The sequence below is a fragment of the Enoplosus armatus genome, chromosome 8, assembly GCF_043641665.1.
Source record: "Enoplosus armatus isolate fEnoArm2 chromosome 8, fEnoArm2.hap1, whole genome shotgun sequence".
Taxonomy (NCBI): Eukaryota; Metazoa; Chordata; class Actinopteri; order Centrarchiformes; family Enoplosidae; genus Enoplosus; species Enoplosus armatus.
The window spans coordinates 4036751-4308366 of record NC_092187.1 but is presented as its reverse complement, the minus strand read 5'-3'; the positions used below and the strand labels follow the sequence as shown (position 1 = coordinate 4308366).

The following is a 271616-nucleotide window of genomic DNA, read 5'->3' as shown; positions in this document are numbered from 1 at the left end:
TACTCCTTTGTAACATTTCTACACCCTGATTTGGTGTAAAAATGTAACAGTATAGATATTTTTTAATCAACCAAGTGTGACCGTATTCCCAGTGTTTCTCTTTTTGCTTCATCATTCATTGTGTTTCGCAGATGTTTGTATTTGATAAGCAAATGATTGATCCATTATTGAACAGTCACTCAACCGAACAGTCGAAAAGTGAAGCCATGGAGTCAATAGGACAGTAATAAGCCTTCTCACTGCAGACATTTTGACTTGAAGCTGAAAAACACATTGTTGAGGGCTCCCTTCAGGTCAAATGTTTTCATAAGCCGTGACATTGTGACAGTGAGCCAGCATACCAGGACCCTGACACTGAAGTAACTAAATGGAATTTAGTCACATTTATTATTAACAGCTGTGCTTTTCTGGTGACATGTCAGAATGTTTCCTGTGAAAAAGGCCTATCATCAGAATTACAGATTGACAAACAGCTGCAATACGTTTTAGGTTAAATATGTAAACAAAAAACGGCACCTGTGGAGGCAGGAGTAGGTGCAAGCCATCATGGATTTGATGTAGTGCCCATGGCATATACACTACTTTCTGCAAACAATCCCACAGTGCAATTATAGATGTGCAACATTACACCCATCAGTCATGATGCTAAAAGGTGAAGATTCATTTCCATGCAATATCTCTGCTAACTATGGAGTGAACTTCCAAGAGTCTGTTATATAGTGAATGAGTGAACGCGGGTTCTTCAGGTGGGTGATTTCGGACACACAGCTCAGGTCAGCTTATCTGAGGTTTAACCTATACCTGCTGAAGAGGCTTAAGGTCATAGCATGAGGTCTGATTTCTACGGCTCAAAACATTTTATTGATTCCTAAAAGTTCGTGTGAAGCCAACACAGTGTTTAATTTTGTGTGATTATATTTAAAATCTACCTCAATTTATCTCCAGAAGGATGGATTGGCTTACTGCTTATTTACAAACTAATGAGGTTTATGTATTACAAATGCACCACCACACACGTCTAGTACCTATAAAGAGGATACCAGTTTGTTAGTTATGTAGTTCAGGTAAGACACGTGGCTAGACTATTTGGCCAATCTAGCCACTTAAATAGGTGACAAGTCCATGTACTTCATCGCATTTATGCAAAAAATCTCATATTTCCATAAAACAGTCCTGCTGATTGATTTGGTCATAGCTCACAATGGCCTAATACATCCAGAGATATAAAAGGTATACCACAATATAAAAGATATGGCAAAGTGTCTACCAGTTGACAAATTTATATAATCTCACTGTATATATATATATATATATATATATATATATACACTGATATCACCCAACCCTAGTCCAAACAGTTGACTTCATTAAATAGGTGGCCTTTGCTGTGTTATGTTAAAGCTCTGAATGTTATATTTCATGAAAGAATAATTATTTCTGTTCTGACGCTAGCAGAGGTGGCGCATCTTCACTACAACAAGCTGTGGGAAACCCTGCATGTGTTTGGAGTTGTATCATGTAGTCGCTTATTAATGATGATGGCCTCTGATGGTAAGCTTGACCTAAAATGATCGTATAGTTATGTGATCTTCCTCTCTCCGTACATAGCGCATCAGTTGGAGCAGAGGAAGACAGCAGGAGTTGCAGGGATTCGAGCATCGGGCCCTGAGATGACATCACAGCAGCCACAGCTCCCCAATGCTGTTATTCCTCCCCAGCTTGCCCAGAACTCCTCTGCTCAGCAGGCCCGGCCTCACATTCAGGCTAATCAACTGGACTCAAGTCAGAGCAGTGCAACTGCTGGGCCTCTCGACCACAGACCTCTGTCAGGCAGGCCGGGCTGCTCTGGTCTGGCAGCGACCAACGGGGAGGTGGCCAATAGGAACGTTTCTGCCTCCTGCACCAAGTCCAGCTTGTCCAGAAGAGATGGGGGCTTCGAGCCGTGGCCCGAAGAAGCAGTGGACAACTCCCATGGGCTGTACTCACTGCACCGCATGTTTGACATAGTTGGAGCCCAGCTAACGCATCGGGATGTCAGGGTACTGTCGTTCCTGTTTGTTGACGTGATCGACGAGTATGAGCGTGGTGGCATCAGGAGTGGAAGGGATTTCCTGCTGGCCCTAGAGCGCCAGGGTCGCTGTGATGAGACTAACTTCCGACACGTTCTCCAGCTTCTAAGGATTATCACCCGCCATGACCTGTTGCCTTATGTCACACTCAGGAAACGGCAGGCCGGTGAGTACAGGATTGTCACCACCATGATTACACCAGGCTTTAAATACATAACTTAATAATTGACCGTTTGGTTTAAATGTCTTTCTGTTACTAATGTACAGACTAGATTTTTTTTCACCCATGCTATTCTAAGAATTCAGAGCTACGTGACCTGCTTTAGTATTTTATGCAGTAATGGACTCGGAAAAGGATCAAAACATTCCAGAATTGAAAGATTTTCCTTGGCACGCTCCTTAATGAGCCATGAGGCCAGAGCTGGCCTCCATTAAAGGCTAATTCTGGTATTTTTAAACCTGGGCCCTGTTTTTACATATTTTGGGCTGCAATGGCTGCAACATAATCCTTGGGGGCAATTTCTCCCGTGAAAAGTATGCTTTGTTAGTCTTCTGTTTCTGATATAAACAAAAAGGATCTTACTCTTTTTACAAAAAGGCCTGTCTCTGTAGGGATCCTTTCCATGATGTTGTCAGACACCCCAAGGGAATTACCCTTTTAAGGTCAAGAAGAGAACGGATATGTATGTCACAAATACCTATATACTTATACTTTACATGTTATATACACTCAGTTGCCACTTTTGTAGCTCCACCTAGCTAAAGCTACTACAACAGTGCAATAAATCAGTGAGATAGAGCAGTGTTAATTCAACTGTATGATCATTTTGGAGGCTGCAGTTTGTGGTGCTGTTGAACTGTATTACATTACACAGAGAGGTGACTCTCTTATTTAGCCGTCCCCCGTTGTTATAAATGGTGTGGGCAAAATGATAGAAACACCTTCATGCATGTGACCTTATAGAATCAATCAGTTAACCTGTGGCTTGCACCATGCAAACATTAATTATTGTTATTCTGATAATGGAACTTCAGCCGATAATTACGTCCCATAATGTGTAGCATTGGCTGCAGACGGGATGCCACTTGAAATACTGCTGCCTGCCTGTTTGTGCGAGGGTGGGGCTGGGCTCTAACACACACACACACACACACACACACACACACACACACACACACACACACAGAGCGAACAGCAGAGCAGACAGGACAGAGTGGGAGAATGAATGCAGAAAATGTTGACTCGAATTCTCATTATCCGAGTTTAACAAAATCCGCCAGTAAGGGAGACAGTACGAGTTGAGTTGCAGAAATGCGACATCTTCGACTGCTCTACCCACAGACTACTCGCTGTCTCCTCTTCATCCACAGCTGGTATGTTTTACACAGCCATACGGAGCTTGTTATCCTAACAGCAAATTGTTATGAACAAATTGTTATGAAAATAAAATTAGGGGAATTCTTGTAACCTTGAAGCTGCCCCTCTGTTTGTCAGCAGTACCCGAGTCTCCTCACATCAGCAACAGCAGGAGGACAGAGGAGAGGATGAGTGATGGCATCGGGCTGTTTGCCATTTTATTGGGAAAGGCCAGCGCCCTTTCTAAACAATGGAGTCAAAGGGTTTTAGATGGCAATTAACTAGCCCTGCACATGCTTGTCAATAAGGAGATCTGTCATTAATTCTTCTACACGTTAACCCCATACTTTTACATATAAAAAATGTTTACAATCATTTTATGTATTCTTAATTCGAGGCATTGTGACGGCTCTCTAAACATTGGCTTTGTATTAGAAGAGTAAGCATATATACTTAAAAATAAATATGTTTATATATTACCTCTGCTGACAGAACAACGCCCCGTTGCATTTAATTCTGTTAATATCCGAGCAGTGAAGGGTACTGCGAGGGGAACACTATTTGAAGGGTAACAGACTCCGACACAAGACCAGGATAGAGAGGAGTGAGGTGAAACGATTTTATTTTGTGCTTTTACTGTCGTGGCATCCATGACGGAAAACATCTGAACCCACAGCAGTTCTGTGTTAACATGTAGCTGCTAGCAGCTCGTGTTCCTCACCAACAGCACAGTGACTGAGTTGACTGAGTGAGAGGTGAGGATCTCGCCTGAGCGGGGCTGACAACTCAAGCCGTGGGAACAGGCAGTTAGTGAGTTCCCTAAGTTACGAGTTGCGATCCACATCATCGTTGCACACTGCAGGAAATACAGTAATGAGCGACCGAATGAAAGCGATGTGTCCAACAATATGTGCGGTTACTATTATGAGACAAAACCGGGTTGTGCTGGACTAAGAGGTAGTTTGTGTAAATTAGTGTTACTTATGCTTCTGCTAAATAAAACTAATTATAATGTGTAGCAGTCACCCTCCTAATGTTAGGATATTGAAGCAGTCAGAAACATGTAATCCCCACATGAAAGTGCCATTTCAGCAGATGCTATCTTTGAGTTTGTTCCAAAACCCAGCTTTGCTTCTTCCCATTATGTCATTGTTGGAACAAGGGTTATTCTTGTCTTAATCCGCCATTTGTCACTTTCCTTTTTTGGCTTGCTGACCTTTTGTCGATCTTATTCTTTTCTTCTTACTTGTAAGGCTCAACGCCCTGGTGGATGGTGGCTGTTGCATTTCCTCCAACGTGTTTGTTGTGGTCACTTTTCATGCTGCGGAGTGTGCCTTTGCTTTTCCCTCAGAACCTGTTTTCACCTTTTTTACTTGGGAACACAGATGACGATACTTTGAGCAGACACATCTAGAAAGTGGTCGGAGCAGAGCACACACAAAAATAGGCTGTAGCAACCAGAAAGGAATTCAGAGTGGGCGTGGTAGATCATCTTTATTGCTTAGAAATTGGTGTGTACTTGACTGAGGTGATTTGCACATGTAGCGACCCTGGCAATACGCAAAAAACAGCATCGTCTCTGCATTCTGTGTATGAATTCCACTGGTTCGAATGGGATGTTAAGCACTGCAATTAAAAATAACATCAGGATTCAACTGTTGTTTTCAGTGTGCCCTGACCCTGTTGACAAGTACCTGGAAGAGACATCAGTGCGCTACATTTCACCAAGAGGAGCAGTGCAGAGCAAGGACACTGCGCCTCACAGAAGAACAGGTGGGTGTTTGTATGTGTGTGTGAGTTCTTTTTTTTTTATTTGTTTTTTTTTACACTTCTCATTTCTTCAATCAGCAAGACAAGAGTAAGATTAGTAGTACATGCAGCCAATGGAACGTCCTCATAAGTAACGTGTGCGCTGTGAAACAGAAGCTTGATTAACGTCAAAACTAATGTCACTCTCTAGGTCCTCAACCAGTCATTTGCTGTTCCCCGTCAGGACCCCATGTTGGCCCTCCCCGAACAAAGCCAGCTCCTCCTGTACCAAACCGCAAACGGAGGAGAAGTCATTCCTCAGCTGACTGCAGAGAGAAGCAAACATGTGGTAAAAAAGAAACACAACATAGAGAGGGATCATGGTTTTTGTCTGGTCTCAGAGAGTATGATAAGAAAAAAAATGAGCCCAGTCCAGTGACATTGGTTTATATTATGTGTTCCTGGGTCGGAACACATTTGCATGCACTTAAGTAACCGGGTTACAGTCAGCTTTTTCCCATTAAGCTGATTTTTTTTTTTTTTTTTTAAACTCGGTTTCAGTAGTCAGGGTAAGGACTTGGAGAAACCTGATTTCCCCAGCTAAATTTCTCCTGGAGAATGGCGATTTCTCTGCTGTGTAACCGCGTAACCGGCATTTTACGCAAGTACGCATGTGCAGGACGAAGACTTTAGACGGGGAAACTAACAGCATAGCAGGTGGATGTAAAGAGAGCGCATAATATTGTGATGCATTCTCTTATTTAAAATAATTCCATCCAAAGTCTGACTGAAGTAGTGGTGAAGTCTGATGTTTGGTGTGGGGGGGGGGATTTCTTAGCTGCTGCTGCTGCTGCTGCTGCTGCTGCATGTATACAGGGGATTTACCTATTAACCAGGTTATTACAGTGCATGTTAAGTCATTTCCTGTGTGACCTGGTTTCTCTGACTGACCTGGTTACTTAAGTGCATGTAAACGCGCTGAATGAGCGATCCTGACCCCGCCCACCTAAGTTACTGTTACTACCCAGAGTTCCAGACATGCAAACATATAGGTACATTTTACTATTCTTTTAGAGATCATTGCTCATGGCCTAGTTGTTTACCAGATTTATCACAATATATGACAGATATCTCACAAATAAACAAATATGACTGAATATGTAACATCTTTGGCCTAGGTTAATATGAATATGAATTGTGCAATGATCTAACTTGGTCTTGACTTATAATAATCTCACTAATGTCCTGTGTTAAATCATGAATGCCGCGCAAGATACAGGCAAACTGCCTCAGGTCAGGTGCAGCAGAGGACAGCCAGCACTGCTCTCTCGTAGATCCTTTGGTGACCTGGAGTAGCCCGCTCAGAGACTCCGAATGCATGTGCTGGAGGAAGGAAGAAAATGTTTAGATCGCATTCAGTGATATTGTATTTGACTCACATGATAAATAATATTTAAGGACTGATTGAAACTGCTACTTGTACAATGGCCTCTCAGTGATAGGGCGGACTATCCGGCCGCCTTTGCACAACCTTGGATAGTGAACTGCATAACATACCTCACCACCTCTCAGCTGCCATTATGGTAAGATGCAGAGCTGCCAAGAGAAGCCTGTAGAAAAAGCAGTTTATGCAGTTCACAAGTTGCACATATGTGAATGAACCCAGAAGTAGAGACGACGTATAGAAAACATGGTAAACTAATTGTTCTTGTGTTGTTGAGACAACGCTACCACCCTGTGGCTAAAAAGTGCCACTACCTATTGACATGAAGGAGTATTCAAGTACGTTAAATACTCAAGTATGATAAATAGTTCCTAGTTAATTAGGTGCAGCTATCTAAAACTAATGCAGTCTAATACAAAAGCCCTGCAATAAATCTTCATTGAATGTTGGACTGCATTCAGTTTAGCCGTACTAATGATTTCACCATCACATGATATTTACCTGCTGTACATCCCAAAGAAGGAGAAGTGTGCTTTGGTGCAAAATGGAGGATGACGGAGTGCAATGCCTCCAGTGAGCAGGTCTGATGCTGTGGGGACAGCTGCCAAACATCCTTCACCACTGCTGTTCTAGTCGTACTCCAGTTTAATTGCTACAGTTGATCCTCATTGCTCTGGTGTTACTAGAACTGTCTGCGTATGAATTTATTACGTACACTGATGAGGCATGATTGTGTGATTACTATCATGTGTGATTTGTATAACGCCTTATCCACGTGTTTCCCCTTGAAAAGAAATAACAACACGCGCACGTTTCAGCTCATTCTTGGTTATATATTGATGAGCATGAATATTTACCACCAGTATTTTATGGCTGGAGTGCACTGCAACCAAAATAAACCAAGCACCAACACGCGTACTGAAGATTGGGCATCTAGTCATTTTCAGCCACATACTGTACGCGGTATGTTGTACCTGCTTCCAGCCACTCCTTGCTTCATGCTTCTCACCAGAGGTGCATGTGCACATCAGGGAAATGCAGGAGTGCTGTGCTCATGGATGTCCTGAACATGTTTCACCATGCTTTGCCACTTGGCCTCCATCACATCTGGATCTCCATTAGGAGGGGAAGCTGCAATCCTGTAGAGGTGGTTAATAATGGCTGGCCTCCACAGCTTCAGGTCCTCACCCTCCCTCTCCTTTGCAGCCGCATCCAAAGTTTTCCCTAGATGTGTTTCAGAACAGACACAATATAAAATGTACATCAGTTGGTACAAAAGATTAAGTATAGTGATTACACTCACTTTGGCTATCAGAAATTATCAGTATTCATACTGAACAGAATTTGGGGCACCACCCTTAGAAAAGGGAATAGGATAGCCAATTCATTAATTCAGTCGTAATCTGGAGGCTCGAAGTTCTTGACTCGTAAACACTGACCATAATACCTCATTTAATGATGACTGAAGACATGAATACGGCGAATCTGTACCAGATTAAGTATTGAATGATACCTTTGCAAGGTGCATTCATTTGTGGGAACAAATGAGACCAGTAAGTGGATGGAAATCTTAACATGAACTCGTTAAATTGAGTTGATGCACCATTCAGAAGCTGAGAGATTGTTGGGTAAAAAGAGAAATAAGATAGAATATTTTCTATGCTGATGGGAGACATTACTTCTAACCTAACATTCCCTAATCTCTGGTATGCTTTAGCCTTAACTCCCAATCCGCATTCGGGCAGTGAAAGCAGGTTATAAATTGCGGCTTCGGGCTTCGGTTCATTGCCATTTGGCAGTATAATATTTCTTTGGTCATCTTCTTGACCCAGAGGTCTTGCAAACAGGAAGGTAAGGGAAAGTTGACTTAGTTCTCTGTGGAGGGAATGAAGTTCAAAATCACCAAGCCAAACTAGGCTTCAGTCACTTTTTGCATGAACAACAGAGTAACATTATGAAGGCCTTCGAGGAGAGGCTGTCTGAGAGTGTGCGCTATTATGCCCATTTATACGATTCATCGCATCACACCCCTCCCTGTGACGGCAACCATTTTGCCTCGGCTTCGAGTGTGACCGTTCTGGACAGCTATAAACACTTTTGCTTGAGACGTAGTCGGAGGACAGGTACTACAAACTAGTTCATTTCGAGCATACCCCAGCCTTGAGTCTTCAGGCTTGGACAGGCAATTGTCTTAAGGCCGTTGCTGAGCTATTATTGGAGTGTTGAGGGGTGTTATTGTTACAGACGTACATTTGTTGGTGTTATTTGTTCCAGCCCTAATCTGGCATTCACTCTCAGATGATCTTTCTGACTCTTACCTTGTACTCTCCTTCAGATATCCGCCTCAGAGTTCGCGCTGAATACTGCCAACACGAGTCTGCGCTTCAGGGCAACGTCTTCTCCAACAAGCAAGAAGCAGTGGAGCGGCAGTTTGAGCGCTTCAACCAGGCCAACACTATCCTCAAATCCCGAGACTTGGGCTCCATCATCTGTGACATCAAGTTCTCCGAGCTCACCTACTTGGATGCCTTCTGGAGGGACTACATCAATGGATCATTGCTTGAGGCCCTTAAAGGGGTCTTTATCACAGATTCCTTAAAACAGGCTGTTGGCCATGAGGCTATAAAACTGTTGGTCAACGTTGACGAGGAGGACTACCAGGCTGGCCGACGCAAACTGCTCCGTAATTTGGTCACAAATGGAGGGAGCCCACCAGGAGCTAACAAAGACTCCGTATCTTAGACACGCTCTCCAGGTGCAAGCATACGGGAGGAACGCTGCTGTGCCTCCCCCGCAGGGAATAGAGTGAGATGTGGTTTTGTCATTTGAGGTGCCTGAAGTGTGTGCCTGAAAGGAACTGAAGAACTTCTAGCCACCGCATTGATTCCTCGAGAGCTAAGGTCATAGGATATCTACTTGGCAACCCTAAGCGTAGCATGCGAGGTGAATGGGAACTATGTTAGCAAAAAGAAGTAGGCGATGCATACAGGTTGACATTGTTTTGAATGTTAAGCTGCTCATTTTCTTCAAGGAGGAGAATGCTGATTCATGTGTGCATTGAATTTAACTAATTTCTTGTTTCTGGTATGTTAGCCCATTGAAACACATTTGTTAACTCTAATGATACTCTTCACTCCTGTCAAAAGTGGAGTCATTTTCAATACAGGAAACATGCTTAACGCTGACAAGTTACTCCCAGTGGGAGTTGTACCTTATTGTCAAACTGGTTCATCTTTCTTCCAGGTTTTTCAGGTACATTACAGATTGATTGGATTAACCCAATGAGAGAGTGTTCTGTATGTTATAGAAAGGCGCAGACCGTAGTTGACTTGCAATTCGTTTTTCTATTTCTTTCAGCTTATCATCCTACTTTCCCAGAACTTTGCAGAGTTTCCTTGTCTGGAAAGAAACTCTTCCACAGCCTTTTTTTTTTTAAATGGCTCATATTTGGTCACTGTTGACATCATTGTGTCTTGGCTTTGTTTTTAACCAATTCTTTGTTTTACAACATGGCTCGTTATCAGCAGCTGGGATTCTGGCCTAATTTGAAATTTCAAGTGTCGAGTCACTGCCAACATTTAAATCTTTGTGGATCGTTCTAATGTGTTGTCGTATTTCAGTCAAATTCATTCACTGGTGTTTTAGATTTGTTTGGATTTGCGAATCGGTGCCAGTTTCATTGTCAGCCTGTACCTCTGGACCTCTGCTCACAGACCCTCTCACTCATGTTCACTCATGGCTCACAGCCAGTACATGTACAGTCATCTCAGTTGTGCAGATGGTTAGATTCCAGGACAAATTGAAATAATTCACAGGGCTTGTGCTTGTTTTTGTGAAGTTTAAAAGATATTTCACCCAGCTGTAGTTGAGCTCACTCGTTAAATCCTCAGCAGTCGTCTTTGTGTGTCGTGCCTCCTGGTGGATTAGGATGTAGTTGAGTCCACATACTCAAAAGGTGGCGTGAGCTTCCTCACCCAGCCGCTTGACAGTCTGTTGGACGTTTTGAAGAAAGGACCGTTACATCCTTCTCTGTCAGGAGGTGTAGCTCCACAGGCACTCACAAACCCAACTGGGGGATTCTTTTATTAAGGTTTTGAAACTGAAAAATAATAGCACTGTGTTGACCAACATAATAGTAAGGTATATAGCATGTTGGTCCTCAATTAGCGCGCAGATCTTAAACAACAATATGCTTCTAGTGGCAGAACACCACTTTTACAGTGTAGCCTGAAATGCTAATTAACCAAAATGTGAATTTATATTCATTTCTTTTTGGTAACCATGGAATGAGGTGGATTAAGACAGACAGACATTAGGTTTGGTGGGTGCCTGTGACAAGCACGTCTTGACAGTATTACTGATTATAGCTTTAATTTTATGCAGTCATAAAGTACACTCAGTGGCCACTTTATTAGGCACACCTTTCTAATTCTGGAAAGGCCCCCTGAACAGCCCGAAATCTTCATCGTATGGAGTTCAACCGGGTGTTGGAGATTAGACATTCTGCTGGATTTGTGTCGTTCAAGCTGCAGGATTCCAACAAGGCTGGTGACAAAATAAAACTTAACTGATCTGAAATAATGTTTAGCTGTGATAACGTTTTCAGATCAGTAGCTTATATACAGCTTGTTGTTTTTGAGTAACTTCACCCTTTTAGTTTATTAGCGTCGCAGCGTCAGAAAGATTCAGAAATTGTGCACAACATTAAAAGTTCAGACAAGCCAAGAGTCCGCCGCCCCGTGTGGCCAAAAGTCAGCAGTAGTTTTTGGGGTGTGTCCCCATATCTCCCCTTATCAACAGCTAATTGATCATGTATTATTGATAATACATGATGCTGGTGAGGGCGCTGGCCAACTGGCAGTTCATCTTAGTCACTAATTTCACCCATTTAGTGCAGTTTATCCTTAGCTTTTGCCTCTGCCCTTTGGTTTTCCTCTTGCAGGGGCAAAGCCTACAGTGCAGGCTGACCGTACCAGTGCAATTTGTTCATGAAATGATATTCAGAGCATCTGGCAAAACTGTTTGGACTGACAGTGGTATGAAATGGTAGGTGTGTTCATCTTTCCATTATATTTTGTGGATTAGGAATACAGAATACTACTGCTGCTATTTCTTCTCATGCAGGTGCAGAACGTCCATGCATGTTGGCGGCCAACCGTCTGTGCTGTGTTCAAGTGCAACTTTTAACAAAAAAAACGTGAGTCGACAAACAATATCCCCAGACAAGAATGTCAGTATTGGACGATCCTGCAAAATCCTGGATTATGTTCAGAGACAACATCCTTCAAATTCTTGCTTTCTACAATATGGCATAGCAACTACAGTATGGTTATGGTTAGGAAACGATTGTGGTTACGTTTCATAAATAGGCAAATTTCAGTTGCTGGTCTGTGACGGAATGCACTTTCCAGTCTCCTGTATCCAAGTCAGACCCACACATGCCCATCCATCAACACGACCTCCACATCCTCACTTTCGAGTAGCTGCATAAAGGACACACTACTTCCTGCATTGGCTATGAATGTTGGCATTCCATGTAAATCGTTAGGTGCAGAATTGTCCAATATGGACACAATTCCTAGAAATACTGGGCTGGAGTTGAAAGCTCCTTGTGGCAAATTGTGACTGGTGATATTGGGCTTTATAAATAAAATTGGCTTGTCTTGATACCCATGTCAAGGGGGCGCCATAGTCGTACATTCGTACAAATTCTCCAAATTGTGGTTTTAAAAAAAAAAAAAAAAAGCAAAGAATTTGACTTCTTGAAATGTCATTACTGGGTTACCAGGGCTGGTTATGACTTAAAGTACCTTTGTTCGGAAATGTTTAATATCAGCGATAATGTATCAGAGATTAAATATAAGCATAATGCTGTTTTGTGATTTTTGTAACAGAAATAGGTTAAAGACTGAATGCCATTTTGGTAAGAATTGTCATTTGAAATGCCAGTCTCTAATGCTAATATTTGACCATTCTCCTTCATTTCTCTCTTGCTGCGTGCACATAGCCAAATGATTGACATAAAAAAAAAAAACCATGTGCAGGCTCATACTCGTAGCAGCAAATGTGTACTTGTCAGCAAAGTCTGGTTTTGATGCAGTTCTTCACTTTCCATCTTGATATTTTTACATTACAAATGCGCTTATTATTCCTTTTTGCCAAATCTCTGTAATCTAATTTTGCCTCTGATTTAAAAATGTAATTGAACTCTTTGTCTTGCTTTCCATCAGTTAGTTGGTGGGCTGAAATTCAGCATTTTGCTTTTATGTACCCTATTAAAAGTTCAGTGTATGTTTTTGCCAAATATATTCTTCCTGCTAAAAAAAAGCCCTATCTTATCTCTGCTGTATCATACCATCCATGGGTACATACCAGAACACACAAGTCATGACTGACAGGCCACTATTACTGTGAATTATATAGAGTAGGCCTACATTTTATATTTTTACCCCAGTGGAATTTCATGTAAAGGTTGCAAGTTAGTATCTATTATATAGGTTGGTGTATGTTATGTTCATTGTATGTTATGTTAGTTGTTAAATGCAGCTGTCTCTTACGCAAAATTGCATGTAACCTGTTATGATCTCCAGAAATGTCATAGAAACTCACAGTGCTAACATTTTGTAAATAACTTTATTGGATGTCAGGTTTTCTTACTTCAATTTTGCATTTCTTTCAGAAAACAGACAAGTAGTACTGTTAATAAATGAAATGGATGGGTTTTGTTGAAGTCCCAGTCCGAATTATTATTTTTTTTTTATGTCACATGGCACATATAAAATCTATTTGGTGGAAAACAGTGTACAATTTCCAGATGAGAAAATATAGAGGACATATTTAAACAAACAGCTTCCTGGTAGATCTAATGCTTGTGGGCTACACTGTCATTTTTGAAAAATGTCCTGCTTTGACACAAACCCTGTGTATGATGTAGAGTGTTTGAACACGTGTTCAAACTGTGTATGATGATTTACATTAGACTGGTCCTGGGTGCATCTCATGTCTCTTATACATGTGTCCTCATTTCCTTCACCCGCCTCTCGCTCCTCAGCCCGTCACACTCCCGAATGTGAAGACATACAAGGAAGGAGAAATCTGTCAGACAAACTAGGCAAACCGAGTTTATTCAAGCCATGAATGTTCTCGCAGAGACTTGAATGTAATGTATGTCAGTGGGAGCCACACTCTCTACCAGTATGATGGTATTGCTTTCAGCACATACGCTAAATGAAATGATAAAAGATGGCGGTTAGTCCTGTTGACTTGTTGACCAATAAAAGTAAACGTTGCTGTGTTTCTATATGCCATGGATACTCTGCAATCAGTTAATTTATTGATTTTCAAACTGATCTTTGACTAACCTCTGCTACAGCAGGTCTGCTGTCAGTCAGTATGATCCTACTTTGTACAAAATAGATTAAACAAATTTATGAACATATGCTGGCTAGTCCTGTGTGCTTGTTGGTCTAGATAGTGTTTTCATACGTGTTCTTGTCTGTAGACGTTGCAATCAGTTCATTTACTCGTTAAACTGGGGTTAGCCAGTCGAACAGATATAATTGAGAAGTTAAAGCTGCATGCAGTGTTTTACAGGTTCCAAGCACATTGTTAGACTTATCGACATTATACAACTTATACGAAAGAGTCACTGCGTGAACATCATTTACAACAGAGAGCAAGAGGAGCAGCAGTCTTGTGGTCACAGGATGTGTTCCTCAGACCACGAGGTTTTATTTACACTCGACTGAGTTATAGATGCAATCAGGTTATTGAGTCTCATTCAGTGCAGTAGTTTACTTCTCATCATGAATTATTGTGCCAGTGATCAGTGCGTCGCAGTAAGTTGCCTATGGATTGGGTCACTTTCTTTTTTGAGTACATCATACCTTTACTTGTCAACAGTGGAGAGACAGATGGGGAATGACATGTTCGGACCGGGTCAGCGGCCCCTCAGCCACCAGGGCTTCTCCTGAACTGGGTTTCTGTTGTTGTCACAGTGTCATTCATAGATAATTAAAAAAAAAAAAGAAGTCTATGAGAATTAATGTAGAGGAAAGCTTGAACATTCACCAAAATTTTAGATATGCCCATAAAACTGTGAAACAATGAACACAGAAATGTTTTCGTGAAGTCTGATCGCACATTTGGCAAATGAGGACGTTTCTACAGCAGTTTTTTTCTGTAAGAAACATTTCATACAGGATTTAAAGTCTGAATTAATTTAGGTTGTATTTGAATGAATCCTTTAGGAGTTAATTGGTTATACAAATTTAGAAAAAATATACAGTGATGGACTTCATAATTGACCAGAGGTTACAGTGAACTGATGTTCTGGTGATTTTTCACTAACTGAATTTTTTTGTTTTTTGATTAGACACAAATTTCAGGCAATGCTTTGCACATGACCATAGATCCTAGATCCTTCACCTCATCGAGGACCAGACCTGGATTCCTCCGCAGGCTGAGGAGGCTCAACATGGACTCCAGGATACGCCGCAACTTCTACAGGTGCACCATTGAGAGTATCCTGACTGGCTGCATCTATATATATATATATATATATATATATATATATATACACACATCTATATATATATATATATATATATATATTAGCCAACCATTTTAGCTGCACTGTTTTATATCCTAGATTCTAATTAGATTTTGTTCCACTTGCATATTTCTTTATACATATTTTTATACATATCTGTAAGAGCACAGTTGGAGGGAGACTGAGATCTAAGAATGTTATCGCCAACAACTGTTTCACTGTAATTGTACATGTGTACAGTGTGTAAAGTGTACATGACATAAAAAAATTACTTGAACTGGGTCAACTTAATTTGAGAAACAAGCCATTATGACTTTTTGAGCTTGTGTCACCCCCTAAAGGCAGAATGTCCTCAAATTGTGGAAGCAAGCTTAATGTATTAGCAATTTTAGAATTTTGGGGAAAAAAATAATTGTATCAAAATGAAAAATATTTGTTGTGCAGCCCAGTCCAAACATTTTGTTTGTAACATTGAGTTGTTAGCCAAACACAAGGAGCTGTAAAACTGGCCACATGGTGGCACGATACTAATATGTTTTAATATGTTGAGCACGTCACCAGGAAGAGCATGTGTAGTATTTGAGACATTGATGCTGACTCCCACAGACAGCTGTGTTGAGTGTTGAACAGACAACAATGGAGGAAGTGCTGCTAATCCTTTTGCATTTTCTTTCACCTTCTGGTGAGTTTGAGATTGAAAATTGTACGCAAACGAAGACAGAAAGCATTTCAAATCAGGTCTTTATCAGGTTAAGGATTGTTGTAATTTCCTCAGGAAAAACTTCAGGCACCACTACAACTATCTGGGTGTTTGACAAAAGGTCACAGTAAAGATTTTATTAAAAAGTACAACTTAATAAAGAAAATCAAACATACATAAAGTTAGACTAAATATAACTTTGACAAAAACAAGACTATTTAACAATAATCAAATACAATCATCAAAACTAAATCCAAAACCAAACAGCAGTATTAACAGTGTTTAAGCATGCCTGTTGTCATAACACTGGAAAGGCTAATGCATCACACCATAATGCTTTGTGCTCAGTAGCTTTACAGGCCTTGTGCAACATGTGTTTAATTGCACACAAAATAATTTCATAAGTTACACGTTTACAAAGACAGTGAAGAAGACTGGTTAGGTACACCAAGCTGCATCGTACTCAACGACTGGCTGGTGTCTGTAGTGCGTCAGTGGCTCAGCTGCTTAGAACAGTAGTAGGAACCAGTAGTGGTTCCAACTGCTAGAATACAAATTGCATATCACAGAACTTGAGTGGCAGTAAGTGCACATGTGATCACAAAAGTAGACTGACGTGTGCGTTGACTTGGTGGAACGAGTAATGGCCCATTTCTTCGCTCCTTTTGGATTCTACACTCTCGTAAACGGCTATATGGCTCGTGTGTGTCGCTGTCTCTCATTCTCAGGCAGCTTTTAAAAAGACAGAGGACGGCGTGGCAGTTCATGACTGGTGCTCTTAGGATCGGAAGTCCTTTTTACTATAGGGCTTGTTTCCCAATATGTTATCCACCTCAGATGCAATGGACAGCGATAACTTCGGAAGAACCTGTGGAATGAGAGGAGAGAAAGGATGACTGTAATAACACAGTCACACTTTATTTACTTTACTAGAAACAGCATTATATTAGAGGCAGGCCTTTACGTCTGAGTGTCTCTGACAACTCTGGTGTGTTTGCCCATTTGGTTCTAGTTGTCTTTGCTGTCATTTGAGCTCAACAGCTGATCGTGATCTTCAGTGCTACTCCTGTGGGTGCTTTGGGGCTCAGGCACCAACAGGGAAATCATACAGCGAGGTTACCATGGGAAGATGTCAAAGCAAAGTTTTAACTATGAACCGTTCCTTTATTTAGCCTCTATATTGTATCGTTGTTGTATACAATGACACGATTTATATACTGTATGACACCACTGAGCGGTCTGATAACTCACCGCTCAATGAGCGCACCTTGTGAACCACCAAATAAGTTTCAAACCGATCGAAAAATGTATATATTTTTAATCGAATGAAAGCCAGACAGAGGTAGAAGCTGTAGAGACTTGCAGTGATCATTTATGAAGACACTGAAAAAAATCTCAGCACACCTGAATGCGTGACAGGTGCGTCGGAGGAAAGCACAACTTGAATAAAAGTGGAAAAAAAACCCACACACACTGCTAACATAGAGAGCCAAAGTGATAATAAATCACAGTGGGTTCTACTTTTCTTTCTTTTTTTTTAGTTTGGTCAAGAAAATTTCCGTACTTCCTGCGCAGATGTTTCACATTAAAATCCTTCCAGCTGCTCGGACCAGAACTAAAAAGCAACAATGGATCATATATTTCTTCGGTGGGTACCAAGTAAACTTAACAACAGGTGTGAAAAGCGACCTAAAGCAGTCCAAACACTGACCCAAGGCCATTTAATGTTCGCCGTGGTTATTGAACTATTATTATAAGTGGATCCGGCTGCTGCCTGTGTGCTTCCTGACCTGTATTGCTCTGATATTCTCCATCAGCTGGTCAGTTCTGGAAGCTCCCAGCAGGACAGAGTTCACACCTTCGTTCCTCAGGCACCAGGCTGTGGGAATTTGCAACAAAGGAAGAAAGGGTGAATGCAATCCTTCAGCAGCCATTGTTGTGTGGAGGTAAAGAGCGAAGTCATCTGGACTACAACACACTGGATAGGGAATTACAACAGGCAGTGTGTGTGTGCTGGACACATTTGTACAGGTGAAGTCATGTGTATGATTCACTAAATATTTCTACATGCTGCATGTTTCATGAATGACTGATGGGGTTTTCTCACTTGTTCTTTATCCATCTTATGGAAAAAATACTGAAAGACTTTTTTTAATGAACCAATGCAGGACATCTACATACGTTACAGGTTAACACAATACATGGGGAATTAAAGGTGGCATTCGGGAGAATTAGTGAAACATAGAATAGAGGATAGAATTGGCTGTAATGTGTAATGAAGAGTTAACCGATAACAGGCTATCGTGACAAAGACAGACACACCAGGTATTCCAGACAAGATACGCAGTGGGACATGATGGACGTAAAGACAGAGCAACAAACTACAGGTTTGTTTTACCAATGGCCAGTTGGGGCAGAGTGCAGCCTAGTCGCTCAGCAACTGCCTGCAATTCTTTTAGCTTCACCTGCTGACGGTGCCCCTCCTCACTCAGGATCTTGTCCTTCATCCACTGATAACCCTGTTGCAGACAGCACAGAACAGAGCTGACTATGACTGTGTTATAGACCACAGAGTCACCCCCCCCCCTTCTGATTCAGGAGAGAATAAAGCAGCAGGTTGGTTTGACGGAACGGATCAGAGAGGGAGAGAGAGGGCGAGACTGGGAGCTGACCTGTTCCCTGGAGAGCTGGTCAATGGAGTTAGAACTGGTCTGGTGCTGGTCTCACTCACTTTGTGCTCCGTTCTGTCAACCTCCGACTGCAGGTGGGGCTAACCAGCACTGTAGCTTGTAGCTTCATTGGCTACAGTTTCAAAGTAGTTTCCCCAACACTAACAGCAACTATCCCTTCAATAGAAAGTAGTTCCAATGTAAAATCTATTCTGTGATAAAATGTACTTGTTTGCTTGCTATTACGTGAATTTCTGATTGGCTGTTTTCTCTCCAACGTGATCGCTAGTAGGATTATTGGTATAAGGGAAGTAGGTTTTAGCCAAACAAGTGGATGAAGATCAAGAGTAATCAGATGAATGAGTGACAGGTTAATTGGTCAGAGGGGTGTGACACAATAGAATGACATAATGAGTAGTAGTAGAAATAGGAGAGTTACCTTAAGTGAGGCACGTGAATAAGGGGGGATCCCACTGTCGTACTTCCCTGAGATGATCCCACAGGCCAGTGGAGACCATGTCATAGCTCCAATCCCTGCATGCCATAAACAAAACAGGCATTGTAATGGACCAAATCACACTAAGCACATTTCTAATGTTCAATGTTATTTGCAGTTTTACGATATGGGGGACTAGGAGGGGGACTGTACCTCCTAGATGCACTGGGGGGAGGTTAAATTCTTATTGAAGAAACAAAAATTAACATTAAATGGCAGCCCACCACTCTAATTTCCCAAACAAAGAGTGGCCATTAGCATGGCTGATTCAGTATCTTCTAAACAAAATACATAATAACACATAATACTAATGAAGAGGGTGAGTTCTTCATTAGCGTAATCATTGGTACAGATTTCCTCACAGACTATGACAGCTATTTACCTATCTTGTGGTAGAGATCAGGGAGTTGCACTTCAACTTTCTCCCTCTGGAACATGTGGTACTCTGCCTGTTCACAGATGGGTGGGATCTGGTTGAACTGCCGTGCCACCGAGTATGCCTCCTACAGCGAATACAGGGAACAATTTACCACCACACACATGTCTTCATGGATCCAAAATCTTGACCTGATCAAAAACAGACTGATGGAAAACTTACCCTAACCCAAAAAAACAATGAAAAGAAACCTGATCTCTAATAGACCCAAGGATAATCAGAAAATCAAAATGTGGGGGACCGGAATAGACCCAAACAGATAGACCAACAATGGCATCTCTTGACCTGTTTAGACTGAAAATAATTTGGACCTGGTACCAACTCAGGCCGTGGGTCGTATCTCGGTTTGAAGGAACCAAATGGACCCATGAATGCATCTTCAGGCTATTTTGAAACGTGTGTGAACTCACCATGATCTCCATGGAGGTCCATCGTGATGTCCCCCAATACATGGCCATCCCCTGGTTGATCACGTGGGTCATTGCCCTCACCGTCTCTACCAAAACAGTCAATATTAGCCAGGTTGCCAAGCTTCAGCAATCATCAGACAGACTACAGAAGACAGTACTTGTGGTTATTGTGTGGATGTTCGTTCGTTCTATATATTCACGCTTGCGACTCTGCACATCTTCGACGTCTCACATTCAACCTGTCGTGGCAGGGAGAGTGCTGCTTTTAAAGGGGATGAAATGTGATTGGACTCGATTGTCACACAAACAATGTCGGATAATGTGTTCTATGTAATGTTTCACACCTTGATTCACAAAAATAGAATGTAATCTGGACTACCAGCATTCCCAAGTCTTATTGTGAGTGGAGACAGGTGTGCTAATACTAGAGCTATTACTCAGCCCAGCCACTTCCACGCTTGCCCTTTATAAATAATAAACATCCAGTTTTCCTCTTACCTGCCTCCTCATCTGAGTCTGCACTTGGGTTCACTGGCTCAGCCCCGCTTAACACAAAGTCAGTATAATTTCCCCACCATAGAATGCAAAGACTGATCTGTGATCTGTGGGAGGAAATGCACACCCACCTTCTATAGGTGTGTTAGGATCTGGTCGATTCGCGAAAACCACGTCTATGTACTCCAGCTGAAGTCTGTCTAGTGATGCTCTTAGACCTGTTGTATAACGATAATTACATGTTAATGGGTCATATATAAGCAATCTGAGGTTATGTGGCTATGGTGGCGCATGCAGCTATGAACAACTTGGTTGTGCTCTATTTCAAACAAATAAATGTAGTTTTTGTTATCATGACAAGGTGCTCGTCTTAATTATTTACAATGGTAGTTAAAAATCTTACCTTCGATTATATGTTTTCTGGACAATCCCCTTTCCATTTCTGCTCTGAAAAACAAACATCTTTCATTTCAGAACTCAAGATTGGATTTAGTATTTTCATATTTTGACAAAATAACATGATTGATGGGGGTATTCTGAATGGTCTAAGACTATAGAGAAAATCTAGCACTTGACATGCCCTCTGTGCACTGCAGTGCACTGATGCTGTAAAGTGCAACACACATTGGTTGTGTCATCAGTCAAACAAGTGTTGCTTTTCTTAAGACTTTATATGCATCAATGCTGGAAAATATGGGACAAAAGGGACAAAAACATGCCTGATAGTCTGTTTTTGTCACCACTCTGTGTGTGTGTGTAAACCAAACTTGCTTTGCCTTCAAACAGATAACATTGCCAGCTAGCACAGAAAGTGTCTAAGCACAGCCACAGTGGGGTTTGTCAGCATCTGTAAACAGATAATGTAATGTTACCTCCACTTAAGTGCGTCCTTCTAATACCTTGTGGTTAGTAGGGAGCCTATTTCATCCATTGCAATCATAGAAAGGGAGAAAGAAGGAGAGACAGAGAGAGAGAGAGAGAGAGAGAGACAGAGAGAGAGATACAGAAAGAGAGAGAGAGAGAGAGAGAGAGAGAGAGAGAGAGAGAGAGAGAGAGAGAGAAGGATGGAAAAAGATAACTATACATACTTTCCGCCCCAGAAGATTTTGGTGGTGATGACTAAACTGGAACGCCTGCATGTGAGAACATATATAAAAATAGAAATCAGACTGTGGTAGTTTCCTTCTTTCAAACACGACACCTGGAAACTATTATCTCAATGACAAAAATATAATATATTATCAAGAACATTACCTAATTCAACACAAAAACGATATAATCTAATAGGAGATTCAATATTGAATATGTTTCATTTCTGTTGACATTCAAATACCATGCAGTCTTTGTTGTATTGTATTTTGAACTTTTAGAGCATAAAGTATAGTGGAGAAAGTATATACAGAAATACGAACAAGTGACAACTACATCCTGTTACACAATACATACAATAAAAACAAAACACAAAGTAACAAGTACTTGTCTATGCATGTTGCAGTTCAACTATAATACATTTGCCTGTCTGGCAACTCTTATCCATGCAGATGACAATGCAATAAAATAATTTAAGGAATAAAAAGTTGTGGATATAAGTTTTAAACTGAACCTTCTAAAATGATACTACTAGTTTTAAGATTACACTTCTGCACAAACAAGACACACGATCTGAAAACTCCTACCTCCATCCTTTCTTCTTTATGATATTTCCCAACACAACTTCAGCCCTGGGAAAGGAGATAAGCAGAGAGAGAGAGATGTTTGATGTTTCTTTAATAAACAAAATAAATGTGTGTGTGTGTGTGTGTGTGTGTGTATGAAATGTAATAAATTTAATAAACCATACAAAGTTACACATTGACCGTTCATGCATTTTTCCCTTAACAACCAGTTATCTAGACATACACTTATCTTATTAACAGAATAATGAATTAGCAATGTAAACTGTAAACAAATGAACATTAATTCAAGCAAAAGTAGCATCATATCAATTTACCATTTTCTGTTATGTAGCTTAAGTTGTTGTGAACTACTGAGTGGTTTCATATTTATCGGTCCCTTAGCTCCAGAATGTGCACTAGCAATGGAAAGGTACAATGGAAGGCAAATTCTGGTGCTTCAATATGACTCCTCAATGGTCATTTGCCCTGCATAATGGCAACCGGGGTCATTATGAATAGAACAGATTAGATGAAGGAATGTTACTATATAATGATGGGGTTGTATATGGAGAGATTCTTCCGTTTTTGTATCAGAATGATTTCTTCTTACATTGAAAAGGCGTGTTACCATGAGTTTAAACATGACTTTTTGGGTTGTTTGTTGGATGTTAGGAGCTACCTAGGATTCTCAAAAATCCTCTTTTTTTGCCAACATATCGATGTACATTTGTAAAAGGAAGCCAAGTGGAGCTACAGGTGTTTTGTGAATTTTAAACCTGAACATTGAACTGTTGGGCCCTGAGCAACAAATGTGTGATACGGGTTAGGGTCTATCCGAGTCTCTCCTTCACGAGCCTCCCACCGACCCTGGTTGAACACAGGTTGGAGAGAAGGAGAGGAGAGAGGGAGAGAAATAGAAAGGGCACATGCATGAGCAATCAAGACAGAGGGGGGCATGCATGTGGAGGTGGAACTAAAAGCTAACTTTTACCTGATAATTATTTTATGTAATTCATCTTGTGTGGTTTATCAGTGAGGTTTATGAACTACACTGCAGACTGCTTCACATGTGCATCCGTTATCTATAAGGGGTAAGATTGTGCTAAAACAATACTTACAACAGTTATGCATCTGTGAGAAAAATGGAGGCCATGTAAACACCAATAGGATCCCGCCCTTACCATCTTACCACCCTTCCCAGGCTCATCAGCGTCTCCGATGACGCAGGGGACTGTTTCGTCGTCCATTAATTAGTTTGACAATCTGGTTCCCTGAGGTGCAGCACACATCAATATGGAGCGCCGGTGCTGTTTCCACAGCCTCACCTGCTGCTCCCTGTCTGTCAGGATGTTTGTGATCCTCTGACAGGTGGGGGTGGGCACAGTGAGCAGGGTGAGTTTGAGGTGGAGGACTACTGGTATGATGGTGTTGAACACCGAGCTGAAGTCCACAAACAGGATCCTTGCATATGTCCCTGTGGAGTGGAGGTCTTGCAGGATGTAGTGCAGTCCCATTTTGACCGCATCATCCATTGACCTGTTTGCCTGGTAGGCAAACTGCAGGGGGTCCAGCAGGGACCCTGGGATGTCCTTCAGGTGGGCCAACATCAGTCTCTCAAAGGACTTCATGACCTCTGGCATCAGGGCGACAGGTCTGTAGTCATTCAGTCCTGTGATCAAGGGTTTCTTTAGGATGACTGTGGAGCATTTGAAGCAGGAGGGGACTCCAGTGATCTGAGTGAGGATGGGGGCCAGATGGTCAGCACAGAATTTCAGACAGGAGGGCGACAAGCCGATCTGGGCCTGGTGCCGTCCTGATCTTCTGTCTCTGAAATAGCCAACACACATCCTCTCTACAGATCATGAGTGCAGGTGGGGGGTCAGTGGGGAGAGGGTAGCAGGTTGCAGGGGGTGCAGTCGGACATGTGTTATGTGAGCTGGAGTGGGTGAGGAGTGTGAATGTGGGCTTATCAAACCCGCAATAAAACACATTCAGGTTGTAGGCCAGTTAATGGTTTTCCACCATGGGGGGGCTTTCTTACACCAGACAGTTTCAAGTACTTATCATATCGTGTACATTCTATATTGTTTACCCTGCTCACTATCATATATATATATATATATATATATATATATATATGTTTACTGAATCAAGTAACATTTTGTCATTTACCTGATTTAGCTGACAGACTTAGAAAACCCTGAGGCCCCTCCTATTGAAAAGGAGTTGTTCTTTGTCAGTTGGGAGAGCATGTCTGTTTAGCTATGTGCATGTGATGCTGCCTGAAGTTAATTTGATACGAGTTGTTTTCTTCCTGAGATGAGGGAGCTGAGCTTTAATTAATTTAGACTTTCATAAAGTCTCTTGAGTCCCCCTCCTATCACCTTCCTTGACCCTGCGGCCAGGCTTCCCTACATTTGTGTTTGTTAGTTATTGTTTATCATTGTAACTAAACTGCTGACGTGCACAAATGGTTCTTCCTCTGGCATTTTTTGCTCTTAGTAAGCATCTGAAGATTCGCGATTTGGCCAACGGTGACGCATGCATGTGGCCAAGTGTAAACCCAAAGTGTGTTAACCACAACTTGATTTCATCCTGATATGAGAGACTTGGAATGACAAGTTTAAAAGGGGGCCGTACTTACTTTCCAGCAGTATACACTTCAGCTGTGTCAAACAGATTGATTCCACTCTCATATGCCAAAGTCATCAGCTCCTCTGCCACCTTCAACAGCAAAATTTGAGATAATAAAGATGAGCAAAGTGTGAAACTGTTTTGCATGCGAGAATATCTTTCTGCTGTCAAGTTGAAAGGTTCTTCAAAAGGCAGTTATATCAAGAAGTGCTTCATTATATAGCCTATTTAAGAAAGACATTTGAGTTATTGTGGTGGCGTGGCTATAGGAACAATGGAAAGATGGATTGCCATATTTGTACTATTTTGGAAAGATATTCAAGGTCCCCAGAGGATGAATCCTAATGAGTTTGGTGATCCCTGAGTTTTCCTCAGAGGATTACTTTGCCAGGTGTCTGTCTCTGGACAGATTCTGTCAACACGATAGTGTCACAACTGTTGAAGATGCAGTCACAAAACTTTGCAGGTGTGTAATTGAGATCAAGATGAAGGCAGAATTTGAAGATGGGTGCGGTCCGAGCAAGGGTACCAAAAGTAGAGGGTTAGGAAGTAGAGGAGGGACCATTGTGACATGGAAACACTCCTGGAGGGTCAGACCAGACCTTCACAGTCCTTGTGCTGGCCATCTGTTGCATCACCAATGGTTTGCAGGTGGCTTTGAGGTGTATCAGGTTGTGGTCTGAGTGGGGGGAGGGAAGACAAGCTATATGCCCCCTTATTGTTGATATACAAGAGGTCCAGGATTTTATTCTCCCTTGTTGCATATGAAGTCCCACAATGACAATGACATTTCAATTTCTCGTGCCTCTCGATCCTTTCTCTGACCTTCACACCGTCCTTCCTGCCGCAGTGACAGTATCTCCATATGTCCTCTGGCATCAATGCCCAAGGAACTCCAGCTCCAGGACAGTAATCCAGTAGCTCATCGCAGGTGTAAGCGACCATTGTCTTCAGGTAACTTGTACGCAGTTTTTATCTGTTGGCAAAAAATACATCTCACACGCCTCTATAATTCTCTCAACTCATCAGCAGGGTGAGTGCTCAATAATAATGGTATAATGTCTTTAACACCTTTTGCCTTCTCTGTTTTATTTCAACATTTCACATGTTTAGGTTGACGATGCAACAGATGCTCAGCCTCTGACGTTGAGTGCTCACGAAATTGTAAGCCGTTTATTCATTGTGACACTTAAACTGAACCTTTACTTTGAAACGTAAGCCGTTACGTAAACAGTCGCACCTCTCCATCAATCAATTAAGCTTGATGATTGCTTGGTGAATTGATCTCTGTCATTGATTAATTGATGTCTTTTACAATCTTAAAATGTAAAAGTTAAGTCTGGATACATGAAGGGAAGAAGGATTATGTTCCTATATAAGCCATTACATTTAAGACAATGAGATGGTGGCTATACAATGTTTCTTTATTAGTAGTAAAAAAGGCTTGTATTTTTACTTACAGTGAGAAGGTATAGTCATGATGCACTCCTCATAATAAAGAGTACTAGACACGCAACTTGTGACTGGAAAAACAATCATGGGATCACCAAAGTTATTACGGTGCATCTTGTGGGAACCATGAACGTCTGTACCACATTGCAATTCATCCATTAGTGGAAAGATATGTAGATACATTTCAGTCTGGACCAAGAGGTGGACACGACTAGCGTGGCTAAAAACGGTGTGTGTAAATTTACCATCAAAGACATATTGAGCTGAAACATGATAAAACATGCTTTGTCGACGTGTTTAAAGTTTTACATTTCAAAGGCTAAACACCTGAGTGGATAAGATGAAAAACGCTTCCCTTGTCAGTGGAGATACAGATTGACATCCATGCATTTTACTTGGTGAAACCACTCTATCATCGTTCCACCCTGTTCAACTTGAGCCTGGATTACATGAGACTGTACAGGTGTTCAGGTGTTCTCTCCTACCTCATCCGTTATCTGGCCTCCAAAGGTAACCCACGTGCCTGGACAAAAATCAAATGATTACACTTGCTGTGCGTGGCAGCAGAGGATCTGGGATTTTTCAGTTCGCAAGCCGACATTTGACAGTGTGGAGGCAAAGATTTGCCAGAGCAGAACGTTATTTGTGTCCAAATCCATGTGTTTGGTGAAAAATGGAAGTAATTAATGATGGTGAATCCGTGCTGTGCCAGCTGTGGATTTCTGGAATGTTACTGAATAAAACGCTGAGGGAGAATTAAGAACACAGCTGGAGAAACGCATGTGTCAGGGTCCCCAGTTTGTCTCCCTGTCTTTCTTCTCTCTCTCCCTGTCTGTCTTGGAGAGTTGCCACCGAGCGGAGACAAGGAGGTTACTCCAGTTCACCTGTCCACACACCTGCTTCAGATCATCCAATCAAGCCACACCTCTCCAGTATAAAAGACCGGCTCAGCTCTCCGCTCATCTCCAGATCGTCCGTTACCTACCGTGTTTCGTGAGGCTCCTTGTGCTCAAGATAACCTGTTCGGACTCTGTGATTTATGCCTGTTCTCTCTACGTCTCCCAGACCCTGGTTCACCTGCACCTGCCTGCCTACCTCCTCCTCGTCTCCGCTCCGTTCCTGTGGATCTCCGGCCCTGTCAGCTCTCTCCCCGGCCCTCGCCTGCTCCAACCACCACGGCTTCCAGCCTCCTCCACGATCCCCCCCCAGAACCCCCTCTCAGCTCGGCCTTCTCTCTGGCTCACGCCTGCTTCAGTTCCACGGCATCCAGCCTGCACTACGAATCCCCCGGAACTTTCTCTCTCCCCCATTTAACAATAAATCATTGTTTCAGAACTCTGAACCTGCACCGCCTGTATTCTTGTGTTTGCAGTTTGGGGTCCAGCCAGTTAGCTTTCCTAACAGCACGATAACTCAAAAATGTTGATTTGCAGGCTGAATTATACTTGAAACAGTTTAGTGCTCCTTCAGTCCATCGATGTTCATGGTCTTATTGTTATCGTAGATGCATGTATATGTCACACTCACCTAATCCAAGACAGGACACCCTCAGCCCCGATTTGCCCAGATTTCTGTTGACAAAAAAAAATCACAGTCCAGTGAGAACAGCAAGTTATATAAAGTATATATCATATCACATTTGAATTTCTGCTGTTGGCTGTCACATGCCTATAGGCCGTGCCCAGTTAACTGCTCTATGGCATCACACTGCAAAAGTCGAGCCAGGTTCAGGACCTATCCAGCCAATCAATCCAACCCCGTTGCTACTAAAAGCGTCATCCTGAGGCTCACTCACTGACAAGCCCGATGATGGGGATCTAGTTTTGTTGCAGACAGTAGTTTTTCATGCCTTGATCCTTCGTTTCAGTATCAGACAAGAAGACAAAGACTCCCGACTGAAAGCGTCAGACTCTTTCAGTCAGACATTAACGAGAACCTCCTACACCACTGATAGTCTCCTTCAGGATTCCATAAGATAGACTGCTGAGCCTTCTTCCTGCAGATAGCAATCTCTGTGCCCATTACTTGCCACAGCTTCAGTTGCCGGTGGCTGGTAAAAATGAGGATGGCCTGGCATTTTATGATGTGCCAGATTGGCAAACTAAATACACTACTCTCCCGCTGCATATACAGATGAAAGTGCCCCACTGCAGTCACCAACACAAGACTAGAGTAGTGTCCTAGAAGCAGACGACAAAGGACATGAAACAACAAACACTAATTTTGACCATGCCCGGTCTTTCTCTATCAGACACCAACATGGACTTCCTCCTAGCAGTCCACTCTGAATCATTCAGGTTGCTATGTTTGAGCACACATTACCCACGCTAGAAGTACCGCCCCCTCTCCCCATCCTGCTGGAAAGAAGTGGAATGAGCAGATGGCGTTTTTGCAATGAAAAGCACTAATTGGTCCTTCATTCACTTACATTTATTCATTTGCCAGATGTTTTTGTCCAAAGTGACATACGAATGAGATGCAATCCTCAGTTCCACGTTCCACCTGACTCAAATGACAAAAGGCCGAAGTTGCATGACGTGAACGCATAAATGCCAAACGACAAGTTGAGGGAGTAAGGTCTCTCAGAAGAGGTAGGTCTTCAAGTGATTTTTGAATACAGGGGATTCTCATAGAGAGAGAGATATACAGAGTTAGATGAAGAGAGGGAGAGATGAAGATATACGCATATTTTTGATGGGCCAGTATAAAATAAAGCAGATCAAAATCCGACCCTCTCTTTACTGTACTCTGCTAGTGTTGCATCGCTGCTCTCCTGTTTGAAAGCTGGGCTCTATAGTGCGAACATTCGGCTCCATGTGGGGGGCGTGTGAATGTGAAAAATGATTTGAGTGACAGATTCACCATGCTCCAACGCTAATTCCCGTTAGCAAAGAGCCAGCCAGCAGCTTCTCCTGTTTAGCATGAGCTGATTGTCGCTTTAACCGGTTAAAAAGACAAACTTTGCCAGAGGCAGGCCATAACAGCTGTCGGTACTTAACGTTAGGACAGCATTAAACTTGTGTGTCATCTGGTTGAATTGCTCTCTGCAGCCGGTGTCTGCTCAGGAAAGTGAGGGAGGAAGCTCCACTCTGTAACAGCACATTGAAATCGTGAGTGGACAGAGAGGTTTTGTAGTTCCAACAACAACAGAGTGATATGTCCTCTCTCCGGCGAACCGCGTCCTTCCAATTTCCTCCAAATTCATCCTTCATTTTTGTCATTTCAGTAATTTAAGATTACAAAACGAAAATGTTTTGGACCAGGCCCTTCAGTATGTGGGGTAACTTGTGGAAAAATAAGGTGTGTCATATTAAGTAGGCCACAACTGCTTTTTTCTTTAATGTGTCAGATACATCAATATTTTAGTAAATTTAAGTATTGGATTGGACTCAATCAGATATCCAATATTAAAGGACTTGGATCGGGATCTATGCCAAAAAAAAAACGTGATCTGGACATCCCCAGCTTACAAACAAGTTTGTTTTTTATTTAAATGCTGAAAAAATGGGTTTTAAAACATCTGTAGCATAGTCTTAATCTAAACTGACGACAACTACAATGCGTCTGGCAAACAGGCAGCAGACGTGTAATGTATACGTGTGCCACAGCTGACTTCACAGAATGGCTGTCATCTTTCACCAGGAGGACAGGTGATCCTTTTATTTCTTTCTTTAGGGAAACTGTTATTAGGGGAAACACAGATTGTTCTTGATATGAAATTCACATATTTAAAGCTCACAGCATGACTCCTTAATTACGTGTTTGGTTGGTCGTAGATTTATATTTTAGATTTATTTTGGCCACTTTCAAACTTTCACATCTTAGCCTGAGGCTGTAACTGTGTTTTATATATTATATACAGCGTATATATCCAAAATACAGTTATAGCCCTGAGCTCATCTTACCTGTAAATCATGCCAGTGGCATAAGACATGCTGTCCCTCAGTGAGACATGGTTCATCCTAAGGAAATCCTCCAGGTTTTTGAGCTGAGCGGCTGCGCGAACCTCTCTCAGGCGCTGAAACTCTGCTAACTGGCTACTGCGCTGCTGCCTCTCTTCCTGCTCCAGTGCTTGCTCTGACAAGAAACAGCTCAGGCCACTGTGCACACTCTCACTCATGGACGACAGGGACAGTATCTTGCCTCCAGACCCGCCACTTCCACTGCTGATGCTACTGCTTCGACATATCCCACTGCTGTCTCGGCTCCCGGGTGGCACCCCTCCACCGCCCCCGGGCTTGGGCATCTGGAAGTTGATGAGGAAACAAAATCTGGTGTCACAATCAAACCGGAGTGTGATAAAGCCATGACTTTAGACACCAGCTCCACCGATGTGAGTGGGTCGGTCAATCATCAGGACAATCCTAACACTCTTCTCCACCCTTCCCACTGCCATGTGCATCATGGCTTGTAACATATTCACCGCTGTGTTTCATGGTCTGTGCTCTGTCTCTGCTGTCTGCATTATTGAAGTATAAACACTCAATCATTTATGGGTGAGTTAAGTATTGTATGCGAAGGACTGATGTGCTTTGCTGTTTGTCTGTGCGGATGGAAAGACGAACATGCACACATGCACGACAGTGCTGTTTAAAACAGTGCAAATCCATACTCACACACTAGGTGTCTGGGTAGACATCTGTGGAATTGTGGCATGCATGAGCATAATTCACTTTGGGGAGACATAGCACTGTTGGCTGAAGGAAGAATTGAAAGACAAGATGATCTTTTGAGAGCAGACAGTTTCACAGTGAACTTCTCTGCTGAATTGTTACAGAGTATCAGACAAGAAGACAAACACATAGGCTTAGATAGTCACCGTTACACTGATGGTGTTCAATTGAGTGAATTGGACACAATAGACTCATACACAGCTCACACACTTCGGTTCAAAAAATAAATCAAAACTATAATATTTAATAGCAATAGCTGTTCAATAAATGTGCCTTCTGTAGATGCTTCTCATTGTAAATGATTCACATACAATTTAAAAAAATTAAATACTCCACATAAAACATTCTTTTAACTTTTTCTCATCCCACATTTATATTTTATTTCATGCTTCCCTTGTGAGATCGTGTTTCTACAAAATGAAAACGTGACATCAAGAAGTTGGCTTTTGTCTTCATAGGCAGAGGAAATGGTTCCTCCTGACAGAGCAACCAATCAAAATCCATTTTTAAGCAAAGTATTTCCTATTCATCTTTACTGTGAGGTTTATATGCATGTTGAATTGTTGACAGGTGAATAGCAGCACAGAAAATGCGACCAGCAGCAGCTGGCTGTTCACTGTGAGACGCATTTTCAGGTGTCACAACTGCTGGCATCCTGGCACTGTCGGTTATAGTTGAGCAAACTCTAAATTAAACAAACAAGTACAAAATGGCTTTTGGAGATTTGCTGGTTAGAAAAGCCCCAAAGTCAGTTACGAGCCACATCAGGAATTTAAATAGATAATGAAAGTATTCACACTGTACCAGCTGAGAGGTCGGAGTGTGCGTCTCTGCCAATGAGTTGGTCTAAGCAGGTGAACTCAATTCATCGAAAACATAGCAATCTGCAATCTGCACATGTCACTTCCTCTTTTTTTTGTATGTATTTATTTTTGTTATTTGGTCGTTGTGCACCCCTACAGTACCCTGACACCTGACAGATTTTGCCATAACTGCCCAGCAACAGCTCTGAGCCTGTTTGATTACAACAAGCCATATATTAACGGGACAGATCTAGAACTGAATTCAGAGATCACTGCGGGACTGGCACTGAGCTTTGAAGGGTGTGGGTTTGCAAACTGATCTCGTTCAGGAGATTAAAAATCAACTGAGGTTTGCACTGCTCAGGATACCAGACCCCCTGATTGAGGGTAACTTGGACACTGCTTACTGGAACCATAAAGCGAGAGCATGCTGCACACAGCTTTTTCTCTCTTTTATTCACATCAGTGAGGGCTGAAATACTAGTTACCTGTGTGTAATTCCAGTTCAATGCGTACATGCTCGTCCTTCCAACAGACTTTGCTATTGGTTTACTCTCTTAAGGCTCCGCCTCGGCACACACATCCAGTAGCTACTATTTCTCTTTTGTGCATGCTTTGCCCTTTGAAGGTACCGTATGTAACAATATGCAGTAATTTACTTGTATTAATCGCTTTTTATTGCCAATGTGTGTAAGTGTAACACAAAATGAGACCCGACTTTCTCGGTTTCCTGTAACAGCCTGTGGACTGATTTTTATGTAAAGGACGTTCTGCGGGCTCCCGAGTGCTTAACCTCTCTTCAACTCCATGTTCAGCTCAGTCCGCTGCCGTCAAAAAAAGGCCGGCACCCACCAAAACACAGAGCCCAACACAAAGTTCACGTAGCTTGCTTGCTAATGCGGACAGATTGCTAATGTAGAAAAATGCTGTCTTGAGTGGATAACGTCAGCCAATTCATCCAGGCTCCCAGGGTTAATCTGGCTGATAACGTGAGCTCTCGTCGCACCCTCACTGATATCTACTGTAGGCAGGAAGGGTGAGTGGACAGAGCACAGAGATCCCCCGCCCTCTAGCTGTGGAAAGGAGCTGAAAGGGGCAAAGTCTAGACGGACAAAATACCCAAGCTTGCTTGCTCCAAGGACTCAAGAGGTGGGCCTGAGAGACGCTCAAGCTCTCAGCAAGACGAGTTGATGTGATGAGACGACTAAGCTGACAGAGCATCCCATCCCAGTCCAGATGCGCCACCTCACGTAGAAACCAGGTGTGCTCCAGAAAAAATGACGGCTGACATTGCAGGGGGCCTGGGCGAGGAAGTGGAAGCCAGTGTTGTTTTTCGTGGTTTCCGGTGCAGTTCCAGCTGCACAAAAACAAGTTTTAAGATTCTTCACCGGATGAGCGGTGAAGAATCTTAAATCAGTCCTGACCATTGTCACTATGTGGTCATCTGACAAACATGCATTTCATAGCGCACGTGAGAATGTGCATTTGACAGCGCCTTCCATCACACAAACCTGGGGAGAAGAGGTGCCTCTAAGCAACATATTAGATGCATCTGAAAGTGAATTGAGGTATCTGGGATGTTGAAACACAGGCTGGGGGAGACCGCAAGCAGCCAGTATGTCTTTCCCTTATTCACCCCACCTGAGTTAAGCAGTGAAGAAGAAGAAACCCCATCCCTGGAGGCGTGCCTCTAATCCACACATGTATTAGAAACTGAGAAATGGCCCGTGATTCGGTGTAGTAACTGCAAGAAGTTGCTGCTTGTGACTCCTTCAAAGTGGACAAGCCCAACAGAAGAGGTTGAAGCCCGCTGCACACATGGTCCCGCTCAGTCCTGATAGCGGAGACCTGGAACAGTCCAAGGGAAGTGGCCATCGTCATCTGAAAGTAGATTACCAGCCAGGGAAGCAGGCGGAACCAATAGCGATAGCGGGGGATTTACTTATCACTTTGTAATTTTCATGCTACACTGTGTAGTTGCTGTGGCTTCTTTGACATACATATGTTGGTGTTCAAGTCTGCTGTTGTTGTAGTGTAAAACATTCTAAAATTGGTGTAAAATGTTGCTAGAAATGAATGAAAAACAATGAGTCGCAGCATTTAGTATGACGTCATTATATAGACTGACTTCCAGCGGTCCCGTGCTGCAAAAGATACCCGTGAAGACGCCACATGCTGCTGGATGAGGTAAGAAAAATACAACCTTCAATGTACTGTAAGAAAACAATATATGAATCATGAATCATGTATGGAGTGCTGGGGGCACAGATGCAGCCAATATTATCTATATATTATTTTCCATATAGTACAAGTCAAAAGTTAGCTGTGTTTAATCATCCTTTATGTCTGCTTTTACAATGAATATTATAAGCCTAAGAGAGGGGGTATTTAATGCAAATATACACTGCAATACATAAGCTCATACACCCACGTTATAAATACAGCTGTATATTAACTTTAGATTTCTATGAAATCCAACCTTTATGATGTCCTCACATATGCAAATAAATCAAGAGTACAATCTCTGCTCTCTCCATTTTTCCTAACCTGCTGGAGCAAGTATACTAGAAAATCCCCAGCCATTCAATAATTTAAGACCCTCTTTCCACATCCTGATGACGAAGATAGATCGTATCATCCAACTACTTTCACTGAGACTGAACAGAACAACAGCGGTTTCTCAAAAAAAAGGGAAGAACGAGGAAAAAACACATCAGAGAACTAGATGTCGAACTATCTTGGACCACCATGATCTTCCCCCTTTTCATGGTTCCACATAGTACTCCAGACATGGGCAGCATATCCATGCGATACCAATCCCATTCTCTATCAATCCATCCCCGACACTATGAGCTACTCACCCGAGTGGTTGGCGTTCGGCCGATGTAGGGATTCTGGACTACGCTGCTCATGATAGCTCTTGGTGATGGCCAGATAAAGCAGTATGTGTTTTACTCAGCTTAATGCCAAGCAGAGTGGCTTCTGGGTTGCTTTAGAAGTAGTTGGTGGAGGAGTTAATATGGCTTTCCTCTCCCTCCTACCTCGTCACGTGGCACACAAAGGGCCCTATCAGCAGCCACGTCTGCACTGCAGAGCCCAGAAAATAATCTCACAAGTAAATTATTTATCTTGGCACTAAAACAAGCATCTGCACTAAAAGCTTGTGATTATCTGTTACAGCAGAAAGCAAGCTAAAAGCCTGTCATTTTGATTTTTCAAACAGTGGTGTATCTCTTTTCAGACATTTATTAAAAGGATAGCAACTACAACCACCATAGGTGTAGATTTGGTTGATGTCCCTGACAATGTCAACGTGGGGCTGAATTGTCCCAACCAATATTTCTGACAATCTTGTCGTTGGATCATCTCTGGCTATAACTAACATCAGACAGTTAATACATCCTTGATTTCAGCCTGGCTCCTCCCAACCAGAATATTTTACTAAATGAGTAGTAGACAATAGGGGCTAGCTGGGGGCAAACAGTTGTGCAGAGACTAACATGGATGGAATGGAAAAATGTCATCAAATCACGCCAATAAGAATATATGTGATTATATCCACAGTGCAGGAAACATAAAGATTCAATCTTTGACATCAGTAAGAGGGTCGGGCAGGAACAGACAGGCAGAATAGAGTGCTGCAGGAATGAGTCAAAGTCAATGGGTGTTTTGAATGGGTTTGTGGTTAGAAGGCTGAAATAAGGTCTGTGGTTAACACAAGCTGGAGAGATTTTCACGTTTTGTTCTGTGACATAAAATATGTCAGTACGTGTCTTAAAAAAGGCGGCCGCTAACAAGCGGCTAAATGGGACGACAGTGGTTGTTGCGGACATCACTGTCATGTCTCCATGATACTTTATACTCTATATCTATCTATATATCTATATTTATCTATATACTCTTAAAAGTTAAGCTCAGATGTGATGAAGTTAAAGTAATGTGACCGTGGTGACAAACAATAAGATAAAGTAGCATCAGTTTTCTGCGCTTTTATGAGCTGCTCTCTATCTACTGAGAGTGTCAGAGTTTTATAATCAGGCTGAAGCTCATTAGAGACAAGTGCATTCTCTTGACATACTGAAAGTGAGCTTGTTGGATTAGAGGTGCTCGTAAAAGAGTCACCAAAACTTCTTCCAGACTGTTTAAATTAGTTGATCTAATTTGACTTCAGCTTTTCAAATGTGAACATTTTCAGGTTTCTTTAGTTTTAATAGATAGTAACCTGAATATTTTGGATTGTTGGTCAGACAAAACGTGACATTTGAAGTCACCTCGGGCTTTTGGAAACGGCGATAAGCATTCTCAACAACTACTAATTGATTAATCAAGAACATCATTAACAGATGAATCGATAATGAAAATAATAGTTAGATGCAACTGTAAATAATACTTTAAAACACAAATATTGGCTTATATTTGGCATTCGTAATGCTGGACATATGCGAATAATTTGCATATCCATCCTGGAGCTTGCAAATCCAGATGTATTTACTAGTAAATATGAATGTAGTTGATCTGATCTTTTTTGATCATATCTTACATTCCCCACCATCCCAGGTTTGTTAAAATGACGTTTGAAATCAGGGAGCCCTGGTAGCTCAACGGGTAGAGCGTATACAAGCCTGAGGCCTTCCCACATCCCCCCGGGGGCTCACATTGTTTAACCTGGATGTTGTTGAGGCTTGGTGCGTCTTTCTTTTTTTTTCTGGTCTTATGGCCTCGTGACCTGAGGAGAAGACCGGATCATAGAGGTTCTGTGTGTTTTTATCTTGTGGAGCCGGACACGTGAGTGGAGGAAGAGGCCAGATCGTTAAGGCTTCAAACTGGAAGCCTTAACGCATACCTGGAGGTATGTCCTCTTTCTCACCTGCTTCTTCCTGCACTTGCTGTCTCTCTCCATCCTCCTCCTCCTCCTCTCTCGCTGTTTTTTGCACTGAGAACCACTCAAACACACCCAAGTACAAACATTATAATGTTTTTATTTATCTGTTATTTATTTTGTATTATGTCTTCAGGATGTCCATCTGTCCGTATGTTCATCTGTCCCAGGAACGGCTTGAGGGGAATTTGGCACAAATGTGCACTTGGACTCAAGGATGAACTGATTGGAATTTGGTGGTCAAAGGTCAAAGGTCACTGTGATCTCAAAATTACCATAAAAAACACGTAACTAGAGAATAGATGAAAAGATTCTTCAAATATTTTTAATGGATGTCCTGGAAAAACACCTTTCTGGCCATTATTCAACACCATAACTCTGGAACAGAAGGGGAGATTGTGACCATATTTCACAGTTGGTCAGACACTGAGTCAAAAGTGTCACCTATTCAAAGGTCAAAGATCATTGTGACCTCAAAATAGTTTTTTAGCCATAATTTCAATCAGAATGCATTGGGCGATTCCAGATTTCACAGACATGTTGACTGAGACGACACAATGAGTAAACAAACAACAAATGATTTCTTGGAGGAGAAGATGTCAGCTTTGGGGAGTGTCTTGGATAAGAATGGCACATCTATTTTCAGCTTGTTCCTGTTCACACCATAAAATCAGAGATTTGAATTTTTTATTTGACACAATTTTTTCATATCGCCCCACGCCTGGGTTTAACAGTGGGGTTCACATGATTTTGTTAGAATGATGGCTTATGGACACACTGCAACAGATAAGCTGTCCATCTTGGCAATATCTGCAAACAAATCTATGTTTATTACAGTAACTGCGCTTGTACAAATGACAACTCTCAGACAAATCTACTCTCCAGGCAAAACCTGCAGTGAAATCATGAGGCTTGTCTTTTTCCCATGTTCACAACAATGGCCAAGAACTGCAGTCCCGTGCATAACAGTGAGCCAACGTGCACCAGGACCCTGAACAGAAGCAGCTAAATGGAATTCAGCCATCATTATTTTCATTGTTATTATTTGCTCCAGTGCTTTTCCTACTGTGACATGTCAAAAGTCTGCAGGGCATGCTAGCTCACTGCCACACTGGGACACTTGAATGGAACGGAGTCGTTGTCACTGTTATTATGTGTTCCCTATTTGGACCTTGCCAAAACCCAACACCCAAACCAGCAGGATGGAAACAACTTAGGAGCATTTAACAGCAAATTATTTTATAAGAGCTGATGGTGCGACCAAATGTACAAATTCACAAATTGTCTACTACTATCCTTTATGATTTTAAAAACATCTGATGACACAACCTTGTCACATTGCAAGTTTTCAAGGATTCAAGGATTTTCTCCGCCAGTTCCACACATACAACTGCCATGTACATGCAGGAGGCAAATGTCAGCAGAGGGATTGGAGAGCCCATGAATGATGCTATTGAAATGTGCTATTTTCATTAGAATTAGATTGAGATTATCAGGGCTGCCATGGTCTGAATGGTTGGATGAAGTCTAGTGGAGGTGTCTCCACCCTATGACGCCACAGGTACTCAAGGCAAGTGATTTCTTGTTGAATACCAAATGCCCAGGCTGTCCTGCTAAATAAGGTAGTAAGAAAAGCAAATTTATGTTATAATTAACAAACATAAAGCATTTTATTACAACCATCAAGAGGGTAAATGCACTATTTAAGACCAACTGAAACATCTGACAGTAGCAGAAATCGTTTTTTTACACCAACTTGTAAAAGAAAATCTTTATGAAAACTCAAAACAAAAAAAAACATAACTACAGCATTTTGATAGATCCATGTAAAACATTCAGCTTATCTTTCAAATTACATACAGGTCCTATAGATAATATGATTATGTACAATATTTACATCACATAACAAAATTATATTCATGACATCTTTACACTTAATGTTGACAAAACAAATAATTAAACCAAGCAAGCACACACTAACTTTCACTTTCGTGTCTACACAAGTCAAGATGACATGATGGTAATGTATCAGTCAATCGTGGCCATTTGGAAAACATTCAGAAAATGAAAGGGACAGCCTGTTCATTATGTTTGCTACATAAAGCTACTGGCTAACTGAGGTTTGTTAAATAAAATAAGGCTGCCAAATTATTCTTGCTTGTAGTGAAGTACATTTTAAATCACAACCCCAACCGTTTCCATGTAACAAAACAAGCATTTTCTTCTAATGCAATCACATGATCAGGAAGAACATAGAGAAACCCTTGAGGTCCAAGGTCATTATAGCAGTATGCTATGTTGCACAAGCGAGTCAGCATTCAAGAGAAAATCTATAATTGGAGAAAAGAAAAAAAAAAAAATAGGGCTGAGATGCATAAAAAGGCAAAGACATTTAGTGTAAGAGACATGCATCTCTATTCACAGTATTCATCGATGAAGACGAAGGTAGTTATCCTGCCTCCCTTTAGTGTGTGGGAATATGACTGATGGTCATGACAGCAGGAGAGTACAGGTGGCCACAGTGATTTAGTTTTCTGTTCACAAGGCTGGAGCAGCAGCATTTGCCTGAATAAAATATGACAACTAACAGTTGAAAACCGCATGCAATGAGCCTAAGACGGGTACGCTAAAGGAGCTGTCCCACAGTAGTTGCACTGAAGCCAAGTCTGTAATATTGACCCAACTTTAAAGACATGTGTACCTATTAAATATCTCAAGTGCAAAAAAGGCAGTTCTAGCCTAATTTCAGCAGAACACGAGGGGAGTGTGACGGTAGGTAAAGTCCTCGCCTCCATCTATTTGCTGGGGGTGATCTTGTCTAGTCCTGGCCAGGCGGGAATGTAGTAGCGAGGCAAAGTGCCCTCCATGAGCCTTTCCATCCACAACCCCAGGCGGTCCAGTTTGTGGTGGATCTGCAGGGTGGATATGCTGCGGGATCGGTTGGATTTGCGCGGCGCATGGTCGTCACGCGAACTGGACCTCGACCTCCCCCCTGAAGTGGCCCCTTCATCCTCAGATGACTTACTGTCAAGGTCTTCCCCAGTGTAGACGGGCTTAAACAGACAAAGGTACTTTTTGTGGCCGTTAAGTGCGAGCACGTAGCCTGTGTAGTCCATCTTGTGGTTGCCCCCGTCGTCCTCATCAGCATCAATCTGCGTAGCGTCCTGGGCATATTCCAGCAGTGTGTACATCCACTCGCTGTGCTTGTCAATATTCAGGAAGGAGAAATGCAGCGTCAGGCTCCTAGGAGAGTGTTGAAAGAATGAATGTGATAAGTATCTATGAACACGATTGTTTAATAATGGACTTTATTGGTTCCACACAAGGAAAAGTGAACGTTTAGCTTACCCTGTGAAGGAGTAGACCTCTTTGGCAAACTTGCTAAGGAGGATGTTCTTGGAGGCGTCAGTGAGCACCAGCACTATGTTCATGTGTCCTGGCCTCAGCTTCACCAGGTTGCTCATGTAAGTGATGTCCGTCAGCTCCGTCACCTCCACAAAATTCTTCTTGGGAGGCCGACTAAAATCAACAGCCAAAATAAAGAGCTTAAAAACATGACGATAAATCCTGCACTCGATAAAAGTGTTGATAGGTAATGCAGTCTTGCCTTGAAGTACTACCGGTCCCTGGTGACCCATTTTCTGCTTTTGTCCCATCTTTTGCCTTAGGTTTAGTCTGCTTATCTTCACTTGAGTCACTGAAAACACACAAAAAAGGTTTTTTCCCCAAAGGGGATGCACAGGCATAGAAGAGTAAAATTAATAGCATTATTACCTTGTTTTCTTTGGCTTGTCTTTAGCTACATAGTATAGCATATATAGTTACAGTTTTGGCGGTCTAGTGCAACGTGTGTGGTAAAGCAACCAACCTGAAGGCCTGGATGACCACAGTTCCAAACAAGATGAACAAGGCAGAGAAGATGAGGGACAGAAGAGGCATCATCTCACGCCTGCAAATCATCACAGACGTCAAGAAACACTGTATTTACATCAGTGTGTTATTCCATAAACGGTGGAAGGAAGCTTGCTTGCAAATTAAACTTAATCTTTAACATCAAATTCTTACATATCCGTGAAACTACTGAATCCAAAATGAAACGTCAGTTAAGAGTTCAAGATTTGTACCCACCAGTTGTTATGCAGAATATCATCCATGACTTCAGAGAGGTAATCGTAAGATGCGTAGATCCATCGGATTACAAACATCTACAGAGTGAGAGTATTACATTTAGTAACAGGACTGGCGGTTTGATATTTAACAGTACTTGCTTGCACAGACAAGCATTGCTCAAACCCACTGTTTTAACTCAAAGGGAACATACAGAGGCAAACTCGTTGTTGAGCTCAGGCAGCATGGCATCATGGATGAGGATGGACGGGTCCTTCTGAAGTCGCTCCAGCTCCTCCAGAAGACGCTGCTTGTCTTCCTCACTGCCGTTCCAGGCCGTCACCGGCTTGAACAAGGCCTTCCCTGCAGCATTACGCCTCTCCAGGATCACCACCTGAGTAACGAAAAAACACACCCGGCCCATTAATGTGAATCTTGAATAATACACTTTTTATGGGAGCATGAGTTATTAAGTCAAACGTCTATTGCAGAGACTTCTTTAGAAAATAAGATAATATTGGGCCATTTATTTTTGGCCCATTTGAATGCCCCGTTTTACTTTTGTCTTTTAATTACGCCTTACGTATGTCAGATATTCTTTTGGGGGGTTATTCTGTTTACATATTTTCTCAGCTGTTCATTTTGGCAGTGAGGAATAATTCTTGTATTATATTGTCTCAAATCTGCGTGCTAATACATGATGATTAAAACAAATACGCTCAATTAATTTCATACATTGCATATCCTAAAGCGATGCCAATTCTCAAATCCCCATATGTGCAGTAGATTCACGGTGGAACTGACAGCTGCAGTGTTGGACATGTAGGAGTGTACCTGTGGTGGTGTCTGTGCACTGTCCTTGTTCTGCATGAGGATGTCGCAAAGAGGTTGCTGTAGTCGTTGGTACACATAGGCAAACCTCACAACTTCCTTGTTATTGGTCGAGGCAAATGAGAGAAACACCTGATTCCCGAACGTAAAGGTCTCTTCGTCACCTGTGATCAGCAGGACACAGTATCTGAGGGGAGGAAAGACATAAAAGTAACTCACTGAATGCAAACTACATATCTTAAAATGCCTCAAAGAAGATGTTGAAATAACAACAAAAAAAATGAATTCAGTTTGGTTGTCTCTGACTTATCAGGTGTGAACAGATGTTAAAAAAGGAAATGCCCGGCTCTCTTACTTCCTGCGTCTATGGAACTGTTTGACAGGACAGAGCTCATCAAAGAGCTTCTGATTGACCAGCCGTGGCACAAGGAGAAATTTGTTGTTTGACATGAACTCATCGATAATTTGCTTTTTCATTCCTTTAGCCTGCAGAGAACAAACATAACCAGATAGAAGAAAAAAAAGAAAAAAAAAAGAGTGAGCTGACATTTCCAACTAGTTCTGTGTATAGATGACATTGCATAATTAAACCCAACCAGCTCCCTGCTGCTGTGATTTACCTGTATAATGTCAGCAGGCTTGTCAGTGTTCTCTTTGAAGACCAGCATGGTTGGAGCGTAAGTGTTAATATTGAACTGTTTCTGCAGATTGGCGGTCTCTGCAAGGCCCTGGTCCACATAGCCAAACTGCAAGTAGTCCTTATAAGCAAAAGCTGTCAGCTATGGAGATGCAGAGATAATTATGTTTATGTTAGTGATGCAATTACTGTTGGTGGCACCTGAAATACATTTGTCATAAAAAAAAAAAAAACTGCAAGGCTCTTGCACCTACTTTGTATAGTAGAGGAACTACAGGCACTTGGTCGAACAGAAGCACGTGTGGCTTGTTGAGCTCATGCCAGCTGTTCAAGAACTGCAGGTCATTCTTGTCGGTGACCTGAAATATAGAAAATGCAAAGCGTTTCATTCACTTTGGATGTGTGCTACCAATCCATCTTCTGTACATCCATTATAAATCTGTTCACCTACGTTACATTTTACATATAAAGCGGAGTTTTAGTCACGCTTCCTGCAATGCACTGCATATGCAATGTTTATCATAAGACAGACAGATATTTACCCGCTCCACAAGTCTCTGAGGAAGAAGGTCCTCTACAAACTGCCTCAGGTGCTCCTTTGCGACAGCATAATGGAAAAACGTCACTTTGCCGTTGATGACTCCAAGTATTGATGGGGTGCGATGAGCACCGAGGTGATTGGCTAACCGTCTCTCATAGCCAACATCCACCACACCTATTCCGACACCTGCGAAGACAAGGTATCAACACACACACTCATATCAACCTTTTCAACTCGCCCCATACGCTATTTCAAAGACGCCAGGGCTGCTGGATCATTTTAGATGATTTATAGGTTCATTCCAAACCTAGAGTCTCCATCTCCTGGACCACCTCTTTCCAGACAGGCTCGATGTGGATGCAGCTGAAGCACCAGTCAGAAGTGATCTTTATCAGGTATGGTCTCTTGTAGCTGTCAGGCACCACGTCGTTGACATACTGGTTAAAGTGCAATATGTACTTGCTGTCGGCAAAGTCCCTGTGGTTCTTGCTGTTGAAGGGGAAGTTGAAGAAGGACTCGTCAAAGTAAAAGCTGTCCTGACGGTGACCATAACGACCGCTGCCGTATGGCTGGGTGTCATCAGTCTGCCCGTAACGGTCGTAATTGGCACGTTTGTCCTCATTGGACAGGATCTAGATTTTGGGTAGAACAAATATCAATATGGCAGAATTCTTCCTCTCATGCATATGCTACTGGCTTTTTAATCACAGCTCACATACACATACCACATGATACAAAAGGTTAAGGACCAGCCAGCCGCACAATATACTGATGAATTCCTTTTTAAAAAATGACTAACCTCATAAGATTTGGTAATCTTGATAAACATGTCCTCAGCACCTGGATTTTTGTTTTTGTCAGGATGCCTTGAGAAGAAGATGCTCATTAGTTAAGAGATTAAGGAGTTTTATGAAAACAGGTGAGTGTCCCGTGAAAATATTTACCATTCTTTTGCAAGACGCTTATAGACCTTCTTGATCTCAGCCTGGCTTGCACTCCTGGTTACTCCCAAGATTTTGTATGGGTCCATCTCAGGCCCAGCATGGGTTGGTCCTGTCAGCAGCACTGAGAGGACCACCACTACAGCCAGCAGCACACACATCTTTGACCCTGCCATCACAGTTACCTTTAACACATCAGAAGAACTATAACCATCACCATAAATCTGAGGATGTTCAGACATGAAATCATGACACAGCCTTTGGCTGATATGCAAATCTGAAACAGCCTTTCCTCCATACTGACGTTAGCCTTGTAATGATGCAAAATGATGACCGTGTAGCTAGATATGGTGAAAATGGCATTACAGCATGCTAAATACAGAAGCTAGGTAATATATGTCAGCTAACTAATACAGCAACATACATTACAATATCATAATACTGCTGACATGTCACAGGGATGTGACATTAATGTTATTCCTCGAGGATAAAAACGTTCACGCAGTTTTTTTTCACTAGGGTTAGTTGCGTTGCTACAGTGGCTAGCTGTCTCTACGCAACAGTTCGAACGTTACATCGCCAATCACCTCAAGCAGACGTGGTCAACCGGTACTACGCCACATATTTGGTGAAGGCTTTGATGTACTTGAGCTTGTCGGTTAACGCCGATGTGAAGAGACCGCAAAGGGTGTGTTCAGCAGCATCTCACAGTTCCTCCAGAGCAAGCACACAACCTGCTTACTGCTGCGGAGCAGGAGTAGAGGGGGAGGCGCCGAAAGTCATGTTGGGAGATTGAGTATTTGGTGACACCTTCTGTTTCGTTTGTGTGTGTTCGGTTTTAACGTTCGTCGCGCCGCGATGTTTAGTGTTGTTGTATTATCGTATGCTGGCCGAGTGGCAGCGGCGCGCAGTAAAATAAATCAAACGCACCTTGTTTTTTTTCTCTTTGTACTCTCTCAATGGACCAATCACAGACACCGCTGATGTAAACAAGGAAATGACTAATGCAACCGAGCACAAAGAAGAGAAATGAAAAGGAGACTTCTAATATTTGTACAGAAACAAGGTATCATTTCCCTTTCACAAACGAGTGGGATCATTGCGCACTTTTTAGGATGCCGATTGACTCGTACTCGTAATCGTAACAACATTTCTTAGTAATAACGTTAGCTTTTACGATACTTCCCTGTCGTCCTCTCTGAGGTGGTTATTATTGAACGGAGAATGGAGGAAAGACACAAGAAGATTCTTCAGCGCAACAGGACCAATCTCGTGAGAGACTTGGACCCATCAAATCTGTACGATGGCCTTCTTGAAAAAGGAGTTTTCACCCAGGACATGATCGACGAGATAAAGGTAAGACAGCCTTGTAAGCTCACGGCACTGGGTGTCAGGTGCAGGTGTTGTTTGCGGGGTGGTTATGGACGCTCAGAGCAACACATTTAATGTAATGCTAGTACACACGTCGTTGCTACTGTGTCTCCTATCAGAGCTCTGGGACCAGACGTGACCAGGCCAGACAGTTAGTCCGGGATTTAGAGACCCGTGGGAGTCGGGCCTTTCCATTATTTCTGGAGTGCCTTGAGGAGACAGGTCAGCACAGTTTGGCGGAGCTCCTGCAGAATGGAGCTCCAACAGTTCAACTACAGCCTGCAACACCTACTCAGGTTGTTCGCCCTGTCGTCCAGCCTCTCCCAGTTTGTAAGTGTGTGATACTGTGGTATATTTCACAATGCTTTGGTGTCATTTATTGCTGAATAAATACATGTGATCTTTGTGTTTTTCCAACAGCCTCTCCAATGGATGTCGACAAGCAAAGGAAAGATGATGTGCCAGTCTATCCATTGCAGAGACCCAGTATTACTCCCAGTCCGTGTAAGCTATACGATTCATTTTCGTATTGGTAACAGTCGGTGTAAGTTCCCTGATGCTTAACACATATTGATGCTTATGTCACAGCACCTGAAAGGGAGTACGCAAGACCAAAACTACAAAACAGAACTCGACGGGATAGTATTCAGGTAAGCACCATTTACTTAACAGAAAGACGAAGGTTGCTGAAGAAGAAAATTGTCAGTTCTGTATTATATTATTGTATTTATTATTATTTACAATGTGCTTCCTTCTCCGCTTCCTTTTCCTGCGTATGTGTGTGTGTGTGTGTCAGAGCTATAAAATGGATGCCAGCCCATGTGGACATTGCCTCATCATAAACAACGTGGAGTTTGAACCTCAGAGCGAGCTGAACAATCGCAAAGGGTCCAACATAGACTGTGACAAGCTGGAGAGAAGATTCAGCGCTCTCAACTTTATTGTGGAAGTTAAGACAAACCTGAAGCAACGGGTAAGAATCGCTCCTCCGTCTGCCTCCACCTCCACGTCTGAAAGCACATGTAAAACTTTGAGCTCTCGGTTGTAAAGCTAACAGTCATCTCCGCGTTTCAGCAAATCAAACACGCACTGTCAGCTTTATCTAAGAGGGACCATTCACAATATGACTGCTGTGTGGTCATCATGCTGTCCCATGGGACTGAGGTAAGACATGTCCTGTGTTTGTTTTTCCCTAAAAAAAAATCCACATTGTTAAGTTGTTGCATCATCCTCAGATTACTAGACACTCTCTCTGGAATCATGCACAGCTTAATATTATACCAGCTACTGTTGAAAAAAGACTTAACGTATGCTCACATTTATAGGTGAGTCACAACCGCTTCCCCGGTGCCGTGTACGGTGTGGACGGACAGCACGTCCCAGTTCAGCACGTCACGAACTACCTCAATGGCCAGCATTGTCCATCGTTACAGGGCAAACCCAAACTTTTCTTCATCCAGGCCTGTGGAGGAGGTAGCTAACGTTGAACATACTCTTGAGTAACAAAGCACCTGTAAAATCCGTAATCCTACTTACAGCATTGAAAGCGGTCTCATAGGGAAACATTTTGTTTTTCGTCCTGGAGGTGAAAGAGACACCGGCTTTGAGGTTTCCCCTGATGAGGTTGAACCATCCATCGGTGGGGAAAATGATCAGACGGACGCCATTCCAATGTCATCCAGCAGTGACTCGCTGAGCATGTCCGATGAACCGGACGCCAGAGCCACGCTGCCCACCCCGAGTGACATTCTGGTGTCCTACTCTACTTTTCCTGGTGTGTTTGTGTCTCAATCTGTGTTTCTTTTAATGACACTTGCTATGTATGTCTTCCTAATGCCGCTTTGACCATGTGACAAATACAGGCTACGTGTCTTGGAGAGACACCCAGTCGGGTTCCTGGTACGTCGAAACACTGGACAGTATTCTTGAGGAAAATGCTGCTACTGATGATTTGGTCACAATGTTGATGATGGTGAGCTTTCTCTCTATTAAATTCCCTTCAGATTTTTTTTAATTGAAACACATCTGATTATTGACTGTCCTTATTTCCAGGTTAACCATGAAGTCTCCCAAAACTCTGCAAAAGGGCTCTACAAGCAAATGCCTGGTTCCTTTAACTTCCTCCGCAAACTGCTCTACTTTCAAACCCAAGCATAGCAGCAAAGTTCATCCGAACACTTCTCAGTTTCACTTTCAGGGAATCTTATTATAATGGTTATTCGTGGTATGACTGTAATTTCTTGGGATTATGTCTCAGCAAAGTGTATGAATTTGCTAAATTGTGTTTGTGCTTTTAGCGACACAATCATGTCTTACATTTCTATTGTTTGTCATGTCTTGCTGTGCTTTTCACAGTCGACTTTTCTAACTAATAATGGCAATAGTTATTTTTATTATATTCTTGGTGTCTTATCAACACGAAGCAGCTGTACATTTTCAGGAGTAGTCAATCAACATGATGTTCAAATTGTACTCAAATTGTTATAAAAGATGTTGCTGACTCTTATTTCAAGTCTCTTTTAATATACTGATTTTGTTAACAAGTTAGTTTGTGAAAACTGGGGTGGAGGCAATGAAAGACTTTCCACTGACTAGATATGAGCCACATATGAGAGTTAAATGTGTTCTCCCATTTCTTCTTGTATGGCGACTCCCACTGAGAGCCGAAGCATTTCATATTCTTTGGCTGATCTGCTGCTCATTGATACAGCTGTTTTCTTACAGCTGCGTAGTCCTGCTACAGTTACTTGAATGTAATGCTTGGAGTTGACCAGTGAGTTAAACTATACATATAACGCAACTTGTGTATCACTTTATGTTGTTGCCGTTAATACAGATTCTGTTGGCGTGTTATATTAGCATGCTAATGTTGCTACATGTGCTGCTACTGAGTTACAGTATGTGAGACGAGTAGCAACAGTATTGTACTGTACTAGACTCAAAACACCAGTAGATGGTGTGTGTGAGTCACAAAAGACTTGAGATCTCACAGATGCCCTCTATGGGTCTTTTATTTCCCACCACTGCCACTGTGGTATTTCAGCCACCTCAGATATATGCCTCAGATCAACACACACTGTGTCAAACAAAGGTTTATCCTGAACTGCAAACAATGAAAGCACTCAAGTCGTGAGACAAACTTTGACATGGAAACATTGGGAATCCCTTTGTTGGTAAGATACAGTCACCTCTAATTCTTAAGTCAGCCTCTCAGGAAATTGATTAATTAATTCACCCATTGTCTTTCCTCATTATCATTAGAGAAAAACAGAAACTTTAAACATTCCAAACGTCAAATAAAATACGGCTTCTAAATGTGGCACTAAAGATGGCAGTGTCGATCTGCCGGTCCACCACTTTGGATGGATTGCTACGACATTTGGTTCAGGCATTCAGGGTCCACAGAGGATGAAGCCTACTGACTTAGGGGAGTCAACCAGCCAGTCAGGGAATCAACTGAGGTTCATATTTGTGGTTTTTGGTAACACGTCTCAACAACTATTGGATGGACTTGTGGATTTTCATGAAATTTGGGACAGATATCCAGGGTGCCCGGAGGATGAAGTGTAATGACTTTAGAGATCCCTTGACCTTTCCACTAGCGCCATCATCAGGTCTGAATTGGTCCAATATGGTGCTAATTCGCAAATGTTTGCATGTTAACACGATAAACTAAGATATTGACCATAATAAACATCATACCTGCTAAACATCAGCGTATTAGCATTGTCACTGTGAAAATGTTAGCATGCTGATGTTAGCATTTAACTCAAAGCACTGCTGAGTGTTGAGTACAGCCTCACAGAGCCACGAGCATGGCTGTAGACTCTTACTCTTGTTTCCTCTCTTAAAGCTGTTCAACAATTTCACCAGAAAAGCTAATTTAATTAAATTCATACAACAGATGATTTGTCACCCACTCATCACTACAGTAAGATACATTTTGCTGTAATTAAAGAATTCATTAGTCTGGATTTGTTTGCCAAAAAAATTGGACAAAGGTATATGACCACATTTTCCAATATTAACATGGCTCTTTTTTTGTCCTGAAATTAAGGAAGGCCTATACCTATACAGGTATACGTCTTGTGAATGTGAGTCTACTGAGAATTTGTTTTCCATTTGTCTTTGGGTTGTCACTATTGTGTATCTCTTCTTCCTTATTTTCCTCCTCGCTGTGATCTTTGTTGTTCTGTTTGACATCTTTTTTTCATTAGTTCGTTTGCTGCAGTGGTTTTGTTTCCCAACTAGAAAAATCAATATTGTCTATGTTATCTGTCTTTTTTTTGGCCACCAAACTCAACAATGGAGTCAACCAGGATTTTGCTCCCATATCTGGCCCAATCAGCTTTGGACAAACCATCGAATTCCAGCTCGTCATGTCTCGCCCCCAGGAATGTAGGCGCCGACAGAGCATTGGGAAAGCATACTATTTTTGCCAATTGACTCCAGTCACAATGACAAACACGGTGATCTCTGTACTCCTTAGTATTTTTTCTTCCTCCCGCTTAGCCTCACGTTTTTCAAAACAAGTCCTGCACATGACTCTATTCTCTGCACTTACGTCTGTTTCTCTAATATACAGCTGAGGCCAAAATTATTAGCCCCCCAGGAATTATGGAACATTTTCCTAAAATTCTGCCCAATGTTTGCATCATTGATAAAACTTGATATAATCAAACATTCACCAGTGCTATTTAGTAGCTTTTGGTACATTTTGGAATGTGAAATAAAATTTTAGGCTTGCTTTATATCAAATATAGTGAAAAATGGGGTGGTCAAAAATATTAGCCCCCATGTGAATTTTTGCTTTTTAAAACACACCTAATCAACCAATCAGCTATCAAACAACACCTGTGCAGTCAACTGGCTTCCTAACAACACCTGAGCATTCAGTCAGCATTGCGCTTTACCCTGCACTTAAGGGACTCCAAGGAACAGGGCACTTGAAGTGTCTAGAACAGCTGTACGTTGCATTATTGCTAAGTACAAGGAGACAAATTCTGTAAGAAACAAACCTGGGCGTGGTCGAAAGTGCAAGATTTCAAGAACTCTGGAGAGGAAAATAGTCAGAGATGTCAGCAAGAAGCCCTGGACATCTGCCAAGATGATTGTTGTTGACCTAGCCTCTGCTGGAGTTGATGTTGTGAGGGCTCTTCATCGTGGTGGGCTTCATGGCCATCGTCCCAGAACAACCCCTTTACTCAAAGAGCGGCACATCAGAGCCAGACTAAGGTTTGCATGTGAACGTTTGAAAGGTAAAGATGAGTTTTGGAAGTCTGTCCTTTGGTCTGATGAGACTAAACTGGAACTGTTTGGGCACATGGATGTTGCTTATGTTTGGCGAAGAAAGGGAGAGGCCTTCAACCCTAAGAACACAGTTCTCACAGTTAAACATGGTGGTGGGAGCATCATGCTGTGGGGCTGTTTTGCAGCCTCAGGCACAGGGAGCCTTTTTTCGGGTGCATGGCATCATGAAAAATAGAAAATTATGTTGACATTTTGAGGGATAATATGAAGAAATCTGCTCTTAGTCTAGGCTTAGCTCGTCGCTGGGTCTTCCAACAAGACAATGACCCAAGGCATACGTCAAAATTGGTCCAACAGTTCTTAAAGGACACCAAAACCAAGGTCCTGGAGTGGCCCGCACAGAGCCCAGATCTCAATCCTATTGAGAATCTGTGACGGGTGCTCAATGTGAATGTCCATGCTGGGAAACCATGCAATTTGGACCAGCTGGAACAATTTGCAATGGAAGAATGGGCCAAAATCCCTCAAGAGACATGTGCCAACCTTGTAAAGAACTACTCTAAGAGGCTGTTGTCAGTTGTGGCTCAGAAAGGGTACACTATTGACTATTAATGGCCAGGGGGCTAATAATTTTGGCTGTGTCATTTTTGCCTTTTCTTGTTTCAACTCATCACTAAAATATCCTAATCACACTCAGTGGACATTTTGTCTCTGATATTTTGGAAACAAATAAACTATAAACACTTGTTGTTAATGGTCATTTCCATGGAGAAACCGAGGGTTTTGTCTGATTTCACAAGGGGGGCTAATAATTTTGGCCTCAACTGTATGTGGCTCATTGAAATTAGTTGATCGCAACTCTGATCATAAATGGGCTTTTTTTGTATTCTGTCTTACAGTCAGTCTTTTTGTTATAATGCTTGCCAGCCTGGTTTGGTTATTTCAGCACCTTCTGAAGCATTTATCTCTGAAACCAAGTCCTTTCCCTTTATCAATGACGATATTCACTCTGACGATGTCAACAGAATAAGTGCAGGTGGAAAGAAAAATCTGATTGTCGTAAAAGCTGCATTTGAGTTCTTTTAGATTTAAGCGCTGCTTTTAATACAACAAAGTGCCGTGGATCATGATAGTTTATTACCGGCCGCAGCAGCATGTGGGTATTGTTTTGACCTTGTGAGTCTGTGTGTGCTATTAACATTTATGCAGTTGAGATCATTATGAAGGCCAAGACTGTAGATTGGTGTGGTCCGAGCAAGGGAGCCAGACATGCGGGGAACTTTACGCCCCTGGCCCACATTAGTTTTAAGTCGCGGATCGCTGTATCCCAGTATGTTAGTATGTGGGTACTGGGTTGGAACATCAACATGTTGACGGGCATCACGGCTGGTGTGATCCCATTACAAAATGGCCTCTAATTATATCATTAGATCTATTTATTTAATATAATCATCTAATCAATCCTCTATACCCATTGCTATCTGATTGAGCTACTCTGACCTGTGGAGTTCCTCAAGGGTCGATCTTGAGACCTGTCTTATTCTCCCTTTACATCCTCCCTTTGGCTGCATCTCTTATCATTTCTATGTTGATGTCCAGCTTTATGCATTTGTGATATCTTGGAGACTCTCAGTTTTGGAGATTAGTGCCTGGAGGTGTGCAGTTACTGTAAATAACAAAGCTGAATTCTTGTCTTGCCCCGAAATGAGACTTTTGAAATCTTACATAAGCACTTTGATTCCCCTCTAGTTTTTTCTCAATTAATAACATTGCCAAACTACTGCCCTTCTTACGTTTCCAACAGCTTGGACAAATCATCCATTGTTTTGTCTCCCCACGTCTTGACAATTATAAAACACTGTCCACTTGTTTATGCCCAAAAGCTACAACACATTTTAGGAGACAGGCTTGTGCTCTAAAATACAAAACAGTCTTAAAAGAAGCCAGATAAAACAGATAGTGATACACATTTAGCTTTGTCAATTCCAACACGTACGCAAGTATAACCAGAATATGGCAATCATTACAATAAAGTATTTAATGTGTTTAATTGTATTAATGTATGTAAAAACTAGGAATAGTCAATATTTGAATAGACTGCTGCTCCTCTCAGCTCCCAGGCCCCTTTGGTTTCCCTGCTGGCCTGTCTGTATGCATTGCCTGGTTCAAGACTTCAAATTGCTCCAGCCTCTTCAGACTGGATGTCTGCCATCCCTCATGGGATTATCATGTTATTCTCATTTTTGAATTCATAGCCAGTTGAATATGAGCCACTGGAGTCAGGTTCTGCTTTGTTTTTCACTACAGACGTAGACTGCCCCCAGATCAAAATGAATAAATACTCCCACCATTTGTCAGTTTCACTCCCCTACCACTGGGTCCTGTAAAACCATGCTCCGCATCAGCACCCCACTATTCTGTGAGTATAGATTGTCATTTTGTAAAATGTCAGTTTTTTTCAAACGCATCCCTTTCTATCTGTGGTGGTGGTTTTAGGGTGTAGGTTGACTCATTAAGGCACAGTGTAAAAATACATGGGCCATTTAAAACTTGTTTTTATATTTGGATAACAGTCTAACCGTGCTGTTTCTTTTTCAGTGCTGGCTGCAATCTGTATGCTTGTAAGTGCAGGTAAATATCTGCGTGTGTGTGTATGGCATGAGGATGCTTGAATACACTTTCCCGTGTGTGCCTTTGTGTTAAACTAATACTTCAGTATCTGTTTTTAGGAGTCGCTGTGGACACAGTTACCAACTGCGAAGGTGAAGATGTCCATCGCCTGAGCTGTGGTATGACTCTATTTCCTAAAACTGTCTGTCCACAACATTCACGTACATTTATGTTGACAGCACTAAAGGGCTGGTTTGGTTTGTTTTACTTCTATCATCTGATTCAACCAGTGTTGAGGTATAAAAACAATATGCAGAAAACATTTTGATGTGCACGTTAGGGCTGATCAGTTGCCGTATTTCTTTTTTCAACACAATTTGAGATTAAGTGATCCCTGCAGGCAGAAAACAGTAACCCTAAATAATAAGTTACTTTGACGAAATCCATCAGAGTTGTTAATGTCTATTTAAAACAAGTAGTCATCATAAATAAAGTGAATCTTTTTCTCTGTCAATAATTCATTTCTTCAACTCAAATTTCTTCTTGCTGTGTTACAGAAAACGGAGTGATCAGTGTTCAGTCAGCACTGTATGGACGCGCAGACAGTGTGACCTGCAGTGAGGGGAAGCCTCCCCAACAGACTTCTAACACAGAGTGCTCTCAGGCGAACACTGTGGATGTCCTCAAGAGAAGGTATACACTTTGTGTGACCATAAATGCTCAGTTTCTTCTCAAGTTTAACTGTTTCACTTTAATGTCTTTGTCTGAAATGTGTATTGCGTCAAAAGGCGAACACTATTCACGCATAAAACAAAATCATTTTACCAGACAACAGAAACAGTAGTACAAACATTTGTATTCCAATTAATATTACAAGCAGCTGCATCAATTTCATCGCTTGCTGCTTGACCCACACAGGTACACAGGTCTTAAAATACACTAGCTGAGTGCATTACACCAGATCCTTGTGCTGTTGTATCGAGGGTATTCTTCAGCTTCGTTATCACAGCGGTGACGAATTCGTCACAGAATGAGGAAAGAAATGTGTCTCTTACGTTGGCCCAAGCCACAAGTGTGTTTCAGGTTTGTTGTGATTCAGCTTGAAGCACGCTGTCTATCTTCTCCCCGCAGGTGTGATGGAAAAAAGGTGTGTGAACTAAACACAGATTTCTTCAAAGTACCCAATCCCTGCGAGGACACCTTTAAATATCTGCAGACCAAGTACACCTGTTTACCAGCAAGTCAGTGACATGTCTGCATGAAACTAAAGCAAACTCTAAAATGATTTTGATTGGTTTTCACTTGCCTTATTTACAGGTTTGTGTGTGTGTCTATATATCTCTCTATCTATATATCTAGATATAGATATAGATATATCTATCTTGTCACATTGAAGGGACATTCTGTGTCTTAGTACTGTCAAAAAATGTGTGTTAATTTACTTCTTTCTCCTTTGGATTTATATGTTTTAAGCTTTTGGCCCTGCTTTTAGTGCTTTGAATGGTTCAAACAGGGGGTATAATTTTGCCATGATTTTTCATGGGTGTTAGGGGTCAAAAATGCATGTTTTAATGTGATTCATGTTATTTTGACAGTTCACCAGGTGACATGTGAACGCTCTTTCGCACACCTGCATTGTGGTAAGATCACATTTTCTCTTCTTTGTATGTATGGTGCATTAACACGCAGCAGCATTATTGTATTTTCATGGCATCGGCACGCCTTCCAATGCCCCCTTCCCTGTTTGTCAGATAAAGGGCAGGTTATATTTGTCTACGGTGCTGATTATGGACGCCACGACAAGACCACATGCTCGTACAAACGGCCTGCCACTGAGATCGAAAATAATGACTGCTCACACCCCACCAGCAAAGTTTCTGAGAGGTACAGTTGCCCACTTTTTGTCAACTTGTACCTCAGGTTGAAGGCTGCGGAAATCAAAACCATGGTGTTTTAAACTTTATAACCGCAGTACAGTGATGGCTGCCAATTTGTGATGCCATCCACTTTCTCCTGCTTTAACAAATGCCTGTGTGTGTGTCCCTTGGTAACCACGCTTATTGCTGATGGAAAGGAAATCAGCTTTATAACCGTTGTAATGCAGATGCAGAAGATGGCCATCCACTCCCCCCTTCTTTAAATAACATGATATTTTGTATGCTCCAAGGCGCATTCAAGCCTGTATTCACTCATGTCACTCTGCACCCACAGCTGCAATGGGAAAAACAGCTGTACTATCCAAGCAAGCAACTCGGTGTTTGGAGACCCCTGTTTCGGCACTTACAAGTACCTGGAGCTGGCTTACATATGTGAATGTAAGTAGCTTGAAGGCCAGCACTGTTTCACCCTACTGAAGCGGCGTGTTGGGAATATGGGGCTGATGGCGGTGATATATCCATGTAACTGTTTAAATAACTATCTTTGCAACTCTATTAATCCCAAAGTATTCAGTTGTAGTGCGGTTACATTGGTTATTGACTTTAGAAACATTGTTTTTCAAGTAGCTGTGCTGTTTTGTTTTGTTTTTTTTTTACACATTTTGTACATCAGTCACTTAAATATTTATCAGAAGTCAATCTTTTATCTGTTTTTGCAGATCCTGTGATCATTCCGGAGGAGACTGTTGACAGTGAATAAGATCACATTGTACATGCATTAAACAAAATATATCAAATCAGCAGTATGTGTCTTGTCAGTTTGTAATTAGGTTTTATCATTTTGCTAATGTGCCAATAATTACTAAACACAAATCTAAAGAAATGTGTACAAGCAAAGCTTCATGAATCCTAGTAGATCAGGAATATAATAAGATTCTGGTTAAGCTGCACTCCAGTGACTGTGCAAAAATAACAATAGATGCTTTAGAGTGTTCAAGGAAGTCGGCCGAAAAAAATAACCGACTGCCACGACTGATTTGCATGTCAGTTTCCAGGCACCCACACCACGTCAGTGTAAAACATGAGCAACTGGAGCACATTTGGTTTCAAACATCAGCTCCTTTTGAAAAGCCCAAAGACTGATTTTTACATTTGCAAACCAAGCAAAACTGTGTATGTCATACGGTGCTGTGGGGAGGGTGCAGACACACATTAGGAAGACTGAATAGTCACACAAGCACATGACCTAAAACAATTGGGACTAACTCCTCAGGGCAAGACTCTGCAGTCTATATACATCTCAAAGACGAGGAGCACTCCCGTCAAGGAAGGAAATATGAGAAATGTATATGAGAGGACTGGTGATTTGAAAAGACACAGGAATGAGGGATGATTTGTTGTCAGGCTGGAAAATGGGGAGTGACTCCAACATCACCAAACAACGAGTAATGCACTTTGTAAATACCCTTTTTGTGACTTTTGCAATGTCATTTAACTTTATCTTTTTTGTTCGGAGATTTCTGCAAGTCTCACGTCATGGTATTCCTGTAATTTGAGTCGGCACTTTTTTCCTTTTGCTCATCATCGTGGTCTACATACAGAAAGTCATTGTCCTCTTTCAGTAGTGTTACCTCATATGGAAGACATTCTGGCTTTAATTGTGTGCCTACGCAGATGAATAGGAGCCAAGTGCGCAAGGTCAAGCTATTGTTTTGCAAAGAAGGCAAAGACAGTTCTTGATCCAGCACAATAAATACAGGTGTGTCTGTTCCAGCCACCATCAGTCCCACTTTTCACCTCAGACTGGATCTTCTAACACCATGCTCCGCTTCAGACTCAGCACCACACTGTGTGAGTACACAATTATCTGGGTTCATTTAAAAGCAATGGTGGTAGGAATTAAGTTGTATACATCCTTGGTGCTCACAGTATTGTATAATATGTGATGGAAATCTGAAGAGCCAGTTGACTCGAGAGTAAAAAAGGTTTCAGGAGACCTGGTTGTCTTTAGCAGGAGTATTTATTGAAGCTTGACCAGGGAGAATAGAGATCAGCATCACAAGTTTACACAGCGTGGTGCCGCCTCAATTCTGAAGGAAGTGTGCAAAAAGGAGTCTTTTATCTTGTTGTTTTAGACGGCTCCGTGCTCCGTGCATGCCTGTAGCCAGTCATGTGTGCTTTTCCTACTGTGACATGTCAAAATGTCTGCTGTGAAAAAGGTGTTTTCTACTTTGATGAGCAGAATACAATAAAGATCATTTTTAAAGGTTTAAAGCGAGACTTCATGTTTCTTTTCCAGTGCTGGCAGCAACGTGTTTACTCATGACAGCAGGTAAATATCTGAGTGAATGTGCATTTTTATTTTCTTCACACAGCATGTGACTTGAACACACTTCAAATTATACTTTCACATCTGTTATTCCGCGCAGTTTCCACAGAGAGAGTTATCACCTGTGACGACAGCCACAATGTCCAGCGCCTGAGCTGTGGTATGACTGCACCACATTGTCTATCAGAAAAAAAGCACCACAGTGTCTATCAGAAACAACAGAGGCAGTGTTAAAGTTTAGCGTGCAAGAAAACATGTTGATGTTTATGTTTGAGGTGAGAAGAGTTATGAACTGTATTAAGAAAACAATGTACACCAAAGAGGTACTATACAGTATCAGGTGAGCCTGTAGACAGTTTAGGCTCAGTCAACATGACAAATATAACAATATATTATTCCCAATTAATTCGCCCCCTTGGTGTGTAACAGGTGTTGGAGTGATCAGTGTGCAGGCAGCCCTGTATGGACGTGCGGACAATGAGACCTGCAGTGAGGGAAGACCACGAGGGCAGCTTGCCAACACAGAGTGCTCTCAAGTGGGCGCAGTGGATGTCCTCAAGAGAAGGTACATATTAAAATTTTGACGTGTTGGATGGAAACTCACCAAAGTCATTCGGATTCATCCTCTGGGGCCTATGAAAGTATTTTCCAAATGTCATTTATAATGTTTTTTTTTATGCTATTTATTCTGCTACCCACAATATTTTCTTCAGGTCACAGAACAAAACACTACATAGCGCAGGAGTGCAGTTGACTTATACTGCATATTACAACAAGTGGGATCTCTGCCTTTCACACTATATATTGCACTTTGGGATTAAACAGTTAAGTCTCTGTTACTACTGCTACTACCTGTTTTGTCTACAGGTGTGATGGCAAGAGGGAGTGTGAACTTAACATGAATGTTGTCCGTACCTCTGATCCCTGCTACGGCATCTACAAATACCTGGAAACCAACTATACCTGCTTCCCAGCAAGTCAGTCACATGTCTGCACGACACAATGACAACAAAGCTGCAGGTTTTACAGTGTGACGTCTAATGTGATTCATTCATGTGACCTTGACAGTTCACCTTGTTGCATGTGAGCGCTCCCTGGCACATTTGTATTGTGGTAAGATTACATTTCTTTCATTAATGTCACAAGCATAATTACATTTCCATTGCACCTGAACACTGAATCTTGCCTGCCTGTCCTCTCTGCCTTCCCCATTTTTCCTCCTCTTTTTAACAGATGAGGGGCAGGTTATATTTGTCTACGGTGCTGACTATGGACGTCGTGACCAGACCACATGCTCTTACAGACGGCCTGCCTCTCAGATTGAAAATGTCTACTGCTCAGACCCCACTAGCAAAGTTGCTGACAGGTACAGTTGCACGCTCTTTGTTAAATATAAGGAATAAATCAAGACTCCAAGAGACAATTTGCCATTAGCACAGGTAGATATGTTGGGTTTCTACAGTCAATTACGAAGAAAGTAAAATTGACAAAGAAAGGGATCAAAAAAAGGGCATTTTTCATGTTTGAATAACATCCACGCTTATTGCTGATGGAGAGCAAATCAGCTTTATAACCGTTATAATGCAAGATGTTAATGGCCATCCAGTCCCCCCTTGTTTAAATAACATAATATTTCGTATGCTCCAAGGCGCATTAAAGCCTGTGCTCATCACTCATGTCACTCTGCACCCACAGCTGCAATGGGAAAAACAGCTGTACTATCAGAGTGAGCAGCTCAGTGTTTGGAGACCCCTGTGTCGGCACTTACAAGTACATGGAGCTGGCTTACATATGTGAATGTAAGTACCTCCACTCTGATGAACAGCTGACTGTGTGGTGTACAATATGGGGTGGGGAAATGGCATGATGCAGAGATATGTCCACATAATGTTGCTAGCACAGCACTGTTAAAACAGCCAACTGCTACAAAAAGCCAGGATAAAAAAAAAAAAAACCCATCCTACTAATGCTTTGTTGCTTAAATTATTTGCATGAATTAAATATTTTCTGTTCTTTTGCAGATCCTGTGGTCGTTGCAGAGAAGTCCATTTTAGCATACTGAAATGTCAGTCATATCACAATAAACACGCATTGACTTCAGTAAATGTGTCAGTGTGTCATTTTGTCGACTGGCTAGAGAAAAGTAAAAAATAACCTCGATCGATCTTGAATCGAACTTCGATCGGACTTGACAAACTTTCTTTCACCCACACACAAACACACGACATATGGAATACAATGAATGATACAATGGAACTTGTTTTGAACTTATTTTATCAAGATTAATTCAGACATTATTTGCTGCTCCTAAAAGGAAACTGTTGATGCATAGTCATACAAATCTTCCAGTAGGCCTACTACAGATAAGTGACAGTCCAAATTAAAGTCAATGTCAGATGAACAAAATTAATTATCTCGCTTTGAGGAAGCGGCAAAAGGATTTATGAAAATATTACTAAATGTGGTTCAAAAAGCTGTACATTAATCAGAAATGTTTCATTCGTCAACAGGCAACACTTTTTTATTACTGAAAATCAAGCTGGGTGTTATTTTAATCACAAGCAATCCTATAGGATCAGATTTTCTGTGCTCCCTCTGTCATTTTGTTGCATGTTGTCAAAATGTAAGCTTTAATGTCCCACAATGTTAATCTGTTAAAAAAAAAAAAAAAAGACTTCATGTGACACGTGAGTGAGTGTAAACATCAGAGGTTATCAGCAGCACGAACTACCAAATGACGGTCAAGTTCCTGACGTCTGTGGAGAGGTCGGTCTTCGACGGGTAAACCACCTTCAGGTTTCCGTCGTGGTCGACTGTCCGGACCTGCTGGACGATCAGCTCGCTGGAGGTCTCGCGGCTGGCGGACGGCTCTTGCGGGCCGTCCCCTTCCCCGTCTGACCCCACCTCCTCCCGATGCTCTGCTGTGAACTTGTTCAACTCTGCCATTTTCTGTGATGAAACGGGAAACGTCTTTAAGAACGCATGTGTGATTTGTTGTTGCATTTAAGAGATGGACTTCAAAACAGATTGTGTAAAGCTGCAGCACTGTGTGACACTAAATCTACCCAATGAAAAATAATTAATCTAGCATTTGTTTCTTAGATTGTGTCTGTTTTCTTTAAAGAATTTCATTGGAAAATCTGTCCTCAATGAGAACTCCTGAGGGGTTTACGTTCAAAACAAACCCTAAAGGACCTAAAACCTAAAGCAGGAAAACAGGTGGGGACAGAGGGACACAGTGGACATAAAGACACAATATGTGTCCCAAATCCATGCTATATACTAATTCTACACATTACGAACTACATGCTAATTGTCACTGTTTTAGCAGTTAGTATATACAAATCAATACACTTTACGATTTCATACTGAAAGGACAACGATACAACATGTGCAACACCGGACGCCAATCAAAGCGTGATTCTGGAATTAAACTTCACAAAGAGACAGTAACATGTTTTTTTCTTAAAATGTAAAACTTTCTCCACGACCTTTCTGGAGCCGTCTCAACATCACCACTATAACTGATTCAAAATGTTCAAGCTGCGAGCAGCTCCTCTGTTTCCTTTGTGCATTCCATTGTGGGGACACACTAACTTTTTGTTGAATATCCAGCTGGAGTGAACGATAGTGACTGGAATAAGGTCTGAGTAATTTTTTGCACCCCTATGTCAACATAATAACTAGTCTGGGACAGAAATGTCTTGTAGTGTGGGCAGTACAGCATTTCTGGGATTTTGAAAGTTGATCCTTTCTTGCTTATCTCTTAACACCGGCTGTTTTGAGCTCATTTGCTCTACCACCAGCCTAGGGCCTAAACATTGTAATGTCAGTCCAGCTGTTCAAAACTTTTGTCCAGAGCAACATGTCTCATCAGCTACAGGACACATTTTCATGAAGGTAGCTGTGGAACCAAAATGGCCACTTGTTCACAGCAAATATTACCGTGAAATGTAATGAGCATTGAACTGTCCATCAGCTTTCCTCTTGCACCACAAATCTTCTACATAAAGTTACCTTCACACTACTGAATAATCCAGATTATGTACAGAAATGTGACAGAACATCTAACACATGTGGTGTCTTCATGTTTTTTTTCGTTTTCACATGAATAATTATGAGAAAAGTCCAGACTTAGACCCAGAGAATGAGAATGATGTTATAACAATATAGAAACAATGGCCAAAACTATAAAAAAAAATAAAATAAACATGACATATAAACGTGAAGCTTACTACAATCAGAGCGTCCATAATATCTTTACAGGTCTGCAGGCTGGTTGCACTGGTCACCTCCAAGAACAATTCTTTGGTCGTCTTCTTGATCTGTTAAGTACAATTAATTCTATTATCATATCATGAAAAGACACAAACTGTGGGCTACAATAAGACAAGGTGGCAGAAAGATCAGCTGACACGCATTTCAGGTGTGTTACTGGATTCGTTGTTTGTTCTGTCAACATCAAATCCACCATAGGACAGCATTTAATATGGAATCCTGTCTTGTGGGAGGACACAATTATGATGAGCACAAAGAAAATATACATACCTTGGTTTTCTCACTGTTGGTAATAGGTGGGAATGAGATCACGTGTCCCTCTGCGTCCACTAGGCAGGGATAGACTGCTTTTCCTTGCAGAATCTGCAGGTATCTGTAAAGAATAAAGTTGAGAGAGACAACTTTGTAAACACCGAGGTTGAAATCTAAAGCTGTGCTCCAACATACTTATACTGCCCCCATGTGTTCAGACACAACAACAAGCGAGTTACGCAGATATATTTTGCACCACCTTATTGCAAAGTGTTACTTGTGTCTTTTATATGAGATGTCTTTCATTTTGAAAATCAAAATTTCAAAACACTTTCCCCAACAGAGACAAAGCTTGTGCTGTACAGAGGAGTCATATGTTGTACTAACTTGTGGAGACCAGTGACGTTCTGCCTCTTCTTCTGCTTCCTCAGCTCGTCAGCCTCCAGCTGAAGGTGTCTTATCAGCTCGATGGCAGTCATCTCCTTCCGGCCCAGCGGCACAATCTAACAAACATCGTGTTCTTATGTGAAATTCAGACGTTTTTTGAGAGCTTTTCAGTGACAATTACAATTGAATGGCAATAAAACACATCATCATTTTATTTTTATTTTTTTGATTACTGCAAAGGAAAGATTTTCGCTGGCTGGCATAAGATTTGACTGAAATATGAAAATAATGAGCCAACCAATCTGCATTAGCCGACCTTCAGCTGGGTAGGTGGTTTGACATCATACGTCAAGGGGGCTTTGAGGAGCTGCACATCATGAGTTGCAATGGTTGCGGTGGTCCTTTTACCACACAAGTCATCGTGAAGCTTTGTCTAGAAAAACAACAGGTGAGTCTTTTTTGGTGACTACATGGCAGACTTAGAATTAGTTATTTTATTAGTCTTGTGAAGGGTTTGACCTTACCTGAGCCACCAGGAACCGTTTGAGAGCATTCCCAGACTTTAGGTTCATGCCTCTGACCACGCAGCACACCAAGTAGGGTCGAACATCTTTCACCTCTGCACTCACTTTGACTGTGAGTTCTGTAGGAGCGTCCGAAACATGGAGAACCCTCACCACCATCTTGTTCAGTTCCTCCACCTCATCCTGCTCGTCTGCCACCTTCTCCTTCTCCTTCCTCTTCCTCTGCTGCTGCCTTTTCCCCTTGTCTGCGTTGCGACCCCCGTCCGCGTCACCTCCATCCTCTCCCTGTCTTCCTTTTCCTTTTCCTCTGAGGTAGTCGAGAATGGACTTGGTCTGGCAGCCGTTGACCATCTTCTCCAGGCGTTTGTCGTTCAACTTGTTGCTTTTGAAGTTGATCTCCTTCAGCTTGGGGCAGTCGCTCAGATCGGAGGGGATCTCACTCAGCTTGTTGTTAGAGAGATCTAGCACCTGGGGAGACAGGGAAGTGCATTGAGTTTGGCACTCTGGAAAAGAGTATCAGCTACCCCAAAGTGTTAAGTAAAGAAAAAACACGAGAACAGACAAGAGTATATTGTATTCAAGCTGGCACAAACTTGCCAGTCTCTCTTGAGTGGAGGTTACCCGCCAAACTCTATTTAAAAATCTGATATTTTCGTGCTGCATTGCATATTAGCAAATGGGAAACCATGATAGCTATAATTTAAGATATACACCGAAAATAGTGACAGCTCCTCTCAAATTCGGTGCACATTTGATCCACCAGGATCGCACTTTCCTTAAAGATGACATGATATAGGAGCTGCTTGGTGTATTGAGTGTCACGTTACTGTATGCCGAATTCAGCGTACCAACAATTCGAACACCATTTAAAATCAGGTTCTATTGTTTATGTATGTGTTCAAGTTCGGCCCACCTTTAGAGCTGCTAGCTTGTGGATATCTCCGCTGAGGTATTCAATGGAGTTGTCCGAGGCCACCAGTGTGCTGAGGAGATCCAGTCGCTCGGAGTAGAAATCAGCGGGGAAGCCGGTGATGTGGTTCTTGGAGATGTTGATGGTGGAGAGCTTGGTGCACTGGCTCAGTCCCTCTGGCAGGACCTCCAGGCTGTTACAGCTCACATTGAGAGTGTTTAGCTCCTTTAACTGGGTGATTCCCTCTGGTAAAACCTTGAGGTTGTTGACTGAAAGGTCCAGGACCTTAAGGGACGTGAGGGTACCGACGACATTCGGGATGGAGGCGAGCTTGTTCCTGCACAGGATGAGGCTTTGAAGGTTTGTCAGATGTTGGATGTCCTCGTGGATCTCTGTCAAACTCGGGCACTGGCTAACTTCCAGATAATTCAGCAGTGTGAGGGAATAGATAGCAGAGGCGAGTCCCCCATTAGAGGAAATCCTCCCGTCGATAGCTGGGCCCTGTAAAACCAGTTCGCGTCTCTTTCCAGACGCTGCTTTCTCTATTTCTGGCCATTTCTCCATGTCATCCATGCTGCTATTCACCAGCTGTCAAGATAACCGAGACAATAAATTACATGACATCCGTTTAAATATTTCAAAATAAATGATTATGTTCTTGACGTATAGGTTTGTGGATAATAAATGTACTTGTCTGTCTCAATATTACAAAGAAGTATAAGCAAAACATAACTTCAACAACTTGGAAGGACGACTACTACTTTTAAAACTTCGATAGAATTGTGAGCTCTTATTATGTGGCCTGTGCATCTGTCGTTAATGTGTGACATAGCTTTTGTTTTTTGTGGAATATTTATATAATGAGTGTCAGATTTGCTTGCCCCTGCAGATTCACTGCAATACTGTAAGCGATAACGAGTTTGAAGTTACCACGACATGCCATGCCTTTATTTTGGAGATAACATGTATGACTTCCGGTAGTAACGGGATCATTGCTCTACTCCACCCGAGGAACAGGAAGAAGTTGTATAAACGCATTATAAAATGTATTTTGAATGTTTATCGGTACGGCCATTGTCTCAAGATGTCGGCAGAAACATAACACAATCAGAGGGGGGAGTCTCGGTAAATTTGGCTTTAACAAATAACTAAAACTACTGGCGTGCGTATAAAACGACATTGACGACAATCCATTGCGACTGACGACAAACCTATCATTGCGCATGTGCGCGCTGGTTGTTGTCAACGGTGGTTATGGAGATGAGATGGGACTGCGAGCTGTCAACATTACGGTGATGTTCGTGGTAAGATATCTTTGAAATACACGCGAGAATACTTCTATGTATTCTAAAATGTATACCAACAAAATGTAGGACATAACGAATGGCACTTGTCAGAACATTTGTTGGATTGTAGTCAGTCTAAATACCTTTAGAATACAGCTACTGTAAAACTAGCTATGTTGGCTGGCTGAGTACTTAACAGTTAACTTAGCTAATGCCCCCCGCCCAACGTGTCAGCAAGAGGGGCTTCCCTGTCCTACCCGAGGGGGTTGCGTATGTCATGTCCAGGATAGTTTATTTTCCCACACGCCAAATTTCATTCAGTAAACTGGCTGTTTAATATTTTCTGTCTTATGTGACAGAAGTAAATCCTCCAACAAATCTTTAAGCCTCTTGCATTCGGCATAACGTCATTTGCAGCAACTGACGTACATTCAGAACACATAAATGATGAATAAAGCCCAGTTTGACATTGCTGCCTAACCAGAGGTTGTTTAATAGCCTTAGTGTTATTCTTTTATTGTTAAATTCATGAGCTGAAATGTTTCTTTTCCATTCTTTGGAAAGTTAGTAATTGCTGTCTAATTGCTGTTTGTTTGTTGAGCATCATTTGGTCAAAACAAGTGTAACGTTCGTGACAAACAGTTTTGGCTGGTTGGGTAAAATATTTAGTATATAATATACAGACCTGTATATTTTACAGGTCTGTAAAATATATATATATATATATATATATATATATATATATATATATAAATCGTGTCACCTTCAACATCATCTTTACATTCATCATTGTCACTGATTGAATTTATTTGCATTTTCAGATATTAAATATCACATGTAAAAAAAAAAATACAATTAGTTTGTGTTCTGTCAGTGTCCATCAGAGGGATGCCCAGGAAGATAGGATTCATTGTGGTCAACTCTTCAAGTCATGAGGACAACTTCAGTGCCAAGGAGCTCATGGTCCATGCACCCACAGTCAATGGCTGGAGATCCAGCAGGTACATTAACACAGCGCTTTACTTTCAAAAGCTTTCTTAGAACACGTGTAAATGTTTCTATCCTCTTATGGAAACTCAACATTGTGTGAATCAAATATTCCCGCAGGCTGTGCTCCTACCCTCAGCACATCACCCTCCAGCTGGTGGAGAGAAGTCGAGTGAGGAAGCTGCAGCTGCTCGCCCACCAGTACCTGATCCCAGCCAAGGTGGAGTTCCACATTGGAGACACACTCCCTGAAACAAGCACCCCGGGGTTCCCTGGGCAGCTTCGCAGACTTGGGTGAGTATGCAGGCTTGGCCAGGCTCAGTTTTGACTTGCACCCTTTTGTGTATTATTAATTGAATTGCACATTCGGTTAATGCAAGTTTGTGAGATTGGAATGTTACACAACCACAAACATAGGTCATTTTTACGTGTTCAAGTGATCAAATGATCAATGTGGTCTTCTGGACTTTTCTGTTGAGGACATGCTCGTTCAGGCACCTGTTGATGATGCTCTTTAGACACACAGCTTTGTTCCTTTTGACCTGGGTTTGATTTTGTATCTAACTAGAGCTGCAACGTCATTTTTCAAGCAAAAATGTAAAACTTTTGCTGGTTCCAGCTTTTTAAATGTGAGGATTGGCTGCTTTTCTTTGTTGTTTATGATAGTAAAAGAAGAGTCTTTGGGTTTTGGACTATTGGTTGGACAAAAGACGCAATTTGAAGGCGTCACTTTGGTCTCTGGGAAATTGTGATGAGCACAATTCTTTGACATTTTATAGACTAAAAGATTCATAGATCGTAACAATAATCGTGACAATAATTGGTAGATGAATTGATAATGAAAATATTTGTTAGTTGCAGCCCTATATCTACCAGGAAGGAGATACATGCAGGAAAGCACTGTGGTAAAGTCATGTTGGATCTCCACAAGGTATTTGATCGTCTAGGTAATGTCAATTTGCTATATAAATTAAGCAGACATCAACTGGGTTCAGTAATATCTTACAGGAAGATATCAGAAGGTGGATGTTAATGGCATGGTTTCTAGTCTTAAGGCATAAGTTGCATGTTAACAATTAGGAAAATGCCCGCCATCGTCCTTGCCCAATGCACTGGCTCGCAACTGGAATTGGTCCCCAGGTGCTACACAGGTGCTGTCAACTACTAATAAATATCTAGTATGAATTACCCCACAGGGATAAATAAATGACCAGTATGATACATATCTATATCATCACAGAAGTAAAATGTAGCAATGCATTGTAGTCTTGTGTATATATTTCAGCAGAGGAGATGAACTGAAAAACAACAATGTACTCTCATCACAGCTACGTGTCTTTGTCGGACAATGAGAAGACAGGCTTCAAAGCTCGGGAGCTGAAGTCAGTCCATGTAGACGCCATTGGAACATACCTCAGAATCACCTTCCATAGGAACCATGTCAACCGTTACAATCCCCACAATCAGGTACTCTGTTAGATAACAGTGATGCACACACCACCACTATTTCACTGCCTAGAACTTTTGTCTGGTAGAGATACTGATCCAAACTGTGAGCAACTTGGTTTATGCATTGTTCTGTTTTGTTTGTCACTTGTAAATAAGTATTTTGGTTGGTGTTGCCTTCCAGAATAAATTTGGTTACTTAGGTTAAGAAATAAACAACAAAAATATAGATTAAAAGACACCAATTCTCATTAACAGCAGCTCTAACTGCAGCCATTTCTTTAAACATTGTCTTTCAAACATTTGTGTTTTAGATAATTCCAAGTCATTGGCTGTTTTTCTGAAATTTCCTCCAGTGTTTGAAACACATAGAAGTTATTTTGTTATGATTTCTTCTGCTTTAGGCTCTTAGTAGCAGCACTTAGCCTGCAATCAGCCTGGTATCCAATAGCAACACAGGCTGGAGCACCCCTCTCAGATAATACTTTACAGCCTCATTATTGGGATATGTTGTGGTGATATGGGAAAATCTTAAAGTCTACTGTAAATGTGGCTGATAGATGTTAAAACAGAAACCATTTTAGAGCAATTTGAGAAGGATTGAAGTGTGTGTTCTGAAGATGTCTACAAATGTCAAATTGTGTGGCTTCCTTTGAAATGTTGTGTGTTTAATGACCGATTTATTAGACACTCTTTAATTCATTTCCTGATACCATCTTGCCAATTATACCCTCAACTTCATAAGATTCATTTGCATTTTAAATAGTGCTGGAATGATTAGGCAAATACTAATTTAGTTGATTGACAGACAATTAATTAATTAATTGATTGAATAGTCTTTTATTAAGTAAAAATAACAGAACATTTTCGTTATATTATATCCCTGCAAATTGAATACCTTTTTCCCTGTTAATCAGGCACAGCAAGATTGGCTCTGATTACGTGATGGGATATAAACATTTTTAGGGACTGAAGTATTAATCAAAAGAATAATCAATAGTGTAATTAGCAACGAATGTAATATAATAGTTGCAGCTCTAATTTTGAAATATTTAAAGGCTGCTTTTTCCAGATTTGTAGCTTGAATTAGAAAAAGTTTTTTAAATTTGTCTTAAAAGGATTTTGAAACCCGGTGAATAGATTATGCTGATTTCAGTCAAATGACAAGGCTGATGTTATTGTATACTCTTTTTACTGTCAACAAATTCCTTGAAAAGACCAAAACCAACAATCTGTAAGTCCCGTTCGCAGTACTTCCCTCCCTGTTTTTTCCTTTATTCCTGATGGAGAGTTAAATCTTTAAAAACAGGCCATAAATCCATAGTTTCATTTTTAATCATTCCACATATTTTTCTAAAACAACTCAACATTGTTGTTTTTAACACAGATTACTCAAACAGGAGTAAATAGTACATTTGCTGGGGACTACTTCCAGCAGGGGATTAATACACATTTGGTGCTTTAATCAGTATTTAAAGCAACAGGACAGTTTATATGGGATTGACTTAAAATAAGTGTGTGAAGGAACATGTCACCCAGTTAAATCATGTGTTGACTACACATACACTACTTGTTATTAAGATCAATTCATTTTTGGTTTTTGTCTTTTCATGTGATTTGTTGATAATAATAAAAAAAATATAGAATGTAACCAGCCTTATCCTTTAAACTGTAGTAAAATAGTTCCACTATTAACTTCCCAACACGCACCCATTTATCACATGCATTGATTTTTTATTTTCTCACGCAGTTCGGTTTCGTTCAGCCGCCTCACCAACATCTTTTTATGATTTCAGGTTGCTTTGGTTGCCATTAATGTTCTGGGAGAGTCTTTGGATGGCAATGCTTTTAACACAATTGTAAGTGAACACTATCTTCACCTGTCACCCACCACTGAACTTACATCTGCACAGCAGTAGGTGGTGCTGTCGTGCTGTGGTTTTGTTGGACACTGCTCTGTCATCAGTCACTTAGAGTAGGGTTGACTGATGTTTCCTCATCCATCCGCTGACATTGCAGCCGTTATGACAGTTTGAACTTTTGGCATGTGAAAACGGCAAAAAGGTCTATATAGATATATAGATATATTCTATAGGTGTTATGTAGTGTTTATTCATATTCACAGATCCAAAGACACTACATAAGCATGTCTATGTATGCACACGTGTCCACCTCAATGTGGTGTGTGTGTGTGTGTGTGTGTGTGTGTGTGTGTGTGTGTGTGTGTGTGTGTGTGTGTGTTTAGGTGTGTGTATATGTGTCAGGAATGTAGTAATGAGACACAAAGGGAGGACAGTATGTAATCACACAGGAGGCCTTTAGTTAGCCAGTGTAATCAGATAGTCCTGCAGACGGACAGGTCCTGGAGGAGAGAGAGCACCTTAAAACACACACACACACACACACACACACACACACACACACACACATATGCACAGACACAGAGACATGGAAAGACACGGACACACACTCGCACAGATTCCAGTGAACAGGCTGTGCATTGTTGTTCCGCTAATCCGACTCTGAGCACCTCCACCACAGCCGTGATCTTGCCTGGAGGGTCGGCTAGATCTTGTTCTCTTATATCTGTTCTGTGGGTGGAAGTTGTGTTTGTCCCGTTGAGGGACGCTGTGGTGTAGATACTGGAAGAAAGCTCACTTGAGTATGTGTTGCTGTCGGTTCATACAAATTATGAAGAAATAAAACACATCTTCTCACTTACCCCCAGGGGTATCTAGCCATGCAGATGGTTTTGGTTTTATTTGTCCAGGTTTTGAGATATTTTTCTTTGAGATATCTTCTGCCTCTGAATGGAATTTTGTTCATGGTTGATGGTAAACAGCATTTTTTCCTGTCACAAAGATGCTGAAGCTCCCATCATGGCCTCTGCTCTGTGGCGGTCAAAACTTTATTTTTTCTTACTATTCTGTTGTTCTCCAACTAGTACTGCCAATCTTCAGATTTTAAATGATGCTCATAAAGTGTAAGTTCTCAATTTCGAGCTTGCTCTTTCTTTGTGTTTACATGTAACTTGTGTTGCAGGCCTTTTTCACAGCAGACATTTTGACTTGTCATAGTAGGAAAAGCCCAGGTGTTACTAATAACATTATCAATGGCTCTTTTGCCTGCAAGTGTCACAGTAAGCCGTGACAGTGATCCACCATGTATAATACCAGGACTCTGAGACTGAAGCAACTAAATAGAATTCAGCCATCATTCATTTTATTATTTACACGGATGCTTTTTATTATTGTGACATGTTAAAATGTGTTCCGGGAAAAAGGCCTATACCTGACCATGGTAATGATCTCTCCCTCTCTCCGTCTCTCATTTAACACCTGGTTGATGGACCATTGAATTGATACAATAATCCTCACACATGTTTTCTTTCATTATTAATAGTATTTACAAGTTTCTATTTTCCTTCTTCAGTCTATTTCTTCATGGGCTGCTCAAATGAAGGTTGTCTTATAGATTGTTGAGATCCACTATTTATTTCCCACATTGCAGACTAAATTCCATTCACTTCTGTTGTATTGGGGTGGTGGCAGAAATCTCAGAGACAGATATCTCAAAACCTGAACAAATAAAACCAAAACTATCTGTTTCTGGCTACAACTATAGCTACAACAATTTTTTTTTAATACAATTCGGGTGAACTGACCCTTTAAGTTTATTTTAAGAAGTGTAGTTCATTAACATGACCTGCAATTGTGCTTATGGCCGAAGCAAAAACATCAGATCTAATCCTTGTCAATGACTAACGATGATAATGTGACATTAACATTTCAAAATAGGTTAATAACATAATGACATAATCAGTTAACCAATAAACTAGGCTAGGTTAATCAAGGGACTGTCAATCCCTGTTTATTTCCTCTTAGTAATGTTCGACTATAGCTTCGACTATAGCTTAGCTTCTTATTTCATACTGCATGAGTGTGCAGTGTTGTTCTTGTAGCTACTTATTACTGGCCATCAGGAAGTGGTGCTCTGCTCTACCAGGAAGGTTGTCCTTAATCAAATAAATTTGTGGTTTGGCGCTCATGAAGTAATGCAAAAATGATGTCATCAGTAGACACTGTTTCCTTAACATTTCAGGTGATAGCAGTGTACACAGTGGATCACAAGTCTGCATGTATGACAGTCAGGTGCAGTGAGGTGCTGATTAATGATTGGGTTTGGGTTTATGTGTGTTTGTGTGTGAGTGTACTTGTATTACTGCCATTTTAAGGTCCAAGGAGTATCTGGTGAAGTCGTTCTGACTTTTGTAAAGGGCAGTGTTTTGGTCAGTTTTAGGTTCAGGTAAGGGCTGAAGATGAGGGTCACCTTAAAGCAAATGGGATTAGAAAACAATGGTCAGGTCCTCCTGACACAGTAATACAAGAGTATATATGCATGTGTGTGTAATTTGTCCATCTGTTTACCCCCAGCCAAGCAGAGAGCAGCTGATCGAACACTACCTCAACAGTACCCAGCTGGAAGCTGCCTTGGACACGACCTTCATGGGGTGAGGCTAGGCCATTGAACCCTGGTTTCTTTGTCTTGTGACAATAACATTGTTCAACAAAGCCATTTAGTCTGGAAGAAAACCAATAAGGCATTCAAGGTCACTTGCATTTGAAGACAATGCAGGTGGCGGCCCGTGCAAAGAGGAAAACACATTTCGAAATAGTTTTTTCTTAGATTTTTTTTTTTATATCAACCCCCAAGGGATGTTTCACCTCAGGGTCTCACTCCTTGGGGGGGTCGGTCAGTGTTTTTCCCCTTTGATCAGGAATTGCACAATACTGAGCCCATGTAACTGATGATGACACATGTATTGTGCGCTGGCATTGTCTCAAATGAATTTAGACACTAAATCACATTATTGTGTTTCACAAGTTTAACAAGCTCAGACCTGACAGAACGGTGTTGTTGTGTAGAAAGAAATGTTTGAAACATTAAATAAACTGAAACATTCAAATGTTTGTTGTCTTTGTGTCCTTTCTTGCACCCAGCAAATGTGAGTCCATCTCCCCCTTGGACGACCTGGCCTTTGACATGTACCAGGACCCCGAAGTTGCCCACATCGTCCGTCTACTGGATCAGAAGAAGCAGGACATGGTCCGGCAGGAGAAGTACGAGCTGGCCAAGAATCTGAAGCAGGCCATCGCAGACCTGCAAAAGGTACTGTAGCCGCTGGGAGGCAGACTGGATGGCTACAATGTATTGACACCAAATATTTGCTCGCATGGTTGAGCAGTATGCACGACGAATGCCAGGGTGTGTTCTCGTTACAGCATTTTAGAGTCTTAATGAATTACTCATGGTCTGAAAAAGTCTTCAATAAGTCATATTTAAGGCCGTCAAAAAATTCAAAAGGGCTTAAGTACAGTTATAAGAGATCCTCAAGGTCTTTTCTACATTTCACTTTTTGTATGAATTAAACAAACTCTTACAGTGTGTTAATTAGTGAGCTTTAGAGGCGTTGGTTGGTGGATATTTGAACATTTCCCTGTGCTTCCAGTCATTATGCTAACCTAAGCTAATCGCCTACCGGCTCTAGCTCTATGCTGAACACACAGACTGAGAATGGTATCATTTAATCATATAACTCTCGGCAAGAAAGCTAATAAGCATATTTCACAAAATGTCAAACTATTCCTTTAAAGCCACTTGAACTACCTGCATCGTTTTGTTTTACACATTTTGCACTCTGCTTCATTCACACTTATTCTAAAGAATGTTTTCCCACACAGCTGGACTGTAAACTGCCATTTTAGCAAGAAAAGTAAAGGGACGAGCTGCCGCTGAACAGGCTTTTAAGGTCGGACTTCAGTATTTAGGTGTGACAGTTGCATTTTGTGTTAATGGGCTTTGGAGACTGTGGGATTGTTTTCAGTAAAAACAAGTAGTATGTGAAACACACAGGCGCACAGACTCACAAACACACACGTGCTAAATATCCCTGGTTACTGGAAGTGTTTTTTCCAGCAAAAGGCCGTAGATTTTGGCAAGAATATGGCAAGAGAAAATACCAGGATGTCTATTCCCAGTAGTCAACCTTATATTCTACTTACTTTCTATTCCGCTACCTTTTAGTGAGAAATCTTGTACTTTTTACTCCACTACATACATTACTTAGATAGTTTTTATAACAATAAGCAATGCATTTCAAGGAAATATAGTTTGCAGCATGTTTATACCCAATCTATGATTAGTGCTGGGGTGGAGTCAGGCCATGAACAGTCAAATACAGCTATGAAAACTGTGAGTAATGTGTTATCATGGTGAGGAAATAATTCAGGTCCAGATATCATTATCCATCCACTGCCAGTGCTACTGATAATAATATTTCTCCTGCAAATCTCAACTTTGTGAGGCGTGTATTCTTTTTACAAATGTCCAGTGTAATTTCACCTCTGTTTGTAACAGTAGCTGTTAAACATTGTTCAGATTCCTGTTAGTGACCTCCTTTGTGTACAGTGTTACCATGCTGACCATGAATTCTTAATAAGCTCAACAGCTGCAGTGATGGTCCTCGGGTAGTGTCTCTCCCACTCCCAACCGCAAGCCTTTCTGTAACCAGATAACGCATACGCACATTAGCACCTTGTTAGCATGGCATTAGCATCGCGGACAAAGCAGTTGCCAACGTAGTCATGCTGAAAATCCCTTGTCATCGCACCCTCAGGATGTCGGAGGATGGTTTTTGGCGTTACATGATATCTGAAAACACATCTCAGGAGGAAAACAGGACAGAAGGCAGAGCGTATTTCTTCCACTTTACTTTGAGTTTGTCCAAAAGAGAGAAAAGAATCACAAAGCGTTGATGTTCAGACTGTGTTGCTTGGCACCTGGTTAGCAACCTAATTCAGCTTAATGGAATTTCCTCACAAAGAAATTATGTGTCTGACTTACTGGAAGTTTCTGTCAAATTTCCAGCCAGTAAATCTTAATGATTCACCTCGTGGCACACTTACTGTTATGTGGCACCGGGGCTGTAATACTGTGCAGAGTGGAACTGCCCGTGTCAAGTCCAAGTCAATCCCCAAACCTGCTCCAGTTAGGTTTTAAGGATAATTCTGGTTAATTACAATTTGGGTCTTGTTTGTGCAGCTTTGGCCATTGTTTCTATCTAAGTTATGATATCTGGAAACGCAGTGACATCAGCACAATGAGGCCCAAGGTGGCAAAAAACACAAGCAGACAGGTTGTAAACAAACATCATTGCACAGGAAGACTGCGTACGACTACAGAAATTACAGTAGGTTGAAGTTGAAACCATAGATGTTTGCAACTCACAGTTTGGGTAATACTTTTACCCTTCACCTTTGTTTTCTCTTCCAAATAACTTTGACTAACCTTTGTTTACAACCTGTCTGATTGTCTGACTTCTCGTATTTCTTTCCCGTTTTGTAAGAAACTGGAATAACCCTTTAAGAAAAGACCACGCCAAGAACAAGACCAGAGCAGATGAAATTATATTTAAGACCAGGACCAAAACAGGCCCATGAACAGTGTACAAACTGTATCTTCTACATGCAGTAGATATATCAGCATGAGCACTACTGTCACCTCCAAGATAAGTACAGACGATGGAGAATAATCCCTTAAACTGTGAGCAGTGTTAGGTAATAATATAGAGTTTTAGTCAGTATATGCTGACAAACATAAATCCAAGACATCATGATACCTACAAAAAGCCCTGCTGCCATTTTTACCTGTCTAAAAAATGCAGTGGAGGCTCACTGTGTCACTGCAGGGCTGTCTTTACCTTTCCTTGTCCCGGGCTCTTCTAGGTGGGGGAGCGTTTGGCTCGATATGATGTGGAGAAGCGATGTGCCATTGAAAAGGAAGACTATGACCTGGCCAAGAAGAAGAAGGAGCTGATGGAGGAGTACAGGAGGAGCGTTTACCAGCAGCTGGAGGTCCACAACCTGCTGGACATGGCAATGGTCAGTCACCAACCACTGACGGCAACACTTCACCTGTGTAATAACACTGTGTGTGTGATGGAAAAGATACATTTTTGTCAGGCTGAGAGAAACTACGGGATATGGGGAAAAATCATAATCATCTTATTCTGCCAAAACTGAATTCTGTTATTCTGTCCATATCACCAGATCACGAGGGCAGCAGATTCCTCCCCAGCTCAGGATCCTCCCTCCCTTCAGCCCTCTCCAGGTCGCTGCTCCATCCCCACCAAGCCCCTTATGTCCACAGACACATTCAGGAAGGGGAAAACAACTAACGCTCCACAGAACCAACAGCCAGACGCAGGAACTGTTGCGCCCAAACTAAGCTGCCAACCTGACACACCGCGCACCCTTAGTGCTGTACCCAAGATAGACGTAAGTGCCAGTTTTTCAAATGTGTTGACAATGCAACACATCACAACATCCTTATACAGCATGAAACACGTCCAACACCTGCAGACACTAACTACAGTAACAACGTGTCCAATAATCATTTGTTGAAGTTCTGATGATCCAGTTCTAGACAGCTGTACCTGTAGCTTGTTCTGCTTGGATGAACTCCTGTATTGTTGTTGTAAAAATAACCCAGCTCACTTAAGGCAGGAGACGTGTTCCCAAGGTGCTACACCTTGGGAACACGTCTCCTGCCTTAAGCCTCTGTAGTGTTGGAACACGGCACACATAGGGAAATTATGACCAGCGGGGGCTTTTATGCTTTACTCACCACCTACTGAGACCAGCCCTACTGCAGGTTTGGGTTTCACTATTTAATTAAAAGCGTGCAACAGTTGGCTGACTCCAGCACCTGCCAACTGGGCCTCAAGGCAGGACTTTGAGCCTTGTACAAGGCAGCAGGGTGTCAGTTGGCCCCTGGGCACAGGAGACAGCGCTGACTGGGTGGAGCTTGGGTTTGTATAGAGGGGGTTAAACATTCATTGTCATCATGTTGTTGAATGATCAACCTATTCAGTAATCAAGTGCTAGTGAGAGTTAGAGAAAAGAACAAGGCTAGAGGTGATCAATTTTTCAAAAGGATGGACATCCTTTTCAGGCTTGAAAATGTTGATCATTGAGCCTTTGAACTGAGGGATCTCTAGGAAATCTGTTAGTTTGTGTACTGGGGATACCAAAGGGATACCAAAAAGTTAGTTTAACCTCAGTTAGCTTAGCTATCCATGTTTTCTTTTTTTTTTCTCACCAGGCTTTCTCCGTAGACCTCTATTGGAAGGCTAGCCTCTCTCTGGGCCTTCTCTGTCAAGGGCTCTGGCTCTCCGCTCATCTCAGGGCTGTGTGGAGTTCTTTATATATATGTATATATATATATATATATATATATATATATATATATATACATATATATATGAGAGAGAGAGAGAGAGAGAGTACCTATAGATATAATTAAAACGTGAAAGTTATATAATATATATGAATATTATAATACCTATGCTCTTGTCTTGTGCTGACAGGTTACCAGTTTGCCTTATGATGAGAGGCCGCTGCCTGCCCTTCAGAGGAAAGACCAACCTGTGGTGGCCATCCAGAGCCCTGCAGAGCAGCCCTCCCCCCAACCTGACACCCAAAGAACTCCACACAGCCCTGAGATGAGCGGAGAGCCAGAGCCCTTGACAGAGAAGGCCCAGAGAGAGGCTAGCCTTCCAATAGAGGTCTACGGAGAAAGCCTGGTGAGAAAAACAAAGAAAACGTGGATAGCTAAGCTAACTGGGGTTAAACAAACTTTTTGGTATCCCTTCACAATATTCTGTGAAGCCTATTTTAGCTGTCTCACATATTGGTATCATCGTAGTAGTAACAAGATACGCCGGTAAAGAAGTGTTTGAAATGTTTGAGGTAACTTAGAAAAAGTGATGTGACATATGATCCGTATACCTTACACAGCATATATGCAAATCTCTATCCACATCTGCTATAATACCCACAAAACTGATATTTGTGATATCTTTTCCACCCCTTGGCCAATCTTTTGTCCTCTCTTCTTTTCCAGGTGGCTGGGGCTTATTCCAAAACCTGGTCCTTCAGAGGGGATGCCCTGCTGGCTGTGTACAAGAAGCTTTCGGAGCTATCACCCACCACCCCCAGGGAGGAGCTGAGAAACACGATAAGAGCTGCAGTCTTCCTGGTCAAGAAGGCCCTCCTGGATAAAGTGTCTTCTGTAAGTCATTTCCTCAAAAGAAAAGTCTAGTCAACGTCTTCTATAAACCATGTTCTCTGGACTCCTGTTACAAACAGAAGTAACCTTCACGTTGTTAAATCATAAGCGCACACTCACACATGCACACTCTTATCAATGTTCCCCCTGTACCATATGCAACCCCGGTCTCTCTCTCCCAGAGCTGGCTTCCTTAAACAAACAGTTTTGACAAGGATGGCCTTGTAACCTCTCTGTAGGAGTCGACTACAGCTTGTATGATAATGAAAAGGGTAGTGCCATAATAATTCTAGTCATTTATTTTCCTAGTCACATTGATACACAGAATACTCCATTAAGATGTTTCCTGTTTAATCTGCTCTTCCGCAAATGTGCTTCAGTTTAGTTTATGTTAAATACACCCTTCTCTGGAAACTCAGTGGCCCAAGTTGCAGGTCGTGTCATTACATCCTGGCTCTGAATGTAGCCCAGGGTGCTTGTCGTATGTCTTTCCAGTCTCAATTTACCTAGTAAACACAAAATTCCACAAATGTTGATAATACTCTGGTAATTCAGTCGACCTGTAAAAAAACAGGTAAGTTGGCGTCTTTGCTTTCTACTATCTGGTGGGTATGTCTGGTTGGCGTGTCAGCGAGTACAAAATAAAAACCTTTTATAAAACTTGCTCCAACAACATCCATTCACGACTATGATTGTCACTGTCCATCTACATACTCCAACTAACTCAAACTAAACATTGCCAAGTCGAGCCTCTCTGCTAATTGACATCACACTGGTGCTAGCTTTTCTTGGAAAGTCCGCTAAATCTGGAGCTAAATGTCCACTTTCCTTAGGTTTTCCACACCTCCTTGAAGGTGCTGCTGCTCCTGCTGAGCCAGCTGATCCCAGGTTTGGGGCTGGGCCGGGCCGAGATGACCCAGTGCTTGGAGCAGACCTGGCCCAACCTGCTGGCCAGGTCTGGAGACTCGGCCAGCCGCCTCCGGACCACAGCCATTACCTTCATACAGGTATTGTAACGCACTGGACTGACACGTTTATTTGGCACCAGTGGCACCAGTTCATTTCCATTCACCCTTTGCTTCCTGATTTTGCAGTCTGCCTTCACCCCCTTCACCATCTTCCCTTGTGTAGAGCTCTGTGAAATCTTTTGTCTAATAATGTTTGAAAATCAGCAGCCTCTTTCTTTTTTATTCCATAAAACAACATCACAAAAAAGCCAGCAGACATTTTGTCAAGTGGTATGCAATGTAAAATGTACTGAAGAGGCTGCTGATGTTCTTGGTGATAATCTCATTTGACTATGGTTATTATATCTCAAAGTTGAAGTAGTAGTGATTTCTGGATAGTGGATTTCTACACAAACCAACAGGGTGGAACTCCTGTCATCTTGTAACAAATACAAAAGGGTTTAAGTAACCTCCCTGTCCCATTAGGCGGGCCTGTACAAGACTCTGTAGGGTGGGACGCTTACCAATACAGCATTACTACAAACTCAAACACACAAAATAAAACCAATACAACTGTGCAATGATAAAACCAAAGAATTACCTTTTAAAAAAACATGTAAAGTATTTACAATATTATGGATAAGTTGGAGGAGTGAGAATATAGTGCTGACATGTCCTTTTCTGATGGTTTCAGTATGTACAGAAAAACTACCAACAAATCAGTAGCTAAAAGTAATCCAACATATCTGGGATACACCTGAACAATGCAGAACTATTCAAAGTTTTTCTTTGAAGAGCTGACCCATGTAAACATAAAGTGGTCTCTGCAGCTGAATCAGTTCTCTTCCTTGAAATCTATCTAATAACAACAATAGTGTATCGAGACTGTGAGTACATTTAGAGACATCGCTCCTTTTATATAAAAAAATCCTCATTTCATTTTCATGTAGACCTTGATCTCACCATTATCACATGGTTCTCAAGAAATGTAGTCATCAAAGAAGAAGTCTGGATCTGTTATGGTTAGGAATTCTGAGCAGTATGAGAAAGATGTTAGATCACACATGGTGAAATGATGAATGAATGAATGTCATCCTTTAGATCAGGTTAAAGCAGAGAAAGAAGAGTCTTTTTCAATAGGTTGGATTTCTGAAAGAAAAGAAAGAATAATGTAGATTAAATGTAAAAATAAGAAAATATTGGTAAAATTGGTGTTCAATAGGCACTTTTAGAGACCTGCCCTACTAACTGACTGCCTTCCAACCAATTCCTTATGAATCTTACCAAGTTAGTTTTATGAACATTTTGTTCACACTTTCATGAAAAGAGAGAAATTCGAATGGGGAGCTCCTTTACATGTTCTCATGCCTGTTTGGTTATGGGCCTAGGAGGAAGGATTCATTCATAATGCCCAAATTAATTTTAGAAATGCATCATCTTTGACAAACTATTTCACTTTCACTCAAGACAACAGCTATAAAATGTTGTCTGTGGCTCTGGAGGAGTTATTTTATCATCATCCAGAACGGAATGGACAACACTGTCTCAATTCTTGATCAATATATCTAGGGAGTCTGAGATTTACCATCACTGATTACAGGATCTTGGATGCAGCTATAGCAAGATTTAGAATTTCAGGTGATTTTGAATGTGTGATATACTGCTGGCTTCCCATCCCCCTCTAGGAGAACCCTTTACTACAAATGTTATTGTGTCCTGAGGCTGAATTCTTGATATAAGCAATCATATAAATAATCTTGATGTTACAAGTTTGAGCAAATCTCAGCGAAGGAGTAGTGAAATATTGAGAGATGCTATGACTAATCTGCAAGCAGGAGAAATAGATTATTTAGACTGTGTTTCATATGTGCATGTAAGCATAGATAATGGCTGCAGTTTCATGGTGGAGGTATTGTTCTTTCTGAATTAAATCAATCTGATGGACAATAACTAATCAAGGTATCTTAATGCCTCTTCATGTTATTTAATAATGGGAAAAGTGCCTCATTTATTCGTTTTCAGAAATGAAACGTTAAAGCTATCTACCAGAGATGACGCTTGTTTTAATACAGTCCTTGTTGACTCATTAGAGTAATAGGGTCATTGATATATTTAATAATAGAGTAGATAAATACACATAAACTTCATAATCACTGGATAAATGCACCTGCTGGACAAACTGATATATCTGTGTGCTTAACTGGGGTTTTATGTGCACGTGAACACAGATAATGGCTGCGGTTCAATGGAGCACGTTTTGTTCCCTCAAGATGAAATCAGTCTGATGGACAACACAAGTCTGCATTGAAAACAATGACCAGAAAAGTGGCTTATTTACACGCCCCACAGTGAGCAAACAGAAGGAACAGCTTCAATGAGTAAAATGAAATCGAACGTTCCTCCAAAGGCCAACTTTGGAAAAGATTACCTGTGCGTGCTTGGTACTTTTATTGGCCTATCTCTGGATTGAGGCAACAATTTTATCAGAATATACTACTTTATCTCTCCGAAACTAGTTGATTCTTCCAAGAAAGACGCACCACTCAAGAAGAGGTTCAGAGAGCTTGTAAATTCTAAACAGTCAAAGAGAGAGACTTGTGTGTCTCCCCAGGACGACTGAGCCCCTTTGGGTGAGCATGCACAGAAAGAGGACAGATATTTATGAAGTTAATAGACACACTGACGGCCTAGCCTGCCTCCTCGTATCTATTAATTGGATAAGAGCCACTAATGCGATTTCAATACAGAGGAGGTGGTGTTTGTTCTTTGTGCACATGCACTGGTGGATGAGACCAGAATGTGTTGGGTGTGTGTGTGTTGAGTAAGAAAGGGAGGATGTCTTTATGAGCTGCAGTAGCTTCTGTTTCACTGAGTTCAACTTAGGCCACCACTGTGCAGGCTATTGCCATGAGTCTCGGCCCTCTGAAATCATTGCCCGGCCCTTCTGGATCTGTTCAGAGCTCCGTTACTGAATGCCTCTTTGTATATTGAGGACAAATTATATTGGTTGTGTGTGTGTGTGTGTGTGTGTGTGTGTGTGTGTGTGTGTGTGTGTGTGTGTGTGTGTGTGTGTGTGTGTCCCATATTTCCAACATACATTCCACTCATCTGATGAGGCTAAAATGGCAAACAACGAAGATGTTTTTCCAAGAACCTTCCTCCGTCTTTCTTTAATTGTACACTTGTATTCTCTGTCATGACTTGTCTCTCTGCTGCTTGTGTTGAATGACAAATCACCATGTGTAGTATCACACAGATGTGTTTTGTTAGTGGCTTACAGCACACATATTACTTATATGTGCCAACCATGCATCTAGCCTTTTACAATCGCTCCTGTTTGTTTTCTTATTTTTTCTTTTTTTCCTTTATTCCTTTATCATAACTTTTGTATTTTTAACTACTAACTTTTTGAAGTTGCGTTTGTCTAATTTCCCCCCGGGGATCAATAAAGTATTTCTGATTCTGATTCTGATTTTGCATTCTGTAAGTCTACAATGACATTACATGACTTTTACACTTTACATTTCAAAGTCATTTTCTCTTTCTCATGTCCCCCTTTTAGGAAATTGCTGTTCTGAAGGATGTACGTGCCCTGCAGGTAATCCCTGGTGAGCTGGTGAAGCCCTTCAAATCCAACTTCCCCTCTCGCCTGGCTCGGAGTCGGGCCGAGTTGCTTGAGAAGCTACTGACTGAGCTGGGTACTGAGAGCTCTGGCTTCACCCTGGACAATGTCATGAAGGTAAAGGCAAATTCATCTATGATCGAGTGAAAACAGAAGTCGAGAATGGTTGCAATTATCTTTTTAAACCTGATAGCTCAAGATCATCATATCTTTTTTAATGTTGAGATAATGACATGATTATTCCATTATCTTGAGAGAAAAAAAACCCTCTACCACAGCGGCCCTAGGCTTCCGTACTCTGAGACTTTTGGGGTTTCTGAGGCTTTTCCACCATGTCAGAAATATGCTGGAGGACACACTGAACATTTTTAGGGAGTTTTAGAGCTTAGATTTAAAAATGTCAATGTAGGCATCTGCAGCCAAAATCTTACAGGTTGTCAAAGATTTCAACTTTGTCTCCACAGTCATACTTTTTCCAATCTGGAAATAGCAATTAAGACATATCCTCCATAACATGATAGCGCATGTACTGTGTAGAGATCCATGCAATGTAATTCCTGTATTATTCGACTTTAAAAGTAGGCGTCTATCAAGGTAATTTTACATACATTTGGCTTAGAAACTACGGCATGACTAACTGACACAGGAACAGTCCCTCCCTGGCCTTCTGTGGCCTTTCTGTTCAGCCTGACAGACTGTCGAGAAGCTCCAGTCAGCTGAGTCAATGCTGTCACCATTGGCATTCACTTAACGTCCCCTGCACTCCTCTGGTTTCCAGCAGTGACCTAATATCTACGTGCAAACTATCCAACTGTTGACCAGGCCGGGCAGGACAACAAGCCGTCCCGTCCTCCCATCTCTAGTTTACCACCGGTCCTCCACCCCTTCCACTCAGCCCTCCTCTTGACTTTACACGGCTTTTATCAGTGAGAACAAATTGTTAGGTTTGTCCTCTGAGTTTCTCCGCCTTCTGAAGCCAAAGCCACACAGTTGGTGCTGGGTGGCCTGTGTTTGCATGTTTGTGCATGCTTGCTCAGCGCCTGTCCCCTTTGTTTTGGCTGCCTCCCGTGTTTGCCTGGGAAACATTTCCACTCTGGATTGAGATGTGACAGGAGGGCTGTGCTTTATTCCACAGCTTGCCTTTTCCTTGGACTGTTCCATGTTTCTTGTCAGACTGTTTAATGTGACAGACACCAGGTTTGTGGACCAGGACCAGATTGTGAAATAATTGCCTTGTCTTTGGTTTTCTGTTGAGATACCTGGTAGACCACTGTGCTAATCAGATTTGCTTTCCTTTTTAACTTCAGACACTTAAAATATCATTAAACATATCGTTAAGCGTTTATCAACCAGAGCAACTGCAGCAGAGATACAATAGCCGAGGCCATCGGGACTGTGGACACATATTCCCAAGGTTCTAAAAATCCTCCTCCTCTAAAGATCCCTGATTTTTCTCGCTGTGGATGTCTGAAACCGGACAAACAGAGAAGGGTAGACCTGATCGGATACTATTACATGGCAGCAAGCGATATATCTTTTAATTAGAAAGTACAGAAGGCTACTTGATTCCTGCAGGAAACTTTATTTTATTGCGCTGACCCATTAAAGATAGCTGTCCTCTTCCTCAGGACACACACAGCATGAATGACCCAAACTCACAACCCTTTAGTACTGTGTGTTGTGGCCAGGCAACCTCAATCAGACAACTTTCAACTGTATGTGTTTGTGAGTGGAGAGAGAACAAAAGATTCCCCTCAGGGCAGTACACAGAGGTAGATACACTAGATAAGTAAGCATCAGCATGTGCTAGTGAAGGTGGTGATGTAGGTGTGGGAGCTTACAATAAATCTTCAACCTTAGATTTTACAATCAAATGTTCCCTGACAAATATGAACAAAAATGTATGCATGTCTATACAGATTTAACCCCACCAATATGTGCATATACCTGCACATACTACACTAACCATGAGGTCCACTCAAACACAGACAAAGACGTTGCACAACAGACACAGGTTATCTTTAATCTTTTAATTAATTTTAATACACAAGAAACTTGGTATATGACCGAATCTTTACATTCACAGCTAAAATCTCTACCGGTATCTTCCCCTGTTAAGCTCATGTGACCAGCCCTTTTGACAGCTCTACAGCATTTTTCCTTTTTCTTCCACTGTTACCTGGGTGATCTGCTCCGAGGCGGGAGCCAGAGTGGGGGAAAAAAGGGGTGATTGAATTTCCTGTAATTAAAATGAGAAGTGGCAGGCAGAGACAACAGAGAATAATAGCAAGCTGTCCCTGAGCCCGGGATGGGTGGCCTTTGTACACAGTACTCTCCACTGGGATTGCCATTGTGTTGCGACTCTCTTCACAGAGATTATGTCGGAAAATAGGCTCTCTTTACGTCATGATGTGCACTTCCCTCAAAAGACTGTTTGCACATGAAACTCGGCTGCAAATATAGCAGATATTGCTTCATAAAACCTTGTCTGTTATAAGCACTGTGGCCTGCCTTGTCTCCCCAGCATACTGTAGGCTAAAACTTAACCTAACTAATTGTATGACACCTTTCAAACACAGATGCAATTTAAACTGCTTTACACCAGGCTAAGAAATGCATTCGAATCAACATCTGTGTGTTGACTGTTTCCCAAGAATAGAAGTAATTTGCTCAGTCCTGGTCCTGGTTCTTGTTAGAAATTTAGCAGAAGTTGAATAATAAAGGCCCAAACATTGAACCCTGAGGGACACCACATGCAACCTCATGTAGTGCATATGCACACAAGAAACAAGTTTACTCAAAGAAATCAGGTTATTCAGGAAACAAAGGGTTTATATGCACTGAAGTAACTTGATTACTGTAAGCTCTACCGGAAGCCTGCAACAGGTCAGTGATCAGATTTCAGAATATTTCCTTATAGTTTATGTAAATTTCTACAAATTTTAAATATGTGGATGCACCGCTGTGTGTAACGATCTCTCCTTTCATACCGCCACTTTGCAGTGAGACAGTCTGAAAGTCTTTTTAGAGTCTAGATTAGCAACCTGGTTATGCAATCTCATGGCCAAGACATTGGCTTCCTCCTGGAGATTTCAAGCTGGGGAAATCAGGTTTCCCTAATCCCCTACTTTGATTACAGAAACCTGGTTTCTACTATGCATGACATTTATGAAATGAGGTCACTGTGGGAGGCCGACTAAAACCCAGTTATCCGCTCAGGTTTATGATCACTAATTGCAACAACACAGCCCATTCTCTATCGTTTATCATTTAAAATGAAATCTTTACTTGTAATTTCAAATAAGTTTCATGCCAACAACAAAAAAAATCTTTCTTTTTTCCAATAAAGGTGTTTCTGTTCAGTAGGTCAAACCAAAGCTGAACCTGCCTAATGGCATATGTTGGAACAGTAATATCCAGTCAATCCAAATTCTTGCTCAATGTTCACATGTTAGTAGAAAGTTAGTAGAAAGTTTTCCTCTGTCAGTTCTGTACAGCGGCTTTGGAGCACAGTGCATCAGCGGTTCGAGAGCTTGCAGTGCGCATCATCTTATCCATGTACCAGCAGCACAGAGCTGCTGTTCTCAGCTACCTTCCACCCAACGATGCTGCAGCACGGAAGAACTTCCTCTACAAAACCCTCTTCGATGGCTTTGCCAAGATTGACGGAAAGCTAGTGGAGCCTCGGGTAAGAAGTGTTTTTTTTCCTTCTCTCATTGAGAAGGAAATGAATCTCTCATTGATACTCAACATTTTCACTGAACTAAGGAGAATTAGAAATAACAGAAATCTCCTATTTCTATATATAACAAAATGCAACATTTCTAACATTTACATGGGTGTCTATATTCACTGTGTTAAAATGATTTGCATCATACTGCCGGGCCGAGGGTGTGTTCACACTGTTCATTTTCAAACAGATTGTAGTCAGCGAGGAGCAGCTGGTAGGTGGACAGTGAAACTGTCAGACATGGCAGATGGGAGCACTCTCTCAAGCTGAAAGGAGTTGAGCTTTTTAGAGGAGACTACATGACGTCATGTCTTTTTATTTTTTCAAGCTGACAGTAACAAGGATGAGGAGGCAGTGTATCATGTTGCAACAGCTAACTGCCTCTGCTGCTTCCTTTGCCAAAGTCATTGGTTAAACAAATTACCCAAGCCAGATCCATGCATGTATCTATTGATATTAAAATGTAGAAATAATATTCCATTTCTTTCCAACTGAACTTTGTATAAACGTTTTACCGTAAAGTTTGTGACTCACCCTGTTACCAAGCTTAATTTCTTACTGGCATTATTATAGACCTAGTGTTCCCATTACGTATGGCCATGCTGTTGAGTAGTGCTCAACTGCCAAAACTTCTGATCATGTGGTCACTGCAGCCTTAAGAGTCTGCAGAGCTTCAAGCCGTTCAACTTCAAAAGAAAGAAATCATGAAATGAAAGTTAGCGTGGTGAGCAAGAGAGATCTGTGATGCTGAAATTACATTAACATGAGAAAGAGAGAGGAAAGGAGAGGCTGATGGCAAGTTACTTCTCACCCAGACTCTGAAGAAGGGAGGTGGTCAGCAGGATGGGCAGAAAGAGAAGGAGGAGATCCACTCTCTTCAGGAGCAGCTGGCTGCCTTGAAAGAGATCACAGTAGGTGGAGCAGTCATCAGACTGCGATTACATCACTTCTTGTAATGGCTACTAATTTGTATTTATGACTCCACACAGACTTGGTAGAGTTTTTACTCTCTAGGTGGTCAGAGACTCAGTTATTCACATGTACTGATAACAACGCAATGGCACATTATGTCTCCTATGAAGAGGAGTTCCACCATTTATCCAAAACTGTCTATGTCTGGAGTTGCTGTTAAAGTTGTGTAGAGCTCTCCTCATGGGATAGCATCTCTTTTTGGAACTGTGCTTTCTGACATCTATTCATACTTCTCTGTCTGCTTGTGAAGGAGAGAGGGAATGAAAACACCAAAGGACAAATGCACAAGAAAGAAGCTCCCAAAGTTGAGAAAGAGTCTCAAAAAGCTGGCAAAACAAGTATGTACACATCAGTTTCTACTCACACTAAAGATATTCTTTAGTAGAGTAAACTATACACTATAGCACTAATGCCTTCAAATGTGACCTGTTTGTACGCAAGTGGAAAATTTGAAGGTAGCGCTGAGGTCACGACTTGTGACATAAATGAGAGAGCCCTCTTTTGTCCTCATTCTTTTTTTTGTTTCCTCAGCGTGGCATTGAAATGCAAAAAAGCCAAAATCACTGACCATTTTCAAAGAGGATAACACTTTTGTTGCCAGTTGCCCAGCAACAGTGCTCTCAAGAGTTTAACCACTTGAACTCCAAGTATTGTACTTGTCTTAGCATGTCAATAACAGAAACAAAAGTTCCATTTGGAGGCAATATAACAGTATCTCTGACAGGACACTGACGCTGCCAGTCATTTCTACCATCAACGTACAGAAATAGAGTGCAGGCACACCACCCACTACCCAGCTATCATCAAGTGTACATAGACTAGAGCTCTATTGACAAAGTTATGCACCCTGCAAGTCTGGCATGAGTCTTTACATCATGTTTAATGTCTGTACAGTCTGTATTATTTATTTCTGTTATAGAGTGCTGGATCGAGTTGATACTTGAAAGGCTGGCAGACATGACAAGTAACTGATACTGTCCTCTTAATTTCCAGCTGTCACAAAAGTGCCCCAGAACAAGGTAACAGAAAGTGTTGACGTCCAACAATCTATCAACTATCTGGATAAGTAAGTGACTCATAACTCAACAAAGAAAAAATCATCACTGGAATAATAATTTTTAAATATGTATATTGCATATTAGCCTAGTCCCGATTTCACAAGTTTAGTGTTTTCTGTGCAGTTTTCACACAGTCAATTTTTTGCCCAGCTGAGTTGTTAATTTCAGTTTAATTCAGTGTAATATGTTTATGTCATTATGTCACAGTACTTATTATAAAGCCAATGCTTTGAAGGCATATGATCTAATCTGCAGCCTGATCTGGCCTTTCAGCCTGTGTATATTCTGCGGTAAAAAGGATGAGTCATTCACAGAGGATGGATTGGACCTTCACTACTGGAAACACTGTCCTATGCTGAGACGCTGCGATGAATGTAGACAGGTAGACTGTTACATTTTTAAAAGTGTTGTCCTCTTGAAAGAAGGACATCTGCTTGAAGAGTTTATGTACACCTCTACATTCTGTTCACAGGTAGTCGAGATAGCCAGCATCACAGAGCACCTGCTGGGTGAATGTGAAAGCAGGCCCAAGTTTAGCCAGTGTCCACGCTGCTCAGAGGCCGTGGCCACTGAAGATCTGACTCGCCATGTCCAAGGTCCCGCCTGCAACCGTGAGTTCTCAGTTTTGTTTTAATGTGATGGAAATCATGCAATTGGTTTTGTTTGAATTGGTATTTTTTCTTTTTTTTTGTATTATTTTTTGTCTTTATTGGATGGTGAGAGTGTAGACACAGACGGGAAAATTGGGAGGAGATAGATTTATGACATGTAACAAAGGTCCCAAGCCAGAATTGTGAACGTTGCATTTTTGTTCTTTTGGCTCTGTAGATTTGAAATAAAATGAGGGCTATAAGTACAGACTTAGCTATCATTTGATGGTGTTTACATCCTTATCACCCTTATATATAGTTCCCCAATTTTAAGAGACATAAAGCCATCACATTAAATATTTGGTTGTAGATATTTTGCTGTAAATGACTTGATGCTCTGTCAAGCCTGAACTACAGCCAGCTACACATCATCACAGCTTATTTTGGGGGTGTTTTGCCTACGATGGGGTCTCCATTAGGAGAATCACATGCTCAGTTCAACTGAGGTCAAGTCATTGACTTGACCGTTCAAAACAATTCCACTGTTTGGCTAAAAAACTGGTATGTTAAGAGAGAATTTGGAATTTGCCTCCACCTCAAAGCTCACAGAAAACACAATTTCCTCATCTAAATTAACCATTACATTTGTTCCAAAAAGACACATTTCCTGAAACACTGATTCACCAACCTCAGGTGGATAAACATCCGCTCATGTATTTTTCTTCCTGGTTTTTACCTTGATTCTCCACAGCTTGGATTCCTTAAGCTGACCTTGGTTTAGCACCCGGTGCAGCTGAGATGTCTATCTCTTTTAAAGTGTTTGGCTCATTGTATTGAAAAGTCATCCTCGGGCAGGTACAGCGTTTCTGTGACCACAATGAAAGCTCTTATAAAACATGATTCTGAAAATATACTCGATGTTCACAATGCTACACAGAACTTTAAGAAATCAAAAGTCAGTACTTTTCCATGGTGTTGGTTTCAGTGGTGCTTCTATCTGAAAGCTGAGGTCAGCTTTTCTCCTTCTGTTTGTTTTTTTCCCAGTTGGATACCAGTTTACTGTTACTGTATCTACTAACCTGAAGAAACAGACTTTCTGTGTCAAGGCTTCCTGTCTATCACCAGCCATATGTCTCCATAGATAATTGAGTGGGCCTTTTTTTTTTTTTACCATAAACTTCAAGTCTCTCTTACCCTTGTTGGTTATTATAACAGAAATTTGAATTGTGAGTTAGGATAGATTGTGTTAACCCTAATGTTCCCCTTCCTTAAAGGTGTATTCAGTGGAGTCATTTTATTCTTTTCTCTGGAGTGTTTAGGAGACTTTTTCTGTAATTGTATAACAGGTGGCTTAAAGGTGTCGTGTTTCTATTTCAGCCCCCATCTCGGGTAAAGACTCCAACCACTGTCCTTTGTGTCACAACAACTTCATGCCTGGAGAAGAGGTGAGATTCTGTACATGCAAATTACACAAGAGAGATCCAACTGTACCGCACCTGTTTTGTCACTCCCATCTCTGTGCGATTTTGTTTCTTCTGAAGCAATGGCTTGACTAAAGGAGATCAAGAACTGATATACAGCATCATACATTAGTCCTGGTATGCTATTTCATGCTAACTGTGTCTTTGCAAAATAAAATAAAAAAAGCCACCTAGGTCACTTGTACAGAGCTGCTACCTAGATAACAGAATAGATGAGGAGAAAACAAAAGGCTGAATGTGGTAGCTCTAGGTTTAATTAAGGTTTTCTCAGAACATAAGCCTATGGCAAGCCGTTTTAACATTTAATCAAACCACACTCCTATCTGTAATTACATTTTAGATATCCATAATAGCATTTGTCCTCGTCAAAATTGTATTCTCACTCGTCAGAATGGTAATTAAAGATATCCACAATGACATTCTTGCTAGTAGAAATTGTATTTTGAGATATCTACAACTTTGATTGTACAAATCAAAACAAATATTATAAAGTAATTCAAAAGTATAAGTGGCCGTTTTAACATTTAATAGCTAGACTGGATGTATATTGCAGATATCTGTAATTCAATTCTTCCTAGTCAAAATGAACATTTCGGATATCCACAACGTCATTCTTCCTAGGACAAATGATATCATTTTATGCCATTCAAGTGTTTTGGGCTTTCAATTTCAGATATCCACAATTGCATTTTTGATATCTAGAAAGAATATTCTGGATATTTGCAATACAAGACTTACTAGGAAAAACTCCCGTTTCAGATATCTACAATCCAATTGTTACTTGTCATAATTTAAACATATTTCACATATCATATAAACATATAATTTTGAATGACCAAAGATACATTTTGACTAGATAGGAAGAATGTCATTGTGGATATCTGAAATGTTCATTTTGACTAGGAACTAAGCATTGAATTACAAATATCTGCAATATATATCCAGTCTAGCTATTAAATGTTAAAATGGCTTGCTATGTGAGCCTGAACTTGAGCTGTTCTATTTTCCCTCTTTTATATCGACATAGAAACTCGAAAAGCATCTAATATCAGGCTTGAGGAGCAAACAGGTGTTGAGGTAAAACACCGCTATTGTTGGCCTTTAAAGGCTTCAAAGGAGGCAAAGCCTTTGTTCATAATGGGCTGTTTCTTTTGACTCAAGATGAAGTAAATACCATCACATTCTTCACATTCCTATTAGAGTAAGAAGAAGTAAAGACCAAAATGTCCCATTTAGCTGTTTACAGATAGCACTTTGATACATATTTTTGATAGAAAAGGGTTTAGGATAATGCAGTTCTTTTGATACTAATTATAAACACTGGACAAAGGTGAATCATTCTCCTGTACAATTGGACAAGTTCAGGTTTCCATTAATTCCAGCAGTAGGGGAGTTCCTGCTGAGGTGGCTCAATGCTGTGTATTATATGGGCAACGATTGATCTGTAACAGGAAAAGGTTGTCGTTAAGGATTTACTGGTAATCTCATTTCATTATTCATTCATGAGGATATATCTTGAACATGACACAAAAATATGAGCAAACTAAGTAAATATAACCTCAATATTGGATATTACATAATAAAACCAGAGGGCAAATAGTTTGTTCTTTCTTTTATAAGTAAACCGTGCTCATATTTCAGCGCGCTTAGAGCTGCTCATCCATTACTAATCCTTTCTGTCTGTCAGGTTTAAAATGGATATGCAGTGTACAAGATTCTCTGCCCCACTTGTAACAACAGCGTCGCCTCGCCTTTCATTTGTCGTCCGTTACGTTTCATTGCGGATTCTAATCGAATATATCATGCAACTCGTCTTTCAAGGAGCCACAAGAAGAACAAGAATCAGCCTGACCAGCACCTGTCCTGGCCCTGCCTGTCCCAGTTTGCAGCAGCGCTTTGGAAATGAAATTTCTGCACAAAACTCTAATGCAAGAATTGCATCTTGTAGGAAAAGATTGTTTGCATCAGTGTTATTATAATCCCTACCAATCACTGATGGAAGATAGACGTTTCATTCAAATTATGGTGCTTAGGTGCTTGCCATGGTGACCACATCCAAGAAAGGCAGAAGGGGCGCAAATTACCCACTTCCAGAACGAAAGATTACAATACTGTACAAGACTCATGCCGAGACCCTGTAATTGGGATGAGAACGCCCATTTGGATTGTTGCTTTATAGGTTGATGGAGGTCATTTATTAGGCTAACTTAATGTTCTGTTGTGTGCTGGCAGAATTTGATAGTCGCTCCTGATTTCTGTAGTGTAAGCTACCTGATAAACAACAAGACTAGGTTGAGACCTAGTATATGGTTGGACTGTGTATGGTCAATGTCCGCACCTCGGTGTAAATGCCTTCTTAGGACGTAAGTGAGGACTGTTAGCCTCTATTCATTTTGAAAGAACTACAGCCCACGGGAAAACTCAGTCAGACCTTCATGTTTACGGGGCTGGCCCCGCTTTGCTACGGTCCAGCCAAAAAGTAGTGAATATTAAGTCATAATCCTTTTTTTTCTTGATATAAACTTTTTTCATCGAAACAACTGTATGTTTTGCCACGCTGTTTCGCCCACTTTTACCCAAATCAAACAATAATGAGTTGACTTATAAACAGTTTATGACAAGAAGTAATTTTATGTCACTACAAGCAGTGGCAGCAGTTGGTTTGGAATAAATATAAAAATGCAGAAGAACTACAGTAAAAACTATAGGTAAAACTTTGAACGACCAATCAGTGATGTCATAGCACGTGCTTTCCTATCGCGAGCTGATGGAAAACAACTGCTGTAACGTCGCTGATTGGGGTGTGGCAGGACGTACGTGTCAAAAAATCTAAATCCATACAGAGCACAGCAGCAGCATTTTCCCGCGTGGTTTGATTTAGTGTTAAATCGGCCTCTTTCACAGCAGACATTTTGATATGCAGTAAAAGCCCAGATGTAACTAATATAATTAATGCTAGCCATTTCCAGTGTCCCAGTGAGACGGCATGCACAATACTGGAACCGGCACATGTAGCTGGAATGCAGCCTTAATGATATTGAGTGATAAGTGTGTGGTTCCTGCTGTGATACAATGTTTGCATAAATGTGAGTCTCTTTATCAACATTGTGGCTGGTCTTGGCAAAAAAAAAAAAGAATCATTGATGATTAAACGTGAAAATTATCCAACATGGTGTTAGTTTTCAGTGCTTTACCTTTTTATCCCCTACAAACCACTTAATGCCCAAATATGGAAAGATAGGAGAGATATTGAGAGTATGCTCAAATGTACAGTGACACAGTATCATTCAAGCTTCGTTGTAACTAATTTGTGTTCTCATTCAAAATCTGATTCACAACATGCACGCTCTCACCTCACACACCCTTAAAAATGAATGAAGAAAAAACTCATAGAAAGTCACACTCTTGCTGCCAGAGCTCTGAGCATAAACCCAATGAAAGACCACAGTGTTAGTGGGAGGGAGGGCAGCCATTCGGGCCTTGACTGGGCCTTCAGTCACCCGTGGTTGTCCCAATCGAGAAAGTACCTGGGAGAGAAACGGACTCACTGAGCTACTTTGTCCCTGTTCCAGGCCTGGAAGGCTCACCTCATGGGCAGGGAGGGCTGTAAACAAAACTCACGCAGGACTGCGGTGTCCCAGAGAACCCAGCCAGCACAAGGTAAAGCATTCATACACCCTCCACTTACACCTACCTCCCCAACACTCAGTGTGGGAGCTGCACAAAGTGCCCATGCTTGTTGGTAAAACTTCATGTTGCAGCTTTTCCACTATGGTTTCCTGCCTCAGAGCTCAGAATGAGGCACATAAAAATAGTGGCAGATTGGATTTGGAGCTCTAGTGTAGTGGGTGTTTGGGTACCCATTTTGAGTGATATTCCGCAATCATGGTAGTGGTGGTAAGTAGATATTTAACGAAACTTGCAGTTACAGTCACGTCATATCACAACAACCCTGCTTTTTGTACAGGTAAGTAGGGTTGTGTTCGTCTGGATGCCAATTATTTTATGTCATGTTACTTTAATAACCATCTTGATGCCAGAGTGACCGTTGGGCTTGTTCAACCCACTCATACTAGAGGACCACTGCTGAATAAATCAAAGTTTCATTATATCACCCCATGTGGTACTATTTATGGTTGGCATTTTTCAACAACTATTCATTGCATTTGCATTCTGTAGTTGCGAATCTCCACCAGTACCCCGCTGACATACAGATCCTGCATTATTCAAATAAGCCAGTCCCGTCATGTAGTGAGTGCTTTGCCACAGCACACAAGTTCACACTCTACAGGGACAATGGCTCACTAGTGATTATGTTTACTTTTCAGGGTTTTCCCAATAGGAAAGCCACTCGGATCCTGACACAAATAGCACCTCTGCCCTTTTCCCCTAATGATTCATGTTTTATTCTATAAAAGTGTATTAAGTTTGTAGGATGTTAGAGAGGGTGTTCTACGTGTCTGCCTCCATTATAAAACACAGGAAAGCCTGCTTTTGTTTAGTGCTAATTCTTCTGTACATACTTGAGTAAAATTTTGAATGCAGTTTTACTTTACTTTACTTGTAATGGAGTATTTTACAGAGTGGCATTGCTACATTTGATTAAGGGATCTGTGAACTTTTTGACACTTTTCTAATCCCACTAGTTGGCTGACAACACAATTAGTACCTTACTGCGTGTTGAAAGTAAGCCTTTCTAAACCGTAAACCGCAGCATAGACTCGGTGACAGTACATCATGAAAGGAGGTGATCTCTCCCTGTATGCAGTCACATCACCATCAGCTGCTGATGTCATGAAACCCTCCTGTTTACACTCACATCAGCAGTGATGCAGGCTGCTTTGTTTAGTGGTAAATAGTACACAAGAACAAAGGGGGGGGTTCTTCAGTGTTAAAGGTCTTACAGAGGTTTATTGTAAAGGTGTCCTTTTGTGTGTGTGTGTGTGTGTGTGTGTCCAGGCCGGGCTGTCGGTGGAGCCAAGCTGAAGCAGGCCTGGTCTGTCGGAGCCAGAGCCAGACCCATGGGCAGAGGCAGCCGGATCCCGGCCCTGGCACCCCTGGCCAGAGGACATACACCAGGGAAGCACTGAAACGTATTCAAAGCATCCAGGGGACACCCCTCTAGTAATCCCACCCCACTCCCGTATTTCCTGGTCCCACGTTCACATCGGCACACATCTGATAGGTTTCAGATATATTCACTGACGTATGCAATAGGAATTTAAAGGCCAAAACTGAAGATATCTTATCAGTTTATGTACAAACTGGCATTACAACATGATGTTGTATCCACTTGTTGACACATTGTAGATTAACTCTAATCTAGTCCTTATGGTCAGTGACAGAAAATCCACACAGAGAAGAGACAGCAGGACTCAGCGATGTTGGAGCTCTGGCCTCTTTTGTCTATATGTCAGGCGTCTGGTGTCACACACCTGCCGGGCTTGTAAACATGAGCACAGTGTGTGCTGTTTACTGAGATCTCCTTACAGGATATCTCTGTGTTGAGGATCTTATTTTTCATATGTCTCTGTGGCGGGGCATTGTACAGCTTAAAGGACTCCATTGATTTAGTATTGTATTAAGTTTTGGTAACACGAGAGCGATTTAAGCAGCAGGGGTGGAGATATCCTGACTTTTAGTCCTTAATGGTGTCTTCTCGGTAGACCATGTCCGTCTGGTAAATACCCAGACCACGCCTCAGTTTGCGATGCTGGCTTCCTGTTACAAATGTCTCGTCTCTGCGCCCAAGCTGAAGTAACCCTGATGACATCACTATGACATTATCAGGGTTATTTTCCCAGACTTGACAAAGCTCCTCCAATGCAGACGTTATACAACTGTTTTCACAGGCTAGTAAACTAACCTGTCTGCTGTAAAAGTGAACATTTTATTTTAAAATGATACAAATTGGCAGTTTTTCCTTTTTTTTAAAAAAAAAAATGACATCCAGCATTAAAATATTTAGACCACAGTAAAACACCCAGGATAGAAATGAAACTAAAAAAGAGTGATCACCAGAATGAAGCTTCCCATGGCTTTGTAGTCAATCACTACACCTTGCCAGAAGCCGATGACGGTGACTGATACTTAGAAACGCTCCTCTCCTTGTAGAAGCAGTAATGAGAGCAGACGAGGAATGACTTTCCTCCCTTGGCAACACTCCTGCAGACGTTGCTTCAGTCCTAAAAGCCATTGACAACCTGAGTGCAGCTTCACGCTTTGCCGTGTGTGTTTACATTTTTCTTTTTGTTTCTTGTCTTAAATAAATTATAGAGAAGAAATGAAGTAGCACTTTGCCAAAGGGATGACGCTTCACAGCCGAGTATCGACTTAATTTATTTTCCTGCTTAATGCCTACTGACAATCTTGAGTAGATGGCACAGTTTTATATGCTCTACCAGTCTCAGACAAAGTCGACCTTTTAACTTAACACAGTTATTCAAATAAAATACAAAACACAGTGGAGATGAATGTACTGTATACAGTAGAATTTGTGTAGCACCTGTTGTTCTTCAAGTCTACTTGATTTCTGCTGAATATGACCGACTCCAACAAAGTCCGAAGCACTTCAGTGGCTTTTAACAGATTTTAACCTCAAGCTCAGAGTTTAAGAACTCAGTACTGACAATAATTCACAAGATTTATAGTTAACGCTATAATTTTACTACTTCTATTGTACTACAGTGTTATGACGATGTTGATTGTAATATAATGTGATTCATTTACAGCCAGGAAGAACAGAAACATCCTTAAAACAGTCTGAGGTGTTCTCGAATTGAATATACTTTTACAAATTGTAATATTTGGAGGTTAAAATCTTTGTTAAATTGTGTGAGAACAGAATATACTCTTACTAACTTCCCAAGCATGTTGGCTTTAATGTGCTTCTGTATTGAGGACTGTTGCAACAGTGGGTGATCTAATGTGCGTAGTAGTCAGTATTTTCTGAATAACAATTTTGGCATCAAATGGCTATTGTATTTTTCCTGCAAAAGTATCTGTATTTGTTTAAATAAAGCTACATTAAGCTGAAAGTTGAAGTGACCTGTGGTCGGCAGCTCTATTTAACAATCAGATGAAACGAACCTACTGTAATACACACAAACACTTTCCCAGTAATGTGCTGTTCAAACATCAGTATGAATCAAATGTTGACATTCATTCTGTATATTTACAACATTGACAGAGAGCTCCAGTTTTATTTACACTATCATACATAAATCTACAGTATCACAGCCCTTTAGTTTCTTTGGTTGTTGGCCCGCCTCTGCAAATCATACACCAATGAATTGATACTTTATAAAATAAAATAAAATAAAAGGTGAAATAAAACAATATATTAACTTACGACAATCAAACCATTTGATTTTTTTTTTTTCCCCCAATGTCAGAACACTACAAGAGAATCACTCATCTACAATAGAGCTGTTTGGTCCACGTGGTTCACCTCGACAGTCCCACTGAAATCCTGCAGATTAGAAATTGACAACAAGATCAGCTGTTTCAGAGAGGAACACCTGGATGTAACAAGTCAAGTCTTATTCATGCCTGCACAAACACGCGCTGAAAGTATTACAGCCATGTCTCTGCGGCGACACTGGATCTCCTCCGATCAACAGGAGTGACGCAGCTCCCGATCTGAAACCTTGAAACCTTCCTCTGGGTGCGTGCACGCTGTGGAGTTGTGTAGTAGTGGTTTCACAAAATGGACAATCAAAGTAGCAGGACCAGTGGAGAGGAGACCCAGCCTGGTTTTCATGTGACATACGGGAAATGTTCATGTGGTTCAGCATCAAAAACCATGAGTGGAACTGACATGACTGAGCAAAAACACTCAGCGTGACTCGGCAGATTCAGTGAAGCTGCGTAAAGACCAATCACGCGTGATCAATTTGAAAACACACACGCGTGTATTCCAACCGTCAGTTCAGCTCTGGTTGCTCTTCGGTTTGTATCAATCGACAATCACATGGAGGTCCTTTGGGCGCACACCAGCTCCTCGTTGTGCACCACGCTCCACATCCTCAGCAGCTCCTGCGCGCTCAGCTTGTGCACCACGATGAGGTTTTTATAAAAGCATGGCTCGCTGTTCATGGAGCTCACCCTGCGCCTGGTGATGCCGAAGGTCCTGAAGCCCGGGTGCATCTCTGGGGCCGAGTGAAGCTTCTGCAGGCACATCCCCAAAAACACGTCGTCAATGGGGTACAACTCCAGGTCCTCTGAGACCACGAAGAGCCTCCTGGCCAGCTGGGAGGACATCAGAAACCCCCCACCTCCGACATAAGGGGGATATGGCTTATCGTACAGCTCTTTGGGAATGTAGTACTTGCTCTGCCGGTTCCGGATCGGGATCGCCTTGGAGATGGTGTCCCCCACAAACAGGTCGGCCTCTTTGCGCTCCTCCACTTTGAAGCCGATGAGCTCCAGCAGGTTGCGCGTGTTCACGAACACATCGTCGTCTCCTTTGAAGATGAACTGGACCCCGGAGCAGTAGATGTCGAACCACTTGAGAAAGTTGACCTCTTTCAGGGTCAGGTTGAAGAAGGTGTCCATGAAGTCCCACTGGAGGATGTCCCCGTAGATCCGGTTCTCGTACTCGATCAGTTTCTGGAGGTTCTTGGTGTCTTTGCCAGTCGTCGGGCTGCCCAAAAGAAATAAAGTTTTGATTTTCTTCCCATCCACCGTGTGCTCCTTGCCCCAGGTTTTGCGCACCGCCTCCCGCCGGTCATGTTGCTCGATAACGGACTTGACCACCATGAGGAGGTGCACCTCTCCGTCCGCGCATTTCTCCGGGTGGTTGATGAGCATGGGGAAGTACCTGCAGTGTCTGTGCAGAACAAACTGGTGAAATCTCGGGTCCAGGCGCCGGAACCAGTCCTGGGTCCTCACCGACGCGTCCTCGCTGCAGTTGAGGACCTGTGCGTCCCAGGCAGCCGGAGTCCCGTTGGAAACCCGCTGCGCATCCACATCGTTGCTAAGCACTGGAGAGTCTGAGCTCCCCAAACTACTTTTCACGACTTCTTTCTTCAATGAGAAACACTCGGAGCCGCACCAGCCGGCCTCCCTCATATGTTTAAGTCCCACTCCGTCCTTTTCTGCCAGTTTCAACTTGTGGATCATAAGAAAAGACGCAAAGACCAGAGACAGGCTCAGCAGGGGTTTCAGCAGACCGACCCGCTTTCTCCGGAAAAAGTGATCCATGGCTCTCACTGCTGCGCCCAGAGACCCTCAGATGCTGGACCTTTTGCCTTCATAGTGTTTCACAACTGTGCGTCCGAGTCCACCACCACCACCGCCGCCGTCCCTGCTCGCTTGGACACCAGAGGTCGCGTCTTCGGCTACGTGAGAGCGCTGACACCGAAGTGGCCCCGGGGCCCCTTTCGCCCATGACGGCGCTCAGTGGAGTCACACATCGCCTCTCGGTGCGGGAAAAAGACGCAAGACACGCAGCATGTCCCCGGGCTCCTTCTCTGTCCTCTCTCTCCACACAGGCAGCCTGGAGACCTGCAGCAGGATACCTCTCTCTCTCTCTCTCTCTCTCTCTCTCTCTCTCTCCCTCCCACAGAAACCCCCTCCCAAATATCTCCTCCCCCTAATGATCCACACTGATCTGGGACCAGCAGGTTTGCCATTTCTCACACAGCAGGTGTCCACCACGTTACAGTGCCGACCATCAATATTAAACATTATAATAATCAGGAGTAAAATACAACAGGAGTTATTTAAAAAACAGTAGAAATAATTGACTTTATTCAACGTTACACATCGAATATGACTATAACTTAGCCAGGGAGTACAAACAGGTAGGCTACTATATATAAGCACAACACAGAGCATAATAAATATATATTAACATCTGCAGGAAAAAGTTGTAAATAAAGCAGCATTTTCATGAAAATCTAATACCAAAGGTTTGCGTTTAAATGCAAGTAAGAGAGGGATCGGGAGACACTAAATGTACATTTATGTGTGTAACGTTTGGCCGTTAAAAATAAGATGAATTAGCCTGTAAAATACTTGCTTTCATTATCCTTATGATCAAAGATACCAACGAAAAACGTATTTAAAGGGGGGGGGGGGGGGGACATAAATCATCAAAACACTCCCCAGTGTGGATACAGGACAGCATCATAAGTATATATGTGTGTAAATATTGTAAAGAAATGGCATCGAAAACAAAGGGATGTTCTTTTGGTGTTATTGGAAAGGACAAGCTGCAAGATATTCTGAATTGTTTTACAGTCTGAAATAATAACATAATAACACACACACACATATATATATATATATGTATATAAAGAATATTCATATTGTTCCTCGACAGCACAAACTGTAACATCTGTATATCATATGACCGTCAGCACTCATGCTTATATTCGCTCTCACAGGGAGGGTGGTGAGAGAGTCTGTAGCGCCCTCTCGTGGACATCTGCTGGAATTACATTCCTCCCTGTCCCCTCCCAAATCAAAAATGAACTAAACGGCAGGGTAACCAGGACCTGTCGTTACATGCGATAATGTGGACAACAGAAAAAAAGTCCATCTGATGAACCAACAACTGCATCGAGCTGAGAAGTCTTCAGTGAGAAGGCGTAAAAGCGGGAAAAAGTGTGCCTTCAAAATAAACTCATGGAAATGTGAACGGGATTAATACCAGGGTGCAGGCCTACAACGTTTTATAAATGTCAAAATAATCATCGGAATTTACAGTAAAATATTTAAACAAAAATTATAAATAGCGTGTAAAGTCTGGTTTCTATATGCGACAGTCCGCACTATTGACAGGAATTGTCTTTTAGACTTAACCAAGGACAGGCATATTTATTTCTAGCTAAAAGCTGTATTTTAATAATTCAGCCATAAATATAACAGCTAACATAAAACACATGCATTGGATACATATATATATATATATATTTTTTATTTATTTTTTTTGGAAAATATGAGTACTGTCGCAGCACAAACCCTGCCGTTAATGTGAGGTGGAAGTCGCCGCCGTGGAGAGGACGTCCTGAGGAACAGACTCGCTCTGACCTCCGAGTGAACCTCTCCAGCAGGAAATACACTGTGGCGGCTCCAGACAAGCCGAGCGCAGGCGACGACGACGCCACATATCCTCAAATTACAATAACAGATAGTTGCCTGTAGCTAGCCGCAGTCAATTGCTTTGCAAGCGAGTAACAAACAAGATAGTCGAGACTTTAAAGTCGGGGTCGCCGAGAAACGGACGCATTACGCCGGCAAATGATGCACAAGGTAGGTGTTTAGCTAGGCTGGTTTACTGTCAGGCAGCTAGTAAATTAGTCACTGGTAACTTAGTTCTTAGCTATCTTGCTAGCCTCATTAGCTTGTAGCTAATATGTCGATATGATCGATTAGCGGACTGTTTCGCTAGCTCTAGTGAGATTTTACCTTTTCCCTTAACCTTCAAGTGTGAGCCATTGTAAGCAGACACACAATGCTGAAGTCGTTCGTGTTCCATGTGACTTTCATTTGTTTATGCTGCCGTGTTGGCTTATTTACCGACGGTGTGCGTGGAATTTGATTATCGAAAGCTCAGTTACATTACTGGACAAGTGATGTTGTCGTAGCTGTTACAGTGTGAACTGTGTTTTATGACCTTCGATTCGGCACGGCTTGGACACGCCTAAACGGTGCTAATGTGACGTTAGTGGAATCAAGTTCAGAGTCAACTCGAGGTCTTGAGTCAGAAACGTGACGTTAAATTGCCGACATTTTGAGAGGAGTTTGGTCTGCGCAGGATACAGGAGCGTTGTTGGGGTTGTGCTGAACAGCCCAGGGGACTATATAGAGCCGTGCGTGACTGGTTTTAAAAAATGTATAACCTTTTAAACAGCACGTTGCTGTGGAATCTGAATCTGAATCCAATGAAAAGTAGAGGCCATTAGAAGTCGCAAATCTAGTCTAGCCTTCTCAGATTTCAAGCATTAGAATGAATATGAATGGTATCAGTCAAAGGGCTGACTAACGCCATGCATATCGTCATTAACAGGCTAAACTCAAACGACCTGATTATCTGAGGCAGCCATCTCAAATACACACGTATAGACATACCATGTGTAGAGACGCCAGCTTTATCTGTTCGCTCCTGTGCACATGCTGCAGTGAAATACTTCCAACATCTTGATGAGCTGGCTCACGTAGAAATATAAACTATATAAGTTCCCAATAAACTTGAAGTTAACTCACTCGTTTTCAGGGCTGTGTTTTGGAAAGTTACCTGGCTTGTGATGTCACTAAAAGCTTGGGAAGCCCAGTGAAAACATTTAGATAAAGAGTTGCTTAGCAGAGCTGCTGGTGTTATGACAGCGGCCTCCCGGCTATACCCGGTTGCTATACCTCAGTGTTGCTAGAAGGGATTAAACAAACGACATAATACTTTTGCAGATGCCTGGTCAACTCGACAGCTTGAAGCCCAGGAAGAGGAAGAGCAGCTCTGAGGTCAAAAGCTCCAGAAAGGTTTGTGTGAACTTGTATACAGGAGACAACAGCCTGTAGGAAGTGCAGGTTAAAGCTACAGTAACTACCAGGTCTGAATCAAACAACCAATCAGGGTTAACTAGCACGTAACTGGCCAATCACATCGACAAACAAGGGCTTCTACGGAAGGTTCCACCTTCAGGACTGGAGTGTGAATCAAAACACAGAGCCCCTGTTTACCCTGATTGGTTGTTTGATTCAGACTGGGTCAAGTTAAAAAAACAAGAAAACAAAACAACAGGGTGGCTGCTCACAGACACCCCCTTTTTTGTAAAGGAAACATTCAATTAAATATTGTTAGTGGCAACTTTGGCAATGTTTAGTATGAATAGCCAACATTGTAACGTATATATATATATATACAGAAAACAAGGAAAAGCATTATAGGTCCTCTTTAAAGGCCCATGTTTCAAGTTTTTTCCTCTAAACTGGACAGTTGTAACTGGCTAGACTTTCAGAACTGCCCTGACACACGTTAGGCTCACTGTTCAATATGTCTTGCGTCCTAATGACTGTTACATGAAGAACATTGATATAAGACAAAGGGATATTGATTATGGTGTTAGTGTAACATCACCCTAATCCTGGTCTGTCACAGGCTTCTGCTACAAGGAGGAGATGTGTGAAAAGTCCAAAGACACACTCAGCAGCGGAGAGCAGTTCAGCAGTCGGTGGTAACAGTAAAGCAGACGGGCCTCTGGAGAGACTCTCTCGCATCAGCTGTGAATGCCACCAGTCTGCGGGCAGGAGGAGATGCTCGGCGTCGCCAGAGCTCGAAGGTCAGGAGGGCAAAGAAAATGAGCTCAGGACGGGGCTGGATTTGGACAGCTGCAGAGTGAACGGCATCTTGGACAAACAGGAGGACATGGATTGTGAAGAAACCAGCAAAAGCATCTTCCCAGATGACGACAGTAACCAGATTCTCCCTGTGGAGCAGTTCTTTGGAAACCTCGACGCTGTGCAGGTGAGGCATTTAGGTTAATCTCCACAATAGGGACAAACTGTGACTCAGGTTGGATTATGTTGCTTGAAACAGATTCTCATCGAGGAAACCTTTCCCAACTGATGGCCAGTTTAGGAGTGGCTGTGTTGAAAAGACACATAGATAAAGCAGCACCCACATCAGTAGTCAAGTAAATGTTCTACAGTTTTACAACTTTAATGGTGTTACTGCACGTGATTCTAGGACATTGAGCTCAGACCCTGGTACAGGAGTATGAAGTGTGTTCTACCAGCAATACTCTTTAGGCAACATTTTCACAGTTAGGTACACATTTTAAGGTGCAAGTCCTGCCTCACTCACAGGTAATAGAACATTGAACTGATGTGAATTTTACCTGTTTTATAAGCACAATTCCAACAACTGCAGTAATATTAAAACAATAATTCAATTCAATTCAGTTTTATTTCTATAGCACCAAATCACAAGTAATCTCATAACACTTTACAAATAGAGCAGGTCTAGACCGACTCTTTAGAATATTATTACAGAGATATGTCGTTTTTTTTCCTTTTGGTACACATTACAATTAAGTCAATATGATTTTGTTTTCAAGAAGTAAAAGTAATGAGATACAAGAAAGACCCTGATCTCACTGATGCCCAAAACAAGAGACACTGCCTATTGCACAATGTTTTCAACACCTCTTAGTGTGTTCAGTTATGTTCTGCATGACATTTAACAGAGCCAGTGTAATAACCAGTTACGTCCTGTTTATAAGAGCAAGAAAATTGTAGTATTTTAGCTGCAGCAGTAAAAGAGATTCACCAAATCAAGGACAAACTCTGGCTGTAAAGAAGGGGGGCTCTCAGTACACTATATTGACTATACCATTAGTGCTATCCATGTACGCACTCATCACAAGGACTTTTTGTGGGATACCTGTACTGCTATTGAACGTGGCAGCGGGATAGTTTGATTGTTGTTTCGATGATCATGTCCATGTTGAACGAACGTCAAACATCGACTTTTTAATTCCACAGGACTTTCCTCAGAGATCATCAGCGACTTCTGCCCGCGCTCAGAGGGAGAACAGGAGACGACACTACTACGCACGAGACGACAGCGATGAAGAGGAGGTGGGCCTCAGCGGCGCTCAGCGGGACGACACAGGGAGCACTTAGCGAAGAGTGCTGCTCTGGTGACTGTGGTGGACTCAAAGTCATACCCACGGAAGGACCCAAAACCCCCTCAGCGCTTAGTAAAAAGCTGCCAAATGAATCTACCTGTTCAGAGGCGGCATTCAATCAGTCCTAAAATCATGACACTGTCACAGATACAACATGTGTGACGACGCTCATGAGTCACTGGCGATGAAATTGGCCACTGCGATATGAGTCACTTACAGACAAGCCAACATTACATGGGTGTATCTGCTAAGGACCTGCTTCCAGTACCCCAACATGTACTGAAGCCATTCATCACAGCTCAAAAACTGGAGCATCACAGAACTCGCTGAAGTTTACCACAAGTGTTTATGACTTTTAACTGTTTGAGTGCAAGTTTTGAGGGTACATTTATTTTTGACTTGACAAGAACCGTCCAGACACACAAAGTTGGTGGATTGTATACAATTCAAATTCAGTTTGGCCTGATGCCTGAATCTTTTTTTTTTAACATAGCTACAGTAATGGGGCTAATATAGCCACATGTGAGGAACATCTACTGTAGTGCTTGTGTTATTATTTATTGCTGAATTTATACTCAAGCCTCCCCTGGTTCAGTCATCTTCGATCTTACCTGGAGGGTGCGTTGGCCCAGCACTTTACTAAAACAAATAAGTCCCCATAACATGCTGCTTCGTAATTTGAGTGCAAGTCTGCAGTTTGAGATTAGCATTGAGAGATGCCAAACAGTGCTGGAATAAAATAACACACCCCAAAAAGCTTATTTCTTATTCTTTATTTACACAAATCTACAAATTACAAGTAGTAAAATGTAAAAAGTCACATGTTGATAAAAGCAGCATACTGATAGTTTCATGTTCTGGTTTCAGGCTGAATAGATGTGATGAGGAAGGAGGGTACACACGCCAAAGAGCAGTTCCATCATGACAGCTTTTAATATCACAAATTCATTGTTTAAGATGAATGTCATGGCAACGCTTTTCTTCATAAGAACGATTGTTCACCAAGTGTCTAATATTCCTCCTCAACACATCTTTGTGTGCTTTTTTTTTTTTTTTTTTTTTTTTTTTTGACAGCTGCTTGACAACTTATTAGCTGTTAAGCTTCCCTGATAGGTTCATATTTGCAAATATGACAATTTTATACAAGAAAAATGTATTATAAAAAAAACATGGACTAAAAACGTTGAGGATAACAGAACCTGACTTTGAACATTTAATCTAGTCATCAACAGTAATTGCACTAGTGCTGTTCACATCTGTTGTAGTATTTTGTACATAGCTGATTGTTCTGACCATCCTATCAAATGTTTTATATATTTTTACTGCCTTATTTATGCGAAACGCTTTTCATATTCTCCTATGCAACTTTCTGACTGAGTGAATGCCTCGTTCGTTAAGCAGTCATTGTAATCAATTCATGCATTTTACATCAACGTGCCAACTGCAAGAACCAATAAATGTTTTTCATGATTTCAAGGTTTCTGGAAGTGTATTGACTTGTGTCTGACAAACGGTCTGTGTTCAAGTCCAGCAGAATAGCGTAATAAGAGAAAGAAAATCAAGTGAGGTAAAAAGTTCTTGTTGTGGACCTGAGGTAATTATTCACAGAATTTATCAGTGCAGTACGTTATGTTGTCACAGTTCATATAAATTAATACAAATTTTCCATAAAAGTAAGAGTTAAAAATATTCACACCAAGCGCCTCTTCTTCCCTTTGGCCTTGTGTTTGTGGTTGGTGTCGCTGGCTTGTCTGAACACCTTCTTGGCGTCACACAGCAGGTTGTGAGCTCCTTTCTTGTGGCACACGATGTGAACCAGCTTCAGGTTTTCACTGGTGAACAGCAGGCGGTAGAAGTAGTTCAGGTTGACGTCGGTGCTCCTGTGCTTCTGTAGCGCTTCCAGCAGAGTGGGAATGACCGTCCTCTTCTTTTCAATCCTGGACGTGATGAAGGAGAAATGTTTAAGCAGGTATCTTGTTCCAGTTGATGCATCATCTACTGGACGCTCTACAGAAGAAAGCTGCAGCCCCAACAAGACCCTCGTACTTGGTTCATATCAGATCACTGTGTACCAAAAGCTTACTGATAATAAATGGTTTAATAATTAAACCATTTATTATCAGTAAGCATTAACCAATCACATCCAGACTATGCTCAAGAATTAAACTTTAATTCTTGAGCATAGTCTGGATGTGATTGGTTAATGTGAAACATGGCTCAAACCAAATGCTTTCTTAGCGCTGAATGAAGACTATACCAAAGCCCATGCTGCTTGAGCTACTAAACAAGGTGGGGGTGTTGCCCAAGTCTTTAAATCTATTTTCTTTTACTGAATCTACTTTTGATTTCACTCAGTTTGTGCATGAACATACTCACTGCAGCGGGATAGAGGACTCTGTCAAATGAAATGTATGAAAACAAAATAACATCTGAGACATACAGAAAAATGCACTGTGTGTGATGTATATAAATATATGAAAGTGAATTCTATACAGAATGAAATTAAAGGTTAGTTTTGTTTTCCAACTGATTCATATTTTTGCCCCCGAAAATGTGACTAAGCAGGCACAGATCGCACGTCAATAACAGGTGGAAATGGGGTCAAAAAGGCCTGAAGTCCTGAATGTTTTTAAATATGCCAAAGTGTCCAACCTGTGGTCCAGATTCCATGTACTGAAGAGGATCCTGCTCTCTCGGCTGCCGTAGGGGTTGATGGAGTGGAGAGACTGGCACACCTCCTGGTCAAATGGTCCCTGAGGAGGCAACAGAGGAGAGGAGGAGGTCTAAAGCAGGTCCAGTTCTTTCAAAATGTTTTGTAAGTTGTGAGGTAAGTGTCACCAGAATTTATAGATGCAGCAAATGGGGAGCTGAGCTGAGTGCACACATAATTTTTGGGTCCAAGACTATTATCATGTTGACATGGGGGCGCACAAACAACACAACTGACCTCAGACAAGGTGTACTAATTACAGAATTGTTGCAATTGAAGAGATTTGTAGACTAGAGCAGATGGCAGACTCCCAGCTGGACTCTGTGCCGATTAAGGGTTTTTGTCTGAGATCTCAAAGACTTGCGTGGGACATGCATATCAAGACTACAGCCATGTAGTCTGCATTTGTTTTTCTTGTTCATTCAGCTCTGGTAGACCTACAAACACCTTGGAATGTGGTTTTGTTCCTGTAATACCTGGCAGGTAAACCATCCTTCCCGAGTACAGAGGCGATGCGCCTCCTTTTCCGTCCTGTCAAAGTAGCAGCCGTTGTACTGGGCCGCCTTCAGCATTTCCACCAGGCACTCCGATGTTTTCAGAAACTCTGCCCTGACTTTAGCCTTCTGTATGGTTTTGGTGGCGTGATCCACCTGGGAACAGAGACAGAAAACCAAACTGTCAGGTATCACGCCGGACGCCTGAGGATTTATTGATAGAATAAAGAGTTTCACCTCCTTCACGTAGCCTCGTATCCTGCTTTCACAGTTGAACTTCATGTAGGCAGACTTTGTCTTGAATCGAGCATCAACACCTGAAATGAAACCCCACTTAACAACAAACTCAACTACAGATGAATTTCAAGTGTTCCGTGAAACATTTGTACGTCACAGTCATATTTTTTCTAAAGTAGCTGCCGTGCCTGCTTAAAAATTGTGCAAAAAACTTTCTGTCTGCTGCGAAATAATATATGTAGTGATAATGAGCAAAATATGTTGTTATCACATCAAAGCTGTCTTGTTTTAGCATGAAAAGGATCTCTGTAACACAAGAAAATGATCATGTCATAATGAGCACATTTATTTTTGTCATTGTGGCAGCACTATGTTGCCGTGACAACCCATAAACCAAGCAGCACAAGTGCGGATGGCCTGAGTCTCCATTGTACCTTTGAACCAGTCTTCATCCTCCTTTCTGCACTCCAGCTCAGATCTGTCGTCCAGGTTCAGCAGCAGGTCGGCCAGGATTTTACGCCTCTTGGGGGACTGCTCATCAGACAGGAGCCCTTTCGCCGCTTCAATGAGGCCATCAGCGTGCCGGTCTGTGCTCAGCAGCTGACCGATGTCACACACAACTGGAATTAGAAGCACAGGGGGTTATAAGAGTTAGACAACACGTTTAGCGTTGAAGCATTTGTCTTTATTTTCTTTTTTCTTTTTTTCTTTTAATTTCTTCACCTACCTCCACTCCATGTCTGATCTCTGCAGAGAAGAACAAGTTCAGTGTTTTCTGGCAGAGTCGGAAAGAATTCCTCCGTCACTTTTGTTCCATCCGCATACAAACAAACATGTGCACCAGCAAGTGGCAACTGGAAATGAGGATGACATAAAAGTATACATTATAATTATTCTAATTCAAGCCACTTGTAGGCCCAAGTTAAGATATTGTTTTTTTTAGTTAATGTGTAGGACAAAGCCTCACAAATTCTGAGCTATTACGGTAAAATGCATTTATCTAAACGTGTTTTTCAAGTTTCACGCTATTCAAAGGGGATGCCCACTATCTCTTGCTCATTGTTTTACACTGTGACCACTGACTACTGTGATACCAATCTATGGACAAAAAAAAACAAAACATGTATAAGAAGTGGGGAAAGGCCTGGGACACTGTCAGCTATAATCTCATCTCATCTCAAGATGTTTTATGGTTGTTTACAGAATGTGCAGACAAATCTGGAGACAAGAGTTATGGTGACATAATATCTTCTTTGTAGTTCCTGAAGTTCTTTTTCCATTAAATGATGCCTTACGTCACAGAGCTATCTATGACACAGTCTGCTCGGATTAAATGGATATGTTTATCTTGTGTATCTTGTGTCTTGGTACAGTGAGTCTATTCAATATGTGCTGGAGGACAGGCAGCGTCAGTGAATTGCTCTCTCTGAAACAACACTTAGTCATATGTAACATTTATTTTGAAAGGATCATGCTTGAAATGAAATGCTTTCTAACTTTGGTGCATTTGCATTGATATATATATATATCAATGCAATATATTTCCCCCCTCCTGTGTATAGAACAAGGTGTTTTTTTCTTATCTTATATGCAGAGAACATGTTAGGATATCTCTGGTGGATCCAAGCTGTCTGAACATTATATGAAAATAATAAGATTCCCTTTATCTTTTTCTTGGTGAAGATAACTCTGGACTGGACAGCAGTTAACCAAACATCTAACGTTGCGTGTACCAAACGTAGGCTTCTTTTGTTTATATCAACAGTGCTGCCTTTCCTCTTCTTTACCATTACGTTATATCCTCGCTGAGGAGGAAGCGGGACGTGCGTCCACAGCTGTTAAAAACAAACTAGAAGAAGACACACGGCCTCACCTGTAATAACTTGCAGCCTTTTTTAAGCAGCTCCTTCACATCTTTTGCAGCAACTCCGTACTTTCTGTTTTCATTACGGCTCCTAATTTTCACAGGTTTAGTTTTCCTGAAGAGTCCAAACATCGCCCTGTTTTCAGTTTGTACCTACCGCTTCCGTCTTCTTCCTCGTGACGCTGACGTTACGCCGCGGTGACGTGTTGCTGCCCTCTAGTGTTTCTCTTCTTCTACTGCCTCTGCTTGACAGGAAGCTGCTGTATGATTCATATTACTGTGAACCTTCTCTTTATACATACTGTATATATTTTGTTTATATACAGTCTATGGTGTGGCTCTTCAGATATTTAAAAAAGTAATAGTAGCGGTACCATTAAGAAAAAAACTCCATTACTAGTATAGGCCATGCATTCAAAAAGTAAACGTACTAAGTATTATCAACAAAATGTATAAAACCATAAAATACTCATTATGTAGGAAAGATTGGCCCCAGTCTGGGTTATTTTATTATATATTTTATTACAATATTGATCATCATCATTATCAGCATTTTATTATTATGATGCATTCACATATAAGCAGTATTTTGATGTTGTAGCTGGTCAATAGGAATCTACCATTTTATATTGCAGTAGAAGTAGAAGTATAAAGTATCAGGAAAAGGCAATACTCAAATAAAGTACAAGTACCTGAAAATGATCTTGGGTACAGTGCTTGAGTAAATGCAGACTGGTAACACTACATGTTGTTGCATGTAGGACAGAATAAATGGGAGGCAAAGGGGAAAACGTTACCTCTAGTGCTTGATGTTTACATTCAACAAAGTGTTGAGCTACTAGAAATGTCATAATAATAAATAAATCTCCTTTAATTTTTCATTTTTGTGGGCCCTCTCCAGCTGCGGAATGGCTGGAGTTGTCAGCAACTTTGACTATACAAATTAAAGTAAACTAATAGATGAACAAGACTGATTGCAAGTCAAAAGGTTTATCTATCTTAAGAAATATGAGAATTTGGAGATACGTGGTTTTCACTGGACAAGAAGGGTATAGAAAATTGTAATCTGAAAATTAAAGCTGTCAATCGAAATGTAGTGGTGTAAAAAGTACAACTGAGCGTAATATCTTGTTTCACAACATAAAAGTTATACAATATATATAATAATTCTACCCAAGAGTTAAAATCTTGTTCTTGCAGGTTAAATCTTGTGAGATGTAAGGGGCTCTGTAGTTTTGCACCCATCATTGCCCTCCAATTCTGGCACCCAGAGGAACCATCATATAGCAATACCCCTAACCTAAAGCAATAAAAAAAAGTTGTTCTACTTATACTTACTACTTATTAATGCCCTCAACTTTTAAAATACTTTTTTATACCTCTTGAATGTCTGAAGGGCTTTTCCCTAATCATCTGTAATGATTATTTGGGCATGTACATCATTACTTGGGCTGTATCTGCCTTTTTGTGGGACGGTGTCACTAATAGGAATAAACTCAGTTGCAGCCTGGCCAGTCATTTCACACCGCAATTGTTTTCATTCCCCCTTGTCCCAGACACACTGAAGTCAGACAAAGTGGACCATCAGGTGAAATGGGACAATTAAGGTCTGAACATTATGCGTCTAAATTTTAAGATCCAGTCACGGCAAATTATCTCACACTTTGCTATAAAAAGGGACACAGACCTTATTTTACTGCAATGGGCCACCATTAAAATTTAAATGTTTAAGCTTAAATGAGCTATTTGGACTTCTCCTGTCACAGACTGTCCATGTCACCACTAATATCAATGCAATACTACTACTATAGCTACTACTACTACGAATTATAATATCAATAATATATTTAAAATAATGATTAAATAATTGTATATTTATGTTTACTATAAGTTTTTTGCTTTGTTTTGTTTTGTTAGTCACGTTTGAGGAAGACCGAGACTGTAGACCTGCATGGCAACGTGAACATTACCATAGTAACTGATGCAGCGCGATGGGAAATACCAAATTACAGGTGTAGATTAAGAGACGACGATTGGGACATTTTGTTTAGAAGTTCATTTTCGGTAGAAGATGACTCATTGCATAAAGGTCTTACTCATACGTTAAATCCCTACTAATTGTATTTTTCTTTTTACTCGTGAATACTCCTGATGAAATCGTTGATTTACTCAGCTAACCCGTCTGCGCCGAATAGTAGAATCCGATTTCAATATGGCGGCCGCGGGTTTGAAAGTATGATCGGGTAGAATAGATAACACTAACAGTAAAAACTCGGTTGTACGCGGCATTTCTGAATTTTTTGCAGTGTCATTCTAATTTTTTTTTATATAAATTTAAGACTATGGTAAAAACAGAAGACATATCCACCATGGAAGACGGCTGGAGAGAAGTGTTTGAGAGAAGCCGGTTGCCTCCCCCGCCCAGTCAGACAGTTCGCCTGGCTGTGGAAAGCCACTTCACCCAGTCCCACGGCTTCCAGCTCAGCCTCAACCGGCTCACTGCAGCTCATCTCCCGCAGGTGACTGCTCACAGCGAACGCTAAAGGCTTAATAGAGATATACAAACAGTTCTGCTCATAGAAGAAATGCGGTTGGTGGTTAAACGCACCTAAATGTGTGGTTTTTAGTTTGTAGAGTTGACTGCTAACTTTGGGCTGTCATTATATAGCTAAGAAATTACAAGAGTTTATACAATATCTCGCCTCTATAACGTTAATTTATTATACGTCACAGTGCGTCTGAAGAGAACTCGCAAAACTCTGTCCAAAAAGTTGATGATTAAAGGTGACCTTGCATTTTATCAAACGGTCAATTACGTTGACCAGTACAAAATACCAGTGTAAACATGATATGGATCCTCTTGTAAATTCGGTTTAGAGATAATCCACCTGTAGCTAATCTTAACACACATGATTGCCTAACACACACCCACTGCTTGCTGCCTCCTTCCATTGAGTGGACTTAAAATAGTCTATATTTTTGTGGAATAATTGATAATTGATGTCCTACATGTATGCAGAATTTAGGGTTTGGATCTTCTATAAAGATCTTTAGTGAAACTCACTCAGGGATGTTTGCTGAGGAGATGGGCAACGTTAAATTGACAGATTTAATGTTTTAATTTTTCATACATTCAAATCTTTTAGGACAGGGATTAGCTGTGACTTTTCTAATGTGGGTGTCTTCCCTTTTTACTCACAGGAGATGTCAGAGGGGGAACAAGATGTGGCCTACCAACTGCGAGTGACCCTGTTTGATAGAAATCACCAGCACTTTTTTGGGAAAACATGGAAGAGCCCACCCCAGAGGATGAAAAACAACAAGCTCTGCTTCAATGAGGTAGCTTTATTATGATAGGCGTTCCGCTAATGTAAGGCCAGACAACTGCAGATGACACGCAGCTGTGATTTACTGCTGGGTTTTTAGACTCTATTTGAAACTCCTCTCATGTTGTTTTGGTAAGCAGTGGGTTGATGATTATATAGTGAAATCAATGCCCATTCAAGCATAAATTACATTAATTTAGCACGGCCATTATTTAATTAAAAACAACTCAAAAGCTCCACCACTCAAGGTTTTAAATTAGCAGTGATGATTGGACTGTGTTCTGCTACGCTCTTGAGAATGTTGACACCCTAAACTCAGCGAAACAACAAACTGCCCTGATTGGCAATAAGTGATTCCAGTTGCATCCAACAAATCCCATGTTATAAGCGATCCAGCCCATTTTCTAACCCTGTAAGCTTGCAAGCTGAAAACCAGATTTTTAGGTGAAGCAACAACATATGAGAGTTATTAATGGGGGATTTTCAGAGGAAAATCATGGACACCGTACAGATTGTATCAACTACCTTTTACATCACTTTATGGTAGACATGATGAATGGCAACCCAATTGGCAGTTACAACAAATGACAAATGTACAGTTAGTTTTGCAGGTTAATGATCCAAGATGGCGCCGCGGATGGCTGCCTCGGTCTGTTGGAGCGCATTGTTTTGCCTTGTTTTGTTTGTAAACAGTGTTTTTTGTTTTGGTTCACGGAGCTCTTTCACCAGAGAAGAGCTCATGAACATCAGGGGAACATCTCCAGTGGATTTGTTTCCCGAATTTCTGGCACCTTTAACTGCTTTATGGGACATTCTGGTCAAAGGTGCTCTCACCTTTGCAGCTCAACGCCGACGTAGAGGGAAACGTGCCGGTGCGCTCGTGCGTCTTCGCCGGCGAGGACAACGCACACCGCTACCCGGAATATTTCTCTCTAACGTGCGCTCACTGGGGAATAAGATGGACGAACTCCAGCTGCTGATGAGGAGAAACAAGGACTTTTATTCATCTGCTGTTTTGTGCTTCACGGAGACATGGCTGGGGGAAAGAACTCCCGACGCGGCGCTGCAGCTGGACGGATTCCAGCTACTCCGAGCGGACCGCGACGCGCAACTCTCCGGCAAAACAAAGGGTGGAGGTATTTGTTTCTACATCAACAGCAGCTGGTGTAACGACGTGACAGTGATCCGACGGCATTGCTCTCCTTCCCTGGAAACCTTTTTCATAAACTGTAAACCTTACTACTCCCCCCGTGAGTTCGCTTCATTCATTCTGGTCGGTGTTTACATTCCACCGGAGGCCAACGTGCAGGACGCACAGCACGCACTCGCCGATCAGATACTGGAAACGGAGCAGACCAACCCGGACTCCTTAGTTATTGTCCTCGGTGACTTTAACAAAGGTAATCTCAGACACGAACTCCCAATATACAAACAGTTTATTAAATGCCCCACCAGGGAGGGGAACACTCTGGATCACTGTTACACCACAGTCAGTAACGCTTTTCACGCCGTCACCCGCGCTGCACTGGGACACTCCGACCACGACATGGTCCACCTGATTCCCACATACAGGCAGAAATTAAAACTTTCTAAGCCTGTTGTGAGAACTTCGAAGAAGTGGACCAGTGAAGCTGCAGAGGACCTGAAGGCGTGTTTGGACTGTACTAACTGGGATGTTTTCAGGACTGCTACCAACAGTCTGGATGAGTACACAGAGGCTGTGACTTCATATATCAGCTTCTGTGAGGACTGCTGCGTACCAACTCGGACCAGGGTGAGTTATAACAACGACAAACCCTGGTTCACAGCAAGACTGCGACAGCTGAGGTTGGAAAAGGAAGAGGCGTTTAAGAGTGGCAACAGAGCGGAGTTTAAGGAAGCCAAGTACAAGTTTAGCAAGGCGGTGAGGGAAGCTAAACGACTGTACTCAGAGAGACTACAAAACCAGTTCTCCTCCAACGACTCTGCTTCTGTGTGGAGGGGGCTCAGGCAGATCACCAACTACAAGCCAAGAGCCCCCAACTCTGCTAACGACCGACGCCTCGCCAACAGCCTCAACGACTTCTACTGTCGCTTTGAAAGACAATGGGACAGTCCTAACACCATCCCCCACACCATCACCCACCAGCTCCAGCCCAACAGCCCCAACCCCCTCATCACACCTGGGGCTGAACTCTCACACCTCCTACCACCACAGCTGCCCCCCACAGCGCCCCCCACTCCTCCAGCATCAACACCTCTGTCTGTCCTTGAAAGAGATGTGAACAGGCTCTTCAAGAGACAAAACCCGCGTAAAGCTGCTGGACCAGACTCCATCTCCCCATCCTGCCTGAAGCGCTGCGCCGATCAGCTGTCTCCGGTGTTCACGGACATCTTCAACACCTCACTGGAGACATGCCACGTGCCAGCCTGCTTCAAGGCCTCCACCATCATCCCCGTCCCCAAAAAACCAGGGCCCACTGGATTAAATGACTACAGACCCGTCGCCCTGACCTCTGTGGTCATGAAATCATTTGAACGCCTGGTTTTGTCCCACCTCAAATCCATCACAGACTCTCTGCTGGACCCCCTGCAGTTCGCCTACAGAGCCAACAGGTCTGTAGACGACGCCGTCAACCTGGCTCTACACTACATCCTCCAGCACCTGGACTCCGCAGGATCCTATGCCAGGATCCTGTTTGTAGACTTCAGCTCTGCCTTCAACACGATCGTCCCGGCTCTTCTTCAGGACAAGCTCTCCCAGCTCAACGTGCCTGACCCCACCTGCAGGTGGATCACAGATTTCCTGTCTGACAGGAAGCAGCACGTGAAGCTGGGGAAACACGTCTCTGACTCGCGGACGATCAGCACCGGCTCCCCTCAAGGCTGCGTTCTTTCTCCTCTACTCTTCTCCCTCTACACCAACAGCTGCACCTCCAGTCACCAGTCTGTCAAGCTCCTGAAGTTCGCGGACGACACCACCCTCATCGGACTCATCTCTGGAGAGGATGAGTCTGCCTACAGGTGGGAGATTGACCATCTGGTGACCTGGTGCAACAGCAACAACCTGGAGCTTAACGCTTCAAAGACAGTGGAGATGGTTGTTGACTTCAGGAAGAGCGCAGCCCCACCCGCCCCCATCACCCTGTGTGACTCTGCAGTGGACACTGTGGAGTCCTTCCGTTTCCTGGGCTCCATCATCAGCCAGGACCTCCGGTGGGAGCTGAACATCAGCTCCGTCATCAAGAAAGCCCAACAGAGGATGTACTTCCTGAGGCAGCTGAGGAAGTTTAACCTGCCACAAAAAATGCTGGTTCACTTCTACACTGCCATCATAGAGTCCATCCTCACCTCCTCCATCACCGTCTGGTACGCTGCTGCCTCCACCAAGGACAGACGCAGACTGCAGCGTATCATCCGCTCTGCAGAGAGGGTGATCGGCTGCAACCTCCCATCTCTTCAGGACCTGTACTCCTCCAGGACCCTGAGGAGAGCAGGGAAGATCGCTGCCGACCCCTCCCACCCCGGACACCATCTGTTCGACCCCCTCCCCTCTGGCAGGAGGCTGCGGTCCATCAGGACCAAAACCTCCCGCCACAAAAACAGTTTCTTCCCCTCTGCAGTCAACCTGACAAACTCTCACTGACCCCCCCCCCAGAACACAAACACAAGCTATACGTTATATTAACGTACATCACCCCTGTCCCCACTGCGTTACATTAACGCACCCACCCCCTACTGGACACTTTATCTGGACACTTTACTTTATTCTGGTCACTGCACTGTTGTTATTTATCTTATCTTATTTTTTTTATTTTATTTTTATTTTTATTCTTATTCTTATTTTAGCTTTTATATTCTACTTATTTGTTATCAAAACAATAGCACCTTCAGACCACAGCAAATTCCTTGTAATGTATGTTACTTGGCAATAAACAGTTTCTGATTCTGATTCTGATTCTAATACGTTGTTCTAAATCACACAATGACTGTGGCAAATGTAAGAACTTGATATTTCAATTGTCCTGAAAACACCTGAAAACTTGGTTTCAAATCAAATTTCTCTATATAGTCATGACTAAAATAAGGTATTATTTATATTATAGAATATAGAAGACAATATATACGTTTTCTGGAAGATCACTATAGAAATCGTTAATAAAATAGGAGAGAATGTTTGTTTTTGGCTTATCCAGATCATTAAATACCATTCAGTTAAAGGTAAGTCATCACATTGATGCAAAAATCCAATATTGCCATAAAGCATTCCTGCTCACCGATTTGCAAAATTGCCCATAATGACCCAATCAGCTCCGATATATTCAAGCGAGAGCCATCACAGGGTCAGACATATGTCAGTCAAGCACAGTCTGTACTCGCCCACACAGTCCTTAAGGTATGCTCACATCACATTTCCATCCTACGAAATTGCCCTGCACTTTACACTGTAAACAGTGTATGAGCGACGCTACAGTTTGGAGTGTGACAATGTGATAGATATAGTGATGAAGCACGCTAAAATAATATCTTTTCCATTTCCAAACACAGAGTATTTCTATTGGCCGATTGAGCACATTTGCTCAGTCAAAGTTGAACTGAGGTGAACTATGACCTGTAAAGGCTGCGTTCCTTGGTTAACTGTGCAGCTATAGTGGTGTTGAGGAAGTGGAGCAGTTGTGCTTGTCTTTGCATTTCTGTATTTTTTGGAATTTCCAGGTAAAACCATGAAAGCACCTTGTTCAGGCCTTTCACTCGGTGTGTGGCCGCTAATTGTGAAATGCTGGCAGTCTCGCATTGTGGAGGCTTTGGTGTGTTTTGCTATTTCAACTCAGCCTTCTCAGTTTTCACACTCCCACTGAACAGATGTGATTGAAAAGATTTGATTGATCTTCAATCAGCATGTACTGCGTACAAGAATTTAACATCTAATTGTTTCTATGGAAGTATTTCTGCCGCCTTTTAATGTGTTCACAGTCGCAACTCATTAGCTGTCTGCTCGTCCTCTCAAATGAACAACAAACACTTCTGCCATCTTGCTGTCACTGTCATTATAGGTTTAACTTTCGTGATCGACAGGATCAGCAGCCCTGCGAAGAACCAGCGGCAGTTTGTTAGCAGTAGACACACAAAACCTGTGAGAGGCCTGGTGAATTCAAAATGGACCATTTGGCTTAACTGCATCCATCAATCACCTCAAGCATCACAACTAAGTCGTGTGGAGTGTTTGGCCATGGTTGCATTTTGAATGACACTGCAGCACACTGAGGCAGGCTGTATCACAGTATCCTCAGGATCTGTAGCCCTTTTCAGTTTCATATTACTTTTAATATACCTTTTGATTTTGGACTGTTGGTCAGACAGAATTAACAATTTGAAGACGTCACATTGAGCTAACTTGGGATAGACATAGTTTGACATTTTACAGCCTACACTATCAATTGATAAACTGAAAAAGAAAGTGACAAATTACTTAATAAGAAACGAATTGTTAGTTGCAGCTGTGAATACATACAAAGTTGCTTTTCTCTACTGACAAAATCACTCTGGACTCAACTGCTTGTTGTGAGCCTGAAGCTCAGCTCCTCCCGTAAAGTGGTGATAATTTTAGTTTTGTTTCTTCATGTCATCACTTCTAGCTCCCTGTTAGTGTTGTGTATGCAGATTGTATTGCTGAAAGCAGTGTTTGTTTGCTATATTATCTTGATAAACAAGCAAATCCAATCATTAGGACATCAATCCTTTATGGTTTGGAGGTAAATTTGCTGCAATTACGTGTACTTACTGTAGTATTTATTGTAATTTAATACCCTCTTTTGGGAGTGGTAATATTTCTGTTGTGGTTGCGCTCCTCTGAACATGCAACACTAAAGACTCACTGTTTTATTGACTTGGGATTGCTTTGGGATTAACTTTTCTGCGTGAGTCAATGTGAATGTGGTTGGCCTGCAGTTTCAGTCAGAGCTGGGTTTTTAGTTACGCAGTTACGAAGTCTACTGTCTCACTTTGTTGCACTTCTTTCATTTCTTTACTTTCCCCAACCATTGTTCTTTGAGTCGTTTCTCCTCTGTAATCATCATCAGACAAAGGGAACAAAGAAACAATTTTTTGATGTCAAACTGTGTGATGCACTCTGTGAAAGTTGTGCTTTGATGATGAAATTTCCAATTATTTCTTGAAAATGCTAAAGAGAATGTCGTAGCTACGGAGCACTTAAGACACAAAAGGCAAAATATCCGACACTGATATTGAAATATGCCACAAATCAGAACATCTTCATGGTATCCATTCAACTTGAAAGGAGTTCTTTTGTTTAGCTAGGTACCCTCCGGTCTGTCATGTCCATGCTGCTTTGGTGGCTTGTTTCCGGTACAGTAGGTAAAGTTAAAGTTGATAGCTTTAAACAGCCCTTTTACGTCAGGGTTCGTAAAGTTTCAAAGTCTTGAAAGTTTGGAAAACGCTTCATTTTAACTGTTGGTTATATTAAATAAATAAAGATATAAACTTCTAAAGTAGGCCTTAAATTTAGTTGTCTTCTCCACATAAATTAATGAAATGCATGTATATTATATTTTATAGACAGCACCATAATTCAAACACACAAGGCCCCCCTATAGCTAACCCTGAGTTGGCCCCTTTCCTGCAGCACAGTCAGAGGATATATATCATTTCAAATGCACAACGAATTTTAACAGCCCACTTTAGAACACTGGACACAGATTATGCAGTTAATTGTATTGAGTACATTTTAAACTGTTGGAGCTTTTTAACATTACAAACTATAAAGTGTCACAAGCGCTGTCAAGGTGCTGAACCTGCGAAGGCCATGATTGCTGGAGCTGTATTTGACTCCTCCTCATTACTCATTGTTGCAGAGTGCAGGATTTCATTATCAAAGTTACTGTAAAAAACCCACCTGCCCACTCCCTCACCTGGTGTTGAAACTTAGGAGCGTACAATGGGGCCCGAGTGGGGCCCGTTTGGACTGCTGGGGTATACTTTACGGGTATACTTTATGGCGGTGTTTATAGATATATATACCCCCAAGTTGGAAACCACTGGTCGAGGTCATCGTGCTAATGGTGGTAAAGAAGAAGCATTAAAAAACCAAAAGTAAGACCAGAGTTGAGCAGAAACATTGTTACTCATGTTTGTCAAGAGGTATTTGATTCTAAATAGTAGAAGTCTGTGCCTTTTGCATCACCTTATAGTTTATACAGTGGCTCTATAGATACTGCCATTCATTTTAATCCAGTAACATACAGCAATGGAAGTTATGACGATGTGCACTAATGTGAACAGTGGTTAACAGTGGTTAGAAGAAGCCACCACTTCAGTTCAGTTTAGTGCAGCAACAAATCTGTCCCTTGATGTCTTCCCTCCATAAAGTCTTATGGCTGGGTTCTGTTTTGTAAATGCCAATACACTACCTGTGTTTCAGTACTGGTACCAAAACAATACCTTTTTTGATATGTTGCTTTGAGAAACATAAATGTGTTTCCCACAAAACACTTTTGTTTTACAAAAGAAGCCAAACTTCTCAAATGTTAAATGTAGAGGTCGAATGATTAACTGGTTTGGCCAATTAATCTGCACCGATCTGAATCGGCGGACCTTGGCTCTGACCTGGGTGACTACCCAGGGACGTGCATCACTGTTTTGCATGGAGGCTCCAAACGTGAAGTCAAGGTAATGTCATTGTGTACCTGAGATAATTAAGAATGATAATAATAACTAGTGTTATTATATTGGCCTTTAAAAATCCACTGTCGACTGTGTTAAATGCTGTCTAAACATGCCTAATAAAATACAGTCAAAAATAGGCCAACCTTTCATTGAATTCAGGAACCGGCTGACCAGTGAAGAATCCTCTAAAGCCCTATAAAGCCTGAAATACTGTATATACAAAATAACTAGTGAGCCCTTTTTGTCCTCAGGAAACAAGGACAAGTCAACTAAAGTTGCAACCAAACAGCCCTAACAACCAATAAATAGATGTGTTACTATGTCACACTTTCTTTAGATTTAGCGTATGAAAGCAGGGTGTTCGGAAAGAGTCAACACAAAGTGCTTTAAAATGACTGACGGTGGAGAGACATTAATTGTCAGTAAAACATGAGAGAAAAACATTTGAGCTGGATCATTTTCGTGAGAAACATTACTCATTTTCTTCGTGATAAATAATTTGCAACAATAAACTGCAACCTCTCATTCTGGTGAATTATGGAATACACTTCACACTGGAAGAAAGCATTTTATACCTGTGAGAGAGGAAGAATGAGGGAACAAACAAGGCTATTACTGCGCCTTTCCTCAGAAATGTAAATTCCCTTAATTTGGCAGCCAAGTTTCATCCAGGCGTTCTTGTGGATCTGCCCTTGAGTTTGAGAGAACGTCCAGCAGCAACGTCCAGCAGCAACGTCCCCTCTGTGAGCTTACCCCCTTCTATGGTAATCAAAAGAGTCAAATACAGAACCGCAGCCCTGTTGGTGGCAGGGTTTTGGCATCTTCTTGCTCAAGACTCAACAATTGAGGAGGCATTACTGCTATCACATGGCTTGAACCTTGAACCAGTTGAAAGATGCAGTCCAACTACAGTTCATGCCAGAGAAGTTTCTTGCGAAAGGGTCATCAGTTGTAAGCTTCAAAATGCACCCCTATGTAGTCCTGTGCCTTGAAAATGTGTCCCAGCATCATGTTTACCATCTCTTCCAAGTCATTCTGTTATTTTTATACAGATATCTGGCAAACAGCTGGAAGCTGAATGTCCCTCATTCAAACATCTGAAGGTCTCAGTGCACCCTGGTTGGAGGCCAGTCGCCCACTGCGTCAGAGCACTGCTGAGCTCCTCTATAGCTTCCAGTATTGAAGATGCCTGATCTGCTTACAGTGTGAGCAGTGAGTACAAGGTGTTTTTGAGAAACTCTTTTTAATGGAAAGAATGCCGTGAGCTGTAGCTGGCTGATAAATGCAGAATGTTGCATAAGTCTTTTTACAGAGACACCAATGAGTCACAGCTATGGCACATTCTGATTTCCAGTTTTGTCGCCATCTGTTTTCTCTCCTTTCCTCTGCTTGATGTTCTTTTGATCGAACAATCTCCCACAGTGTATGGCCTTACTTTGATCCACCATAATAGTCATAGCCTGTATAAAAACCCACTTGGTATCCCAATAAGCGTCCAAATCCCATTATCCATCCAGGGTAATAATATAAACCACATCATATCCTATCAGGATGATAAAGTGGGCCTGGCCCTCTCTGTGTCATGCCGCAAGAGCTGCACCAGCTTTTTTTATTGGATTTGGCCCGATGCACTCGCATTCATGCTGGTGTTTATGAGTGGCAAATTGCTGTTTGATATCCAAATAATGTCAGAGGGGGGATCCTCTCCTGAGTTACAGGAGCACAGTGAAAATTGCAAGGCCCCCACCTCTCCTGAGTCAGCCATGATGGATTGGTTTTAATATCGGGTGAGCAAAGATGCGGAGTGATTAAAGACAGAGAGAGAGCGCTTACTAAATGTATTTTCTTGCTTTGTCTCCGCATTTCTTTCTTCCCCAGCAGAGGCAAGACGTCTTGACAATTACGATGTCTGTTGCTTTTTGTGTCTGCCGCTTTACAAGTTGTTTTTGAGTTGTCAAGTCTGACTTATTTAGCTTTTGTTTTGGAAGTCGAGTGCACATTTGACGACAGTTTGATAGGTTTGTCAATGCTTGAATGGTTTTCAAATCTTGTGAAGGCTGCTTTTATGTATGGATTGCAGCAAGTGTAGCCCAATAAATTCATACTGAAAATTTAGTTTGCTTGGATGCACAGAGGGTTATTGTATATTTCCTGTGCTTGGTTTGTGACTCTGATGAAAAACAAAGCCATTTTGTCGTGTCATGGGCTTCTGTGTATATGTGCTTTCAAAAAATACCTCAGTAAAGCGCAGTCAATCTCCAGCCTGTGAACTAATGTCCCTCTTGTCTTTTTGGTGTCTATGACCTAAATCATCCAGACTAGACTTACACTTTCTCACCAATTGCTGGTTTTCTCGCATCATGACTCAGATTGTTTGACAGCTGTTAGGATATTCTCAACAGTGTAGCTCATCTCTCTGTACTTGGTCTAAGGTAGTGAAAGCTGTGGGCAGTAGAGGGCAATGTTGTGCTACAGACGGCGCAGATGGAGGAGTTGAAAGACTGGAGGAGGCAGAGAGAAATGTGCATCTTTCTGCATTGTCTCTCACTGTGATCACTCCATTTAAACTCCCTGCCTTCACAGGGAGCCAGTGGTTTCTTCTCATATGTGCAACATTATCGGGTCGACAGCTGGGCTTTGGAGAAAAGGCCAAGTTTTGTTCCTGTCCGTGCAACCTCTGTTTTTCTAGGTCTCCAAATGCTGTTTGGCATGACGTAGGTAGCACTGCACAGAATAAACTGCGAGTGACACACACACACACACACACACACATATACACATGAATATTTTATTTCTCTACCCTTTATTCCCTTGTCACTTCTCCTAACCTTGACCACATGTCTAAACCTAATGCAAACACCTCTAACCCTACCCCTAAACTAAAGGACCCCCACAGCAGAATGGACTGCTATGTCTCGGGTCCCCACATTGTGATGAAAACAATACCCCTCACCACCACACGCACCAACACGCACACACATATTACAGGACTTCAAAGCACTGAAAAGCAGAAGAAGACAGTGCTTCACCGATGGGAAAACATTTGAACATCAGTCATGCAATTCCTCCGCTTTTGTTTCTTGAATAGTTGTTCTCTTAAGAGCCAAATGATTTCAAAGTGAAGAATCCCATATGGTTCAAACTTGGGCTCGGAGTAATGAATACGTGGCAGTAGTCACATTCATCCTGTAAAGCATACATTTCTCCTTAAAACGTACAAAAGGCTGCCAAATTTAAGCTGTCAGTGCTGTAACGAAGCTGCAGTTAAAGCCTCCACCCCTCCCATTTTTGCATTGCTCTCTAAAGGCTGGCTCAACTGAAGAAGAACGTCTCTTTTGACTCTGGTATATTTGTTGTTGTGTGCTATATACACAGTGTTTGGCAGCCTATCACGTATGATTGCACACATGATTCACATTTATTCAAGCGTGTCCATTCAACTCTCACATAAGAAGCTCTGCCCTTTTCTCCACTGTTTAGAGAAAAGGTGAGATTAGCTAACTCGCATGTCAACTCTTTATGCAGCCAGCAGCCAGTTAGCTTAGCTAGCACAAAGACAAGACAAGAAAATAATAAACAATCACATTCCTCTCTGTTGATACGTTTGTAGGTTTTGGGCTTGAATACAAGCAAACATCTGTGATGAAAGGGGCCCACTGATTCAACCTGTGACATTTAGTTTAGCAGGGTTGTGAATGGTGCTGCTTCTGTGATTGTCCTGGACAGCATAGCCTACAGGGTTTAGCGTTTGTCTCTTATGTAATTCTGTGATAACCTGCATTCATATACAGATATCTGCGTTGTGTAGAAAAGCAGAAGAGAAAATAAAAACTAAAAGTTTTGTAATAGCCTTTCTTTTTAAAAACAAAACAAAATGTCACAGAACATGTTTAGTATAGAGCCCTGAAATTAACAAAATATTGTTACTAACTTGACAATATGACATGCCTAGCATAACATGCAATGATAATTCCATGTGTAAATAAAGGGAGTGAAAACAGCCTAGGATTCAAATGGATTTTAAAGATGTCAGAATTATTTGAAATATGCTATAACAGTTAAATGCATAGGGGCTTTTAGTTCTGCCTCCTCACTGTTGTTTAGATATGGGTATTATTATTTATTGATCCTGGTATCGATACTAGTACTGCTTATCATTTTTTATAAGTACTCTTATTGATACTTGTTCTGAAAAGAAAAGAGGGACATTATCGGAAACAGTTATTCTTTGTGCAGCATCTGTTATGTTTAGCATTTGCTGTGTTTTCATTTCCACTCTTTCAGCCCACACGTTTTAACCTGTTCACCATGGACTACCGTCCACAGAATGTAGTCATTCAACGCTTTTGAACGTATCATTAGCAGATGGCTACATGTAGGGAAAAAAATAAATTCTGAAAAGTCCTTCCTTTAAATGAATGAATGAATGGTACTCAAGTACTGATAGAAGCACTGACGACCCTGGAGCGGTATTTCCGCTCTGACAAATCAGGAACTGGTACCAGAAGTAATGTTTAACAATGGAAAAGGTAACAGTAATCCCATTAAATGATGAATAGCTACAGTATGAAATCATGTTAGGTAAATGTTTAATATTTGTGTTAAATGCCTTGGTCCAATTTTCCACTTGCCTGATTAGACAGTAGCTTTTCAGGTGTGCAGAGCCGCCCACAAAGTTGGTTGCAGGTATTTGGAGGTATTAGGTCAAAAACCAAAGTACTGGACAAACTTTCACCTGATGATGGTGCTACATGATAAGACAGGGGATCACCAAAGTTTTTACAGTTCATTTCATGGTAATCCATCCGATAGTTGTTGAGATATTTCACTAAAAAACCACAAATGTAAACCTCATGGTGGCACTGGAGTCAGGAGATCACCAAAGATTAAGATTCAGATTTATCATCTGGGGACCATGGATGCCTTTACGAAGTTTCATGGTAAACCATTTAAAAGTTGCTTAGATATTTCAGTCTGGACCAAAGTGGTGCCTGACCAACGTTGCTATCCCTAAAAATGTGCTCATGGCCATTATCAAAATCATTTAGAAAACAACCTGACACACTAGTTGTTTTTCTTTTCAGCAGGTTGTCAATTTGGCACAGCATTATTAATTTACTAACTGAACCTTTTATTAAGATAACTAAATGAATGTGTACCTATGTGGGTGGTGTTTGCACTAATGGAGCAATTATCACCTTTTATTTAGTATGCGTGGGCTACACTTTGTAGACTATGGGTTCTTCAACCTGTTGTTATAGATTTACATAACTGCCTTAACTGGGGAGGTTTGATAAAAAGACTGATCAGGCCTGTTCTTTGCATGTGGAAGGCTGAAGTTTGATTGTCCAGTTGGTGACATGGCATAAACACATATGCACAACACCACAGAGATGAATTATTGACAGCAGCCTGCGCTGCCTCACTGTGTATGTGCCCAGCTTAATTTTTAGACAGAACATTTTCAAACACCTGCTTTGAAAATGATTGAAAGTACATAGCTGTAATTATGGCATCTGTCCGTAAACCATCAAATTGGAAGCAGAATGTTTTTTAAACTCTTTCATGAGCTGTGTGTTAAACAGCAGGTGATGTTGATATAAATCCGGATGCACATCTCTGCTCTGCGACGCAATGTGTATCATGCACAGCTGTATTTGCGGTGCTGTTATTGTGTTTCTCATACTTGTGTGGTTGGCTGTGTCGATAGTATAGTGCGTGTCTTCACTCCATTCAACATTCAGCTTCTTGAACTAATTCCTGAGGACAGACACTTGTGGCTTTCTTGTGAAGCTGCCTGTGCTGTTACAGCTCCATTTTTACCCAAAAGCTATTAAAAACACATCAATAAGCCACGCAGTTGCACTGGGTGACATCTTCCTTCATTACCATGAACAAGGGTGCTGTCGTTTATTTTGAGTCAATCTCACGTACACCGTCCTGCTGCTGTAAATACTCACTGGTGCAAAGGCTAACATGTTGTTGAGATTTGTTGACAATAAGAAAAAACACCAGCATTATACGTTAACACATCGAATTGTGCTCCTGTATGAATGCTTAATGCAAAATGTCTTGCATCCCCTCTTTTGAACTGCGAAGAGCTCACATAAATGGCTAGCAGTAAAACACGAACCTATGTTGAGTGTTGTTATGTTTGTTCCTCCATTCTCTATTTTCGTTTACGAGGCATGGCACAGTAAATGTAGCGAGCCTATGAAACCCGCCTGTGCGAAAAGACAGATGATTGATGGACAAAGGAGCTGCTATGGCTGCATAGAGAGGCCTTCAACTTACCTCGGTGCTTAATTCCTCCTCCCAACTGGCATGCCACACTAAGAGATATATACTTCAATTATACATGGGGATGGTGGGGGCGCAGACTCCGCTGCCTTGCCTGATCAATATTTCAGCTCCAAGGGGGCCAAACATCTAGCGGAGCAGCTGCTGCTTAACAGCTTTACACACTGGAGTGGCACACCCCGTTATACACGGCTATATACTGTAGCTGTGTGCGATCGAGGGAATTCAAGGGCCACAAGAGCTACTGCGGAGGTGACAGTAGGGAGAAATGAGAGGCCAAAGGAGGTGTTAGGTGTGTGTGTGACTTTTTGCTACTGTGTGTGATGTGCATTGACATGATTGTTACTTGACTCTTCTTTCTCCATCCCTGTCTCATTTCTCTCTCCGTCACTTCCTCTTTTCCCTCCACACATGCATGCAAACACACACACACACACACACACACACATACATACACACACACACTCGTCCCTATAATTCTCTCAGCTCTCCCGGGGGTCTGCATTGCCTGTGTGTGGGGTAGAGAGGGAGAGAGAAACATTGAGCCAGAGAGAGAGAAAGAGATTCTGTCTGTGTTGTACTTTGTTGTTCCAGGCTTTGACATGTCAATTCCAACTGTATGAATGTGAAATCTGGCCGTGTTCCTCAAATCCTTTCATCACTGTATATTTCCTGCATTCCTCCCTTATTGTGATGCATCTCCAGCATTTATAGTCAGTGCCCGCAGTTTGTCTGTGAGGCCTTTCAGATAGGATTTACAAAATGTCAGGAGACCAAAACCTGGGTGACAAACTAAGACTTCACCCAGCGAGCGCTGAGATCTGTCGTTGGAGAAACTGGCGATGTTGTGGAATGCAGAATCTTTGGATTTTGTTGGAGTCAGGGACAAGGCAGCGAACACCAGAGGCACTGAAGCTAAAAACAAGGAACGGGGGACTCAGGGAAAAGGTTATGGGAGTTGTGCTGATTAGGAGGTTTTCATTGTGTGCAGGAATGTATTATGGAAACTGAAATCAGTGTTGATGCTGACAATAGGTTTGGACTGTCATTGAAAATGTCAGAGGTATTGCACTACCACTCCTTTCTTCTCTTTCATCTTGTTAATTTCTCCTCTGCCTCCGCTGGCCTTGGCTATGATCCAGGGCATATAACCTGTCAGGACACATGTAACTCAGAGTCGACATTCCCTCTGCTTTCAGGAGCTTATTCAGTTTTCAACTTCATCTGTTATACCCAAGTCGGTTTGGAGCCATTATCCATCTTTGTCAGTGTCTGTCTTCCCTGTATTGTGTCTAGAGAAGAAGGAGTTTGCTTGTTTCTTTCAGGTAATAACACTGTGTTTTCAGACAAGTGGCAATTGGATTCAAACAATCAATGGATTTGTGAAACTTCACCGCACTTGCTGTGGGGGCTTGAGGATGATTGGTTTGGTCGTCCCTTTTGACAACTACTTCCCAGTTTAGCATGACATTTAGAGGATGTTACCTGCTGCCATCAGGCCAAAATATCAATGTTGCTCATAATATTTATTTCACATTAATCAAGCAACTTAACCTGTAGCAAAGCTCTTGTAACTCAACGCTTGCTGCTTCTCAACGTACGCTTCTCACTGGTCAACAACACAAAGGGCAACATATACTTGCTTGACCTTGACTTGTTTTTAATGTTGCTGCTTGGCTTGGCATTGATATCGACATTGAGTGGCTCGTGATTTAGAGTGGATTTTGTGAGAGCAAATGTAAGCGAAACACTCAAAAGGTACATTAAATGCACAGGAGTGTGTGGCATTGATGTGGCATTGATGCCGCTGCATGGTAGCAAGATGGTCAGCCATGATACTAGTCATGGATCTAGTGCTGCGAGATAGTGAACATAGAGCCAGTGATAGACTTCAGACTTCAGACCTGACGTTCAGTCAGAATCTGTGGTGATTAGAGATACCGAATTTTTTCATGCTCAATGAATGTTTTACTTTCAAACGTTGGTGGATGCAGTGTTGTAAAGATTTTAAAATCTATCATCAGTTATGTGTAACAACCTGTTTCTGTCACACTTTTTCTAAAAATTAACACTTTTAATTGCTGGCATAGCATACAGTCAAATCTGATGACACCCTGTGTACAATGTATTGATGGTAAAAATGACCTAAATTCCTACTGTGTGGACAAATTTAGAATCAGCTAATTCAGAATTCAATATTATCACCGAATATACGTTAGGGTGCTACTACTGTACATGATTTTTATGTTGGACTCTTCCTCCAACAAAGTTTCTTTATAGGTTAGCATAATGTTTTTATTCTCTACCTTTTAATTGTAGCTGATACCCACTAGGTCTGGTTAGCATCTGAAAGTTTGATTTAAATCAGGAACTATCAGATCCAACAATAAGTAAACAAGATTACGAATGTGACATTTGCTGCCAGCTTTTGGTACTTGACAGTTTTCAGTTCTTGGTGCTGTGATGGACAGATTTCAGTCTGTACCAGAAAAGTATTGAGGTTCAGTTGTATACATGCACATGAAAATAAAGGATTGGTCACTTCTAAATAGCTTCACCAGCTGTTTAAAATGCTCTGTAGTCTAAAATATCCTCAGATGGAGATTTTTGTAAAATGAGAATCACTGCTCGATGAAAGTCATTGCTGGATAGAAATCGCATCACTGTCACCCTCATTCCTTGGAGGGATTCCACATAATTGGGCTGTTTCTCCAGTAATTGCTGCAGTCCTCACATCTTTGGCTGATAAATCAGCTTTTCCCTGTTCTCCACCTGTTCTTTTTCTTTTTTTTTGTGACATAAAGTTTTATACCAAACCACTTTTTTTTTTACTTCAGCCACATTGCACACCTCAGGGGACACAGCATTCACTGCCACCATTAAAGCAGTCCAAACCTCTTTTTTTCCCTTCGCACCAGTCACTCAGGTGGTAGAAAAGAACACCTTTTCTGCCTTCAACTTCTCAATCAGTTCCATTACACTGCTTGTTCTTTTTTCACCTGTCATGCTTCAGTCCCCCCCCCCCCCCCCCCCCCACTAGCTGCCTCCTCCACTTCAACATCTCTGATCCTGCAGAATGGCCCTCCTCATACAGTATATAAATTTACCAACTATACAGCAAGAAATAAAACTGCTGCCTGGTTTGCACCATTCTTCAATATGGTGGTATCTTTCTTAGCACAGAGTTATGTCACTGCTTTGGACATGAGACCGTATGTGCCTTAGATACAGTAAAATAGTAAGAATCAGACTAATTGCCATTTTGTTTCACTTCATTAATCAGTCTGACATCATGTTTAAGATAAGCATTTTCTGTTTGGGAGGTGGTGTTATTTTGCCCCGATCAGTCAGTAGTGACTGACAGATCTGTCCTGTTGACGTCTCTTTGAGTTGACACAGAATCACTTACAACAGTCAGTTTGGCTGCGTCAATCCCATCCTCACAATTTATCATGTTACTATTTAACATGATGCGTCTATTCTTAAGCCCACCTACAAAGCGCTGATGAGCACAGCAGCAGAGCTATCTGAACCGCTGAAGAAATTGGAGATGGTGGCAGTGATTCAGAGGTCAGAATCTCAGTCCAAGGTCCAAATTATATTCAGACTAATTGGGACTTACTTTTGGACTTTGACTTCACATTGATTCTTGGGACACGTTTTGCTGTTCTGTTCGTTAATTGGTGGCGCATCGTGCTGCTGCCAGTGTTGCTGTTTCCTCTCTGTTTGGGATTAATTATCCTGCAGTCTAATTCTGACTGTTCTTCTTTTTTTTTTGGATTGGTTTTGTTTTGGGTAGGTTTACCATCAGGTCAAAAATGTTGGACCCGTGAGGACCTCTTGTTTAAAGTCCATTCGATTCAACTGTCACACATATGCATACTCAGTCCTATCTGCCCCAGCTGCGCTCCAGTGACATTAGTGACCATGAGGAAGCCTGGAGCCTCCATCCCTGTCATTTTCTCTTCCTCTCTATCACCCACACCACCATTCCTCATCTCTCCTATGCTGGTGACAGTCATAGAATTTCACACCGAGAGGATTTGTGATGCTGATACCCGCTGGTTCTGTGCCTGTCAAATGACTTACTGTATCTCTCCCTCTTGCTCTCCCTCTCTCTCTCTCCCCTCCCCCTCAAGGCGTTGGCAATGCTGCCAAAACTGGTATCAAAGCGTTACAGCCAAGAATCTTTTTGAGTGCATGTGCTTGCGTAGCTTCATAGGACTTCATGGGCTGAGCTATTACTTTGAGTTTTCACCCTTTGCCAGGGTGAAGGCACATGGTATACAACACGTGGTAGTAACACAGTAGGAGCTCACAGTTACATGTACACTTATATAATGCATTAAAGCCTGATTTTGTATTCATGTTAAAAAATGCTTTATGATGGCATCCCTTATTCATCTTGGACACGCATGCACAAAGGTACATGCATACCATGTGAATAGTTAATACAGGCATGCAGACATGTGGAGCTGGCCTATTATCTAAATCCCAGGTAGCTGACACCAGTGCTCCCAGCCTCCCTGCCAGCGTGTTCGCCAAATGGAAATGCCCTGTTTGCTTTTCTTTTGGGAAGAACAACAGGGCCCTGTCAATTACTCTCAAGTCACTCTGGACCTCTCTATGCAAAACCAATGCCCATTTGCAGTCTCTTTGTTTTGTGCAATGCCTGTGATTCCCCCTTCAGTGCTTGCCCAGTTGCCCACAAGTCGAGCATTTGAATGGCCACCTTGAGAGGCCAGAAAGAATTAGCCTCAGCCTTTACACTCTGATAGCACTATGAGAGGTTCATAATTGCTTGTTTAGCACCAACAGCCAGTAATAGGACTCTATGAAGCCATTACACAAGTTTTTGTTGATATTTTCCGAAAGCAAGTTACTGATTAATGCCGTATTCACTTTTTAGTAGATAATGAGACAACTTTATGGTTCCGTCTAGTACTAAAACAGTGATCAAACCAAAATATAGATATATATTTAACTTCATCTCTGTATATTAATTTTATACAATAAATCAGACAGTACAATGTGTAATATATAATCCAGATCATTGACAACTCGTAACTGTATAGTAACTTCCTTAACTGTTGATGTACTAATGTTCAGTAATAGTCCAGTCAACTGAACCCAATCAACGTGTTTGTCACAAAATGTGGCATAGGTTAGATACACATGGGCAAGTTATATCTGCGATTGTAATTCAACCACCATCACATTCTCCTCTCTTTATCTCACTCACTCTCTCTTTTCCATAGCTTTACATCTCACAACATTGCTCCCTCATGGTTTAATTAGCCTCTTCCCTCTCATAGTTAAGTTTTTCTGTCACCCACAAAGGGGTCTCAGCAAAACCCCCAGAAGCTGCAGACAGGCTGGTTGCTGGTAGTGACAGTGACTTCAAGCTACATGCCTCTGTGCTGATGATGTTTTAATGTCACCCCATTGCCGTTCGCCCCTCTTTACTCAAGTTGTGGGGGGGTGGATATTTACCCCTGCGAGAATCGATTACTGCTTTGTTGACAGTCGCTGCGGAGTATAACCTCTCATTAGGTCCGACATATGCTGCGCCTGGCATTGCTGCCGATGCAAGCTGTTTTCTCAATGACATCTCCCTGTGCTCCCGTGGCGTCGGGAAGGAGCAAGATCTCATAACATTGCCTTAACGTAAAGTTCTGGGAAAAAAGTGTAGTGCAGTTTGTTGGTCTTGAAATAGTACAAATTTTGAGCTTTGCTCAGGCAAACTGAGGTAACTGTCACTGTCAGAACATTTGAATATGTTTCCATAGCTAGGGAGCAGCTTTATTTACATAGCACATATCAAACACAGGCAATTCAAAGTGCTTTACATAGGCAAGAAAAAGCATTAAAATTACATTAAAAACAAGCAAAATATACATAAATAAATAAATATAAAGCCAATTAAGATAGAATTAAATGAAATAAAAGACGCAAATTGAGAAGTTGGTTCCATCTGTGTGCGGCATAGTAGCTGAAAGCAGCTTCATCCTGTTTGGTTCTGACTCGAGGTACAACCAGCTTCCTAGAGATCTAAGTGACCTTCTGGGTTTGTATTCTTCAAGGGGATCAGAAATGTATTTTGGCCCGAGATCATTGAGTGATTTATGAACTAGCAGCAGCACTTCTGTAGGTAATTGGAAGCCAGTGTAAAGATTTAAGAACAGGAGTAATGTGCTCAGTTCTCTTGGTTCTTGTTAGAACTCTGGCAGCAGTGTTCTGAATGAGTTGAAGTTGTCTAACGCTTTGGCTACGTAACGTAGCGCATGTGCCGCAGAATTAACCTTTTTACTGGCTACACCCACACCGCATGTATGGCGTGCATAGTCTTGTGTGAGTCACAGGCAAAAACAAAACAAGACGGTGAGCTTTCCTTTTGCATTTGTGTCTTCAGTTTTTGGACCCAGCACAGCGCTGTGAAACACAAACTCTGTGAACTCAGAGAGTTCGTGTAGTATGGACAAGTTAACATCTACAGACTACATGTAAGGGATAAAGTTACTAAGCACCGCCAGCTGGTACCAGCAAAATAAAAGCTGGCAGGGTGATCAAGACCCCAAAGTGGTCTTAAGTATGACTACTTAAAATATAGACACTTTATGACCCATTTCTGTGTAAAAGGACCACACACACATTGCGTTAACATATGAATAGAAGACTGACCTATTTTTACGTTTGTAGAGCGGATCGCCGCATAAGCACCACTTATGCGTTGCTCTCACGCCTGGTGTAGCCAGTTTCATTGATTATAGTGGAAGCGGAGGGTTGCAGCATCCACTCCGCAAATGCTCCGCATGCGTTACATGTTGAATGTAGCCCGCCAGTTATGGTCTTTTTCAGAAGACCAGACAAGAGACCGTTACAAAAAGTGATCTACTGTGAAGCAAAACAAAACTCAATTGACATGTGTTGGTACAAAACATTACCGTACATTTATTTCTTAAAAATAATGAATTAATAATTTCTCTGGAAAAAGGCAAACTATGCCCGTTGGAATTATAGCTATAGACTGGATCAATTGAGAGCATAATAAAGTGACTGCCGGATTTGAGTGGCCAACCGGTTCAAATCCGGCTGGAGACCTTTGTTATGTAGGCTTTTACTGTGCGACAGCTGAAGGTAGTGTTGAACAGTGTTGAACAAGAGATCAACATAGCAAGGGAAGAAATGCCTTCATCGCAGCGCCTGACAAATCACGGCAAAGCTGTGTGGATGAGAGAACAGTGAGGTTTCTTTGTATCAGATCAATAGTAAGAACTGAAACATTGCAGTAAACACAACCACTGGCAGCTGAAGATAATGATAATAAACCTTCAGTCTTCCTGCCACTTGTGGAACTGCACATTTGAGGCAGTTCGTTGATTATAGCAACCAACTCAGTCGATACAGTCGGTCGAAGACGAAGCACCACCATGCTTTAGCCCTGGTCTTAAGCAGGATCTAAACAACACCAACAACTCAGTCAAGACACCTCCAGCTGGGATTTTGTATTGCAGAGAGATATGAAAAAGGAACTGTGAGGCAAAACAAGGTGCAGCTAAAGCATGCTGTACTATCGTGGAAAAACGTGTTTTATTCAAAACACTTGACATTATTTTATCCTTAGTTCAGCTTGTCTTTCTCAAAATATGCATAATCAGTCATGGCTGTTTTCTTGGGCATTGACTACATCCTTTGAAAATCTGAATTATTGCGAGTGGAGTAAGGCAAATATCTGCTCCATGGGGACAGAGTTTTTATTTATTTATTTATTTTCTGAGATTGGAACAGAATCAATTTGGAGGTGTATCAAAGCAGCGAGGCAGATGAAAAAGGAATTCTACCTTTGAATTGGAAATCCGTCATGAACAGTGTCCACATTTGGATTGCTCTGAGACTGGGGACCACGTCTTTGACCACAATGCAAATTTCGCATTATCACAGGGGGAGGAGACTTGGGTGAAGATGATAGAAAATATGGATCCCTTCTCAATCTCTTGTTTATACAGCTTGGGATAGGTTCAAGAGAAGTTCATTCAAAGATGAGGCTTTGATTTGGGAGGTAAGGTTGGAGGGAAATTTATAAATAAACTCAGTGAAAGTAAAGTTTTCAGTCCATGAATACTGAATGACATGCATCTTGGGATGGGGGATATTTTTACTTTCTCAGCTCAGGCCGTGTTTTGCTGCTGCTAGAATATCTGTCTGAATTCCAGCTCACTAAACACAGTACCTGAGAAAATGTGCATTACCATTATTGAGAAATGAGTCAGATGTCAGATTAGAACAGAGATATTGTATTAAGATTTCATAAAATGACTCTTCTCTCAGAGTTTACTTTAAAAACCCAGCGATGAAAATTTCCACACAAATTCTGAGCCTCTGTGTTCAGTTCCTCGTCATTGATACTCATCCCATTCTGTCTCACTGGCCCGGGTTGACAAAGCCTTACGCAAAGATGTGTTAATGTTGAATCACGACCACTTTCATCCTAGCAGACACATCGGTTTGTTAGCTGTGTTGTGAATCTCAACATCCTTGTCGACGAGGCAATGTCCAATGAATATGAAAACAAGCAAACAGACAAATAAGTAAATCAAACCGTGGCTAGACGAGTATCTATGCCTTCCACCTTTTGTATTCAGCAGTGTTTGTATTTGGAAAACTAGTAATTTAAACTCACTGTGCACAGAGATAAAAGACTGATGTGGCCGAAATAGGAATGCCTCAGAGGTTTTGAATTTGAATATACAGCTCTGCGGTGGCTGATAGCTGGGCCTAAAGATGAACCGGCTCTGCCACAGTGGCTGGGAGAAATTGGCTCTGTATTTCAAGGTAGCTCATGTCTACTTGTACCATTTTTTTCTGTTGACACTGTCATGTTCTTCTTTATGGTTTTGAAAAATAACAGGCTTTATTGTGCTTGGGGACCAATGGATCACAGAGAATTTGTGGGTCTCTTTATCATAAATCAGGCCTTTGTGCATGGAAATCAGTATGGCGCTGCTGTAGGTAGGCTATTATTTCCAATTTGAATGGCAGTTCAGAGACTGTAAACAATTGCACCTACCTTGCACAGACTACAAACAGGCTCCCAAAAGGCTTGACTGTCTTCCTCTGAACTTGTGTAAAGATAGCAAGGTGAAACCCCCTCACATAATCCTTAAGAGTTTCCTCACCAGGGAGACATACCTACCTCTTGAATGTGAGATATTTGGTGTCACATCCTCACCAAGAAGGTATTCTTGTCAACCTTGGATGTTTGGCTGATTCCTTTCAGAGACCTGCAATATGGAGATTGACAAACATATTGGCGTCAAGTATTTGTTGGAGAATCAAAAGCAGCATAACAATATGATGAAAGAAAGGGTTTTGTTTTTGTTTCTAAGTAAGGGATAATGTCCAACAAGGTGTGCGTTTCATGATTTTTTTGCAGCTGCAAGGAGCAATTCACTTTTTTCATGACGACTGAAGAAATATGTCTTTTTAAGAGTTGTTATTTCTGTAAGCAGACTTGTTGTTGACAGCAACATGTAAAGGTGAAAACACCTATACCAATACTATCTGTATGATGTTCTTATTTTGACTACCTCTGTACTGCGGTAACTTAAATGCCAGTTGATGCTGAAAGCCAAGCTAAGTACCATGGGACTGTGCACCATCTGTACATGTTTATATGTCATTTCCCTGAAGAGATTCTCAACATGCTGTTCATTGGATAATATGTAATGTAACTCATCTTGATATTACTTCTTTCTGTCATATGTTCACTCTCTCTTGCACTGAAAGAGCACACACACACACAAAGTGCAGAAAATAGGTCTGCCAATGTGGGAAATGTACTGCATATATTATCCAAAGTTATTAACGTATTGTTTATTCCTGTTTCTCTTCAGTATAGATGTCCCACATTGCAGTTAATTCCTATGATGCTAAGCTGCTTTAAACCTGGACGTGGGTCCTGATGTCATTAGAAGACATGAACACTTTGCTAACTTATGCAGGTTACCTCCACTGTAGCTGGATTTGGGTAGTTACAGTAACCAATGGGAAACACATTTGTTAATTAAAGGCATTATGATCTCTTGCTTATCAAGTACTCGTTGTTTTGCCATTAGCCTGTTTAGTGTATATATTCATGTAAATCATTTCAGAATCAGAAATCAGAATCAGAAACTGTTTATTGCCAAGTAACATACATTGCAAGGAATTTGCCGTGGTCAGAAGGTGCTATTGTTTTGTCAACAAATATGTAGAATATAAAAGGTAAAATAAGAATAAAAATAAAAATAAGATAAGATAAGATAAATAACAAACAGTGCAGTGACCAAAATAAAGTAAAGTGTCCAGATAAAATGTCCAATTTGGTAACCATAGTAACACATATGCAGATGAAAAAATCTGCTGCGTTTACAGCCTACTCCGTATACTACAGTTCCTTAAATCCATTAAAAAGTGCATGATATAGCGATCTCCTAGTGGCCATTATTGACGAGACTGACAAGACGCCCCTTTTCTGTCCTGTATCTACCTGTTTGTCATTATTCATAACGTGCAGTCAGTTTGCAGTCTAATAATACTAATAATGTTTATAGTTATCAGTTACTTCTTTGCGAGCTCAAAATACATTATGTTCATTATGACAAAAAGAACATGAACCGGGCCAGAACTAACTAAACCACAGGTGTGAAAGCACTCTTGGTCTTGAGTCCGAACTGAGGGATGGTCATATGGAACTAACTGGTCATTACTATAGCTTGGGTAGATCTAGTTAGGCTTTAAGGGTGATCTCTATCTTATTTACTTACCAAACCAAATGTAATCTTAAAGAACCAGTGGGGTGATGATGAAGTTTGCCATAATTTGATGTGTAATTCCATTTTTCTTGGGTGTCATTTAAAATTAACACTATGTTTAGATCACAGACATTAGAATGAGATCAAGCTGCGTTCTGAACAAATCAGAGTGTAGGACTGATAATGTCTTTCTTCACTCCATGTGTTATTTGGTCCTTTAGGTCCTGTACTTCCATACGTCTCTGCGGTTGCCCAGCATGGTGGTGGTTCTGGAGGTGGTGTCCTTGTCACCCAGGCCAGACGGCTCCCAGCAGGCCCTGGGTCGAGGCTTCACTGTCCTGGAGCTTTTTACCAACAGGCCAGAGGCTCGGGCTGCTGATGGGGACAGAAGGTGATTAGCCCATTCTTAATTGCACCAGTCAGGCATTAATGAGGTTTCTCACGAGGAGATGTGAGGAAGGGCAGGTATGGTTGTAGCAAAGGGGTTTCTGCTTAAATATCATCTAAGGACTACCATCTTGTCTGGTCTTGTAGAGGAATACTTATAGCTGTTAAGCATACTTGCAGAACTAGTACTTCACGTAAGCTGTTTTGGGTTTGCTCTGTTGTCAGCAGTTAGGATTTAGAGGGGATAGCTAGCACAACAGTAGACACATGTTTTGCCATGTGGAACCTACAGCAGCTCCATTCATTCATTCAGTCATTCAGGTTGGTTTCAATTTATCTCCTAGGCTGAATCTACACCACGGATCACCAAGAAGCCTCCTCCATCCCCTGCTGAAGGACACTGTTGACTGTAAGGACTTTTTTTACATGTATATACACAAGTATTTATTAGGTCTATTCACTTTAAGTATTTGCACACCACCATCCTAAAACCTTGCTGATAAAACAATGTGAAATTGTTGTTGTGAAAAGTTGTGTTCTCTGTCAAGTGTCTATCACAGAGAGGTGGGTCTACTGCCATGTAAGGCCAGTGTAACAGAGAAGTCTAAAAGAAAGAAAAGACACACAGCCAGGCAGCCATGGTCAACTTATTACTGACCATCAAGTCCTCCATGTTTTCTTTTAAGCCCAGTTTGGATTATTTTTCTAGTTCACTTTTCAGCTTTTGTGTTGAAGAGACTATGTGCAAGTTGTGTCCAAAGCTCTCCATGATACCTATCAATTACATATACAGTAGGTAATGTAGAAAGTTATCACTTATGAGTGAATGAATGGAGGTTGGCAGTTTGGTTCTGGATTTGATATGTGAGATGTTTTAATTGGATTATCTTTGAATATTAGACCAACAACGGTTTAGCATTTGACAACATATCTCCTTGAATTATTGAGTTTGCTACTTAAGCTCAGGGTTGATCTAGATATGTCCTCGCTTGGCCTAAAAAACAAAGCTATGAATTACAAAACACTGTAGTGCCTCACAGTATGAATAACACTGTGCCCAGTGAGAGCCAGAGTTCCTGTCTTGGCTATCATGTCACATGAATATTAGAAAACCTCTCAAACGGACTCTTATGCTAGCTGAATTATTAACCACATGCCTGTTGTTTAGTGGAACGTTGCTTTTTTGTTTTAAGGGCCATATTGCTGCCAGTCTTGCTGTTGCTCTTTTATGGTCAGAACCCTTTTTCTTTATATCACTTTTATTCTCATCCACTGTGACAGGGACACAGTCCCCGTGCTGCTGCTTGATGTGAAGCATTTTGAGTGTGAATTTGTGGAGTGAAACAAGTATATAAAACTGTTTTGTGCTGGAGTCAAATAAGTACAATTCCTCATAGCGGTCATTCATGTCTGATTGTGTGGGAGAATTATAATGAGAAAACATGCCCTGGAGGCTGACATTGTTTTTATTCTTTTTTTATTCATTCATTACAAATTCCACATTATTCAGTTTCCCCGACTTTGTTTTTGAAAGTACTGTAGCTCCCGATAAGAATAATATCTTCATTACTTCTTGATGTGTTGCAAATGAAGTTGGGTTTAAAAGTTGAATTGGATAAAAGTGAATGAATTTAAACTATAAATGGCTGTATTTCCACAGGTCTACCATATTAAAGGCATCACACACTATCATTATTACAAAGGAGTGTGCGTCCTTATAGTCCCAAAACAAGTGTGTTCATATTTGTTGGGTGCCTGCATAAACGGATGTGTTCACACATGTTGTATCGGCATGTGTGGTTTGTGCGGTTATAACATGTTATGACGTGTCCGAACATGACAAATTGTACGTCGCGTGGACCTACGCAGACGCAGAAACTATTAATTGCTATAAATCTATTTACCTTCAAGGAACAAGAGTAAAGTCTATTACAAAATGTTGTCCGTCCCATTCTCGTGAATGCAATATCTCGGGATCGCCTTGAGGGAATTGCTTCAAATTTGGCACAAATGTCCACTTGGACACAAGAATGAGTTCATTGAGACCTCACAAAACACCTTTTTGGCCATAACTCAAGAATTGATGACCGTATTTCACAGTTGGTGACTCAAAGGTCAAAGGTGACTGTGACCTCAAAATCCCCTTGACAAACACACTTTTATTTACGTAATTATGACAAGATTTCACACGTTTAATATGATACAACAATGAAGTGATGACATTTTTTATCCTAAAGGTCAAAGGTCAACTTCATTGCGACATCATAATGTTCTAGGCCATTATTCAACACCATAACTCAGGAACAGAAGGGGAGATTGTGACCATTTACGAATGAATTGGGCGATTCCAGATTGCAAACACATGTTGACTGGTACTACATCATGAGTAAACAAAAACTAGCACAGTATGGGATTTCCTCCATCTTGTCCATTGTGCCTTTCACTTCCTGCCTCATTCCTGCGTTATCAGAATCACATGACTGCAAACAATGTAGTGGAGCGCGCCTAGCTAATCGTGATCCTGTGAGTGAGTGAGTTTCACCTATAGCTCATAGAGCGGCTACTCTCAAAAAACAAAAATACCCCATTTTGTGAAGCTGTACTCTATAAGAATCTATCTTTACATAATAATCAGCCAACACATCTATAATAATACTTCATTGATCAGTTCAACAATGTATATTCACTAGAATCACCCATATATATAATCAATGTAGTGATAACTTCCATTAAACCAAAAAAACACTTTTTAATAACATTGTATTAAATTCCTTCCAAGTGTTCACTACATATATTAAATGAGTCTGGACAGACATGAATGTAAACTGCAACTTGACATACAATCATGGGGCGGTAAGTCTAGTTTTCTTTTGTGAGCTGCACTCTGCGTTGAGACGGCAGCTGTGCCCACACAGTGGTCTTAGTGAATGAGGAGGCTGTGCTTTGTATGCAGTGCAAATGTTGGCGTAAACATGATCAAAATGGCTTGCAGTTTGTCCCTCACTCTTCTGTTAGGCTCTGTTTTGTGCTTTGGTAGTGTGAGAAACCTAAAATCTAGATTTACAATGATTTTGTATCATTGTAAAAAACATGTTGAAAGAAGCTAATATTGACTGCCAGGCTATTGACTAGCATGAGCTAATATTTGTCCCTTTGTGTCTTTGGTGCCTTAAACCTTAATGTGCTTCCAGTTTCATCTTTAGTCCTGTGTATACTGTGTACATACTGTATGAACTGTCCTGATATGGTAGTATAAGCGGAGCAAACAAACTTCAGTCCTATCGTGTACACAATGGCACTCATTTTCCGATCCAAGGCCAGCAATTGTACTTGGGAGTACACAGGCGGGTCAGCATTTTGTCTATTGTCTGCAGTGCAAAATATGGTCTTTGTCTTCACACTCCCCTGAGAATTGTTTGCTGCATCACAACATGCAGCAAAAGATACATTTTTGCATGGAAAATCCACGTTCACTGGGTTCCCCTCCCAGCAGGAATAAAGACAGATGAATTGAAAGAGAGAGTGTACAGTGGTGTAGGTGAGAATTTTAGCCTGGAATCTAATGTCAACGCTCACACTAAACCGCTTATATTGTAACCGTTTTGTTGACAGTGTTGGTTTTTATTTGATAAAACCGATTTTAGGGGACACAGACTTGATTGAAAACTAGTTAAATGGAAACCCACACCTGTCCTAGGGGGCGGCTGTGGCTCAGGAGGTAGAGCGGGTTGTCCATTTTTTGCAGGGTTGGAGGTTCGATCCCCAGCTGTTCCTGACCACATGACAGAGTTCCCCGGGGCAAGACCCTGAACCCCAAGTTGCTACCGATGAGGAGGCCAGTGCCTGTGTGAATGAGAGGCCAATTGTAAAGCACTTTGTGCATTAAGGTAGAAAAGTGCTATGTAATTGCAGGCATTTACCATTTATGATTTTTATGTGACATATTGCAATGTTGTGCTGTGTTCTGGGTGGCCAAGGCAGCACGTTTTCTTTTTTTAAACGCTAACCTTTTGCAGCATTTAGCTGCGTTTTCCTCTGGGGCTTTTCTCCTCTCCTCCTTTGCACTCCCTTTCAGCACCATTGTCCATTTTTTCATCAGACTGATCACTGCAATCGATGCACAGGTTGAATGTTGTGTTGATTCAGTATGTGTGTGAGACCAGTTGTGCGTGATGACAGGTACAGATCCTACCATTATGTTAAAAGCAGGAAAATGGCTGACAGACTACAGTGAGTGAGTGTAGCTGTTCCATGTTGATTTCATTTTGAATTACCCATTTCGTTTTGTGGTTTTAACTGACTACAGAGCAGTCAGCTGGCCAGGTGACCAGACACCCTCCAGGTGCTCCTGATGAAAAGTCCGGCCATTGTTGCACTGGTTGACATGTTCCTTCATTACACCAAACACACACACACTGTAGTTTATTTTGACTCGATCTCACAACTTCCTTGTGTGGTAAATATGTCTTTCACCTGAGCTGAAAGTAGTCTCCAACAAATGTACTATTTAGTAACATTTGCTTAGAACTGATGATGCACAGCTGTTTCAGGAAATTACTGAGCTTTTTTGAAAGCATACGTTTGTGACCCATTTTTAAAGATTGATGTCTTTAATAGGAACTACTGGGGCTTGGGGCAGACTGCCACTGACAAGCCAGTAGTGGTGGGCAAGAATGATTACACAAGAATAATCATACAATAAGAATCACAATTCTTATCTTTTATGTTTCTGAATAGATTCACAGACACACAATAGAGCTTTCTTCTTCAAAAAAGTGTTTTGGCGCAGTTTGGGTGAATTAACACAAAAACTAGCTTTGCAAGATAAAAGAAAGTGTTTTATGAATACTTTACACGCCATCAACAGACGAGTCAGCTGAATAACACACTGCATCACTTTACAAACCTCAACCAACGCTGGTCAGGCGTCACTCCAGTACAGCATAGTGGATAACGATGGGTTTCCCTGGCACTACATTCACGTTACTGCTGGAGACGTTAATAACATCAGTAACAGCACAGCGGAGAACTCTGTTTTTCTGTTTCTAGAGACATTCAGCTAGTGGTAGTGGTCAGTGAATTATATACTTTTCATCATTGCACTAATTATTATTATTATTGAATTGAATGGTGATGCCAAGAATCTGAATCAAATCAAATTGTGCAGATTCCCAAAGATTGTCACCCCTACAAAGACTCACATTTGCATTCAGTTCTACATCATGTTTATACAGAAAATTTTAATGTATGCTTTTATTGAGGTCTTCCATGATTCTGTCATAACAGAGTCCATAGTTTTGCAATGATAATGCCAGCTTTGACAAAAGGCTTTTTGGAAATATGCAACTCACTGCACATACCACTGCCAGGGTATGTGCATGTCTTTGTATATATGTGTAGTGTGGTGGGTGTAGGAGGATGTAATTGGGTGTCAGAGTGTAAGCAGGGACAAGCAGGGTATATTCTGTAGGTGGCTGCCAATCACTACATGTTTCTATGTTCTACTGCCTAGCCAGGCTCTCTGCCACTGGCTGAGTAACACACACACACACACACACACACACACACACACACACACACACACACACACACACACTCACTCCCCCCTCTGGCATAGGCTAATGAATGGATAGAACTAGAAAGAGAAACATGAATACATGAAGAAGAGAAAGAAGGAAGGAAGAAAGTAGAAAGGGTTTGTCTAGTAGAAGACCGTCTTGGTGGAAACGTAGAAATGCAAGGTGATGGGATGCGTAAATTCTCATCTCTCATTATAATGATTGTCATGTTTTTAAATGCACCAGATTACATAATTAGAGGGATAGATTAGAGATCTGAGAAAAAATACAACCACTGGACTGATAAGAAATACAAAGTGGTGCAGCTAAAAACAAGAAAAACAATCTTTTTCATGGCTGGTGATAGAAAGGTGATATTTGGGATAAACACGCTTTTCACTTTCCAGCAGAAAATAAAAGTAAGTTTGCTCCTCAGGTTAAACACAGTTTAAACCTGTTAAATACAAATTGGACCAACAGGTGTAAGATCAGTGGAGAAAACCTGAATTCAGAAATATAAATTGGAGACAAGTCAGTTTGAATTGAAACAGAAAAAGGAGCAGTGGAACTAGGGAAGAAAGAAATAGAGTGGTGGTGGCAGAGAAGTCAAAACTATTTTCCAGAGCTGAAGTCAGGGTCAAGAGGCAGGAAATGGGAAAAGGAGAGAAGATAGAGGAAAGGAAGTTGCCTTGGGGCTTTTGAAAGTCTTAAAGGATGGAAGGCAAAAAAGGAGGAGGAAACAACCTCGAAGGGAGGCAGTAAGCTCATTGGCTTGATCTAAGCTCCTCTTCTCAACCAACTGGGGGAAAAGGGGAAGGAGTAGAGGGAAGAAAAAATGGAATGAGAAGGATGGAGGGCTGCTCTGGGGCCCTCTTAGTGTGATGAGAGGACAAACAGATGGTACATTGTGTTCACATTAGCATATCTTAATTTTTAATTATTTTTTTTTAAATTTGAAGCAACACCACGATGCATCCATTTATTGTGTGTATGTCTATGTGTGGGGGACAGAAAGGTAGTGCCGTGACACATTTTGTCGCTGACGCACCAAAAAGTCTCTCTGTGGCTAAGATAAAGAGGTTTGCCTTTGCCCTGCATATCATACTCTAAGACATCCCACGTAGGTATATGTTTTTACCACCTACACCAGGCTTTATTGCTGTTTGTGTGAACTTCAAACTTCCAACAAACATAATGAAGTTAAACAACACTTCACCTCCACCTGGAACCTGCTCCACCTCATATTGAGCCAGAACAAACTGCTTTACAGCTTTATCAACAATGGTTCAACGGTTCTTTCATGTGTGTTTTCATGTATAAGATTTATCTCTATTACTGAGTGATTCTGCCAACATTTCCACCAGCTAAAACAGTTTCTTTGAAATAGACCAAGATCCATGTACTACCTCCTGCCTTCTGCATTCCTATTCTTATGATAACATTGTTCTCACCAACGTAATTGTTGAGATCTCAGAGCATAGTGTCATCACTAAATAGAAGTTCAACGGGGCAAGAAAGACAGTCAGACAGGTTTTAAACAAACCCTCTGGTTAGTCAAACTGATTTAGACGAGGAAACAAAGTTGACCGCTAAAATGATCTTAATTAATTGTTAGAGCCGGCTGGGCCGATATATTGGCTGATACTAGCTATCGCAGATATATATGGTATCGCTGATAAGTAACAACAAATGCCAGTACAAAATACCAGAAATGTGAGGTAATTGAGAAACAGAGATGCCATTATATGGTTTGTCCACCAAAGAGCTCTAACAAGTTATTTTTTGTCCAGTAAAATGCCACACTAAGTGCATATGTGGGTAACAATTCTTTAATATTGTGTGAAATGTTGAAATTCTCAAATATCAGTATTAGCCTCAAAAATCCAGGATATAGTCTGGAAATAAGTTGAAAATGCAGAAAAACATTTCCCAGAGCCCAAGTAGACATTTTTAGATTGCTTGATATTTCTGACCACCAGCGCAAAACCCAACAATTTACAATGATGAAAAAGAAAAGCGGGACACTCTCACGTTCAAGGCATCATTGATTATTTTAGATACTGAGTTGTGGCAAAGCCTGAGGTTTACACCCCAAGTACTGGCTTCACTGTTTGACAAGTGATCTCTGGGAAGTGCTGAAGCCCCAAAGTAGTGATTGCTTAGTACCAAACATAGAACCGACATGAATCTTGCAAGTCACTGCCTCAAATCCCTACACTCTTACCTAAATTGGCAGTAAAACCTTCTCTCAAAAATCGCCCCATTGGTATTCATCTTTATTACTTTTTTCTTTCCCACTCAACCATCTCCCAAAACCACTGCCTCTGTTTGTCTGATGCTGAGCCATTTTTCTTTTTTTTTCTCCTCCCCACTTCCTCGGTTTCACATCTCTTGCCAAGTTGCTGCTCAACTGACTCTGAGGTACCACACCACCGCTGTAAGGAAATTTTGGGGTAGTTTTCTAATCTATGCACAGCAGACTGAAACCCAAGCTTGATGCATAATGAATAACAAGAAATAAATGATGAAAAAGTCGCCGACACCTGGGCACCATCTGTGTCAAGAAAGTTCCATGTTTGATTTCTCCCTCCCTTTCTCTCCCTTCATAAACATCCTACTTTTTTTCCCTGTGTTTCATGGTAAGAAACACCTTTTCAATGAAAGCTGCCGTCGCCACTGAAAACGTTTTACAGAACAGAGTTGAAGCTGTGCTGCAACCTCAGAGATTTCCCCAAACCATTTTCCTTTTTTGGCTTTAGATGTAAGCACTTTGTTAGTAGTAAGTTAACTGTTAGAGAGAGTTAAAGGGTTTGGCTGGGATGAGTCATGGACAGGGAGGGGAGGAGAACACAGCGATATACTCCATCATCTTCTGTCCTTCTCAATCCCCTCTCACTGCCGTTAAAGATAAAGGCTCTGGCTCTGCCCTGAAAATGGATGAAAAGCTGTCGACAGCAGAAATGGACATTCTACCCATCCTTCCTCTGAATTCATCTGCTTTCCGTATTTTTTGGTTTTATATGATTGGAAAATAAATATCTTTATTAACAGAAATCTCCCTCACAATTTATTTCAAATACGTTTATCGTACAATCTATTTTCTTTTCAGTCGTACTATTCAGCTGATCCCATCATCATCCATTTGTTATTTTGCTGGTTTTATTACGCTGTTTTTACTCATGTGATTTTTAAAAATAACGCAGTAGCACAAATATGTTAGTGATAGATTTATCAGTTTATTTTAGTTCAGTTTATTAGTGTTTTTTTCTTGTGGGCAAAGTTTATGAGGCAGTCCGAACCAGAAAACACGCACTACTGTTTTAAAAGCTGATATATTCAGTATATTGAGAGAAAAAGGTTTTTATTAGAACTATGTTGCTTGTTTGGTTTTGTGCTGTGCATTAAAAGCCAGATATCCTCCAAAACGGACATGGTCAGTGATGCGCATGTGATGATACTACATTGGGTGTGTGTATACATGCATGTGTTTGCACATGTTTGTCAGCGCGTATAGTCTGCGCGGTCATACATTTTGGGCTGCACCCACATGGACACTCTTGGACACACTTGGCCACGTGAGAATAATTTCCGTATATACAGTATAATTGACAATCTTTAGTATTTTTTCTTTCTACTTTTTGACTTTGTTTAACTATTGGCGTCCAAAAAATAAATAAATAAATGTATATATTTATTGTTATCAATAGTTAAACAAATTAAAAAGGAGTATTTATATTTGCTGACAGTCATAATTTCTTAATATGGTGGTCTGTCCATCATTTTATGTTGATCACAGCTTGAACCCTGGTATTGATTTTCTTTTGTGGACTTTGAAAATTCACATTATTCCAACACTCTTTCAGAGGATCCAACAGTGCCTTGTGATGTTAACCTGTCTCATCTTCTCTTGTTTCATATTTTCCCTAAAATGTTTGGGGGTTTAGGTGTGGTGACTGTGGAGGGAAAGCCTCGCAAGTCAGCAATCATTGCCCTTCCTTGGACTTCAAACAGACCTGGCATCGCTTTGATGTTTAGGGTGATTGTCCTGCTGGAAATTAATCGTTTTCCTCACAACTTGAAGCCAGAAGGATAGCAGGTTTCTGCAGTGGCTCTAGATTATCCTCTGCATGTCACAACTCTGGGATTCTCACATTTGAACATTTCCAGGCAGAAAGCTTAGTAACAGTATTTTGTTCCTGAATACTGAATACCTATATACCTATATATTGTAAATATATATTATATTTATTTCCTCAGCATACACCTACGAATTTATAGAAATTGGGAACAATCATAATCTTTTTAGACAAACATTGCATCGATGATTGACACGTTTAGTTTACCCCACCTATGAAGACTGTCAAATAACAATTTAAAAAATGGTCCATGTGTAGGTTTTCTGATTGTTGATTGTTGTTTAGGTTCAACTAAAACTACTTGATTGAGGTTAGGGAAAGATTATGGTCATAAAGTGACAGAAACCAACGTTAACTTTTGGTAGGAGACGGGATGCGAATAGTGTTGTCGAAATCGGGCAAGCCTATCGTCCTGACCTCCTCCCTGAGAGGTTTTGTGGCTTTATAACAATGTCACATTACTTCCGCCTTTGCCTCTCAGAGACAAAAGTCATTATTCAACAGGTTGCAAGTCAGGAAAACATAAGGATTCTGTCTTTGAACTACGAGGACAGTCTCCAACCTTTGTTGCACAAACTGTTGCATTAACCTCTCTTGCATCTGTCTTCTATAAGTTGCATTTGCTAGAAGTGATCTATCTATCAGCCTATCAGTTTATCAGCCTATCAAACTGCGTTTAGCTCCCCGTGATGTCAGTGTTCTGTATTTTGAAAGGGTGTAGCTAAATTTAGAAACAGAGATGCCATTGTAGCCTTTCATAGCGGAATGGTTAGCAATATGATACAATTGATATAGCTAACTATTATCATAAACATTGTTTATTGACCCAGACCAAATAACAATACTTTGCAGCTGATGTTGCTGCAAACCCATTTTTGTTTTGTATGTTTGTTCCCTGTTGGTGAAAAATTGTATGGATAATTCATGAAGCTCAGACACCAGTCCGATGGTCACATCAGTTTAGACAACAAACATCAAACAACACAAACATGTTGGAACGTTACAAGGCTCACAAATGTAGTAGAACCATTGTATTACAGTATATTGCGTGATATTATGAAGTAGAAGAGGTTGTAAATCCGTCCATAGTTTCAGTTTGAATACCTCCCTCTGTTTCTTCAGAACTGCTGTAATGTTGTCATGCTATTATCCTACAGTATGTAAAGGAAGGAAACTATAACAAACTATCATCATACCAATTTGTTTGCCATACTAATTATGAACCAAAAACAACACATCCTGTCACTTAAATGCTCTCAGACAACCCCACCATTTCACTTTCTATAACGATCTGATTGCTCACTGTCATCTTGTTGAAACAGCCTATGGTGAGTGAATGGAGCTTCCTGTATTGATTGTCACTGATGATGTTGAAGGTGCAATCATTAACCCTGTCAGAGTGAAAGATTGTGATGCTGTTCAGGCTTGAAGGAAGCCAACATACGCAGCGCATCAAACACCACTTTGCTCACCTTCCAAATGGTCTGTGCTTTGTGTCGATGGCAGGAATTCTGGGTCGTCACTTGTCATTGGATGACCTGCTTGAAAGATGACAATGTCTGCCTCATTGCTCATACCTTGTGCCTCATCTACGCGGCAGTGCTCTTCTGGAGGAGCGCGTTTTCCAAGTTGAATGGTTGTCATTTCAGTTTAGCCCTGGAAAACGATACCCGCAGTGTAATGGAACATTGCACCTAGGTCACCAAAACCCAAATGGAATATTGAAAAATTGAAGTGTCTGCGTGTTGGGTGTCATATTGTTGGGTGACTCATTGCTTCTGGGGAAATATTAGACTCTGACGCACCTAGGAGATGGATGACGTTTCTTTGAGTGGCTTGGGGATGATGGTGGGTTTGAATGTCATATCTAACTCGTTTCTATTCTGTTAGAGTAGCAGTGTGAAATGAAATGCATGTGAAATAGTAAAATAATTCTACACAAATGCTCATTTTTTTGCAGACAGCAGCCTCCTGAAGGCTATTGAAGGAGCACATTTGGACTGTGTGATGAAAAACCACCCTGCAATGGTTTCCATGATGCACCTCCTACCAGAGAATGTTCTTGTATCTGGAGATGAGAACATTCCCGGGCTTGCAGCTTCACCAACAGGTAAACTTCACATCACTGGGAAGGTGTAGGGTCAATTGGCAAGATTAGAAGACCGGTACGAATTTGTGTGGTTGTTAAAGAGCATGCATTAATATTTTCTGGTCTAATGGATAAATGATCAGAATAAAATGAAAACTCACAAAACAGAAAAATGTGTGAGGCGTCTGGATCAGTTGGTGTTGACGGTCGGTAGATAAAATCATACTGTGTTTACAAATTCAAGTAGTTTGCCTCCTGATTAAGATTAATTAAGATTATACACATTTGGTCTTTATGACTTGAATCAGGATTGTTGACGTCACACGTGTGAGTGGGAGAATTAATAATGGAAAAGTTGCCGAAATTAGCGAGCAAAAAGTACAGAAAGTGGCGAGCATATGGTTAAACTGTATGTTGTTCCATAAGAATTCCATGACTTCCATGAGAATTATCTTTTTAATTATAAGTTCACTCACCGTCAGCTCTCTATGCAGACTTTATAGTCCATTTTATAGTCCAAGAAATGGAGGAAACATGATGGTTTGGGGTTTCCTCCATTTCTTTGTCTTTTTGGCACAAATTGTAGAATGAATATACAACGTAAACACTTTTCACGTCTGTCTATTTCTTGAAGTAGTCATACATACTTTGTGTTTTCGCAGGACTTTTTTCTGTTGACACAACTCTATTTGGACTACCTGTTGTTCAGTGTGTTGTGCTTTGTTTTCGCTCATTGATCAATACATGCTCCTTTCAGACAAGACCAACAACTTTACGTTGGTGCCTGTTCCCAGTTTAACTCTGTGTTTACTGTGCAGCTCATTAAAGAATTGTATGAGATTCGGTAATCGATGGAGGTGCTGCTTTCATTCTTACATTCCAGATACTGCACAGATACTCTTGGTGCACATTTAGTCCCTATTCAGCTGTGAGCAAGAGAAGAAGACGTCACCTAAACTGGAGCATCAAAACATGGCATGGCTCAATCCAACGCCTTCAGCACATCTTACATAACGTACTTCAGCAACCACTCACTTGTCTTTCTCCTGCTGTCAAAATAACATACAGGATATTCATCATGGTACTTAATAGTGACCTTTTTTTGGAAACTTAGTTCCATCAGAAGTTGAAATGTCTGCAGTACTTAGAAAGTAAGTTTCTAAGGGGGAATGTAATGAAGTCTGACAGTGCAGAGCTATAATCATTGGGAGTCAGTGGGAGGTATGGTAGCCGGCTAATCCTCTTCATGTTCTGGGGCTGTGAGCAGCAGAGACCTAAGCTGCCTTTTAAGACCACAGCCACCGGTTTGATATTCACGTCGCATTCAGAACAGTCCAACTCTGCGCTCCAGAGACAAGGGCTGCAATGAAACGCTTGATGGCTACATTACTCTTGAAGAGATTACAATCACGCTGGCTATTTTCTCTTTGTTGTGTCTGAGAGGGGTGATTGTGGACTTCACAGGCTTCATCCGTTGGCTGGGATGCGGTTCTTCAATCGATTCACTTTATGACAAGTATCCAGATGGAAACAGTTTTTGTTGTATTGTTTGACACAAGCACTGGTATCTCTCTCTAACCCTCTCTCTGTGGTGAAAATATTCCAGCGATTGGCATTAGGCAGCTTACCACAAATCAATGCAGCAGTCATTTAGGTGGAGCTGCTGTCTCTCAGAAAAGTTCTAATGAAATATATACAGAATCAGAGTAAGGGTTGGGTGGTGCGTTTTCTCATCCATCTCATCAATATCTTCTCGAGTATGAAATATGACAATAAATGATTGAATGCTTGACGGAATGTTTTTGCTTTCACTCTCCACTGCCTGCGCTGCATGTGCCGCCGCCTTGTTAAGCTAGCATTTCAAACAAATACACCTCTGAACCACCATCTTGGCCGTCAGTGAAGGTGCGAGGCTTAAGTTACTATCGCAGCTTTCAATGTCGGTCGGTGAAATAGACGCCTCAGGTTGCGCAAATGCAACACTAGCTGTTACACAGCCAGTGTAGACATTAAACCGAGAGTTACGTACGTAACTACAGCTCTATGAATTCTGAATGACCAGAAGTGTTATATAGGCATTAATATGGCTGGAGCGTGTCCGGTGGAGGGATGGTGGAGAAACAATCTATTGATCTGAGAGGGGTGGGAGTGTCAGTGGTCGTTGGTTGAGTTTAATGCATTTTTTGAACATATGAGCGTATTCAAGCCAAAGGTGTTAAGTTGCTCTTTAAGAAACAAGACTAAGGTGGATATTTACTAACAATTTATGGGCCTTTTTTAGGTGCTAAAAGTGAAATTCCACTTGTCATCATTTACTAAAGGACCACACAGAGGTTTTGCACCGGTAAATGGAAGAAAAGTGGCTCCACTGAAAATAGTGTGTTTGCTCTCATGTAATGTGTATTTAAGGCGTTCCTGTTCAGAGGCACAAAATATGGGAGTAGGAAATGGAAATTCATACAAATAGCAGCTGCACCCGGTTTTTCACTTCAGACTGAAGAGGAAATTGTGCCTGAAATTTGACGTAGGTGTCAAATCAGTGGCACTGTTTTATCAGGCATACACGGAGGTTGTTAGACTAGCCAGGTTGAAACATTTAGTGAGAGGGACAGACAGAGAAACTTTAAAGGATGCATTATAAAGTTTCTTTACTAGAGTCCTCTGCTCAGCACCACTGGCCATTATATAGCAGTCAAAGTTTTACCAAAAGTCCTTGAATCACTGATCTTTTAGTTGAGCTGGCAACATCAGGCTATTCAACATTTCATCACCTGTAGGCCTTCTCTTTCGGGATGAATTCACGCTTGGAATGTGATAATGTATTGTCTTCAGTTCAGCAGCAGAAAACATTTTCCTTTGCACTCCATTACTTTCCGACATGCACAACAACCGTCAAAACAACCTGGTATCAGATCTTATTTAGTGGCACTTTATGAAATCCAGATGTATAACTACCAAAATGCAGTAGAGAAACTGAAGTATTGGACAAATTAAAATTTTTACCTGTTCATGGTGCTAGATTAGAAGTTCGTCCAATAATTGTTGAGATATTTAATTGTGCACCAAAGTGGTGGACTGGTGACTGACTGACCCAACTATCGACAGACTGACATGCCATCCACAGATCCAGCTGCTAGCAAACAACACACAACACAAACAACAACATTTAAGGTTAAACATACATACTAGGAGTGTATAACATTTTAAGTGGAGCATCTCTGGAGTCCAGGGTGAGGCCGACGTATTAATAAGTAAAGCTGCCATGAAGCAGCAAGTGTTTCTGGAAACCAACGCTTTGGGGCTGAGTAGACACTACTATGGATAATATGTAGTTCTGCTCACTTTCTAAGATAACGCGGACACATAAGTAGAATCAGCATGGCTATAAAACTGTATCAAACCATGTATTTACCACTTGACCTTTTTCTTTTAGGTTTCTACTGCTTCTGGGATGCCATGATAAATTTTCTGGGGACTATGGGGAATGTCAGGGAACTTTGCAAGTGGGTCACAAAAAGGCATAGACTGAAATATATTTCACAACTTGTTTCAAACACTAGATGGTAGTTTTCAGTTGTTTATCCGCCAACAGAATAGACTCTTTCTGAGCTGAAAACAAAATGAACAAACCAGAGGAAGAGACCTGGAGGTGATCCAAATATGATACAATCATGTAAATGTCATGGCATGTTGATATGTTGATGCTATGTTCTCACTGTCACCAGGAGATGCTCTGCTGAGGCCTCAGCTGCTCAAGATGCTGCCCCTCACCCTGAACAGACTGACCATCTCCCTCCAGCCGTCCCTGGAGAAGTTTGAGAGCCAGCTGCTGCAGCTGATCAATGCTGACTGCCACAACACAGTAAGGCCAGGCTTCCTTAACACACGCAGCCTTGATAGCCCATGCACATGACAAATTAGGACCTTTCGATCCATATTGTCATACAGTGGGTCTTCAGTTTGGGCACCAAAAATGTTGAAGATGTTCTATTGAGAAAAGGGAAGTACACGCACTCATAAAGCAAATATGTCTCTTCATCATCTTATATCCTACATCCTTTAAATGCGTATAGTGTGCCTACAAGGGGAAAATAAACCACCTTATTGTTGTAATATAAATGCACATACGCAATTCCTATAACATTTCATCCTTTTGAGGTAACAGTTCACTACACTCCTCAAATTAAAGATGGCCATGATGGCCTTGACAAACCTCTGCCAAGATTATTTTCTCCAGCCTGATGCTTTCCTTTATCTCACTTTCCCTTTCTTTCGTGTGCCAGCACAAGCCCTTTTACAGCTGCCACTGCAATTTAAGGCACATCACCTCCCAAACTAAATGGAGCTTATCTATTCTCTTCCCTTTTTCTTGTCGACGGAAACCCAGATGGTTAACCGTATTTGACAGGTGCAACTATGGACTGGCAATTATTTGTACAGTGGCTTTGCACAGGCCCTATCGGTTCACTTCAGCCTAAGTGAGATGTGTCTTTGGTAGGGATGAGAATTGATATGACAACAGTGTCACTCTGTATCTCTTTCCCGCTGCTCTTTGATACTGCTGGGCTGGACCCTCAAACACAGGGTATTGAGGGAGTGTTTAGAGTTTTGTGTAGCAAATGGTTGGCACTAATAACTTGTAAATTTATACTAAGTCTGCCGAAGATGGAATAACTGGCTATTTGTTTTACAGAACTGCGGGTGGCTTTGGCGCTTATTTTCATGGATGAGTGAGGAATTGGCCTATGCCGTAAAAAGATGTTTTAAAGTTTCGATGCTACTGTCGAGTTAACAGTGTGAAAAAAAGAATGGTTTCAATGTTTTGCAATTATATTGCAGTAAGAATAGAATAATATGTTAAACAGGTCCAATAACATCTATTTCATTCTTGCAAAATATCATCTCTATATTGAAAGCTTTGAAAGCAGTGAGAGAACAGTGAACAAGATTTAATACACTCTTTTACTCTTTCAAGAGCAAGCACAAAGCAAAATGTGACCAATACCAGATGAGCTCTGAAGAGTCTCACAAATAGCTCTTCAGCATTTGAAAGGAAAATATTTAATTTGATATAATTTGGACTACCTTACAACATTTGACAAGGTACCAAAGTGCTAAATAACTGTTTATGTAACGGCCCCTGCATGCTTTTTATGCTGGTCCACGTGCTCTTATGCATGCTGTGACAAACCTACAACAACACAACAACAAATAGAGTATTGTTGGTCATTGGTTCCTGGTCTGTATGATAGTTCTAATCAGCTAGAGGTTAGGATTTTAGCTGCATTTGTGTGCACTGGTTGAAATAAAATAAAGGCGACCTGTGGAGTTTTCTTGTGAGCAAACAAAAGTTGTGTTTACGTTCAGTGTTAATCACCAAAACACATTGTGTGTATCCTTGAGGTCTAACAAACGTGGCGAACGCATTTCCTTTTTGGCCCTTTTCTTTTATTCCCTTCAGTATATTAATGAGCGTGTAATGTTGACCCCGCCTTGGGCCACCCCCAGACCCTTATGGGTTTGCTTCCCTTCCAGAACTGTCCACAGACCCTCAGGAGGGAGCCAGTTCTTTAGGGACTAGCAAGCCTATTTAAATGTAGTTATATTTAAAGGGAAGCTTTAATGAGATTTGGCCCTCTCTACCCCAGTGCAGTGAGTCCCAGATTGCCGCCAAGTCTCTGTAAGCAAAGAAAGAAGGGGAGAGGGGGGCGGGGCGGGGGGGCGGGAGGGAAGCCTTTGTCAGAGAGTACAAATATTACTACTCTGCAGAGTAAAGTACACACAATATATAGTCAAAATACAGTATCAGAGTACATATAGACATCAATAAAAACTCTATTCTACTCTCTATTCGACTCTGAGCTCCATTCAGATATCTGAGCTCCTCACCTTGTCTTTAAGGATTAGCCCAGAAACTCTGGGCAAAGGAAACTCATTTCTGCTGCTTGTATCCGCAGTTTAATTATTTTGATCACTACCCAGAGATCATGACGATCAACTGGTAAATTGAAGGCTAAATGTGAAGGTGAACTTTTCACCACGACAGCCCAGCTATTTCTATCCACGTGTATGATATTTGGATTGTCTTGACATTCGCTTGGGTAAATAAGAAGTGGCAGTGGGCATACGTCGTGTAGCATACAAACGATGGAAAGTAGGCTTCAACTTTGCCTTCCTTTTCCATTGTGAGGCAAGTGACATGTTAGCATGAATAATTTCCTCATTTTGGTGTTCACAGTTTTTTTTTTCTTCTCATTTGTGAGGTGTTCTTTGAAGGTCTTCACATCCAGTCTGAGTTGCGTAGATTAGTTAAATGTTCCAGACTTTTATAACTTCAGTGCTATGACGACATTCTCATGTCTGTGAGAGGTGTTAATACATGCAGAAGTCAGCTTGATTGCAGCTTTTAATTAAAGTGTGCAAGTGTGTGTGTGTGTGTGAGAGAGAGAGAGAGAGAGAGAGGCAGAAAGAAAAGGAGTGCGTGTGATCTGTGTGTGACCTTTAAAAGTGTGACTCCAGCTGGATTGTCATCAAGCTGTCTCTGAAGTGATGCTGACACCTCACCCGCCAACTCAGTTTCACCGTTGTGTGAGTGAATGCGTGCATGTGTGTGTGTTTGTGACTCCATGCCAGCGTATCTATGCTTAAATTGGTATCGAGGCAGAAATGGAGTGACACAAATGAAGAGGAATGGGGTGGTGGATGAATGTACAGTGCAGCATGAGACGAATCCTTTATGCTGGCTGCCAGTCTGACATACAGTCTTCACATAATCTCCCCATAAGTATTGCTATTTTTAGCCCGACAAACTATCACAGAGTGTGCCTTCTCTTTATAGTCCACTTTCCCATATATTATACAGCAAGTGCCCTAGCTGGTGTGCTTTTCATGTGAACTACAGTAGCTACTTTATAGCGTACTTTAATGAGCACTGGGTTTCGGACCCCTCCTAACACACTCTGACCTCCAGTTAAAAAACTTAAAACCATTCATCTTAAGGGTTGTTTGAACATGTCTGCCTTCCCCAAGTTTGAGTGAAGCCAGAGGCTACATCACCTCAAATGACCCATAGCAACTGTTCACCTACTTCTTCAATAAAATCTATCACTTTTGATGAAAGGGCCTGAGATCTTGTCAGAAATTATGTAACATCTTGGCTTGTGATCAAAAGACCTGGGAGAACAGAAGACGATGAAGAGGAGGAGAGGAGCAGGCGAGGACCGATGCCACGCCGCAGGCAGAACAAAACGCCGTAGGCTGATTTAATGAATGGAGAAAGACTCGGGCAACAAAGCTCCAGGAAGTTTTCATTTGTCCTAAAAGAAGAAAACTCACTCAAAGTAGGACTGCCCCTGTGGACGTGGTACTATAAAAAAAAAAGACAAAGGAGGTTGAACATTTCTGAAATAGGAGGCGCCTTGCACATTGTTCTCTGAAGAGTTTGGCTGCACCTCCTAATGTGCCAGATGAGTGCCTTCTCCTTATCATAATTAGGCCTGTAACCACTGTAACTGATGCAGTGCAAAGGAATGGGGCTTAATGCACTTGGCTCACATCAAATATTCATGAAATGCAGGTCTTCGTAATGATTGACGATCCAATGATTAGACGCAATAGACTGCAATTGGTTATAGATCCTATAAGTCAGATGAGACAGAGAATGCACAGCGGTTGAATGAGGAAAGATAGCTTCATAAACTTTAAGTTTTTCCTCTCTTGAAGTGATGTACTTCAGAGAATCTGATCAAGCTGAGCAAAGTGACCTCCAGGAGACACTTAACAACACTGTGAGATAGACAGACCTGATGCGGTTTGGGAAGGATCCATCAATCCCTTGTGGGATCTCAACTATTGCGAGTTTTGTATTATTGGAAGTCTTTTGGGGCTGCACCTTTTGTCAGGGAAAATGCCACAATAAAGTGTCTAATTCTGATTTGAGCTCAATTTCAAATTGCGTAATCTGATAAAGAAAGGCTGATATAACTCTTAGACCGCTGTGTGACAAGGGTCTTTAAATATCTAGTGCAAGGGGTATCACATGTCCTGGTGATTCTCATCTCAACCCAAATATAGCCATGAGTTATATGGGAATTCAGTTGGTCCCTATGACATGGCCCTTTTGATTATCAGTAGGATAAGATAAGATAAACTTTATTGATTCCACCATCAGGTCATCAGGAGCCATCAGGCCTCCGTCATAAACTGTCAGTGTGGGTGTTGTAGTTCCAGGTACAGATGTTGCTGATGATGATGATGATCAGCAGTGATTATTTAGCACAATTATATCTGAAAATGATGCTCTTACTCACCTCACACTGGCTGTTTTGTTAATGTGATGTTGAAGAAAATGAGTGTGTGGGACTAATATTTTCTAGGGACCTAATATTTGCAGAGATCATCTGTGTAAATTTGCAATGCTTGTAAACTGTACTGTGTAAATCCCAGTAATTACCTTCTAGTTTAGTGAGCACAGAAGTAACCTGAGCCTTATTATTCAGCGTGAATCAGATAGATGTCACAACCTCAATTGTAAGTGACATGAATGCAAACTACCGTGGTTAACTTCTCATGTTAAGTGGTGTTAAGAGCACCCCCTTAAACTTCTGACAGTAAGCTGAACAAAGCACAAAGACAACCAAAGCATTTATAATGGTTGAGATGAACCTTCAAATACTGCTAAATAATATACAGGCATTTTCTGACCAAACGTAAATGCTTCCACTGGATCTTAAATCATCATTGGTGTAGTGCTGTCTCATGACTGTGGCTTTGTGATGACTTTGTGACCAGATAGAGATACATATTTGTTCTAAGACGCTTTGGAATACTCTTATTACCTCCTTTTGCAAATGTTATGTCTTGCAACTATTTTGATAAGGTTAAAGGTGGGTCAGTAAGTCTGATCTAACTTTTTCCTCTTGAGTCAATCCCGCTCACACCGTCCTGTTGCCCCAAATTCTCAATAGAGCACCAAATGTATCTTAAACCTTGGCTAAACAAAGTCCCCAATAAACTATTTACTCTTGTTTTAGTAACTTTTGCTAAAAACTACAGTGTCCAGCTGTTTTATGAAAGTTATGTCTTCAGTAGGAACAAATGGGCTGGGAGGCTTGATGCCACAGACAGGTTAGGGAACTCGGAAAGTATTCAGAGACAGGATTAACATGTTGCTGGCTTTGGCCTTTTCTTGGACTTTGTTGACAATGAAAAAAACAAAAAAAACAATGCCAGCCTTGCCCTTTATGGTTATGATATTGTATGTCTGTGTCCTGTTGGTATTCATAGTTGGACTGTACCGGCATTAGGGGTTTCTTTCCAAGTGGAACCAATAAATATATGCTCATGGTGATGCAATATGTGCAGTGGATGAAAGTGGCATGAGTTATGTTATGCTTAGGGACACGTGGTATAAAATAGGAAGGGAAATAGGAAGGCAGCAGTATGAGTGTGTGTTTGCCTTAATATTTTTAGTTGAGAATTATGGGAGTGTTTCAGCAGTAGGGCAACAGTGATTTATCGGTGGAAGCGCTGTGCCAGTTAAAATCTGTTAAGGAGTAGGGGAGTGGGAGGATGAGAGCGGCATGCTAATGATGCTGCCACTGTTTCTTGCCATGGATGACTCACCCTCAATATGGGGGAGCTAACATCCACTGTGTGGGTAGCACATACGCATACACACGCGCACACACACACACACACACACACACACACACACACACACACACATGCATATGTCTTGACATACATGCAGATGTGTATATCAATGTCCTGACTGCTGTGTTATCAATTGTTTAAAACATGGAACTATCAACTAGCATCTGCTCCATCGCTGTGTGAGAGGTGTGTGATAGTCACAAAAACTCAGAGAGGCATTTTTCTTTTGTTTGCTGTTTTTCAAAGGTAAGAAAAAGATGCCAGAGTTGTGTAACTCACTTGGTAATTGGCTTATACAAAACTCATGTGGGACATAATTTCACCTGCTCTCTCTCTCACACACTCTCTTGCTCTTTCTCTCTCACACACTCGCACACACCCCTTGAGAAGACAGTTGCCATCTGTAGAGTTATTATTACCTTTTACAACAGCCTACACATTGATTTCACAAAGTACTGACACAAAAACTTACTGACAAATAGCTGACAGCTTTTAATGGTGCCATACTGGGGAAAAAAATCTACTTTGCAACAGCTATGGAGTACCAAACCCAGGTGTGTTTAGATTTTATTATAGCAAGGTGTTTGTGGCTATTAGCACTACAGTTGTTTTTCATAAAGGAAGAAATTAAATGGCAAGGACTGACCAGAATTAAATGCTTGACACTAGAAGTTCTTGTGTTGCCAATAGCCATGACAAAGATCATTTCTGTTAACATGCTGGCCTGTGACATGCAATGCTACTGTCACTGTGTACGAAGCACTTTGCCATGTTGCACCAAAACAAATTCCACTGACTCTGGTCACCATTAAAGTGAGGCGGAGTTAGGTGAAATGTATGTTATCCGAGACATAACTTATGTTAGGGATCAACAAGACGCCAGATTGATCTAGCTCTCTAATAGACCTCTGCTATGAACAAAACTAGGCAATCTCTGGATCCAGATGCTATGTGCAAATGTGCAATATATACAGATCCCCAACCTAAAAAGACTGCCAAACACAGGATTGGGATTGGAAATTGGAATATGAAAAGCCATGGCATCTAATTGTGAAGTGTTTCCACATGGCTTTTTTCCTAAGCACGCATATGTGTGCGCTGCTTCTTCGACTGGCATCAGACACGCACAAGTGCACACATAACACAGATACACTGCATACTCCATGTACAATATAGTCTGTGTGTTTGTGTGCACTCACACACAAATAAGCAGCTATATAAGACTGGGCAAACAGATAATCAAAAGTAATGTGAGATAATGTGAATAATCAGAAACGAGAAGGAACATTATTAATTATATTGTCAAGATAAGTAAGAAGATGTGTAATTAGCCTATGAGTCACAAAATCGTTTAAGTTGTTTTGCTGATTATATATTTCAGCTAAACTCTGCTTTGGCAGCTTTATCATCACCGCTCTTTCACATGAACATGAAGACATTTTCCTCTCAGTGAGATGGTAATGACACATAATAGCTGTGTTATTCAAGTTCCAGATATGTGAGATTTAATCTGTTTGAACTCCATACTTCTGTGACTTCATCGTCCTATTTAAAGAATTGGTATAGCATCATTTAAAATGGGTTTCCATGGAGAGCTGTGGGGTCGAATGTCTGAAATCGACAATCCGACATTCACGGCCACCTCATGCTTCTTTCTCAAGCTCTCATTTATAATTCTTTACACAACTATTGTTGTCACTTTTCACATTTACAAGCGAGTACAACACTATGAATGACTTCTGGGAGAGACTGTCTGAAAGCATGTGTCATTAAAAATTATCTTACTGTTCTGAACAGCTATAAACACACGTGGTACAAACTATTTTTTTGCGAGCGCACATGCTTGGTGGTGGTGGACTAGATGATGTTTCTCCAACTTTGAATATGATTCTGGGCAAATTAAAAGTTTTTGGGGGGATTTTATGGTATGAAAATGGTCAACTGTTTGGCTGCAACTGAAAATTATTTACAGTATGGATTGAACTTGTTACTATTGTTTTGATTAATCAATTACAGTTTAGTTTATAAAATGTTAGAAAATACTGAACAATGCTTTTCTCAATTTCCCATAGTCCAAGCTGACAGTCAACAGTCCAAAATCCCCCAAAATATGTTAACCCCTGTCTCTGTTCGGAGATGCTCTTTGGCATCGAATGTGAATGGCATCTGATTTACGATGTTGGTAGTAGGTAATAGTCCATATTGATACTTCTGACCCTGCTATTGATCAGTGCCACTGAGCCCTGTCATGACCATTTATGAAGTCTCTACTCAGTGCTTACAGGGTCAAGTCCCATTTGCTGTCTTGAGCTTCTTACGCGCCAGTTGGAGCAGTTAAAGAGCTCTCTCACTTCATCTCCTGCCCTTTGAGCACAAAGAAATGACCTTCAGAAACTAATTTATCCTCCTCTGAAAATCTACACTCATTTTCCTCAAACTCGCACAATGGGGCAGCTGCCGCCTGCTTTACATTTTTCTTCCTGCTGCTATTATTTCACAATTCGCTCTAAATGACTGTCTTGCTTTTTCAGCAGTTCCATTTTATTCAAATGACAGTGTCCCCAACTAAATCAATTTTGCTTACAAATATTTCATCTTCAACCCTTCTGTCTCCCGCTGCCTCCCCCCAGCAGTTGGACCGGTAAATTGAATCTAAGAGAATCTTTGTTGTTAATATTTGACAATGAGAATGCCTTCTTCAGGTGTGAATACTCAAGTGAAGGAATAATCTTCCACTTCTGTACTTCAGAGGTTTTTTGTAATTTTATTTTGGATTGAAATTCAGATGAGGGAAGGGGGTGGGGGGGGGATCACACCCTCCAAAATACAAAAAGGCAAAAATGTGTCTGAGTTAATACCATTCATGTGGACTGGAATCAAATACAAACCTCTTCAGCAAACATTATGCACTACAATCCTCCACAGAAATGTGTTGCCTGTATTTTTTTGTAGGGTTTTTCTCTCCAAGATAAGATATGTTTTTCCACCCGAGTTATCTTTGACGTGCTGGCGAACACTTTATCCCCAACACAGATTTCAAAGGAATATGGTCATTTTTTTCCTTGAGTTTGCAGACACATTCGAAATGTGGGTCTTCCAGTTTAAGAAATATTTCTGTTGAGCCCTCAAGGCTGTATTGGTATGAAGTGGGCTTTGGCTTGCTCTTGATGCACTGCAAACTAATAGCCATGAAAGTAACCATCACAGATAATAGTGATGCAGTGGCTTCGATACATTTTCTCTCAGTTTATAGTTTTTGTTTCCAACAGGAAATGGATGGTTACGCAGAATGTTGTTTCCCTTTTACAACGCCCACACTAGGGTGACCCGTCTAATTGTGAGACAAAAAAAATAAACACCGCCAACTCTTCTCTTACAACACACTGCTTTTGTTTACTCTGTTAACAAAGCTCTAAAACAAACTGCCTCCAAAAGCATGCAAATGAGTCTCTTTCTGCCTCCCCCTTCCTTTTCCTTTAATGATACAAACAGCATTTAGGCACATTAGCTCCGAAGAACTTCCACTTTTTCTAACCTAGGTGTCAAGTGTGCATTATGATCGCTGAAGGGACCGGATGCGGTGCCGCTGCCTGGTTTAGCAATTCTAGAAGCAAGATCTGTGGGAATGTCACAAATATGACATAAAAGCAGGAGACAACAAGCTTATATGTGTGTGAAAAAGAGAAAGACACACCCACGTGGCACCGGTGCGCTCATCACTCAGTAAAGTCCCTCTTCTGTGACTCTGGAAATGGAGTATAATTTAACTTGGGGGCCATTTCATTGTTCCCTTTAAGCTTCTTAGCTCTAAAATATTCATATTTCAGGCGAGGGAGGAAGAAATCTGTGACGGCAGCAGACAGAGGCGAGAGGGAGAAGAAAGAGGATAGTGAGCAAGAGAGGTAGAGAGAGAGAGAGAGAGAGAAACTGATGGAGTGAAAAAAGAGAAATGAAATAAATGAAAGAGAAACTCTGAGGAGGGGAGTGAGGAGAGGGATGCAGAGAACAGAAAGCAGCACTTTAACTGATGTTCTCTTATAAACAACTTTCTCTCTGTCTTTTATTTTCACTCTTCATGGCGGACCTGTCCAACAAGAGACAAAGCCATTTCTCTGTCATCTTCCCTCGGCACTGGCTGCAGCGGAGGAAGAAGGCGAGAGCAAACAGACAGCGTTGGAAGTGACACAATCATAATTATAATCTGGATGTCACTGAAAACAATTATTTACAGATGTCTTGTCATACTTGCGCTGCCTGCTGCCACTCGCTGAAAGCCAGATTTTTGTATGATAGGTTAATTTAAAGACAGTGCAATGTTTTGCTTAGAGAACTATACTTAGCTAATTTACATCAGCTGTATGAAGTGCATCTGAGGCTTTATTTAGCCCGGAAAAAAACTTCTGTCCAAGATGCTTGGTATACATTGCAAAATAGATACATTGTGTACATATACTATATACGTATAAAATAGAATAAGATATAGGTAAAATCAGAAAAAAATACAGCACGGGACAAAGAAAAAAACCCAACTACTACTACTGCAACTATATTACTATGTAACTACATCAGAAACTGTACAGAAAGGTGCATCTATGTTACTGTGTTATAAAGAATGAATGGACAATGAAAAATGAAAAAGCTATCAACTGTATGAACTGGTGACTCACAATGCAAGTACAAAAATAGATGAAAACACGAGATATATGTTAATATAGTGCATGATTCTAATCCCGTTTTAGCTTTGTAGCCTGGTCCCAGACCCACATCCCTAATTTGTATAGGTGTGGTGTTTTCTTCTGGTGTTTCCTTGGTTGAAGAAACACCCGAGCCAACCAGAGCTTTGTAGGCCGAATTAAGGATGTGGACATCATCTTTTCTGTGCCAGTGCCAGAATCCATTCCAAACAAAAATGGCGTCAAGCGTGCATGAGGTCGACACAGCTGCACAGGATGTTGCAAGTCAAATTGCAGAAACAGCAACTCTTAAATCACATCATATATGTTTGTTCAATTTCAACATATAAATATGTAAACAAGTAAATGTGAATATATGAAAAGTTAATGTGTCCAGATATTAAAACCATAATTTGTCAACAAGATACAGGAGATGTAGTTTTATTTATTAGTGCACTCGCAGGGATTTGATGTATGTTGTTTTTTTCTTCATCATTTTCTCTAGTAATTAGCAGTTATCCCGCTTGTCACGGAAAGAAACACGTGACGTACGCTCCTCTGTGAGGGCACGTCTTAGTCTTGGCACTCAGACTGCAAACGTTAATTGAATGGAGCCTTAGCCCATGTGATCCAACTGGAAGACAGTTATGTAACAATCCCAAAGCCAAATGAGAGCTGACACGATTCAAAACAAACTATACATAGAGCAGTGCATTAATGAGTCACCACGTCCTCTTATAGGTAAACACAAAGTAAACTTCCGCAAATTACACCTCAGTGGACCTATAGACAAGGTGTTGTGGGTATTCATTACGAAAACTTTGCATATCATCTCTGATTTACCCGTCTCGCTTCTGTCCTCGAGTTGCCAGAATTCTACTAATGTGTAACCAACATGGGTTTCTCTTGCCACAAAAACACAGCACTTGAGATGAGAGGAGAGGTTTTACTGGAGATATTTTTTGAAGAGGAAACAGAGAAGGGCAGGAATCACTTGAGGTTACGACAAGAACCCTAATCTCCCTTACCCATCACCAAAAGAAAAATATGGTACGCTGCAGTGCTTTTGCTCGTAAGTGAGAGAATGAGCGACGATAACAAGAGGAGGGTAGATAGCAAACAGGCAGACAAAGAGAGGGATGGAGAGGGATGGAGTCAGTCCGTGTAGATATGTAATATGAGGAGAGGGAGAGCAGCAGCGAGCAGTGGTGTATGTGGGCTGTACAGTAGCGAGGCAGGCTGGGCTGCTGCTCCTGCTCCTGCTGCTTTAAAAGAAAAACCCAAAGCTGAATTGATATGCTAATTTGATTGAGAAGATGTGGGTGGATATGGAGACGGTTTTAAGCAGCGAGAGGGACAGAGAGAGAGAATGACAAGAAAAGAGAGGGAAAGAAAGGGAGTGTGGGAGTGAGAGATGTGACGGAGAGAGAGGGAAAAGATTGAAATGAAACAAATGGGAAGGAGTGGGATGAGAGGCGAGCTCAGCGTGGCTCTGCACTTTGGGGTTCGAGAGTTTACAGTCAATCACAGAGCAGTTGTCAGTCAGCTGTGCATTATTAGTGGCTGCAGCTACGGGGTGGCAGCACAGCCTCCACCAGCGTCTGTTTACACATTGACTTGTTTTTTGTTAATTAGCACATACATATATTTTGAAAAAGAAAATAGCCATGGTGTCCATAATATATGACATACAATTATTTTATTAAAGCATAATTCCAGTTTATTACAACTTGCCTCAACACGCAGAAAAACAAGCAGTGAGACGTTTAGATAAACATGACAACACTTCAGCCACATTATATGAACTTCTTTATTTCTAAGTAAAACAGAACGTGAAAGCCCAAAAGTTGGTAATAATCCAACATCCAATAGCAAAGGCTTTGTGCGCAACTACGGTAAGTATGTTAGGTCAAAGTTGAACCATTCGTTCTGTAAACTGTGATGGAAATTTACAACAGTTGGTGTATTTGTTTTATTGTTCATCTACATGTTTGCTTCCAAAAATGTTTGGCTAACTGTGGGATTTGCGTACAACCTGTCTGATCGTTAGACTACTCATGTTTCTTTTTAGCAATGTGCTGTGTTCCCAGATCTCAGAAATTAACTTGGTGAGGACAATACCGTGTTGGGTATTGTTTATTTTTCACTACTATTGTTGACACGATACCTGAGACTTTTTTTTCATTTAAAGCAGCATTAACTGATTGTTTTTTTTTCCCACCTGGGGGCAGCAGACCAAGATGTAAAAACAACACTGACATATTATCACTTTTTCAAATTTCTTATGGCATACATGTTGGCCTCCTGACGAATATAAGTTTAGCTCTGTTTGCGTACTGGAAAACCAAAACATTAAGCTGAAAGATGCTAAAATACTCCTAGTCGGGGGATAACTCGTGGGTCATCGCCTACGAGTGACACAATACACACAGTCATTTGACCCATTGTTGATACAAAATCATAGTGCCACTCTAACAAAAGAGCCAAAGTTCTCAAAGGTTAAACACGAGTATCTGTACAGGAACTTCAACTACAATTCTGACCAGACATCTGATTCCAACTTTCAGTCCTTGACCGTTTTCAGTGCTTGCTATGTATCCTCCTTGAGCATTGTTATGTATACTATCATAATTAAAATCCTCATGATCCTCACAAATAGGTCACAAGTAAACAGGAAGTGTTTGGACTTGTGTGTGGACCTTTGTGGTCTACAAGTAGTTTTTAGTTTGTATTTTGTGAACTGCCACATATTAATTCATAGTGGTTCAACAATATTGGTTTTGAGGTCTGAGACTGATATTTTTGCAGTGAGCTAACCATGTCCAATTTAAAATTTGTAACATTGTCATGACTCCGGACAGTCTTGTGTCTTGTCCAGACAGAGATGTACCTGAAAGAATATTCACTTGATAGGCTGCTAAACCTCTCTAAAATGTAACTCATCAATAGTGTGGCAAGAGTAGTGCAAGACAACTGACAGTCAGTCCATCAGGGTGCTGATGACCTGGGGATAGCGCGAAGAGATAATTGGGACAAGCTTTCACTGAATCCTTTTAATTGCCTCAGAAGAGATCCATAATCATCTTATGATTTAAAAAAAAAATGTTTTTCGTCATTGTCATGTTAAAACAGGTAAGAACGTAACCACAAAGTGGTTGGAAGCACACTGTTGTGCAATCCATCAATGTATGCTATAGCTTTAAGATTTCCCTTCATTATGAGTGAGGAGCCGTGTTCGAAACCACGAAAAACATGGCCTGATAAAAAGTGCACAAATGTATGAGGATGTATGTAGGGTAAAATCTGTTGGAGCGCTAACTCCAATCTTCTTCTCACTGATTCTCAGAAACAGCCAGGACCAGAAGATACACTGAGGACGGTTGTGATCCAGGAAAGGAGGCTCCATGTCGGGGTCCACAATGGCTGGTGTTTCCTCGACAATCCCCAAGTGGTGGTGCTGGAGCCCCTAGCCTCAGCGGTCACAGGCCAAGCAGACAGCACCTCCAAACAGAGCACCCTGGTTAAGGACCGGTGAGCAGAGGAAACACATGTATATGTCTACCGTGGAGCTATTATTTGGAGGCCACAGGAGATAGTGGAGCATAATTCAGTTGTCAAACAAAATGCAAAAATATTTTCAGGGGTGCTTATTTTTACACTATTTCATCAGCCTCCTCCAGGCGCTGGTCCTGTTCCTGATAGGCAACTGATTTAAAGTTTGTCCTGTAAAGTCAGCAAAAACTGTATTTTTGAAAAATCTAGGTTGGTAAGATTTTGTGTATAATATTGGTTGGAAGCTGTCTGGAAAAAGTGACACATCTTATCGTTCCCTGGTGTCCATTTGCTTCATACTTTCCTACTTTCCCAGACCACGCTATATATTTGGTGTGTTTCACATATAGTGGGTGGAGAGCAGTTTTTTAATTTACTGGTGCTTGTTTTCTTCTTTGTCATATGAGAGGACAGCAAACGCACTCCAGCTTTGGTGGATGTGGCAGAACTCCACAATGCTGCCACGTGGTTGGTTGTCTGATTGTTGATACAGTTGTCCTGTGATATTAAGCAAAAAAGTCTGAATATGCCTCAACACAAACCTTCCTTTTTTAGCTACTTCTTTTATGCCACACATGCAAACCTACAGGTGGATGACAAATTAAAGGAAAAACCTGAAGTGAGGGAAGAAACATTAGACTGCAGCTGCTTCCATACAGGGCACGAGGGGTCTCAAGGTTTGATGAGATTCATATGCCATGGCCTTTACATTCACCATATCTCAACCCAATTGAACACCCATGGGTTTTTTTGGAGCAAAACAAACACGGTTTTGGCCATAACTCAAGAATTGAAGCTGTAATTATGACATTTCACACACAATGACATGTTTTACCCATAAGGTCTAAGGTCATAATGTTGGCTGTAATTCAACACCATAACTCAGGAACAGGAGGGGAGATTGTGACCATATTTCACATATTTCACGGTAGGTAGGACACTGAATAGGTGACGCTTCTGAATCAAAGGTCAAATTGTTTTTTAGCCATAATCTAAGAATGAATTGGGCGATTCCAGATTTCACACACATGATCACTGGGACGACACAATGAGTAAACAATAATTAGCACAGTATGCGCTTTCCTCCATCCCGTCCATTCTGCCTTTCACTTCCTGCCTCATTCGTAACGTCGAATGCTTTCTGAATCACGTGACTGCAAACAACATCTTTTCATAGTAACCAAGTACATGTGTACCTGTTGTAGCCAATACATCTATGATAATCCTTAATTAATCAGTTCAACTATGTATATTCACTGGAATCATACATATGTATCAAGATGGTGACTTCTATTTAGCCAAAAAATACACTTCCTCACTATCCCTTTCATTTAATTCCTTCCAAGTATTCACAACATCTATTAAATGAGTCTGGACCGACATGGATGTAAACTGCAACTAGACTGGTTGGTGGAGGCAATCAACCGTGGGGCGGCCATTCTGGTTTTTCCAAATTTAAAATCTGTAAACCTTCTTCTGTGTTTAAGGTAACATGAGGCCGTACATACAAATCAATTCTTGATTATAATGTGGATCTGTCATGCCTGGCTGATACCTGATCCTGAGCTTAATAAGGTCAGTGTCTTTACAGTCATCAAGCCAAAAAGCTACATAAAAAAAACATAACATTTCTATACTATGTATTGGTTGTTGCATGGATCAAAGGTTATCTTTCTATCAAATTCCACCCACTTCAACTGAAATTCGGTCAGTAGCAGACAGTCAAATAGAGAATATAAACTTTAATGATGCAGGTTAACACAAAATTACATTTTAAATATAATGTTGTAGGAACAAATATATCATTTACATTATGCATGTGACTTTGTAAGTAGTCCATTGACCTTGCTCAAAGAACAAACACTGCATTCTTGATAAGGCCTCACACGTCCTCACCCAACCCCAGCCTCATAATTTACACACTATTCTATGCCATACAGGTGTCCACCCCCATAAAACAGCCTTGCAATACATTCCAGTGCGCGTTAGTACTTTATAACCAATCAAGGAGATATGGCTCCTGTTGCCTTTGCCCCTGGGTTTTATTGAGACACCATGACACTCAATGCTAACCTTGTCAAAGTGGATCTGCTGGTGTAAGGTCACCAGCGTCTGCATTAGATCAGCAATAAAACACTTGGATTGAATGGCTTTAGCATGTCAGATGCAGAACAAAGCCGGAGAAATACAGTGCCACAGCCGGAAACCACCTGCACCACACATCACGTAGAGATCCTAAATCTAGTTTTAACTCCAGGGATGAGAAACATTAAATTAAATGAATACTTTCAGAAAGTTCATGTACAATTACAGTATTCAGGCATATTCCTTTATTTTGTTAAATTCAGGTCCTCAGATTCGGGATCAGAGCTGGTCATTGCACTTTGCTAATGGATCAGTAGCGACTGCAAAAAAGCCTGATCCCTTCAGATATGGTGTTTCGTAACTCATTGTACTTTGGGTTCCCCAGCTGTCACAAATACCCCATTACACCCCGTTAGATCACTGGGAATATTTTCTAATATAAATGTTGTGAGCGAGCAAACCTTTGGCCAGCACAAGTAAACAACAGCCAGCATCAGTGAGTCATTGAGCAGAAAAAAAAAAGGTTTTGTGTCTATTTCAGCAACATTGTGCAGGTGTATCATGCCTGTAACTTGATCATTTTCCAGCAAGTTATGAAGGGAGGATATGCAAATCCTGCCACTATCAGCCTTCTCTCCACAGATACTATACAAAATACCACAAAACCGCTACACAAGATGTCACAAGTAACCATTAAAGAATAGCTGTGAGGTATATTTTCTTATTCCGTAGAGTTTCAGAATCATATAGTGATAGGTTAATGGAAAGTTGGAGTTTCACGGTTCCTCTTGGCAAATTTATTAGTATTTCCCATTTTCATATTGTAAAGTCATAATTTTGATGCTTTACTGTGCACAGCAATTTTCGTGCCTTAATGATGTCCTCCGAGAGGAAATGTGCTTGTGCTGACAGTACTGTCTGCAAAATACCTAATTGATTGAAAGCATAATGGTATGCACACACATGCTGTTAATTGAAATCAATAGCATTATATCCTTCCACACCTTTCTGTCAGTGCAAGGTCTTTCATTTAGGCTGTGGCCCTCAGTATGATTACATGGAATATTTTGTGCAGTTTCAGGAAATAATGATGCATAGGTCTTTTGTGTAAAAGGAATAATCAGACAGAGAGTCCAAAATGCCCAAATGCTGTAAAAGTCAACAGGTGAGACACAGACAGTGAGAGATGATTTTTTTCAGTGCGTATATGAATCAAAATGTATTGTGTTTGCTACTTCACATGAGACACTAGCTGATGTGGTGATTACGTGGGTGATTATATGGGGTGTATTACAAGCATGAGAACGTGTATACAAAACATGCAACTGCATTATCAACACAATCACATGCTAACCAACAATCTGTGCTCAATTACTGTATTTTATGGATAGCAATAATCGTCATCACCGTCCAAATAAGGCCAAACAATATATGATATGCACTTTTTTGTTTTCTTTGTAGAAGAAAGAGGGTTAAAGCGGTTTAGTATGTTAACACCAGTGTAGGCAATAATTAGGATGTTTGCCCTTTTTTGGGTGCTGCCAGTGAAATCTGACAGTCTGCTTTGCTTGTGTTCTGCCTGGTGCTTCCAGACAGCAGAGAAAGAGAGAAGAAAATGAAAAAAAACAAAAAACAAATCTGAAGTGCTCGCCTGTTCCATTCTCCAGAGAGTCCATGAAGCGAAAAAAGAAAAGGCGCTCAGCCCCACCTCGTGACACTCCAGCACTCCACAGTATGCTCCCGCCTATGGTGTATGCAAACTGTGAATGACGAATACCAAGAGTGCTGTTCCACTGCTCACACAGGAGGCCAGTGCTTGCCAGGGAACATTCAGCATGCGAGTGTAAATCCTCCAACACATTGATTTCTTTTCCCTTTAATTAAAAATAAAACACTATTAAAAGAAATAAAGGGACTAATTTGAGTGAGGCATTGTCACGTGCTTTAAAGCCCTTACTAAAAATAAGTCACAAATGATCTTTATGCGTGTTCCACCGTAGCTTCTTTCCTTGCCTCTCTGGTGCTGTTTACACCTGGCATTTACATGCGTGTTGGGTGATCTGATCACAAGTGGACAGCTCATCAGTTCACACCTGGCATTAGACTGCGTCTCCACATGCGTCTCGAGTGACAACTTGTGATCGGATCTCACTTCCCCGCTCTACATGCAAATAACCATGTACATCATTTTCCATTTGCAAAGACCAAATGTGTTGTTTTTTTAACCTGAATTTACTGACAAGAATTAGGTTGACGATGATGACGATTATTGCTATTCATAAAATACAGTAATTGAGCACAGATTGTTGGTTAGCATGTGATTGTGTTGATTATGCATTTGCATGTTGTTGTGGTGCCTTCTTGTTGTTTTACACTTTAATGCGCGACTTTGTAATTCCGCTTATGCAGAGGACGTCAGTTGAGTAGGCAGTCCTTTAATGTGGCCCAGGACACAATCGCGTACACACTGCTAAAGACCACCTATGAATGTGGTCTGAGCGATCGGATCTCAACACATCTTGGGTGCACTCACACCTGTACTTAAAGCTGTCTACTTGTGATCGGATCACTCAAGACGTACATGAATGCCAGGTGTAAACAGAGCCTCTCTCTCTTAACATACCCTTCACAGCTTCACCATATGTGGGTGTGTCTCTTTGCTCTCTCCTCAGCTCGGCAAAATCATCCCTCCCTCAGACACTGGGCCTTCGCAGCAGCTTGGAACTCCGGCTCACCAATCATCGAGCATTGGCAATTGTCTTCCAGCTGGAGTTTGTCTTCTCCGCTCCAATTGGCCGAGAAACGATGGTAAGAGGGATCCACAAACATACATACAGTATACAGTATAGTAGTCCTAAACCTGAAATCAACCGCTTGATGAAATGAGGACAAACCAGATGTCTTCACTCACCCTGAAGTTCTAAAACTCAAACAAGGTCTTCAAATAATATATGTAGAAAGACACCTGCACACACACACTGTCCTCTTTTCATCCTTCCTTGGACTATCATTCCATCCATCTCTTGCTGTGTCTCCCAGAGGAAATGACTGAAGGCACCCTTGGCCACAAGTCCTCTGTAAACAAACAAGACTGAAAGAAGTATGGATAGAAGGAATGGAAGTGAGGAGAACAAATACAGTCATGATGATGTGACCTGAGCTGGCAGCTTGCTTCTTGCCTTCACTGTTCACTTACCTTCATGTGGAGGTTCATCAAAGTGTGGGTCTTACATTGAGACAACTTCCCACCCTCTCTCTTAAAATTTTGCAAAAAGCTATCAATTACTTCAATACTTCTTTTGAAAAAATACACCTTGATTAAAAAGATACTACTTACTTGAAGAGAGGTTTGTCTCTGTGCACGTTTTCTTAAAGTTGCCTTGTGGAGTTTTCTTGTATCGTATTCCTTGAGCTCGAAGAAATGTGTTGTTTTAAGAATTTTGAGTCCTGCATTATTTACATCCATGTTTACTAAGTTGCAATCTTCTTTTTCGCGGCCTTTGCTGGTGCATTGCAGCATATCTTGGTGTGTTACCAGCATCTGCAGATCAGCGGAATAGTATCGTCCCTCATGGAAAAACAGCTCCATAGCACTACTAGAGGTCAAAAACTACACAGGGAACCTTTAACTGGCGTAAGTTAGGAATTTCCAGGCTTCCAGGCTTTACTTCTTTTTGTATTCTCTTAAACGTTTGCGTTTAACACAGTGAGAAAAAAAGCAAAAAAAAAGCCTTCAAACTCGTCCATCTTGAAATGAAGTCTTTGCAGTAGAGAAAAATGTCAGCAAAGCTATGATTCAAATGAGGAAATATCTGATCAAAGAATAAGTAAACAAGACTCTGAACAGACATTCAATGCCAGTTTTTCATACTCGGTGTTGCAGACATGCTTTGGTCAGTATTCAAAAAGCATTGAGGTTCACTACTTAGACCTAGTCAGAAAATCTCTTTAGGTCTCTTTGACATATCACGTTTTCAGTTGAGGTGCGTGAACATAAAATGACTAGAATTTAGACATAATCTCTCTTCACTTTGCAGTCGTCTGCAATGGTTGACAGTAATTAGTAATCAGTGTCTTGGGCTGCTCGTCATATAAAGTTCAACATCCCATTATGTTGATTTGTTGATGTAATGGGCAGATATTAGACTTCAATCAAAAATGTAATAATTGTCAGTTATTGTTGTTCAGTGCTAATTTGGATATTATTGGTATGATGAAGATTGAGTTTAAGTTACATAATTTTCTGTAGAGCATATAAAGATAATATTTTTTGGAAACCCAAAACCTAAATCTCACATTTTTGATGAGTTTTGTGTGATGATGACGGTCTTTCAGAGACATGCCAAAAGCTTTTGCAACCATACTGCTGTGATTGTTCAACACAAGTATCTGCAGCTTTTGTCCATAAAATTTGTCGTTTAGTTGAATCCTATTTTGAAGTGCTGTCATGTCTCCCTTCTGTCCATATGAATTACATGGACCAACAGCTGGCACCTGTTACAGATCGACACAGTCAACACGTCCCCGGGGAAATAATTTCTAAATTCAAGCCGCACCACTTAACAACAGCTCATGGCATGGAAAACCTCAGAAAGACTGTGGTGATTATGTGTGTGGGTGAGCCGTCAACACTTAATGCATACCAAGGCTGGGCTCTCATTGTGTTACCGTGTGTTGTACTTTACACAAGCAGGGGTCACCAGATCACCAATTAAAGGCAGCAGAAAACAACCAGCCAATCGGCCATCTGAGCACCACAGTACATTTGCATTTATGTATTAATTCCCCCATTCTTACCTCTGCAACCACTTGGCAGCCATCATTCTGTTGTAAATGGACAGCCCCCCCCCCCCCCCCCCCCCCCCCCCATCTATTATTACTGACACATAATAGATATTGTTTAGGGAAAAAAACAAGCTCATCATCATTTGTTGAATAATGTTCAATCTTTTATTAAGGAAATCAAATCCTGATGTTACCATACCATGATCTGAATTATCCCCGAAGACTTTTCTTCTTTTCACAAGTGAGGAACTATATGCCTGTTATCTGAATATTGCAATAAACACTGCCTATGGGGAGGCACACATATAGGCACAAACAAAGAATTATTCAAATTGCTTCAAATGTTTTTGCCATCAATCTCCTACACACCTAGCTTCTCCGCAGAAGTCCTTTTTGGGGGGGTGTTGGTTTACTTTGCTCAAATGCTTAAAATTATTTAAATTATATCTTATTATAATAAAAAGAGGATGGAAAAAATACGAAGGATCTACAGCCATGCTTGTGATTCTCTGAGCAGCTGAGGTTGATGGGAATGTCATTAATTCTGCCTCTTTTGTCACCATCAAGGTATTGGACAAGTTTATATTTTGACCTGATGACAACACTAGATGACAAGTCAGGGGATAACCAAAGTTATTCCAATTCATCCTGAGGAGGACAATCCATCAAACAGTTGTCGAAACATTTCACTCAAAGCTACAATGAGACATAATCTGTGAAGCGCTTTGGTCCACTCCATTTACAAATGACAACCTGCTGTTGGCACAAGATTAAATGACCGGCCGAACACCCAACTGACATTGCTACACTGCTAGCGTGGCTAAAAATCATCTGACTGCATGCTCATTTTGAGGGCATTTATTTCAGTTGTCGGTTTGGAAATGAACTATGAGTGTACGTAGAGTCTTGGGCCTACTTGTACCCTACTAGTGGCGGAGACTCGAGGCTGATATGCTCAAAAGGAACAAGGCTGCATGACATGTTGTCTACCACATCAAAAATCCAAAGTTGGACATGCTGCTTTCAAAGTGGCTGTCTTTGATGGTGGAAAAAAGAAGCTGGTTGTCATAGTGGGGAAAGAGGTTATAAAGCTGAAGTAGTACTTGTAGTTGGCACAAGAGATTAATAGCAACAGGCTACAGAAAATAAAACATCGTATTTGCCGTCAGCGTGCAGGTATGTGTTATGTGTATGAGCTCCTTGAAACTGTGCAAATATGTGTCAGCCATTGTTCAGAACTTTATTCAGGTTTCAGCTGCACTCTGCCAGTCTCTTTTCTGAAAGCAAACTGACACTCCACTGCTGCCAACATGAAAGCGACTGGTGCAGTTCAGCAGTGAACACAGAGGGAAGGAAGGAAGGAAGGAATATGAGGATTATTCAGCATGCTTAGGGCTCTGCCAATTGTCACATCTATTTGGACATTTCCCTGTGTGCTTGTTGGTTTTGCGAAGTTATAGAGACTGGGCAATGCAGACCACCCTTATCCCACCTAATGAACACACTGGCTATTGGTCTTGGTGGTTGGTCAATCCCTCCAACTCCTTGGTTCAGACCATATCTCAACAAGTTATGGCCAGGTTTCCATGTTTCATGTTCCCCAGAGGATGACACCTAATGTTTTTGATGACTGCCTGATCTCTTCTCTTATGCCACCATTCGGGCAAATTGCACACAGGAAGTATCAACATCTAATGAGCCATGATCTTTTTTGCGTGCATTCATGCTCAACAAGGGATGAACACTCCCCATTTTGGACACTTCATGAGCTCTCCTATTGTGCCCACCAGCCCTAGTCCAAAATATCAACTCTGCACACTCTTAAAATCTAACGGACAGATTGCCGTGCAATTTCTTGAGAACATGCATGCTCCCAATGGGATAAACTTTCTTTTCTTTTAATGAAAAAAGTTCACTGACGTTGAGAAATCATCCCAGAATAGCTCGGCAAAAACTGTTGTGTGGGTGAAAAAAGAAAAAACATCTCCTACCACACTTCACCACCTTCGTCTTCTGTGGCATGAATGTTTGATGAGGTGAGAGATATTTAGCAGGTGGAGAGTAATTTCTGTCGGTGTGTGGGAGTGGACTGTGTGTGTGTGTGTGCATATGTTATTTGTGAGAGTTAATCCAGAGCCTGATCTGTCTTGGGTGCTGACTGATAAGGGTTTGATACATACTGCCTCCTGAAGACGGCAGCAGCCATGACACCCTAAATCTCAACCAACCACCCACTGCCTCTTGCAAAAGCCTCCCGTATTATCAACTGGCTGCAAGAAGTTCAGTCTCTGCGTCTTCAGCTACCAATAAGAGTGTGACGGGACAGTGTACATGTCCCTGCACTGTCATAGCTGCAAGAAATGTGATGTTTTTGTGGTGTTATAGCTGTGTTGAGCTGAGGTGTGCCTTCACGGCAGACAGCTGTACACTGTCAACAGCACTTCACAGCACTTGACACCACTTGTGAACCACAAATATGAAGGTTCATGTCTGATTGCCGCACTTTTCAGGCAGGCCCTTGTGGAACTGTACCAGTACTTAAACCTGCAAAACTCAGATCAAGTTGCATTAAATGGAATATAAACTTGAGTGCATAGTGCAATTTAATTGCAGTTATATTCTTGGAAATGCAGCAGTGGCTTTGGCCTTCGACCTTTGACCTTGGTGTACTCTCTGGGGCCATTCAGTCAAAAACAAAACATGTCAATATTTTGAATATGACTATTGGCGGCAGTGTCTGTACTCTCGCTTGTTTTGTACGGCTGGATGTGGAATTATGGTATTTAAGATAAGATAAGATAACACTTTATTGATTCTAGATGGGGACATTAGGTGTTACAGCAGCACAAAAAACAGACCAGATAAAGATATAGAATAGGTTCAGCAGAGTGAATGAAAAAGTAAGTAGAACTACACCCTAAATCTAAATTAGACAGATTTATACAGATAAGTAGAAGAAACTGAACTATACGTGGAGAGAAAAAAAAAATACAATTAGTTCAACATAGATAGCTATATACAATATCCGAGGCTAGTTTCGTAAACATACTTTGTGAGCATTGATATAATATATGTTTAAAAAATATACTTGCAACCAATAGTGCAGTTTCCTGAGCCAAGAAGAAATTGAAATGGAAGCTGAAACCGAATTACTGAAAGAAGTAAAGATGTCATTTTTTTAAAAGGGGTTGAAGTTTCAGTTTACGTGTACACACTGAATGAACTTTCAAGCTCTGAAAGGAATTAAAGGACAAGCAATGGAAGGTAGTATAATAACATGTAATATATATATAGTATATACACATATGTATAATAAATGTGAAAAAGATGTTAAAAGAGTCAAATGAAACACAATATATATATACATAGATTTATAGGATAATAGAATAGTATGCAGTCGTATAGGAATGCTGTATAAAATGAGATCACAGCATATGTAATAGAATGAATTCTTCAGAATAACCTTCTAGGTATTCAATAATACAAAAGGCTTTGTTGTGCTGTCTGGTCTCTAGTGGCAGTGGGCACAAACAAATGCCTGAAACACCGTCTTATTTTGTGTGTGGATTCACACGAGCGACACATTCAGAGTCCCTTATAACAGTGCTAAACCTGTTTTCTATCATTTCCCATGTTGCTGCCTCTGACTGTAAACGTTGCCACTAGATGGTGCTGTGTAGTGCGACTTGAGAGAGCTTGGATGGGTGGAGGGCAGGAACATGCAGTCTGCCTTACTGTTGTTCTTTCCTCTGATTAAATGGAATTATGTTTTTTGATGTATTCTGAGGGGGCTAAGGTGGGTGAAAAGAGTAAAACAATTTTGTTGAAATCCCTTCTCTCTTAAAACATAACCGCTGCAATCCAGAGGCAATCACTCAGTGCACTGAGGCTGCCTACATGTTTCATCCTTGCTGTGTTGAAAAGCCAGTCTGCCTCTCACTGCAAGACAAAGAACAAGGATGGCCTCCTTTTACAGAATTGCATTGCCCTCATTGCCTTTGGTTATGAAGAAAGAAAATCATGCTGTGTCGTCATTTGTCCTCTTTGGTATTTTCTGATTTTAGTTATGATTGGGTTGCTCTCTCTGTCTTGTCTCTCTGTGTCGCATGCTGTCTCTCTCTCAGAGCCTTTGAGCGGACTTCTTTCATGCTCCTTAGCAGTCAGAGAGATGGAGATAACAATTTAAATTAAGGAGGCTGGGGAGAGGAGAGGAACTGGGAATTTGTCTGATAGGCTGTTCTCAGAGGGTGTCTGGGGTCAACGAACTTCAAATGATCAACTTTTCTTTCAGTCAAATACATCATGTCCACTTCCTGTCGTCTTGCTCTCCTTTTGCTGTTCCGGTATTTCCTTCTCAGTCACTATTCCCTCCCTCATCAAGGGCTCATTGTATTACCCAGCATCCCGCTCTGTGCTTATTCCAGGAACTCTGTCCTTCTATGTCCACTCCAGCTACATTTTCCCACATCACTCTGCTGCCTATTGAAGAACAAACAAAGCTCTGGACAAAAAGAAAGGCAGGATGAAAGTATGCTCCGCTCGCTGCTGTGCTCAGTGATTCTGATGCTCCGAAATATTTAGATAATGGCAGCCTTAATTCCCTGCATCTCCTACCATATTATTATTGTGATTGCTCGTTTATGTAGTGTATTGATTTGTTGTATGAAACATGGTATTAATTGGATTTGATTATGTAATATTACAGTTTGACTTATGCACATACAGATCCATATGAGGGATTTAACAAACTCTATGAGGTAAAGGACAGTGCCCTTGACATACCTTTGACTTTTCCCATGTAGACTTAAAGGGATGGTTCAGAAGAAGCTAGTTCCATTCACCTCTGTTGTATTGGGGTGGAGGTCCGCTTACAAGCCAGAGCTAAGTCATTTACTGCCATTCTGACGTTTTGATGATGACGATGACTGCCAATGATGGTTTACAGATACATGTGATGAGTTAATCATAATGCAGAAGCATGCATATGCACGGCTTTATACATGATGACGAAAGGAATGTGTATGCATATTTCTGTCTTTGTGTGAACCTTCACGGGGTTGTATGTATCAGGCCACATTAGTCAATGAACAGCTGGAGAAAAATCAAGGCTATTCACATCCGATTCCAGAGACCATCCTTGAACAAAAGACAGGGGTTGATTTTTAGTGTTGAATTCCAACATGTCCCTGTCCATTAACCAACAGTGCAGAAATGATCCCTCTCTCATACAAGTCACAGGACCATTGATAAGAGCAAATACTTGTAATCGCTCTTCTTTCAGCTCCTTGACATACTCATCTATTTGAGAAGTGAGAAAATGGTATCCATCATAGTACATCAAGCATTCAGTTATCCACTCAAAAGTGTAAGTGGCCGCCTTCCCCAGTACATGATTTACTAACTGTGAGAATACTTGGGCCACTGACAGTTGACGCGAGGCGACGATGGCTCTCCTAATTGTGGTCTGTCAGCGCCAATTTAGCCCAGCTGTAACTTCATCCGAGACATCTCTGGCCTCGATCGCCGCCTCTCCTCAACAACCGTTAGCTTGGCACCGCTCATCAATTGAGCCATGTAATACAGTTGCATATGGCTTAATGCGAGACGATGGGACTTATTGTTGTCTGCCTTCTTCTGCTGACAAGCACTAGCTCATCGCTAATGGAGGGGCCGGTCCAGTGGAAGCGGAGGCAGGAGGCGCCGCTGGGCCGCGCGGCTTTGTCCTTTTGCCAGGAAACAATTTGTCGGGAGGCGTGATACAGCTGCAGTCATCCAAAACACTGACACAGGGAATGAGTGACTGCTCGTAGGTCATAGCCTCAGAAGGATGGAAGCAGAGGAGATAGATGGATAGACAGAGCTGGTGGGAGGGACATGCAGAGAGGAGATACTTGGTTCCATCCTCTCACTAACCACCACTACGCTTCTGAGAGACTGTCAGACGCCAATCACATCCTCGGAACAGTAATTGGCAACTCTCCCGGGCTGTTACACCACAGCAAACTTTGGTTGCTGAAAAGGATGTTGACAGTTGTGATACGTGTCACGTTTTAAAATGGGTTCTCCGTTTGAGTAACTGGGCCAGCGCACAACCAGTAATGAGTGCGTCACCCGCGCCATATGTTCTTGTTGTGTCACCTTTGACCCTGACTGGGCTTGGTGAGTGGCACAGTCGATTACTGAGCGTCTGAGGAAGTGTAACTATTACCGCACGACCTTTAAACATGCTCAGTGTTTTGCCCTTTACTGAGCTCTCATCTGGATATATGCAGACGTGGGACTGAATTTGGCAGCATGCCCGTTTCCCGTATGCTATATAAAGCAACATTCTACCAACACATCATCAGTCATCAGTAAGCCAAAGATGTTTGTTGTGGTGGTCACCCTCAGATCACACTGGGCAGCATTCAGCCTGTTGTCTTATTTTCTGTATGTGGTTTAATTTAAAACTACGAACCAAAAACACCTGACGGCTGTCAGAGGGGCGACCGAATCATTTCCAAATAACTGAAACTGATGAGTTTATACAGAAATCATTGAGAGCACTGGAGAACATCCTGCTACAGATACAAGGCTGGCATGGGGCAATATATTGTATCAGAGCTGGAAAGCATTTTATCCCAAAAGCGACTTAATGCATGCAATGCACCATTTTAACTAGCAAAGCAAATCACTGGGCTGTTATTTCCTTAGACCACACTCTTTTGGACCTATAATGAAAATGATAAAAATACAATCTCTAGCCTAGACTTCTTCACAAACCTATATGAGGATTTACCACTCGTAGATTTTGTTCTTAGCTACATGTATAGATATTTTGGAAATAAAGGTTTGCTGGATCCCACCAATGTCATAATTTGCACGTGCACCTGACTTTTCATTTCATGAATGACGCTTACTTTGTCATAGTCTGTATTTTTTCAAAAGTGGCTCAGGCCTTTATTTAACTTCAGAGTAGTAGGCCTTATAAACAGATTGATTGTGATTGGAATTAATTAGCTAGTGAAAAAGAGCATAGGCAAAACTCACAGGGCAACTGCTAGGTTTGTTGGGTGACATGACAATTGTCGCTAGCAGATTTTATCAGCCGAAGCTAGCTTGCTTATTAAGCTAACATTAGCCTCATGAGTTGTTGGCTTTTTAATGTTTCCAGCTGACTTATTTTGAAATGGAAATATGCACTTGGTGGCTACGTACATGACAGAGCCACTAACATTAGCCTGCACCCCTTAGAGTAGCATTCAAGATTGGCTCCCACATGGTGGGGAAATACTACATAGTGGATTTGCTAGGCCTAAACAGGGTTTTTTTAATGTAATGTGTAACAACACAATAATGTAGCCAGACATGCTGAGGAGAAAAACATACTGGTTAAAAGAAAAAAACACCATCCAAACCTCCTATATACAGAGCATTGCTCTCACTACAGCCCCATGCACACTGTGGAGAAATCTAAAGCTTGACAGGCCTGCCGTGCTGTCAGAGTTGTGTCTTGTCTCTGTACCTTTACAACAGGTGAAGTCACTCTGTTTAATGTGTTAACATTTGGAATGTTTTTGTGTTCACTTCAAAATATAAAACTATATTCAAATTAAAAAATAAATACTAAGCTACTCCGTCCGTTGTATTTTGAAGAAACATTGTAAATAAATATCTACTTCATACATATCGCTAACTCTTGACCGATGGCTCAGTAACTGTGTATTCCGCGAGCATGCATTGTATGTGGTGTTTCCATTAGTTGTTTCCATTAGTTGAGATATATAACAAATATCAGCCTCTTAATTATCTATTTATGCCTTGCTCTCTCTCAGATGTCACTGCCAGGGGATGGAAGATAAACAGTACGTGGAGCAGAAAGCAGTGACATGGCTAGTGGCTGGGTTTATTAAAGGTGTTGGTGTACAGCTTCTCCTCTGTGCCACAGAGACTCTTGTTTGGATTTTAATTGGCTCACCGACAGGTACATGCTGTATAGATTGTTGTGTGTTTTTCCTGTGACTTCCCTTAAGTGGCTGTGTTGCTGTGTGCACTCGTGTGTGTGTTTGTGCATTTGCACGGTTATTGTGGGCCCCTGCGGGCTTTAATGATGTTTGCTGAATGAAAAGCATCTTGTGAAGCTCTCCCCAATCACATGCTCATTAAAATGCCCTCTTTACAATGACACTATCCCCTGAACTTATGAACCCCTCCCTTGGTCTTAGTTTCCTTGACTACTTACGTTACATGATATGTGAACACTGTGTCCTCCCACTGGTGTGGACCCCATCCTCAAAGAAGCCAGTTATATTTTTGTTTGGTTCTGATCTGAAATGTCATACAAATGTTAATTAAATGTTAATCAAACATCTTAAGCACAGTAATGTCATCTGGATTTGGAAGTGATATATTTAGCTGATTTGTGGCCTATTCTGGAGGTCATTCCTCCCTGGAGGCCCCTTTTCCTTTCTCACAATGAGAAGAGAAGTTGAGGATAAGGCAAGGGAGGCTACATGCCGCAGAGACAATATTTCGCCCGCCTAATTAAAATGAATGTCAGCTCTCCCCCCACTGAGAAGTGCATCAATCTCCCGATGCGATAGGCCCAGAGTGAGTCTTACCCTGTCAGCGCCTGCCAGCAGTGCTATCCTTCTCCAGACCAATGCATTGCCCTGGCAGCCAGAGAGGCAGTGGTGATGATGTTTCTGCATCTAATGGTTGCCATGTGGATGGCCACCTCAGACTGAGGCCCTGCTTCAAATATTTTTTTTCAGCCCAGACTTGAATGATTTTCATTTAAAGCAGCAGTTGTATGAAGTGGTCAGTGGCATTTTGGAGTCATTTGAGGCCTGAGCAGCTGTAGAAAATTCAGTTTTAGCCAGTCCACATAACACATTACAACTACAGTAATACAGAGACAAAATGCAGTTTTTGGGTCGTAAACAGTCGTAAAAAATCTAGTAGACCTAGTGGTAATTCTGTTTTACTGTTAGAGACTCAACAAAGGCATTTGACTAAAACATTTGTCTATTTGTTCTCCTGCCTGTTCCCAAAGGCATTAGACTTTTGTCATTTGCCTGTTGGTAACGCAGCCTCTCTGCCCTCCAGCATCCACTTTAAATGGTGTGATGTAACAGGTTTCAATTTCAAATCTGAAGGCAAAATACCTGACAATTAAGTTTAGGCCTGTAATATCCCATTTATGTATTCCTTTATATATTTATTTAAAGGTGTGTATTACATCCCACACTAACTCATCATTTTCTTACTTTCCTTTGACAAAATATGCAAACTATGTTGAATTGGTTGAGCCAGACATGTTAGGCTACAGTGCTTCTTACTGTATTTGCAAAATGTCAAGTCGGGACTGTATGTGCAGACCAGATCAATACCTGCTGACTTCAAGTTTGACAGAGCTTTGATATCTTACAAAATGTACTCGTGCATCGAAGATGAAAATATCATCACAAGGTTCATTTGAGACTGTAGATAAGATATTATGTCGACAAATTCTTATGGAAAAGGCAGTCTTTGCTGCACAATGTGCACCTAATATAGTTTATTTTCAGCAAGTGATTTGGCAGTCATATTTCATTTTTCATTTTATCTCCAGGTGATTTAAGTTCTTATCTGAGGTAATCATCAAGTACCTGAGATAATCATTTGAGGTATTTTATATAATAGCTCTCAGTTAAATGCATTCCTGTTATTTTAAATTAGGAAGCTGCTGATGCTATTTAGACTTTCATAACATGTATGTCTAAATATGAATCTCTCTTTCAGTTTGTGGTACCTTTGTCTACACTGTGAAAGGCAAACCAGACTGCAACGGTCTAGCCATGCTAGTGACTCTCTGAGGCTGTAATGGAAAGGAAAGCATAGAAAATTATAAGGTAGATAAATGTTGAGGTCCAACGTTTGTTTTTGATCCTTGTGGTGACGTAAATGTAAAAATGGTAGTGGTTGTCATGTTAACATGTTTAACAGGGAGCACAGCTCAGGCTGATCGGAATGTCATTAGTTTTGCAGGTAGTCACAAATCAGTTCATCCTGTGAGGAACAGATACTGTCTATACTATATAAAATATCATTTTACTCCGGAAATGTCATCCTGCTGGTGGCGTTAGAGGAAAAGTCGGGAGATCGCCAGAGTCATTGCGATCATCTGGGGTCTGTGACCATTGGTGCAGAATGTCAAAGCAATCCATCTCATATTTGTCAAGATATTCCAATCTGGACCAAAGTGTTGGACCGACCAAGCGTTGTTAACATCCGTAAAAACAAGCTGCTAGTGTGCCTAAAAATCTGTATCCCGAGCAATTATTTGGTCGTTGTCTAAACTGTTATTTTCTTAATTGTAGAAAATCTGCCAATGGGTTTAAAACATTTCACTACAGTATATTCCACTACAAATTGTTTCAAGAATGTTCCAGAATAAAATCTAATAAATATTAAATCCTGGATTAGAGATTAAACGATTTGTCAATTCCATATGCAGTTTAACCATCATAGCTATGCACATCTTCTGTCTGTATTAATACTCAAGTTTTTTTTAGAGGAGGAGCATCCCGCTGCTGATAAAACATGTGCACATTCACAATAAATTGGCCTGAGCAGTGAACATGCCTTTCATGAACATCTCCTTGAAGTTTTGCCGTCAACGGAGGGCTAGATCTGAGACTGAGCGCAATTCTTTCCGAGCCCTATTTGGCCTTGGTGAGCTGAATAGAGCACAGTAGCCTGCTGGGTTCATTTGGACTACTTGAGCAGATAGATGAAAATGTGAGTGGTTTAGTGCTCTTAAGTTAATGATCTCAGTGCATGTTCCCTCACTTCCTCCAGGGCATCTCATTGTGGAGAATAAGTAGCGGGAGCTGTGGGCCGGTGCCTGTCACAGGGTCTTGGCTGAAATAATGACTTGAACAGCCCAACAGACTGAGGTAATAGTAATAACTGTCAGACTCCGTCTCCCATCAATGCTCACATCCCCCTAATTTAGGATTAATTCCTGCTGTACTCTAGAAAGCTCTGTGTCGCTGAATGTCATGTCGTTTTCTTTGAGCTTCTCCAGAATTATGTCCCTGCAAACTGCTTTATCTCAGCTTATCACAAACATGGCTTTTTTTATATTTGGACATTTTAGGACTTTTGAAATGAGCATTGCAATAAAACAGCACTGAGTTGGTAGTGTTTCTTAAACTAGTGCTTTTACTTATATGTGTATGAAGATACTTTTTTTAGTTAGTAAGTGGTGGTGAAATGGGGTTCAACTCACCGTCTGTCACCTTTTGATAATTTCCCCCTCTCCACAGTGTCCCCCCCCCCCCCCCCCCCCCCCAAAAAAAAAAAAAAAAAATTGATGATTACCTTTCTTGCTCCAGGTTACAGACATAAGACTTCTGTTTCCACCCCGTAGTATGTTTGAAACAGAGATTTTTTTTTTATTAGTGTGGAGACGCTGCAGCATCATATTTTACACTTCCAAACAAGGTTGATGGATTCTTCCCTTAGAAAATGCTTTGCCAGTTGGAGCAATTATGTGTGCAGTGACATCGCCTGTTATTGTTTTCAGTACAACTTCATGAAAAAGTTTGCTGCTTCCTTGTTTTTGCCTCGGGCTACTGTTTCTATTTTTTTCTTCCAAGTGCACTATTGAAACAAGTGCTCGGCAGCTCTCAGAGTGAAAGTTAATGACTCTTATTTTAAATATAGCCTTTAACACTCAAATCAACAGTGTAATCACACTTTGGGGAAATTGCCTATTGATCATTCCGCCTTGTCTGACATAATGACCAGCGCCACAACAGTTCTAAAAGCAACTTTTAATTCAAATGGCAAATTCCTTGATTAATTCAAATGTTTGCCCAAAACAGTGTGAGTGCGAGAAGTCATACTTTATTTCCTCTGAAATATAGTGTCATTGATTTGATGTCTCATTGCTGTCACCAACAGGCTTCGCAATTGATTAAGACTCACTGAGTTACTGTGGTGCTCAGAGTGAGTCGATGTGTCTGACCCTCCAGGCCACTTTCTTCTCACTGGAGGCCCTCAACACATGTATACATCAGCTAACTACCTCCTACAGCACTGTATCCTTACCACAATGCCATTAAACCACCTACACCCACATGCCGATTGATCTCCGCTGTCATATAATCAAGAAACTGCATATTGTCGCCCTTAATCTCACGTATGCCTCCAAACACCGCAGGATTACGCGCATAATGTGAATTTTCTGCCCGGCTTTGAATGAAACTATTATCCATGTTTGTTTACTCAAACCGCAACTAAAGAGTCTCTTTGAGATTCCTTCAATCCTGTTGTTTGCCAGCCCAAGCTGTCAGCGCTCTGTGCAGTTCATATGTAGATCACGCCGTTCCAAAGCACTTTAAAACCGCTGAGCTGAAGTCATGATAGTGATTCATGTCGCTACCGGCTTTGTGTCTCAAAGGGAGTTCTTATTTTGTGCGGTGCATGTTTAAGTGAGATCGCAGAATTCTGCTTTTGAGAATGATCCTCCATTTTGACAAGTTATTACTTCCCCAGTCATGTATGTTCACTTCACGCGTGTCTGAAGACATGTAGTTGCGGTGAAACATGGAAAGTTTCGCTGGGTGTTTGGCGCTCAGTTTTTTTCTTTTCCTTTTCATCCTCACTCGCGGTTGCTCAGTGCAATTGTGAACACAGAGTCATTCCCACTTTCTTATGATTGGAAGACTGAAAGTGTGTGATAAGCATTGAGTGTCGGACAGATAAAAGCTTTTTCCGGGGCTATAGGCGTCCCTGTAGAAGAGGCCCCTGATTGGTCCTTTGTCTCTCTCATTCTCTCAGAGCTCAGTCGGCGTCTCTGCTCCCGAATCATCCCCGCAACTGAATATATTCATTGAATAATACAAGAAGTGAGTGTTGGGTCATGTGCTAGACACTAATTTTGCTCTTTCCCTCAAGTTCTGTGGGAGCAGACATGTTAGAGACAGAGAGTGCTTGAAAGAATGAGACAAATTAGATAAATTGCCTCACAAGTTTTACTGGCTACTCCCTGTGCCATGAAATGATCTTTCTATAGTTGGATCATTTTTACAAAATCATCACTTTGAAAATAGACTTGTTTGATTGAATGTTTCATATAAAGCATCTTATTAATTCAACCCCATGAGATGGGAAAACAGGCAATGTCTCAAAGGGAATATACTGCTATCTGGTTTATGGCTGCCATATATTTCTTAAGTCACAATTCAAAGAAATAGCTGTTAATGTCTGTGCTTCTTGGGGGTAAAATTATAGTCTGAAACAAACTCCCTCTCGAGTGGAATGGAGTATTGATCTGCATCTGGGGCCGCTTGAAATTTGTGAAGCTTTGAAGAGGTCTTCTTAGATGTACATACAGACGTTTAATGATAAGACTAGGTGCTCTCTGTTTATGTCTCAGACACAGGCCACGGCAATATTCTGTGTATGACTGCCCAAACTGCATGTTATAGTCTTCAAAGCACAAATCGAACAGGCAAGACCAACGCCTGAAGAAATAATAGCTAGTGAAAATGGCAGCCATGCAAGTTTAAAATATGTGTTGGGTTTAGATCTGGTCATTTGTATTAAAAAAAAAAGTGCATACTCGCATTTGGCTATTGTAAAACAGGGGCCTGCCATGTCTTTAACTGTTACACCTTTAGCACTTTTAGTTCCCGCTGTAGAGCACTTTAAGTTGTAGTGTGCAAAATGTCAGCTCCATTAACCTGAACACTTTACTTTGGGCTTTGGACAGCAAGGTTACTTTGCATAATATATGATAATCTGACATTTTGAAACTGCCCTCACCAGAAAAAATGAAGACAGCATTGGTTGTTTCTTCAAAAGCCTAAAATGATCAGTGTTTTTGTTTCCCCGACAAGCACCTCTTGCGGCCGTGTGAATAATGACGGTTGACTGTCAGAAGTAAAGGCAGACGCTGCCTGGCGTTGTTAGAGTCAAATGGTTGTATAGTTAGATATGGCGTAAGGGCACTGCTGTTTGCGGGAGCACTCAATGAATCAGAGCAGCGACGGGGATTCTGCTGAGACAGGTAATCCCCTGCCATTAATGGTTTAATGGCACCCGACTGGACGATGTACATACATACATTGTCGAAGTATTTTGCTACTTCATCCTAAGCGGATGGAGTTTGCTCAGTTGTCATGGAGATAGATCAGTTGTCATCGCATGAGTATGGAACGCTGGTCACATGATAACCAGTGGTCATACATGGAAAGGAGATTGTAGCCCATTTGTTCAAAGATGGTCTTTGGCGTGGGATGTGGATGATCTTTCTCCAGCTGTCCACTGACTCCTGGTTAAAGACTTTGACCTCTTCCCAGTGGATGCTGTGACTGGTTTTGGTCTTCTGTTCACAGACAGCTGCTGGTGTTCATTCAGTCTCTTGTCCAGGGATGTTTCACCAGTGTTGTCTTCCCTATGGTTTCCTGTTTCCCTCTCTGGGGTGAACTACTGTATATCACTATGAACTGCCCGGTTTCTGTGGGCATATAGAGCTGTGGTGGCAGGGAGAAATAGAATAGATGAATCAATAAAGAAAAATAATGTTGTCTTCATCTTGTATACTCCACGTGGAGCTTACTGGAAATCTGTTTTTGTCCAGTGAATTTTTGATATTATTCAGCCTGGTGAAGACATCGTTTTGGGGCCGCTGTCCTTTCAGCTGTGCTGCTGAAAGAACAGCTGGTTCTGAGGACAGTGACAGCTGTAACAGAGTTTGGAGTTTCAAGTCTGGTGTGAATTTTGGGAAGTCAGACCCAGAATTGGATTTCTTTTTTTCCAGTTGCAACAAACCCTGTTAAGAGCAGAATGTGGTGCCATTTCATTTTACTGACGTCATGCTTTAACAGCATTCAAAGAACACCCCTGTGGGCACAATCTGCTTCAAGACCTCGGGCTGTTTTCCATATTACCATCCAATGGACACTGCATGACATTTAGAATAAAGACGATACATATATGAATGATGACCTATGGTATTGAACTATGTTATTACATGTAAAAAAAAAAAAAAAAAACTGTGCTCAGGGGAATACTTTGTAATTGTAAGCACTGACTAAACCATTATATGATCAGCTTTGTCTTGAAACGATGTGAAGTAGCAGGCTCCTTATGTATTCAGTACTGTCCTACCTGTGATTGATTACAATTGTCTGAGGCTGACCAGTTTATTAATCGATTCTGCAAAACCTCAGAGTCCCCTGTGGATGATTTAAAGCAAAAGGCTTTTTTTTATTTTACCTTGGATGGCTGTAGTAGAGGTGCAGTGGGACTGATTGTAAATCATGTTCAAACACCACAAAGCTGCTCCTAAACTGTATGTGTGACCTAGTATTTAGGCCCATAATGTATTGACCCTATTCTCAAGCTTCTGATAGCTTATCAGGGTGTCCCATTTCACATGTCTCCATTATGTCATGTATGATTGTGCCTGTATTTTAGTTGTTTTTTGAATAAACTGAACTGACCATATAGAGTTGTGTAAGCTGTGGTAATATGCAAACCCACTGCAGTTTCAAAGCTTTGTCCTATTTGACCTATTTTCATTTTTCTTTCTAAATAATTTAAATGATTTAATGAGTACCATAGTGATTTAGTTAATATGGCGAATGCTGTAATTGATTATTTATATTTGCGCACCAGTAATATATAATTCATTTGCACTTTAAACTCAACTCTGCAATGTCTGACTAAACCCTAGAAATGCAGTAACTGCTAATCTACTCTCTAATGGTAGTTTTTCATTGGGCTGCAAACTGCTGCTGTGCCATGCTGTGAGCAACTGTCATCAGAGTCCCAAATGCTGCATGGCACCAACCATGTTCCCATATGAAGGGGATGGTATAGAAAAACTAAACTAAATCTAATGTATTGTTTGAATATCAGTACATGCACATACACAACACATGTCGTATTGATTTGGAAAAAATCTCCAGTATGCATCGGACCAGTCTACCTCGCATACTGTGTCCCACAATGCACAGCGCTGGCGGTGGTTTGCCATTAACGTCATTATGTAAAACCTTCACTTATTTCACCTTAGCAGTCCAACAAAATCTGTTTCTGAACACGTTTGAGGCGAGAAATAAGCAACCCAGTTACTGAATCTTCACTCAAATTAGATCTACAAGGCCTCACTGAAAAGTTTGACTTTCGTAAGGCAGTGGTACTCCATAATAATATAATAATACCTGCATAAGAGGTGCCTGATGGAGGGAAGTCTGAGGTGCTGGACCCTTCCAAAACCGTAAACCGAAGCCTGGCCTAGCATACTGCAAAATAAATTGATTTGATGGTTCCATACTGCATACTAATATGCTGTATGTACTGCATACTGCATTTGTCGGTAGTATGTAGTAGTTGGTTCTGAATACAGCCTGAGTCCGAGACTGTCACAGGTATGAAACCTGGACCTGCCGCCACTGACCCCACACATGACTCCTGCCACCATTGGACCTGTATTTCACGAATGAGAGCAATTTTTGAATGAAAGCCATCACGAATTGAAAACTCACCGCTAATATTACTCTGGTACAGCGGTTAGCAGCACCTGGGACCTGGTTTACAGTGGCACCCACTTAACAGTTGTGTCAGTCCTGAACAGGAATATTTCTAATATAATTTATAACTCAACATAATAATGAAGTTAGCTAAAATATGCTAACTCCTGGCCTTGGTAGAGGTAACTAGTTAAACAGGCATGCTGACATTAGTGGCTTACATTAGAGCAGACAAACACTGTTTAATCCATTCCTTACACTTTTGTTCTTGTTGATGTGTTTTGGGGAGGCAATAAAAAACACAGTATGGCTCTTACTAAAGCCCCTTAGCACACCGCTTCAGTATATGGAGGAATCCAAAGCTTTGCAGACCTGCGGTGCCTAGGTGCAGTTGCTATGATTGGACAATCACTGTTTGTGAAATGGAATATGGTATACCCATGGTGAAATAAAATGTTTAAAACTGTTTTGATCGTTGTTTTGTTGTATTTTTATGCTTATAGTGGCAGTATTATTGTCATATTGTCTTGTCTTATTACTGGTTGTCAATTTGCTTTCGATAAAAAAGAAATACACATTAAAGCAAAATGTTCTCCTAAATCCATACTTGCTCATGCAAACTAATGAAAAATTGATTGTTTTGAGAAAGTGACAAATAAGGGAAGCTGTCCGTAAAATATTGGACCAACATCATGAGCACATTGAAACAGGATTGTAGGCCTGGATCTGGAAGCAGAAAAAGAGTACAAGACTTTTACGTTAAAGAATATTCTCTGTGGTGGTACGAAAGGATGAATCAAGGTTGTTTCCATATATGATGACAACAATAATAATCATGTCAGTATCTGAATGTCCTCTAATCTTGTGTATTTCTCCGTCACACAGCTGTCTGCCACCTCCACATCCCGAGCGGCCTTCTTGCAGTGCCTTCGTTGGGGAATTTGGTGCCCCTTTCAGGAGCCAGCTGACTGGAAGCGGGAAGAGATACAGCTTGTTCTGCAAGGAGGTGCAAAGCCAAACCCTCAAGGAGTCATGGTCTACAGCACAGAGATGTCTGCCAAAACTCAGAGCCCTGCGCCACTCTCAGCTCCAGGCACAGCACAGGTAACACAATAACACAGAGGAACGTCTTTGTCGAAGGAACAAAATGTAAAGAATGCGTTGAGAGGTGTTAAGACATGTTGCTGTTTTCAGCACTCACACAGATGTTTCCCTGAAGACGAAAACTTTTGCATTTTATAAAATGTTTTTTGGCATTATGTGGTGCATTAAGATGTTTGATAAGTTGTCTCTATTGGCACTACCTATACAAGGTCAGATTACATCATCCTTTGAAGCTCTGCTCTGTAAATCATCATCACAGCTTACAGCACACTTTTGTCTGTCACGTCTTTAGTGATAATAGCATCAAAGGGTGCAAAAGTCGCATAATTTTCACACAACTCAGAAAATAACCACACGTCACCTCTCTCACGCCACATATCTCCCTCTTCTGTCTATCTCTTTCATTTCAGTTGTTGATTTCCTTAAAGAATCTGAGCTGTTCATTCTCCAACTGTTTTTTTTGTGTTACCGAAATGTCTCGCGGAGGTCTCGGAGGCGAAGGATACGATAACGTTTCGGCTGTCCTCCAGCCTGGACAGGAAGGCACCCAGCCCAAAGGCATCTCTGAGGACAAAGCAGGAGGATGTGTCACGTCAGAGAAGATCACCTTCATCACCTTCACAGTGTAAATATCTTCATTCAATCCATAATGGCTTTTTAAGCACATATTAATTACTTGGAAAGGAATAGGAGCAAGCTAATAAGAAGAACTTTCCTCCCAGAAGGAGGTGAGGGGCTCATAGCTTTAAAATGACCCACATTTTTGTTTCTTTGCAACAAAGGTTTGTTTCTTGGGTCAGTAAGTGTGTGGTCTGTTTCTGCAAATTGTTTTGCGGGTGCATCTCAAGTGTGCGGCAACGCCCGGGTGTAGTCAGCCAAGGTTCTAAGCAACAAGCATCAAACTAGCCTGTCCTCTGAATATAATGCAGCCCTCACCTCTGCAATGTTATCTCAATTGCACCACCTGCTCTCTGCATGATTAGCACGCTTTATGATGGGAGTCTGAGGGGAATGAAGGGATAAACTCAAAGTGCTAGGAGAACACTTTGGCTGTCCATTAGGGCCTCTTGATCTTGAACAAGCCTTATTTTGCGTTCTCATGCTAATGTCTGCTCTAAGCTTTGGCCTGAACATAGGCAACAACACACACATCCAGTATTTGCACACAGTTTGACTACAATTTGCTCTTTGCTCTACTAATCCCGATATTTTTAGTGTTTTTATTTTCAGTCAGTGATAGCTATTGTTTGTGCCAAAATTATTCAGTAGCTATCAAAGTCAGAAGTCAGTCTGTTACCTGTGATGGATTTTTGGGAACAGTTTGGGTCATGATCTTCCATTTTCTCTTCCAAATAGGTTTTGCCAACCAAGAGGTTTGTTTACAACACGTCTGTTCATCTGACTACTCATGTTTCTCACCCCATTTAAGTGTTTTAGCCATGCAGCATGACTCTAGGAATGGAAATGTTGGTCGGTCCACTACTTTCGTCCAGACTGAAATATCTCAACACAATACTGGGTGGATTGCCATGACATTTTGTACAGACATTCATGATCCCCAGAGTATGAATCCTACCAAATTTGTTGATTCCTTGACTTTTTCTCCACCCCACCATTTGTGGGTTTGAGTGAAAGTTTCAAGAATTGCTGGATGATTACCAAGAAATGTGGTACACACCAATTACGCCCCCCCCTTATTATTATTAGCTATAGGAATGATGGCCAAACCTATAAAGAAATAAGCTGTACAATAAGTTGTAATAAACCGTAATTGTCTAAGACATCGAGTTAGGTCTCAGCCCAGCTATTTGTTTCTTTTTTGCTGTTTTTAAGTCCTTTGTTTTGCTCATTCTTTTTCTGCCTCTTGGCAAAAAGCAAATAATTAAACACTTAAAGCCCAAGTTGCACATATTCTCAGATAAGGTTCTAATGTAATAAATACAGTTTGAGCACGAGATTCACTCTTGTGACCTTGTGACCCCCCCCCCCCCATATACAACCTGTACTCTGTACTTAGTTATGTACTCAGGTCATGTGATGACACCTGAGAAAGTCCAATTGAAGCTTGTTAGTGAACCATAAAAGAGTAACGAGTATTTTCATCACAGATTTTCAGTTATTCACTAAACCACCACCATCTCTTTATTTCAACTGCAGTGGGTTTTTGGCCATTTAACATTTTGTATGATTACTTATCCATCTTTTGACATATTTGGATAATAAGAAACCCGGGAAAACCAGATTCGAGAGGGTTTTGTGTTTTACTCATCCAGCTAACATGATAATCCTGCGTGATAACCCCAGCATTCCCGAGTGTAAATATATGTAACTATATTGGTTTGAAGCATAGACTGTATATTGAAGTATGGCTGCCCACAGTTTCTCTTCCCTTTTTCAACCAACTTTGAGTCACAAATTTCTCCAATCCTCCATGAACTTTGTTTGTTGTCCTGGAAAATCAGCAAATTGCTGAAAAATACCTTCTCGGACTCAATTGCATGACTCACAGTGACATACTGTTTGTGAGGTTGTAGTAGAATAGCATCATTGTGGATTTGAGAAACACCACGCATATTGGCTGTTCTTTGCTTTCTATAAGTGCAGTGATTAAGAGTGTGAAAATAAACCTGAACCATGTCCCTGTTTTTTTTTCTTCTCCAGATTTTAAAGGGGTTATCAGTGTATGCTGCAGAATTTCTCTTACAGAAGCTTTTTTATTCCGTCGTTCCCAATTAAGCATGACCGTTCCACGATATCCCTCTAAAAATAACTCCTGAACTCCTAGCTTTAAAGAGGCCTCCCACTGAAACAAAGTTCTGTTTAAATATTACACATCCCGCACACAGCCAAAGACAAATGATGTGCCACTGTCTGCATCTCTTATTGCAACTGCTGATTTGCTCTGTGTCTGTCAGTGAATTGATTAAAAGTGTAGTAAACACTAAACACAGCCACTCAATCCCTGTGACAGCAGAAAGAACTTGAGTGGACCCCGGTCGTATTCTCGCTGATTTCCCCACTAATGATCCTGTTAACTTATCTTGGGAGAGAAGAATAGTGTTGATCAGGGCCCACTTCATGGGTGTGTGGAGAAGGCTTTTGGCAAAGTCTATTAATGACATTTTAATCAGCGCTCAAGTGTCCTCAGAGGATCGCCCAAGAAGCCCGAATGATTTGGGCAAGTGTTCAGAGGAGAATGATATCATGAATCTCTGTCATTCTTTGATTTTAGCGCCTTAATCATCCTTGACTTTGTTTTTCCAAGCTTGTGTGTGTGTGAGGGGAGGGTGTGTGTGTGTGTGTGTGTGTGTGTGGGGGGGGGGGGGGGCGCATTTCCATTGCAGATAGCTTATTTAGATGAATGTGAAATTCATGGCCGGTCTGAAATATGTAATTCATGTCTTTGATGCATGTATATTTATTAATGTGGAAAGAGCTCCCTCCGTTTCACAACCTTTGAATGTGTTAGAAAGCAACAAGACACTTTGTTAATCCCGTCCTCTCAGAATGTTACAGTTATTCATGATGGACATCAACATGACTTCCAGTTAGGGAATTCTCGTGAAGTCCATACATTTTCATTCATCTATAATTTAGCTACAGAGTCCATTTACTTGACCATCCCGCATCACTCTCTGCTTCTAATGATACGCTGTGAGGAGTAAAATGTGGAGGAAATCCTGCTGTTTTGACACAGATGCCCATTAATGAATTTTAATGATGCATCATCTTTACATATTTAAATGTATTCTTCCTCAAGCCCCGGTGCCTTGTGCACGTATAGGTGCTTGCAGCGGCCTCTCGTACATCTGCTAGTTTGCTCAGCTGCCAAGGAGGCCTCTCATTGATCACGAATAAACGGCCAATTGCACGTCAGTCAGGCTAATGAGGTGAAGCACACTTTCCCCCGTAAAACAGTGAGAAAATGGAAAGCCCTAAAAACAAAATGGCTGCTGAGGGGGGGGTGGGGGGGATGCCAGAGCACATTTGTGACAGAGAGCCAGCCAGTCCTGCACCGTGTCCACTCTGTGTGCATGTAGTCTGAACAGATGGGAGCTACAGTAAGGCACCCCAGGCAAGTGAAGCAATTTCCAAAAGGCCAGTCAAGCCCAGCACAGAGAGCGAGAAAGAGTGGGAGAAGAGGACAAAGAGATGCTGGAAAGCCTTTCATTTCAGCATTACCATGGCTACCAACCAAAAGCCTCAGGAAGCATTGTTAGACTTTAAACTCAGTGTGACATCTAAATCCAACTCTGCCTCCTGATCTGTGTGAAATTGGATAGATTTGTCACTGATTGTAAGTAGTTTAGGTGTCCCAGTGTTCATTGGAGCTATTTACTTTGCTGAAGTTACTCGGTACATATTGTTACAGTATATTCTTTATACCTCGGGATGCCACCTGACTGCAAATCCAATCAACGAGAAAGCAATCTGAACGGATGACATTTCACTGTCAGCTTCCATTGCCTCTCACAAGCTAATATTCCATTGAATGTCTAACCACTCCATAACATGAACAGTGCTGCCAGGTACAGAGAGCAGTGCTGTTAATTGAGCTTGTTAAACACTGAACTGGACACTATACACTTACTGTTTACACTTTAAAAGGTGGATATACAGTCAGTTTTTTTTTTGTGTATTCATCTTCTTTTGTTTTGCTCGTGTTTTTCAGGTCAAAAATACATTCCACCAGCTTCTCCTCCAGACTCTCCTCAAGGCCCTGGGGTAAGACACCTTGTCACCTGCTCAACTGTACAGGCGACTAAACCCTAGGCCCTAACACAGCTGGTGCTACGCCAAAAAGGTTTTGTCTCCAACTATCTCACTAAAAGCAAGTCTGCGCTGAAAGTATTTCAGCGGCCTCTTTGTACTCTTTGTTTCTCTCAAAAGAAATGAAATGGTGCTGTCTGTGGGTTCAGCGCAGTATCACCTATTCTAATCATCCGTCATTTAAAACTGCATTCATGGCTTTTTTTTGGTGTGTTTGCTTCTTGGCCACACTGCCACTAGCGGAACAAGCTGAAAATACATCTGACGTATTATCATCTCATAAGGGCTATAAATCAGCATTCGTTTGGAGTTGTGTTTCTGTCTGTCTGTTTAATAAATTTAGCATTCCCTCTGTTTTGGTCTCCAAAAGCTCAACTTTCCTCTCCAGCTAGTCGCTAACTTTGTCTGTCTGAGTTTGCAGACCAAGAAAACCAAATAATGAGTTGAAAGAGGCTAAAACGCTGTGTAGAGCTGCAGGGAAGTGCAGAGTTGGCTGATAATTTCATCATTAGGAGCACCCCCTTTCACATCACACATTGTCATTTGATCCATTGTCGATATAAAAGTAGTTGATTAGTAATGTTTCAAGTCATTCATCAAGCAAAAACAGCGTCATGTGAAGACGTCTTTCATATAATCATAAATTAAAAACTAAAAAACTGCCAGACAAAATAAAACGTTGTAAGATAATGGCTTGATTTAATTATTTCCTCAGTTGCAGCTTAATTTACAACCGTTATATATGTGTGTAAAAGCAAGAATTGAATTTCAGTTGATAAACAGATCTACATTTTGATCCTTTCAATGCACGTCTCAGAAACAATGTATTCAGAGTAGATTCAGATGGGCCTGAGGCTCTATATGCATGATGGTAAAGCTGCAAATGACTCACCTCTTGTTCAGGTGAAAATTAAATATGTAAATACAGTGTAAAGAGTGATAAAAAGTTCACAATATAGGCTCAATTCTACAGTGTTTTTGTGTGCTATTAAATGCTCAGAACTGTTACTCAGATCAGCAACAGAAAGAAAAATAATACATGCTGCGTTGTCTGCACACACAAAGAAGTTTTGTTCCGGATCAAAATGATGAAACGTGTATTATTTGAAGGAACACTATTAAGACAAAAATGATTTGAGTGTGCAGCTGCTACCTGGCTCTTGTCTTGTACGTGTCAAAGGAAAACGATATGAATGGATTCCATTTACCAGCTGACCTGGAGTGACTCCTGGCTGGATGACAGGATCAGGAACCCCCCCCCCCCCGAGCCTCTCCCGCTACACGGACACAGCTCCCCTTCCATGCTCTTTAGACAAAGATCATGAATCTTGATTAACCCACAGTCACGCTGTGTGTGGTTTGTCGACAGAAATGGCAGGTCAAGCCTATACATGTTTTGAAATGTCAGGAAAAAGACGTTATCTGTCCCAGATCTCTGGACAACATTGTGATTAGGAGACATAATTGGCGTTAGTAAAGAGTGGGATGTTTAAAAGTATTTTTTATGTGTTTGTTCTTTTAATCTTTTGACCCACCTGTATGAGATTCCAGAAAGATTGGGTCTATCAAAATATCCTGCAGCAGAGTCTTGAATATGCTGAATATAATAATAACTGAATATGCATGCAGCTGGCTTGGCTAAGGAAAGAATGGAAGTGTGTGTGTGTGGGTGTGTGTCTCTTGAAAATGTTATTCTTGGTGAAACACAATATCTGTGTGTGTCAATCATGGAACACTTAAATTACCACAGAAACCTGGAAAGTAGAATTAATACTGATGAAATCAGATTAAATGTCACATTAGCATCAGTGTATGTTAGAGGCCTCTCACAGGCAACAGATATAGTACAATAACGATGTAATAAATGCAACTGCACCATAATCATCCACCCATCACGTCTGAGGTGGGCGACGATGACTGACTCGTATCCCATTCTTCGTAAAACACCAACATCCACCATATGCAACATGCCATTAGTGTGTGTTGCTGCGTGTGTATTCTGTGTGTCTGTTCGTCCTGGCTGAGCTAAGCTACAGGGCGTTACCATCATCACTCAGCCTGAGTGGAAGTGCCAGTGGAGACTGGGAGTTGTGATGGATGCTGCTCTCCCTCTCAGGATGAGGCCAGACACACACACACACACACACACACACACACACACACTAACATAGTGCCACAGAGCGGAGGAGGAGAGAGATCGGCTCAGTTTCAGTGTTAGCTCTGTGGGCCAGAATGAGCCACAGTCTGTATTGTCGACTCATTTTAAATTGAACCAACAGGGGCTGGGAGCGCTACACCCATGAACTCTACAAATCGACCTTCATTTTGATTAAGCAGCGAGGGCGGCGGAAGCCTGCAAGTGGGCAGCTCCCAGTGGATACCATGAGACAACTGTGGTCATACTGGTCAGCTCTTAGGGGATGACACTAGAAGACGGTGGGGCTTAACTGGATATACCACTCTGCATGTACACAGTCTTTTTTTTTGAACTCTTAATTCCCAAAACATCTGGGGCCCGATGCATAAAACTATGCATTGTTTTGCCAGATTTTTAAAGCCACACGTACGCCTGATTCTGTTTCATGAATCTCAATCATTGTGGAACTGGGTGCACATGCACAAGCCTCATTCCCACTCCCACAGTCCGCCATATATGGATGTGGAAACGCCCTTAATCATTGCATATCGATACTTGTGTCCGCTCCACCGCTCAGTAGATCTGTCCGTGAGATGAATGGCAAGGAAGCAGTGCAACGCCACGGATTGGGTTGCATCAGCGAGCTTCTCCAACAGCACTAGAACAGCTGTCATTACGCACGGCTGTGGCTATTTACAGTGTCCCTGATACTAATCCATCACATGTACCTGTAAACTGTCATCGCGGTATCGCACAATATCTCCGTCATCATTATTAAACGTCAGAAGGATGACCAATAATTCATTTATATAGCTCATATTGAAACAGAAGTGCTTTTAAAACAAAACACAGGGAAATAATGGCTCGAATGTGAATAAAAAAAGAATGGTAACATTTGTCACTAAATATTTAAATGTGCCTTTGAGTGATATTTTACAGAGCGTAGTGTAGACGGCAAAAATCATAACACAATCAAGGAAATTGCCAAATAACATAAACAAACAATGTTTTTGCTCTACTACTTGTGTAGGCCTGGTCTGGTCTTCTTTTATAAATACAAGTTTATGTGTGGGAAACGGCGTATGCGTAGTTTTTGTGCATACAAATGGTTTATACATCTAGCCCCTGGTCTACCAAAAATGGCAGAATTAATTTAAAAAGAATAATTATTTGCACCGTGTGTTTTAGTTTGAATTTCCTTGATGATCCTTCTTGAAGTGTCCTCAGTATTTCCACTGCAAATCGGTAGAGGCTTATATTATATTTCCGAGGTTTAAGGGTTGAAGTTCAACCACATTTTCCCAAAAGGAGCAATTAACTTTGCACCAAAGGTGAAGCACACATTGTAAGACAAAACAAAACAAACAAACATTTCAGTAAACTTTTATTTTAAGCAAGTGTGAAGATTTTTGCAAAAACAATGGCCACAAGTGGCAAATACAGCACAGTAGCATCTTCAATTTAAAGACCTCATCATTAGGCGAGCCCACTGAGAGCAAGTGGAATGGAACCACATGCAGGATATGAAGTCTGTAAACGGACTCATTTTGTTATTTTCACAGTAGTTTCTATTTAAAGTTTGCTGTCATTCGCCATCATAAGCTACTTGTCGAACCAGACTAATTAAGGCAGTAGATATAAAACTGAGCAAGGGTGCGTCGTATGAAGCTACTTTGACTTAGGTTGGGTTATTGAAGTGAATATTTGACTTGGGACAATTATTGGGTATCTAGAAACACAACCAGAAACGAATGCTAATGCTGCTCCGTGTCTGCTAAATATGTAAATAGACTTAGTTATGGTGTTACAATGTCAGATGTTGTGTTTTCAGCTTGTTCCGCTGCTCCCAAGCAACCAAAAAAAATCTGTGAAATCAGCTTTAAATTTACAGTAAACAGCTAAACACACAGTCCCACACATTCTCCTATAGACACGTATTCCTGAGTAAATAAGGGTGTAAAAGAGCAGTCATTAGTGCCCTGGCTGCTCTGTGTGCGCAGCATAGATATCTATCTGATGGCCATCCAGGATTCTGCATAAAGAAATGAAACAGAAAACACTGTGTGAAGCCATGCCACTACTGTTGGCAGTCACTCCACAATTCATCACGACTCTAGTGTTGCTGCAGAATTGACAAATACAGTCTCTGTGTCTCTCCCTATCTCTCTGTCTCTAACCCTTTCAAAGATACTGTTACAAAAATACACTTGTTTCAATCCTAAAATGATTGCCTGGTCAACAAAAAATTCTCTTTCCTCTTCAACGTGACTGTCAAGTGCTGATTAATCAATGGCATCCTTCTCTGAAAGGGCTCTGTAAACAAGCCGTACGCTCCGGCTCTGTCTGTAGGCATTGTTGGATCTGACAACTTTTTCCTGCTCGCATAAATTATTGATCCTTGACACACGCGGTTTGCCGAGGTGCAGAATGCTAAGGATTCTGTGGTATTTATAGCCAACATTTGGGAGAGCAGCTGAGTTTGTTTGCCTGTGTTGATGAGGATTTCTTGCACCGGGCTGCGGTCGTGTTTCAGGGTCGCGCTCGTGTTCTGTTGACCCAGGTGGTCTTGTAGTCCGTGGGCCGGAGGTGAGGCCATGTTTCAGTTTGTTGCTGGCAGAGGGCTGTTTGGCAGCTGGTACTGGCTCAGCCAGAGCTCTTCTTTGAAGCTCTCTTTCACACAGAGGTAGCCTTATCCTTGTATCAAATGTCTTTTCAGAACAATATAGGGATTCAAGATTTCTGAGCGATGTTTATTGTGTGACTCTGTTTTAGCACTAAATATAATCATAACCATGTAGTAGGGTCGGGAGACTGGGCGAGTATATCGGCTATCAGTGATTGGCTTCCATTGGAGTTTTTTTGGGCGATTTTTGTCATTTTATTTTGCTAATTCAATGCTCTGCCTCCTTGAGAATTCAAGGGTAAATAATCAGTCTGTAAAGTGCAATTCAAAGCATGCGTGAGTAGGAACTGGCAGTCGGAGTTGGGCCATATCGTGCACATTCTTGTTGCACTGATTTCCAACGAGTCTTACACTAAACAGGGCAGTGACGAAATGACAATTCAGCCGTTTTTAGTGGTTGTGCTGTCTGATCAATTGGTCCTGAAAAGCAACGTCAATTCATAAATCATATTGAAGAACTAGAGCAAAACCTGTTTGTGCAGTTGTGCACCCTGTTCACTTAATAGCATAATTACATTATCCCCACCTGTTTGTTCATTTGGAGGCTGAAAGCGGAGGCGTCCTTCATCCATCAGACTCTTTTTCAAATAGTGTTGTGTAGCTGTTCAGCCCGTCTTTACAGCTTACTGCTTAGCAAAGATCTCAAGGTGATCTATTTTGTTTAATTGAAGAAGAGAGGCCTATAGGCTGTAATGTTTCAGTTAGATTAGATTGTCACATTAAAGACCGCAGATTTATGAAAATCACATATGGAAGTTTACAGCTCAACCCCTTACTACTACCTTTGTGAATATTGGGGGGGGGGGCACCTCTTGTCAATTTGCTGCTTAACATTCAACAGAGATGGATTTTTATATGGATATTTGTGACGTTAAGGCACATTAGCTGTAAATGAGATCAAACTATATTCTAATGCATAGTTATACCAGCGTGGGGGCTTTGTGGTCTAGTTTTGGAAAATCTGAATGGAAACCATAGTATTGCATTTGAAGGCTGCCAGATCGTTTGGAACACAGAGATAGCTAATGGTTTCACAGGATGAAGAGGTGTAATGGCACCCATGTTTGTGTAATACGAAAGAGCAAAATATCCAATTCATTTTGATTAACATTCTCGAATGCAAACATAAAGAAGCACATAAACATTTGTATCAGTGACTTGTTAGTGTTACTTGTTCACTATCATACATCCTACCTTTGTGAAGTTTTTCTTGGAAGTGTCAGAGAGGTCATTTTTGTTTGTATAAAAACGTTAGCCATCAGAATACTTTGACACTGATCACATACACATTCTATAGTGGCTTTACAGGCACGATGAAGGTCTTTTCAGACGGGGAGCGACAATCCACCAGCGTACCCGCTTGGATTCACGCCCGCCATGTGAATAGACAGGCGGTCAAGCGCATCTACAGACTACATGTAAGGGATAAAGTTACTAAGCAACCACCAGCAACCACTTACACGCTGCTCTCACAGCTGGTGAAGCCAGTTTCATTGATTATAGTGGAAGTGTAGTGCTGCAGCATCCACTCCGCATATGCTCCGCGTACGTTACGTGTTCAATGTAACCCGATGTAAATTGAATGTGAAGCACTAGAATGTATACGTATTTCTTGTTAGGCCCAAACTAGGGCTGAATATCGAAATTGCAATTTGAAAGAGTGTTATTTTCAAATCGCAAGAGCTTCAATTTTAATCATAACTCACATCATTTGTCTTAACAAGCTGTAGCAACACGACAGTTGATTTCATCTGCTCAAACGACGACTGTCAACAGCAAATTCACTGAATTGTAGTTAATTAACGTTGGCAAGATCTGAAAACACTGCTACATTTGCTCTCTGCTTGCCAGTATGGTTGAGGAGAAAAAAACGTTGATGTGTAAAGAAATGTATCTTTTTATATTTAACACTACCTAGACCACAAATACAGGCCTGTAGTTAGTGCTTGGAAAAATGTCGCAGTTTAGTTCACAATCACAATATTTGTCCGAAAAATCTGATATTGCCTCCAAAGTGTTAAGCTGTAGCCCAAACCTATCACTGATGTAAGCAGGTACCGACATATTATCGTATAAAACATTGTATTTATTTCTGTTCCTATGTTGATGAGCATATTGTAGAAATAGGCTCATTTAATCAGGTTGTTGTTACTTTGTTAAACTCAATTTCAGGTACAGTAGCACTCATGTTCAACCTTCTGCAGATATAGATGGTATTATTCAAAAGAGATTCATCTCACTATACTTCATGTCTTTCTTGTAGCATTTCACTCTGTCCTGCATGTCCTCACTTTTTATTTTCTCTCGTCACACTCACACACACACACACACACACACACACACACACACACACACACACACACACACACACAATTATCACCTGTCATTACTAGCATCCAGCCCCCATTGTTCACACTTTGACTTGGCCCCCCTTTCTCAGCCACCTCTAATATTTGCCTCTTTGACTCCTCCACCCTTTGTTTTCAATATTTCATTCCAGTAATCTCACCACCTTTTTCACCGGATCTCCCTCTTCCCTTTTAAACCACACCTGCCAACAGCCAAATGAACATCCATGAAGGTCTTTGTCACACACACACACACACACACACACACACACACACACACACACACATTAAAACACAGCTCACACACAGAAAGGAAATAAGTGAGGTTAGAATATACTGTTCATGTGCACACATGTAGTGCCTCAGACACATTCACACATACACACATGTAGGTCCCATGAAGCCAGAATGTGAGCAGATGATCTGCTTGGCTGTCAGGGTAAACAGGCTGAGTTCAGAACATTGGCAGCCACAGCGATGCCGCTACTAATTGCCTTGCTCTGCGTATTCTCTTGGTGTGTGTGTGTGTGTGTGTGTGTGTGTGTGTGTGTGTGTGTGTGTCAGATCCTCACATGCAGAGTGAGTGTGGTGTCTTTCACACCCTCTGTGTGCAGGACGTGGTGACTCAGTGTGAGATCACATGCATGCATGCGTGCGTGTGTGTGTGTGTATGTGTGTGTGTGTAAAATGTGATATGGCTTAGCAATACTTGTGACAACCCACTGGTCTTGACATTTTAGGACATTTTGAATTGTGAGGACATTTTGACCAATCCTAACAGCCAAAACAGCTCATTTTAGGGTTATGCTTACACCTAACATAGTATTTGCGAGCAAGCAAACTGTGCGGTGGCCAGCAGTTTCAAATGACGATATCCGCTGTGAAACCACGTGTAAGTGAGTCAAACCACTTTATTTCAGTAACATTTAGCATGTACCACCCTTTTTAAAATGATACTCCTTATCTCTTGTCAGTATTTAAACACTTAAATTTAATTTAATTTAATATGGCTGTTGAAGGAAAACAGCAGTTGTATTGAGCAATACTAGATATTATATGTCTTGTAATCCCAAGTGGGATGGGCCAGATGTTTGGCATGACTCCGAAATAAAAAATGTAATTAAACTATTCAAGGCAAATAAAGATATTTTAGTTTGAAATATTCAACAGATATTTGTTTTTCTTCATCTGCAAGCAGAATGCAAGTTAATTGTGTGCTCTTACCTTAACTTCCCCTGCATGATGACCCATCCTGCCTACTGAGGAGCGGATACTTTTAGTACAAATGTCGGGGTTAGCTTAACCTCTTCAACCTCACTGACCTGCTAGAGGGTCAGTCATTACAAGCTCAAGCTGTGCAGCCAAACATTGCTCAAACCCTCAGAACTTTGTATTTAAATTAAATACAATTCTAGTGAAGAAAACCAAAGAGGAAGGAAACCAAATTTGGGGGATATGTCCATAAAATGACTCACAAGACATCTAGAATATTTCCTTTTGATGAAATGGTGCAGTCATCAAAAATGTGGAGTCTTCAGTTTAAATATTTCACTCGGTGTAAACATCATATATCTTCAATGGAGATTTGGAACAAGCTGATACAGAATATATATGATGCTGTCAGACAGTGTGGAATAAGATGATTTCTCCAATCTTATCGGTACTTGAGGCTAAATTCAAGGGGAACATTTTTAAGATTATGATTTGGTATGTATTTGTGGTTAGGGTAAACATGTAGATGTAAAATAGTATAGATTGGCCATTTTCACAGCTACCTACATTTCTAGGAACAGGTTGACACTTGTTGCTATGATATGGATAACCAATGCATCCTTTGCCATAAACATGATCAAGTTACCTCAGCTCAAAGCAGGTCATATTTCTCGTTCTTCTTCAGCTCATAGATACGGTGTAGTCACACGCTCAATGTTTCCTTATGCCTCGTACATTTAGTGGTTGACCATGAGGTACATGCCGTGTCACAGTCTGCATGTGTGATTACTGCCTTTTTTTTGTTTGATATGGAAGAAGAGGTTTGGAGTGAATGGGAATGTCTGTTGGATCTATTTCGAGGCCCAAGGGAATGAACGTAAATCAATGGAATGTCCTCACAAGAGACAGAGTCATTAAGTGTATGTGTGTCCAACAGATCAGCGGGTGAGTGAACATGTCCTCCTTTACTGCTCAATAGGTTCGATGCAGTGTCTTTATTGTCTCCAGAGAGTAGTGATGAGACGGACGGTTCTTTTAAGTGACCTGGTTCATTTTATTCACCCGCCACTAGTGAACAGACTCATGAACGACTCTTCAGAGTGACTCTCTGAGTCGGACGTTAACCTGGCTGTTATGCATTACGTTTTAACATTTCTCTCTCTGAGCAACACAGAGAGACTGATGCATGCTTTTGTAGCCAGCAGGTTAAACTGTGCATGCACCATACAGAATTTTAGGTTCACGTCCGCTTGCTTGCTCCTCTTTAGGAGTCGTTCATCACCATTAGAGAGCCATTTGTTTTGACCACAGCAGATGAGACCAACTGAAAGACACATTCGGATTATTGAGGAATATTGGCCAGAAGAAGTCCAATGATAATGTTTTTAACAGTTTAGCTTTGGTTCTCTATTACTTTACAAGATGAACTCTGCTTAACCTAGATTTAGAAGACTTAGTGTTCTGTTGTTGATTGATCTAACATCTAACTGCACACTGATCCTGCCAGTCTTTCCTGGTAAAGGAAATCATCTACTGCACTGAAGGTGGTTATCATTGTCTAAGTAATTGGCTTAAATAATGAAGTGGACTGCCCTGTTTCCCCAAATTAGACCGGGCCTATTTCCTGAGATAAAATTCTGGTACTGCTGGTGGAACATTTCCCAATGGGAAGTAACAAATCTATCTATCCAAATAGTACTTAACCAAAGCATTTGCAGTCCCTATAATTCAAATTATTAACCTATCACTCATGAAAATATTGCAGCTATGAATATGAAGTAGGAATGTCTGGGGAACATTTGATTAGCCGTGTTCATCAGTTCAGATAAGACATTACCATGATCAAAAGGGCAAAAAAAGTTTCTTTCAAAGGATGTCTGGGCTCACGCTTAGGGACAAAGTTAAGAACTCAGATATCCTGAAGGAACTGTTCCTTTGCGTAGAGAGGTGAGCTGTGGTTAGGGCATCGGATCAGGATGCCTCCCAGATGCCTCCCTGTGGACATCAATCTGGGAGGACACCTCAGGGCAGACTCGCGCCAGAGGTATAACATATCCTGTCGAGCCTCAGGATCCCCAGGAGGATCCAGAGGTGACCAGGGAAAGGACGTCTAAGCTCCTCTACTTATTTTACTGCCTCTGCTAATCAAATAGATAAGTAGCAGAAAACAGGGAAGATGAGAGGAATTCACTTGTGAAATTTCGTGTTAAAATTTACTGTTGATTGTTGTTCATTAGGCAGACATTGCTAGCGTTGAGTCACAAGCTCACATCTTGCTTTCTGAAACCATAACATTTAAGTGATAATACATAACGAGGTGAAAATAGTGGAGGAGAAGAGTGGCATGATGCGAAGCAGCCCTGTATGTAGTACATACTGCACAATGCATACTGCATTTGTCGGTAGTGTGTAGTAGGCGCTTTCAAATACAGCCACAGTTTTCTTTCATTACTCAACACAATTACTCAAGATTATAATGTCTCCCTTTCTAGATGGGCTTTTAATCCGATGTTTTGTTGATCAAAACATCCCACCCATCCTCCCCCCTACATCGCCTTTTTTGCTCTCTAATAACGTCACCTCACTTCCTACCTTGTTCCTGTCATAAAAACTACAGCCGCTAGAGGGCTTTTTCGTGTAAATATATTTAGTTTTGGGGAACTTGCTCAAACTGCTGATGCTGACGTTTGTCTTTTTAAGACAGTTCTCTCTGCAGTTGAGGTTACTATATAAGTACTGACGGTACATCCGTCCCTGATCAGTGTTATACAAGTGTCCTGTACTGTTCATGCAGTGGCTGTAGCAACGCACTTCAAGCTGGAACAGTCTTAACCTTATTTTCTGTAGAGTGCAAGTGGAGTGGACAGGCTGCTCAGCTGTTTTTGGATCATATTTCACTATGAATAAAAGGCCACTGTCAGCAGTGATTGAGATATGTGTTCGCCACCCTTGTATAACCCTTAAGACAACAGCAAGGACCAACAGCAACTCTTTTGTTTCCAGTCATAGCAAGAAGGGAGCAGACGAACCGTTTAGAATACGACCTGCTGGGGGATGACAGTGTTGAAGGGCCGTGGGTGGAGAGGCGGGTGGAGTGAGAAGGGCTTAGAAGTGGCAAAGCAGTGTAATGGCCTGTTTTGTCATCTTAGATGGCACGTGTCTCTCTGGCGCAAAGTATATTCCTGAGCCCTGTTGTTCATAATCATAATAATAACAGCGAATCATTTGCATTGTCTCTTTGCAGCTCTCACTGTCTCAGCTGGCAGCTACTTCACGCTACCCGACCATCAGCCACTCCAGCTCGGCGTTGCCATGGCAACAGTCGTTTCCTTCTCTGCTCCATCCTTCCCCGTTGGCATCGGCCCACCAGCTGTCACATGTCGTAAGATTTCCACCCCCGTACACTCACACACACACACACACACACACACACACACACACACACAGTCTTGTACTCATACACGTACATGCTGACTAAAAATACACAAGCATTAAGCAAAAAGGAGTCGTGGATGCATTTACACACAACGTGCACATTCAAACACAGCAACACTAAAATACACAACATGGTAAGCCTTTATACATCCCCAAGGATATGCAGACAGTCACTCAATAGAGTTCAAAGACACACTCACCTTTACAGCTCTCTGCTACCAGACTCATACCCATGGAGACACATGTACACACACACACACACACACACACACACACACACAAAACCTCTAAACTGAACTCCAAACCTGCACACCCTTTGTCTTTGGAGCTACTGCATCTGCTGGAGGTGCTGAAGCTACTCCTTTTCATCTTTATAATCAAAAGAAACATTATTCTTTGACTTGGCTTTTCAAATCTTTCAACAAAGGATACTTCAATTTTCTTAAGGTATCCAGTATCCTGCATAACCTTGTGTTTTGCCCACTGGGAAAATATGTTTAATCTGCCTTGTCCAGGACCACTTTTAATAATGATTTGCCCTTTTTTTCACATTTAACCGCCTCATTTCTGTATCAACTCCCGTTTTGAAATGTAATTCATGGCCTCACAGCAGTAGTATTTAATGGCACACCTAGGTGAAATAGTTTTAAAAGTATCTAAAAATAATGTTTTGGACTTTTCTATGAACCCTCAGACCACCAAACCAAGCCACAGGATGTCAAACCCAATGTGAATAGTCTTCAACAAATTCTGTTTTATCCAGCTCTGTCTAATTGTAACCATGGTGATCCCAGTGAAGTAGCATACAAAGGATAATGGAAATGATATCTGAGAAAATATGTGTATGTATATATAACTGGCTCTACATGCTAACAAGCTGTGTGCATCTGAACAAATCCCTAATATTGCAGCCAGGGGATAGCAGAAATGAGGAAGTCAGCTATACTGTGCTGATTTTAATAACTGAGCTGAATAATTTCCTGAAATGACGCAAGGATAACCTGTTACCCCCAGTTGTAGGTGTTTGCTGCTGAGAATCAGCAGGCAGTCATTTTGCCTTTGAAAGCTGCCTTGTCTTTGCTAATTCAGACCATGTTCACCCACAAAGATGCATATATTTGGGAACCAGCACGCTGCACAGTACCAACAGTGGTAAAATCTCACAGAATGGAGAAGAAATCATGTAGCTGTAATCCTGGGATTAACCCTGAATCTCTCTCTGCTAATCAAAGTCAGTTTGCACCTTTTTATATTGTATGTACTATGTCGTGTGTTGAAAAACCATCACTGCAACAACAAATTGCTAGTGTTTGAGCAATGAAGGGATTTGGGAACAGTTTCAGCTCACTCACATGCTCACATTCAGAGTGGCTTTGCTGGAATTATGTTAGTACTGTAGTCAACATTTAGTATGTAACAAATAGCTTTTGGAAATAGAGAACAGCCAAAATGTCAATTACCCATTCAATCTAAATGTCCACGCTTGCGGACTGGAACCTCGAGGATTTTGGTCATACCAACTGTCGGGTGTCTAAAGTGCTCACTGTCATCAAGCTTGCGAGGGTACTGGGCTTCCGACAGGGATAAAATGTAGTAAAAGACGGGACTGAAGACATTAATCATTGCAGTGGATATGACAAATGCAGATATCTTGACCTTGTAATCCATCTCTGAGTACTTTTCTGAATGGGTTTTGCCTAGCTACAGGTACACTCCTTCCTCCAGCTCCTCCTGTGGTAATTGAAGGCATTCCCAGGCCAGATGGGATACATAATCCCTCCAGTGTGTTCTGGGTCTGCCCAAGGTAATCCTCCCAGTTTGACGTGCTTGATTTATAGTCAGAGGGAGGCGTACAGGAGGCATCTTTATCAGATGCCCAAACCACCTCAACTGGCACCTTTCAATTTGAAGGAGCAGCAGTCCTACTCCAGACTCCTTTTGGATGTCTATCCATGTCCCTAAGGGTGAGCCCAGACACTCTGCGATGAAAACTCATTTCGGTCATTACCCGGAGCCCATGACCATAGACGAAGGTTGGAATATAGATCGACTAGTAAATTGAGAGCTTTGCCTTCGTTCTTAGCTCTCTCTTTACCATCACAATCCGGAGTAGACTCTCTGAAAGTCAGTAGAAGCTTGAGGCCCCTTGTGGAGATGATGAATTGTGCATTTGGGCAGCCTTCGGACTGTCATTGAGTCTGCATGTGCAGGGACTTTGTAGGAATCTAGTTGTAGTTACAGTAACTGTAATTCAGCATTAGTAGTACATTCTGTGCGTTAAAGTAAATTATTGTCTCATTTGTTCATTAGCTTTTCTATATCAGATTTTCTTCATTCCCATTTGTTATCATAGAAGACTGTGAGGCTGTTTCAGAGCTGTCCTGGCCAGTTCACCTGCTTGTACGTCTCAGTACTTTGCACATATTCTAACTAGACAGCAGTAGCTTTAATGGGTTTCTCCCATATTTCATGCTTGAAATCCATAAAGCTTAAGCTATGAATCATATTGCAGGAATAATCCAGGAACTGTGGATCAGGCTTACTGGAGATAACAATATAATCAGACGCACAATATGGCTAAAAAAAGCCACAATTCAATTTGGTTTTGAAAGACTTATTAGGTCGTGCTGTGGATGTGTCAGAACAACTTATCTATTTCATATATATCTATAACTTTGACAGAAGACCATGAAATATGGTCTTATACACAGGTACAAGAGAAATGAAACAGGTTGTGACTTTTTAATTGTGATGGAAATAACACTTAGCGTATATGTGTAGCTGTTTATGCCTACAGATTATTCATTTCTTGATTGATTTCCATTTATCTAATTTAACTTTCCATATCTGGCAACCCACTGTCATATCACTTTTTCCCCATGTAGAGATCAATCTGACACACACAGCACAGGCTGACCTCCAACTATCAGAGTTGGAGAAGTTTTAAAACTGAAACTCTGAATCAACATTAACTAATGTCTGTACTTCTTTGCAGCACTCAGCAGCCTTGGATTTGTTCAATTTTTCACATTTTGGCCTGGAATTACTAGCAGAATTACATGTAAAAATGTAATGTAATTCAAAGAATTGTAGTATTTTTTTAATGAACCTTTGAACTCCTACACAGGGGGTTTTGTTCTGATTCACCAATTATTTATAGTGCTGCTCTCATCTTTGTATCCCTCATGTTAGGCAAGAGGGTAAAATACTGGGCTGTTGCTACAGCAACAATTCACCTGTTTTGTCAGTAGCAGCTCATTCACTTGAAGATGACTTATTTTAGGATAATTTATCCATCTTGAAGTGAAGTACTGATTATACATAATAATAATAACAACTCATTAATTCTGATTAGCCATTAGGCATATGTAGATATTATAAACCCAAGAGCTCATGGAATTAATCTGCAGGCTAATAGAGTTAAAGTGAGTCTGTATAACTTTTCCTGAACAACTGCCACTGTTGCCACAAGTGGAAATTGTGGCATAATGGTAAATGCTAAAACATAGTGTAAGTAGAGGAGGTAAAAAAAAACCAACTCAGTAATGTCAGTTACAAAGTAATATTCATCTAGAGTTTGCTAACATTAGCTACCATAAGCTACTGGTCATACCGGATGAAATAAGGCTGTAGGTCACATCCTGAAACTAAGTATTTTCTCTTAACTTCAGGTGGCAGTTGCTTGATTGTGTCGGCAGCTCATGCTGTACAATGCTCCGTTGTGAAGTTGTGGACAAGTATGATGCATTATATCCCTAGTCAATTGGCTGCCATTAGTTTTCAGTTATGATACTGTAAGTGAGTTTCCGTGACATTCTCTTTGCATATATTGAGTCATTAAATCAGCTTGCAGAATTTATTGTTTGAACCTCCATTTGTCCTTGCCCATAACCTGAACACACCTGCCTATAAAAAGCAGTTACTCATATGTCCTCACACAACGTAGGCTTGATGGCAGAAGGTTCAGATACCGTATAAAGCCATTACCTTGAGCCTTTTAAACATGCTAAGGCTTCTACACCATGCCTGGGGATCATTTAAGGTTATTATATTGCAGGATGTTTAATCAGAGGAGGAACAGGGATGTATGTTGCAGCATGACTTTGGTCGAGGTTATTACCAGAACGTTTGATGGAAAGCCCAATAACGCACAACCATGCATGTCCTCTGATAACCCAACTGAACCATGCATGTATCAAAGACTGGGGGGAAAAAAAACACTTGACTGCAAAATGACACCATTAGCACTCCTTAGCTAATTATCTGTGCTAATACCCCTCCAGCTGCATGTCTGTCAATGACAATTGAAGAGGGGATTAATGTTTGCCACAAAAAAATGTAGAAATGTTGAGTTGATCCACAGGCATTAACAGTTCTTTTTTCTTTTCCTAAATAGCTGATATTGTGAAGTAGAAAGAACACACAGTAACTTAATTGCAGATTAGATGCAAGACTGCCTCAAAGTCAAAACATAAACAACACGTTCTTGGCATTGAAATAATCAAGACAAGACGTTGCTTAATTGATACCAATTGTAATCTGTAACTCTTAAATTGTAGATCCTTAAAACGAAGTATGACCAAAAGAAATTCTCACAGTGCGCAATATTTTATTTTTAAAGGATAAGGCTGGAATGAAATGGCCAGTTTAACACTGTAACTTTGGGTAGAGCAGGTCACTAGAATTTTGAAAGCTTGCTGCTTGCAATCCAGTGTTCGATAGAGACTTGCATACCTTATGTTCTTTGTTCCTAAGGTCGCACTATCTGAGCTGATTCATCTCTTTACAATCTATCCCAGATACTCTGCCCTTCAATAGCTTGAGAAATTGCATTGGCACACCCTCCCATTTTCTCTTGGTGATTTATTGTCCTTATTTCACTTACTTCTAGAGCATTTTTAACAAATAGGTGTGTCATAGAGGTTTTTGCCAAAAACAAGGGGCACAAAAGATAAGATAAAATCCAGTCATAATAAAACAGTTCAACATAAAATAAATATGCAGAGTTACATCCAGGAGGAAATGTCAAAAGTCAAACCAACATACTGTAAGTAATGGTGAAGTAGCAGAGCATAGTTTCTGAGATTCACACGTCATTCTGTTCATCTTTGGCTATCAGACATGTCGATTTACAGTTGTTAGTTCCAAGTAGATTATAATCCTGAAAAATTGCATCCTGCTGCTCTAAACACTGACTCATTTCCTGATAAGACGATACTCCAATACTGTGTAGACCATAGAGGATATTTTTGATGGCTAAACTTAGGTTTGTATGTTGATGGACAGGGCTATTTAATGCCTACTTATGTATGGGCACTCAGAATCATTGCAGGCATTCAGAAGGACAGAGTAAACGTAGAGCAGGGTAAGGTCTTCCTGTCCTCTGTGACATATGGCTACTGTGTATTGAAGACGTGTAATTCTACTGTAAGTGTGGGGTTTGTGCAGTGTTATTTCCAGAATCGGTTCCACCTCTAGCTTTCTCTCTTGCTGCTGTGTTACTTTGTTCTGAGCTCTAACACAATTTTACTTTTCATGTAATTTCCATGCATCCAATTGTCAATTATGTGCAGTCCCTTTTTGGATTAGTTTGTGCCCGTAACTGTACTACAGTGCAATCGTTTCATGTTGTTGCGCTTGCCTTTGCCCACACTTTTGTTTAATCAACTTGTAATTTGTTAGAGTATGATGCTTGTGAATATGAACTCTCTGGAAGGTAGGCAGTCTTGTTAGTGACTTCTGGTGGAAAAAAGAGAGTGTGGGTCTAGTGACAAAAGTTATGATGAACTGCTACGGTATATTGCAGCAATACTACTGATTAAAACGGTAATCTCAGTTATATATATTCCGGCCACCAGTGGCAGCACTGAGGGCACCCCAGGAAAAAATCCTGCACCATCTTCAATTTTAAATGGTTTGTACTGACTTACATGAAAGAAACGTCTTTGTTGGAGTAAACCTTTTTTTCGTGTGTTACTTTTTTGTTTACTACGTGCATCTCACACACCATCAACGGAAACATCAGCCTGAACTGCAGACAGCTTTCCTGGCCTCTTTATAGATTTTACCTATAAACCGTCCAACCTAAGCATTGTTCAAAGTCGTTTTCTTTCTTTCAGCTACTGGCTGATCATTTCCTGTATCTGTATCATCCCACTTTGGTCCAGGCCTGCTCAGGTGTCAGCAACATTGCCCACCTGGAAGTGGACCTTCAGCGGGAAGGGGATGTGTCGCCTTCAGGTCAGGACGAAGGAGACCAACTTCAGGAGCTGCCGTTCACCCCCGTCCATGCCCCGGTCATCACCCTGGGGATGAATGTGCCTAGGTGAGCCCCCTCTATTGTCTGCTTCAGCCGTGGGCAATCATCTGTTTTAGAAAGTCAAAGGGTTTTTATTCTGTAAAAAGCCTCCATGACAGACTTGGTTGAAGCTGTCATGCACTATCTGGGTTAAAAAGCTGAAATCCAAGTATCTTGGAGTGTCTGAGACCCAAACAATGTCATGCTGGGAGTTTTTTAACATTCAGTGATAGTTGCATGGAAAGAGTTGAAAAGTAGACAGCCAACTGGCCAAAGCAATAAGCAATGACTTTGGTTTTAATGTTATTATCTTGAAATACATCATTTGTAGATGGCTTTTACTCCAAGAGGAAAACAGGACAGCCTTCATAAAACATGCCGGACATCTTTTCCTTAAACATGTTATTTCGTGCCGTCCTTTTTCGTGCTGTCTACTTTGCCTCTGAATCATCATTTCTCAAGTTAATGTTGGGTATTTGCATAAACTGGTCTTAAATCCAGTATCTGGCACCATTCTGCTCTCTGACACCCAAAGCTATCCTTCATCCTGTATGAGAAGTAGGGGAAATACCCGTCATGTATGTTGGGGCATCAGCTGTGTTACAATAATTGCAATAAAGAGGCCAGCTGTTATTTGTGAAATGGTAAGCACTGGCCAGCATAATGATAGATGCTCATGTTGGGTTGCCTTGAAAATCCATTAGCTGAATACTGACTTGAGTAGAATTGAATTGGTGGTCAGCACTTCAGTGTAAAAAGGCCATTTCAGTGCATTCTAGACATGTGAAATGAGTCCAATTTGGCCACCTGGCCTTCCTGGATGAATACATATGGAGCTCGAGTTTGTAACACATTCCTTCCTTTTCACCTAGTTGTATTTTCTGTGATCAGCACCTCACTTCACTTCACTGTAGCTAACCTCTCCATTGCAGCACGGCAGGGTGACATGAGTGTTACTCATGTTTGATAGAAGACACTATTGAATGATCCTTTTAACATGCTACTGTGTATCTGGCCTGGTATCTCGATGTGAACACTAGCACAGTCCTTCATTACCACAATAGTTCGCTGTCTTGGTATCTACAGAGGGATATCGATCGCTCAGTAATTGGCAGCATGTGTTCACTGGATAGTATAGCAGTGTTGTCGGTAAGTAGGAGAATTCTGCTCAGAGCCAATTTAAAGAAATCGCCAGTCTTTAGGCGATGGTCTCTGCATTGTTTGTTAGTGTAAAATGTATTTTGTTTTTAAGTCGGTTTAGTGTTACAGAATGCAATGAAATTAGCTCACTGTTTACCTAGCAGTTAATAATAGAGTTTGGAGAGGATGTCATAATGGCAGCGGTAATGCAGCCAGGTCTATTGAGATGGGACACCGAATGAGAGTACACCCTGCAAATAATGGGCACAGGAACTCAAGGCTTAGCATTAGTACAGAGAGTCTGTAAATAAGCAGCTGGCATCGAAACAGTTTCCCCATCCCAGAGTTTGGATCCAGACATGATGCTGTTCAGTTCAGTGGGCTGAAACATCTCTGCCTCTTCACTGGGAGCCAAAACATCTTTTTGACTGTTTTCGGTGTGTGAATGACCCATTTCTTTGAGACGAACAATGAAGTCTAAAGAAGTTTAATTGAAGTTGCTGTGCATATCTGATTGAGCCCCTTTTAAAATAAAAATGATGGCTTGAATATTAATCCACTGGGGCTAAATTAGGAAATAACTTTGAGGGATGGGGAAGAGACGGAAGGCATGAAATTGACACAGCCGCAGAGGAAAACCCAATCAACTGTCTTCTTTACTGTTGTTGCCTTAATTAGTTTGATCAAGGCTTCATTCTTTCACACATGAGACGGTGTGGGCTCGACTGTTTACCAACTGGACACAGGCAGCATTACTGTTGAAAAGCCCAAACATTATCGTTCATTTTCCTGTGCTTGCACTTTAGCCAGCCATCTGTGCACTGTGTTTATCATACCCGGAGTGTTTGGTGTCAGCGTTGAAAGTATAAGTTATGAATGTTACCATAGTTGCGGAAAAACAGGTGGCCACTATGATTAGAGATAACTGCCAATTATGCTTGAAAATCCTGAGGGAGCGCTTTGGCGCCGGTTCTCTCTCCCCTGTAAGCATTCTTGCGCTGCCGCTACTTGACGGATATTGCTGACACCCTCAAGCTGTTGAATCATTGTTTCTCTGCATTTTTGTTAAGTCGAGTCTGATATTGAAATTCAGATTCAGTTTAACAGGAGGAAGTGAGTAAATTGAAGTTAGATAAACGTCTTTAGTCAGAATGGACCTGATCCAAGATCAACTGAGCTGTGTCTAAAATGATGAAACAGCACAGTATTCCGCTCAGATCCAAAACACTTTTTCCGCCTCATTTACAACCACAAATCACGTGAGGCCGGGGGACTAAACACATTGCTGCTCGTAAAACATCGGGAACGGCGTTCACTGAAGTCTTGTCAGCTTGGCGAATGATCGTGCTCATGCCTCTCAAACCTTCATCTAATTTAACCCTTCTCTAGTTCCTGCTCAGTCAGCTCCAGGAGCTCACTGGCCCACCTGTACTCTGCTGGCTTCCCTGACATCGTGGACCGCAGTGGGCAGGTGGCGGAAGTCCTGGACCCCACAGAGCCCGTGCCCTTTGACCCCCAGCGTGAAGAGACTGACCATCTACAGAGCAACCTGCTGGTGTTCCAGTTTCTGGCATTTACCAGGTGAGGCCTGCAGTGATGCTATTGCCTGATAGCAGCAGCTCATTTTCAGTTGTCATAAAGATCAGTATAGATTTGGCCTGTATGCTATGATAGATGTGTGTGTGATTATATGCTGTAAGTATAAGTATTACAGTGAATATAACAATTTGTGTTTCCAGAATTGTTGTCGTTGCAGTCATTGATTTGACAGCACTTTTCTTACATCTTACTGTCCACAGAGCCACTGGCCATTTAACTGTATACAGGAATAGATACATCCTTTATGCAGTTTGGTTGACAGCCAAGAACAACGCCTGCCTTGAGATTTCTTCTTTTATTTGTATTGAACTGCAGCCAAAACTTCAATGCACTTAAACCACACAGGCATACAGTCCTGCCAGTCATCCTCTACACACATGTCAAGCACACACTCGTACACATCACAGAGACACACACGCTCACAATTGCAGAAAAACACATAAACACACATTTCCCACCAGCACGGGCTGAATAGTGCCTCTGTCAGCGGCCCATCACAAAAACCCTGGAGCCAGCGTCCCCTCTGTCAGGGGCTGACAGTGGAGGGGGGCTGCTGAAGGATGGGTACAAAACACACCACTCTTCGTGTCCTTCTATCTTGTCATCAGCATTGTCAACAGTTTGATAAGCCCATCTCATATGTCTTATTCATCACAGACTCACCGCCACGCTGCCATGACTTCCTGTGTACCAACCTCAAGACATGATGGATAATGCTCTTCTCACTGAATAATGTGAATAAAGACATCTGCTTTGTTTTCAGTTAAAATTAATATATGTGGACCAAAATGTTGGGCTCTCCCTGTGAGGTGATAGAAATTCCTGTGTGCTTCAGGTGTCATTAAATCACATGATGCTATAGGATGACTGAAGTGGAATTTGACGACCAGCCGTCCTTAAGTGCAGCAGAGAGGAGGAAACAAGTGGTTGAGGAAGAAAAAAGTGGCAGGAAAGAGGCACAGGAAGCAGCAGCAGCAAGCACTTGAGACGACAATAAAAAAGATTATTGGGGCTGCAGTTATCCTTACCCTTTTTGTCAATGAATTTTAGTCTTTGAAATGTCAGATATCAGTGAAAAATGCCCCCCCCCACAAGGTGACGTTTTCAAGTGGCTTGTTTTGCCACTCAGTTCCGTCAGACATATTTGTCAGCTGCTGTGATTGTAACATTTAAGTGTTGTGTTGTTTTCAGTTCAGTTTTCAATGGCAGTGTATTTTGTAGCCTCTAAAATCAAACACATGTAAATCAGCGCACACAAGTGTTGTTAAGCTTGCTTCTAGACTAAACTGAACTGAGCTTGTTCAGCGCTTCCCACAGAAACCCTTGTGGGTGTGCCTACAGCGGAAGGAGTCAGCGTCAGAGTTAAAGAATTAACATGACCGTGATCCACTTGCACGAACAGTCAATATTGGCTAGCAGCTACGTACAGCGTGCTAACATCGACAAGCCCATCTGTATTCTAACATTACCTTATAACTATCCTTACTAGTTAGCTCCTTACATGCCCGCTCATAACTTGTTTGAAGAGGTGGGTCTCCAAGATTGCCAGTGTTGGCACATACTGTACTTAGTTAGTTAGTCAAGAACATAGACTAACTTATCAGCGTTCACTTGAATGCATCAGTTTTGGACACATTTGTGCAGAAGTGTTCATGATACTAACCATTCAGGAACTCTGGCATTGATCCTATTCAGGAATTCGGCCAGCCGAACGACAATCCTCCCGTGCATGATCATGTTTGGATTCACGGTGTGCACGGGGAGGAGGGGCTATTCACAGACGTGTTTGTAAGAGAGACAGAGAGACGAATGATCAATGATCAGTGAATTTAGATTTGACCTAAAATAGAAAAAAAAGAAAAGAAAACCAATATGTGGTGGTCAATGATGGTATTGCGGTGGGCCGCTACAAAAAAAATCAATGTATGCAAAACACTGCTTGTTAGTTGAACGTGTGGCCAGTGCTGTGACATCTTGCTGAAATTTGAACCTCTCACGGGATAATTGTGGTCTGGGGACACGGTGACATCACGAAAAAGAAGTCAGACGGATCAAGGAACACAAACAGATGATCAGACAGGTTGTAAACAAACCCTCATGTTAGCCAGATTTATTTAGAGGAAACATTGAGGGCAAACAGTAAAATCATTACCTCAACAGTCCATGTAAACTTCCATCACAGTTTACAGACTATTGTAGTGTACATCATGAACAGGACACCCATTTTCCCCCACTAACTTTAAGCAGACAGATTTGTTGGACATGTTTCTTACCTCCAGCACAGCATCACTATCCTGTTTATTCCTTACAGGCCGCCAATTAAATGACTTCCTTTCTGCAGGCCAGTTGGAAGGAAGTTTGGTCGTAGTCCTTAGTTATATTGTAGAATTACAACAGGAAATATTTAAAGCCACTGGGTAATTTGAAACTTTTGACTTTTATTATCAGTTGGAGACAGTGAAACATAGCAGATACTTTAATATCAGAAAGTATGGATTTTTAACTTTAAGTTGTGTGTTGTGAAGGTATGAAAAGCTTATTTGATTCTTATGGGTTGTTAAGGCAATCTGAAGTGCAACCTGAAACCACATACTGAACATAAATTGTGTATCTCTGTAGCTCTCTGTAGAGTAGGTTGGAGGTTACCTCATAATTATGACAAACAGGTATGACAGGCAGGGGTTAAGGCAGCGGCAGCAGTAACATTTAGGCAAGCGGGGAGCCCGTAGATAGGCAGTGTAATTTCTACCTCTCACCCAGGCGCCATAATTATCAATATTCTCTGTTTACAGAATGAATATTAATGCCGGCTCCTCTGTGAAGACGGAGCACGGCAGCATCTTTAACAGTGGAATATCAGAGCGTGTGATTGACTCGGAGGTCACACATCGCTCTTATTAGATCCCACTTTAAGATCTCCAGCTCTGCCGGCCTGTCCGTGGTCGTGGGGGGCCTCCCAGCACCCCCTGCTCGTTTTCAGATGCCTTTTCTTTTTTCCTCATTATTGAATACCCGGTGACTGATTGCTAATCTGTTCATCAGACGGAAACAGAAAGACGCTCATCCTGAAACTCGCTCATTATTTAATGGTTTCGGTACTAAATCGAGTGCTCGCAGGCTCACCGGGACTTTTTGTGGGCTGTCAGCAGTTTGAAGTGTGTGTTTAGCTCTGTATATGTGTGTGTGAAATCACACTCAGAGGGTGGTGTTTGTGTGAAAAGGAATACACAACACCAGGAGGCTCTCTTAGTCACAACGACTTTTTTTTTCTCCATAGGAATCCTAGTAAACAAAAACTACGTACAATGATTCCCTTTGTGTTAAGAGAATACAACCATATTTGCACACTTTGCTTTGACATAAACAGACAAGATTTCCTGTCTTCCACAGATCTAATAACTAGTTTTCATGCTGCCTTTACTTTTTAAGGAGCCAAGCTATCCACTTATTTTGAATCAAAGGTCTAGTGCTGAGTTTCTACCTACTCAATCAGCAGTCCAATTTATAGCCACTTTTAAGGTGTGATTTACCTCCTTAAGTTCTAATCCTCATTTTGGTTATTGGGTTTTTCTCTTTTAAGTAGCTGTAAAGCTGAATTACCGGCTCTGGTAGGACGTGCAAGGAATGCATGCTTGATTTTTTTCCTTCCCTGGAACTGTCTGAGGTAAATCATTAGCTGAAATGTGATTTACTCTCTCAGGGTTATAATGACATTTTCAACCATTAATTTTCAAATATGCATACCACTCTACTCCCCACGTAGATTGTGTAATAAAAATATCACAGTGTTTAATTCAGGGTAGTAAATCAATAACTTGTGCATTTATTTACATTCACAACATCATCGACCTCTGCCTTTTGACAGAATACCAACGGCGGGTGTTGGCCCTGATTGGCCTGACAACATCTACTTCACGTTCCAGTTCTATCGCTTTCCACCAGTCACATCGCAGCAGCTCAAACTGCTGACCAGTGACAAGGTTCAACAGAAAGCAGGCGATCCACTTCCCTGTGTCCTGGCCTCCATCAACAAAGACGGCACTGTCAACTCTGGTAAGGATCCACCACTACAAAAAATAGTACTGTTCATTTCCTCACTGAAACGGAGAGTCATGCCTCCTTTTACCCCTGTGCATCTCCCCAGTAAATATTTATGGTGAATGAAACTGTCCTCTCTAAAGCCTTTTTGTATCCATGTCGGAAGGTGGGAAAATGCATTTAACTATCTAGAATGTGTTGTATGCTTTGGGATTGCCATCAATTACAAACAGTGAGTCGTATATCTGTTACAGATTCTAGGTATAAGCCGGGCTGTGATTTATTTTACTGCTCTCTGGGTTAACATAGTACAATCAGTGCCTCCAAACTGCAAGCTAGTTCCACGATGCTCCATGATGTTCTCTGATGCTGAGGCATTTCTCTTTCAATCAGCGGAGCGGGCGCTGATTGATGTCAAGTCTATTCATGTAGCAACTAATGAAATGGAAGAGATATTACAGCTTCTGACAGAGCGTGATATTGAACATACAAACAATCCCCCCCCTCGTTCTTACGCCTACCCATATACTCCATTCCCCAGACATACACTCCAGTCTAACTCCGTCAATATTTCTCTGTCTCTGCATCTCTCTCAGTCCATATCATCCAGTGTGCACTTCCACAAAGCCCTCCTACGTTCAGACAGATCCTTCTATATATTCTAAGGCAGGAAGCCTTTCCACATATTTACTCATAACTGCGTGCTGCGGTTATCATTTAACAGTTTGTTCGTTCACAGCTTCTCTTAGTGTTTAACCAGGTAACTGTTTCCTTTAGGTATCAAAATCTGACTCATTTTGCAACTTTGCTTGCTGGACCACCAACACATACATACTTTTTACATGAAAATAAGAGCCACCCTTTCTGTAAAGAACTTCTTATAGTTATGCCATGAAATTGCAACTCAAAAGGATTAGCTAAACAGAGTGGATTCAGAGGAAATCGTGTTGTGACATTAAATGTGTTTTTTTTTTTATCACAAGCAGTTATGTGAAGATTTGGAAATAAGTAAACTTTTGTTCTAATTGCTCCCAAACAAGTTTCATCAGTTAAATATATCAAATTACAAACACAGGCTGAACAAATAATCACACAGAAACAGTTGGAGATCGTATCTGATTTTATTGGAGAGATGGTAATCATATTTATAATGTTGATGATGATGTTTAAACAAAAGTGATATAACCAGAGAAATAAAAAGAGATAAATAGAGAGCGCTAGGTACAAAATGGATGAAAACAGAAAGTTAACTTTATATTGCTTCTCATTTCTATGCAGTTACTTGCTAAAGCAGGAAAGACAACAGACAAATCGCCCAGGACAACACTTGTGTTTCAACAACTAGTCAGATACTGCAGACATCACAGAGGCACTTTTGACGTCATTTAAAGTGAGACGAAGTTTTAAACACAGTTTTCTTAATACATACTAATCTGAACCTGCAATAAATAAGCAATAAAATGCAAACAAAATTACTAAATGTATTGTATACACTCTACAATTCTGCATTTTTTCAGGGGCGCTCTGAACACCTTGAGTTGTTTTTTTCCCCCCATGGCCCAATCAGATGAATCGAGAGGCGGGGTTTCTGTTGTGGTGAGATATATGAGTTTACTTCACAGCAAAATGGCGGTTAAGCTGAGGACAGGTGACTCGGTGGTTACAGAGCAACAATTATAAAACAAACAGCAAGCTGCTATCTGCAAAAAGTGCTCTGTCTGATCAGGGCCTTACTCGGTCTGGTATGACCACTAGCTCATAGTAGCTAATGTTGGCTAATATTAGCACACTATAGATAAATCGTGCTGTATAACTGACACTAATGTCATCTTCTCTACTCGTGCTACTGTCACCTATATGTCACACGTAAACATTTCAAAGGTTTCATCACAACAATAAAACAAGAGACAAACACACTGCCCCTCACCAGGAGACATATTTGTTGTTTCTTGTTTGTGGTCTCATTCCACTCGATTTCAGTCAGGTCACTTAATGATAGTGTTTATGAAGTAACTAACTAAGTCATTAAAGGACGTCCAATGTGCCATTATCCTTATTGTCACTTGTGGCCACAGTGTTTGCTGTTCAGTAGATGTTTTATAGTCTTGCTTTAAAGCTGCACTAATCAATATTCTTATATTAACAATAAAACAAATGACTATGTGCATGTTAAGTTTGTGATTAGCTGGAAGGAAGTTGTATATCCAGAAGCTGATGGACCAGATATTATTCTCAGAACTTGGCAGAGACCAAACCAGAGCTAAAAGGAAAGTGAATATTGGACTGAATGGAAGTGTTGCTCCGTGTCCCATGCTGGGTGGGTAAATAAGCAATAAACATAACAGCTTTACTTTTATAATCTCGACCTTCACAACAGCAAAGTGACCACTCCTCCTTCAATAGCAGCATAATCATCAAGATTTTGAAATTGTGTGCGTGAATATCTTAACTCAAGTCACTGCACTTCAATAGATTTGAGGTCAGGATTTTGACTTTGCCATTACACACGCCAAACTGTCAATACTTTTAAGCTCTTCTGTTACAGATGCTAAGCCCTTCTGCTGCTTTGTTCAGGGTCATTGTGAAGGTGTATGACCCAAAAACAGGCCAAATGGTATTCTTCTGTAAAATGTAGGCAGTACTATCCGCTACTCCCTGCATGCTTCATTGTTGAGATGAGCTGTTGGCATTCAGTGTGAATAGCATATAAAATACACAGTCATGTTCGTCTGTTTGTTTGTTCTTTTCTTTTCCCCAAGTAGTGTTTTCCTCTGTGGTGTCCTCCGCTCCTTATTGTCTTGTTGTCATAACTCAATCTGTGAAAATTATTGCGGAGCCCTGTCCAACCCAATGAGCTTCAACCACACACTGTGACTCCGTGAGATTTATTTTGATGGGTGTATGTTTCACTTCAACTGTTGTGACAACCAGCCTCTGTTGATGTATTTCTTCAACAGCATTTCCAGCTTCAAGTCTCCCAGTCATTTCATGATACATTGACCAGAAGATAATCAGCTCCTTCATTCCCTAACTTTCTTTTCCCCACTGTGGCACTAAACACTCAAGGACTGAGAAAGGAGTGTTTGGCATCCTGCTGTTTATCTCATGTAAGTTAGCTCACACAGCGATTCAAGTGTTCTGTCTCGACAACTGATTTCGCTTAGGCAATAGGTGTAACATTTTTACAACTATGTGCAAGCAATTAAAATGGTTAAACTGCGGGTAGAAACAATTAAAATAAGTCAAAGGAAAGAGCAAAGCAAAGGAAAATGCTGATTTTGTCCTTTTCTAATAATTTGAGGCCACAACAAGAGAATTTGATTTGAAAGGTAGCAGTGAGACTGGACGTTCTGAGTAGCTGCTAATGGTAACATCAGATCGATATGTGAACTGTTACTTTTAGCAGGGATGGGAATCATCCTGTGTATGTCCCACACAGCAGTTTCCATTTGCCTCTTGTCCGGACTGTGTGGGCGTGTACAGACTGTGCTTGATTGACATGTCACCTTCCCAGTTGGTTTTGTTGCATCTGTTAAGGTGAATTCAGATTGAAGACAAAACCAATGTACCAACTGAACAGGCGCTATGGCTAGCTAACAATGTATGGACCAAACGTGCGTGAATGTAGTGTTTCTGTGTTGGGTTTGTGTGGTAACTCTGGGAATTATTTTCTTCCCTCTCCTTTTATAATTGGACTCATGAAGAGTCGGGATAAGCACAAATTTTCACAAGTAAAATGTTTCAATTGGCTATGGTTTGCTCTGTCTAGAAACAAATTTTCATCTGACTTTATGTGCACTGCACAACTTTCACCTTTATGATTCTTTTGAATGGATGGAGTTAAGGGCCTGTGCCCACTAAAGCGTTTTTTCACAGCTGAAAATGCCAAAACGCCCAGCTCGGAGCTCTTGTTGCAAGTAGCCTACGTCATTTCGCAGATAGTGTCTAGTGTTATCAACAAATACTGAATGTAAAAATGTCGGCACAAGGTAGAGTACTTGCTCTGGCCCTTGCTCTGGATGAAGGAAATGCTGAAGCACATAGCCGGTCTATGTGGTTTCATGAGATTTTGTGGGTGAGGAAACATCTCAGCTGGTCTTTGTGGTATTTGTCCCGCCCCTCCTCCGCTGTGATTGGACGGCTGGGTAAAAAGTGACAGTGATGAGCGCAGCATTTCACCCAAAGTTGAACATTTTTCAACTCTCTGTGACCAGAAAAAACCCAGCAAACACTGCAGTGCAGAAAAGCGCCTCGTCATGCTCCTGCTGTTTGTAGCAGAGCGTAAATATGCGGCGCTCCCAATGGAAACAATTAAAGAAATACGCTGGCCTCAAGAAAAAACACTTTGGTGGACACAGGCCCTTAGTGACCTCCCAGCATACTGTAGCTCCTCTCAACTTCAACCCGAGCAACCTAATCAACCAGAATAATGAAAACACTTCTGTGGGTGCACAGGGCCTTCTGGAAAACATTTAATTTTGTCAGCTGAACAGTGTCTGTCCTGAGAATAATTTAAAATTGGATAAACTTCACATAGTAAATGTTTTTCTAAATATTTAAGAAAAAATGATTTTGCTTTCTGAGATATTCCTCGAGCTACCATTTGCAAATTGTTTCTCCTTTTTGCAGCTGTGAGTAGCTTCTCAAAGCTTTGTTTAGATTACTTTGTAATATGAACTTGGTTGAGGTTCGATAGCATTTGATGGCGTCCAGTATCAAATCTGCTTATAGTATCCAAATCCGTCAACTAAAGTCAAACATACCTTAACTTAACCTCGAACATTCATTTGGGATTTGTATTTCACTGGCAGAATAAGAAGGTTAAGTCAGAAACACCACAGTTTTTAGTGGTAGCCTAATTAATCATCATGACCTGTAGCTGCAACCTGAAAATTAAAGGTTTCCTGTGGAGTTGGGTCCCTGTTTTGTTTATGTCATGCATGTGCGATACACATCCCTGCAAATGGTTGCACACTTTCCCACTGATCTACAGTTGGCAGTAACGCAACAAGATATACTACAGTGTGCCAACGAAAGCCTGCTCACAAGGAAACATGGATGCTGGATTTAAAAAATCGTCTTTGCAAATTCTTTATGAGGAAGGAAATGTATTCAACTGTTCATTTGTTAGGCCTCAATACATAACCATCCTCTGTTAACATGTCTACTCCTATTATTTGCGCCACCCTCCTTTAAATGCATATGCAATGAGGAGATTTTACAGACACTCGTGCAAATGACACTCAATAAATGCAGCACGTGTGTTTGGCGTAGAAAGCGCCACATGCAAAGTAACTTCAATTATTGATCTGATATGCATGAAAGTTTAACTGTGAAACTGACATTGTTCATTAAACTAGCAAATGAGCATATGTTCCCACAGACATGTTGGTAAATTCCGCCTTAGTCTACAGTGATGCTCTGCTTTGCGTCAGTCGCTACATCTATCTGTACTCTGTACACTCTGTGCATCCTCACTGTTTTCTTTGCCTGCAGCTTTCACAGCGTTGTTGAGGGTTGTTGATCCCCGGCAGGATTTTCAGCCTGCCTGGCTTGCTGTGTACACACCAGGCAGGCCATCCAGGTTTGGGGGGGGGGGGGGGGGGGCTGCAGACCTAGCCGCACACTCACACACACTCACACACACTTGTACAACCCATGGGCCAGATCTGTCAGCTCTTCCCCGCTTGTGAGCACAAACACACACAGCACATTCTCTCTCTCTCCCCCTCTGTGCTCTCATTGCCACCCGTCCACTGCACACAAGCCTAGGGCATGCTGGGAGAATTAATGGTCCAAGTGGAGAGAGTTGGCGGCTGGTTGGGGAGAGGGGGAGGTGAAGGAGTCTGTGTAGGTTAGGTTAAAGGAAAAGAAGTTCTTAAGCAGCACAGAAATATCAAGACTGCTTTGGTCTTCCCCTGACTCTTTATCTTTTTCTTGAATACTGTCAAACAAGTCTCTAATGGCCTTTCGGTAAAAATCTTCTATCGTTGTCACCGTTGTCTACTTTAGATAAAATGGAGGTTCCACTAGTCAGTATGTGTTTGTTCTTTTTTTTTTTTCCCTATTTCAGATATCTGATCAGAAACACCATTCCAGTGTGGATGCACTTTTTTCTCAGCAGTCTGTGAAACCTTCACTGTCACTGTTTACCTGTCACTTTTAAGGAGCTGCAACCCACCCAGATTCATTTTATTTCGCCTTTCACTGCAGAGTTTAAGTGTGTCATGGTGGTCCGAATGCTGTTTCAGAGGCTTTTCTACCACGATAAGAAGAAAACAGAACGTTACTGTATTATACGCTTTCAGCTGCATCTCACAGAAGCAGACATCACCTGTCTGTGAACACCAGACCAAAACCAGTCACACACACACACACACACACACACACACACATAGGACCATCTGTTGTCATGTAACTGAAGCTGTACACTGGCAAGGAACCTTTGAGCTTAGATTGTTGTATTACTTAAGATGAAGTTAAATGTACGATTTAAGTTGCTCAGAAAAAAAATGGAAATTTGAAAATCAACAATTCTGAAGTGGACGAACCTGTGGGGAGAGTGTCTTCTCAAATTCAGCGATTCGTTTAGACTAACGTTCATTCATGTATCCATCACTTGAAAGTGTCAAATAGATCTGATAAGTGATTCAAAAGGATTCAGGTTCTACTGGAGCCAGATTCTGTCGACCTACGGAGCCCCAACCCCAACTTTAGTTATTGGCATTTGCCTTCAACAAACCTTCATTTTGAACCCCAAGAAACACCCAGTGGTAACAGTGGTGCCTTCAGAACAGGCTGCATGTGTCATGGGAATGCTGCGAGAATATGTGTGTGTGTGGAGAGAGTCAGAGGGGTTTCCTGGTCTCTTTAACTCAGCGGGGCTGTCTCCAAAGGTCCTTATTACTCCACTTCTATCCAACCAGCTGCTTCACCGCATTTTCAACGTATGGGAACAAAGACTGCGTGGGGGCTTTGATACAGGGTTGGAGGGATGCTGTGGGGGAGAATTCTGGAAGTGAAGTTAGCACACAGGCCCACACTCACACCTTTAATACACACACACACACACACACACACACGGTAGCATCAACATGCCGCTGCAGGTTGGGTTCGGGCTGCTGCTGACTGTACATTGTACCCACTCACCAGCTGAGTTGGATCACTGATGGGGTCAGTTTAATTTGAACTGCTCGGAGTTAGAGGATGAGTCAGATTTGAAGTCGGTACATCGCAGAGCCGTCATCAGAGAATCACAGGGCGCTTGTTTTACATTCTCAAAATGAATCTGGGCTTTTACTCTGAACTTATTTAATCAAAATAACAAATGGCCAACGCTATAAAATCGAAATATCTTACGAGATTGTCCTCAGAACAGCTTCAGTCCTCAAACTGTGTGTGTAGTATTTTCTTCAAAAAATGAAAAGCTTTTTCTTCTGAGTGATGAAGAGGGAAATCCACTCCTCTTAACGGTCCAACATTGTCAATTGTGGATGTGCTGATTTGACTTTATCCCGCTGTTCATAAAATCACTCTTGAGGGGTTTTGGACAGTGTGGTAGGCGTCATTAACATCTTGAATTATGGGAACCCTAGGGTGCGACTGATTTTGTGAAATGGCCTCATACTCCCCGGTTATTGTACTCCCATGCAGCACAATCATCAGACCTAATGGCTCCCAGTAGATGGCTGCTGCACCAGTTCAGCTCTGTCCACAAGGTCGACAGCTGGTTCCAGATATTATGGCTCAGTTTAAACTCAGGGAGGAGGATGGAAGGAGAGGCTAAAATAATTGTCTGAGAACATCCAACTTGGGCTGCAACGGATTATTTTCATTATTGATTAATCTGCTGATTTTTGTCTCAATGAATCCTCTGGTCAGTGAAATGTCAGTAAAAAGTGAAAAATGCATGTTACACGGCTTCAAATGTCTTGTTTTGCTTGACTCCAATACCTAAAAATATTCAGTTCAATGTGGCATAAGACAAAGAAGAGCAGCAGATCTCCACAATTAAGAAGCTGCAGTGGGGATTGTTTAGATAAAAAAGCTCTATATCGAAGCTTGTTGCCCTAACCAGTCTGACGAGTAGCGAGTGACTTGTCCATCCTGTTGACGCCATTTTCAGTTGACACAGAATTCGGGGCTGTTAGGACCACTTAACTAAACGTTTTTAGTGGATGTAAGTAGCTTGCTATGTGTGAAGATGATGTCCCCATTCTTAATCCTGACTACAAAGCTTAATCGTTGAACCAACCAGACGTGTTGGCAGTGATTCAGAAGTCTTGAACAAGGCTAAATTATACAGTAGGTACACTGTGGATTTTTCGACCACAAGTAGCACTATTTAGCAGTGTTTTTGTGAGCGGGGTCCCCGTTTTGTTTGAATCTCACACACACAAGGACAGGGGCAAAGTGAGGGGCCTGCACGTTGGAAGGAGAAATGTAGCAAGAAACACAACAATATACCAGCAACGGCAAGGAAGACTGAAACAGCTAGCTAGCAAACATGGATATAAACAAGACGGATATGAAAATAAATCTGCTTTGCGAATGTTTAATCGGGAAAGAAAAGCATTCAACAGGTTTGTTTTTAGGCCTCAAGGATGCCAACAATGTGTTTTGGGGGGAATATGTTTTGGTTTACAAGAAAACTCCTGTACTCCACAGTGCTCAAGGTGTTCACGTTTATATTAGATTAACAGCGTAGTACTCATGGCCCCTCTCATATACAGGTCAAATATTTGAACAGTGTATGTGTTGTTCTTCCCATGCTGAAGTCTCCTTTCTCCTTGTCCAGGCTCTCCGGGCCTGCAGGTGCAGTTCAGAGTAGATGAGGGTTTCCTGAGGCCAGGAGAGAAGCGCTGGTTTCTGCGCTACCTGGCCCTGCACACCATGCACATCGACATCTGGGACAGCGACTCATTGCTCCTCATAGGCTCTACTGCCATCGAGCTCAAGGTAAAAGACGGAGGTCGACTTACGATTCAAACGTATCGAGATGAAAGTGATGATTTGTGATTATTAGTTGCAGTAGTACAACACAAACTCTGATTCCCACTCACCTGGTGTTCAGCACAAGAACTTCCCAGAGTTAAGCATAAAAAGAAAGAAAAAAGAAAAAACACCTTCTATTTACACATGCGTTGTCAACTCATGACATACCTTCATCGCAGCGCAGTGCGTCTGTCATGGATTCATGCAGCCTTTGCAGATTGCTTTGACACATTTAATAGCGTGAACCAAGCGTTGCAGATGCTACAGATGATAATAGAATGTCAAAAACACTTCACTGAATATTAACCAGGTTTCATTTCATAATAGTTGTTATAAATTATTTTACTCTATGTCTACTTGGACTAGAACAAGCTCAAATGGTCGTATTTTATGAGATATGCAAACGTTGTGTAAAAAATGTAATTATCTTTTTGATGGGAAAAAAGAGTTTAAAATCTGTAAACAAGAACTGTGTCTGTTTTGAACAAACCCATTACCATTTAGTGTTGCTCCCTGTCTACCCCGTGTTCAAGGATTTGACCCAAGCAAATTTTCTATTTTAACCTCCACAAACAAGTTTAGTTTTGGTCTTTTCAACTTTGCTATTTATCGATTGGACAGAAACTCTTTTTTCCACCCTTGATGTAGGATTGATTAGTTTTGCAGCTTAAAATTTGTAAACCATTTAATGAGAAAGAATTAGGGGAATAGTTCACAACTGGGCAGAGCGGTTTTGAACTTGATCATATCCGTATACTAACTCAAACTCCCAACCATTCCAAACGTATGTGCGCTTTAATTTTCTTGCTATTCTGTCAATTCCCGCATGTTTTGATCGGTACGTTTGTGTTTAATGCATACAAATGGATCTCATTTCCTTTTCTGTTTTGCATCCCCAGTACATGTTGCGTCAGGGTAAAACGGCAGTGCAGGCCCTTCATGAGGTGGAGGTGCTGACCACCGATTACGTGGGAGAGGACACCCTGCTGACGAGCGCAGATTCGGGGCGGCGTTCAGCCTTCAGCCCCATGACGGTCCACACTGTTGTCAGGGGTCGGCTGCATGTACGCACAGGCAACATAGGCAAGTACTGCAAGACTGTTTCTGACACCAAATGCTAACATAAGCATAGCTAACGTCAACATCGAATATCCACAGATTGATAGATCAATCAAACTACTTCCTTAGGTTTGACGAAATGATCTAAACTCAAGGTCCACTTACTAGCTTGAATGCAACTGGCCCAGGTGTCATCATTAGGGGTGTCACGACTTTGATTCTAAATCGAAAATGAAATGAGCTTCCGATTTCAACCTTTGAAATCAACCACTGAAATCAAAAGCAGGATCGGCGATTCTCCTAGTATTACTTTTTCTCTCCACCTACTTGCAAAAAAAACCCCACTTCAAAGACGACACGACGTAGCTTCCAGGTAGCCTGCAGCTGCACTTTTCGGGACACCCAGGGACACACACAGGGAAGTGGTCAGACAGTGCGAGAGTGTCCATTGCTAGCTAGTCTAAATTCAGGGGAACTCTAATCCTGCAGAGTAATTGTGGGAACCCAAGAAAGTCTCGACTGAGCAGAGAACTTTTACAGACTGATAGGGCTGAGCAAGTGAGTATGTTGGACTTTTGCTGCTTATATAATAAACACTGTGGGGAATCGAATCAAATTGTGACATTAAAATCAAAAGTCAAATCGAATCGTGGTTTTTGAAAATCATGAGTCATCGTGTGACCAAAGTATGCAACTTGGGTTGATATTATTCTCTGTCCACTGGGAGTGAATGCATGGGATGAGGGCTGTTGCAAATAGCTGGGTAGTTGCATCACCAAAACATGAAGGTAAATGTAAGGAAAGCCAGGACAAGAAGAACTCTTTTATTTGTTTTAGCTTTCAAAAGAAAATCCAGTTTCAAAATCAACCAAATCTCTTTCTATCGCTGAAATATTTAAATTATATTCAGGTCATATTCCATTTGGAGCCTCAGATTATGAAGTAATGTTGTCTGTTTACTTTGATTGATGTGTAGAGTTGGAAATGACAGTGAATCCCCAGGGCTGCTGCTGCTGCTGCTGTTGAAAGTTCCCATTTTCTGGAGGTGTGCGGGCTTGCAAAGCAAACACTCTGCCAAAACGAAAAATCTTGATGTGATAGTTCCACTCCGTCTAGCAACTGAGCACCTTTCCTCTTCCCTTGAACTCATCCAATTTGGGCCTGGCGTGCCCCTGCGGTGTGATGGCAGCTGACGATAGCTTCCTCGCCATTAATCAACTGTTGAAACGATACTCCCTCTCATAAACAATGCATCATTCTCCGTGCCTCAGAAACTCTGCGGAGTGCCATTGTTGGGGCTAAATATGCCAGCACTTATCACTCAAAGCAGGTTGAGAGCGCAGTGCGTTATTGGGTGTGCTTGGGATGGAAGGAGGAGGGCTGTGTCTGGCATGTAAATTCCAATCAAGGCTCAGATATCCATCAGGCGCCCTGGCCGACAGTCAGAATCAATTTGGGGAGGGAGGACTCACCGGCACTTTTCTTTGTTTCTGCCTCCATCTGTCGCTGCCTTTCCCACATTCACACTTCGCTCTTTGCTCTTTATCACTGTCTCCCTGTTTTCTCCTATTCATCCATTCACCTGTTACCCTTCTATCTCACGTTCTCTATCTGGCTGTTTGTTTTCTTCTCTCACCACCCGTATATCCTCAGTGCTTCTCTTGCTTTCTCTGTGTCTGTCATCAAGCTGTAATAAATCAGCGCTCTCATTTGGTGGGTGGTAAAGGATGTGAAGCTCTGTCATTAATGCTCAGTGGGGGGGGGGGGGATCAGAAGTTACCCACAGCACGACAGATGGATTTGCTGTATGAGACTGACAGAGATGTGCTGGGAAGGACACTCACACACACACACACACACACACACAAGCATGTGTGCATATCAAATCACTCACACATGCCAAGAAGGCATGCACTCATGCATACACGCAGACATATAGACAGGCAGGTGTAGCAGAGCGTGGACAGGTTGTGTGATGAGGCACGGTGGCAGAAATGAGAGGCGGACAGGTAGAGTATATCACCGACATCATATGAGGACCCTGGAACTCCACTTTTTGTGATTTTCAAGTTCAATAGAAGGATTACGTGGCTTCTCCATGGATTGGAAAAATTCTACTACTCCTAAATCCCCTCTGGATGGACTCAAAAATGCACGCTGGCCGAGCTGAAAGGCAGGCTGCATATCTGTGTTGACACTGCGCAGATACACCTCCTGGATTTCAGCTCGCGAGGTGAAGGAAGGTTGCTTGAAAACGGTCGATGACGCAGAGCGCGAGAGAAAAGAAAAAGTGTGTGGCAGTGTGACAGGAAGAGTAGTTAGAGCAGTAAAAGCTTTTTTTCCGCTGAGTGAAAGTTCTTTTTGTTGTGAGGACCTTGTCGATTTAGATGAATGTGCTGATTTAGTTTTAAAAATAGGAAACCAAAGCCAAAGAGGGCAGGTGCTGAGCCGAGGTCCGAGACATGAGTCTGATGAAGAGCAGTTGTGCTCGAAACGTCACCTTAGTGCAATAAATAAGTGAACAATTTGTGTATCTCCTGGTTTCATTTTAGCCATGTCTTATTACATGATAATGTCGAGTAGTTTAATGTGTACTGTAAATTCTTAAATATTAACCGGGGCTTTATTTGAAACAGGCTTATATAAGACAGGGCTTTATTTATTAATATCCCTCATCTCATTACTATTATGTCCAATCCAACCAATCCTCTCTGTTTTCTGATCTGCCCCTGTTTTAATTTGTTATTGATGCTGCTTTCTGTTAATGCAGACCCAAAACTTCCTCCATGTTTAGCTGTTACCCGTTCCACAGCACTAATTCCATCAGTACAACAACAGTCGTTTAATAGTCAGTAGCAGAGTTTCTCTTCCATAAATAAAATTTAGTTTTCATCACTATTTTCAGTTGCTTTGAATTTGTCTCTTTTTTTAATCGCTGTTGAGCTGCTGTCAATGAAACTTCCTGCACAGATATTTCACATTAAAAGCCTTCCAGTGACTCACAGGGCAAACTCCTTCCCATTCCTGTTAGGCTTTCAACTTGAAACGCCTGGAAGTGTTGAGTTTCAAGTTAATAGCACTCAGAATGGAGGTATATAATCATATGGACCCCCCCCCCCCCCCCCACACACACACACACACACACACAGCTATGCCATTATAATTCACAAGCAATGCAGTCCTGACTACATACTGCTCTCTCACTTTTCTGCTTTTTAAGAAAAATTTCAGTCATGCATGCTATTAATCATGTCTTTACTTCGCTCCGCTGGGAATTCATCAGAATTAGGCTTTATTGGAAAAAGTGAGTGGCAGACTGTCATTTCCAAATGAGAAAGAGTGAAACACCAAATGATATCCTTTTTAATCATCACAAGGTGGGATTGACAAGTAATTAATTAAATGGTAATGATATATGCTGTCAGGCCTATTCAATCACTCTGTAAAGCAGCTTTTATTAATAGCGTCATAGAGAACCAAAGGAAGTGGCTTAATCAGAATAATAGAGAGTTGTGAATTTGGGCCTGGAACATGGGGGGGGGTTGGTTTTGCTGCGGTATGAGGTCTTGAGGAAGGAAAACAGTGATCCCATACAGAGAGCTGTAGATGAGGAGCAGATGAGGAGTGTATAAACCATGACGACCGCCTGCTCGTCCCATGAAACTTATCGACTGGTGAATCCAGAGGAAAGCTACAATGCTTTATTGATTTCATCTGCTAAATCCACATGAACTCTGAGTGGAAAATGAAGATCGAGGCAGCGGAAGAGACACGTTAAAGAGAGATGTTTAACCTTAACACAACTGAAAACTGTGCAGCATCTCAACATTGGGAAGCCGGCACTACTATTTTGTAGCATCCGCCGAAATTTGCTGAGTCAAAGCCGAATTATCAGTACGTTCAAGAAACTTTGTTCCGAAGATAGAAAATAGAAAACACTGAATAATCTTTGTAATCCATAATGTCATTATGATGTAACTCCCAGAGCTTTTCCAAAGACTGATACTGTGGACTGATTGATGCCCTGTTAACAGTGATTAATCTGTATTGTCTCTCTAAAACAAACAGGCAAGCAAACACAGCATAGATAGATGAGATGGATGGAATAAAAAGTAAGCGAGGAAAAACAGATTTAAGGCTGCAGAACAAGTTAAGAAACCACATGACAGAGGGTGATATACTGAAAAGCAATGGTGCCGTCCTTTGGGATTCTGTATGCTCACACTTGCCCTGAAAGTTTATGTCTTACATGTTCTGCGGATGTGTTTATAATTATATTTGTGTCTACATGTCTACAGTTCTCTTGCCAACAGTGGGACCTGGGGATGGCGATGTTGGTCTGTCTCTTTGTCCAGCCCTTTTATCCGATGCAAGCTTCTGTATATTGACATTTACCAGCCAAATTACCATAACATTTGCGAAAGATATTCAAGGTCCCTGGAGGATAATTCTTAACTACTATGACCATAAGGTCAGATCGGGAAGATTTTCATGGTCAGGTGTGTTCAGATTAGTCATGAAGCCAATGTGTATGTGGTTGCATATAAAGTTAATGCAAAGTAAATGGGTATTCACTGTGGGTGGCGCAAATTGAACCAAAGACAAGACGCGAGTTGAAAACCTTTGGATACTCCATGAGCAGGACAATTTGCTAGCTTTGCTCAGCAGATATCTCGTAATCTAACGCCCCCAAGGGAACAAGTCACAAACATCGTTGTGTATTTAACATCTTTTATCTGGCACCGAGAAATGTAGCCATTTTCAAGTGTCACAGATTCATAATTTGATTACATCTTAAAGCTGCATTAATACATTTTTTGGCCACTTGGGGGCAGTGCAACAGTTGAACACACAACGTCTTGCATACTATCATTGAACATGTTAGAAAACAGTTGCCTATTCACACATCCAGCAGATATGGAGCAACATTACCATTCAATTGGAAATGTTTCTGGCCTCATGACAGTGACCCTTTTGTTTTTTTAGCTCAGTCTTGGTCTCAAACAAATCTTGAGGAAAATATCTGACTCTTTTAGTGTTAGATGCTCCATTCTGTTCACCAGCTAGTCACTTTTCCGTTCTGCTGTTTGGTGCGGGGCAGGTAGTGTACATGGTTTATTAGACCTTTGTCACTGATATTTAACATCTGTATGTTGAACTGCCTCACTGCCTCTCTGACACCCAACACTGAGCCAAACTGGACAGAGGCCAACACCACCGCTGTAGGTTTGTCTTGTGTTCTTAGCCACTGTGCTCATTTTGGCGCCGTCTACAATGGAAATGTATTGTTTCACATGTGACTTCAAAGAGAACTTTGGCCTAAAACTGTTTTTTTTTTTTCTTGGCAAACAGGCCAGATCTGGCTTCAGATCTCGGTTTGCTTGTTGGTTCAAGAAGTGGCTAATACCCGAGTCGGGTGGAATTATGGAATTATGTTTCTGGCTTTGTGACAGTATTCACCCTTTTTTTTTCTTTAGCTCAGTCTTGGTCTCGAGCAAATCTTTTACTGATAGATGCTCCATTGTGTTCACCGGCTTGTCGCTTCGTTTTTCCGTCTGCTGTTTTGTGCAGGGCAGGTAGCGCTTTTCAGACCATTTTCAATGAAAAAAGATGCCTGCTTTGACAAAAGGTTGTGAAGGAAGTTGTGAAGAGCAGAAGTTGCTGGCCGGAAAACCAAAACAATGAGCTAAAAGATGGTAAAATGCTGCACAAAGCTGCGGGGAACTGCAGAGTTGGGTGATAATTCTCTGAAGGTTCATCACTGTGAGCAGCCCCTTTTACATTACACATTTTGTCACTTGATCCATTGTTTCCATAAAAATATTGATTAGGGCAGTTTTAACGCAACAAATTTGTGCTTATTTTGGCTGATAATACCTTTAAATTACATATATTTCCCTGACTGAACCCAAGCTAGTATGTCTGACCCAAGGCTACAGCAGTTTATATAATAGCTTTTGATGGTCCAACTCTATCCTACACACATATAAGAATATCCAACCTGGAAACATGTTGGTAATATTTGCCACCAGTAACAAGGCCCATATGTGACAGAAGGGAGAGACTACTGATATAAAATATTATATATTTTGCTGACTGAGTTGTGTCTTATTCTTTCTCTCTAACTCTCACTTTCTCTTGCTGTCTCTTTTGCTCCCTCCACACACACACACACACACACACACACACACACACACACACACACACACACACACACACACACACACACACACACACACACACACACACACTCACACACAAACAAGAAAGCATGTATCTGCTTCAGCACAGTAGAGAAGGCAGATTAGAACCTTCTCCAGACCTCACAGTGCTCCTCATCTGCAGCAGCCTGATAAGCCCTGGAGAGACTGAGAGTTGCAGCAGGAGAGAGTAGAGAGAATCCGGCCTAAAGCTGCTGCAAGTGGAACAAAATATCAGTGAAATTTACCTAACAATTAGTTTAGCGAGGTGACTTCCCTAAGGGGTGCACATACAGTACAGTATGTCTCACTCATTAAAAGCTCTTGCTGTTGGCACATTGAGGCCTGACTTTATCGGCCTTGCTTTTAGCCCTGAGGTGAGAGGAAATCTGCTTATTCTGAAAGGTCAGTGGCCTGGAACGGGGAGGCAGAAGAAATCGAATATTGCAGACTACTTTGAAACCCCCTTGGTGCTTGCTCCCATTTGTTCCGAGGGCCAGTAAATCAGTGGTTTGTTGTGGCCTTAACCTCAAGAACTGCCAGCAGAGCAAAGAGGGCGGGCAGGTGGGGTAGTGCCGAGTAGGGTTATTGTCATGCAACAGAGAGAGGTAGTCAATAAATTTGATAGAGTTCAGCCCCCTGGCACTTTGTTCACAATTACTCTCCTCCACACAGACAACACGGAGCAGCGAGCGCTGTGCTGGGCTTTCTCTCTGCAACATAAACCAGGAGTATTAGCTTACATTTCAGTGATGAGGATCATCAGCTCTGTCTTAACAATCTGCCAGCATGATTCAGCAGTTAGGGACGGATAATGTGACCGAGAGCAAGACATGCACGTCAACCTGGATTAGCACTGAAGTAGGTATTATCTGATGAGCCTAATGATGGTTCTAGTGATAGCCGATTAATTAAAATGATTAAATGATTAAATCAGAGGGTCACAATTGGGTTCATCATCAGTCCATTTGTTTTATTGTGGGCAAGTAGCACTGGGTGTTCGTCTTATCGCGTCCTTGCAGGCTTATTATATAATTCTATCCATCATCAAAGCCTTTCTCGACACAAAAGAAAGCGGGCTGAAAGGCCCATAATGAGGCGTTAGGAATGAGATCTCTATGGCTTTGTTATTGATTGGAGATGTTTATGCGACCGCAGAAGTAATGTTAGAATATTTGTAATATTTGGGAAATATTACGCAAACAGATACGTTTGGCTGGATCGTGTGTCCAGGGAAGGGTGATGGATGATGAGGGGAATGCATTGGGACGGCAGACACCTCACCCATTAATCTGCAGAACTGCGCTGTCTGTGTCTGTTTGCATGGCAACATCAGCTCCCCATTACTCATTTAGCTGCTGCCCATTATCAGTTTGTTGATGAAGGGCCTTGCCTCTAAAAGATTCGGAGGGTACTCTAGCCTTCCCTTCTAAAACTCCTACAAGCTCACTGAGGTGTCACTTCTGTGTCAGTAAAGCCACTTAATTGCTGAACTCACCGTATTTCATGTGAAAGCACCCCGGACGAGGTACCCTAGAGCCTCTCAGAAAATGCTAAAACTTCTTACACTACAATTAAGCACCTCAGTTGGGTATGTTGTGATGCTCCGACGCCTAGGAACTGATGGGGAGTAATGGGAGCATTGTGTCAGAGTGCACTGTAATTTAAAGAGCTGTAAACTTTAGTTTTAATTACTTCTTCAGTCAACTGTTGTAAATTGTAGCTAAAGGATTCCAAGTGCTGCCCTCAGTGTACCTGTAAATTACACAAAACAAGTCTTTTGACCTGTGGTATTTGAAAATGCTCTCGTGGAGATGGCACATGGCTGCAGGCTGGTGTTGTGACTCCATGAGCAATTATCTGTCACACTTCCATTACCAGGCAGTCTGTGTATAAAGCAATGTTCCAAAGCATAAACAAGCCTTTCCCACAGCTACTGTACTGTAGGGGCTCTGGCAGGGTGAATTAATGTCAGAGGAAAACCTCACATCGGCCATCATTCACTGTCTTAGGACAGGCGCACCCTGGAGTGCTTACTTATCCACTTGCCTTTAAAAAGAGGGGGATGATTTTGCCATTTAGGAACAGAAAGGGAGACAAATAAGGTTGAAAGCTGAAGGCAGTCTGGGTGTCGAGAGGATAACCCCAAATTGTCGGCTTGGCCATTCAAACAATGACATCCTCTGTAATGACGTGACTTATAGTGTTTCAAAAATTGTTCTTTAAAAGAAAGATCTGTAATGATGTCAGCCCCCACCTCCAGAAATATTGGTAGCTGGTTTCAGGTGATATTTAACATCTGTATGCTGAACTGTCTCACTGCCTCTCTGACACCCAGCACTGAGCCAAACCGGACAGAGGCCAACACCATCAATCAGCATGACACTCATCACGTTGCAAGCTTTCTGTGTCCAGACCTCTCTGGCAATTTTAGGCCACTAATTAACCGCTGTAGGCTTGTCTTCATGTATTGATCCTGCCTCCAGTGTTCTAAGCCACTGTGTTCACTTTGGCGCCGTCTACAATGAAAATGTATTGTTTCACATGTGACTTCAAAGAGAACTTTGGCCGAAAACTGATTTTTTTTGTTTTTTTTGGCAAACTAGCCGGAACTGGCTTCAGATCTCAGTTTGGCTTGTTGCTTCAAGAAGTGGCTAACACCCGAGTCAGTCGGGTGTTAGCCACTGCAGGAGTTACACAGATTTGGTCTTTAAATAGAATGAATCAGATCTAGCGTTACAGAGATAACTGTGCTTCTACCAGTTATGATCCTGATACTGATGCAGAGATAACCTCAAACATAATGTGTGATCACACAACAAGCAAGCCTAATATATATGTTAGATATGCTAATGTGTCATTGTTTGTTGTCTGTCCTCCAGGATGATTTGGAAAGGGAAGAATGGGGACTTTACCCATTTTTAAATCAAATTTTTATTTGTCAAAAAAAACCCCAATGTAAAAGAATGAGGTAGGTGAGATCCAGAGAACGAAATAAAACAAAAAAGCAACGTAGGCTGACTAAGTTTTGTCTTTGGTGCTAAATATTCGAAGTATAAACTTGTCTCTTATTGAAATAATTTACAAATCTGATGTTAGCATAATACTTAGCTTAAACCAAGTTGGGCTTGCATTTGTGATCGTTTGACGAGGCTTAACGATATGCTCAGTTCTAAGTTGTTAAGCAGGAAATAATAATCATCAAAAGATCTTTAAAAGCTAACATTTGGTGTTTTACTACAACATACTGACTTGTTTTTCTCTTTGAGTAGCTATTATCCACTGTGGATTAGTGTGCTACAATCATTTCCATTTTATTTCACAGGTGACACGAGTGAAAAACCTGCAAAAACACACACACAAAACAGCAGCTCTAAAACAGCTCACTGCCTGCAGGTGGCGCAAGTGTTAAACTTGCAGCAGCTATTTCTTTTCTTGCCCGTAAGTGGTGCTGGTCGGCATGCACACAGCTGGTCTGACAGTGACAACAGCTCCTTCTTGTGGGGAATCTGATCTGCAGCCTGTTAAAAATGAACGAGTGGTTGTGTGAGTTTATTAAATTACTTCAGTTCTGTGAGGTGCTTCACGTGTAAATATAATCAGATACTGGATGTCAAACTAAAGGCTGTGTTTCTCATCCACAGGGTGCCCAGTAGATCCTAGCAGGAGGAGGGCGGCGGACGCGATGCCGTCTCATTCTCACATCATCACACCTCGTGAAGTCACAGGTGGCTTCAGAGGAGGAAGCCTGTCCTCCAGAAACATCCTCCAACTCAATGGCAAGCACTTTAATGCACAGCCCACTGCACCCTGTCTGTGTTTATGTACTAACATGTCATTTCATTTCGCTTTCGGTAATCGTGCAGTTCATGTTTTTCTCCACTCACCTATCAGGGTTACGTCTAAACACATTCTCATGTGTGTGTTCTGCGCCACGGAGCAATTAGTGCCTTTCATTTGGGCGGTGACCATGCTCCTGCCTTGATCAGCCCAACCAGATCCATTTCACATTCTGTCTGTTGGCTGCACCACTGAACCACTCAATTTTCAGCCTAATTGAGCTTGCAGAAGCATCTCTGGTGGCTAGCCACAGTGCTGTTTGTGCTATGTGTGCTGTGTGTGCTTGCATGCACAGAGGAACACACGCACGCACACACACACACACACACACTGGGGAAACCAATTTTTTCCTCAATTAGACAAGCCATCGCCAGTCAACTGGTGTGGATTCCTAAATTTGTCCTTAAAATGTGGACTATGACTCAAACCCGCACACACAGTAAGATGCATCACGAAGAGTTGAAAACAAGCAGATAATTGCTCATAATGATATAAAGTAAGTCTGGCAGCTCTAGAATTACATCACACAACGAGGACAACAGACCTTAGAAATACTGTGTAATTATATTTCTCAAATACTTGCTCATAGCACACACATACATACTAATAGACTGGTAAAGAATGTGCATATCAAAGCACGATCAAACAAACATGTACTCTATGAAAAATGTTTACAAATGAATACATGCATATGTTCCCTAAACTGTTGCAATCATTTATTCACAGCTCTTGTTACTATGCAAACAGTTTGTTCACTGTTTGCTTTGTTTCTTACCTATCTCCACCCTCCTCCACCCCCACCACCTCTCCACTACTCTCGTCTCTCTCTCTCTCTCTCACACACACTGAACTCTTTCCTGTCTCCACTCCACCTTCCCGTGTGCCATTTAAGCATACAATGCGCCTAATTGCTTTCACTGGAGTCCAGTTGCAACAGTGAGCCACGCTGTGTGTGTGTGTGTGTGTGTGTGTGTGTGTGTGTGTGTGTGTGTGTGTGTGTGTGTGTGTGTGTGTGTGTGTGTGCGCGCTCAGTCACACTCCTGTCTGCCTGTGGCTCTGAAGGAAAAAGTGTAGCCAGACACTATCTGGTCAGGTGACTGGCAGTCGACCCAGTGCCTCTTTGATAAGGAGACTTGGGAAAATGTCCAGGGATAAAGAGCGATACTGGGAGAGGATAACAGAGAGAGAAAGGAATACACAATAATCTATGTGGTGGTACAAAAAAAATCTAATCTACTCCTGTAGGTTGGGTCATCATTGTGATAGATGCAAAAGATAATTTGAAATAAAAATAGTTCTTTTATACATCAGTGAATGTATATCCTCCCCATGTGCTTCTGATGGGTTTTTCTTTTTTAATTACAGAATGAGTTTGCAATGCTTTGCTGACTGGTTGGTTGAACATCTAGTTAGATTTGTTGTAGCTGCTTTTATCAGTTCATTATGGTAGCCAAGAGAGGGCTCAACTCACTGCAGCTTAAGAAAACACAAAGCAAGCAGAGGCATGAAGGAAACATCTTCCCCACTTTCACCACACATACATCTGCGAAAGCAACACAAGTGAATTAGAGACACATTCACCAATCTGACAACTCTTTGGCAACACATTGCAAACAGAAATACAGACACGATGCAGGCAGTACAGAACAAAATCAGTTTCCAGGGGACACAAAAAAAACTTGAACACAAGGAATTTGTAAAAGGCTAACGTTTAGTGTGTAGCAAATATACCTCTACCTCTGTTGTGCTCCTGGGTATGTTCATCATTTTTTGCCGAGGGTGTTTTCTTAAGTTGCTTGTGTTTTATATATTTGTAACATTTCATTTCCCTAAATGCGACGTCTGTCGTGGTAAGAGTTAGGCTTGGTATCGTCTGAAAGTTCTACATGCTAGTGGCGATAAGATGCCAGAGTTACTGTGGAGATGCCAAAAACAATACTTAACTTAACCGTACAAGAACTTCTTGTCTGATCCAAGAATAAGTAGTAAGCAGTTTGACCACACATCTGATGTCAGCAAAAACTAAAAAAATATTGATGTTCCATGCCCAGCCAAACATATGAGTACATTTAGTTCACTAAAAGATTCATAATTCCTGTAATTTGATAGATTTGGTTTATTGTCCAACCCTCAACTCTGTGATATTCCTGAAGAGTTTTAATATGAAGCTGCTATACATACGCCTAATGTCTCCTTCTCTCTGCCATCCTCTCTTTTTTCCTCTATCTAATCATCTCTGTGGTCATCAGTTGATAAGCTGACGTACCACTTCCTTTCTCTCGCTATGCTGCGCTGCTCATTTCTCTAAGATTTGTGGCCACTTCCAGTCAGCCGGCGTTTATCTCCCTGCATGCTGCACAACGTCCTCCGTCACATGGCTAGAAAATGACTGGGGGAAAAGTAATTCTGTTTTTAGATAAAAATATGATTTGGGCAGCTCTGAGTTTAGAGTTTGTTGAATGTAGAGTGTTGTTCAAAGTGCAGGATTAGGCAAATTCCCTTGTCAAAGCTTTTAAAGGACGTGGGTAATTTGCATGATCCAGTCCAAATGGGGATGGATTATTTGTTGACCAGTAGATGAATCTGGTATTTTAATTAGATATTTTGGTGCTTGCAGAGGATACATAGCGATGGAGGTGAAAACTAATTTGGGAGGAGAGAGCAAGTCTGCTCAGCAGGGCTTTGGTCCAGTTGTAGTGGTGCCAGTTGTTTTACTGGACTGTTGTCTGTGTACAAGCTGTTGTTTCTTGTGCTCCAACAATACTTTAATCTGTGAGCGCCTCTCTCCCTTGGACATTTGGAGGCTTTTTAGAACATATGGTCAAAATGGCAAAGAGATTAGATTCCACTCTGTTCAGTAAATATATTCATGATTGTGGCCTGTTTCTCCTTCACAGCGAGGAACGCTGCACAGGCGCACAGACCGGAGATAGATGGGGATCGCGTGCCATTGTCCAGACGCGGGATCAGAGCTGACACCATCGTCGCCGGAGAGCGCAACCTAAACGAGCCCGACGGTGGGCGCCACAAGCTCGACTGCATGGCTGCAGTGCATCAGCGGGAGGGCAGGGAAGATGCCAAAGCGGCTAAGGTCACGGTGAGGTCCAACTTTGAACTTGAGCCGGTGGGGGAGACAAGAATAGCTGCATGTCTGCAAAGCAGAGCCACGATAGTCTGTCCCCGTGTGTCGTCTTCACTTAAATCTCAAACGGACAACAAAGACAGAGCAACAGCTCTCATTCTGGCTCTGAACATGTCATGAGGGAGCTTTCATAGAGCCGTGGAGCCTCTCCCAGACAGCCTGCCAGTGTTACAATTCTCGTGGCGATGTGCCCTTCAACCCTGTGTTTTAGTGACTGTACAAGAAGGTGTTAATTGTTCCTCCACCCGAAGGCACATCTTGTACTTTCACCCATGGGTGCACATGCTAAATGTGATTTTGGCTGTGGTGCATGTCTGTCTCAGACATTTTACATATTACATTTCCTCTGGTAAGACCTGTGTTGTAGTTGTTTCACACCTCCATAACAGCCAATACTATGTGGAACATAAGATTTCTATGTGGAATATAAGACTCACAGGTTCCTATTGCAGAACATAGATACATTCATAACAGATTACAGATTTAATTACTTATGGATTCTTTTTGTTTGTCACAAAACACTGTATATGACATTGATTTCTTTCCAAATATCTTTACTAAGTGTTCCAGTGGTGATGGAAATCGTGGATGTATGGACAAACCATTGAAAACTATAATTAAAAAAGACTTTGAAAAGGTCATTTCATGTTCACAACACTTGACCATGAAGGAAAGTGTGCAACATTAAGCTTCCCTACTTGCTGAGCATTCATTCTAACTACACCATGTAATGTAACCAACTTTAACGTGTAATGTATTGGTCATGAAGAGTGTGTATGCCTTAAAATAGTCACTGAAATGTCACAGAAAAAGTTCTGGTTAATTGCAACCGAGGTTTTATTTTGTTAGTTTTGGCCATAGTTTCTGTCAGTTATGATGATGTACAAACCAAATTGCTGAGATTTGGGAACACTGCAACTTTGCTGCAAAGATGTTAGAAGGTTTTAAACTAGTTTAGCCAGATTATCTAAACCACTTTACTTAGAGGTACAAAGGAGAGTGATCGCACACCCGAAATGTTGGTAATAATCTCTCATTGCACAAAATATCTGAGTGTGGAAATTACAGCAAGTACGGTAGGTCAATGTTAAACCAGGAAGTCACTTTGGAAACTGGGATCGATGTTTACAATGTAAAGTTCAGGTCATAATTTTACAAATTTTACAGAGTGTCATGATATTGCGTTGCATGGTGTTACACTGGAACGTGTTCTTCAGTGTTTGCCATTGTTGTTGGGTGTTAGGATCGGACTAAGGAAGCCCGGTTGGCCAAAGACCTTCATGAGGTCAAACCCAGCGAAGCGCGCAGCAAGGCAGAGGGCATCGCCAACATGCTGAGCCAAGCCATCACCACCCAGCACCTGCTCTACGCCAGCCTGGGATCTGCTGAGTACATGGAGTTTGTCCTTAAAAACCCCTTTAATGTACCGCAGACTGTCACCATTCACAGTGATGACCCTGAGCTCAGGTAAGACTCTGCGAACAGTGAGTTGCCAGTAAGGTGGTGTCAGACTGGCACCCCACCCTTAACTGTTTAGTGTGATTATGTTTCCCACTGACAAAGAGTGTTTGTTAGTCATGTGTTTCGTCTTTAAAACTGGGTGCATTTTACAAGTTTGTAGGTGTGTCCTCAGTCTAACGCGCCAACTGAGCATGGGTTTCTGTACTGTATGTGTTTTCCATTATCAGACCGTAACAAGCCGTGCCCACCGTGAAACTGTGTTCTCACGTTCTGAATGTGTTTCCAAAGGTGGTGGTGTTGCTCTCGAGATAGTTCTTAGAACCTATTTTCGCTCTGCTGTAGGAAATGATGCTGTGTCCTCACACTTGACCCTCCCCAATGTGAGACATATCCAATCCAGAAGTTTGTTCTTTGAAACGATGGTTTAGCTGGTCCCCTAGGTATCAAGGGTTGCCTGTGACTCCTTGTGAATACAAAAGACTTAACAGTAGAGGGCAATAAAGCAACATTATGCTGGATATTATCCACCGTTAACGCAAGAGGAAGAAGAAAGAAGATGGCCCTGTACACCCTTGTCATCAATCTTAATGCATGGTTTCCAGTCTATTATTAATAAATTACGACTAACCAACTCATAGCTCTCCTTTTGGAAGGCCACTCCAAACCAAGGCCGAAACAAAAGGTAAATTGGACTTCCATGAAACTTCATTCACATTCATTGCATCTGTCCTTGTCACCTCTACACTCTCTGTGTACAGCTGTGATGCGACTTTGTCTCTGCAACAGTGTCCAGCTTTAGCTGTTAGCGGTTAGCTGCATATGTACCACTTTGTAGCCTAATGTTAATGTAGAGCAAAGTAGGCTTTTTTCACAGCAGACAGTTTGACTTGTGATAGCAGAAAAAGCAAAGGTGTTACTAATGACATTAACAACGGCTCTGTTCTAATGAAGTATCCTAGTAAGTCATGGCAGTGTGACGGTGAACCAACATGCACAATGTCAGGACCCTAAAACGGAAGCATCTAAATGGAATTAAACAATCATTCATTTTATTATTTACACTTGGGCTTGTCCTACTGCGACGCGTCATGTCAAAGGCATATAAACAGTAATGGTTGTCAGACCATGGACAATAAAATCTGAATGAGCTGGTTTCATTTGTTTTGTTTTTTTTCTTTCGTGGATGCAGATATATGAATACACTTCACATTTTGCCCGTTAAACAATGTTCAAGAACACAAATGACTAATTTGATAGCACACATTAGGTTTATTTATTTATTTCCGGTGACACTTGCTTGGCTGAGTTGCAACACACGCTGATCTTATTTTATTAACAGTTTATTACAAAAACGCTGAGGCCTCTCCTAGGCCTGTCTTCTGTGTTTACACATATATTGCTGAATTAAACAAACCTTTAATTACCTCAGAAAAGATTACAGACTGTATATTAATCTATTGATCAGGTTGAGAATGATTGCAGTTTGCGCATTTGTGTTTGGATTTCTGGCTATGGGACTACCTTTTAGTTTAGATTTGGTCAAGGATTGTGCCTTTAACAAGTTCATCTTGTTGGCAAATAGGCAATAAAACTTATTTTGTGGAACTGACATTTGTAAATGAAAATCTTACCCATCAAGTTTCAGTTTTTATAAAATGTACAGTCAGTGTAATTTGGATTCTGATGTTCATTTATATTATGTCTTCGGAAAGCTTTTGTTGGTCATGAAGCGTGTTATAGCCTGTAGCCAGTTCTTGCAGTGCAGTACAAAACAGAAACAATAAACGTTATCAGAACATAAGCTCAGAAGTTGTAAGGATGGAATGGTGATGCTGAAGTTAATTGTGGAGCTTATTTCTCATGAAATTTAAAAATGTGAAACACCAACACTAGAAATTCAAGATGAAGTGAAGTCATTGTGTGACTGTGGGTTTCATTCACAGCTTGCTCACTGCTTTGATATGATGCATGTGTGTGTAGGTGTGTACTAACGTGTGTGTTTGCAAGTGTGCCTGTTTTAGGGTTTGAAATTGGTTTTATTGGACTCGTCTTGTTTGTATGTGGTGGGTGCATTATTAAGTCTTTGAATTTTCAAATTCGAGACGGCATGTTTTTGTATGTATTTGTGTGCGCGCATGCATTACGCATTCAAAGGTTGTTCACACTTTTGAGATTTGTATTTTTATTTATGAATAAACAAGTACAAATAGCGGCCGCATTTCCAAACACATTTGGCATGTGTGACTGCATAAATAAGTAAAATTAATTCAGAAGACTGTTAGCCCCCATTTAGCATTGTGTTGCTACATTTCACCCTATTGTTGTCACACATACTGTAGGCCCATAAACAAAGAAGATTGTAGCTCCTTCAGCAGCACAATCAGTTGTCCTTGACACAGATGCAGACATACTGCTGGTGAGATGCTAAATACCCCCTGTAATCCACGCATAGCAGCCATTATGGCTGATGTTTCCTGGATCACCCGTTCTTGGTATCCATGGTGTGTTTGTTTCCTTCAGTTAGCGTTGTTGTTAATCCCCCCACACGGAATCTTTTGATATGGATTCTGCTCATGCCTGAGCTTTGGATTAACATATATCACGTTGATCAACAAAGGCTGGAGTGCGCCATGGGTGAATCATTATGGCATTAGCCCGGCCACCGAGCCTACCAGGTCTAATTGAGAGTCATCAATCCCTGCATCTGTCCTCTCGTCGGCTTAGCGCCCTGTTAGCTTATTTATTTATTTCCTGATGAGGCGGCGTGACACTTAACACCAAACCGTCTGCCACCTCTACCAAGAGCCAGAAATGTGAAAATTAGCAAGGAAGCTCTGCATTTGATATTTCTACCGCAGCTCTGTGAATCAAACTCAGGTCACTTTGAGACAGTTCACTAAGCACAGCACTGCCCAGAACACTTTTCGATTTGATGGTTTATGATTTGTATGGTATTTTATGGTATTTTATCGTAGATCTGCAGTACTGTTATGTGCGTTGTTGTTATGTGAAAGAGATGAGCTGATACGATGGAAGGAAAATTCAATGAAGTCATTATTAGCTAGGTCTATATCAGAGTTGAATGATTTTAAAATGACTGCTTTCTGGGTTTAGATCACATTTTTACCAGGAAGCTCTGGATTTCCCAGGGTGTAGTTGTAACGTTGGGGCGATCCTCTGCACTCGACACTCCACCTGTTGATTTATGCTCTGCACTCTGATTTGAGGATGGGAGCCTGCATGTCGGATCTATCTACTGTTGAACCGCCTTCATAGTTTTCTTTTACAGATTTTGTACTCATGCGCACTAAAAATATTTTGCCACACAGCTTAGCTGTAAGCCGCCATTTCAGGATGACAAGTGCTTGTTAGAAACGGCTGCAGCTTAAAGACTGATAGAGTTATATAACTGTTATAACGCAATTCAAGTGGGTTGGAGTGTTTGTTTTGTTTCAGTACAAACAATAGTCTACGGGACGCCAACACACAGGTGCACACAGACACAAGAGCACTCATTAGAAATCTTGGGTTGCCGCAGGAATGGTTCCAGGGAAAAGGAAGTTGATTTTGGTGAGAGTTCTTGAGAAATCCCTGGATCTGAATTCCCAGTATTTAACCCTCATCTATATGATATTGCCACATATGTATCTGTTGAGATGGACAAAATGTATTAGCTTGTTTAATGAGGTGACCCGAAGTAACCAGCCAAGTCTTTAAAGGGCTAGAGGATATGTACACAAACAACAAAGCCGGCCTCGGTGCCTCTTTTATTCTGGACTGCATGAACCACAGCTTGGTCAGCGCACCAAGGCTACTCCGATGTTACTTCCTTGTCAATATTTCAACCAATATTTGACAAGGAGCTTTCTTGAGAACACGAGCAAGGCCTTGGGTTGGCTCTTTGTTCTACAGAAACAAACAGAAAAAGCTCTCACCTTCAACCTGAAATCCAGTGTGAGGCTTTGAAGGGGGGGGCACTCAAAGAGAGGCTCGGCTAGCTGTAGCTTTGATGTCTGCCGTGGTTTAGAGCCCAGAGGCTCCTCTTGACGTGGAGGACGTGTTTGCTACCTGTTGTCATCCATTTTGCATTGCTAACTTTTACACTTGGCCTCACAGAGCCTCGTGTGAGCCATGACTGCTGGCTAGCAGACAGATAGGAGACTGCAGCTCCTCTGCTGCTGTCCATGCTGCTGCTTCCTCTGCCTTTATTTCTCCCTCTCCTCATCTATCTCTCTTCTTCTCTGTGCTTTCCCAACTCTGCATGCATTCAATTCTTTCTCTTGATGTCCTTTTAATCATCTTCATTTTGTTTCTTCTCTGTTTTCCTTCTATTCGTGTCAGTGTGTTTGTCCTCCTCACCTCCTACCTTTTTCTATTTTCTTTCTTTAAAAATGAATCAACCCTTTTTTTTTTTCTTTCTGGAGGCTCAGAATAACACACAAGCCACAGGCAAAATGTTTCATTCCACGTGCACAGGTGGGAATAAGTTTCAGGGAATTGACTGGTGCATCTTGCCCTAATGTTAGTGAGGTGGAGCCCTGAAAAATGCATAAACCCACGCTGTCCTATTGAGAGAAATTCCCCTCTCCATGCCCATGGGTTGGAACCTTTGATGTTTAAAGCAGCACTTCCCTTTATGCATTTGTGCGTGAAATTTTTGTATTCAAAGGAAGGGGAAAGATTGGAGACGAGACCTCGCTCTGTTCGAATTTGTTATCTGTTCCTGTTGCTTTCTTCCTGGAAATCCATTTGTTGTGGATTGAAGGGGGGGCTTTCACTGACCTTTATACACTTGTATGAATGCTGCCGTCGGTGTTTAAAAGGCAGGTATTGTGTTTTGTGTGTTGACTGCTCCACCATGTCATTACCTTCACTTCGATTGTTGGCCATACAGTGAACTTAACATTGCTAGAATCAGTTTGTAAGAATGGCAGATCAATATTGTTTGTCTGTACTGAAGGGAATTGTATTGTTTAGATGCTTTGCTGGAGCCCTTGGAGAGATTAGATCCGGTATGTAAGGAATATTTTCCATGGTTTCCCATGGCCATACATCAAAGATAAATGATATTCCCTCCCTCAAACTTTGTGTTTCCACAAAAATAGCCAATACTTGGCAAGCAGCCAAGCCATAAGCAGCTATAATCAATATCGTTATCGTAACAATGTATCAAATAACAATGTGAAAACAGTGTGACAGCTTGAAGTCATGCACCTACAGAGAATTATCACTCAAATCTGCAGCTCCCTTCTGCTTTACGGAGCTTTATAGCAAGTTTCAGCTCATTATTTGGCTGTCCAGCTCGCAACTTTACTGTTTTGTTTCACTTCCACCGCTCTCATGGAGTAATTTTCAGTCCCAGCAGGCAGCTGCCTTCAGCAGAAAATCTCTAAAAACCCATTATACAGTACCTGGTCAGCACCAAACGGCAGACAGACACAGAGACTAGCCGGTGAACAATGTGGAGAAGTCTAGCATCTAAAAAGCCAGATGTTTCCCTCAGGAGTTGGTAGAGACCAAAAACAGAGATTAAAGAGAGTGAATATTCAACTCACATATGTAAGGAAGAACGACTCCAAATAAATGCTAGCAGTTGCTCTGTAACTGCAGGATGTGTAAATAAGCAGTTTGCCATATCAACTTAAAACTTGTTTGTGCTGCCCCCAAGTGGCCAATATAAAATCTGTTGTTGCAGGTTTAAGGTTATTTTTAGACAGGGACCGCTTGTACATCTTTGTAAATGCAAAATGGCACCACATCATTGTTGTACCCATGGGAAGTGTAGTCTCCAGTGATCTTGCACATCCATGCTCGAGATGAAAGATGATGAACTATTTCCATTTTGGATACTCTGACCTTTCCTGTAGATACCGCAAAGTCGAATATCTACATTGACATTAAATTTGCTGAGCACATTCATGTTTCTGAGATGATACCAATTTTTTTTTTGTACCAATTGATTTTGATAATCCCATGGCATGTTCTCTACCACCACAGTCAGTATTGTTAGCCAAGACTCAAGAATACCAAAAACATCGTTATGTTGTTTGTCCTATTCAGTACCATCACATACTCTAGAGTGTAATGAACAGGGCAGCGTTCAGTAGCGAGGGTAAGATTTTTATTCCTGATTGTGTAACAAGTCCAACTCTGATCCTGGATGGACCCCTTAAAGATATACAAGAACCTGCTTTCATCTCACTCATGTCCTTTAATCTTTCCATCCAGTGTCATCACTAACACAGAGGAGTGGCGCTACTTCAAATCACTAACCAAAACTCCGACCCCGCTGGAGGAGAACATGTTCCACTTGGAGGAAGGTGCCCCAGGTCCAAGGGTTTACCTCCGGCCTAAAGAGAGCATCCATATTCCCCTGAAATATCAGAGCTTCCTCTGCGACCACACCATGGCCCTTCAGGTACAGTGGAGACCAGAGGTCGATGCTGATCGGATGGTCAACTTATAAAACCATGTTTTAGGAAGGGTAATTATTGCAGGATGCACTATTTCCGACAAATAGGATTGTATTTCAGCAGTCAGATGTTATGCTTGAACCCTGGAAATGGTTGAATTGGGTTTTAGAATCAGTCACCACATATTACCATCACCACAGATGAAAGATCAAAGTTACTCTCTCCTTCTAACTTCTGATATTACAGTATTTCACAAGTCTGCTTATTGATTCCAGTTCAAGAAAGTCTTGAAATTGATTGGCCTTGAGTGGTCCAAAGATGTGGGACACCGTGGCAATAAGGGGTGGAGCAGAGATATAAATGTCTGATCTATTCCTAGGGCAAGTTATACACTTGTAATGGCAACTCAGGCTTGACAGTTAATTTGATGCCAGAAGGATAGTTCGCCATTTACATAGGCTGCGCTCTTATCTCCTGTAGATGACTGGGGGTTTTACACCCTTTGGCTCTATTCTGCTTCTTGTGATCATTTACACTTTTCTTGCCTGGTGTGCAGATGTAATATTTTCTTTGCAGTTATTTGCTGTTTTTTGGTCGATGATCAATTTTGATAACTACTCTGTTTTCTAATCAAATCCTCGCAGGGACCAAGCTTCCTACCTGCAGGCAGAGCTTCTCAGGTGGCCAAGAAGAATCTGTCCAATATTGTCGCTGCCAAGACAATCAAGGTCTGTACTGTACCTCGAGCGTGCTGCTTATGCTTCTTGCAATATTTTCTGTGTATTAGACCATCTTTATCTCCTTCGGTAGTCTTCTGCTGCTCAGTCTCTCGGTTGTTTGCCTTGCTGTCCAGGCTGGAATTATAGTAAGCTATGGATATGAGATGCTATATGGATGTACAGCATGCTTTGTTACAGTCCATTTTAAACATTTTTATCATCTAATGGTATATACATTGATTGTTAGATTCAGAGGAGTAGAGGAAGATAAAGCCACCTAAATTCAGAGTATAGTATGAAGCCTTTGATTTTGAGTTTAGTCGGGTTAACCTTCTGGTACATCCCTAAGTCTAACAACATCTAGTGTACACGCACACTCCCAGACAACTCTCTGCGGAGTGGCAGTGCGCCGCCTCCTCCCTCCTTTCCGCTCCCACACAGTCACAGCTCAGACACAAAGAACGCTTTGAAGTGTCAACTATTTAAAAAGTTACACTAGCCAGACAAGATTGTCAAGCAAAATTATATGCTGGAAATCACTTTTATCTGACTGAACATTGTTTATCTTCTCCAACTAGCAAATGTCAGGCTGTAGAGTAAACTATCTCCGATTGGAGGACAGCTTGACACGTCTGGCTAATCTACTTTAAATGAAGCATGCATATTTAGTATTACTCTGAAGTTATTTTCCCATTTTATGTACTTGTTCAACCGTTTATAATATGTAAGACGTTCAGAGGAGGGAGAAACAATATGATTGTGCTTGTTCGGATGTACTTCAGATAAGACAATGTGCTCTATATCTCCATGTGCCTTAATGTGCTCTGCAGGCCCTGTATGCTACAGCTGTCACCGAAATTAACTTCTGTTGCTCATGAATCCATTCAGATTGAAATTTCGGCCCTCTCTCCGCAGACGTGAGGTTAAATCTAGGCTTACATTGTTGGCACATTGATGCTGCTAAAAAAAGATAACCATCACTGTTCGCTAACCTGCAGTACCTCGCAATAATCCTGTTGTTCGTGTAGAGTACAGTACCCTGGAGCCTTCCCATTGCACGGAGTGATGAAATATTTGCCAGTCTGCCAAGCGCGTGTGTCTGCCTACGGTATGTGTGCGTTTGTGTGTCAGTGTCAGCACTGCTGCTCTGAGCAAAAATCCTGTCAAGAGGTCAAAGAGGTCGGGTCTGGATCAAATCTGTGTCCCGCTAAAACTGACAAGCCCCAACAGCAGAGCTGTCAGGATGCCAGCTTTGGCACCGCTGTCAGTCAGCACACATCACCAGAGCCAGATATGGGCCACTCCTGCAGGTCAGCATGGGCCCGCAAATCTGACCCATCAACGATTTGGACAGCTGCTGTTTGGCAGGGATCAGCTTCTGAGTTTGTGAATCAGTGACCAAAATGTGGAAAGTTAACTTCAGAGTATAGTACATTACTCATGACTAGATATTTAAATCTGTTATGAAATTATAATGTAGGCCCACGTTATTACTAGGAACTTGTAGCACTGCATAGATTTACTTGCAATATTTCTATTCGTATAAATTAATGTAAGAAATAATTTGCTGGTGCGGAATCTATTTTATTGAGATTTTTCATTTCTATGTGTAATGATACAGTACAGTTTGTAGCGTGTGGACACCCTAGCATTACACCCATATGTGGAATGAATTGTTAATCACCTCATTCCAAAACCATGGGCATTAATCTGCTGCAATAGCGGCCTCCGCTCCTTTGGGAAGGCTTTCCCATCAGATTATGGAACCAGACTGCAGCCACGAGTGCATCTGAGGTCGGCCACTGATGTTGGGTTAGGGATAGGGTTAGGGCGTTGATTACTTTCACTGACCGTCTGATTACTTTGCCGTGAGAACATGCAACTAAAGACAACAGACAACAAGACTACTAGTGTTAAGCTCCAACTGCAGCCACTAGAAGCTGCAGCGTTTGTTGGACCTCACAATATGAAAGTGTTTGCTAAGAAGGAACAACCAGCAATGGTTTTCGCTTCTTTTTGAGAGGGGGAGTTATGTAGTGAGGTTAAAGCTATGAAGGTTGTCCTGGCAGCAGAGGAAAGGCCATGAAGTCATTCCAAATGTGTGCATTTGAGGGCAATCTGCCAATTATATTAGGGAATATTTGGAACAGCTATTAACGAACATAGACAAGATGAGACAGTTTGTGGAATTTCCTCGACTGGAAATGGTTTGTCCTCCGTAGAGCATGAATGTGGTCAATATATTTCTTGGCAATCTGGCCCACTAGCTTTTGTTGTACAAGTGGAAATTCTGACCTGATTTTGGCTCAATGGGAAAAGGCAGGAGGTTAGACAAAACATACGGACATGAATATTCACAGTAGATTTCATGTGAAGCAGTCCGTGAAATTTCTAGATAACTTGCTAAAGGGAAATTCTGACCATTAGAGGCAAGGTCAGGAGGTCACCCAAATTACAAAAATTATCCTCTTCGGCCCGTGAATATCCACAGTAAATTTCATAACAATCTATCCAATAGTTGTTGGGATATCTCAACCAAATGTGAGTAGTTTTGTACCAAAGTATGAAACGGTCAATAGATACTCTTACTCTCAGTACTATAGTATGCTTTTTTTTGGCAGCTCAGAAGCAACATTTTTTATAATTCATATCTTGCAATTCAGTTACATGTAATCTATAATCCCCAAACTCGACTCTATGTTATGTATACTATTTTATCACAAACACTAGTTTAAGATGGTGTACAGTATGATGAGAGGGATTAGCATTTCCAATATGTTTGCATATGTTGGCGTACATGAATATACTAACTATCATATGGAATTAGTGCATATGTATGAACACATTTGTGTTGATTTCCACAGATCCTGGGGGCTATTTTAATGCAGCAAACTTCAAAGCACATTCAGCAGGTCTGTGGGGGTTTCAGTGGTCGGATTGAAGCCAACTTTTATATTCTAGTGTACAGCGTGTTCCATCATCATCGTACTCTCTGGTGAATTTTTAAATAAAACCCCTCAAAGGCTGCTTTTTAAAAAGCTGTATATGTTGTTTAGAGCTGAACTGCCTCAGGAAGAAAACATGGCAATTCCAGTTCTGTATTTCGCTGAAGTAGTAAGTAGTAATTAGAATGTAGGTATTCTCTAAATGTCTAATGACACAGGACCAGTATTGTTTGAGGGTCTCACACACACACACACACACACAGGAGGGAAAGTACAGTTGAACTAATGAAATTTGTTGCCGCTGTTCCCAGAAAATAACTCAAAATATACATGACCTGCCCCACCCTGCCTTAAAGACAAATTCCCAATTATTACAACGATGATCCTATTTTCATTATTACGGCCATAAAAAATAAATTGATTCTACTCAGCTCAAGTTCATTGCTGAGATCTTGGAACAGGGCAACAACACTACCAAGAAGCCAGATGGGGCAAACTCCCATAGCCACTCCCATAGCCAGAAAATGACTTTAAACACCCATCTCAGTTTACAGACCGACATTGTGGTTCACCTTTGACATTCTGTAGACTTTTTACCAACATTTCAGGTGCGCTCACTTTAATATTTACTTCTAAATGAAGTGGTATTGATCAGTGGTTCCAAATCTGACCTCCCAAAGGGTCCAAAGATAAATCTAATCTAAGAATCTAGGAAAGAAAAAGCTTGTCTCTAAATTTAGATTTTTTTTTGGTCACAAGCTAAAGGTTTAGATAATGTGTGGCTGTTGTTAATTTGTTGATTAGAAAGTTAACATAACTGATAGAAATGATGGTCAAATTATGACCAGACCCTAGACCCAAGTTGTAATAAAACCTCCTCCTTTAAGAAGCTTCTAAGCCAGCTTCTGTACGTCTGTTTTATTTGTTTGGCTTGAGGAGTTTTACTGCCCCATGATGATGTAAATGCTGTTTCATTGCAGTGGATATCTGACATCATGCAGGGAAGTGGCATGCTGCTGATACCACTGACTTTTCACCTTCCCTCCGCAGGTTACATTCAAAGCAGAAGACGGCAAGCCGATGGCCATCTGCCAGGTGAACGTGGAGCCCACGCCTCACGTTGTCGACCAGACTTTCCGGCTTTACCACCCCGAGCTCTGCTTCCTGAAGAAAGCCATTCGCCTGCCCCCCTGGCATGACCCCACAGGTAGTGCAGGTTACCCCAGTTATCCCCCATCAGCCATTACTCCCTGTCCCACAGCCCCCCCCCCCACACACACACACACACCTCCCGTGACTGTGTCTAGATTGGATAGTTTCGTATTTATTGCATGTTATTTATTAATACATTTTTAGTATTGGTTTCGAGCTCAGTGAATACATCTTCAGTAGGTATACTGACTTACTCTCCCGGAGGAGCATAAACCCCTACATAAAGGTGCACACACACTTGCACAAATACAATAATTTATTTACAGTATACAAGGTGGATGGGAATGAATAATGTATTCTACCTTCATTGTATTGTGTTTTCACTAAAATATCAACAAAAACAATCTTACCGTATAATACAATTTCTATCACAAAAAGAGGATAATAACAACAGAGAGGCATCTGGAAATAGAGCAGGAAATGAAAAGCAAGAAAAAATGGAAATGGATAAAATCAAGAAAGTAGCACAACATGTACAGCGCATGTGCATGTTTATGTGTATATACAGAATATATCATCATTAGACTTGTCCTGAAGATCGGCTAGGTGTTTTAAAACTGATTCCATTCATAAAAACTGCTTAAATACACATCAAATCTTTACTGTCTGTACATTAACCATTTTTCCTCTTTCTTGTCGTTGGGTTAAGCAGTTGGAGACCCAGATGCCAGGACTCACATTTCCGTACGCTGCAGTGACCCTAACATCATCTGCCAGACAAGGATGCTGGTGAGAGAATGACATTAATTTATTGCATGTTCAAGTCCATACCACAATAACATTTTTCTGTGGGGGAAAAACACTTTATTCGAGCTTCCCCAACCCTAAACCTCATTTGCAAGCTGTTTTGACACCTAAAAGACTTGCCCTTACACCAGGCCATACACTTTTAAAGAGCTAATGTGGGGTTTATTTTATTTCTGCCTGTTTTTTCCCTTTACCCCTCCATTTTAACGTCTTTCTTTTGCCTTTTACTCTGCTTCTGTCTAGGTGCCGGGGGAGCCTCAGGATGTGTACTTGAAAGTGCCAGGGAGTCCCAGTCCACACATAAAAATGCTCTTTGTGATGGTCTTTACGTATGTGTTATTTACTGAGCAGGCCACCTGTACACAGTGAACACAAACATGCACACACACACACACACACACACACAGCTTAGCCTGAAGAAGCATTCTATTTTGGACTAATTAAATTGTTCACGCAGGCTTGAATTAATGAACTAATCAGATGGAGGTTTGGTGGTCTGACTGCCTGAAGTTACAGAACCCATCATTTAGTCTTCCAAATCTCCATCAGGATCAGAGCAGTATCATGTGTGGGTTTGTTCATATGCAGGGCCCAGGTTTGCCATATATATGATGGGTATGATGACGTTTTGGTTACATATTTACTGCAGAACTGATCAGCATTAGATTGGCTCTCTATTAGAGACCCTTTATTTGAAGTTACCCTGCAGAGTTTTGCTGGTAAACTAACACATTGAGTGTCTCTCAGCTGCGCACATATGTGTTCTTGAGACCTGATTGATGTGTTGAACGCATTCTCTTCAACGTTTGCAAAGTGAATTCTTGAAATCGTGTCACTGCTACTATCTGCCAATCAGTCAGCCGAAATGTTGACTGCATCATCTGCATGCTTGTGTGCATGCAAGTGCATCCTGATGCGAGTGTACAAAATACAAACAACAGAAACCTGCTCAAAAAAAAAAAACACTGCTCCATAGCACTACTAGTGGTCAGAAACTCCACAGGGCACCTTTAATTTGTTTGTAATGAGAAACTTTGATTGTGATTCTGCCCAGTCGAAGTCAAACAGGTAACTTTATTTTACAGGTTGAACACACAAAAGTGCATACTGCAGACTTCACATTATACGCCAGTCCTCCAGATCATCCAGTCCTCCGATGCTGAAATAATACGATCTGGCCATAATTTTAAGGCACTTAAGGGCCTTTTAACACAGAGGCCCCCTCGACAATACACAGCCACAAGATGGCTAGTGGTATGAATTAACTAGCTAATTAGCAAGTGCTCAAATTTCCCGAACATGCATTGAACCTGGAGGTTTTTTATGTCCCTGGGGCTCTGGGGCCTTGGGCAATTGTGTGTTTTCCCTAGAAGATAATCCAGCCTTGTTTTGAGGAAATGTTTCAGGAAATTACATAACCCGTAAAGCATTACGTGAACACCTCATGCAATCCATTGTAAACAAATTCATGGCATGGCAGTTGCAACGTGTAAAAATGCTGAATATCACATTGTGACTGCCTTCAAAAACCCACATCACTTGAATTCTGTTCCAAATATCCCCAAATGCTCCTTGAGTGCTGTTGTCACAGAGCAGGGCTGAGTAGGTGACTACATCGCCTCCCACTCACAGCTCTCAGAGTCAGCTCGGGCCACTGAGACTAACCCTTCTTCTCAGCAGTGAGAGGAGGACGATGATGGTGATGATGATGATGATGATGATGTTGATGATGTTGCTGCTTATTAAAATGAAAAGCTAGCACAGCCGTAGATCAGCCCTCCTCATCTCCGACCTCATGCTGCTCCCGCTGCGTCTCCAGGGGGCCTCAGCTTAATTGTCCCTGATGATGTTTTTCTCTGTAGTGATAAGTGGATGGCAGCTCCCTCCCAGATCTGGCAGATTTACGTGCATTTCCTGGAGCGGGTGGATGTCAGCTGTGTGACTGGCCAGCAGAGCTGTCAGTCACTGGTGCTGAGGGGGAGGCAGGCTGTTCGCAAGGTCAAATGTTTCCCATCACACCCCCAGGAGATTGAGGTACACATCTTCAAGAGTAACCCACTTTTTATATTATACTGTCAATTGCTTGTGGTCCCAGTCTAAAGTGTTCAGTGCAACTGCAGTTTTTTGCCGTTTTCTGAAGTAAATCGAGTAATGCTGAGCTCTATACCGAAAAATCAAATCTGTGATGTTGCCTTGAACTCCAAGTACAAAGCAGAATGGCAGCTCGCAATCACTCCAATCTTGGCAGCGCCCGAATCAACTCTCAGCAGTGTGGAGAGTCGAGGCCTTCATGCATGGTTCCACTGTTTCTAATAACTGAGACCCAACCTGGTACACGAGCCGTGCCAGGTCCAGATTCAACTTAACCAGGGAGCGTCTTGTTGTGTTGCTGCGGGTCTCGAGTCCGTGAATCAATATGTCCAATACCCAAGTGGATCCAAGCAGACTCTTTACCAGCTCTAATCTTGTGTGCGTCATAATCACTGCAGTAGAAAGTTTGTTTTTTTGAGGCAGATGGAGATTGCGAAGTGTGAAGTGCAGGAAAAAAATGACATGTATTGCTGCTCTTTTGGACACCAGCTGCTCATTAATTGGTGAGGCATCATGCTGCTGCCAATGTTGAGGTTTTCTCTGTATTTGGGTCTGCCCACGTCGACCACATTTTGGATCAGGTTTAAGTATTTTGGGGTGTATTCAGATCAAGTCTGACTGTCCTCGGGTTCCTTTTAGATTGGGTCTTTTTTTATTGAAAATTAATTTCTGATGGTTGGTTGTCCAAGGGTCCGTTTTGGATTCTGGAGTTCTATTTGATAGAAACACCAGGAACCCAAAACTCATAGCACTGTACTTACATGCATAACTCTTGTTTGGAGTGTAAAGGGGAGATCAAGAGTGTGCGACAGTATTAGTAGTTTAAGGTGGTGCTTGGGGCAAATCTGCGTCCTCCGTACCACTCGTCCCGTGTTTAATCTAAAATGAGGCGTTGGTGCAATTTACTTCTGTGACTTCACTTCTGCCTTCTCTTTGTTAAGGATTTCTGTTTTTTAATTGGGACAAAACACTGGCAGCAACATACAGAAAAAGTGGAGTCAAAGCAGCTCAAATCACACCTCAAATCCTCCATATCTAATGAGAAGCTGAGAGCCTTGTTCTTGACATATTTCTTTTACTGTATTAGCAATTTTCAAACCGCATATCCCAAAAAATGATTTCATGCAAATCGTTCTCTTAGCAGCAGGAAACAATGGAGCAGCAACAGTCTCTTTTGTAATAACCCCAGGTTAAGATTCAAGTCATTATCAAGAATGTGCAAATGCGGATTGACTGCGTAATGGGTGTTTTCATGTCATGTCATTTCATTCCATTTTATTAGCTTCCCCCATTACTTCCTCGCCATCACGTCAGATCATGTTGGGACACGAGTCGAAAAAAAATTAGCAATGGCTGTATGCTCCCTGAACATATGAAAATATGTTCCAGGAGTGTCAGATTTCCCTCTATTCTAAAATACATTGTTTCTTATTCATAACTGGGAGCGAGGAGGGAGAGAGTTTGACAGTGCTTCTCACTCAGAGCTGCAGTAAAAGGGCATTGCATATTACTCATATTAAAAAAGAAGAAAAAAAGAAAAAGAGTGATGGCCTGTCACAGCCACCATGGATGCATACAGTGCGACCCAGTCGTGTTCTCCCTGAAGAGGCAGGGTACTGGCTGAAAAAGCGACAGATGTATTTTTAAAAGATTTCACCGTATGCATCAGCGGCCCGCTTTGATCTGACTCTCGGCAGGTTAGCTCACTGTGGAATGCATCGGAGGAGTCTTATAAAATAGGATAAAGCTCACCGCCAGAGAATAGCTTTGCTTTTCTCAACAGATTGAAAAGGAGCTGCACAGTAAATCTCATTCTCACATCCTTCTGTCTCTCTGTCACTTTTCTGCCTCGACTTTCTCTCATTTCATTGTCTGCCCCCCCCTTTACCTTTTTCACCAAACCTCATTCGCCCTTTCTCTCACCCACTCCCCGCTGTAATCTGTACACCCCCCTTTATTTTCCACTCACTCTGTTAACCACCTTTTCCCATTAATTCTGTCCTTTTCTTTTCCTTTTTTTTCTTTTACCTCTTCTAATAAAATATCTGTCTTTTCTTCCATACTGTGTCACACTCTTTCTCTCTCTTGGTCAATGCCTCTATTTTCTCTTTATTAATTGTCTCATTCCCACATCCCTCCCAATCAACAACATCCCCACACCCTGCTACCCAACCCAATCACCCTTTACTGACTCCCTCCCATACCTTCCATGTAGGTGGATCCAGAGGGCGTGTTTGTTTTACCTCCTGCAGCGGTGCAGGAGCTCCAGCTGAAGGTGCAACCGTGGCGAGCAGGCAGCCGCTTCTTGTATGTGAACGCGGTGGATGTGGAGCACCGGCGGCTCGTCACCGCCTGGCTGCTCTGTCTCAACGTCCACCGGCCCGTACTGTCCAAGGTATGAGGTAGTTTTGTTCTGGCTTTACCACTTAAAATGGTAATATATGTGTTTTTAGAATGTCTTGAATGAAGCACTTGCACTGCCCCTCTCACAGAAACGGTGTGGCTATCGTTCTCCAGATGGTGAGGCTTTGGTAACTGTAGGTGGTGCTTATTTCTTTGCTGTTGCAGCAACAGGATGACTGTATTTCCACCTTATTGGACTCTGTGGCTTTCTGTTCCCAAAGGTTAGCACCGTCAACACTGTTTGCAACGGCGTGAATTTGCATATCAAAGCTCCTCATTCAACAGGGTTTTGCTAAAATGAACTTAACTCATAAGAACCCATGGTGACACCAGTGTAACACACACTTTAAAGGCCCCAGAATCTTCCTTATACAGCTTTGTGCTTGATCTTAACTCATTAAGTCCCTAAGAGACATATAGGAAACATCCTGGTGTGGTGGTCATGTCACAGTCATGTGACTGTGGCAGGTCGGAACCTTTTCAAAATGGTGGTGTGACATGTAAACACAAGTGAAGGAAGCAACTCATTTCAAATATGTATTTTGATACTGAAGGTAAGTTAAAACCCATTTAACCATTCTAATACTTTAATAGTGTGTCCTGTATACAGTCAACCTGTTTTGACCATGTTTCTTGAACAAATTAATATAACACAATAAAACAAGTAAATTTACCATAAACGCCCAGTGTAACGTATATGTACCATCACAGATCTTTGACATTAAGGGGTAGTATAAAAAAAAACCCCATCAGAAATGTCTTCAATGTGGTCCACTTGGTCTGTGGTGTATTCCCCATCATTTTCCTTTGAGGGGAAATGGGTCTGGGTTCTTATGGGTTAAAGGGGAACGCCGCCAATTTTTCACATGTAGGACTGTTTACATGTCTTGGGGAGTACTGCTGCATATGTGAAAAAAGCTGAGTAAAGCCTTTTGTGGCTCGAGAGAGCTGTGTAAAGTCCGATAAATTACCTCACGTTGGTTGAGGCTGAAGACCACAAGTTTGAAAATGGAAAAGAAATCTCTTTCAGACCAGACCTCTGTCGCCTGCTCCTCATCTCGGCTTGAGGCCAGCGGCTCGTGGCTACTTAAGCCACTACTAGGATAACACACCCGACTCTGCAAAGTGTTTCATTGTGGGCAATGTAGGCGCCAGGTTTTCGCAAGGAAGAAGAACGCATGGAATAAAAAACACATTATCTCTGGTTCTGCTTCATCGAGTTTGATCCTCTTTCTTCTCTTCTTTGTGACCCCAACAGTAGTGCAGAGCCAAATCAGTGGAGTACTCTGACTTGGTAACTGCCAACATGATTTTAACGGGATTAAATTCTTACTGCGGCTCTCATTTAGCTTTTTTTCATTTAACAGTGATATGATGAACACCTCCCTTAGAGGTCTGTCTAACTGAAAGCCACTGGTGAGTCACGTTCAGTGCTTATTGAACCATCCTGGTGGTTCCCCGGGTCAGCTGGACATTACCAACCCCTTTATGGCTAGTGTCAAGAAAAGGCTAAGGACAGCTGATCCCACGCCAGGACTCAAAGCAATATCCCCTCTATAACTGCTGCCTGCCTTTCTAAACCACATGACTGACTTTTGAAGGTTAGCTTAGTGTCTAAATTGTTTTCTTTCTGTCATGTGCGATGCATACTGGTGGTGGAGCTGTCAGTCTAAACCACAGAAAGAAGTCCCTTGTTTTTCTAATCTTGATCATTTAAACACACTGTCCAAAAGTGGGTCTTTATGCCCCCAATATGCAAATTGTACACTCACAGTTTGTTATGAGTAAACTGTCCTGTAAAAACAATCTGGTATTAGCAGCACAGATGGGACCTGATGATTTAGTGACCGACCATTTAAACTGTGTGTGTGTGTGTGTGTGTGCGTGTGCGTGTGCGCAGGCATTTGAGGTTTGTGTCCCAGTTGGTAGTGGGCGTGGCAGCTCCAGGAAAATCACCTACACCAACCCCTACACCAGCAGCCGCAAGTTTCTGCTCCGCTCTGACCATCCGGACCTGCTCCAGTTCAAAGAGGATAAGTTCCAGGTGAGATAAGACAGGAAGTCATGCGACTCTGCCAAAATCAATACTTTGATTAACACCCTCCTCTTATTCTGTTGCACTTCATCCTAAACTCCTTAATTCATTCTGATTCAAGTTGGAAATTGAAGCATTTTTACCATTTTTAAGTCATCTACCACTAATCACTAAAGCTCACCGGAGGTGATGTAGAAGAAGTATTCTGGCTTCTGCCACTGACAAAACACATGCAATGAGTGTGTAGAAACCTCAGAGGAGATGTCAGCAAATGGCTGTAAATGAACAAGTCGTACTATAGGCTTTTTGGGGCCATTTTGCCGACTTTCACTTCATTATATCACTAATTCATGTACAAACAAGTTGCACTTCAGAGCAGTTTTTGATAATAAGTTGGAATTCCTTTTGAGTGCTTGGCCAATATTTGTTTGACATAATGTATTCCGATCATGCAGCTGAACAAACTGTATTTATTATCAGTGCCTGCTGTAGAGTCAGCTACAGTGACTCGTCTTTCCCAGGGATTTTAGTGAGTATGATTAGATTGGTTCTGTTAAACAGTATAACCCCCCCCCCCCCCCCCCAATCTTCACAGTGATACCACAAACTTTTCTCTTACACAGTAAAACCCTCCCAAGTCACACATTGACAATATTAACTGACAATTGACTTTATTAAATGTATTTTAACACACGATCGCTGTAGTTCTGCTTGTAAAATGGAAGAAAATAGACTTTAAGGTTAAAAGTACACACCGGGGGGCGGTCATGTGCGTATAGCATGAGTAAAAAGTGCGTCTTTATGCAACGCGCGCAGACCGCTGTGTTGGTTGAATTTGAAGCATATCTGTTCCGTCAGGCATCTGAAATGTCTCATGTATAGACATTCCTTTAGTGTAGGTCTTGATTCTGGTGGACATTTAAAGTGCAACAGTTATGATGGAGCTGTAGAGCAGCCAGAACACAATACAGCCGCATCCAGTGGGCATGAGGACATGTTACTATATTGTGTATTTCAACAATGACAAAAAACACACTGACATTTTAGCCTGGTATCAGCCTCAAAAATCAGTATCGGTTCACTCTCTGCAAAAATTCTGGATTGGCTTTGCTGTCACTGGCTAGGCATCATATCTATTCACTACTGTGCAGACTGACACTGTCAAAGTTTGAGGAAAAAGTCTTGACCGACATGCTGATTGTGGAAAATAAGACCTTTGGTGTTAACTGTAAACAGATATGAAGGTCTGTTTTTAACTTTCCAGGTAAAAAATCAGGTGAGTCAATGATTTCTGGCCTCAGCTGTACAACAAGTGATTGATTTCCTTGTTTGCCTACAGAACGAAACAGGAAGTCATTACTGCTGTTGTTTTATTGTTGTGTAATGTTGTGAGTCTCAGTGTCTCTAATAGCTGATTCACTCACACACAGACATGAGGTACTGGAGTCACTGCCTTTCGTTTGCTGAGGTGTGATAAAATGGCCAAACAAATGGAAAACCAGCATTTTAAATGAACAAATAAATGAATGAGATGCAATGGGAGTCTGTTTCCACATAAACAATTTAAGAGTCTCGCTGCTGCCGTCCAGAAGACACTGCATCAATTAGACAGGAGGAGAGGGGGGGAAGTGAAAAACAGCCCATTGTTTTTTCCATCTTGTCAGCGAGGCTCCAGGTGTCTTATAAAGAATTTACTGTGCCCGCAGCATTAAGCAAATGTGGAGGCACTTTTCTCTTTTTTGGCATAACTACCTCGGCATGATAAAATCAGCTGTCAGGAGGCAGAGATCAATACTGCCACGTAGATTACAGCATAAATCCCCAGAATTGACCTCTATATCCATTGCTGGTTATAACAGAAAATACTAGATGGCAATTCTGGTCTCATTGAAATACTTGGAAAACCCAAAGAAATGACCAAATAAAGACCATTTGCACACTATGAGCCCTGACAAGAGCGGCATAAAACATTAAGCATTGTGTGCCTTTTAATCTAAACGGATGCAGAGACGTGGTTTGGACAAAAAACAAAGAGTGAGGTGTCAAGAGGTTAGAACAATGAAGAACACAAGCCATTTGAGGTTTCCTCATGCAATCATTTTCTGGTGTCGGACAACCCTCCTGACATTAGGCAGAGGAAACCCACAGTGAGGATACACAGTAACACTGTATTACACCACAACAACAACAACAACAACAACAACAACAACAACACAAAACCATCTTAGCCCTTCTGTATTTTCATACTGTTGCAAAATCATACAGTGTAATTCCCAACAGCAGTTTTGAAATGTTTAAGATATCTGTGATTTTTTAGACCAATGAAAGTAATGAGTGTGAACAAGTTGCTCCAAAGTCGCTGAAACAAATACTGTTCGAGAAGCAAACAACGGAGTGTGTGTGTGTGTGTGTGTGTGTGTGTGTGTGTGTGTTTTGAGGAAACAGAGGACATGACTGACCAGGCATTGAAATGGGACGATTGACAGCAGATCAGGAGTAGTGTTTTTGGTCAGGGAGCAACTTTTCAGGTCAGCTTGGCCTGGGCTCCCTGGAGTTTGCATTTTGCTCTGCACAGCTAATGTCTTATCAGCTAAAGGTAGACCATGTTGAGCTCACAGTAGCAAGTTTGTGACGTCACATTAGGGCTTGAAGTACTATTAAGTACAGATATGACTGTCAAATGACTAATAATGTGAGCAAGGCAAATGATCACATTTTACCTTTCATAAAGATAAACACTTGAACAGATAAGACTATTAGCATCTTTACGGAATCGATTTGAAACTGAATAGTGACCCCAGAAATCTGAATCAAATCATGCAAAGGCCTTTCATCATCATTCTGAGGTCAAAGGGATTTTGTGTATGTGGCATCAGTTTAGTGTTGCTAGCTGAAGAGAGACAGAACCCTTAAATCACCCTCACGAAGCTCTGCGATGACTATGACGGGCGTTCGTTGTGTTCACTGCGTTCAGATCGGCGGGGGGGAGAGTTACACCATCGGACTACGATTCGCCCCCAGCCAGAGTCCCGGCTCCGTGGAGATACTGGTCTACGTGAACAACCTGCAGGAGAAGACGGAGGAGACGTTCTGCGTGAAAGTCAACTACTCAACTATGAACTGATGATGTTTGCTTCAAGCGAGTACAGACCGCTTCTTGGAAATGTTGAATGATCTTTGTATGATCTAAATATATATATATATATCTTTTATCTGTGAAATGAGTGTGAAATGAACTCAAATGAGTACAAATGAGCTGTAATTTTTTTCTACTTAGTGTGTGCCATTTTGTATTAGATCAGATTCAAGACAGAAATAAACTCCTTTTTATCACATATATAGTGTCGTGTATTTTTGAATTTTTGTGTTGGCTTGATGAGCATCACTGAAGGTCACATCTCAAGAATCAAACGTGTTGAATGCAAAACAAGCAGGCGAAGCTCTCAAAAGCTCTGAACACACACCCGAACACATCACTTCGTTTTCTAAGCTATACACCAAAGCAAAGTAGAAACTAAACCTGAAAGCACTTTATGCATAAAAGTGAAAATTATAGGGGGCAAGAAAGAAACGAAAAGAAAAAATTTGCAAAAGCAACTGAAGATATACATGATTTTTTTCCTGTTTTGTAATCAGCAAAGCGGCACAAAATCAGCAATATCAGCGTCGAGGCTGAATCCCAATAGGGATCTGTCCTCTTCTGAAACGTCCGGGAAACGTCTGACAACCAATCCGAAGGTGGGCCCAGGGTGAAAGCAATAACAGTTTATTGAGTTTAATTACCCGGCAAATCCACTTCAATGCCACTTGATGGTTGAGTTTTAATCTAAGACAAGCCAGGGGTCTGCTCTCTGCGTCCCCTCGCCTCCCAAACAACTTATCCTCGTCACCAGCGTTATTAGAAACAGTGCCGTAATGAGGTATGACTTTCCAGCGAGGCACACATCTCTTCAGATCGCCCTCGTTGACATCAGCACCCTTTTAAACTCCTGCTCACTCTGCTGTGTGTTCGTCTGTCTGAGGGAGAGCAGAGAGAGAGAAGGCCATGCATATTGTGTTATGTAACACAGCGTTACACAATCCATCCACCCCCCCCTCCCAGATTTCTCTCATTAGAATGCAGGCTACAAAATAAGCCTCAGCCACAGCAGCAAAGGCTAATAAAAAGAAGATAGCGTGCCATTCATCTTTACCTTCTCTAACATCGAGTCTGAAGCAGGAGCCTCATTGTCTTCTCTGTTTTATTTTATATGTTAACAGCTTACAGAAATACACATTAAAGCTGTATTCACTTTATAATTTGTTCCCTGTAGCCTTTGACATTCTGGTTCTTATATTAAAAGATGCTCTATACAACTGTGGACATTAGGACATTAGGACTCTTCATGCAATGTTCATATGCCATAGGTACAAGGTAAGAGTGTTATTGATTGCTGTAATTATTCTTCCTGTTCATACTGGCCCTGAATTGGTCTTTTTCTAACATGAATACTGTGTGAGGAATGTGGAATATATATCTGTGTAAAAAAATGTAAATGTAAAAAGATGAAGTTAAAGTTAAGTTACAGGGTTTTTAGTACAAAATTCCCTCTTTGTGTTTCCATGGGGAAAAAAAATGAACCTACTAGCAATAAATCTACGCACGACTACTACCAGGCCACTTGATCTGGCTAACTCAGTTTAGCCTGACATCATGTTCATGTCAGCTTAGGTCTCTCTGGAAGGCTGCCTGGTCATTGGTTCGGGCCTAACCAATCTGTGGGAAGAGGTGTATTCATTCCACCGACATTACTTTCATCTCTTATTCTCATGCATCCCATCCATGCCCACATGTTCCTGGATCCAGACTATGCTAAATTAGCTTCAGCTGAACTGAAACTCTTTCAACATCCGTATACCTAGCGTGCAAATGTTGTATTAAGATAGACTTTAAATATCTGAACCTACCCTTCAAATGGCAGCAAGTGACTGAGGCTTTCTTTCACAGTCCTCACAGCTTGTTCCCTGTGTCTTTTTGGGTGCAGATGGTGAACAGCCGTCATGTTTCCATGGTTCACTACCTGTGCGCGGAGAACATTTCATGCTGCCATCCATCCCCAATTTGGGGACTCCCCAGTATCTCTTGGCAGGGATGGGATGCTGTTTTCTGTTGCCGCCCAACTTTGTGATTCACTGTAAGCTGATGAGGCAGGTGTGTGTGTGTGTGTGTGTGTGTGTGTGGGGGGGGGGGACCTGTTGCAGCTTTAATACTCGCGTCCTGGTCGGAGCAGCAGCCCTCAGTGTGAGCTGCATGGCTGTTCTCTCAGCGAGGGGCAGAGCGGCGCTGACACCTTATTAGCGGTGCCAGTCCAGTTGTTGGCGGTTCCTCCTGAAGGAGCACAGACACCCGCCACAACAGCTCACACTGTCTGCTCACCTTGTTAGTGTTAGACGGCTCCTGTCTAGCTGCCCAGTGGAGAGGCTGCCTTGATATTTTGCTGGGCGGAAGGGTACCTGTTATTGCCCTGATTTGGCGAAAAGCAGGCCTACTCGCTGGTGCATGTCTGTGTGCTTTTTTATGGTCTTTTTCTGTGTGTAGGTGCCTGGCCGGAGCCATGTGAGTGGGTGCATGTCTATGAGAGAAAACAGCGACGCAGGTATCAGAGAGCTGTGTAGCTGGAGAGATATGCAACCTAGCAACCAGCCCTCGTCCTCGTGTACACCACTGGCCTGGATCAGCGCTCATACAGTGGAGAGACAAAGAGTCTCTGTGTGTCACTAAAATCCAATTTCAGTCCAGTACAATTCAGCTGTACCATTAAACTGGTTACACAGATTACAACAGAGGAGTTGATTTCTACAGCTCTATATATTTAATGAATAATAAAAAGGAGCTTCACCTCTTGCCACGCCCTAATCAGTGATGTCACAGCTGATGCCTTCACACCTGTCAAAGGCAAAACACCTGCAGTGGCATCACTGATTGGGGTGGGGCTAGAACGGCAACACGCTCGAAGGTTTCAAGCCACAGGTTTGAATGACTCTTTAAAACAGTGATAGGGGAATTGATGTAAACCGTGAAAGGCCCTTACAAGCCTTTTCACAATGAAGCAGGAGGAAGAAAGCAAGAGAAATGAAAGGAGAGGTAAAGTTAAAGCAGCTGTCTCGTTTTATCTCGGGGAAGGGGACCCGGGTCAGATTAGACGTGAAGTGCGGAAAAAAAAGGAGCTCTTAACAAATTGAAATTCAATTACCTAGTTACCCATCTCAGCGGGTCCTCCCCACAGCCGTGACTGTCGAGCACAAAAAAAAGAAAAAGAAAAGAAAAAGTGTGTTGAGCGCCACTGTTCCTCTCACTGCAAACACACATCCAGTTTGCAGGCAGATTCTCAGTAGATGGCAGCCTTACACACACAGCAAATTCCCACTGTTGTTCTCACCAATCTCCCTTTCCTAATACAAATAACCCAGTCTGTGTAACCATTAATCTTACTAATGCTAAGAGCACATTTGATAGTGAAATTTTAGAAAGTAGAAATCCTTTTATTGAGAAAACCTCTTCTCACTCCCCCCCCCCCCCTTTGCTCCCTGTGTGCGTT

At 41.5% G+C, this 271616-nt stretch overlaps 10 protein-coding genes across 11 annotated transcripts; 6 read left to right on the top strand and 4 right to left on the bottom strand.

The window, feature by feature from the left end:
• Window positions 1-1670: 1670 nt before the first annotated feature.
• Window positions 1671-9593, top strand: dedd (death effector domain containing). The gene is made up of 4 exons (XM_070911060.1): window positions 1671-2235; window positions 5095-5199; window positions 5387-5524; window positions 8955-9593. The coding sequence occupies exons 1-4, from the start codon at window positions 1671-1673 to the stop codon at window positions 9359-9361; spliced, it is 1215 nt and encodes a 404-aa protein (XP_070767161.1). The 3' UTR covers window positions 9362-9593.
• A 7055-nt stretch (window positions 9594-16648) lies between these two features.
• LOC139288684 (voltage-gated potassium channel subunit beta-2-like) lies at window positions 16649-34505 on the bottom strand. The gene is made up of 15 exons (XM_070910056.1): window positions 34455-34505; window positions 30023-30363; window positions 27645-27688; window positions 26603-26640; window positions 24676-24755; window positions 22053-22097; window positions 21465-21509; window positions 20780-20823; window positions 20508-20594; window positions 19882-19967; window positions 19418-19538; window positions 18979-19073; window positions 18269-18389; window positions 17661-17749; window positions 16649-16738 (listed from the first exon to the last, which is right to left on the bottom strand). Exons 1-15 carry the CDS (start codon window positions 34503-34505, stop codon window positions 16649-16651), a joined length of 1377 nt encoding a protein of 458 aa, XP_070766157.1.
• A 4625-nt stretch (window positions 34506-39130) lies between these two features.
• Window positions 39131-43705, bottom strand: LOC139289191 (dnaJ homolog subfamily C member 16-like). 2 transcript variants are annotated; one of them, XM_070910731.1, is made up of 14 exons: window positions 43533-43705; window positions 43388-43454; window positions 42896-43220; window positions 42590-42774; window positions 42302-42406; window positions 42031-42189; window positions 41766-41896; window positions 41414-41597; window positions 40794-40973; window positions 40601-40677; window positions 40341-40421; window positions 40080-40169; window positions 39821-39991; window positions 39131-39715 (listed from the first exon to the last, which is right to left on the bottom strand). In XM_070910731.1, the coding sequence occupies exons 1-14, from the start codon at window positions 43703-43705 to the stop codon at window positions 39268-39270; spliced, it is 2376 nt and encodes a 791-aa protein (XP_070766832.1). In that variant the 3' UTR covers window positions 39131-39267. The 2 variants fall into 2 exon arrangements, with proteins under 2 accessions (XP_070766832.1, XP_070766833.1); XM_070910732.1 differs by having other exon boundaries at window positions 39821-39994; window positions 40098-40169.
• Window positions 43706-44528: 823 nt separating this feature from the next.
• Window positions 44529-47406, top strand: casp9 (caspase 9, apoptosis-related cysteine peptidase). The gene is made up of 11 exons (XM_070910171.1): window positions 44529-44595; window positions 44733-44885; window positions 45020-45230; window positions 45321-45404; window positions 45489-45550; window positions 45697-45873; window positions 45975-46064; window positions 46226-46373; window positions 46486-46674; window positions 46763-46872; window positions 46953-47406. Exons 2-11 carry the CDS (start codon window positions 44754-44756, stop codon window positions 47055-47057), a joined length of 1308 nt encoding a protein of 435 aa, XP_070766272.1. The 5' UTR covers window positions 44529-44595; window positions 44733-44753; the 3' UTR covers window positions 47058-47406.
• A 5348-nt stretch (window positions 47407-52754) lies between these two features.
• Window positions 52755-59059, top strand: LOC139288440 (L-rhamnose-binding lectin CSL1-like). Its single transcript, XM_070909737.1, has 17 exons — window positions 52755-52781; window positions 52880-52939; window positions 53318-53453; window positions 53892-54001; window positions 54356-54400; window positions 54512-54644; window positions 54972-55075; window positions 55357-55396; window positions 56412-56488; window positions 56937-56969; window positions 57067-57126; window positions 57396-57531; window positions 57834-57943; window positions 58035-58079; window positions 58200-58332; window positions 58662-58765; window positions 58988-59059. Exons 1-17 carry the CDS (start codon window positions 52766-52768, stop codon window positions 59026-59028), a joined length of 1383 nt encoding a protein of 460 aa, XP_070765838.1. The 5' UTR covers window positions 52755-52765; the 3' UTR covers window positions 59029-59059.
• A 164-nt stretch (window positions 59060-59223) lies between these two features.
• On the bottom strand, window positions 59224-63890 carry lrrc47 (leucine rich repeat containing 47). The gene is made up of 7 exons (XM_070910742.1): window positions 63321-63890; window positions 62408-62875; window positions 62200-62316; window positions 61884-61999; window positions 61515-61617; window positions 61202-61291; window positions 59224-59915 (listed from the first exon to the last, which is right to left on the bottom strand). The coding sequence occupies exons 1-7, from the start codon at window positions 63888-63890 to the stop codon at window positions 59694-59696; spliced, it is 1686 nt and encodes a 561-aa protein (XP_070766843.1). The 3' UTR covers window positions 59224-59693.
• Window positions 63891-65491: 1601 nt separating this feature from the next.
• On the top strand, window positions 65492-94719 carry cep104 (centrosomal protein 104). Its single transcript, XM_070911009.1, has 21 exons — window positions 65492-65604; window positions 65711-65884; window positions 66919-67057; window positions 68833-68895; window positions 71470-71546; window positions 72037-72205; window positions 74821-74976; window positions 75145-75372; window positions 76464-76679; window positions 77000-77167; window positions 77998-78171; window positions 81674-81850; window positions 85221-85421; window positions 86279-86374; window positions 86686-86773; window positions 87429-87501; window positions 87767-87875; window positions 87966-88104; window positions 89461-89528; window positions 93137-93224; window positions 94524-94719. The coding sequence occupies exons 1-21, from the start codon at window positions 65492-65494 to the stop codon at window positions 94652-94654; spliced, it is 2847 nt and encodes a 948-aa protein (XP_070767110.1). The 3' UTR covers window positions 94655-94719.
• Window positions 94720-97532: 2813 nt separating this feature from the next.
• On the bottom strand, window positions 97533-98840 carry b3gnt7l (UDP-GlcNAc:betaGal beta-1,3-N-acetylglucosaminyltransferase 7, like). The gene has a single exon (XM_070911032.1). The coding sequence runs from the start codon at window positions 98766-98768 to the stop codon at window positions 97533-97535; it is 1236 nt and encodes a 411-aa protein (XP_070767133.1). The 5' UTR covers window positions 98769-98840.
• A 1832-nt stretch (window positions 98841-100672) lies between these two features.
• Window positions 100673-105673, top strand: c8h1orf174 (chromosome 8 C1orf174 homolog). The gene is made up of 4 exons (XM_070910061.1): window positions 100673-100823; window positions 101976-102047; window positions 102667-103032; window positions 104052-105673. Exons 1-4 carry the CDS (start codon window positions 100812-100814, stop codon window positions 104190-104192), a joined length of 591 nt encoding a protein of 196 aa, XP_070766162.1. The 5' UTR covers window positions 100673-100811; the 3' UTR covers window positions 104193-105673.
• A 1270-nt stretch (window positions 105674-106943) lies between these two features.
• On the top strand, window positions 106944-268162 carry nphp4 (nephronophthisis 4). Its single transcript, XM_070909736.1, has 30 exons — window positions 106944-106989; window positions 111858-112021; window positions 112704-112841; window positions 137805-137974; window positions 138315-138379; window positions 149625-149774; window positions 153479-153615; window positions 167427-167611; window positions 172390-172525; window positions 191899-192117; window positions 192604-192742; window positions 196790-196842; window positions 208512-208649; window positions 214870-215027; window positions 217530-217721; window positions 221605-221792; window positions 230575-230735; window positions 231671-231854; window positions 241675-241809; window positions 244768-244967; window positions 246256-246479; window positions 252702-252891; window positions 253531-253614; window positions 257601-257757; window positions 258415-258491; window positions 258753-258838; window positions 260372-260543; window positions 262816-262995; window positions 264904-265047; window positions 268013-268162. Exons 1-30 carry the CDS (start codon window positions 106944-106946, stop codon window positions 268160-268162), a joined length of 4422 nt encoding a protein of 1473 aa, XP_070765837.1.
• Window positions 268163-271616: the final 3454 nt, after the last annotated feature.

Excerpts from the sequence above, each read along its gene's own strand:
- dedd (XM_070911060.1), top strand. The coding sequence starts at position 1,671 with ATGACATCACAGCAGCCACAGCTCCCCAATGCTGTTATTCCTCCCCAG. Across the intron at positions 2,236-5,094 it reads ACTCAGGAAACGGCAGGCCG|TGTGCCCTGACCCTGTTGAC; the intron begins GTGAGTACAGGA and ends TGTTGTTTTCAG. Across the intron at positions 5,525-8,954 it reads CAGAGAGAAGCAAACATGTG|ATATCCGCCTCAGAGTTCGC; the intron begins GTAAAAAAGAAA and ends ACTCTCCTTCAG.
- LOC139288684 (XM_070910056.1), bottom strand. The coding sequence starts at position 34,505 with ATGAGCAGCGTAGTCCAGAATCCCTACATCGGCCGAACGCCAACCACT. Across the intron at positions 18,390-18,978 it reads ATTCACGTGCCTCACTTAAG|GGTTATCAGTGGATGAAGGA; the intron begins GTAACTCTCCTA and ends TGTCTGCAACAG. Across the intron at positions 17,750-18,268 it reads TCTGCCCCAACTGGCCATTG|CCTGGTGCCTGAGGAACGAA; the intron begins GTAAAACAAACC and ends AAATTCCCACAG.
- LOC139289191 (XM_070910731.1), bottom strand. The coding sequence starts at position 43,705 with ATGGCAGGGTCAAAGATGTGTGTGCTGCTGGCTGTAGTGGTGGTCCTC. Across the intron at positions 42,407-42,589 it reads CTCAGAGACTTGTGGAGCGG|GTCACCGACAAGAATGACCT; the intron begins GTAAATATCTGT and ends TCTATATTTCAG. Across the intron at positions 40,974-41,413 it reads GTGCACAGACACCACCACAG|GTGGTGATCCTGGAGAGGCG; the intron begins GTACACTCCTAC and ends TTCGTTACTCAG.
- casp9 (XM_070910171.1), top strand. The coding sequence starts at position 44,754 with ATGGAGGAAAGACACAAGAAGATTCTTCAGCGCAACAGGACCAATCTC. Across the intron at positions 46,065-46,225 it reads TGCTGTCCCATGGGACTGAG|GTGAGTCACAACCGCTTCCC; the intron begins GTAAGACATGTC and ends TCACATTTATAG. Across the intron at positions 46,374-46,485 it reads CATCCAGGCCTGTGGAGGAG|GTGAAAGAGACACCGGCTTT; the intron begins GTAGCTAACGTT and ends TTCGTCCTGGAG.
- LOC139288440 (XM_070909737.1), top strand. Across the intron at positions 56,970-57,066 it reads GTGTTTACTCATGACAGCAG|TTTCCACAGAGAGAGTTATC; the intron begins GTAAATATCTGA and ends TATTCCGCGCAG. Across the intron at positions 57,944-58,034 it reads CTATACCTGCTTCCCAGCAA|TTCACCTTGTTGCATGTGAG; the intron begins GTCAGTCACATG and ends TGACCTTGACAG.
- lrrc47 (XM_070910742.1), bottom strand. The coding sequence starts at position 63,890 with ATGGATGACATGGAGAAATGGCCAGAAATAGAGAAAGCAGCGTCTGGA. Across the intron at positions 62,876-63,320 it reads ACAAGCTAGCAGCTCTAAAG|GTGCTAGATCTCTCTAACAA; the intron begins GTGGGCCGAACT and ends CTGTCTCCCCAG. Across the intron at positions 59,916-61,201 it reads TTATGGACGCTCTGATTGTA|AAAATGGCAGAGTTGAACAA; the intron begins GTAAGCTTCACG and ends GTTTCATCACAG.
- cep104 (XM_070911009.1), top strand. The coding sequence starts at position 65,492 with ATGCCCAGGAAGATAGGATTCATTGTGGTCAACTCTTCAAGTCATGAG. Across the intron at positions 75,373-76,463 it reads GTGCTGTACCCAAGATAGAC|GTTACCAGTTTGCCTTATGA; the intron begins GTAAGTGCCAGT and ends TTGTGCTGACAG. Across the intron at positions 86,375-86,685 it reads CTGCCTTGAAAGAGATCACA|GAGAGAGGGAATGAAAACAC; the intron begins GTAGGTGGAGCA and ends CTGCTTGTGAAG.
- b3gnt7l (XM_070911032.1), bottom strand. The coding sequence starts at position 98,768 with ATGGATCACTTTTTCCGGAGAAAGCGGGTCGGTCTGCTGAAACCCCTG.
- c8h1orf174 (XM_070910061.1), top strand. Across the intron at positions 102,048-102,666 it reads AGGTCAAAAGCTCCAGAAAG|GCTTCTGCTACAAGGAGGAG; the intron begins GTTTGTGTGAAC and ends GGTCTGTCACAG. Across the intron at positions 103,033-104,051 it reads GAAACCTCGACGCTGTGCAG|GACTTTCCTCAGAGATCATC; the intron begins GTGAGGCATTTA and ends TTAATTCCACAG.
- nphp4 (XM_070909736.1), top strand. The coding sequence starts at position 106,944 with ATGGTCCCTGAGGAGGCAACAGAGGAGAGGAGGAGGTCTAAAGCAG. Across the intron at positions 149,775-153,478 it reads GCTTGCAGCTTCACCAACAG|GAGATGCTCTGCTGAGGCCT; the intron begins GTAAACTTCACA and ends CACTGTCACCAG. Across the intron at positions 258,839-260,371 it reads CTCTTTGTGATGGTCTTTAC|TGATAAGTGGATGGCAGCTC; the intron begins GTATGTGTTATT and ends TTTTCTCTGTAG.